At 37.9% G+C, this 288,358-nt stretch overlaps 2 protein-coding genes, 1 non-coding gene and 2 pseudogenes across 3 annotated transcripts; 3 read left to right on the top strand and 2 right to left on the bottom strand.

Annotated features, from left to right (window-relative positions):
- The first annotated feature begins 14,783 nt into the window (after positions 1–14,783).
- LOC124516709 (U6 spliceosomal RNA) lies at positions 14,784–14,890 on the top strand. The gene has a single exon (XR_006963118.1). It is a non-coding gene; the product is annotated as a U6 spliceosomal RNA (small nuclear RNA).
- An 18,919-nt stretch (positions 14,891–33,809) lies between these two features.
- GORASP2 (golgi reassembly stacking protein 2) lies at positions 33,810–68,105 on the top strand. The gene is made up of 10 exons (XM_047084658.1): positions 33,810–33,987; positions 50,937–51,017; positions 52,794–52,997; positions 53,912–53,998; positions 54,715–54,845; positions 57,949–58,081; positions 60,120–60,243; positions 63,882–63,968; positions 65,035–65,145; positions 66,750–68,105. The coding sequence occupies exons 1-10, from the start codon at positions 33,925–33,927 to the stop codon at positions 67,088–67,090; spliced, it is 1,362 nt and encodes a 453-aa protein (XP_046940614.1). The 5' UTR covers positions 33,810–33,924; the 3' UTR covers positions 67,091–68,105.
- Positions 68,106–85,021: 16,916 nt separating this feature from the next.
- On the bottom strand, positions 85,022–85,388 carry LOC124516507 (60S ribosomal protein L31-like; annotated as a pseudogene).
- Positions 85,389–114,704: 29,316 nt separating this feature from the next.
- TLK1 (tousled like kinase 1) lies at positions 114,705–261,243 on the bottom strand. The gene is made up of 21 exons (XM_047082586.1): positions 261,103–261,243; positions 219,372–219,490; positions 197,849–197,920; positions 180,081–180,156; positions 175,470–175,516; positions 173,693–173,788; positions 172,292–172,381; positions 170,805–170,897; positions 166,894–167,004; positions 166,656–166,792; positions 162,485–162,673; positions 147,536–147,602; positions 135,661–135,758; positions 133,012–133,093; positions 127,684–127,775; positions 127,510–127,599; positions 127,196–127,365; positions 126,808–126,943; positions 123,870–123,981; positions 122,981–123,088; positions 114,705–116,463 (listed from the first exon to the last, which is right to left on the bottom strand). The coding sequence occupies exons 1-21, from the start codon at positions 261,239–261,241 to the stop codon at positions 116,287–116,289; spliced, it is 2,301 nt and encodes a 766-aa protein (XP_046938542.1). The 5' UTR covers positions 261,242–261,243; the 3' UTR covers positions 114,705–116,286.
- A 24,887-nt stretch (positions 261,244–286,130) lies between these two features.
- LOC124516671 (uncharacterized) lies at positions 286,131–286,336 on the top strand (annotated as a pseudogene).
- The last annotated feature ends 2,022 nt before the right edge of the window (positions 286,337–288,358 follow it).

The following is a 288,358-nucleotide window of genomic DNA, read 5'->3' as shown; positions in this document are numbered from 1 at the left end:
CCCACAGCTTTAGAGGCTAGAAGTCCAAGATCAAGGTGTTGGTAGGGTTGTTTCCTCTCAAGGGCTCTGAGGGAAGGAACTGTTCCAGGCCCTCTCTGGCTTGCAGATAGCTGTCTTCTGCCTCTGTCTCTTCTTATCATCTTCCCTCCACACATGTCTGTCTCTGTGTCCAAATGCCCCCTTTCTTACAAGGATCCTGTCGCATTAGATTAGGGCCCATCCTAGTGACCTCGTTTTAACTTGTTTTCTTCTGTATAGACATTATGTTCTGAGGTACTGAGATTAGGATTCCAACATATCTTTTTTGGGGAGACACAATTCAACCCATAACAAATAGTGGAGGATGGGATGGCAAGAACCTTTATGAATAGCAATGTTTAATATTCAGTTTAAATGTTCCATTCATGTATTTTCAAAATTATTTAAATTAAAGTTAGTTAACATACAGTGTAGAATTGGTTTCCAGAGTAGAACCCAGTGATTCATCACTTACATATAACACCCAGTGTTCATCCCAACAAGTGTCCTCCCTAATGCCTATTACCCGCTTAGCCCATCCCCCTACCCACCTCCCTTCCAACAAACCTCAGTTTGTTCTCTGTATTTAAGAGTCTTTTATGGTTTGCCTCCCTCTCTGTTTTTATCTTATTTTTCCTTCCCTTCCCCTATGTTCATCTGTTTTGTTTCTTAAATTCCACATATGAGTGAAATCATATATTTGTCTTTCTCTGACTTATTTCACTTAGCATAATACATTCTAGTTCAATCCACGTTGTTGCAAATGGCAAGATTTCATTCTTTTTGATTGCCAAGTAATATTCTGTTATGTGTGTATATATACGCATACACGTCATCTTCTTTATCCATCAGTCAATGGACATTTGGGCTCTTTCCACACTTTGGCTATTGTTGATAGGGCTGCTATAAACATTGGGGTGCATGTGCCCCCTCAAATCAGCATTTTTGTATCTTTTGGATAAATACCTAGTAGTGCAGTTGCTGGGTCATAGACTAGTTCTATTTTTAATTTTTCAAAGAAACGCCATACTGTTTTCTAGAGTGGCTGTACCAGTTTGCATTCCCACCAATAGTGCAAAAGGGTTCCCCTTTCTCTGCGTCCTTGCCAACATCTGTTGTTTCCTGAGTTGTTCATTTTAGCCATTTTGACAGGTGTGAGGTGGTATCTCAGTGTGGTTTTGATTTGTATTTCCCTGATGATGAGTGATGTTGAGCATCTTTTCATGCGTTTGTTAGCCATCTAGATGTCTTCTTTGGAAAGAAGACATGTCTTCGTGCATTTCTTCACTGGATTATTGTTCTGCGCATTTAGATATAAAACCCCTCTATTACCCCAAATCTTCAGTAAAAAGTCTGCCATGTATGTTAGAGGCACTTTGGAGAATGTGAGTGAGGAAGTACTCTTGGTGTGCTGATCCCACTCTGTCTACTCTCAGAGTAAGCCTGGAGAGTGCATGCCCCTAAAGCATCAGTCAGCCACTCCCAGATGAGGACGTGTTGGTGGGTAAATACAACTTCCTCACTCCCTGGTTGGGACAACTCTGAGGTTTATCCCTCGCGTCATCTCCAGATTCCCCAGTGGCATGCACCACCAGTTGCCCACAGTGGTAATGTATGCTTTACTGACTGACTTTCCCTCCTGACCTCACATCTCCACTCCCTCGCTGGTGTTTCCCTGGGTTACCTCGCAAGTAAACTACTTGTGATCAAAACCTAGCCCAAGGGCTTGTTACTAAATGATCCTACACTTAGGCAGTGCCCAAAAGTTTGAAAACTTAAACTGAAATCCAAGAGCTTTATAAGTATGCTGAGGAAAAATATCTCCATATTTTTAATGTCTGTTAATGTCTTTAATAACCCCCTGTGGTGGAGAACCAATACTGTGTCAGAGTCTCTTGTTTCATTCATGGGCTTTCAGCATAAAGTTTGAAAAGGTGGAAACAACAAATAATTGTATTTTCAAAGTTCATTTTTAGTTTGCTCCCTGCTAGCACCTTAAAACAGATGGTATCCATTCAAATGAAAATGAGGTACAAAAGTGATTTTTATTAAAATTAACATTCAATGTAAGTTTTGCTTTATTATGCATACCACAAATAACTGTGTGAGTTCCCTGTAAATAGGGTGTATATTCGACATAATTCATAGTTATTCATGCTCTACCAATTACATTGAAATTATGACTGGAGTTACCACAGAACCTCAATAATAATTACTATATAATTTGCAGTTTTCCGGATTGGGGAGCTCTTTGGAAGCTGCAAGTAACTAGCCAATTGTTTTTAGAGAGTACAGTAATGACTGTTATTACAGAGGAGTTGAATGAAGCTCCTTTTTATGCCCTGAAGATTACTTGATAATTACATTTGATGCTATCATTAAAAAAAGAGTCAGCAACAGATAAACAGAGAGCAAACTAACTATAATAACAGTCCAATAATGTGGGCCAATATCGTTGGCTGTGAAAATTAACACAATCTGCCATCGATTTTTAGTTCTCTAATGGGAACACCTGCATATACAAGTACACTTAATTAGATGGATTGCCTTGCCTCCTGAATGGCGTTAGAAGAACAATAAGTGAAATTGAAGGGAAGATTTCTGAGATTTTGTTTGTGATGTGAAAGTACAGTAAGGCCACAGAGATGACTCAAAGGAAGTCAGCCCCCCTCACCGCACCCAAAACGAACACAGCTCCATCCTCCCTTCAAAGGCCTCCGTATGGTGCTCTGATCATCCCGGTATCTCTTTTCAGTAACCTGACCCTGGACTAGAATGTATTACTGTGGCCCACTTCTCAGAAAATCTCTATTTTCTATAGATGAAGCCCATTAAAAGATTTCTTACTTGTAAGTACTTGAAAATAGTATTTCTCCTCTACTGTTTTCCCTTTTAATGTTTGTTTATTTTAGAGAGGGTGCACGCACACGCACACGTGCGCACATGTGCCCGTGAATGGGGGAGGGGCAGAGAGATGGGGGGGGGTGCAGAGGATCCCCAAGAGGGCTCTGTGCTGACAGCAGAGAGCCCCATGCAGGGCTTGAACTCACACAAACCATGAGGTCATGACCTGAGCCAAAGTCAGACGCTCGACCGACTGAGCCATCCAGGTGCCCCAACTTTTTTCCCCTTCTAAACTAGGCCTTCCTAGACTTTTCCCAGACATTTTTTATGCAGGGCGATGCTTCTCATAGGCACTGACCCCAGGCTAGTGTCAGGGATTCCAAGTTTGCTTTCAGTCCTGTGAATCTCCTTTCCCCTTTCTCCTCCTCTCACCTTTAGCGCATGTCTGAGCAAAGCTTATTTTTATGATGTGATCTTGTGCCATCCCTGTGCTACCTTTCCCAGTGCCAACTGCTCTGTAAAATTACCTCCAGGGGGTGAATGAAAGATTCTCTCCCCATCTTAAATACCTGAGCCAAGGCCAGGGCCGACACTGAAATCCAGAGCCAAGGCCAGGGCTTCTGAAATCCAGTGTCCTAGGCTGCACCTCGTCAAGTTACCTTCCTGCAACTCTTGGGTATAGCTACAATAAGTGCCCACCGTCCTGACCTCCCCTGCTGGAAGAAGAGAAGTCCCTGCCTGAGAACAGCCACAGTGACAGCATCAAGACAGTCTCTGCCACGTTCATTTTCTGCGGCAGCTAACTCGAAGTAAAAGCTCCTGCCTTTCACTGGTAGGTTGCCCTGGGAACCGCCTTTTTCAGTCTATTAAGATCTTTGTTCATATTTTGTCTCGCTGCTAGTATTGGCTCCTGTTTCTAATGTTAATAAGACTTCCACCAGCCGGCTCGCTGAAATGGCCCTCTTATACTTTTATTCAACTGATAAACTCCAACTACTTTATGACAAAACCATTTTATTTAACGGTCTCCAAAAGCACTCCATAAAATGCTTCACGAGTCCTTTCTTGAGGCCTTTGTAGCAAGACCTACTGGACTTTCAGAATTCCTGTGACCAAAGTCTCATCTACTTCTAGAAGACTCTAGGTGGTGGAAGGACCGCCTATAGAAAATCTACTGGCGGTATGGACGACATGACAGACTGATAAGATGGCTAGAAAGGCTGAAGTAGACACAGTTGGAGGTGCTGCCCAGCTGTCCCTCTGTCAGGAAACTTCCTTCCTCACCTTCTTCCATAGAATTGGGCCACCAGCAACTGAATCAATTCTAGTACACCATCCGTCTGGCCTCAGTGATTGGTGCAGAAGTGGGTATGTGACCCACAGAGGACTCTTCTGTGTCTTTTCTATGATAGCTAGATCTTGTTAAAGAGAGTAAATCTCTTCCCTTGGCATGACAAAGACTGCAAGTAGCCAAAAACATGGAGAGAGAGAAAGAGAGAGTGAGAGAGTATCTTGATAATATAATTTGACCTATTGGGCTTAACTGTGCTGGAAGAAGCCAATACATGTGTTTTTTTTTTTTCCTTAAACTAATTTGAGTGAGTTTCCTGCCACATGCAGCTAACAGAATTCCAGCTAATAATCCCATTTATTTTACAGATGAGGAGCCTAGGAGTTCAAGAGGTTAACTGATTTACCTAAGTCCACTCATCTAGTTAGTAATATGGCCAATTGGAAAGCACGTTGTAAAAGAATGTGACATGAACCATCTATTCGTGCTGGGTCAGAGAAAAAGGACCCTGTTGAAAGCTATTTGGATGCTGATTCTGTCATTAGCTCTTCCAGCTCCATGCCAACCAGCTCTCCTACGTCATCTGAAAATGCGATAAGCAGCCAAAAAATGTCTAAGCCACTATTAGTATTCTTAAACAAAAGTGTATCCCAAGTGCAGAAACCTTCCTCCAGAATGACATTGACCCACTGACCAATCTTCTTTTGATATAGCTGTTCAGTTGCTTGCTAACCCACCTAACTACTGTCACGCAGGCTACACCCTTGCTACTCAAAGTGTGGCCCGTGGACTTGTGCAACACCATGAAGCTGGTTAAAATGCAGATTCTCGGGCCCCACTGCAGACCTCCAGAATCAGAATCTGCATTTTAACAAGAGGCTCAGGGGATTCACTGCACAATCAAGTTTGAGAAGCATGGATATTGGTTCTTCACCTTAACACACACAGATACACACACACACACACACACACACAATTTTGCCACATATAGTAGTCCCCATTTATCTGAGGATTTGCTTTTTGCAGTTTCAGTTACTGGCAGTCAACCACAGTCCAGAAGCAGATGATCCTTCTCCTGACGTATTGTCATGTCAATAGCAACCTAACGCTATGTCACAATGCCTACATCATTCACTTCACTCCATCTCATCAAATAGGCATCTTATCAACTCACATCATCACAAGGGTGAGTACCGTATAATAAGATATTTTGAGAGAGAGAGAGAGAGATCACATTCATGTAACCTTTATGACACTATATTGTTATAATTATCCTAGTTTATTATTAGATATGTTAATCTTTTACTGTATCTAATTTATAAATTATTATTTTTTTTATCACAGGCATGTATATATAGGAAGAAACATAGCTTATATGGGTCTGGTACTATCCACAGTTTCAGGCATCCACTGGGGGCCTTTGAACATAAAGGGGGACCTTTATCCTTTGTACCTTTAATGAGTTTATACATACATGCCCCTATCTAAAAGTCAGGCACTTTTGTGGAAATAAGAAATACAGTAGTTTGATGTGTCTCTTTCTTGCTGAATCTGTGCAAGCTCGTATTGATCGCTATTGATAAACTATTTTAATGAAAAGAAATATTGCCTGGGCTTAACACCAAATTGCCAGAACTACAGATTAGAGTACCTTTTTTTTTTTTTTTTGACTTTTGGAAAATTGGGATCACATTTGCCCTTCTTGAGTCTTTCAAAAACCACCCCAAATATTCTTCCAACACATTCTTCACAGTTCCTTAAAGATGGCAAAGGGGTTCAGCGATTTCATTTGCAAGTGTTTTCGGTATTCTGGAACTCATCCAGGTTAGGTCATTCAAGCTAATTTAGAGCATCTAGGTCACTGGATTTCAACCCTGGCTGCACATTAGAATCACCTGAATCATTAGAATCACAGCTTTAAAACTACCTGTGCTTGGGCCCCTTCACAGGCCAATTGAATCCACATCTTGGGGGGCGGGGGGAGAGAGTATCAGCAGGGTATTGCTTTTTTAAGCACCCCCAGGTGATTCTAGTGTGCCAGCAGAGGTAAAAGCCATTGAAAAGAGGACCGAGGTTTTTAAAAATCTAATTCCCAGGGTGCAGAGAATCAGAATCTCTGGTCGAGGCTCAAGCATCAATAGTTGTAAGCCCCCCAGATGATCCTTGGGTGCAGCGGGACAGAGAACCACTGAGCTGGGTGAGCCCAATAAGCTCTTCTCCCCTAATTGAGCTCCTTTCCTGATGTCAGAATTTGTCCCATCCTTCTTTCCCGTCTGAAGGGAATTCCCCTTGATGAAGGAATTCAAAACGAAACAGAAGTTCCTGATGCCTTTCACAGAGTTTGTTTTCCAGTTTTATCTTGGCTTTTCTTTATTTCCTCCTCAGTAGTGTGAAATGTTCTTAAAAATATTTTTTTAATGTTTTTTAATGTTTATTTATTTTTGAGACAGAGAGAGACAGAGCATGAACGGGGGAGGGTCAGAGAGAGGGAGACACAGAATCTGAAACAGGCTCCAGGCTCTGAGCTGTCAGCACAGAGCCCAACGCGGGGCTCGAACTCACGGACCATGAGATCATGACCTGAGCCGAAGTCGGCCGCTTAACCAACTGAGCCACCCAGGCACCCCTTAAAAATATTTTTTAATGTTTGTTTATTTTTGAGAGAGAGAGGAAGACAGAGTGTGAACAGGGGAGGGGCAGAGAGAGGGAGACACAGAATCCAAAGCAGGCTCTAGGCTCCGAGCTGTCAGCACAGAGCCCAACGCGGGGCTCGAACTCATAGACTGCAAGATCATGACCTGAGCCGAAGTCGGATGCTTAACCGAATGAACCACCAAGGCACCCCTGAAATATTCTTGATTTGACCAGCTTGTCCCTAAGAAAACACTGCCCAGTCCTCGTGAAGCCTATCATGTCCCTAGTTTAAGAATCTAGAAACATTTATGGAGTAAGCCATTTGCATTCCGTCACCTTAGTGCAATATCCTTCCCAGACTTTTCCCCACACCTGCAGGACAGTTATGATTGACACCATTAGGCAGATGAAGAAACTGAGGCTCAGAAAAACTAAGTGACTTGCTCAGAACTATACAGCCATTAGGTGGCCGAACTAGGATTTGAATCCATGGCTCTTTGGCTCTAAAAATCATACTCTTTTTCATTATGGCACAGTTCCTCCCACATTTTTTGTTTTTTTTTTTGTTTTGTTTTTTTGCTCCTCACAATTCTATTTTTAATTAAAATCTTAGGTGCATAAATTTTCCAGTATGCTAAATTCTTATCACAGATAAACCAGACCAGGCATGGAATATCTATCACTGATTCCTAGAGAAGTTGTATTAGCATGACCTGGAAGCAGGCAATCTATTCCTTTCTATAAGTCATAACTACAAGAGTGGACCATGATATCTTCAAATGTTTGCACGAGTTTTTAAGCCATGGGAGTACAGTGCTTATAGATCTGTTTTCATTATAGATCTATTTCCAACGTGTTTTCTAGCTTGTTAAATAGTATTTTTAAAATACCATAATTCTTTGCAATCCTCTCCCCAAAAAGCAGAAATCTAAATCCACATATCTCACCTATTAACTAAAATCTTATCTTATTTCTAAGATTTAGGTATAAGGTGGCTAAGTGGTCTCCATTTTCAAGGAAGAGAAAACATAAAATTGGTTTGACTTGTATTTGAGGGATTTAGATTAAATATGAGGAAGTTCTTTATTATGTTAAGTATGGGGAAAAGTAAGTTTACCTGTCCACCTCTAATGGGCTTTTTCAGTGAAATCAGGACTTCATGAAAAGTGGAGAGAGGAGGAATAACATTCTACTTCTTTAGGGATGGTTTATTTTGCACTGACAGTTCTGGGCCGTTTGAGATGCATTAGGACAAGTTGGAGGAATCCTGGCCTGCAACCTAGAGAGAGGCAAAAGGTGATCATTTCTTCTAAGATAATTCTCATTGTAGTATTTCAGGACTATAGTAAGGTGTCAGAAATTGGAAGTGAGGGACATGTTTGCCTTTTAAAAGTTAAAATGCCAGAGAAATACATTCTGGATTGGAGAACGTAGGGTCAAAGTCACCTCAAGAAGACAAGGCTAGCAAGGTTCCACTAGAACTTATTTTCATGTAATTTCTGTTCTTCATCCTTTCTGCTGCCTGGAATGGGTTGAAATGGATGGAGCTCTCTCAGTTATATTGGATCATGAGATGGCATTGAGAATAGAAGCCACTTTGATGAATATAGCAAATAAAAAATAGAGGGTCGGGCGCCTGGGTGGCGCAGTCGGTTAAGCGTCCGACTTCAGCCAGGTCACGATCTCGCGGTCCGTGAGTTCGAGCCCCGCGTCGGGCTCTGGGCTGATGGCTCAGAGCCTGGAGCCTGTTTCCGATTCTGTGTCTCCCTCTCTCTCTGCCCCTCCCCCGTTCATGCTCTGTCTTTCTCTGTCCCAAAAATAAATAAACGTTGAAAAAAAAATTAAAAAAAAAATAGAGGGTCTATTCCAGACCAGAAACTGTTCTCCATCTTAGGCAGATACTATGCATTCTTCTGTTGTATGCAGCCCAATCTAGTCCACTAATAGATTCACATTTTGGTAAAGCTCTTGAGCCTTCTTAGCCCACGGCCCCATGGAAAGCAAGGAGTAGAGATCCATTCAACAAAAAAGTACATAAAACCAGTTCAGGAAAAATATATAGTAGCCAGATCAGCTCAGTAACTGCGGGTGTTACTGAACTGAAAATATTCTGCTAACCAGCTCAAAGATGGTAGTATCGCCCTTTCCTGACCAGAAGAAAATGATTTTAAATCTTACTGGATTTTGGTTCACGTTCCTGGAGGAAGCCTAAGGGAGGCTGAGTGAAGGCACCAGGGGAGCAACTGCTGTCTAAAAGCTCCACTGCAAGCGGGCTAATTGTCCCCTATATAGATGTAAAGATGCAGGACTCAATTCAGAGTGTTACTCAGATCCTAGTACTGACTGAAGTAGTGAGGTCTCTTGGCGTCACCTTAAGAGCTAACCTTCTGGCAAGGGCAGCGTAAGAATCTTTAATTACTCTTTTCTTTTACTGATATCAGCTGATCTGTCCATTTGATACAACCTGCACTGAATGGAGACTCGTGCTTTAGTCTTCTCCTGGCTGTGGGGCTTGCTTAATTATTCTTGGCATCCAGTTTATCATCTTAGAGCCTTCCTCATGAAAGACATCATTCACACCTCAGAGAAAGGAGCTCTTTATAATATGGCATTTTCTGGAGAAGATTTCACCTAGCAAATGGGAAAATACAGCTTGTCAGCCAGACTGGTGGAACATTTTTCATGCTCTGAAAGTTTTCTTCCAGCTATTCAGCAGGCTGTGTTCTGGGCCATTTTCAAGATCTACTGAGAGCCAGTGACTGCTTGTGCCCACAGACTGGGCTGCCACTCAGCCCTCCTGGTAACACTTCTGTGCTTGAGTCCTCTTCAGAAATACCGTGTTGCTTTAGGAGGAGCAGTGAACTGCTCTGGGTTCAGATTCTGACTCTGTCCCTCACCTTGAAGCGGCCCGGGATGACACCTTTGGGCAAGTCAGTTAATTTCTCAGGGCCTCAGTCCACTTATTTGTAAAATAAGTGGTTAAAGTATTAATGCTTTCAGCTTCAAATACTGTAATTTTGTGGGTTTTCTTATTGGGAATAGAAACATGAAAACATTTTGCTCCGCATGAGCAATTATTTTTTATTGCTGAAATAAAACACATACTTTGCCAAAAGCACAAATGTATATTAGCAGAAAGGTTAAAATGTGAATTTCCATATTCTCACCACTGTTCGTATTTTATATTTTTTCCTACATACTTTAAAAAAATTTTTTTTAATGTTTTTAATTTATTTTTGAGAGAGAGAGAGAGAGAGAAAGAGACAGAGCATGAGCAGGGAAGGGGCAGAAAGAGAAGGAGACACAGAATCCGAAGCAGGCTCCAGGCTCTGAGCTGTCAGCACAGAGCCCGACGCAGGGCTTGAACTTGTGACCCACGAGACCATGACCTGAGCTGAAGTTGGATGCTTAACCAACTGAGCCACTTAGGTGCCCCTCCTACAGACTTTTAAATAAGCATAAACATGCTAGAAATCTTTTTGCAAAAATATCACATCCAATCACCTGTTCCGTGGTCTGCTTTTTCACTGAACACAATATTCAAAACATTTCTCTGTGTCAAATACGTATGGAGATATATATATATATATATATATATATATATACATACATACATAAACACACACATCATCATGTTGATCACACAGAATTCTCAGAATGTAGCACAATTTGTTTAACTAAACTTCTGTTTTTTGCTATTGTAAATATTGCTGTATTAAAATCCATGTATGTATAGTTGACCCTGAATAATGCAGGAGTTAGGGGCTTCAACTCCTTGCTCAAAATCCACATATTGTTTTTGGCCCCCTAAAACTTAATTACTAATAGCCTGCTGTTGACTGGAAGCCTACTGGTAATGTAGACTGTTGATTAACACATATTTGTATTATATGTACTAGATGTTGTATTCTTACAATAAAGTAAGCTAGAGGAAAAGTGTTATTAAGAAAATTGTAAGGGCTAGAAAGTACATTTATAGTATTGTATTTATTGAAAAAAAACCCACATGTAAGTGGATCCATGCAGTTTAAACCTGTATTGTTCAAGGGTCAACTGCACATCTCGTATAATGTCTTTTTCCTTCAGATAATTCCTAGAAATGAAGTTCCTGAGTTTGACACTACCCTTTTGAGGATTTTATACATGTTCCAAGTCGTCCTTGAGTAAGTTGTATGAATTTACTTTCCCCATCCTCTCTCTCTTTCCTTTTATTGCTTGTCTTTCTGATAGGTATATCCTATTCCTTTTAATTTTGCATTCTTTGGCAAAAAGTGGGATTTGTTCTTTCTGTGTATTTTTCTTGGAGATTTGTGTATTTTCCCTAGAAAACGGTCTATGTCCTATGTCCACTTTTTTTCTGTTGGGACTATGTCTGGGGTCTCTTGTATAGGCATAGCTGCTGCCACCTTACCATAGAAGATGGATGAGACATGACAGGTGAATGGGCGAAGAGGGAGGGAGTCCCCAAGGAAGGCAGGCAAACCCATGTGCTCCCACATGGCCCCCGGCACTCCCAGCCCCTAGGTAACATGCTGCAGACACACAGAGGAGGGAGATGTCAAATCGGTACCCCTGTGGATGTGAGGGAAAGGAAGGAGCCCTTAGGTGACTACCTAAACCTTAGTTGTCACAGTAGGGTCAGGACACAGGGCGATTCAGAGCAGTCCAGGAGCCATCACGTAGAAAAAGTGACTAGGACACAATGAGTGATAGATGGGGAGGAGGAGGTACACAAAATGGCCAGCTGCATTCAATATCCACCACATATTTATGCTTTAGTTATTTGATAAATATTTGAGTATTTACAATGAGCCAGGAACTGCACTTGCCAAAATAAATTAATATACTACAGGGGCGCCTGGGTGGCTCAGTCTGTTAAGCATCCAACTCTGAATTTTTATTCAGGTCATGATCTTATGGTTTGTGAGATCAGGCCCCACATCAGGCTCTGCACTGGCAGTACAGAGCCTGCTTGGGAGTCTCTCTCTCCCTCTCCCACTCCCGCTTGTGCATGCTCTCTCAAACAAACATTTAAAAATAAACAAACTACAATAATATTGTTACCTACATAACTACTTTTTGTTTCTTCAAAAGGATTCCATTTTTAGCATTCAGCAGCAGACTAGGGAGTATTTATTTCATTTGAAACAGAATGCGTAGTCAGAACACTAAATGGGATGGGATCTGAATGGATGAGTTGAATACTTCTCCAAGTGATATGTTGTTTTGATAGAACCTTGTGACTAGACAGGACCTGGAGATGACATGATGATTTGCAACGATGCCTTAAATGGTTTTCTTGGGGCTGGGAAAGTGCTAGAATGCTTGGTCAGCCAACTCACCATATGGGAATATGTTTTCACAAAAGGCAAACTATTAACAGACTGTTTTGAGTAGTAGTGGATGGGACTAGCAATGGTAGTGGAACGTCTATCAGTTTTTACAGTAAATGTACATTACAATATTTTGTGAAGATCTCCAGACTATTGACATGAGAGAAATGGAAACTTCTGAATATGACCCTGTGGTAGCTGGTCAGTAATTCACTACAGTTGACTCAGAGAAGATTTCAGACTCGGTAGAATTCAGCTGCTCTTCCTTGCCTGTCCCCAAAATATCACGCCCTGGTGCAATAAAAAATCAGGACTTCAGCCATGTGGATTCTCTCAAAGGTAAGAGGTAGCACAGTAAATAAGTCCCTCCTTCTTTACTACTTGCTCATTTTGGGTGTGTCTTCATAATTTTTCGAGGCAGTTTCCATTTTCACCCTGGGTGTATCACTTGCCCAGCCAGTTCTTCCTCTCTGTGAGTTTTGTTCCATTGGAGCAGAGGCTAAATACCACGACTTGCAGCTTCCAGGCAAGGGGGTGGGGGTCAGGAGTAGATTTTGCAGTATCTCTAGAAATCTTCCAAATAATAGCCATTCAGGAACATAGACCTTAGTTTCAGTGGCTCAGGAGAATTCATTTGGAGTAGAGAAAACTCATTGGCTGGTGGCAGTGATTCAAGCTGCTCGCTTCACAAAGAATATTGCCAGAGCCAAATTCTTTGCCAGTTATGGAGGTCAGAGGTGAGGCAACTGTGCTTACAGGGCAAAGCTCTTTTACGGATCCCCTTGGCTTTCTGCTTTCTTCTTTATAGCTGATTAACACCCAATGGCCATTTCTTTAAAAAAGAAAAATTCAATTTCTGGGTTTAATTAACTTCCCTAACACAGTATTCACCACAGTCTGCCGGGATTCAACCAATGACGAGACTTCGTCATATCTGATTTCAGTTCGAGGTAATTCATTGCTGTAGCTCACTAAATTCCAAATACTGTCTCAGGGCTTGTGTGGTCAAAAGGAGGCCTGAACTTTACCCTCGGCTGGCACATGTGAGGATTTTTACATGCTGAGTTAGTGTATCCACTATAGGTGCTTTTTGGAGAGCCCGAAACTTTTTGCCTTGGTTTGACATTTTGCCTTAACTTCATGGTCACAGTCTTAAGATCAGTCTTCCATCCTTTTTCAGTGCATGCGCTGATGGCATGGGTTTTGTTATCGTTAATTTTAACATGGCATGAAGTACTTCTTACTGCCTCATTTTCTGAACGATCAATAAATAAGTGTTTATGGAGAATCCAGAGAGCATGGTTTACTTTATACATTTACTAAGTATCTTCAGGTTTAGAGAATTCTATTTGCTTTTATTCTTTTATTACAGCTGTAAAGCATTATATGGCAGAGGCAATAAAGTATAATGGTTAAGTGCATGAATGCTAAGCCAAATTGCCTGAGTTCAAATCTAGCTCTGAAATGCCACAACTGGGCAAGTTAACTGATGACTCTGTGCCTCAGCTTCCTCATATGTAAAATCAAGATAATAATAGTATCTAATTTGGGGATTGTTAGGTAGTACGTTAATTAAGAAATGTGAGGCAGTTAGGGGTGCCTGGGTGGCTCAGTCGGTGAAGCATCCGACTTCAGCTCAGATCATGATCTCACGGCTCGTGAGTTCGAGCCCAGCGTCGGGCTCTGTGCTGACCGCTCAGGACCTGGAGCCTGCTTTGGATTCTGTCTCCCTCTCTCTCGGCCCCACCCCCACTCACACTCTGTCTCTGTCTCTTTCAAAAAAAAAATTACAAAACATTTTAAAAATAAATAAAAACAAAAAAATTGAAGAAAAAGCAAAAGAATTGAAGAAATGTAAAGCAATTAGAACAATGCTTCGGCTCATTATAAGTTCTCACAATTCCACTCATAGTGAACAGTTATTAGAGGATATCACTACTGAAAGATCATTATTATTTCACTGAGGAATTATAAATTGTCTACAACTAGCAGTCTTGTCAACCGTCTTTCATCTATTACCTATATTGTGCAATGCATGGTGGGTGATGAAGCCACAGAGGTGAATCCTACATAAGCTCTACCCTTGAATTAATTGGGAATTTGACACATTCATCACAATTGAGTGATGATTTGTTGCATGAAGTCGCCTAGTTGCGCCAGCCTGGCTATTGACTGAGTTAGGACCCCATGCAGCACAAGACAGTAGGAAGTATCACAGCGTTCTGACATCCAACTCATTATTTCCTCTAAGGCTTTCTGAATTACCTCACCTCTGTTGGTGATCTCTGCTCCTGGAAAAAGCCCGGACCCAAGAAAGGAAACAATCCCCAGGGACCTTTAAGGAGCACCTTGAAGAAGGTGTTAGTGCATGTTACCTATTCTAAGACGCACATTTTTTCGCGCCTTTTTATTCCTCTGAAATCAGGTGCAGCAAAGACGCATTGCCAGCGCCATTGCCTCTGTGTGCAAAAATGTGGTCATAGGTGCTTGCCTGTCACTTCCCTTGAGTTATGTGCATTGTCAGTACCACAGGACTTGAGGTTTATTGTTAAAACATCTTCAAAATGATCATAATGTGACATGGACTAAATGAAAACTTACTACACATACAGGAAGGCACAGAAACACCACTGTAATATGTGACTAAAAAAGAAATGATGGCTGCGCTCGCTTCGGCAGCACATACACTAAAATTGAAACGATACAGAGAAGATGAGCACGGCCCCTGCGCAAGGACGACACGCAAATTCGTGAGGCGTTCCAGCTGTAAAAAAAAAATGACAAGTAAGTCTAAAAGTGAGCTTTCGTTACACATAAAATAAAATTCTAAGTGCTCAGAGCACATGGGCCGTAAGTTAGTTGGCAGCATTTTCTTGTTTCTTCATAACAGTTCATTTTATACTTGAGATATCCTTAGATTTGATGACATGTACATCTTAAAGCTCAAGAAAGAAGATTATAAAGTAGCTACCTTGAAATTTCCCACAGCATTCCAGACTTTCAAATTTTGGCAGAACCAAATTCTACCTGCATTCATATTTAGTTTTTAAACTCATCTCATTTTTTTCAACTGAGATACATTTTTTTAATGATTTTATTTTTCTAAGCTTATCAATTTTGAGAGAGCACAAGTGGGGGGAGGGGCAGAGAGGAAGAATTTCAAGCAGGCTCTGTCAGCACAGAGCCTGATGCAAGGCTTGCACTCATGAAACTGTGAGATCATGACCTGAGCCAAAAGCAAGAGCCGGCTGCTTAACCAACTGAGCCACCCAGGGGCCCCTAAATGTGTTCATTTTGAAAGAAAAAGTTCACTTGTGAAATGAAGGTTTTGCCGTGCTAGTTGAATGGTTTAAATATGAATTACAATTAATCTGTAACTATTAAGCTGAAAAAACATGTTTGACCATTTACCATGTAAAGTCATCTTACTGGGGAGCCTGGCTGGCTCAGTTGGTGGAGCACGCAACTCTTGCTCTTGCGGTTGTGAGTTCAAGCCCCACGCTGGGTGTAGAGATCACTTAACAGTAAAATCTTTAAAAATAAACAAATAAAATCGCCTTACAGTAGAATGCAGGCATGTGTATAATCCCTTGGGAAACCCCACATCTAGGTGAGGTTCCACCTGCTCAGATGTGTCACTTCCTTCCAGCCACGGAGCTATTCCCACCATTTCCAGCCTCTTTATTTGCATTTGCTTTCAAGAAATTCACACCGAAAAATCCTTCCCAAACTGAATTCAGAGAGCTACCATCAATTTAGTGTTTGACTTCTCAGCACTCATTAATTTTCCTGTTTGTTTTTGGTTACTAAAGGATGGAAAGTTCAATGCCCTACTTTGGCTGGGATGACTGACCCTCTAAGGTTGCTGGACACTTTATCATGAATTCTTACTGACATTTGGATACAATAATTGTGGAATGTTGGGAGAGGGGTCTGATTTTAGCCTAGGGAGATCATTTTCAAGATCAGTACTTGTCCTTCATTTACTTTCAATTTGTAAACCCAGTCATACATCTCCTTTGACTCAATAGAGCATCACTTTCACATATGGCCAGGACTCTTGTATCAACAAGATGAGGAAATTCTGTTTATCAGCAAGTGACACTTTCCCCACTTTGCACTTCCTACTAATTATGGCTGTTAAGTTTTCAGGGTCCTATCACAAAGAGCAGTTCATTAACTTTAATTATTTTTGAAATTCATTGGCTGCAATACAGAGTGAAGCTGGCAGATGCCAGAGGGTTAGAGATGCAGAAATTAACTAACAAAGAGTGGAAGCTCTTATTAGCTGATGCTTTCTGCTATCTTCCTTTTTTTCTGATTTAACCACTTCAGAGTGGGTCTCAGGCCCTTCAAACTGGAGGCAGGGGAAAGGTTAGAGGTGAACGTTCAAGACACAGGAAATCGAAGTCGCAGGCCTTGGCCAGGAGCAGAGTGCTTGTCTTGTTCTGCATTATTTCCCAACTGTATCACTAGCAGGTCTGGATTTAGAAAATCCACAGATTAGCTGGTTCCCAAATTACATCCAACTGGTGTCCATGTTTATAGTTGATTCCAGATAGCAATTGACACTTAAAACTTCAACTGGAATCCCTCTGCGTGGCAACCTGTTAAAATTAGATTTCAGTGGCCCGTGGAAGTCCTTTCCTCTGTATAGTTATGGCACTTTGCTGGTATTCTCTAAACATTAAGCCAGTTGGAATTATTGCTGTAGATTCCACTGGTAAGTCCATGTCTGTTCCAACATCTCTTTTTAAAAGTATCTTCCTGATGTGGAAAAGTAGTGCTCTCCAGCATTGCTAGAGGCAGTATACATTGGTACAATCTTTCTTACTTTCTTTACAGTCTTTCTGGAAAACAAGATAGCCATAGCCATAAGATGTCATCAAGTGCACATACAATTTGACCAGGATTTCCACAAGTGTTTTGTCCAAGGAAATAGTGAGAAATGTGGGAAAGGTTTATCAACAAGGAAGTTCATTGCACAATTAATTATATTAGTGAAATATTAGAAAAATCTAAACATCCTGACCCCTTGAATATTACACAGCCAGCACAAGTGACATCATAAAATATTTGATACAGGAAAATGTTTACCTTGTGAAGTTAAAGAACCATGTCACATGGGAATGCAGGCTGGTGCAGCCACTCTGGAAAATGGTATGGAGGTTCCTCAAAAAACTAAACATAGAACTACCCTACGACCCAGCAATTGCACTACTAGGCATTTGTCCACAGGATACAGGTGTGCTGTTTCGAAGGGACACATGCACCCCCCTGTTTATAGCAGCACTATGTTTCGAAGGGACACATGCACCCCCCTGTTTATAGCAGCACTATCAACAATAGCCAAAGTATGGAAAGAGCCCAAATGTCCACTGATGGATGAATAGATAAAGAAGATGTGGTCTATGTATACAATGGAGTATTACTTGGCAATCAAAAAGAATGAAATCTTGCCATTTGCAACTACATGGATGGAACTGGAGGGTATTATGCTAAGTGAAATTAGAGAAAGACAAAAATCATATGACTTCACTCATATGAGGACTTTAAGAGACAAAACAGATGAACATAAGGGAAGGGAAACAAAAATAATACAAAAACAGGGAGGGGGACAAAACAGAAGAGACTCATAAATATGGAGAACAAACCGAGGGTTACAGGAGGGGTTGTGGGAGGGCGGATGGGCTAAATGGGTAAGGGGCACTAAGGAACCTACTCCTGAAATCATTGTTGCACTATATGCTAACTAATTGGAATGTAAATTTTAAAAAATAAAAAAGAAAATTAAAAAAAAAAAAGACAAAGATAGAGCTTGTGATGAAGGAAACCCAGCAAGCAATACATGCAAAAAATGAAAATTTCATCAGCCACTGTCAACAATACGTCAGTGAAGTAAATGGCAGAATGTTTAAAATTTCTTAAAAAGTAGCCATTAGAATATATACAGATAAAATATGTGTTTGTCCTGTGTGTACTTTCCAAAATAGTTCAATATATTATTTGTCTCTTTAAAGTCTCCATATTTAATGATACTGTTGTGTAAATTCATTTGTTTTCAAGCAATTTCTGTTCCAGCTAAAGAAAATAGATTGTATTTACCCTAAATTTTCATGATCTCCCAAATAATAAATGGTTAATGTTACTAGTAATGTTACTAGTTACTAGGAAAGAAAACCAAACCAAAGATTTTTTTTAAAGTGTTGGGATAACTCAAAGTTAAGATAACAGTTGATAATTTTCAGCTTTTGCATGGATTGTTCTTCAGTTCATACTACTGACTTTTTTCTCCTTGAATTTTTCTTCCGCCTTAAAAAAGAAATAAGCTATACTGATATATTCAAATTCTTTGTAAAAATGAAAGCTATAAAACAGGTAGACTAAGGCTTTAAGGCCTTAAATATCACATCTCATCTCTTCTTTTTGTAAAACTCCTCTGCCCTCACATAAAATCAGTGGGTGAGTTGCTAAAGGTCACCAGCCAACTGGTAACAACTGTCAAATTCTATACCCACCCCCCTTGTTCTGTCAACTAGATGACACTGCCTCCCCCAAAACAAGAAAGTTGTTAAAAGTTCTCAATAAAAATAGAAATATACAAGCTAAAAAAAAAAAGAACCATGTCACAGAACTATATAGTATTATTCTAATTTGAATACTTGTATACAGTTATAACAGTTTATGAGGGGCAGAACTACAGTGCATTTTTATTTTCATCCCTATATGTTTATGTATTTTTCAAATTTTCTACATTGGACAACCACCACTCTTATGATCAGAGAAGGAACATGAAAGGCTTTAAAAAAGAAAGAAAAGAAAGAAAACACCTCCTTGAGACATAGCACACTTGTTGAAATTAAAAGTTTATCAAAATCAAGGCCTTATTCTTCCTGAAAGTTCAGGAAGAAGGAAACTATGATCTGCTAAGGGCTTGTCCTGTATTAGGCACTGTGCTAGGGCCTGTTTACATATATTCTTCCACTTATCATCACAGTAGTCTCGTAAGGTATGTTCTTAGCCTTATGGATGAGCATGCAAAGAGACTCAAGAGACTTAAGTAGCTTAACTTACCTCAGTTCAAATAACTATTAAATGAAAGAGTCAGAATTCAGAGTTAGGTGTTTTCATTTGTTTATTTATCGGCTTATTCATATGTATACACACACATATGTAATCATTAGGATGGCTAAATAGTTCTGGCATATAAAAAATAGAGAATAATATAACAAACAGAATAACATTAAAAATATCCATAGTTTCCACTTCCAGCTTAAGAAATTAAATATTTCAGATATACAGGATGCTGCCTGTGTATTTGTCCCCAATTCCATTCTGTTTTCTTCCATTGAGAAGTAACTATTATCTTGAACATGGAGTTTATTATTCCTATGCAAGTTATTTTTCCTTTGCTGTATATGTTGGTATCCCTAAACTAGACTAAATCAGTTACTGTCCAGTCAGGAAAATAGAAACCACTCTATGTGTTACACACAAAGGGAGATTTAATAGTGAGAATCACAAAGGTATAAAAAGGGCTGGAGAAGCATATGGGATAACGTTTAGTTTCATCCACTTGCCCCCCACCCCCAGATCCGCTCTCCATGTTTCTTTGTGCTCCAAAAACTGAGCTGTACTGTCTCACTGTACTCTCTTGCTCTCTGACTTCCGGTTGGTTTTGGCCTGTGGGAAGTACTGGTGAGAGGTGGAGGGGAAGAGGAGAATGGGATCAGAGTAGCTATTCACTTGGTTTCCTTCTCGTTGGGTTGGTACAGGTTGGCACTGCTGCTGCTAAAATAGCCCCTGATACTACTGAAATGCCCGTTTTCAGTCACCTCCTCCTTTTGCTGGTGCTGCCTTTGCTGGAAACACACAACCTGCACAGACAGAAAAGTGACTTCTCCCTTTCTTCTGTTTTTTAGTCTCCTGTCAGTGCTTTGCCCTGGCAAAACCTAACCGGAGCCTGTGACATGCGGTTGACAGGTTGCCAACCCCTTGCAATCCAGAAGAGTTCCCAGAAAGGCTCGCAGTGGGGTTGAGAGCCAACAGTACACAACCAGCACAAGCGCATGGTATTGTTTGCATTTTTAAGCACTTTTTTTTTTTTAACGTTTATTTATTTTTGGGACAGAGAGAGACAGAGCATGAACGGGGGAGGGGCAGAGAGAGAGGGAGACACAGAATCGGAAACAGGCTCCAGGCTCTGAGCTATCAGCCCAGAGCCCGACGCGGGGCTCGAACTCACGGACCGCGAGATCGTGACCTGGCTGAAGTCGGACGCCTAACCGACTGCGCCACCCAGGCGCCCCTTGTTTGCATTTTTAAAACTCTAAACACTGTCATGCTATACATATCCTTGCTTTTTTTGTTTAGCCTTATACTTTTGAGATCTATCCATGCTGATACACGTGGCCCTAGTTTATTCCTTTTAAGTGCAGTGTTGTATTCGGTGATGGTATTTCTGCAAGGGAACTAGTGAGGATAGAAACGTGGACATTACTGGCATTGGAACAAAAGAAATCTAAAGATAGCATATGGCAAACTACAAACAGTATTAAAATTAAAGGAAAATATTTCTAAAAGCTTTTCATTCCTTCATTCAACACAGATGCCTCAAGCTTCTACCATGCCCTAGGCATTGTGCTTGGCACAAAGGACAGAAAGCTGAATATGACCTCCTCCCCGCTCTCTGGTTGTTGATGCATAGACAATTAGATACATAGTTTTCATCAAGGTAATAAGTACTATGATAGAGTTATGACTAGGATGCTAGAGAGGCACAGAGCTTGATAAATAGAAAAAACCTACAGAGCAATTTCAGTTATATAGATTTAAATTTTCTAAACAAGTAAAATAGTGTATTGCAAATGTAATTCAGTGGTAAAGTCACAAAATGATACCACGACCACAAAGGTTTATTCCAAGAATGCAAAATGCATAAAAATTTTAAAAAAATTGTTTTAATTAAAAAAAAACTTAAAAACATTAAAAAACTTTTTTTAAACTTAGAAACATAAGTTACATAGAAAAGTCATGGGTAAAATGGAAATATGTCAAAAAGTCACTTGAAAAAATTCTGCAGCTTCTCCTAATACAAATTTGAAGTGGGATGAGCAGGATTCCATCTCACCCATGATAAAGATTAGTTAGCAAAAACTAAAAACAAACATCATATTAAATAAATTGTTTACTACATTTCCATGTAAAGCAGAAGTAAGATACCACTGGCAATCATCTTGTTTCAGAAGTCTTAGACAGTACAGCAGGTTTTTTTTAAAAATTAAAATCAGGCATTGTAACAAGTATCAAATTGTGAACTGCGTGCGACATTGCTATTAAAATAGAAAGATGTTTGTGCGATATTATTAAAGAAAGGAAAAAGGAAAGCAAACTGCAGAGTCCTGGTATAATGCGACTTCGTGTGGGGGCGGCAAGTGGGGGGAGGAAAAGAACAAGCAAGTGTTTGTACATAGGTGTGTATCAGTTTGTATTTGGCGAGGAAAGAAGTGGAACTATACGTACCAAGCTCAACAGTGGTTATCTCAGAGGAGTAGAGTTCGAGAGTAAGAGTTAGTGGAGTTTTTATTACTTTAATTGTGTATCTTTGTATCATTTTAAAGTAAGCACGTGCCACTTTTATCATATAAAAATCTAGTAAACAGGATTTTTAGTCAGATGGTCAAGGAAGGCTTCCTGTAGTGATGCTTGAGCTCAGTTTGAAAGATGAGCAGTGTTCACTGAAGAAAGAATCAGTAAGAGGGGTCTTCTCAGCAGGAAACATCGAGATCAAAGGTGGTGCCTGTGAGTCATCTCCATCATCACCAGGTTCTGGCATTTATGGGTTTCCATGTGGGACAGCCAGTCCTAACAAAACAGTAGTGATCAAATTCAGCAAATTCTGTTCCCCTTTAGAAGGAAGGGACTAAAGTTACCCTCCCCAAGGAAGTTGATAGCCTGACAACATTCCTTTATGATCAAACATTCTCTTTATGATCGAAGAGAAACGCTAAGTACTTCCACTGAGATCTCAGTGTGCTGATCAGTCTCAAGGATCGAAAACCTGAGTTAAGTTGTGTGTATGTGTATGCAGGGGGTGTTCAGGGTTAGAGATGATGGGAGCATTTCTGTTCTTTCCCACCAACCAGATCATTCTTGCCTTTCATGCATTTATTATTTTTCTTCCTTTACCATTACCTCTATCCCCAGCTTTTCCCTCACTCTCCCCCAGATGCTGTGTGGCTGCACCATGAACATTTCCACCGGAGGTGGTCAAGCAATCCCTTTGCCCTGCAGTGATGTCATCAAGCCATGTACCAGGAAGAGCCTCCCTTGGGTGGGTCTTCCCCTCCTCAAGATACACACCTGGTGGGGAGAACTCGTTGTAGAATTCCAAGTTCAGTTCCCAGAGAGGTTAACAGCAAAGACACAATAGATCCTTAAGCAGCTCTTACCCTATTCTTGGCCCTGCCCTGGCTAACCCAGGGTCTACCACATCAGCACCTCCATAGATCTGTAACTGGGGTACAGGGGTGCAAGAGATCCTGGTTCCAGGGGTCCCAAACGGACCAGGTTTGGCCACTTGCTGCTGTCAAGATCCAAGATAAGTGGTGGTGAAACCAGACAGGCATTTGTTTCAGTGAGGCCAGCACCAGGAAGACTTCGCAAAGACGGTCTCCAAAGTGCTGAAAATATCTTCTAGGTTTATCTAAAGAAAATGTGGGACAAAGGTCAGTGGGTACATAACATAGATGTAGACAGTAAAAGTCGGGTTGATCATTGTCTTGGGGTCAGTCACGTCAGGTCAGGTCGGTTGTTATTGCTTAAGGGATAGTTTTGGTTCCCATATGGGATGCTTCGCTGTGGAGTCTTTTGCCTGAGTTAAGTGATAAGCTGGAAAGAATAACTTAATCACTTAGAAAGTACAGACTGAGGTCAGAATGGAGGTAGTTGAAGTCCTCTTTCAGGTACATCCTTCACCCAATATCTACCTGCTCTGACTCCACTGGACATTAGCAACTCTTTCCAAAAGACAAGTATCATTGATTTTAGGAAAATGTTCCCATTCATACCTATCAAAGAGCAAGTTGTTAGGGTGGACTCTTTATTGTTTGTTTGTTTGTTTGTTTGTTTGTTTGTTTTTCACTTTGACAAACCCTTGAATGCTTTTAGAGTAATTTTGTTTTGGTTTTGCTTTATTTTGGTATATTTTTGTAAGTGTATTATGAAAACACGAAGTGTTTTTTAAATAGGACAGCTGAGCTGGCACAAATGAAGACCTAAGGATGGGGACGGGTGTGCAATACCACTGTCAATCTCGCTCCATTCCCCTTGTCACCTTTTAGAAGGCAAAGCAGGCACTCACAGCTTAAGCTAACCCCTTCCTCTAAGCCCAAACTCCTAGGATATACTGATCCTATACCCCTAACATGGCACAGAGGGAAGACCGCACTCTTTCATTGGAAGAATCAGATATATTTAGAAAGAATACATGTCCTTGGTTATAATATATTCTCTTCAAAGAATATACTAGCATGAGAACTCATCTATTTTCTCTACCTGAACTGCACTGTCTCATTGAAAGAAATTTTCCTCCAAAATAGGGCTGAAGAAGCACTTCCTGGCTGACTGATAGAGACACATCCCCAGAAACAGAGTGTAGGGCAATGGTGGGGATGTCCTAAGGAACATGATATCCTTGGCTAATGCTGGAAGGTGCTGGCTGGGGACACAAACTCCCTGGGGGTGTGGACCCTCCTGTCCCTACTTGGACAACTCTGACCCTCAAAGCCTGCTTGATTGGTTAGACAATTAGTTGGTTGAATGCAGAGCACTCAGAGTCAGAGGGAGACCCTTTTAGGGTGCTCTGCCCTGAGGGCTCTCAGGTCTTCTTCCTCCACCCATTCACATGTCCCCCATGCCAATGTTAATCTCTTCTCTCCTCCTGCTCCCCACACTTCCCCAGTATTCTAATTCTTCACCTCATTACACAGAGGAATTCACCTCTCCCAAGTCCTTCCCCAACCCATACACCCAAACTCATCCTGATTTGGGAAGTCACAGAAGCATTACCCAACCTCTTATAGAGAGAGACCCATTATATATAGAAATACATTTGGCTTGTTTTGAATCACAACCATGGTTACGTCCTCTATAAACAATTTCTTGATTTTCTCCCATCTACTTTATTTTTTTTTAATTTTTTAATGGTTTGTTTTTTTGTTTTTTTTTTGTTTTTTTTTTTTTTTGAGAGACAGAGACAGAGCACAAGTGGGGGAGGAGCAGAGAGAGAGACACACACACAGAATCTGAAGCAGGCTCCAGGTTCTGAGCTATCAGCACAGAGCCCGACAGGAGGCTTGAACCCACAAACTGTGAGATCATGACCTGAGCTGAAGTCAGACACTTTAACCTGCTGAGCCACCCAGGCACCCCAAGAATTTAAATTTTCTAAGAAAACAATAAGTTTCAGTCAAAAAAGTCCAACTGTTATAAAAGATATTCCTGTGCAGTTAGATTCATATAAGATGGAAATACGTATGCTTGTGGCCAAGCTGACACTTTAATCAGGAATTATAATTAATTCCCTTCCCTCACTTCCATGTCCTGGCAAGGACTAATGTTTTCTGTCCCTATAATTTTGCTTTACCTAGAATGACCTATACATAGACCCTATATAGCATGTTGCTTTTATGTTTGGCTTCTTTCACTTAACATAATACTTTTGAGTATTATGTTTTAACAGTTTTAACAGTAGTTTGTTCCTTTTTATTTCTGAGTGATATTCCATTGTTTAGATGCACCACAATTTGTTTAGTGATTTATCAGTTGATGGACATTGTGTTGTTTTCCATCTTTTTTTTTTTTAAGAGAGAGCAAGTACACACAAGCAGGGGAGAGGGCAGAGGAAGAGAGAGAGAGAGAGAGAGAGAGAGAGAGAGAGAGACTCTTAAGCAGACTCCACACTAAATGCAGAGCCTGACATGAGGCTTCATCCCACAACCCTGGGATTATGACCTGAGCCAAAATCAAAAGTCAGGCATTCAACAGACTGAGCCACCCAGGAACCCCTGGGTTGTTTCCAGTCTTGATGATTATAAATAAAGCTTTTGTAAACATTTGTGTTTAGGTTTTGTATGAACATTTTGTCTAGGCATTCATCTTCTGTAAATATCTAGGAGTGAGATCACTGGATGTATGGTGTTTAACTTCTCTCTACTCTATAAATTTAACAAGATCCCAATAAAAACTGAGACTTTTTTTTTAACTAGGCAAATTGATTTGTCTAGTTCAGGGGTCAGCAAACTATCGACTGTGGGCCAAGTCCAGTGCATGCTGCTTTTGTGAACAAAGTTTCATTGGAACACAGCCACACCCACTCATTTACTTATTGTTAATTGCTGTCTTCACGGTATACAACGGCAGAGTTAAGTAATTGCTATAGAGATGCAGGGGCTGCAAAGCCTAAAATATTTGCTATCTGCTCTTTTACAGAAAAAGTTTGCCAATCCTTGATTAATTTTGAAAGCACATGACAGGTTTGATTTCACAGCTCCACAGCTGGAAAGCAATTTGACTAAGGATGACTATCTCACCCATGTGTGATTTAAGTATCATGAGGGAAAAAGAATTTGTCTTCACATGAAACAGCTATCTCCTTAGGTTATTTCCAGGGGGAACTGAGGGATAATATGTTATCAACCCCTTGTAAGTCCTTGAAAGCCCCTTGACACACTGTGATCTTTACACAGAGACTGTCAACAGTCACCCCGACACCACTGTCCACATTGTGCTTTAACGACATGATTTACATTGTCCCATGATCAAGAGCAGGGGCATGGAGAAATAAATTTGCCTGGGAAGGCAAGATTGATTCCTCTCTATCACCCAGGGCCATGCAGAAGTCCACCAACCTCTTCTGCGTCCTGAGGGAGTAATTCGGTACAACTCCTACATTTCCATCTCTCTACAATATCAAGGAAAAAAACCCCATCAGGGAAGTAAAGCAGGTATCAGAAAGTCAATATTGTTCTAACTGCACTACTCACTGGCACTACTTACCAGCACCTTTTATCTTCAAAGGATCCACAGGTAATAATTAACCTGAGCACTCGTTCCTTAAAATTAGAGACCCACAAAGTTGCAGGAAAGACTCACTGCTAGGAGGCAGATGAAAGAAATGGACCTGGGAATTCTTTTACCTACAAAAGCAAAACAAAACAAACAAACAACAACAAAACAGGCTACCTTGAGAAATAGAGGTTTTAGTTAAAAACTACATGTGGTAATAAAGGTGATGGAAACCTCAAAGAAATGCCAGGGCATTACTACATTTAGGGCCTTAGCACTGAGTTTGTTTGCTGGAAAGATCATACCCAGCTCTAGAGATTCTCTTTGACAAAAGTGCCAAGACAATTCAGTGGAGAAAGGACAGTCATTTCACCATACCGTGCTGGGACATTTGGATGTCCAGACACACACAAAAAGTGGGCCTCAAAATTACACCTCATGTAACTCAAAATGGATCATAGACCTAAATGTAAAATGTAAAACTATAAAACTTTTAGAAAACATAGCAGAAAATTTGTGTGACCTCGGGTTTGGTGATAAGTTTTTAGATATAATGCCAAAAGTGCGATACATAAAAAAAGTGCTAGATTGGACTTTATAAAAATGAAAAATGTCTGTGGTTGACAAGAGAATGAAAAGACAAGCCAAAACCTGAGTGTAAGTCACATTTTTGGTAGGGATTCACATCCAGATCTTTATTCTTATAAAGAACCCTTAAAACTCAACAATATGAAAAGAAATAATTTTAAAATGGACAAAATATATGAACAGACACTTTGCCAAGGAAGATATATGGATGGTATATAAGTATATGAAAAGATATTCAAGGGGCGCCTGGGTGGCGCAGTCGGTTAAGCGTCCGACTTCAGCCAGGTCACGATCTCGCGGTCCGTGAGTTCGAGCCCCGCGTCAGGCTCTGGGCTGATGGCTTGGAGCCTGGAGCCTGTTTCCGATTCTGTGTCTCCCTCTCTCTCTGCCCCTCCCCCGTTCATGCTCTGTCTCTCTCTGTCCCAAAAATAAATAAACGTTGAAAAAAAATTAAAAAAAAAAAAGAAAAGATATTCAATAGCATTTGTCATTAGGGAAATGCAAATTTAAACCGTAACGAGATGCTACTACATAACTAATAGAATGTTTAAAATCCCCAAACTGACAATACCAGATGCTGGTGAGAATGCAGAACAATAGGAATGCATGTTCATAGCTAGTGGGAATGCAAAGTAGTGGGAATGCATAGCTAGTGGGAATGCAAAGCAGACCCTTTGGAAGACAGTATCAGATTCTTATCAAGTTCAACATAAATCTACCATACAATCCAGCAAACCCACGCCTAGGTATTTACCCATGAAAATTCATGTTCACACAAAATCTGTATGTGAAAGCTTATAGCACTTTTACTGATACTTGTCAAAAACTGGAAGCAATCAAGATGCCCTTTAAGTAAATGGAAAACAAATTAGGGTACATCCGTAGAATGGGATACTATTCAGTAATAAAAAGGAATGACCTACAGACACACACAGCATGCATGAATCTTAAATGGATTTTGCTAAGTGAACGAAGCCAGACCAAAGGTCTACGCAATGTATAATTCCATTCATATGATATTCTGGGAAAGGCAAAACTATAACATTGGAAAACCGATTAGTGGTTGCCAGAGGTTAAAAGAAGGGGAAGTGGTTTATCACCCAAGGAAATTTTTAGGGAGATGGAAATGTTCTGTATGGTAATAGGATGGTAGGTGCATGCATTTGTAAAAACCTATAGAACTGTACATCATAAAGAGTGAACTATAATGTGTGCAAATCAAAAGAAAATCACACCATAATGTCAGGGAATCCTAGGATGGAAGGTAGACTGGAGCTAATGAATCTAACTTATTGTACAGGTGAAGATTGTATATATCTGACATACATATCATTTATCTTCATAGATCACACTGAAGAGGGTCGGGGGGTAAAATGGAGCTGACCTAAATGACTTTGGAAAATGGTGTTTTGACTGGAAATCATAAAGCTAAAGAGAGAAAACTATATAAATATGGTACCCTAGTTGATAAATTTGCTTCTTATAGGAGTAAATATTAACAATTCTGAAACTATTTCATATGTATAGTGAAGTTGAAAAAATAAGTACATAAATGGTAGATAATGAGAGCTAGGTCTCTCACTGTCAGACAAAGAAGTTACAAATAAGCAAAGGGAAAGTGCTAAAATGAATGCTGTGGGGCTCAATTAGAGTCAGAGACGGTATGGCCTCATATTCAGTTTAATATAGACACAGGCAGACATAGAAATAATTATAGATATTTAATTATCTTGATATTAAATACTTATAGATCAATATATTTTCATGTTCCCTAGCTCTGTCTGATGAGAACGTCTAGAAGCAGTGACACTTCAATAGCAAGGAACACACCCAGAGCCCGGATCTTGGTTTTTATTTATTTATTTATTTATTTATTTATTTTTAATTTTTTTTTTCAGCGTTTATTTTTATTTTTGGGACAGAGAGAGACAGAGCATGAACGGGGGAGGGGCAGAGAGAGAGGGAGACACAGAATCGGAAACAGGCTCCAGGCTCCAAGCCATCAGCCCAGAGCCTGACGCGGGGCTCGAACTCACGGACCGCGAGATCGTGACCTGGCTGAAGTCGGACGCTTAACCGACTGCGCCACCCAGGCGCCCCCGGATCTTGGTTTTTAAATATCATTCTCCAATTAAGGGAAGCTGGACTTGGAGGAATGGGCTGATTCTAGGGCTAAAACAGAAAAAATACAAGATAAGACTGGAGCATTTTGCCATACCAGAAAGTACAGAAATACTCAATTTGTTGTGTGTTTGCACAACAATATGAATGTACTTAATATCACTGAGCAGTACACTTAGAAATGGTTAAGACGGTAGACTTTATGTTATGTGTATTTCATCACATACAAAAAACAGGCGAGCCTGCCAAAGGGACACTGAGGCTGAACTGAAAGTGGTCTCGGGGGGGCAAATCTGCAACCATTTGAACAATAAAATACATCATTCTGCATTCCTATCAGTATTGAATAATGAAGTACTAGATGATAAAGTACAAAATAAGTATATGTGAGTCCATACTGATATAAATATAATGATTAAATAAATAGGAGAGAAGAGGCAAAATTTCTTACAGAAGAATTCCAACGTGTATCTTTGGATACTCTCCTCCAGGAGGTGGAACCTGAGGATGAGCTAGATTTAGTGACTTGTTTCCAGGGGAAAGGGAAAAATAGTAATTTTACTATTAAGTCGGACAGCACCTTAACAAAGTGATCAAGGGTAACATCAACAGTAATGAGTCTTGTTACTGGCATGAACTGCTGGTATAATGAAAAGGGCACCTCGCCTCTATGGGATTCCTCCCCCAAACCTACAAGCCCAGTCTAATCATGAGAAAAACATTAGACACACCTAAACACAGGTATATTCTGCAAAATACCTGACCAGTGCTCTTTGAAAGTATCTAGGTCCTGAAAATCAGGAGAGTCTGAGACACTGCACAAACCAAAGAAGACTAAGGAGATAGGGCAACTAACTGTGATATAGGATCCTGAATTGCATCCTGGAACAGAAAAACATTAGTGGAAAAACTTAAGAAATTTAAACAAAGTTTAGAACTTAGTTAACAGTAAGGTTCAGATGTTGGTTTCTTGATTTTGACAAATGTACCATGGTTATGTGAGATGCTAACAATAGGAGAAACTGAGTAAAAGGCATATGGGAACTCTCTATACTATCTGCAACTTTTCTGTAAGTCCAAAAAAATTTTTTTGTTAAAAAAAAACTAGGGGCGCCTGGGTGGCTCAGTCAGTTAAGCGTCCGACTTCAGCTCAGGTCATGATCTCGCGGTCCGTGAGTACGAGCCCCGCGTCGGGCTCTGTGCTGACAGCTCAGAGCCTGGAGGCTGTTTCAGATTCTGTGTCTCCCTCTCTATCTCTGCCCCTCCCCCGTTCAGGCTCTGTCTCTCTCTGTCTCAAAAATAAATAAACATTAAAAAAAGAAAACTAAATAAAAGGTTTGGCAATAAAGGTGATGGGAATATCAAAGAATCACAAGAACATCAGTATAAATTGGGCCTCATGGCTGTGGTTGTCGGGAGCTGTAGAGATTCTCATTGGCTCTCTGCTCACAAAACAGCATTTATTGAGCATTATTCCAGTGTGGTGGTTCTCAGAGTTTGTGCGTACCAGAATCAGCTGGAAAGTAATAAAGACCACAGGGACCCAGGTTCATTGAAGTAAACTAGCACTGGACTTCTGTATTTTCAGAGTTCCCTAGTGATCCTGATACATATCCAAGCCTGAGAACCACTGCTGTAGCACTTCTCTATTAATGTGACCCTTTAGTCATTCATTCGTTCATCCATCCATTCATTCAGTAACCATTTATTGAGCAACTGTTCTGTGCCAGCCCGTTCTTAGTATTAAGTATACAGTAGTAGACACACAGGCAAAGACCTCATGGAGTTTACATCCTAATACACAGATAAAACTACTCTGACTGAGTCTCTTGTATTTCCCAGTTCCAAGTCCCCAAAGAGAAAATATGATTGGCCTAGCCAATCACCACCAGCTAATCTGCTGTTTGTTTGCGGAATGGGGGAACAGAGCTTTTATCAACAGGCCACTTCATAAGTTATTAGCATTGGCGTTGGCTTCTGGTACGTCGGGGGTTCCCCTCTACTCCAATCAGCTGTGGCTGGGGTTCCACGGCCCGAAACATGACCCCTCCTGAGGTTTGCTCCCTCAGCAAAACTAGGTCAGGAAGGGGCCACAGGTAAGGAAGGCTCTGTTGTCTGACTATAGAGACTGGTGGTTATCCAAATGCAGCAAGAAGCAAACTTTCCCGGAGTAGTCTAAAGGCAAAAATATGAGGCTGCACTAGTCAGCATGAAACCAACATCCTTCCATCATGAACTATTTATTTATGGGCTTTTGCTTTGCTGCTGCCTGTGATGTTTCAAAATAGCAGCTTGCCTGCAGCAGATTCCTATTTCAATTGAGATTATCTCAGACAATAATCTCCCATGCATTCCCCTCCATCATTTTATATTCATTTTGTTAGCTTTGGCAACATACTTAGGATTTTATCCTTTGCCTTCTGAGCATATTCACTAACTGAAAGAGGAAAAAAACTAGCACCAGGAAAATGGGAGCAATGGTTATCACATATTTTTAGTCCCAAATCAGGTGAGCCTTGTATCTCACCCTCTACCAATTGTTACTAAAAAATAACACAGATTTTTGATGAGGCACAAATACTAGGGATCTGAAAATGAAAAAACCCAACACTTACCCTGAATGAATGGACCATAAATGGTGGAAGACAGGCCTATGACTATAATGATGTTGCCAGAAATTATTCTAGGAACTAAGACTGAGATGCATTTTTCTAAATTTAGGGATATATAAGTAACATTTGAGAGGGACCTAACAGGATAGTTAGAATTTTCCTTTCCTTTTTAAGTTTATTTATTTATTTTGAGGAAGAGAGAGAGTACGTGTGCAAGCAAGGGAGGGGCAGAGAGAGAGAGAGAGTGAGAGAGAGAGAATCCCAGGCAGGCTTCATGCTGTCAGCACAGAACCCGACATGGGACTCGAACTCGTGAGAACTCATGAACCATGAGATCATGACCTGAGACGAAATCAAGAGTTGATCGTTTAACCAACTGAGCCACCCAGGTGCCCCGGAATTTTTCTAAATATAAACTTAAGAAGGAGTACCCCAGTTGTGTGGATCAGTGTGAATAAATAAGGTAGGAAAATAAATGGTCTATATGGGGAATAGCTATTCCTTATATGACTGAAATAAAATATAGCTCTAAGGAAGGGCCAGAGTTGCTCATGGACTACCATAGGTCCACATCCTGGGTTTTGCAAACCATAGCTAGTGTCAAACGTCTGGGAAACAAAAATTTGACCACTGAACATAGCAATAGCTTATGACACCACCATGAAGAGGATTATAATTGTCAAGCAGAATGAGAACATCAGCAAATCTAGTTCTTATATGCAGTCACTTACATTAAATTTATTAATGAATTCGCTGCCAGACACTCTGCTAAGTGTTAGGAACATAGAGCTGATTACACTGAAGTCCATGCTCTTGAGGAACCTAATAACGTTTCATTTGTGTATTTAAGTGTTTACTAGGGTTCCTAAAAACCTGGTGTTGGTTTATTGACAGCAAAGAAAGATAAATGATGTTTTATTTCAAAATTTTAAATACTATTTTATTATTACAGAAGCAGTCTGTGAGAATTAGAAAATACAGAACCAGCAAAAACAAAAAATAATCTCTGTTACACCCAGAAATCATCACTGTAACCCTTGGTCCATATCCTCCCACACCTTCATATACGTACATACGTATTAATATGTATTTTGCTTACAAAAATGTTTTCATATTGTTTACAGACATACTGTGGCTTGTAACCTGGTTTTTTTTTCAGTCAATAATTTCCACTTTTCCATGTTAGTAAATGCTTTGAATATTCGTATTCAAATTTGACCATTTGAGCCAAAAATGCCCTTTACAGCTAATTTCTCCAAATCAGTCTTCAACTCAAGACCTTACATTGCATCTCCTGATTATGTCCTTCCTATCTGTTTTAATCCAGTATAGTCCCTTTCCTATAATTGTGACTTGAAAAAACTGGTGAGCTGTGCTGAAGAATAGTTCACCTCCTTTATTTGCCTGGTTATTTCCTTGTGATGTCATTTTACATACACTTCCCTCTATCCTCTACCCTGGGAGATCTAACTAAAGATGTGATAGAAGCCCCAAATATTTTGGGCTAGAATATTTCATGGGTGGTAATGTGTACTTTACATTGCTTCACACCAGAATACACGTTTTCTGACATCTGGTTGACCCACCATTAGTGATCAAATTGACCACTGGGGAATGGCCATAATTGGAGATTTTATAGGGAAGGGGCAAAAGGAGCAACGGAGTAGGAAAAGTGTGAATACAACTTGGCTACTTAAAGTAACCAAGGGTTTCCTAGGAAGTGGGAAACCCAGCAGCAGGAGGTGGAACACCAAGGGCATCCAATTGCGCTTTCCACTCCGACATCGCTCAGATTGTGACCGATCCTCTGATCTTGTTCTCATAATTAGGAAGGCAAAAACAGAATCAGAACGTTTTCCTTTATAAAACTGAGTTTAGCTGAGCGGATGCAGTATCCAGCCCACGGAGAGGCACTATCGCCCTCTGTATAAATTGGGACAAGACCCCCCCCCCCCCCCCCCCCCCCCCAGAATAGCTCTCTTGTGTTTGGACCCGCCCTATTCTTTTTGGTGGCAGCCTTTCCCTGCTTCTGGCCACCAGGGGGAGCTACGACAATGCAATCGTTCATTCAGGCGAGCGGGAACGCGTCTGTTTAAGCTTGTCTAACCTAGGGATCCGTAGCAAGATGCTAAGGCCGGAGGAACTGTTCTTCTATTCTCTCGCGAGCCTGAATAAGCCCCTCCCCGCCTGCGTGTGCTCAGCCCTCTTCCGGTGATTTGCGGCAGGTGGCGCTGTCTGCGGCGTCGCAGCGGCAGTGGGTGCCGCGGCGACGCTCTCCCGGCGGGCAGTGCGGCCCGGCTCTCCGGCGGCAGCTAGTGCCACGTCCCAAGTGCTACGCGGAGGAGCGGAGCGGGCGGTGCGCAGGGGGCGGGGAGCAGCGCGGATCCCGGCCCGCTCACATTGATCGCCCGCCGCCATGGGGTCCTCGCAGAGCGTCGAGATCCCTGGCGGGGGCACGGAAGGCTACCACGTCCTGCGGGTAAGAGCTCCGACGGCGGCTCGGGAGCGGCTGGCTGCAGGCGGGGCCCAGCCGCGGGGAGGCAGAGGCCCCGACGGGCCCCTTCCCGGGACAGCCAGGCCTGGTCCCGCAAAGGAGCGGCGACCGCGGGCGCTGCCTTAGCCGAGGCCGGTTCGGAAGGCTGCGCGCAACTTGCTTACCGGGAGCGCTCCGGGCCAGGGGTCCGCCGCTCTGGGAGGACCGAGTGGAGCCTGAGGCGGCAGCCGGCAACTTGGTCAGGGGGCGGCCCAGACACGGAGGGGGTGGGGGTACAACCTTGACTCCTTTTTCTCCTCACAGCCTTCTCCGTTCTCTTCCTCTTAATTCTTACCTTACAAAGTTAGGAAAGGCTTGGGGGCAAAGTCTGCAAAAGAGGTGATGGTCAAGGTAGCATTGGAGTTTTCTGAGAAATTGAAGCCTGGAACTCGGCAGGCTAGAGGCAGGGGATGCGACGGCAGGTGATAATTCACCTCGGCGCTATCTGGGTGTCCGGAAAGGTCAATTAGGCAAACAGAAAACGAAATGGCCTAATAGTAGGTTTGACGGACTTAAATTCACTTGCTTTTGCAGGACTCTTTTCCTGTGTCGCTCCTGACCTTTCCAACCCTCCTTTTCCACATTTCCTGGCGGGGGGAACTTCCGTTCTGTTCTAAGACTGCTCAGGGTGGTAAAAGAGGTAATGGAGAGGAACGTTTGAAAAAACAAACAAACGTAGGTAAATACAGGAAAGCAGCGTCAGTCTCTGGGATGGAGAAACATAGTATCTCAAAAAGCATTAGGTAAGCCCCTGCTTATGAGCAGCCTAAGTTGTTGCAAAGCATGTGGTTCTTAGGGAACTGGAAGTCTTTAAAAGTAGCATTGATGGTTATGTGCTGTGACACCTGCGTGAGTGGCAACATGATGGATTGTCAACTAAGTGGCCCTAATCCGTAGTACCATTTCAGGACATAATAGAGTGTCACTAGATATTAGCTGCTCTCAGGCAACAGCATTTTCACTGAAAGTGAGAAAGTACTTCCTGGTGCTTACGGTCATTCTGTCCTAGATCCCATGTTTTAGATAAGACAGCATTCTTAAACTGAATTACCCAGTTAAGTGTGTGATAGTACTGTGATCGATCCCCTTTCTGATCTTCAGGATTATCATGTCTTGTTGCCTCTCCACTGTACTGAAAATCTCTCTTGAAGCCACACTTTTGGTAGGAAAGGATGATTTTCCCGGAAAATAAAGGGAATCTTTAAACAAACCATATTACCTTCGTATTCCCTTCAGCTGAGCCAGCCCCATGTGCCACACTGATGGGAGAAATTGAAGGAGAATTGTTGGATCTAAATGTAAAGTGAAAATTAGCAACAGTACTTTTCTGTTATCTGGTTTGATTTTGGTTTTCTACCCTGGAGGCCGATATCCAGTATTACCAGCTGATTCTCACAGTGGCTGATGGTAGCCGTGAATCCTTGGAGACTCATGATATTTTAATAATACGTGCACTCAGTAAAACAGCATTATTGAGTTTTAAAAGTCTGTTAGAAAGCTGTATACATCAACAGGATTGCAGTTGAACGACTTCTGTTCATGACTGTGTTCCACGTAAAGTAAGTTGAAGTATATATTCTTTACATAAGTGCACCTCAGTAAATCAGCACTCATACATATTCAGTAGTGCAGATGTGTTATTAATCTATAAATCTGATTTTCCGAATCACTAGAGACAACCTTAGTTTTCCTGCATCTGGAGCATAAATGTTGCAAAAAATGAAATCTTATTCAAGCTTTGCTAGAGAGAGCTTTAAAATAGTAATGACCATTTAGTTTAGGAGCATTTTTAAAATGTGTTTGAGTCCTAACCTACTCTGTCCCTAATTCTGTCATTGATTTCCAGTTATCTTTGTTTTTAGAGGGGAAAGTACTATGTTAAATCCGAACATATTAAAAAAATATATTCCTTTCACTTATTATTGCCTAATATACAGTAATATATTGCAGTGCTGGATTACTGAGCTTGTAAACTAGAATAGATACAGTAAGATAACCTTGGAGTAAAATCACTCCTATTAACAAGTTCTAGAATGATTTCTGAGAAGTTTGTTTCCTGGGGCTCCTGGGTGGCTCAGTCAGTTAAGCGTCTGACTCTTGGTTTCACCCCAAGTTATGATCTCACCGTTTGTGAGTTCGAGCCCTGCATCAGGTTCTGTACTGACAGTGCAGAGCCTGCTTGGGATTCTCTCTCTGTCTCTCTCTCTCTGTCTCTGTCTCTGTCTCTCTCTCTCTCAAAATAAATAAACTTTAAAAATTAAAAAAAAAAAGTTTGTTTCCTTTAGTAATCGATTCCCTGGCCATTTCCTTGTTAGTAATAAAAACTTGTTTGACTGGGTTTTAAAATAACAATTATAGGGGTGCCTGGGTGGCTTAGTCGGTTGAGCGTCCAACTTCAGCTCAGGTCATGATCTCACAGCTTGTGAGTTCGAGCCCCATGTCTGGCTCTGTGCTGACAGCTCAGAGCCTGGAACTAGCTTCAGATTCTGTGTCTCCCGCTGTCTCTGCCCCTCCCCCTCTTGTGCTCTCTCCCTCTCTCTTTCTCTCTCTCTCTCAAAATAAATAAACTTTAAATTTTAAAAAATTAAAATAACAATTATACTGACAACCATTTCCACTGCTTTCTTATTGTTATTTCAGCATTCCTACAGTTCTTTACTTTTTTTTCTATATTCCATATCCATTGGTAGATTCTGCTTTTAAAAATTTTTAGGGGGCAACATTGAAATAGTTTTAGGTTTTCTGCTGTGAGCAGTGTACTTTCCTTTTTATGAATTATGCATTTTGTATTAATGTACATTTTCGCATTGTGATCATATTGTATAGCCAACTCCCCATTCTTACCCTAGAAGTAACCACAGTAGTTTCTTACGTATCTTTTCAAAAATGTTTTATGCAGGTAAAAGAATTCTGCTCTCCTTCACTCTTTGTTTCTTTCTGTAACTGTTGGAATCACATGATACCTACTATTACTCCCCTTGGTCTTTTATTTGCTAATCCATCTTGGCAGTCTTCATAGGAGCACATAGAGATCTGCCTCTTGGTTTCACTTAGCTCCACAGCAGTTTGTTGTGTCAGAGTTTAGCTAAGCAGCACCTGGTGGTGGTGGACATTTACTTTTTCTAAAAAGTCTTTGCTGTTGTAAGTACATGTTCACAACCTCAAATCCTGTCTTGTTTTCACTTAAAATGTACATTTCCCAAATTCTTGAATCTTAATATTGATTTATACAAATGATCTTCATTTTAGTAGATTACTACATTGTTTTCTGATTATCAACATCTGTTCATTACAGACTTTTTAGATAAGTTAAAAAAGTATTAACAAGAATCTAAACTACCTGTAATTCTGTCATCTAAAGGTAAATAATGCCGAAGTATTTTTTCTGGTCTCTTTTTTTCTGTGCCTAACCTTGCCCCTTAGCCATGGTTCACAAAGATTTTGAATGATACGACATATTCAAGTACGGTATAGTCTGAAGTTATGGTAAGATATTGGCTTACAATCAAAAACACAGTGCTAAATAAATCAGGGCCTAACCACAGATTGGAATGCTATACATTCATGAAAATTGTGTTTCAAAACACTGTGTGGCCATAGGCATGTCTCTTCTGTGTAGGTGCATGTACAGTCAAGTGTCAAGGAAAATAAAACAGAAAGGTAATAAGCCAGGCTATTAAAAGGATTATTGGCGAGTGGTGACATTTTTACATTCCTTTAAACCTCAGTATATTCTTATTATTATTTTAAGTTTATTTTGAGAGAGCATAAGTGGGAGAGGGACAGAGAGAAAAGGAGAGAGTGAGAATCCCAAGCATACTCCACACTGAGAGCACAGAGCCCAACGTGGGGCTTAAACCCATGAAACTGTGAGATCCTGACCTAAGCCAGAACTAAGAGTCAGACTCTAACCAATTCAGCTACCCAGATGCCCCCTTCAGTATATTTTCTAAAATTTCCAGAGTGGTCATGAAATACTTGCATATTCAAAAAAAATTATTAAAAGATATTTTTATTTATTTTAATTTTTTAAAGTTTATTTTGAGAGAGAACATGCGCACAAGTGGGGGAGGGGGGGGAGAGAGAGAGAGAGAGAGAATGAATCCCAAGCAGGCTCCACACTGTAAACATGGGGCTCGAACCCACAAACTGTGAGATCATGACCTGAGCCGAAATCATGAGTTAGCAGCTTAACCAAATGAGCCACTGAGGCGCCCCAAAAGATATTTTTAAAAAGTGGACTCCTAGTGGAAATTTAATTTGTTCAGAAGCTCTCTTTTAAAAATAGCATTATATTTGGAGCACCTGGGTGGCTCAGTCGGTTGAGCATCCGACTTCGGCTCAGGTCATGATCTTGCAGTTCGTGAGTTCGAGCCCCGCGTCGGGCTCTGTGCTGACAGCTCAGAGCCTGGAGCCTACTTTGGATTCTGTGTCTCCCTTTCTCTCTGCCCCTTCCCCACTCATGCTCTGTCTCTTTCTGTCTCTCCAAAATGAATAAACGTTTAAATAAATAAATAAATAAATAAAAATAGCATTATATTTCAGATTCTCTTATGCAGTAAGTCCAATTTCATGTTCATGAGTACCACTTATATTCGCACTCTCTAATCTTAACATTAGGCAGGAAAAATGTTAGCCAGGGCTTCTTAGTTTTGTTAGAAGTTACTATAAGTTACTACAGTTGAAGTATGTTGAATTCAAAATTCTTGCCTAGATTCTCCCTTAATTACCAAGTGAACTACACAAGGCTATTTTCAAAATTAGATTTTTGGAATTGCCTTATTGATGCCCATTATAAGATCTGTTTCTAAATTTAAATATTCAAATGAATTCATTCTACCTTTAATATTCTTTGAGATGGAAGTTCTCTGAGGACATTCTGCAACCAGTGTTCACACCACTATGGGAACATGGAAAATGTCATGTTCACTATTCTTTGTCATTTCCTTCAAGAGAGATTTTGGAAGTGATGGATATTTTGAAGGAAAGGCCATTGAGATGAAGTATGTCTCCAGTGTAATAACAGACCTTTATCTCTAGAGCCATTGGCTGCAGACTCGGCAGCATTTCTTAGAGGAGAAAGTGACAGTGAAATTATTTCCATGGAAAATGGAATACCGGGGCACCTGGGTGGCTCAGTTGGTTGAACTTCCAACTCTTAGTTTTGGCTCAGGTCATAATCTCATGGTTCATGGATTCATGCCCCATGTCAGGCTCTGTGCTTGACAGCTGACACTGCAGGGCCTTCTTGGGATTCTCTCCCTCTCTCTCTCTACCCTTCCCCCACGTGTGCTCTCTATCTCTCTCAAAATAAATAAACTTTAAAAAAGAAAAAAATGGAATGCCTAGACATACCTACTGTTACATGGATCTGTTCTTTTTTTGATGGTGCCTCACTAATCTGCATGAAATCCTGCACGATTTCAACTTGGCACTTAATTTTGAGAAAGATAATTCCCGATATTTGATAGTCATAATTTTTCTTTCTTTTTTTCTTTTTAACTAACACAGTGTATCTCAAACTTAAAAAAAATTTTTTTTAACGTTTATTTATTATTGAGAAACAGACACAGAGCGTGAGCAGGGGAGGGGTAGAGAGAAGGGGAGGCACAGAATCCGAAGCAGGCTCTAAGCTGTCAGCACAGAGCCTGAGGTGGGGCTCGAACCCACAAACTGTGAGATCATGACCTGAGCCGAAGTCAGTCGCCCAACCAACTGAGCCACCCAGGCACACACACCCCCCCAATTTTTTTTAATGTTTATTTACTTTTGAGAGAGAGAGACAGAGACAGAGCACACGTGGGAAGAGGCAGAGGGAGAGGGAGACAGAATCCAAACTCAGGCGAGATCATGACCTGAGCCAAAGTCAGACACTCAACCAATTGAGCCACGCAGGTGCCCCTCAAACATTTTAAACTCATGTCCCCACTTGAAAAACATAAAAATCTCACTACTATCCTCTTTCCTCACTCACTCTGAAAACAATGTTATAAAAAGAAAACAGTTGGGCTATTTGATGTTTTTCAAATACAAAGTTATGACTGAAAAAGCTCTATAAACACCACCTGAAGATAGTGATCTCCCGAAGTTGATCTCTTGTACTAAAAAAACCACGAATAAGGGCACCTGCCTGCCCCAGTCAGTAGAGCATGCAATGCTTGATGCCAGGAGTTGGGATGTCGATCCCAACATTGGGTGTAGAGATTACTTAAAAATATAATCTTAAAAGATTTAATAGTCATTGAAATTCCTTTCAAATGTAGGAGTCAGATTTTTAGTTCATAAATGCCGTCGAATACAATGTGTGTGAACCTTAGGACATGCTTAGAAATTGTATCATTGGACATAAACTTTTTCTGAAAAGACCTTGAACAAATTAGTGTTACTCTGTTTATCTACACTTTCATATTTTATGATGAAGTGTGTTTTAATGTGTTTTTAAGGATCCTTAGGATCCTTATTTGGGGAGGTCTACTGTTGACGGGTAACTGCGGTTTCTGTTCTGGTCAGTTAAGTAGTAGAATGCACAGCACTGAGTGTAGTGTTTTCTGGGTCAGACACTGACAGCTTCTTTTTAAATAATTCCACTGAAATTGTCATAAGAATTGAACTTGGAATACCATTAATATCAGTACATTCATTTTGCTGGCTTTAATACTGTGCTGAGAGGATTACATTATTTCAATTGATTCACTAATACTAGTTAATCTAAAGTAGAAAATATTTTATATGTAAAGGTTTGGTACATGCTTTAGAATATAACTGTAGATTGCCTTCAGAGGTGTGATTAACTAAATAAGAGGACTTTTTTTTTTTTTTTCTCCAAACAACATGCAGAACCAAAGTAGTTAACCTGAGAGACTGTCCATGTCCCTCTTGGCACTGCAAATGAATTTACTGCAGCATGAAGGGAGTGATGCTGAGGATTGTTTTTTGTTGTAAGCACCAGTGAGAGACCATTCCAGCACATTGTCAGCAGTGAGGAACATTGTCATCTTGTAGACGTGAATGCATTGAGAGACTTGATAGTAGAGCACCAGAGACCCCTCTTGGGAATCACTGAACCGTCCTGTCCCCTCCATCACTTCATTGTGTTTCCTTGGGCAAACCTTTGAACTTCTTTGAGCCCCATTCTTTGTATCTGAAAAGTGAGGATAATACTAGTGCCTCCTCCGCCTGTTTTTGACTAAAAACCATAGTAGATACTGTATATGAAAGTATTTTGAAAAAAATTGAGCACATTAATTTTTTTTCCTGGTCCACTGCCACCTTGCAGATGGCCTTGCTCTTAAATTTCTTCATTAAAGACTCTTAAAAACTGAGAACAAACTGAGGGTTGATGGGGGGTGGGTGGGTGATGGGCATTGAGGAGGGCACCTGTTGGGATGAGCACTGGGTGTTTGTTGTATGGAAACCAATTTGACAATAAATTTCATATTAAAAAAATTTCTTCATTAAAACAGTGCTGTCTACCTCATTGGTTATCCCAAGGATTAAATGAGATATTCCATGTAAAGCATTTAGCATAGGGTCTGGAGAATGGTAAAGACTCAGTAAACGTTAGCTGGTGTCTTTATTGTTAGCATCTGCACTATTGTATCACCCATTGGGAACCACTATTGTAGTGGCAATACTAGTTAAAATAGACCTCTAAGCATTTTAAGTAGCATTTCCATTTACATGCTCATTCAGCAGCTACTTTTGCCCTTGTAACTAACCCTATACATTACTACTGTTTAAAACATAAATTTGGGATCAGATGTGACCCATGAATTTTATTAATGTGCCTGTGAATTTTTAAGGAATCCTCAGTTTTAAGGAAATTTTGTCTTTTTTAAAAGGAAGGTACCAGTATCCTTTTCATTGCTTTATCACAGTGATACTAAACACATTAATTAAAATGACTAAAAAAGTCTATGCAATTAAAATAATGTTGTTGGGTTGGATCTACACTGTAGAATCTATAGATAGTGGCAGTTAGACTTACTTCATGGTGAGTTGTCGTTCAGTCTTAGAAACTATCTCATCAGCCTCCTCGCTTTACAACTAAAGAAAAGGAGCACAGAAAGATTATTGCCTAAGGTCACACAGCAAGTTTTCTTTCCCTAAGAAAGAAACGCCTAAATTGGTATTTGAAGATTATAAAATTAAGTGACAAGTTGTCAGACTTTTTGCTTCTTTTGGTGCAGGCTTCAGTTTCTTTCAACATCATTTTTCTGATATACAGACTTTCTCTAAGAAAGTACAGTGTATTGGTGGGTTTTAATTTCCTTGGTTATCATTAGAATTTTTAAATTGCTTCATATGTTATAAATTACATCATAGGGTCAGAAAAACATGCTCTTTGAGTTATTTTGGTAGAACATATAAGAATGTTTTAGCAAACTGGGGCGCCTTGGTGACTCGGTTGAGCGTCTGACTTTGGCTCAGGTCGTGATCTCCCTGTTCGAACCCCACGTCAGGCTCTGTGCTGACAGCTCAGACCCTGGAGCCTGCTTCAGATTCTGTGTCTCTCTCTCTCCTTACCCCTCTCCTGCTCGCGCTCTCTCTTTATCTCAAAAATAAACATTAAAAAAAAAAATGTTTCAGCAAGTAAAGCTTGAACTCTTCCAGTCTACTGCAAAATAATTTCCACATATTTGTATCAAGTCCCAAACAGGAACACTGGCCCTTTTCAGACATGGAAGAGCCCCCCCCCCAAGTGTCTTTCTATTTTTATTTATTTATTTTTATAACTGAAGGATTTCGGGTGTATTTTTATTATATCACACCCCCCAAGTCTTCTCACATCATTTTGATCACGCAAGCGTGTAAATATGTAACATGAGGCCTTATGTGTATAGTTGAAATGAATCATTATTAATACTTGGATTACTTGGAATGGACTTAATTTTTACTTTTATTTAATATCCCTGGTGGTTTTTTAAATAGTACAAAACATTAAATTGAGAGAGGAGATGATGGTATAGACAGAACTACCTTTTATGTGTGAAGGAATTGGTGGTGCAGTAATAAAAAGACACATATCACTGAGCCCATTTTATGGAAACATCTCCTTGGTTAGAAAATGAGAAATAATTCACAAACTAGCCAGACATGTGATAGGTATGTCTTTGTGTATCACCTTATGAAATGCTTGGTTTGATGATCTCCTGTATTCTGAAAGTAGCCTTACAGTTTCCTTTCTTTGTTACATTAAGATGGCAGTTCTCCACTCCTCAGCTGGGAGTAGTATATAAATGATGGAGTTAAGAGAATGCCTACCCCCAACTCCACCCAACCTCTTCTCCCTTTCTATTCTGCTGCCCCTCTCTCCTCAAGCCAAGATTTAAGAGAGAGTGGTTCATGCGAAATGATCCAAACCTAGTATAAAGTACCATGACACTTTTAACCCCCGGAGAAGAGATGGATGCTTCACTGGAAAGCAACCGGCTTAGAACAATTAGGTCTGTACACAAGGGAGAATCCATGTTAAATCTGGTAAAACTGCCTCCTGGTCCAGGATCAGAAGGTGAGAGAAAAGCCAAAAGTTTAATTGCATTTATTATCTGGAGGTTGATTGGACAAAAAGAGTTAATGACATCTTGTAGGACTCTTTCCAATTTTATTTTTATTACAGATCAAAGTAAGAAATTTATTTTCCACTGCAACTCATGTGTACTACTACATTTCATGAAAAATAATGGCCCTTATGAAGTCATGAATTTTTTGTATTTTATCTATTCTGATTCTTTCTTATTTTGACATTTCCCTCTTCTGTAATGGTCCAGTAAATTGATTTCAGAACAAACTCCCTGTAGTAATTGGATGACACCACTTTAAGAAGAATTTATATATAGTTGGTGATTCCAAATCCAGCTTCTAATCACTGGTGCTAATTTCTTTTTATGTACTGGGGATGGATACCCCTTCACTGTGCAGTTTCTCTTATAAGCTCATTTTTTGTTTCTTGAGTAAAAATCTCTAGCAGATTTTATCTTGCATATTGTAGCTCTTTTTTCTAGAGTGCTTATGAAAGAAGTATTTCTTTCATGTTGTGGAATTTATTTTGGTAAGATAACCTCCAGATGTAAAGTTGAACTCTTATAAGTGCCAGTAAGTGTGTTCATAATTTATTCTACATGTGGGTGTTTGGCTCACATTTATTTTTGTCATTCCCTTGTAAGCATAATTACTCTTCAGTATTTTCAGCTGCTATGTTGTATTCCTTAGTTGTTCAAAGTAAACCATGAGGCCTGAGAAGACTTCAGCATGCTTGTTAGAACTCCCAGGGAATGGATTTGTATAAAGTCAATTTTTTCCTTAAAATGGAGTATTTACTGCTTTCAGTATCAAGAATATATTATAAACAAATCTATGTTTTAAATGCATTGCATGCTTCCACCATCACTGATAGGTGCTACATATATTAAAATTTTTTTATCTTAATTGTTGTGATGATGTCCATGTGCTGTATTGGAATACACGTACTTATCACCTAGACTTGGGCTGTGCAGTACAGTAGTCTCTAGCCACATATGGCTGTTTAAACTTGGATGTAAATTATTTAAATGAAGTTTAAAATCCACTTCCAGAGTCACACAAGCCACATTTCACATGTGGGTAGTGGCTACTGTATTGGACAGCACACAATACAGAAGATTTTTATAATTGTGAAAAGTTCTAAAAGCAGCTTAATAGTGGAGACCTTTTTAAATTTTTGTATTCCCTACCACAAGACACAATCACAACTACACCTTTTTTGTTAGTGCACAGTTTATACTCACTTGGTAGAATTTGGTAAGTGGCTTAACACTCAACTTTTTTTTTTCTTTTGGTTTTTGATTTTTTAAATTTTTATTCTCATTTTCTGCCAGCTATCATTTTTTGCTGTAAGCAAGTGGCAGTGGCATCTCTTTCAGTTCTTTTGTTTGGTTAGTACTCTGTTCGTGGCTTGGAATCAGGTAGCCAAACCATGTAAATATAAATAGAATCTAAGAGTGGTCCTGAAATGTTCTGAAAGGGGAGCATTAGAGTAAGTTATTTTGTGGCCTTTGTACTGACTGCTTTGTACTCAACTGACCGTTGAGATTTAATTGCTGGCTTTCAAAGTATGTTCTTTGTAGGTGAAATATTTGGTATGTTCTTAGGTTGTAATAATTGTATTTCTGCTTTTTGGATAGAGGGGAGTAGATGTTAAAGCTTTTTAAAGTGCACATAAGTGTAAAGCTTGATGAATTTTCACAGACAACATACTCGTGTAACCAGCATCCCATCCCTCTCCAGGCACACTCTGACTTACCCACCAACCCCCTCAGAGTGAATGCTGTCCTGATTTCTAACAGCATAGATTAATTTGACCTGTTCTTAGCTTTATGTAAATGGAATCATATGTACTCATTTGTGTCTGGCCTCTTTTGCTCACATACCACTTGTAAAACATATCCATCTTGTGTATTGTTGTAGGTTTTTGTTTTATTTACCTTATACCATCGAGAGATTATATCAAGATTGATTTATCTGTTCTGCTGTTCATGGGAATTAATGTAGTTTTTAGTCTGGGGCTAGTACAAATAGTGCTGCTGTGAACATTCAACTGTGTGTGTCTTTTGAAGAACACCTGTATACCCATTTCTATTGGGTATGCTTAAACAGCGCAATATTTGGTCAAATATTTCAATATTAACAGGTATTGCCAAATAGTTTGCTCATTTACATTCCCACCAGCAGTAATTGAAGTTTCCAGCTGTTTTGTATCCTCACAAACATTTAGTATTTTCCATCTTTTTCATTTTCGCCAGTCTGGCAGGTGGTATCACATTGTGGTTTCAATTTGCAGCTATTGAAGTTGAGCATATTTTCATATTTATTGGCCACATCAGTACCCTTTTTTGTTTAGTGTCTGCTAAAATCTTTTCCCCATTTCTCCATTAAGTTATTATTTTTTTTAGCAGCTTCATTGAAATATAATTTACCTGCCATTAAATTCGGCCTTTTAAAGTATACAGTTCACAGGTTTTTTAGTATATTCAGAGTTGTGCAACCGTCACTAGTATCTAATTCCGGAACCTTTTTATTACCCCCGGAAAGAAACTCCATACCCAATTGCAGCTACTTCCCATTCCTCCTACCCCCAGCCCCTGGCAACCACTAATCTCCTTTCTGTTTCTGTGGATTTGCCTATTTTGGACATTTCATATAAATGGAATCATGCAATATGTGGTCTTTGTGTTTTAGCATAGTGTTTTCAAGGGTCATTCATGTTGTAGCATGAATACTTCCTTTTTATTGCCAGATAATACTTCATTCTATGGGTGTAACACATTTGTTTATTCATTCATCAGTTATGGGACATTGGGTTGTTTCCACTTTCTGGCTGCTATGAATAATGCAGCTATGAATTTTGTGTACAAGTTTTTATGTGGACATGCTTTCATTTCTCTTTTTTATATATCTAGGAGTGGAATTGCTGGGTCACATGGTAACTCTTTGTTTAACATTTGAGGATCTGCCAAACTGTTCCCACAGCAACTGCACCATTTTATATTCCCACCACTAATATATGAGGGTTTGTTTCAAACCTTTGTTAGTATCTTTTTTATTTTAGCCAGTCTTATGGATGTGAAGTTGTATCTCATTGTGGTTTTACTGTCTCTTTCTTAATGATTTGCAGTAATTCTAAATTTGTTCTGAATATAGCTCCTTTGTTGGATGTATAATAAATCTTTCCATTGTCTTAAGTGTGTCTTTTGATGAGCAGAAGTTTGTAGTTTTAGTATAATTCATTAATTTTTTTAGTTTATGATTAGTGTTTTTTTGTATCCAGTTTAAGAAGTCTTTCATATTTGAAAATCTCAAAGATATTCTCCTTTGTATTCCTATAAAGGCTCTATCATTTTACCTTTGACTCTACCTCTGTGGTTTTATTTTTTTATTCTACTTTTTTGTTTTATTACAAATTTATTGCAAATTCTTTCCCTTTCCTTTTTTAAAGAGGAGAAAGACGATTAATGCATAATTAGAAAAATCATGTAGTGTCCAGGAATTCATTAGTTGTAAAGATTTGCCCTCAGGTGGTGATTGCAGAGTTAGGAAGGTGACTTTAAGATTTGTAGAAACCCCCCCTCTCTCCCCGGGGGTGCCTGGCTGGCTCAGTTGGAAGAGCATGTGACTCTTGATCTTGGGGTTGAGTTAAGGCTCCAGGTTGGGTGTAGAGATTACATAATACATACATACATGCATATATACGTATAAGCTAATTTTAAATTAATTAACTAACTTAAAAAGAAAGATTTGTTTAGGCATCAGACATGCCAGGCACATCATTAAAAAAAGATTTGTAGGACTCCTATCATGTATCAGAGTCTTAGCTAGGCATTTCATAAACTCATTCAATCTCTACAGTATTCATGTACAGTAGATGATGTTATCCTTTACTTGTTGATGGAAAGACTGAGGCCCAGAAAGATAAATAATCTTTCCCAAGTTCACACAGCTAATAAGGTAAAAGCATGCCTCAAAATCAAGTCAGTCTGATTCTAGAACTCCATTATCTTTACATTGTGCATTTTTTCAAAATCTTGCAAAATCTTAACTATAAACTTTCCAATTTAACCTATTCATCTTAAATTGCTGTAATATTTGGCCCAATAATAAATACTAATGATCTATGGAACCAGATAGATAGATGGATAGATGGATCCAGGGTTTTATATATTCATTTTTTTAATTAAGGTGGTTTGAAGGAAGCAGGTGAATCAATAATTGAGAGATCTTATAGGGGACAGGAAGTATTGAAGTGGTAATCTGATGCCTGACAGATTGGGTGCCTAAGAGATTCTTGTCAGTGGATAGTATTGCCAGAGAAACTTCACCTGTGTGGATGTTTAATTTGCTGTGTTGTAGATCTTGTTTTGCATGCTATGAAATGTAGGAAATTGTCTTTAAGTATATTAGGGTCAAAGAGAGCATTTTCTAGGGCTCCCTCTGTTGGCTTCCTGTTAGATACCTAGTTGCCAGAATTGTACTGGTACTAATGATGTAAATAAATTTAGGAAAGAAGTTAATTTCAAGGTACATTAGAAACAGAGGAGATTGATGTTTGTAGCAAATGCAAATAGAAAAATAGAGAAAGGGTTATTTAAGTGTACTTATTTTAGAATTCAAATTTGGCTATTGAATTTCTTTTGAGTAATGGGAAAGAATAGTTCTAATGTTATTAGAAACTCCATTTCAAATAGTGGTAAAACTTTATACTTGGAGGGTGGCATGATAAGCATCAGTGTGTGGGATCAACTTTCTAAGTTGGTGATGACATTACAAAAGTACTATCTTTGTCCCTTTTTAACTGAAAGATAAACTTTTGGCAGCCTCAGTGGAGAAGTCTGAAATTGATCAATGGACTGGTTGGTTTCTAGAAAAAAAAGTCATTTGGAAACATTCAGATTCAGAGAATCAGATTAGATGAGGACCTTATTAAGTGAGAAACGCCACAGCGAAGGGTCTCCAGGGGTCTGTGCTAATTATCCTCTTTTCACACTTGAGGCATTTCACACCTAATTGCTAGGCACCTAATAGGCATTTCACACCTAGTAGATCATGACTCTTTCCCAGCTAGCTGTGACTTGACCTCCCTTTTCTTCTCATAATAACTCCAGACTGCCACTGTTTTCCTTACAGAGTTGCCTTTTGAAGAGAAATCTGTCTGCCACTTCGAGTTCTAGACATTTTGCTTGGTAACATGTAGAATATAAAATATCCTTCATTTAAGAAAACTGAGTATAAAGAAGCTAAACGAGTTTGTGCTGCTTATTTTCATTAGAGCTAACACTTGTAAATAATAAAACCCTTTGATATTTAATCAACTTGTTTAATTTACAAAAATGATGTAGTCCCAAATTTGCAAGAGAATTTACAGAAAGCAAGATTAAACAGTTTTAGTAAATTAAAACATGGAGCCATCTTTATAATGGACAACTTTTGTACTGTGACAAATGAAGAAGACCTAGTTTTACTTCTTCGGAAGCAGTGATAGTATAATTTGATTTTACCTAAAAGGTAACATTAGTCCAAAAAGGAATGAATGTATCATTAATCGAATATTAAATTTCCTTAATCCAAGAAGTCTGGTATTAGAGGAACATATTCTGGGTTCCTTCCTGGGTTCCATTTTGAAAGCAGTAAAATTTGTTACTGTATAGATAACTGCAGATTTGTGTGTGGATGAATGAGTGCATCTATTATTTGCATAACTTCAGAATTGACTATTGACTGTTAGAACTGTTGGGAGTGTTACAGATAATCGGCCTGCAAATATCCATGCAAACCTCGTTTTCAAAGGATAGTTTTGACAGTATAAAATAATATCACTCTGAATAAAAAGTCCTTAAAACATTATGAAAATATTTTAGAGGAAATACAAAGTGGATTGTATTAACTTTTTGTTGTTTTGTCATACTATATTACTATTGCCAGCTACTAATATTTTTATTACTGTAAATTTAGAAAATTTAATAATTTTAGTCCAAGTTTGGTATGCTAACTAACCATTTGAATTGTTGAGAATCTAAGTAACCTTAATCTTCCATTTAAAGTCCTGTATAAGTCTGGCTCCACTCTTTTTTTCCAGTCTCCTTACTGGACTAATGTTATAAGATATACTTTTGAGTTTAACCTCTGCCACGAGCCAACTATAGGACCATAGGCAAGTCACAGGATGGTTTCTTCACCTGCAAATAAAAGAATTGCACAAAATCTGTGGGTTTAGCATTTTATTTGGAGAAACCCATTGAGAATCTAATGAAAGCCGTGGATCTTTATACCCGGAAAACTGCTGATTACTACAAAATGTTGCATATAATTTCAGGAGCTGCAGTGCTCCCTGAAGCTATCCACACAGACCTCAGTTTAAGATCCCCTGGATTAGAAGTTTTATGATTTTCAAAATCTATAATTCTATATTTCCCACACCATTCTGTTGTCTAGCTATACTGTATTATGATCCCCATTTTTTCAGACTCCTGGATATTTACTCATTTCAACTTTCAGATGTCCTTTTTATCCCCTTACCTACCTCAACTTTAAAACCCTCTATTTTTTTTTATAAGTGGTATATTCTTAAAAAAGTTTTTTAATGTTTTTTTTTATTTTTGAGAGAGCACAAGCAGGGGAGGGTCAGAGAGAGAAGGAGAAACAGAACCCGAAGCAGCCTGACTCGGGACTTGAACCCATGAGCTGTGAGATCATGACCTGAGCGTCGGTCACTTAACCAACTGAGCCACCCAGGCTCCCCCAAAACCCTTTATTTTAAAGCACAATTCGGATGTCTTTTTTTTTTTTCCTGTGAAGCTTCTTCAGTCAGAATTAATCTTCTCCTTAGAACCCTGTACCTCCATTATAGCCCTTAACCTCTGTAGTTATTAGAGGACTGTGTGTCCTCTGTCTCTCCTTCCTCTTGTCTGTTCCTTAATAGATTATAAATATCTTGACATAGTAGCTATGTTCCTATATTAGTTTTGTTAATTGAGTGGTGCCTTACTAGTAGTAGTCGTGGAATAAATGCTTGCTAAATTAATTTGAATTTGTCACTCAGTTGTAATGAGTAACTGTCTGCTATGTCCTGTGCTACAACCTGAGAAGGTTGCCCCCAACCTCCAAAAGTAGAAGGTAGAGTGAAATAGGACCATCGAGAAAGAACCTCATATGTGGGATGAACTTAAAGAATAGGTAGAATTTAGGGAACTACAAGGGCATTAGTTGGGAGAGAGGAAGAGAAATGAGAGAACTAGTGTGTTTTACCTCTCTCCTTATTAGTGAAATTATCTTAATTTTACTGAAAAGAGATAGGTATTAAAATTTAGCTCATAATTTTTAATTAAGCTTTGCATTTTTCTTTTTTGGCACTTTTGTTTTTACAGGTACAAGAAAATTCCCCAGGACATAGAGCTGGACTGGAGCCATTCTTTGATTTTATTGTTTCCATTAATGGTTCGAGATTAGTAAGTTCAGCTTTTTGTAGTTTTGACTATAGTATTTTGTAACCTTTTGAAATTGGAATTTTTCAGATTATCTGGGGTGGATGTTTATTCGTTAGTTACAAACATTAAATGGAGTTATGATACCAGTTTGTAAAAATTATGTTAGTAAACATGAAAATGTCAAATACAAAATACTATATATACCTCACCCTTCAGTGACTATCTTAGGAGAATAAAATTACTGGAGACTTTTATATGTTAAATATTTAATTTTTTTAAGCAGAAAGAATTAGGATTAAAAAGTTTGCTTTTTCAGTAATGTCAGACTTTTGTATGTTACTGACAAGTGGATTAGTAAAGACCCATTCTCAAATAACTTAGTTTTCTTGGAGCTGAAGTCCTTGATATATAAATAATATTATTGGAACCAGATAATTATGTTCCAAAAGTACAGAATTAAAACCACCTTTTATAAGTTGCTTTCAGTTTCCCCGTAGTAAAGTCTTAAGGAAAAAAAAATTAGATAATTTCAGCAACAGAAATTCTTATGACTGTGGCTACTTGGTTGGTTTATTTTTTCATAGCAGTTTCAACTTTTTGTTCATTATCAGCATCTCCTACATAATGGCCTTTTTTCATTTATATAATGAAATATTTAACATACTGCTTCCATTTTTCTCTCCTGCCAGTTCCTAATAAATAAATAAAGCATATGTTTAGGAGTGCTGTCCAAAATTAAACTACAACCTCAGCAAATGTTCTAGATTTTAAAATCAAAGTCATACCAATTTTGTTAGTAATGTGACTTCTTTTTTTTTTTTTTTTTTAACGTTTATTTGTTTTTGAGACAGAGAGAGACAGAGCATGAACGGGGGAGGGTCAGAGAGAGGGAGACACAGAATCTGAAACAGGCTCCAGGCTCTGAGAGCCCGACGCGGGGCTCGAACTCACAGACCACGAGATCATGTCCTGAGCCGAAGTCGGCCGCTCAACCGACTGAGCCACCTAGGCGCCCCAGTAATATGACTTCTTAAGGAGTATTTTGTTTTTTGGGTTTTCTTTTATTTTTCTTACTAAAAACAATTTTTTTTATTTTTTTTTTAAATTTTTTTTTTTTTTCAACGTTTATTTATTTTTGGGACAGAGAGAGACAGAGCATGAACGGGGGAGGGGCAGAGAGAGAGGGAGACACAGAATCGGAAACAGGCTCCAGGCTCTGAGCCATCAGCCCAGAGCCTGACGCGGGGCTCGAACTCACAGACCGCAAGATCGTGACCTGGCTGAAGTCGGACGCTTAACCGACTGCGCCACCCAGGCGCCCCTAAAAACAATTTTTTTTAATGTTTATTATTTATTTTTGAGAGAGAGAACCCACAGAATCTAAAGCAGGCTCCAGGCTCTGAACTGTCAGCACAGAGCTGTATGTGGGGCTCGAACTCACAAACTGCGAGATCACGATCTGTGCCGAAGTTGGACGGTTAACCAACTGAGCCACCCAGGCACCCCGGAGTATTTTGGTTTTTTATCACTAAAGCTCTAGATCACCTCAAATAATGTTGGGTTTCAAAATCCATAATCCGTAGTCAACTATTAGAAAAAAGTCAGAAGTTGTTGATAACATAGGAGTTGTTCTTAATTTTTGACATTCTTTCACTTCAAGGAGCATTTGAATGTTAATGAAAGCTTTACCTGTTGGATGTTGATTATTAATACTACTCCAGTAGGGCCATAGGATGCTTAAGCTAAAATAGTTAACATTTTTTATTTATTAAGAATAATATTTCTATGTGTTCACAGAATAAAGACAATGACACTCTTAAGGATCTACTGAAAGCAAATGTTGAAAAACCTGTAAAAATGCTTATCTACAGTAGTAAAACACTGGAGCTTCGAGAGACCTCTGTCACACCAAGTAACATGTGGGGTGGCCAGGGCTTGTTGGGAGTGAGCATTCGTTTCTGCAGCTTTGATGGGGCAAATGAAAACGTTTGGCATGTATTGGTAGGTATCAAGTGTGAGCTGTTACTTGCAATTTAAGAAATGTTGTAGAAAGGTGCTGTCTTCAACTTGGTTGGATTGTAGAGGTATTATTACTATTATTATTAGGCTATTTTTAGTTTCTGAAAAATGGAATTCATTGCTTTAAAAATATGGGTTAATAATTTTTTTAAACTTAGGAGTAATTTGTAAAACTTAGGGTGCCTGGGTGGCTCAGTCTGTTGAGCATCCGACTCTTGATTTTGGCTCAGGTCATGATCTCACAGTTTGTGAGATTGAGCCCCATGTTGGGCTTTACGCTGACAGTGCAGAGCCCGCTTGGGATTCTCTCTCTGCCCCTCCCCTGCTCACACACATGAACTCTCTCAAAATAAATTAAAAAAAAAAAAAGGAAGAGCAGCAAATGTAGGTGCCTAAGAACTATTTTTCTATTGATTTATCCATTAGAAGAATTGTTAAAGCAGATAGCTACAAACAGCTAAAATAATAAATATTTTAAATGTTTATTAAATATTATGTGATTTTATGTTTGAGAGATTTAAATGTGTATATTCTATAGTTTCTGACATGTCTAACAAGATAGAAGTACAGAGGTTTTTAAAAATTTTTTTTTTAACGTTTATTTTTAAGAGAGAAAGACAGTGCTAGAGGGGGAGGGACAGAGAGAGAGAGGGAGACACAGAACCCAAAGCAGGCTCCAGGCTCTGAGCTGTCAGCACAGAGCCTGACATGGGACTCAAACCCATGGACCATGAGATCGTGACCTGACCCAAAGTCAGACACTTAACCGACTGAGCTGCCCAGGTGCCCCAGAAGTACAGGGGTTTTTAAATCATTATAATTAAGGACTAAACTGTAAAATTTGAAAGATTATTTTATGTACATTAATTTGGGGGTGTGTTTTTGTGTTATTCCAGGAAGTAGAATCAAATTCTCCTGCAGCACTGGCAGGTCTTAGACCTCACAGTGATTATATCATTGGAGCAGATACAGTCATGAATGAGGTAATTCGTGTGTTTGTTAATAATGAAAGTTGTATATTCTCATTAATGTTAAGTTCAGAAGTATATTTGCATACTTCTCATTTAGAGTTGAAATTTAGTTCTTGGCTGATCAAGATAACTTTCACAACAGGGTGTTAAACAGAATATCTGGGAGGTATCTTACTGGGTATAGCTGTGAGGAAAAATACATATGTGTGGCAGTTGCACAGATTTTGTATGAGATATACAGGAATCTCTTACATACTTCAAGACTAAATCAAATGTTCATTTTAGTTACTGATTTCATTTTCTCTTCCCCTTTTTAAGGGATCAAAGTTGGCTCAGCTGCATTAGATCCTTTTCCTTGTCTGTTAGCTAGTGGAAGTATATATTGCTAAAAAAAAGTGAGAGGAAAAATATGCTGCCCCGGTAACCAGGTCTTACTAATGAAGAGTAAAAGCAGAATATGTAGAATTTGGGTGTAGAAGAGTTTTGCTAAACTTGCTGACTAGGTCTTAGAGAACTGGACATAAGACCTTGCACATAGGAGCTAGGTAAAATATCTGAAACCTTGTGTGGAATGTTGGTTTTAAGGAATGAATTTTATGTCTAGCGGCAGGGCCCAGTCTGTACTTTTTAAAAAGGTTTTCCAGGTGATTCCGGTATTAACCAGGTTTGACCCACTGTTCTAAAGTTCAGTAATGTAAAAATGTTTCTTTCCTGTGATGCTTTTGCAGTCTGAAGATCTGTTCAGCCTTATTGAAACACATGAAGCAAAACCATTGAAACTCTATGTGTATAATACAGACACTGATAACTGTCGAGAAGTGATTATTACACCAAATTCCGCATGGGGTGGAGAAGGCAGGTAAGATCACCTTTTAGACTAAGTAATGATTGCATAAACTTACAGTAAACATGTAAGTTACTGGTTTATTATAAGGCTTTTTTTTTTTTAACAAGTTACTGGTTTATTATAAGACTTTTCTTGAGAAAAGGAAAGAGCTGACCTGGAATATCGAATTCAGTAATCCATTTTTTTTTTTAATGTTTTATTTATTTTTGAGACAGAGAGAGACAGAGCATGAGCAGGGGAGGGGCAAAGAGAGAGGGAGACACACAATCAGAAGCAAGCTCCAGGCTCTGAGCTGTCGGCACAGAGCCCGACGCGGGGCTTGAACTCACAAACCGCGAGATCATGACCTGAGCCGAAGTCAGATGCTTAACGGATTGAGCCACCCAGGCGCCCCTCAGTAATCCATTTTTTTAAAGAACATATTTAGGTAGTGTCCTTTTCCTTACTGATCTAAGAGTGAACAGCTTTGTTTTGTTTTGTATTTTAATAAAACAGTTTTCAGTTTTATTTTCCCAGTTCCTTCCCCAGCAATGGGACAATACAATTGTAACTTTGTCTAGCTGCTGGGGAAATTCCTTAGCATTTTGTGGAAAACTGTTGGCTTTCAGAAGTGGACAAACTAGCCAAAAGTTAGACAGAATTGCAGCAACTATAAAAAGCAATTTAGAAAGAGGATCAAGCCACGCAGAGAAGCAAACTAGAAAATCAGTTTCTCGGGACTGTTCATCAAGTCAGCTTCCTAATTTCAAAAAGCCAAAGCAAAACATGTGGACTTAACTTTGCCTCTGTAGGTCTTTCAGCTGTTGTTTAAATTGTACAAGTTTTTCATTATCTTGAAAGCCTTGTTTAATTGAGGAATTTTTGAGCATAAGCCATAATTATAGGAAAGCCTAGGGTTTGGAAACTTTCACACATGTTTTATAAAAGTTCCAGTAATTGCTGGTAAGGGGATGACCTAGTTGACACAGGCAGAGAAAGCCCGTATTTGTTCATAATCATTCCCCACACTACCTGAGATTCTGTAGCTGACTAGATATTGCAACCAGGATGCTAGCTTTTTGCAATTTGAGAAAATAGATAGAGGTATCACCTTAAGAATCTGGCCTTTCTGGGACAATTCTTGATCAAGTTATTATCTGTTGTCCAGGTTTGTAAACACACAGAAATGTGATCTTCTCAAGGCATTCAAAACTGACTCATTTCAGAGGGACTGCCTCATATAAACTAAATTTGTAGAGAAGCTGATGTATTTATTAGAATGGCTTTTAGTTTATAATAGAAAAGCGTCTCTTCTCCAGTTAGAATACTCAGGTCGGATTAGCATCACAAGAGTACTCGGTAAGCATGGAATCATGGTGGAGTCCAGTAGCAAAGAACATCACTAATTCTTTAATGTTTAATTCTGCAGACTAAATACTGCTACATTCTCATTCTTGGAGCTGCCTTTTCTAGACTCTGGCAACTACTCCTTTTCTGTGGAAGACATTTTTCTTTGGGACATGGTTTAGTATCATTGATCAGCCATTGCTTTAGACAGATGCATATAGACCATTTTTAGTCTGCCCTCATCTGGCAGATGTGTACCTGTGGGTTTCATTCCTTCCTCAGAGACTGACCAAATTTCATTTGTTCCAGCATATTTCTCTTAGTTTCAGTCTTGGGCTATCTGTAAGTTTGCAGAGGGGCTCACTGTGGCCTCAGTGCTTTCTCTGCAACCACTTATTTTGATTAATCACCTTGTTTTAAAATGCACCTATGTCTGATAGGCTATGATCAATCAGTCTAAATTATTTAATCTTACTTTCTTCCTCTAAATCTGAGATCTAGTTTAGTGATAATTACAGATTTGATGGTAGAAGGGACGAAAAGTAAGCAAAGGAAGAGGTAATTTTGTAATACGAAGCATCATTGCAAAGTCAGATTTGGCTTAGGAAGAGCCGAAGTTGGCCACTGCTTGCTCTCCCGGCTTTTGTTGGGGGCTCAAATCCACAGAAACAAAAGATGCATTGGCGGGGGGGAGGCAGAGATATCTGTTCATGGGCTTTTCAGAAAGTATCGAGTAGTTTAGGAAATAAAAGTAATAATGATGGAAACCTAAGTTGGAATCTGATCGTGAAGGGCCTTAAATCCCACAGTCAGGAATTTGGATATACCTTGGGTAGTGGGACTGTGAAATACTGTACCAGTGAGGGTTTGTTGGTTCCAAACAGTAGAAACTAACTGTCGTTGTCCTAAGTAGACATGGATTTATTGCTGTGGAGTTGCTCAGATCATCAAAGAAACAGCTTAAAGAATCAGATGTGGGAAGGACAGAATTCAGCACTGCTAGGGATTTAGAGAGGAAGGACTAATTGGCAGTTTTCATTAGTGTTCTACTGAAGAGATGAAGTTGTTTTTGTTTTCTGTCACTCCCAAGATTTGCAGCCATGGGCAAAGAAAGGTGGATTGGCCTGGCTTTGGTTATGAGCCACTCCTTGGGTTGGACTAGGCTCCCTGATTGACAGTCCCACCAGCACTGCCAACAATGCGGAGAAGAAATTCTGCAAAGGGAAGAAGAGAAAAGGAATATTGGGAGGCCAGCAGACTGAAAAGCAGTGTGATCATGTCTTACTAGAAAGATGCCTCTGGTGGCAATGAGAGGATAAATTAGGATTCTGGATTAACTTGGATTGATTTGTGTCAGGCTCTGAAATAGAACTAGGGACTGTGTAAATGACATCATCGGACAGAAGTACTTGGAGCTCTTTGGTGGAAAGGGCCGTATGTCATTCATTCAGGAAATAATTATTGAGTGTCTGCCATGTGTCAGGAACTGTTATGGCAGTAAACAAAACGAGTTCTCTGCTCTTAAGGACCTTAACATTTTATTGGGGGAGACAGCAGATAAATAAATGTGCAGTGTGTCAGATGAGGATAAATGCTTGAAGAAAAATAAAGGAGCTGTAAGGGTAGTGTCTGGTGAAGGGGGGTGCTGTTTTTTAAAGGGTGGTCAGAAGAGGCCTCTGATAGGATGACACTTAAAAGAATGGGAATTTGGTTTTGTATTTCCAAACCTCAGTGAAATGCAAGCTGTGATTGATAACAATAACTTTAAGAAATAAAAATATTTTCACAGCCTAGGATGTGGCATTGGATATGGTTATTTGCATCGAATACCAACACGCCCATTTGAAGAAGGGAAGAAAATTTCTCTTCCTGGACAGATGACTGGTACACCTATTACTCCTCTTAAAGATGGATTTACAGAGGTGAGATAATTTTACTACCTGATGATGTATAAAGTTTTCGCTAAAACGAGTCAAGTGTCAGTGTGTGTGGTAGTAGCAGTAATGGAGATAGGGTAAGAGAGGAGTTAAGTGTTGACCATGTTGAATTTGAAACCTGTGGATCTGGATTTCAGGAACGAGGACAAGACTAGACATACAGATTTGGGAATCATCAGCAAAGAGAGGGTAATTTAACCTAATGAGCAGCGATAAAAATTATTGAGGGATTGGGCCTGGTGGATCAGAGGACTGAGGTTAGAATCTTGAACATTCCTAATATTTAAATGGATGGGCAGAAAGGGGATCCAGGAAAGAACAGGGATCCGACAGAGGAAGTCCAAAGGGAAGACAGAAATCCAAAGGGAGGACAAAGCATCAAGAAAAATTAAGAGAAGTCAGGTTAGAGAAGGAGTGACAAACACATGTCCTGGGCTAGGACACTTTCAGAGACTGGCAGCGGGCAGAGATCAAGTCACAGGATGGAGGGCAAATGGTGGTAAGGTGGTAATGATAGCTGGTGCTTAATCTTTCAAGAAACTGAACTAGAAACAAAGCAAGATGCTGTGTGGGGATGCTTACAAGATCAAAGTAAGACTTTTTAAGGATAAGGTATTTGTACAGGCTTAACAGGCTTTTATTTTTTATTTATTTTTTTAATGTTTATCTATTTTGAGAGTGTGAGTGCGAGAGTGGGGAAGGGGCAGAGAGAGAGGGAGAGAGAATCCCATGCAGTCTCCACACTGTCAGTACAGACCCCAGTCATGACCGCAACCACAAGACTTGGACTCTTAACCAGCTGAGTCACCTAGGCGCCTCAGGCTTTTAGCATGCTTTCTATGAAAGCCTCAAAGGACAGTTAACTCTTGTCTGCATGACTAAATAAAAACCAAACATCCAGAAGGAAAATGCTACAGCTATAAAGAAAGAAAGGGCTGCCACCACTAGCCTCAGTTCTAAAGAAAGTAGAAAAAATGCTACAGGGAAGTGTAACCTTTCCTCACTCCCCTCCCCTGCCATTGACTGACAGCCAGAGCCCATGTAGTTACATGTTAATCTGCTGCTCCTCATCTGTGGTTTCTGCCCCAGATAAGCCTCTGTGGGCAGTCTGGAAGACCAGAGGCTGAAATGGCAGCTAGGGAAAAGGGCTAGAGGGCACTGGAGCTGGCGGAAGTTGGAGTATCCAGAGATGAAACCACCCATCCACCCATCCATAGACTCCATATAGACTTATCCCTCCCCCACCCCAGAAGGTGGGGGTCTGGCTGCCACATTCATTCATTGATGAGAAAAGATAAGGTGGACTGAAGGGTTAGACATCTTGAGAAACTTTTAAGGACTCCATTCCACATTAAGACTTTGAGCTGACTTCTTCCGGGAACGATGAAAGTTACAACTGGCTGAGAACTCAGAGAAGAGAAAAACAGTGTTTTCAAGGTGGAGTAAAATGAGTTTTGGGCATCTGTGAAGGAGGAAAACGTAGAATCTCCTCCTAGGGTGGGAGTAGCTAGAACAGTGTGTGTAATGGGGGAGATGCCACGTGTCCAGAGACTGGAAGTGACCGGATGGGAAGGTGTTTATAGCACGTGGTCCTTGACATGTAACAAAAATAGGAAGGAGTGTCTGAAGGCAGAAGTGCCAGGCGAAAACGTTGACAGCTAGTATGATCAAAAAAGGTACCTGTTAGAAACAAAACAAATGAGCAAAGGGAAAAAGAGGCAAACCAAGAAACAGACTCTTAACTACAGAGAACTGACAGTAACCAGAGGGGAGAAGGGTGGGAGGATGGGTTAAATAGGTGATGGGGTTTAAGGCGTGCACTTGTGATGAGCACCAGATGTTGTGTGGAAGTGTTAAATGACTATATTGTACACCTGAAATTTAATATTACACTGTATATTAACTGGAATTTAAATAAAAACTAAAACAAAGCGGTATCTGTCGGACCAGTGAGAGACAGTGTATATATTTTCTTTGAAATAAACCTGAGTGGTTTTTCTTTCTTTTTTTTTTTTTTTGGCAGGTCCAGCTGTCCTCAGTTAATCCTCCATCTTTGTCACCACCAGGAACTACAGAAATTGAACAGGGACTGTCTGGACTTTCTATTAGCTCAACTCCACCAGCTGTCAGTAATGTTCTCAGTACAGGTGAGCAGAAAAATCTATTCTCTTTTCAACTTACTTTGTTTTACATGATCTTCTTTTCTGCCTCAAGCCATAGAGTTTAAAAATTAATGCCAGTGTACTTTGAAAACTGTAGATATGTCCGGCATTTAAACCACTTCTCAGTGTATTTTAGACAAGTTGTAGAGTCAGGACTGTACCTTTAAATTCTGTTTGCTCTATCTATTTCCTCAACAAATGTTTGCAGTATCCCCTGGATAGTAAACGCTGGAGATAAAAGAAGTGAGCAGGATAACGTTCTCTTCCTAGAGGGTTCAGTCTTGCTCAGGGGACACATACATGTCTTCCTCCTTTTCTGTATTTCTCGTTCTACCTAATACAGTCATTTTTTGTTTCAGTTTTTATTCCAGCAGCTTTATTGAGATATAATTTACATGCCATACAATTCACCCTTTGAAAGTATACAATTCAGTGGGATTTTTTTCAGTGTATTTGTGCAAAGTTGTGCAACCATCATGTCAGTCAATTTTAGAACATTTCATTACTCCAGAAGAAACCCTATACCCTGTATCTTCATTTACTGTTTTTCCCCAGCCCCCTCAGGCCTAGACAATTCCTAATCTTTCTTTCTGTGGATTTTCCTAATATAGACATTTCATGCAGTATGCATGGTTTCTGTGACTGGCTTCTTTCACATAGAATAATGCTCTCAAGGTTCCTCCGTGTTGTATCATATATTAATACTTCCTTTTTAACGGCTAGATAATGTTCTTTTGTATGGACATGCCACATTTTGTTTATCCATTAATCAGTTGAGGGACATTGAGGTGGTTTCTACTTTTTTGGCTGTTATGAATAATACTGCCAAGAACATTTGTGTACAGGTTTTTACATGGACCTATGTCTTCGTTTTTCTTGGTTATATTCCTAGACGTGAGATTGCTTCATCACATGACATAGATCTTAGCTTGGTAGGTTGGTAGAGTTTACTTTTCTCTTGCCTTTTTAAAAATCTCCTGTTTTCTGGTTTTGTTTCTTGATAATACCAAGAGTATATTATTTAATTAAATACTGAGGAAGCAAAAGAAATACTGACATAGTTTAGTTGTATTTCATTAATACCTTTTATTCTTGAGCTCCTTTTAATATTTGTGTTCAAAATTTGTTCATACTTGGCTTTGTTCTGGAATGGACTTAGAATGTATTCACCAAGATGCAGTTAAGTTCAACAGTTTATTTCTGCAATTGGTCCCTTTGGTTCAAATCCCAGCCCTTTTCAGAGTCTTCATTTTATTTCCCAAAGATGTGTTTTTCTAGATAATATTTAAAATTTCAATTTTTGGGGGCACCTGGGTGGCACAGTTGATTGGGCAGCCAACTCTTGATTTTGGCTCAGGCCATGATCTCATGGTTCATGGGGTCAAGCCCTGCATCAGGCTCCGTGCTAATGGCACAGAAACTGCTTGGGATTCTCTCTCTCTCTCTCTCTCTCTCTCTCTCTCTCTCTCTCTCCCTCCCTCCCTCCCTCCCTCCCTCCCTCCCTCCCTCCCTCCCTCTCCCCCCCCTTTCAAAAATAAACATTAAAATTTCAACTTTTTATAATTAAAAATTTCAAACAGTCTAAAATAGGTGGTATGGTACTGTGAACCCCCAACACCCAGCTTCACCAGTTTTCAATATGGTGATATACCTCTCTACCCCCTACCATTTGCTTGTTTTTTTCCCCAGCTTTTTTACAATATAATTTGCATACCATAAGATTAACTCACTGTATGCATACATCTCAATGATTTTTAGTAAATTTATGAAGTTGTGCAGTCATCATCACAATCCAGTTTTAGAACATTGCCTAGATGAAATTAAATATTAATGTCATCAATATCAAGTCATAGATCCAGTTGGGATCCAGTTTAAAGTTTATTTCACTTGAGCATTGTTGGCATCTTGTTTTTATATTGTGGGGTTTTTCCTTACATTCCATCAGATGGTCCTCTAGTTTATTCCTGAATAGACTTAGTAAAGGTGGGTTGGTGTAACTGCCACGGGAGCAGACCATATCTTCCCTCACTACATTATGGTTACACTTGTGTTATCTTAAAAGCATGTGCTGGGATCCCTGGCCTTATTACGCTGTGGAGAATGGCTTCTTGAATATTAAAAGATAGAAATGTAAATAAAGCAATACTCAGAAAAGACTGAAATCAACATTTTCACTCTGAATAAATCAATTAAAAAATTGAGTATTCTTGCAGTGTGACATGTGAGAACCCACTTTTTGTTAGGCATTTACTTACCCATCTTTGCTTTTAAGTAATTTGCCGCAAAGTAGCCCAAGCAGTAACTGTAGAAACATTAAAAGTATCTTTAAAAAAGAAAACTCCTGTATAGATTTGAAAATTTTTGGATTATGAAATTTTAGAAAATGAATATATCGTTTTGAAATAGCATTAATCAGGTGACCTTTTTGCTACCCACCCTCATGCCTCACATTTCTTGTCCCCTCCCCTGCTTGAGTTTTCTGCAGAGAACTCCCACCATTTTGCATGTTGGTTATTTTACTTGTTCAATCTCTGTGTCCCTTTTCCTGTCCATTATTAGAATATATCCTGAAGGTAGTGATTTCTAATTTCTTTATGTTGTAGAGTGCCTCAGTGCCTAGAACAATGTCTAACGTATATATAGATATCATAGGTGCCCCCAAAAAGCTGGAATTAACAAACATAGTAGTCAACCAACTTTCATGAGAATCTGATGAAAGCAAAGAACCCTCTTCTTCTTTTACATGCCTCCAATTTCTGCAGAAAAGTAAATACATGAAAAAGTAATTATATGAAAAGGGTTGCTTCATGCTTTTAGGCACAGTTCATTCCTGCTACCATATTTAAGCACATTTCTGTAAGAAAATCTGGACTCCGTGTGCACTATTGTTTGGATAACAGCAAAGCCTCTAGCATGAGTAGGTGGTAGACATTAATAGATAACCTTTATTATGTAGAATCCTAAGAGTTACTTGCATTTGAAGAACATAACCTTCTCAAGCTAATAACATCAGTAAAAAGACTTCAGAGGAGTGTCACAGAGCCTGTAGATCAAAAGGAAATGGAAATTCAGGAAGCCAGGTCGTTCTCTCCATCTCTGGAGGCCCACATGCTCTCTTGTCTCTTCCAGGCCATCTGCATCTTCTCCCCTTTCACAGACCAGCATTCATGGTTTCAAAGGGCACATGGTCCCCGCCCCCCCCCCCCCCCCCCCCCAGCCAGCAGCCCTAGGTTTATGGGGCATTCTAGTTCAGGAGCCCCATAGAGATTGACTAGAATCCTCGAGTCTCATTTCTGAATTTGTAAAACAGTTTTCTAATCTAGCCTTATGTCAGGTATAAAATTCTTGTCCAATGAGCTTAGCTGGGGTGGGTTTGCAGAGCCTCCCGCCCTCTTAGCCGAGACTCTGCTAACAGTCTTTGTTAAAGGCCGCAGGCAGAGTATGTAGATCAGCTAAGACAGTCGGTGAAGCAGCCAGAAGCCGGGCCTGAATGAGTCCCACGGAATGAAGACCCTACCGTGGTGGTGAGGGAAGGGGTCTGAAGACTGTCCTAATAAAGTGTCTTTGTTCTTTGTCAGCTGAATTTGTTAGAAATTTTGTTTAAGATCATGTTTTTGTTTTAGGTGTACCAACAGTACCATTATTGCCACCACAAGTAAGCCAGTCCCTCACTTCTGTGCCACCAATGAATCCAGCTACTACATTACCAGGTAAGCAGCAGGAGACTGGAGATGTATGTAGTGATAATAGCATTAGTAATATTGTGCACCTTAAAAAACAGTGGGAAAAACCATATACCTCTGTGGTGACTTTTTATGTCTTTTCATCTCATTTTATCTTTGCTATAACTTTGTGATAAATGAGAGTAAGTAGCAGTGAGCTGTCAGTCACCAGCTGTTAACTTCTGAGCCCCAGGCTCCTGTCCTCAGCCAGCTATGCCTCCAGTGCAGCGTGAGGCAGGAAGAAGGAATATGCAAAAGTTCTGTGCTGAAAGAGAGCATTCCATATTAGCTTCTTTAGAAGCTTTAACATGAAGTTAGACTTGTGTTTATTTCTTAACTGTTCCCAGTGAAGACCAAGTTTCTTCACCCATCAGATAACAATCTTATTTCAGGGATAACGGTGTTATTAGCAATAACACTATTATTTCAGGGATCAAATATACTTGCATCATGAGAGCCTTTAATTGTATGACTGAAGATGTCATTGCACACACATATTTAGTGATTAACCAAGTGTGTACACGGACACACACAGAGAGAGTGGTAAAGCAATGTGGTAAAATGTTGACATGTGGGGAATTTGAGTGAAAGGTATATATAATATATAAAAGGTATATATATATATTATAGTTATATAAACTACTTTCGCAACTGTAAGTCTGAAATTATTTCAGAAAAAAATTAAAAAGCCAGAAGGATTGTGAACCTCAGCCATTCAAAGAGAAATTTAATTCCGTTTACTACCGTACTTGCTGACATAAATCAGCTCTTCCCCGCGACACTCAGGCCATCGTCGTTCTTGCTCTTGGGTTTGGAGGTACTCGAGTGTCTTTTAAGCCTTACCTACTTAGCCATCTAATCACTTAGGTACAGAAAGACATTTCACATAGTGAGCTTTGTTGTTTTGTGAATGTTATGATACAGAACTGCCCCACAGTAAGTGGACTTCTGGTGTTCTCAGTTTGAAGTGGGTAGTATTTTTTTCAAAACATGAGGATTGAATGTTTTCCCCGGAGGAAGTGGTTTTATGATTTGTTCTCTGCCTTCTCTTTAGGTCTGATGCCTTTACCAGCAGGACTACCTAACCTGCCCGCCCTCCCCAACCTCAACCTCCCTACACCGCACGTCATGCCAGGCGTCAGCTTACCAGAACTGGTGAACGCGGGTATGTGGCCCATCTTGCCTTCCTAGGACTCTGTCTAAATAAAAAGCTTTTACCCAGGAAAGCAGATCCTCTATTGCAGTTTTTTCTGGAAAGGGCAGATCAGTTGAACAAATTTCAGCTGCTTCAAATAAATATTATTTTTTTTATTTAAAAAGCTTAAAAAAGAGGAAGAATATTTTTGTGATTCTCCTCTACTTGGCCGCCTCTCTTCCATTTTCCTCTCCTTGCACCCTGACAGCCCAGATACCAGAAAGGCCAGTTGTAGAAATAAAGCACAGCAGTGTGGTGCTGCTTTGACTGAACTGTACGGAAGGTGTGCATTCACCCAGTGCAAGTGAATGGACTACTCGTGTTTGGGTAGCTGCCACCAGCGGTGTTTGTTTTGAGTAGCCAAGACCAGAAACGTGGGCTGTGAAACTGTCACCCTTGCTCAGCTGGCTGGGTTTGTTGTTATTTGATACGTATTCTCTGTTACTAATAGATGTTTTTATGATAAAAACTGAGAGAGACTTTCGCTACACATAGTTAAGCTGGCAGATGCTCCAAGTATTTACGCTCAGATTTTATGCCCTGATGAAAATGAAGCAGCAGAGTGGCCCACAAGTCTGTTCTTTCAGTTAACGATTACTCACCTTCAACTTTGAGAGGACCGCATGTCAAGGCGACTGCTAATTGCTCATTTCAGTAGCTAGGCCCCTTGGTGATGTCAGGGAGTGTGCACGGTCGTGTTTCTGTCTCGGTTGTAGCTGTCCCCATTGTGCCGTCCCCATCTGTATGTATTCATCACCTGTCCTCATGGACGCATTTACTTTCTGCCCAGTAGTTTAAAAAAAAAAAAAGGAAGACTAGTAAACCCTCATGTTTACCCTGTCTTACCACTCCTTTTGTTTTTTCTATTGTGCCCTGTATTCTTGGCTTCATCCGCCCTTTCCTCGACTTAACAGATAGACCCTAAGAGCATTGAGGTTTTCACCAGCCCGCTAGTTGCTCTGAATATATCGTACCTTCTGCCGTTCCTTTGTTTCTTAAAAAAGCAATGCTCTTTTCCTTCATTCTCCATTTTGAAATCCTCACGTTGAGCCCACCAAGCGTAATGGTTACCAGTCAATCAGAGGGCTTGAACAGAGGCTGAGTGCTTACGGTGAGGTGAGGCTACGGGAGGAGGCTACAGGACAAGTGCCTCCCTCCCCAGGCCGGCCCGTCTCCTCTTCCTGTTTCTGTCCAGAGGGCCCCTCTGACTCAGCTGGGGGCTTGCCTGACTGAAGGGGAGTTACGTCCAACACTAGTGTGGCCATATTGCTTGCCGGGTGGGCTTCTGCCTGTCCTAACGGGGAGAATCATTTCTTCTTTGAACTGGCTGAGTCACATGGAGGTTGTGGAGTCTGGAAGGCGGGAACCTTTCCTTCTGGCCAGCTGGTCTTGGATTGGATATCTAACCCTAACTGTCCTGGCCTCCACCTGAGGATAAGCAGAAGTTGAGATTTGTGGTATCTCTCCTTGGCTTCAGTTTCCTTAATGAAATGCAAATAAAAACAGTCACGTGATGATGACAGCTGCTCTTTCAGTGCTGGGAGGATGTATGATCTGTGCCGTTTTTGTCCTAGGTTTGCCACCTCTTCCTTCCTTGCCTCCCCGAAACTTACCTGGCATTGCACCTCTCCCCATGCCATCCGAGTTCCTCCCGTCATTCCCTTTGGTTCCAGAGGTGTCTTCTGCAACGAGCTCAGGGGAGCTGTTACCCTCCCTCGCACCCACCGGGAGCCCACCCTCTGACCCTGTCACGACCACTGCAAAGGCAGACGCTGCCTCCGCACCCACCGCGGATGTGACGCCCCCCACTCCCAAGGCCCCCACCACTGTTGAGGACAGAGTCTGCGAATCCAGCCCAGCCGGCGAGAAGCCTGCTTCTGCAGTTACGGATGCAAGTGCCTCCGAGTCACCTTAACTTTGAACCGGTCTTCAGAATTGGTGTGGTGGGCTTTGTCTAACCACAGGAGCGTGTCTGGAAATGCAAACTCTCATTAATTTCATACTAGTTTGTACCGTATCTGTAGGCATCCTGTAAATAATTCTAAGGGGAAGACTAAGAAAGAGGACGTGGGCTTGTATCCTGCCAAGTCGGGGTGGGGCTCATAGGCTGGGAGGGAAATGTCAGAAAGTGCTTGTATTTTAAAAACAACCAAAAAGAATTTAAGAGTGGCTTGCTGCCAGGTTTCCACTGCCATTCGTGGGGGTACACATCTTTGGGAAAGGTGACAGGGCATCCACGAGGCTCCCTGTCCCCCTGCTGCTCCTCCTGTAAGAAAATGAAATATTTTATGCCTAGTACTCACATGCAACATTTCTTGTATTTTGTAAGTCGTTTTTGAGAATGCCGACCACCTCACTTAAATCGTGAAAGGAACAGATATTTTACTTTTGGTTTCTGTGAGTCAATCTCTAAAGGTTTACACGAAAATTCCAACTAAAGATGTTTGTTAAAGTTACACAGTGTGCACTATGAATTGGACATCTTTTTATTCAGCCTATTCACAGATCTTTGTTTAGAGCTCTCAGAATTACTCAGACAACATTTTGTAACTGCTGCTGTTGCTTTATACGTCCACCATCAAATGGCATTTAAAAAGAAATAAAGGAAATGCTGCACAGTTTTAAACCAGAAGGTGGCACTTTGTGGCTACTTCTAATATTATAGCTATACTGGACAAGCATAGATTCAGCAATAAATTACAGTAATTTTATTTTTCTTCTTGTGGTGCATTTAAATGACAACTCCTAATTGCCATGTATGCACTGGTTACTCTCAAGTATGTCACACATCTTTAATGTAATTTTTCATGTCTTTTGTTGGCTCTCTCCGAAGTTTTCTAAGAGATGGTAAGTTAAGTGGAATTGATTTATTGAATGAAATTAAATGCATATTATATCTGTTTTTTAAATAAGACAAAAGAGGTTCATCAGTTATTGACCTGGTAGTAGCATGAATGTTGCTAAGGGCCCAGCACATGTAATTGAGCTGCGACCGCTCAGCCGGAAGCTAGACTTGCCAGCGCCAACCTAGTGCCTCTGACGGGGGGGCCCAGCACCAGCCAATTTTTAGGATATATCCACTACTGAACCAGGTTTGTACTTCACGCTGAATGATAAAAGAAGGCTCCAGCTCTGAGCACTAGCTTCTTCTGTTTGCGTTGTAAATATAATTCTAGAATATTTCAGTTAGCAGTCCTATTTTTTTTAACAAGAGCTTGTAACTGGTAGGAAAAATATTCACAAGCATACTTAAATGTTATATGATTTTTTACTTTCCAGTATAGGAAGAGGTGAGCAAGTTGTTATTACTTTCTAAAAGATGCTCATATTTTTTAAAATGTCAAGGAGGTACCTTAGTGGAAAGCAAGTTTTACGCTTTAAAAGTGATTAAAAAACAAAAAACAAAAACAGCAGCTCTTCCAATGCAGTGATTCTTAACTCTTGTGAGGTCACAGTTCTCATTTGAGAATGATGACAGCCCTGGACCGTCTTCCCAGAAAAAGGAACGCAAGCATATATAAAACACTAAGCTCTGGAGAGAGAGGGATTCTTAGCACTCGCTTGGAAGCTAGGCACAGAGTTGGTCTATGTTGGCTCATTGGATCTTCCTGAGGTGCGAAACACGTATTTTAGATACTCCCTGCTTCCTTCTGGAAAACCAGATTCAGTGTTTATGGAAGTAGGGATCCTGTACTGGGCCCAGAGACACAGATATAAAAGATACGTGTCCCTGCCAGGAAGCCACTTACTGTGGCTGCGTAGCGAATAGAGCTTGGGGTGTGGGGTGTGGGGTGTGTCGGGCCTCAGGGCAGTCCTGAGGTGTTCTAACCATGGAGATGAGCTCTCTGGCCAGCCCTTGGTGGAAGGATCACATGCACTCAGAATTACCTTTGAACTCCCTATATCACTCAGTGTTCCCAAGTTCACACAAGAGAGACACGATTGAGGCAGTGATGGTGGAGGATGTTTGGAATAAACTCAGTTATCACAAATATTCTGAAAATAATGGAGGCTTAAAAAAGTTTTTCTCCCGAATTCAATAGAGATAGTCTGGTAGAGGCAGGATTGGTCCGTTAAGAACGTCAGAGACCTCAGCCCCTATCTGTAGTTCTGGAGAGTGTTCTTTCTCCATTTGCATGGTCATCCCGTGGACCCGGATGGCAGGTGGAGCCCCAGCCAGAAGAAGAGAAAGGTACATCCCCCTTTGCGTTGGGGATAATTCAGAGAAGTGTCACACAGCCCTGTGGTTTGCATCCTCCTGGCCAGTGTGGAGTTACATGGCCACTTCTCCCTGAAGGGGAAGCAAAGAAGTGAAGTCTTTATCCTGCCCTGTGCCCAGCTATTACTGAGGAGGAAGAAGAGGAACTAGTGAGGCCGGATGAGCAGCCCTGCTGCCCCCCTGTGGGACTGGACTGAGCCCTTGGCGTGGCCCGTGTGGAGCCAGAAGAGGCAGTCCGGTGAGGGTGCTGGGGAGATGGGCGGGAAGGTTCCTGAGATGACATTTGACGTGAAGAGTTACTCAGGCAAAGGAGGAGGCAGAAAGCTAGGTTAGGGAGAGTCTGAAGTCTTTGAGGAATGGCCAGGAGCAGAGTGCACAGGGGGCCCCGAGTGCCAGGCCGGGGAGTTAGGGCTTTATCTTAAAAATAGGGGTCCCTGAAGGGGTACAAGCTCAGATCTGCATTTGAGAAAGCTTGTCTAGCGGCCGGGAGGCTGGAGCGTCTGCAGCAGCCCCTTCAGGGTGGATGGAAGAAATTGACTTGCTGCTGTCACCCAGAGGCATCTTTGGTAGCTAAGACCGTGAGGAGGATTTCCCCTTTGGGCTTTGTTCCTGTTTTATCCTTAGTTCATTATTAAGCACACTTACCAAGAACAGCCACGTTTAGCTCATTTGCCTGACCATTGAAAAAGGAAATGCAATGAAAAACACCTTTATTTGTGAGACACCAGTTAAGGTTCAGGGATGGCTGTGCCTTGGCCTGAAGGTGAAAGCCTTCCCTTTATCAGACCACCTGGTAAGCATAGCATTTCAACCTCTGCTGCAATTAGAATCATCTCAATTAGAGTATGGATTCCTGGGCCCTCGGAGTTTTGAAAAGCTTCCCAGAGGATAAGAGTCGATAAACACATTTCTCTTCCACGCGGAACCTGTTCTCACTCTGGCAGTCCAGAGCTTGGGGAGGTAATAAGACAACACAAAGATCATTGTTTACTAAGATATTTTAGCACTTAGCAAAATGCACATGTTAAGGGACTCGCTTGCTGCTGGTATTTTTTGCATTAGACCTAGGAAGAAGAGCCTCCTGTATTGCTAACCAACATATTCCTGTATAGGCTTCTTGCATATGAGCGAATTTGACTAAATAGAAGAGTGGGAGATTAACAGCCAAAGCCAATTTTTCCAACACCAGAACCACAGGCCAGTGGAAGAGTGCGTGGGACCACCCTCAGGCTGGTAGCATCCTGGGCTCTGGTTTGGGGGGCAGTGGAAGGAATGCACCATTCACGGAGACAGAGCTGCTATCTGTTACAGAGCAGCTGAGGGTTGGATGCAGAAAAAGCTGCCTCTCCAGGGAGTTCCGTGAATATGGGTGCCCTCTGCCCACTTCACCAGTTCAAACGTAACATGAGAAAGCCATCCACCAGTGGGGTTGGGCCCTCAGACTTTCAGTGTTAGCAGAGCTGAGGTTGCACAGTATTTCCTGACAACAGAAACAGGACCCTGGTCCGCGAAGGCCACTGGGACTCAGGTACCTGCTCACTGCTGTTGGGTGAATAGGGGTGCTTGGCTGACTCGATCAGTAGAGCGTGCGACTCTTAATCTTGTAGTGAGATCAAGCCCCACGTTGGGTGCAGAGATTACTTAAAAAAATAAATGAACTCAGTTTTCTTTAAAAAAAAAAAAAAAAAAAGTTACTGAGCCAGCCCTTTGCAGGACAATCTGCCAGGTGAACAAGAGGTAGCAAACTGGCTCCCCCCCGATCCCCACAGACATGGTTCCTTTGAACTGCCCTGTATATATTAAAATGTGAATTAATTGCCAACTTTAAAAATCAGAAAGTTTCACATAAATCCAGATTTCTGGTTTCTCAAAAAGTCCCAAGATCTGGGATTTTTCAGTCCCGCAAGGAAACAATCCCCCTCCACGCCACCCCACCATGAGCCTAAATCTTTGAGTTTGCCAGGGTCCTCACCTGGCCCGCAGGCATCTGAATTTGCAGTGTCTCTCAAGTATTCTCTTGGAAGGGAGCTTCAAAAAGGTAGATGGCCCAGAACCCCGGGGGATCCAGGATCAGAAAACAAGATTGTTCACGGGCTTAATTATTTTGAACCCATGAACCATGGTAGAATGGACACTAAGGTTTACAAAATGTTAAGCAGTCCCTTAAACTATAATAAACTTGGGGGAGAAATAGGTCTGGACGATGATTGGGACAGTGACAGGGATTCGGGTTTCACCAGCCTCTTCCTGAAGCCAATTCTGGGACCCCAAAGCTGTTAGTTATTTACCTTAACAACCAACTCTTGGAATTTATCACCAGTTCTCTTTTTTGGGTATCAAGGAGTGGGTTATAAGAGGTCCTGAATTCCTGAATGGCCGCCTTGCCCTCCACTCTAAATGGCCTCGAGTCCTGGTTCAAGGAAAGTGGCTGACATTTGCCCAGCTCTGACCAAGCTGGTCTGGCTTAAGACTGGAGCCAATAAGTCTGCCTGAGGTTATGGGGGAAGCATGTTTGAGGAGCCCTTGAACTTAGGGTGGCTGGTGGTAGAGTGATGGGAACTTCTTTCTTCTCTTACACACTTGAGTATTGCCACAATCTTTTAAAAACACATTTGAATGCCCTTTTAATTAACAAAAACAACAGGATCATTTCCATGTAGGGGAGAAATGGGACTTATGGGGCCAGGGCTGCCTAGCCTGGAGGGTGGGGACTGGTGATCTCCGGCAGCATTTAAAAGGACTATATGGCTGGTCATATATACGGGGAGCTCTCTACGAAGAAATCTTTAACACTGGCCCCTAGGTTAGAATTATCAGCCACATTAGCCTTAATAGACTTGCACTGTGACTGCCCTACAATGTTGTGTTCGTAAATCAGTTTCGTCAGCAATGTTCCTAAGTCTTCAGACAGCTGTGCTGAGCAGAGAGGCCCATAGACATGGCAAGAGTCCGCCTTGCTTTGGCATTTAGATCTCTGGAAATGATGTGAGCTGTCAGATACAAGAAGCACACACCCTTCTAACATTGTTTCATTTGAAACCAGCAGCTGAACCCCTGTGTGCTTTGGGGCATAAATAATGAGAGGATGCTCTTGTTAGCTGAAACAGGGGCTCAGGGTGCATTTAATAAACGAGGCATTTACCCACCTTGGTCTCTGCCAAGTTTTTGGTTTTGTTTTCCTGGAATGGCAAGGGCATGACAGCTCATTTTTCCAAATTCAAATCTCTTCTAGGCACATAGTATAACCTGAGGGGAAAAAATCCACAGGGATCTCTGACACCCTGGTGTTGCTGTGTTCCAGGAGGGGGTGAGTGAGGGTTGACTGTGCTTGGAACGTGGAAAGAGGCAGAAGAGAGAAACGAGGGGGCCTTGGGCAAGCACAGATTCTGGACTTGCTCCCATGGACTGGTGTTGCTAAGTGTGATACGTGGAGGAAAGTTTTATTTTCTAATGTTAATACCTATATATTTAGCATGTTTTGAAAACCTGAGTTGCTTTGGATGAGGTTAAAGCAGTTTCCTTTACAAATAAACTTTAGTAAGAAAAAGGAATGCATTTAAAGGGAAGTACTGAGTTGACAGCAGGTGCCAGGCGCCATATTGAGCGAGTGTTCTTATTCTCCTGGGCATCCAGCAAGTAGTACCGATATCTCCACTTAACCGTTGAGAAACCTCCTCAACGTACAGTACAGCCGGAAAGCTCTGGGATAGGAACTGACTCCGGGTAGGTCCATCCTGTCCCAGGCCTGTTGTGTCCCCAGAAGCCGGGAGGCCGCGGCGCCTAACGTTGACTCTAGCCCAGAGATTCCTGGTTTCTCCACCGCCCACGTGCAGAGGGAGCCCGGCCCGCAGTGCGCGCCGCGGCCACCAGGTGGCGCCACGAGCCTGGGAAAGCCGCTCCGCGTCGGAGGCCGCGGGGTCTCCGGGCCGGTCTCGCAGGGCCCCTGGGCGGGGCTGGGGCATTGCGGGAGCGGCCCCAAGGGTGGGGGCGCTTTTTGCTCGTTGGAAAGGGACTCTGGGACTTAGTCCCCTGCTTCCCTTCCACCGCAGACGCTTAGCTGGGTGGGGATACAGAAAAGCCTGGGTGCATTCTCCAAAAGGAGTCTTCAACACAATTTTCAAGTAAATATGTCAACCTGAGGGTTGTTAAGATAAAAAGGAAAAGCCCTTCACAAGCCTGTGAACCCCTCCAACACTTCAAGAAACCTCCGGAGTCTGAGCACCTAGTGCGGGAGGAGGGTGAGGAGGAGTCTTGCTTTCCACCATTCCACCGTCCCCTTGGCTCCGCAACCCCAGGTTGACCTTAGGCCCTGGCTGTGGCCGTCACAGCTGAGCCTCCGTGGGCAGACCGGCCTGGGGGCCTCAACCCGGGCTGCGTGCTCCCACCCCAGTGTAATCCTCCCCACGGCTCCGCAGAGGCGAATATTCCCGCTTCGCAGGCAGGCCCCAGTGCAGCTAAGTGGTGGGTTTGGACCCAGGTGTCTCAGCAGCCAAAGGCATTCCACCACACCAATTGTGAGTTAGCGATTTAGTGTCCGGTGTGATGAGTTAGGAGGGTTGGGAGAGCACGGCAGCAGGAAACTTCCATCTGGGGAGATCCAGGAAGGCTTTGACGGCCGGTTGGGGCTCCCGGAGCGGCACTGCAGGCGGAGGGACCCGCAGCCGCGCTGGCGTGAGGTATGTAGCACGCGGCGCGTTCTGGAACCCCGGGTTGCTCTGGGCAGCCGGATCATGAAGGGTGCCGTGAAGGGTGCCGTATGCAGGGGCAGCATCTGCCGCCGGAGGGGTTCAGGGCCAGATCTTGAAAGGCCTTGGATGCCGTGCCAAGGAACTGAGACTGCACCGAAGTGGAGAGTTGAGAGAGGGTTTTTTGTTTTATTTTGGTTTGGGCAGGAGAGTAAAAAGCTTGCCCTTTATAAAGATCGGCGGTTTGGAAAATCTTCTTTTTAGCAAGCAGACAGCCTTTTGAAACTGATATCATATGGAGCACAGCCTTCAAAACCAGATCAAGGTGTAGCTGCTGACAGCCTCTGAGCAGGAGCGAGAGGCGTGGCACCGCTGGGGAAGGCGGCCAGTCACCCCAGCACGGGATACGCCAGGGAAACTTTAAGATCTCATCTTCCTTCCAAAGAAACTGAAGTCCAGAGAGGTGCTGTGATGCCCCAGGTCTCCTGCCTTCCAGTCCACCCCATTTCGTGCCCCCAGGACCCTACTCTAGGTGTGGCTGGCGAGCACCTTCAACTTCTGGTGTCGTAGAGGTCTGGGAAGAGCCAGAAGCCCGCAGGGTGAGCCCCCTTCCTCTTCTCCAGCCAAGGCAATCCTTTCTGCCTGGGTCGCTTTAAAAAAATGCATACCAATGCCTGTGGATCGGGCAAAGCAGCTTCGCAGACTTTGGAGTTCTTTGCCCTCAATTCCTCATTTTGTAGATGAAGATGGTGAATCCAGAGAGGTTGAGGGACTCTCCCTCGGGCTCCCAGCTAGGGGTGGCAGAGCTGGGCCTGGTGTCCAGGTGGAAATAGGAACCGTTCACTTGTTCTTTGAGCGAGGCCACAACCTGGGCCACTGGAGGGTGGGGGACAGCTCACAGCCTGGTGGACATGCATAGATGACACAGGCAGCTGGAGGGCTGGGGGAGGTAAGTGTGGGGTCCTGTGAGCGCTCATATGGCATTTTCTGTTTTAAGTTTACTTATTTTTGAGAGAGAGAGAGAGAGAGAGATTGAGAAAATCCCAAGCAGGCTCCGCACCATCAGCACAGAGCCAGATGTGGGGCTGGAATTCACAAGCTGAGATCATGACCTGATTCCAAGTCGGACACTTAACCAGCTGAGCCTCCCAGGTGCCCCTCGTATGGGATGTTCTTAATGCAAACCGAGCTAACAGTACCTTCATTTTTTTAAATCAGAATTTAACATGCCAGTTATTTTCCCTTTTTTTTTCAACAATAAGACAGTGTAGCCGTCAAGACTCTTAGTTGTGATAAGAACCCAACTTAAATCAGCCTAGTCAAACAGGGGCTGTTTAAAGGCAGGCTCCTGGGGGAATTTCTGTGTCCAGGCTGCAGCTCTCTTCGGCCCCTGGGGTCTTTCTGTCCCCACAGACTGGCAGAGAAGTGAAGGAAGAGAGGACTCAGGTGAGAAGGTGCTACAATGGGACACTTAAGGGGAGGCTGACACGCATCTGCCTCCCTGCCTTGGTGGCAGGGACTGGGTCTGGTTTAACTGGCTCTGCAGCATCTAAAACACCCCTGACTCAGCAGGCACTTAATGTCCGCTGAATGAGTGACCACCAGGATCTGTCCTCATCTAACCCGGAGTCTAGCAGCGGGGCCCTGGCGAGGATGAGTCCGTCTGGTACACGCACGGCTCCCTGCCTGTACACCACCATGTCCATCTCTGGGCCAGGGACTCAACAGAGATCTAGGGATCAGAGGAGCTGGAGGGGCATATGCCTTCCTAGAGGAAGTACGCAGAACCAGGCAGGGGAGGAGCTCTCCCGCAGTGGGGCGGGGGCTGTATCCGTGGGCTGACCGCGGTGCCTAGCAGAAGTGTGCGGGGCATGCGACCCGGGGTGACGAAAGGCAAGGACTGTTCACACCTGCTGCTGTCTCTAGCAGAAGCTCGAGGCTCGTTAGGTCCTGTCAAAGGTAGGGGAGGGGGGAAACTAAAAATGTTTTTTTGTTTGTTTGTTTTAGGATTAGGGGTTTAGTTGTCTTGCTCAAGAGGAAACAGTAAGGTATGGGCAGGAATTGAATCCTTTTCTTTCCCCAAGGCCAAGATTTTATTTGGAAATAGATAATTTTATCAAGAGATTTTTATAGCATGTTCATGCAAAGGCAGAGGCCTTATGTTTTTTATTCTTTATTTGTTGTTGTTGTTTTTTTTTAATCCAAGTTAGTTAACATACTGTGTAATCATGATTTCAGGAATGGAATTTAGTGATTCATCACTTACGTAAAACACCCAGTGCTCATCCCAACAAGTGCCCTCCTTAATGCCCCTCGTCCCTTTAGGCCATCCCCCCACCCACCTCCCCTCCAGCAAACTTCAGTTTGTTCTCTGTATTTAACAGTCTCTTATGGTTTTCCTCCCTCTCTGTTTTTTTTCTTATTTTTCCTTCCCTTTCCCTATGTTCATCTGTTTTGTTTCTTAAATTCCACATATGGGTGAAATCATATATTTGTCTTTCTCTGACTTACTTATTTTAGTTAGCATAATACCCTCCAGTTCCATCCACATAGTTGCAAATGGCAAGGTTTCATTCTTTTTGATTGCCGAGTAATACTCCATTGTATATATAGACCACATCTTCTTTATCCATTCATCCATCGATGGGCATTTGGGCTCTTTCCATACTTTGGCTATTGTTGAGAGTGCTGCTATAAACATGGGGGTGCCCCTTCAAATCAGCATTTATCTTTTTGGATAAATACCTAGTAGTGCAATTGCTGGGTCATAGGGTAGTTCTATTTTTTTTTTTTTAATTTTTTTTTCAACGTTTTTATTTTATTTTTGGGACAGAGAGAGACAGAGCATGAACGGGCGAGGGGCAGAGAGAGAGGGAGACACAGAATCGGAAACAGGCTCCAGGCTCCGAGCCATCAGCCCAGAGCCCGACGCAGGGCTCGAACTCCCGGACCGCGAGATCGTGACCTGGCTGAAGTCAGACGCTTAACCGACTGCGCCACCCAGGTGCCCCGGGTAGTTCTATTTTTAACTTACGAGGAACCTCCATACTGTTTATCAGAGTGGCTGCACCAGTTTGCATTCCCACCAGCAAAGGGTTTGCAAAGGGTTCCCCCTTCTCCAGATCCTCACCAACATCTGTTGTTGCCTGAGTTGTTAATTTTAGCCATTCTGACATGTGTGAAGTGGTATCTCAGGGTGGTTTTGGTTTGTATTTCCCTAATGATGAGTGATGTTGAGCATCTTTTCATGTGTCTATTAGCCATCTGGATGTCTTCTTTGGAGAAGTGTCTATTCATGTCTTTTGCCCATTTCTTCACTGGATTATTTGTTTTGTGAGCATTGAATTTGCTCAGTTCCTTGTAGATTTTGGATACTAACCCTTTATCTGATACATCATTTGCAAATATCTTCTCCCATTCCATGAGTTGCCTTTCAGTTTTGCTGATTGTTTCCTTCGCTGTGCAGAAGCTTTCTATCTTGATGAGGTTCCAGTAGTTCATTTTTGCTTTTGTTTCGCTTGCCTCCTGAGACATGTCAAGTAAGGAGTTGCTGCGACCAAGATCAAAGAGGTTGTTGCCTGTTTTCTCCTCTAGGACTTTGATGACTTGGCAGAAATTGAATCTAAAGAGAGTCTTTACTTGACAGGATTTTCACTTGCAAAAGATGCTATTCAGAGCTTTATTCTTTTTTGTTTTAATGTTTACTTAGTTATTTTGAGATAGAGGATACACATGCGTGCGGGAGAGGGAGAGAGAGGGAGAGAGAATCCCAAGCAGTCTCAGCACTGCCAGAGCAGAGCCTGGCACAGGGCTCGATCCCACAAACCTGAGATCATGATCGGACACTTAACCAACTGAACCGCCCAGGTGCCCCAGATCTTTGTTCTTTTACTTAAAACAAGTTGTGGGAATTAATAAAAGTTCTCAATAATGAGGAAAAAATAAAATACTTGTAACATCTCAGCATGTCAGAGATTAGCAGCTCTTTGCTTTATCTTAGGAGAACAGAATGTAGCTGGAGGGAACTGCATTTGATAAAATATTGGCAAAAGTATTAAAAGAATACAATTGTAGTATCAACAATAATATAACCTATTAGCTTCTTCAGATTAGAATGCCCTAAATACCTGGAGTATTGCCATCTTTTATTGCAGATGATCTCAGTCTGCAGCCTAAGGTATACTTTTCTGCTTCTGAAATTTTTGGGGGGTATGACTGTGTCCTATTATTTCTTCTCCAAAATGCAGAGTTTTTAGAGTGAAATTATTACGCTAGAGTAGCATACATCTTTGATTTTTTCTATGGACCTCTTTCTATTTTTTGATTTTTTAGTAGCATTCATCAGGCTATTGTCTTACCACAATGTAACTTCACATTTATTTGTGTTATTCTCTTAACTGACACCTGTCTCTACTATTAGACTTTTTATGTTCCACAAGGATACTTTTCTGCTGCTTTCTGTATCCTCAGAGCCTCAAAGAGTGTCTTGCATAGGATATATGCTCTATAAATTCTTATTGGATGAGTGAAAGGGCCTATGAGGGATTTTTAGACTAGGCTAGATCAGTACCCATTTCACAGCATCCCTGACTGCATTATTTTCTAAATGTTCAGAAAGCATTGTAGAAAGGAAGGATGGAAGGAAGGAAGGAGAGAGAAAGAGAGGAAGGAGAGAGAGAGAGAAGAGGAAGGAAGGAAGGAAGGAAGGAAGGAAGGAAGGAAGGAAGGAAGGAAGGAAAAAGAAAGCATTGTAAAGAGAGAGAGAAAAAAGAGAAGAGAAAGGAAGGAAGGAAGGAAGGAAGGAAGGAAGGAAGGGAGGAAGGAAGGGGGAAAAAAGCACTGTAATGGCTGGAATTGTCATCTAGCAATCTATAGCTTTTAAATGATACTATTTCCCATTTTGAAAATCTTTCTTTGATTTACTTAAATGTATTCCTAGTTAAACCACTAGATATGTTGACTTCTTGTCTAATTTTCTCAACTTTTTTCCTTGAAGAAAACAACATATATTAGACACTTTTGCCTTTATTTGCAGATGAAGAGATTGGGTGACGTAATTTTTTATTGAGATAAAATTGATAACATTAGTTTCAGGTGTACTTAATAATGCTTTCATATTTGTATGTGTTACACAATGATCACCAAGATGTCTGTCTGTTTAAAATCTGTCACCATAGGTAGTTACAGATTTTTCCCTTGTGATGAGAACTTTTAAGATCTACTGTTAGCAACTTTCAATATTTTAACTTTGTATACAATACAGGATGAACTATAGTCGCCATCCTGCACATACATCCTCATGAATGGTTTATTTTACAACCGTACCTTTGGTCCCATTTCACCTACTCTCTGCCTCTGGCAGTCACCACTCTCTTCTCAGTATCCACAAGCCTGAGGTTTCTTTGTTTCTTTTCGTTTTTGAGGTTTTGGCTTGTTTAAATAAAAAATTTTTAATGTTTATTTATTTTGAGAGAGAGAGGGAAAGCAGAGCAGGGGAGGGGCAGAGAGAGAGAGGACCCCAAGCAGGCTCCACCCTGTCAGAGTGGAGCCCGACTCAGGGCTCGATCCCATGAACTGTGAGATCATGACCTGGGCCAAAATCAAGAGTTGGACACTTAACGGACTGAGCCACCCAGGCGCCCCATGATTTTGTTTTTTTACATTCCACCTATAAGTGAGATCTTACGGGTCTTTCTTTGTGTGACTTACTCACTTAGCATAATGTCTTCAAGGTCTATCCATGTGGCTGCAACTGGCAAGATTTCCTTCTTTTTTAATGGTTGAGTACCATTCCCTTGTGTACGTACATTTTCTTTATCCTCTCATTTATTGATGGACAGTCTGGTTGCTTCCATGCCTTGGCTGTTGTAAATAATGCTGTAGCGCACATGGAGGTGCAGGTATCTTGTCAAGTTAATGTTTTCATTTTCTTTGGATAAGTACCCAGAACTGGAATTCTTGGATCATATAGTTGCATTTAAAAAATTTTTTTGATTATTTATTTAGAGAGAGAGAGAGAGAGAGAGACAGAGTGTGAGCAGAGGAGGGGTTGAGAAAGAGGGAGACACAGAATCCGAAGCCTCCAGGCTCTGAGCTGTCTGCACAGAGCCGATGTGAGGCTCACACTCATGAATGGTGAGATCATGACCTGAGCCTAAGTCAGATGCTTAACTGACTGAGCCACCCAGGTACCCCTCGTAGTTGTATTTTTAATTTTTTGAGAAACCTCCATACTGTTTTCCATAGTGACTCTCCCAGTTTACATTCCCACCAGCAATGCAGGAGAGTTCCCTTTGTTCCATATCATCACCAACACTTACTGTTCTTGTCTTTTTTTTTTTTTGAGAGAGAGAGCAAATGTGTGCATGAACAGGGGAGGGGCAGAGAAACAGAGGGACAGAGAGAGAATCTTAAGCAGGCTCTGTGTTCAGCGTGGATCCTGACGTGGGGCTTGATCCCATGATCAAGGTCAGGATCGTGACCTGAGCTGAAATCAAGAGTCAGACACTTAACCAAATGAGTCACCCAGGTGCCCCCTTTTTTGTTAGTAGCCATTCTAACAGGTAGGAGGTGATAGTTCATTGTAGTTTTGATTTGCATTTCCCTGATGGTTAGTGATGTTGAGTACCTCTTTGTGGATCTGTTCACCATCTGAATGTCTTCCTTGGAAAGATATCTATTCGGATCGTCTTCCCACTTTAAAGTTAGATCGTTTGTTTTCTTGCTACTGAGTTGAATGAGTTCTTTTTTTTTTTTTTTAATATATGAAATTTATTGTCAAATTGGTTTCCATACCGAATGAGTTCTTGATATACTTTGGATGTTAACTTCTCATCAGATATATGATTTGCAAACATTTTCTCCCAGTTGGTAGGATGCCTTTTAATTTTGCTGATTGTTTCCTTTGCTGTGCAGAAACTTTTTCATTTGATGTACTCCCACTTTTATTTGCTTTTATTGCCTTTGCTTTTGGGTGTCAGATCCACAAAGTCCTCTTCTAGACCTCTATCAAGGAGATGATTACCTTTGTTTTTTGCTTAGGAGTTTTCTGGTGTTAGGTCTTATGTTCAAGACTTTATCCATTTTGAGTTTATTTTTGTGTATGCTGTAATATAGTGGTCCAGTTTCGCTCTTTTGCATGTTGCTGTCCAGTTTCCCCAGCACCATTTCTTGAAGAGACTATCCTTCCCCCATTGTATGTTCTTGGCTCTTTGTCATAAATGAATTGGCAGTCTCTACATGAATCTATCTCTGGGCTCTCTATTCTGTTCTATTGACCTATGTGTCTGTTTTTTTTTTTTTTTCAACGTTTTTTTATTTATTTTTGGGGCAGAGAGAGACAGAGCATGAACGGGGGAGGGGCAGAGAGAGAGGGAGACACAGAATCGGAAACAGGCTCCAGGCTCTGAGCCATCAGCCCAGAGCCTGACGCGGGGCTCGAACTCACGGACCGCGAGATCGTGACCTGGCTGAAGTCGGACGCTTAACCGACTGCGCCACCCAGGCGCCCCGACCTATGTGTCTGTTTTTATGCCAATACCATAGTGTTTTGATTTCTATAGTTGGTAATGCAGTTTGAAATCAGAAAGTGTAATGCCACCAGCTTTACTTTTTTTCTCAAGATTGCTTTGGCAATTCAGGGTCTTCTGCAGTTCCATACAAATTTTAGGATTGTGTGGTCTATTTTTGTGAAAAATGCTGTTCGAAACTTGATGGGGATTGCATTGAATCTGTACATTGCTTTGGGTAGAAGGGACATTCCAACGATATTTGTTCTTCCAGTCTGTAACCACAGAATATGTTTCAGTTATTTGTGTCTTTCACTTTTGTGATTAAATTTATTTCTAGGTATTTTATTCTTTTGATGTAATTATAAATGAGATTTTTTTCTGAATTTCTCTTCCTGATATTTCATTATCACTGAATAGAAATGCAACAGTTTTTTTTTTTTTTTGTATATTGATTTCGAATCCTGCAACTTTTACTGAATTGTTGATTCTGACAATTTTTCGGTGAAATCTTTGGAGTTCTTACATATAATATCATGTCATCTGCGAATAGTGACAGTTTTACTTCTTCAATTTCTGCTATAGATGCCTTTTATTTTTCTTCCCTAATTGCTTTAGATAAAACTTCTGTTTGGTACCTTCTGTTTTCTCCCTCTTTATTGAAGTTCTTGCTGTGCTCCTCTATTCTCCCAGGTTCAGTGAGCTTCTTTATTATTTTGAACTCTTCATCAAGTGTATCACTTCTCTCCATTTAATTAAGAATTTTTTTTCTGAGGATTTATCTTGTTCTGTCATTTGGAATGTAGTCCTCGTTTTCTTCATTTTCCTTGACATGCTATGTTGGTTTCTGTGCATTGGATAAGATAGCCACCTCTCCAGTTTTGGAGGCGTGGTCTCGAGTAGGAGATGAGCCTCATTCAACTCTGCCCGAGCTCTTCACTGTCTCTCAAACCTTTGTAATTTTCCAAATAATCTATTTCATTTTTCATGGCTCCTAGTAGGTAATGGTGTGCCAGGACATCCGTGCACACAGAGGGGAGGATCTCATTTAGCACTTAGATTCAGGCTGATCGGAAGCCAGGCCCTGAAGCAGCTGCCATTAAAATATACAAATATTTATAGTCCTGTAGGACTACAGGCATGAGTCCCTCTGGCCACCAGTACCAGATGATCCAGAGGCATCAGGCACTGAAATCAGGGCACCAGACAAGCGTGTACTTCTTTTCTGGGACGTCCGTGAAGAGGATTACAGTCAGCCCTTCAATGTGTGTTTAATTAGAAGCCTGCCCCTCAGACTGCCACTCTGGTCATAGACCAATCAGCCTCTTTAACAGAAAGATTGGGTTCCTGGGTCTGTTGCCTCTTGTTGTGCCCTGGTGGTGGCAGCCACTTAAGAGCCCTTTCCCTGCTGGTTATCACCCTGTAGGACCCACGAGTACAAGCCCCACTGGCCCCCAGGGCCTGGTGATTTACAGATATCCCCTAGAAGCAACTGCAACAATTGAGGTGCCAGAGAAGGGTATAAGCTCCTTTTTGGGAGCTACCCATAAGCTGGAGTAAGGCGGAGGGCGAGCACAGGATTCCACCCACCGGCCCCCATTCCCTGAGAGCCCTTCCGAAGGCTTCTCCACATATGGCAGACCTGAAGCCTGTGCTCAGATGGAAGCTCCTGGAAAAGCAAACAGGCCTCTTTCACAGAAGGACTTGGAGCGTGTTTCAGTTCGCTGTCTGTGCAGTGCCCTGAGGGTGGTAGCCTGCCAAGAATCTTCTCTCCAAATATAGTCCTGTGGGGCCCAGGAGCACAGACCTGCTGGCCACCAAAGCCAGGTGATCAAGTGTTCTCCCCTGGGCAGCAGCCACAAAAACCAGGTCACCAGATGAGTGTGAACTCCCCTCCAGGAGACAGAGGCACTTGGGAGTATGACAGAGGGAGAGCGCCCTGACACTCACCCTCCCACCCTTCCATATACATCAGTCCTTAGATGTATACTAAGTGGAAGCCTATCCCACAGCCTGTAGCCCTGATGATGAACTAAAGGCCTATTTCACAGAAAGACTGTGGCGGGGGGGGGGACTAGGGTGGCTCACTCAGTTGAGCATCTGACTTCAGCTCAGGTCATAATCTTGCAGCCCGTGAGTTCAAGCCCCACGTCAGGGTCTGTGCTGACAGCTCAGAGCCTGGAGCCTGCTTCGGATTCTATGTCTCCCTCTCTCTCTGCTCCTTCCTCACTTGCACTCTGTCTCTGCCTCTCAAAAATAAAGAAATGCAATAAAAAAAAAAAAAAGACTGGGATCCTGGGACTGTTGCCTCTTGCTGTGTGTCCTCAGGGTGACAGCCATTGAAGAGCTCTTTCTCCATTGGTTACAGTCCCGTGGGACCCTTGAACATAAGTCCTGCTGGCCACCAGAGTCAGGTGGTCCAGAGGTATCCCCTGGGGAGCAACTGCAAAAATCAGGGCTCGGGGAGGGTACAAGCTCGTTTACATGGGATAGTGGTGAGCTGGAATGAGTGGGAGAGAGCGTGAAAATGGTGCCTACTGGCTGGAACAAGGAAAGAGAGTGCAGTGGTGGTGCCCCCCAGCCTCCATCCTGGAGAGTTCCCCAGAGACCCCTAGATCAAGGATTAAATTACTTGCCTGCACCTCAGGCAGATACTTGAAGATAAACAAATAAACCTCTTTCACATAAAGTCAGGGCCCCTCTCCCTCAGCTGCTTCTGCCCTGGGCCCCGGGGCGAGTGAGTCTGAGGAGGCAAACCCTTTAAGAGCTGTCTCTCAGATCACCATAGGTCCCATGGGCGGGTCTCATGTGGGTCTCAAGGATGCAAGCCCCATTGGCGTTCCAAAGCCAGATGCTTTGGGGGCTCGTCTTTCAGGTGCAGGTTTGAAAAACTGGGATCTCCATTGTCAGGTGAAAAACGCTTCGCTCCTCAGGGAGAAGCCCTGGGGTTTGAATCCCTTCCTGATCGCATGCCGTCGTGCCAGGGATGGGGTTTATGGTGAGACTGTGTCTCAGCCTCTCCTACCAGCTTTGAGGTGAGGAGTGTTTCTGTTTGCCTGACAGTTGCCCAGCCAGTTTTGAGTATTCTTCAGAGGCGGTTGTTCCATATGTAGCTGTAGGTTTGGTGTGTCTGTGGGAGGAGGTGAGTTCAGGATGCTCCTGTGTCACCATCTGGAACAGGAACCTTCGTGATGGTTTTACTGGATGTCACTGGATGGCTTTTCTTTCTTTCGCTTGCCAGGTGGCTCTAGCTAGGTCTTCCAGTGCTGTGTTGAATAAAAGCGGTGAGAGTGAGTAGCCTCGTCTTGATCCCGAGCGATATTAGAGAAAAACACGTTCAGCTTTTCATAAACATTATATTTTTGGGTTGAGGGCTTGGTGTTTTTGGTTTTTTTTTTTTTTGAAGTTTTATACCTTTATTTGACAATCAGCGATTAGTTCTCATCCACATGAACTGTCTGTAGATTTGTGAAAGTGGTGACAGGTGCATCAGTAACCAGTGCTTAGCGCTTGTTTGGTGAATCTTCATCCTCATTACATTTTCCGGACAACCACACACGGAAACGGTACGGAACATTCCTTATTCCTTTGGCCCAGGCAGTTCTGTTGAGCCTGGAGTCAATGTCCACATCTGGAGTCCCTCTGTCCTTCATGGTAAATTTCCGGATCTCTTTGAGTGCCCGAGGGGCATGCTTCTTGAAACCCACTCCATGCATGTGATTGTCAGTGTTCTCTGGTCACTGCCTCAGTGATGGCAGAACAGCTGTTCTTCTTCTCCCCACCCTTCCTTGAGGGAGCCATCCTACCAGGCCCTGGCCCGAAAGGAAAAACAATGTTTGTTTTGTTTTCAACATGTGTATATGTATGTAGGTAGGTAGGTAGGTAGGTAGGTAAGTAATCTCTACACCCAACGTGGGACTTGAACTCACAACCCCAAGATCAAGAGTCCCATGCTCTAGGGCACCTGGGTGGCTCAGTTGGTTGAGTGTCCAACTCTTGGTTTTGGCTCAGGCCATGATCTTACTATTCATGAGACCGAGCCCCGCCTCAGGCTCCATGCAGACTTTGCAGAGCCTGCTTGGGATTCTCTGTCTCCCTCTCTCTCTGCCCCTTTCCCAGGCTCATGCGCTTGTGCACGTGCACTCTCTCTCTCAAAAAAAAAAAAAAAAAAAAAAGAGTCCCGTGCTCTAATGACTGAGCCAGGCACCCCAGAAGAATGTTGTTTTAAACTGGAATTTGATATTCACAGGATAAAGAAATAGGGCTTTCCCTCCGCATTTTACAGATTCCATTCAGAACTAGAGCGCACTGCCTGTATTTTTACTCAAGTGGGTCTTGGATCCACAGTGGTAGAGCAAAACCTTTCAAATACCCCAGTATAATACAACTGCTTTTCTGGTAAGATCATTAAGTATGTAAGGGCACCTGGGTGGCTCAGTTGGTTAAGCGTCTGACTCTTGGTTTCGGCTCAGGTCATGATCTCATGGTTCATGAGTTCGAGCCCCTCATCAGGCTCTGTGCTGACACTGTGGAACCTGCTTGGGATTTTTCTCTTCCTCTCTCTCTGTCCCTCCCTGGCTTGCCTGCCTCTCTCTCTCTCTCACTGTCTCTCAAAAAATAAACATTAAAAAAAAACTTTTTTAAAGATAATTAAGTATCTCACCAAATAACTTTATAAATCTGAAAAAGGTTATGTCAAACTCTGTGGAAGTCCAATGTAATTTTTCTTAGATATTCCACTGTAAATTAATTGAAGACTTTGCCCTGCTATTATTTTTGTCACTTGAAAGGTTGGTGAATAGTGTGTTGGGGATTTTAAAGTCTCTTGAGTACAAAACTATAAGAAAATGGTAAATTTTTTTCTCTGGCTTTATGAAAGTATTTCTGACAAATAAAATTGTACATATTTCAAGTGTACCTCTGGCGATTGGATATACGTATACTTTGTGATGTGATTACCACTGTCATGTTACTTAACGTTCATTTCCTCATAGGGTTAATTTTATTTTTTGTAGTAAGAGCGCTTAAGATCTGTTCTCTTAGCAGGGGCGCCTGGGTGACTCTTGGTTTCAGCTCAGGTCATGATCTCACAGTCGTGAGATGGAGTCCTGTGGAAGATTCTCTCTCTCTCCCTCTGCCTCTCACCTCCCTGTCAAATAATAGTAATAATAATAATAATAACAATAATAATAAAAGATCTATTAGCACATTTCAAGTTTACAATACAGTTATTAACTGTAGTTACTATACTGTACGTTAGATCCTCAGTACTTATGCATCTTATAGCTGAAGCCTTGCGCCCTTTGACAAACATCTCCCCATCTCCCCCCCACCCCCACCCCAGTCCCTGGTAACTATGCTACGCTCTCTGTTTACATGAGATCAACTTTTTTGTTTTTAGACTCTACATATAAGTAAGATCATACAGTATTTGCTTTTCGACCATATCGTCTGCAAATAAAAATTTATTTTACTTCTTCCTTTTTACTTTGCACTCCTCTTATTTATTGTTCTTGCTAATTGTTCTGGCTAGGACTTCCAGTACCATATGGAATAAAAGTGGCAAGAGGGGCCATCCGAGTCTTGTTCCTAGAGGAAAAGCTTTCACCTTGAATATGATGTTGGTTGTGGACTTGTCACTTATGACCTTTATTATGCTGAGGTACATTCCTTCTATACCTAGTTTGTTGGGAACTTTTATCATAAAAGAATGTTGGATTTTGTCAAATGCTTTTTCTGCATCTATTGAGATGATCCCGATTTTTATCTTCTATTAATGTGGTGCACCAGTTTAAAGACAAAAACCAACTTTCTTCAGTCTTCCATTTCCTTCCATTTTAATTATTCTTCATTTTAGCTTTCAAATATACACAAATATATACAAATAAATACTGGCCTGTGCTCCACTTCCCGACTCTCTTCTCCACTTATCTTTGCCACCCTGTATAAAATTATTATCACCAAGGTTGCCAGTGGGTTTGCTACTAAATCCTACCTTGTGATGCTTGTCTCACTGAGTATTGGAAAATATTATACATATCAACTCTTTTATTTTTTTTCAACTTATTTTTTTGTAGCCAGGAGTTTGTACTTTTGAAGCCCCTTCACACCCATTTTGTCCACCCTCCAACTCCTTGTCTCTGGCAGCCACCAATCTCTTCTCTGGGTCTATAACCGTGGGGTTTTGTTTGTTTCTTTGTTTCTGTTTTTGTTTTGTTTCAGATTTCACATATAAGTGAGATTTCATAGTATTTGTCTTTATCTTACTTATTTTAGCATTTAGGTCTATCCATCCATGTTGTTGCAAATGGCAACATTTTCTCTTTTTTATGGCTGAATAACATACCACTGTGTGTTGTGTACATGTCTGTGTTTGGGTGTGTATGGGTGTGTGTGTGTGTGTGTGTGTGTGTGTGTGTATACTTTCTTTATCCATTCATCCAATGATGCACACTTACGTTGCATCCATGTCTTGGATATTGTAAATAATGTTGCAGTGAATATGGAGGTACATACATCTTTTTAGAGTTGCTGTTTTTCTTTTGTTTAGAAAAATACCCAGAAGTGAAATTTCTGGATCATATGGTAGTTGAATTTTTAATTTTTTGAGGAATCCCCATACTATTTTCCATAATGGCCCCTCCAATTTACATTCTTTTTTTTTAATTTTTTAATGTTTATTTTTTTTTTAATATTTTTTTTTCAACGTTTATTTATTTTTGGGACAGAGAGAGACAGAGCATGAACGGGGGAGGGGCAGAGAGAGAGGGAGACACAGAATCGGAAACAGGCTCCAGGCTCTGAGCCATCAGCCCAGAGCCTGACGCGGGGCTCAAACCCACGGACCGCGAGATCGTGACCTGGCTGAAGTCGGACGCTTAACCGACTGCGCCACCCAGGTGCCCCTAATGTTTATTTTTGAGACAGAGAGAGACAGAGTATGAGCAGGGGAGGGGCAGGGAGAGAGGAAGACACAGAATCCAAAGCAGGCTCCAGGTTCTGAGCTGTCAGCACAGAGCCCGACGTGGGGCCCAACGTGGGGCTCAAACCCATGAGCTGTGAGATCGTGACCCGAGCTGAAGTTGGATGCTCGACCAACTGAGCCACCCAGGTGCCCCTCCAATTTACATTTGTTTTAAAAGTTTATTTACTTATTTTTGAGAGAGAAGGAGAGAGAGAGTGGGGAAGGGGCAGAGAGAGAGGGAGAGAGATCCCAAGCAGGCTCCACACTGTCTGTGCAGAGCCCAATGCAGGGCTCAAACTCACAAACTGAGATCATGACCTGAGCTGAAATCAGAGTCAGACACTTAACTGACTGAACTACCCAGATGCCCCCCAATACACATTCTCATCAAAAGTGTACAAGCGTTCCTTTTTCTCCACATCCACACCAGTACTTGTCATTTCTTGTCTCTTTGATAATAGCTGTTCTAACAGGTGTGAGGTGATATCTTACTGTGGTTTTGATTTGCATTTCCCTGATGATGAGTGATGTTGAGTATCATTTCATGTATCATGTATCTGTATGTCTTCTTTGGAGAAATGTCTGTTCATGTCTTCTGTCCATTTTTAATTGGATTATTTGCATTTTTGGTGTTGAGTTCTGTAAATTCTTAATTTTTTTTAGTTAGTTTGTTTATTTGGTGAGAGAGAGAGCAAGAGAGCAGGAGAGGGGCAGTGAGAGGGGGAGAGAGAGAGAATCCCAAGCAGGATCTGCAGAGCCCTATGCAGGGCTCAGACTCATGAACCAGGAGATCGTGAATTGAGCCATTGTGTATTTGGAAAGAGAGAGAGACAGGGAGGAAGGGAGGGACGGAAGGAGAGAGAGAGAGAGAGAGAGAATCCCAAGCACGATCCGAGAGCCCAATGCAGGGTGCGAACTCACGAAGCGGGAGATCATGAACTGAGCCAAAATCAAGAGTCAGATGCTTAACCAACCTAGCTACCCAGCTGTGTAGATTCTTTATATTTTTTGGATACTAACCCCTTATTGGATATATCATTTACAAATATCTTCTCCCATTCAGTAGGTTATCTTTTTGTTTTGTTGATTGTTTCCTTCACTGTACAGAAGCTTTCTGTTTTGATGTAGTCCCAGTAGTTTATTTTTCATTTTATTTCCCTTGCCTTAGGAGACCTATCTAGAAAAGTGTTGCTGTGAAATGCCTTTTAATTTTGTTGATGATTTCCTTTGCTGTCCAGAACTTCTTCATTTGATTTAGTCCCACTTGTCTATGTTTGCTTTTCCTTCTTTTGCTTTTGGTATCAGATACATGAATGCCCACCAAGACCAATGTCAAAGAGCATATGCCTATGCTTTTTTCTAAGATTTTTATGGTCTTACATCTAAGACTTTCGTCCATTTTGAGTTAATTTTTGTACACGCTGTAACACAGTGGTCCAGGTTCATTCTTTTGTATGTGTCTGTCCATTTTTCGTAGCAACACTTATAGAAGAGGGGCGCCTGGGTGGCTCAGTCAGTTGAGCATCTTCAGCTCATGTCGTGATCTCACGGTCCATGGGTTCGAGCCCCACATCAGGTTCTGTGCTGACAGCTCAGAAACTGGAGCCTGCTTCGGATTCTGTGTCTCCCTCTCTCTCTGCCCCTCCCCTGTTCATGCTCTGTCTCTGTCTCAAAAATAAATAAACATTAAAAAATTAAAAAAAAACATTTATAGAAGAGACTGTCTTTTCCCCATTGTATATTCTTGGCTCTTTGTCATAAATGAATTGACCATCTGTGTGTGGGTTTATTTCTGGGCTCTCTATTGTGTTCCATCGATCTGTGTATCTGATTTTATACCAGTACCATACTGTTTTGATTACTATAGATTTGAAATGGAGTTTGAAATCAGGGAACTTGATGTCTCTAGCCTTTACTTTTTCTCAAGGTTACTTTAGCTATTCACAATATTTTATGGTTCCATACACATTTTAGGATTTTTTTTTCAGTGAAAAATGCTGTTGGTATTTTGATAGGGATTGCATTGAATCTATAGATTGCTTTGGGTTATATGGACATTTTAACAATATTCTTCCAATCCATGAGCATGGTATATCTTTCCATTTATTTGTGTCATCTTCAGTTTCATTCACAAATGAACATCATAGTTTTCTGAGTACAGGATTTTCACCTCCTTGGTTAAGTTTATTCTAAGGTATTCTTTTTGATGTTATTGTAAATGGAATTGTTTTCTTAATTTCTCTTTCTGGCAGTTCATTATTACTGAATAGAAATGCAACAGGTTTTTTTGTATATTAATTTTGAATCGTGCTACTTTGCTGGTTGACTAGTTCTGACAATTTATTGGTGAAGTCTTTAAGGTTTTTTTTTTTTTAATGTTTATTTATTTTTGACAGAGAGACAGAGCATGAGTGGGGGAGGGGCAGAGAGAGAGGGAGACACAGAATCGGAAACAGGCTCCAGGCTCTGAGCCATCAGCCCAGAGCCTGACGCGGGGCTCGAACTCACGGACCGCGAGATCGTGACCTGGCTGAAGTCGGACGCTTAACTGACTGAGCCACCCAGGCGTCCCTGGTTTTTAAATATAATATGTCATCTGCAAATAGTGACAGTTTTACTTCCTTACTGATATATATGTCTTTTATTTTTCTTGCCTAATTGCTCTAATACTATCTTGGATAAAGTGGTGAGGAAAAGCTTTCAGGTTTTCACTGTTGATTGTTCACTGTAGGCTTTTCATATATGGCCTTTATTATGTTGAGGTACATTCTCTCTATGCCCACTTTGTTGAATTTTTTTTTTAATCATACATGGATGTTGAATTTTGTCAAATATTTTTTCTATAAATTATTTTATGATTTTTATCCTAAATTTTTTTAATGTGGTGTATCACATTGATTTTTAGATGTTGAACCATCCTTACATCTTACATCCCTGGAATAAATCCCACTTGATCATGGTGTATGATCCTTTAATGACTGAATTAGGTTTGCTAATATTTTGTTGAGAATTTCTGCATCTATCTTTATCAGGGATACTGGTCTGTACTTTTCTTGTGTTGTCCTTCTTTGGTTTTAGTATTAGGGTATTGTTAGCCTTGTAAAATGAGTTCAGAATTGTTGCTTAATGTCAGGTAGAATTTACCAGTGAAGCCATCCATTCCTGGAATTTTGTTTGTTGGGAGACTTTGATTACCCCTTACTAGTAATTGGTCTGTTCAGATATTCTATTTCTTCATGATTCAGTAGTTTTGATAGGTTGTAAGTTTCTAGGATTTATCCATTTCTTCTGGTTGTCAAATTTGTTGGCATGTAATTGTTTCTGGTAGGTTCTTATTATTCTTAGTATATCTGTTACCAGTGGTTTTGTCTCATATCTCATTTTATTTGAATCTTCTTTTTTTTTTCTAAATGATTTCAGTTAAAGGTTTTTCAGTTTTGTCTTTTCAAAGGGGTACCTGGGTGGCTCAGTTGTTAAGCAACTGACTCTTGATTTTGGCTCAGGTCATTAACTCATGGTTTGTGAATTTGAGCCCTGCGTTGGGTTCTGCGCTGACAGTGCAGAGACTGCTTGGGATTCTATCTCTCCCTCTTTCTCTGCCCTTCCCCAGCTTATGCTTGCGCTCGCTCTCTCTCTCTCTCTCAAAATAAATAAATAAACATTAAAAATTTAAAAATAACCAGCTCTTAGTTTCATTATTTTCTTTTTAAATTTTTTTTTTCAACGTTTATTTATTTTTGGGACAGAGAGAGACAGAGCATGAACGGGGGGGGGGGCAGAGAGAGAGGGAGACACAGAATGGGAAACAGGCTCCAGGCTCTGAGCCATCAGCCCAGAGCCTGACGCGGGGCTCAAACTCACGGACCGCGAGATCGTGACCTGGCTGAAGTCAGACACTTAACCGACTGCGCCACCCAGGCGCCCCAGTTTCATTATTTTCTATTGTCCTTTTAGTCTCTATTTCTTTTATTCCCACTCTGATTTTTGTTATTTCCTTCCTTCTACTAACTTTTTTTTTTTCTTGTTCCTGTGGTGTAAAGTTAGGTTGTTTACTTCATTTTATTACTATGAACTTTCCTCTTGGAACTGCTTTTGCTGCATCCCATAAGTCTTGGTATGCTGTATGTACATTTTCATTAGTCTTGAGGTATTTTTTATTTCTCTTTGACCCATAGGTTGTTCAGTAACATGGTGTTTAATTTTCACATAGTTATGAATTTTCCAGTTTTTTTCTTGTAATTCTAGTTTTGTGCTATTTTAGTTGGTAAAGATGCTTATGACTTCAGTCTTCTTAAATATATTAATGCTTGTCATGTGGCCTAATAAATGATCTATTCTGGAGAATGTTGCATGTGCACTTGAGAAGAATGTATATTCTGTTCCTTTTGGATGGAATGTTTTGTATATATCAGTTCATTTCTTCTGGCCTAATGTGTCATTTAAGGCTGATGTTTCCTTATTGATTTTTGCCTGGATGATCTATCCATTGATGAAAGTATGGCATTAAAGTCTCCTATGATTATTGTATTCCTGTTTTTCCCTTTAGATTTGTTAATATTTGCTTTATATGTTTAGTTGCTTTTATGTTGGGTGCATAGGTATTTAAAATGTTCTGTCCTCTTGTTGGAGTGATCTCTTATTACAGTCTTTGTTTTATTTTTTTTTTTTTTAATTTTTTTTTTTTTTTTCAACGTTTATTTATTTTTGGGACAGAGAGAGACAGAGCATGAACGGGGGAGGGGCAGAGAGAGAGGGAGACACAGAATCGGAAACAGGCTCCAGGCTCCGAGCCATCAGCCCAGAGCCCGACGCGGGGCTCGAACTCCCAGACCGCGAGATCGTGACCTGGCTGAAGTCGGACGCCTAACCGACTGCGCCACCCAGGCGCCCCTACAGTCTTTGTTTTAACTTCTATTTTTGTCTAAGTAGAGCTACCCATTTTGGGGTGCCTGTGTGGCTCATTTGATTAAGTGACTCTTAATTTCAGCTCAGGTCATGATCTGACAGTTTGTGAGTTCAAGCCCTGCAGCAGGCTTTGCTCTGACAGAGAATCCCTGCTTGAGATTCTCTCTCCCCCCTCTCCTCTCTCTCGACCTCCCTCCTCTCCCCCCGCCACCCCCCCCCCACTGGTGCACTCACTCTCACATGCGTGTGCTCTCTCTCTCAAAATAAATAAGTAGAGCTACGCATTTTATTTCTGGTTTCCACTTGCATGGAATATCTTTTTCATTTTCACTTTTAGGCTGTGTGTGTCATAAATGACATGAGTCTCTTGTAGGTAGCATTTAGGTAAGTCTTGTTATTTATCCATTCAGGTACTCTTTGTCTTTTGATTGGATAATTTAGTCCATTTCCATTTAAAGTAATTATTTAAATGTATGTACTTATTGCCATTTTGTTCATTGTTTTCGGGCTGTTTTGTTCAGTTTCTTTCTTCTTGCTCTTTTCCTTTGTGATTTGATTTTCTGTAGTGTTATGATTCCTTTATATTTTGTGTATCTGCTATACATTTTTGCTTTGTGGTTACCATTAGGCAAGCTCAATTTCTTATAAAGCTTTTTACTAATAACTTTGTATGTGTGTGTATATATACATATATAGAGAATACATATTCTATATTTCTGGGAAGGAAGCTCACAGGCATAAAATTTTAAAACATTCTTAGTGATGAAGTTAAAATTGTCAAACACAAACATTAATAAATTTTGTTACATTAATTCAGCAACCACCATGGTGTTAATATTCACAGTGGCTTGAACATAAAAAATCTTGGGATCCAAACAGCATCTTTAAAGTGAAGGAAAAAAGACAGCACTCTGGAAACAGACACCAGTAAATTTGCAACCCACAGTAGTCATGTGCCTTAGATGTACAAGTCACTGGATATGCAAACTTCCAAAATAGCTGCAGGTATTAGAACAGAGAAGAAGTCATTTATGGAAACTGCTGTATGTCATTGGTGAGAGACAGGGTTCATGCTAGGTAGTTATGCACAGGTGTGAATTAAAATATAGAAATATGTCCATGTTGGTTGATAAATGGCTGCTTCCTGGAATCTCCTGAGCTCCTCATCCCAACTGTTCTCATCCCTTCTTCAGGGTTTACCACAGTCACTCTGAGATAGGGGCCTCTTGACCCTCTCCTGTACTGTGGCCAGTATTTGTTCTGACTTGGCAGAACCCATGCCATATCTTCTGGAGAAACTTGTGAACCCACTTCTGGTGCCAGGTGCCTACACAGCAGGTGCTTTTAGTATAAACAGTTTAGAGATAAAGAAGGTAAGCCTAGAGAGGTTATTGGCTTATCTAAAGTCACACAATTATTAAGAAAGGTGGGATGCAGGGACCCGTGGGTGTCTCAGTTGGTTAAGCATCTGACATCAGCGTGGGTCATGATCTCGCAGTTCATGGGTTTGAGCCCTGCGTCGGGCTCTATGCGGACAGCTTAGAGCCTGGAGCCTGCTTCAGATTCTGTGTCTCCCTCACTCTCTGCCCCTCCCCCATTCGTGCTCTGTCTCTTTCAAAAATAAACATTAAAAATTTTTTTAATTAAAAAAAGAAAAAGAAAGGTGGGATGCAGAGTCAAGTCTGACCTCAAAACCAATACTTTTCACATTTTAAAATTATCTTCTGAATACTTTCTTAAAAGGAAGGTATTTGGTCATTAGCAGACAAAAAAAAAGATGTACCAGGATCCAATATGAATGACATAATTTAGAACACCAAAAATGACTAATATTCAGAACACTCTGGCCATACTCGTTTTTTGGATCAGGTCATTTTAGTACATAAATTTTAGTATCTAATTTTAGTATATTGTCTGTCATATTCTAGAAATAAAGCCTCAATATCTCTTTTATCATGTGAATGGTATTTACTCCAACACACCACATGCTCCATTAAGAAAAATGGAACGTTGATCATGTTGATCTACTCTTTAGCTCAGTTAGGTGTATGGTTATGGGAATAGCCTAATGTCTAAATCCTTCAGATGAAAATGGATCATATATTCAAAGAAAAATTTAAATTCAATTACATACAGACTTTTTAAACCAAAGGAAGAGTCACTTGATGAAGTCAGGATTACTCATTTGTGATCTTGGTGATGGAGCAGCATCACACATGAGTAGTGTCATCAGACTTAAAGACTTTTAGACACAAAGTTTAGGGGTCATGTATAGGCAACTAGTGAAGTTTCCCTAAAGTTTCATGGCCTACTTTTGAGAAAGTTATTGTCCTAATATAGTCAATTTTATAAATTTTTAAAATTAGAGACCACCTGGTACCACTGCAGGGAGAAAAGACAGGATATATCTTTTGTGTTCATAAAAGTGGGCCAAGGATGAGGAAGGTGAACCGATGTCTACAAGTTAGGCGAACCAGATATGATCTTTGACTTAAATAAAAATGTGACAAAGAATAAATGTGAGGACAAGAAAAGGTTTGCGACTCTTTCTCCACTTTACCTAGAATGAGCCTGGAACAGAAGCCCTTCTCAAATGGCAGCCATCAAGGTACAGCTCAGATGTCATTCTGATCTAACAGGTGAAGAATTGTTTAGATTTGCTCTTTTATGATAACAATGATCTGTTCTGTTTGGTGTCACCTTTGAAGAGTCACAAAGATTTAACACACTAAACAAGTTTTATAATAAGTAGGCAAGATATTCACATGGTAAAGCTGTGCTGTAGTTCTGACGTTACTATGTATGTGGCCTTACCTAGTAATTTCTTTCCTACAAATTTGTTTCTTCCTCTGTAAAACTGGGATAATACTGCCTGTTCTACTTCAGTTGGTTGCTCCTAGCAAGGAAAACTGGAAAGTATGGTAGAATGGCCTCTGATGAAATAGCATAAGTGGTTAGGGTGTGCTCCTTTTGGAGATTGCAGTTTCCAGAGTTACTTTTTTTTTTTTTTTTTCAAATTCCTATACTTGCTTACCTTCCATTTTCAGGTAATCTAATCATTATTTGAAACCTGAGTGGAGCATTGTAAACTATTTCTTAAAAGAATTTAAATTATCACAGGAAGCAAAGCAGGCTGCATTTTATGTATAGGATAAAAGCAATAGAATAATCTGTGAGTTTTAAAAAAAGAATCATAATAGCTTATTCTACGTGGTATTACAATGTTCTGGGCATGGGTCTAAGTACTTTTTCTATATGAACTCATTTATACCTTACAACCACAATATGGTGGGTACTATTCTCATTTCCAGATGAGGAATCTGAAACACAGGTAGTAAATGACAGTTGACAATTGAACCAAAAAAATCTGGTTCCAAAATCTGAGTTCTTAACCAGTATATTGTATTGCCTTTCTCAAAACAGTCATGGGTATGTAGATAATCCATGTTGCCAGTATTTTAAATGAGGATTTCCAGGTGAAAACCATGCATTTCATCCTAAATAAAAACAACTCCTCTAAGTTCTTCTCTGGCTCTGTGCAAATTTTTGAAGTTGGTTTATACACATTTACTCAAGTCTTTCCTATTCAAAACTTAAAGAATTCTCAGGTGGAAAAATCCTCAGAAAAAGGGGCAGGGGAGATAAGTGAAAGCAGGGTAGGGTAAATGAAGATGTGTACATTCCAGAAAATCTAATTCAAGTAGACCAATTATTTAAATTCTAAAGCTATTGTAGAGTTCCTGAAATATAGGAACTAGAATTCCACTAATTTGATTTAAAAACTAGCCTCTAAAGCCCTTTTTTACTTTTCTAAACAGTATTTTTATTCAATCCATCTTAACCATTTTTAAGTGTACAGTTTCATGGCATTAAATATATTCACATTGTTATGTATCCATCACTATAATCTATCTCTGGAACTTGTCATCTTACAAAACTGAAACTATCCATTAAACAAAAACTACCCATTTCCCCTGCCCCAGTACCTGGCAACCACCATCCTACTTTCTACGAATTTGATTCGTCTATGTACCTCATATAAGTGAAATCATACATTATTTGCATTTTTGTGACTGGCTTATTTCACTGAACATAATGTCCTCAAGGATCATCCACGTTGTAGCATACTGGAATCAGACACACTACCATTGCACCCCCAGGTCACTGTGTTGTAGCACATTGCAGAATTTACTACTTTTAAGACTGAATAATATTCTATTGTGCACACATCGCATTTCATATATCCATTCATCTATGGGCAATGGGTTGCTTCCACTCTTTGCCTATTGTGAATAATGCTCCTATGAACATCAGTGTAGAAATGTCTTGATAAGTCACTGTTATCAGTTCTATTGTATAGATACCCAGAAGTGGAATTCCTGGATAATATGGTAATTCTATTTTTTTTTTTAAATCACTCTATTTTTTTTAATAGTGAAGACACCATTTTACATGCCCATTAAGAGTGTACAAGTGTATCAATTTGTCTACAACCTTGCCAACACTTCTTATTTTCTGGATTATTTTTTTTAAACTGAGGTATAATAGACATATACTATTATATGAGTTTCAGGTGTACCACATATCGATTTGACATTTACATGAAATGTTCACCATTATATATGTAGTTATCATCTGTCACCATAGAAAGTCATTGCAATATTACTGTTTTTTCTATGGTATTCATTACATCACAATGACTTATTCATTTTTTTTTAAGTTTACTTTTATTTCTTTTGAAAGAGAGATGGAGAGCAAGTGGGGAAGGGGCAAAGAGAGAGGGAGACAGTAATCCCAAGCAGGCTCTGTCTTGTCAGCAAAGAGCCTGCTGTGGGACTTGAACCCATGAACCATGAGATCATGACCTGAACCAAAGTCAAGAGTTGGATGCTTAACTGACTGAGACACCCAGGTGCCCCGACTCACTCATTCTATAACTGGAAGTTTGTATCTCTTAAGCCACTTTACCTATTTTGTCCATCCCCCAACTCTTTGTCTCTTGCAACCACCAGTTTGTTGTCTGTATTTATGGTTCTGTTCCTGCTTTTTTTGTTCATTTGTTTTTTAGATTTCACATGTAAGTGAAACCGTATGGTATTTGTCTTAGTCTGATTTATTTTGTTCAGCATAATACCCTCTGGGTATTGTCATAAATGGCAAGATATCATTCCTTTTATGGGTAATCTTCCAGTGTGTGTGTGTGTGTGTGTGTGTGTGTGTGTGTGTGTAAAATACATACACACACACACACACACACATGAATGGATAAAGATGTATATGTATATATATACACACATACCACATCTTTATCCATTCATGTATCAATGGACACTTAGGTTGCTTCCGTAACTTGGCTATTGTAAACAATGCTGAAGTGAATAGGGGTGCACTGTTTGTTGTTGTTGTTGTTGTTGTTTTAGAGACAGCATGAGCAGGGTAGAGTGGTGGTGGGGGGGGGGGCAGAGAGAGAGAGAGAGAAACAATCTTAAGTAGGCTCCTTGCTTAGTGTGGAGCCTGACATGGGGCTCAATCCCATGACCCTGGGATCATGACCTGAGCCAAAATCAAGAGCTGGACACTCAGCCAACAGAGCCATCCAGGTGCCCCGAAGGTACGTGCATCTTTTTGAATTAGTGTTTTAATTTTCTTTGGGTAAATATCCCATAGTGAAATTACTGGATCATAAGGTCTTTGTATTCTTCATTTTTTAAGGAATTTCCATACTGTTTTCCACAGTGGTTGCACCGGTTTGTATTCCCACCAAGGGTGCACCAGTGTTCCTTTTTCCCCCCACATTGTCACCAATGTGTTTGTTATTTCTTGTCTTGGATTTTAGCCATCCTGACAGATGTAAGGTGATATCTCATTGTGGTTTTGAAGATTAGTGATGTTGAACACCTTTTCATGTATCTGTTGACCCTCTGTATGTCATTTTCAGGAAAATGTCTCTTCAGGTCCTCTGCCTGTTTTTCAGTTGGGTTGTCTTTTTGGGGTAGAGTTGTATAAGTTCTTTATATATCTTGGATTTGGATATTATCAGACATATCATTTACAAATATCTTCTCCCATTCAGTAGATTGACTTTTGATTTTTTTTTTTCTGTGCATAAGTTTTTATTTTGCTGTAGTCCTGGTAGTTTATTATTGCATTTATTTTCCTTGGTTTTGGAGACCTATCTAGAAAAGTGTTGCTATGAGAATGCCTTTTAATTTTGTTGATGGTTTCCTTTGCTGTCCAGAATTTCTTAATTTGATATACTCTCATTTATCTATATTTGCTTTTGTTTCTTTTGCTTTTGGTATCAGATCCATAAATGCTCACTAAGACCAATGTCAAGGAACATACTGCCTATGTTTTTTTCCCAAGATTTTTATGGTATCAGGTCTTACATTTAAGAGTTTCATCTATTTGTAGTTTATTTTTGTGCATGGTATAACATAGTGGTTTAGTTTTAATTCTTTTGTATGTGGCTGTCCATTTTTCCCAGCAACACTTACAGAAGAGATTGTCCTTTCCCCATTGTATATTCTTGGCTCTTTATCATAAATGAATTGACCATCTGTGTGTGGGTTTATTTCTGGGCTCTCTATTCTACTTTGATCTATGTGTCTGTTTTTGGGCCAGTACCATACATTTTGATTACTACAGCTTTGTATTATATCTTGAAATCTGGAATTTTGATATATCCAGCTTTGCTATTTTTTCTCCAGATTGCTTTGGCAATTCAAGGTCTTTTGTGATTCCATATAAATTTTAGTATTAATTGTTTGAATAATATGAAAAATGCTGTTGTGGGGGTGCCTGGGTAGCTCAGGCAGTTAAGTGTCCAACTCTTGGTTTCGGCTCAGGTCATGATCTCACAGTTCATGCATTTGAGCCCCACATTGGGCTCTGCACTGACAGTCTGGAGCCTTCTTGGCATTCTCTCTCCCCTCTCTCTGCCTCTCCCTTGCTCACATTCTCTCTCTCTCTCTCAAAATAAATAGACTTAAAAAAAAAAAGAAAAATGCTGTTAGTATTTTGATAGGAATTCCATTGAATAGATTGCTTTGTGTAGTATGGACATGTTAACAATACTAATTCTTCCCTGAGCATGAAATATTTTTCTATTTGTGTCATCTTCAATTTCTTTCATTAGTGTTTTATAGTTTTCAGAGTAAAAGTTTTTCACCTACTTGGTTAATTCTTATATATTTTATTCTTTTTGGTGCAATTATAAATAGAATTGTTTTCTTAATTTCTCTTTCTGCTAGTTTGTTATTAATGTATAGGAAAATAACCAAAATGAATAAAGAAGCAATTTCTGCATGTTAACCTTCGTACCAAAAACTATTAGATGTAATTTACATAAAGCCTTTAGGGTTTTCTAGATACATTTATCATGTCTTCTGCAAACAGTGGAAGTTTTCCTTCTTTACCAATTTGGATGCCTTTTATTTCTTTTTTCTTGTCTGATTGCTGTGGCTAGGACTTCCAGTACTATGTTGAATGACAGTGGCAAGAGTAAACATCCTTGTTCTTGATCTTAGAGGAAAAACTTAGTTTTTCACCACCGAGTATGACGTTAGTTTATTTATTTATTTAGAGAGCAAGTGGGGGAGGGGCAGAGAAAGAGATGGAGAGAGAGAGAGAATCCCTTAGCAGGCTCCACACTGCCAGCACAGATCCCAACGTGGGGCTTGAACTATGAACCATGAAATATGACATGAGCTGAAACGAAGAGTCAGATGCTTAACCAATTGAGCCATCAAGGTGCCCAGTAGCTGTAGGGTTTCCATATATGGCCTTTATTATGTTGAGGTATGTTTCCTCTAAATCCACTTTGTTGAAAGTTTTGTATCATAAATGGATGTTGAATTTTGTCAAATGCTTTTCCTGCATCTATTGAAATAATATGATTTTAATGTTGATTTATTTATTTTGAGAGAGAGAGCATGCATGAAAGTGGGGTAGGGGCAGAGAAAGAGGGAGAGAGAGAATCTCAAGCAGGCTCCATGCTGTCAGTGCAGAGCCTGACACAGGACAGGGCTCAATCCCACAAACTGTGAGATCATGACCTGGGCCGAAACCAAGAGCCTGATGCTGAATTGACTGAGCCACCTAGGCACGCCCAAGATGATATGATTTTTATTTTTCATTTTGTTGATGTGGTGTATCACATTGATTTGTGAATATTAAGCCATCCTTGCATCCCCAGAATAAATCCCACTCTATTTTGATGAATGATCCTATTAATGTATTGCTGTTGTTTAAGATTTTATTTTTATGTAATCTCTGCATCCAACATAGGGCTCAAACTCACAATCCCAAGCTCAAGAGTCATATGCTCTTCCAACTGAGCCAGCCAGGAGTCTCCTATTAATGTACTGTTGAATGCAGTTTGCTAATATTTTTTAAAAGGATTTTTACATTTACATTCATTAGGGATATTGGCCTGTAGTTTTCTCTTTTTTTTAGTGTCTTTGTCTGGATTTGGTATCAGGGTAATAAGGCTGGCCTTATAGAATGTATTTGGAAGCTTTCCTTCCTCTTCTAGTTTTTGGAATCATTTGAGAAGAGTTTAGTATTAACTCTTTTTAAATGGTTGGTAGAATTCACCTGTAAATCCATTTGGTCCTGGACTTTTGCTGGGAGTTTTTTGATTACTGATTCAATTTCATTACTAGTAATTGGCCTATTCAGACTTTCATTTCTTTCTGATTCAGTTTTGGAAGTTTGTATGTTTCTAGAAGTTTATCCATTTTTTTGAGGTTGTCCGATTTGTTGGCCTATAATTTTTGGTAGTGTTCTCTTATAATCCGTTCTATTTCTTGTTACTTCTCTTTCATTTCTGATTTTATTTATTTGTGTCCTTTTATTTTTTCTTGAGGAGCCTGGCTAAAGATCTATCAGTTTTGTTGTTTTTTTTCCCAAAGAATCAATGCTTAGTTTTAATGACCTCTTCTATTGTTTTGTTTTAGTCTATCATTTACTTTTGCTTTTACCTTTTTTATTCGTTTCTTTTTTTTAATTTTTAATTTTTTTCGTTTCTTTTTTTTTTTTTTTGTTTGTTTCTTCTTTTTTAATTTCGTTTTTAATTTCGTTTCTTCTACTGACCTTGGGCTTTGTTCTTCCTTTTCTATTCCTTTAGGTGTAAGTTAGATTGTTTGAGATTTTCTTGTTTCTTGAAGTAGACATGTATTGCTGTAAGTTTCCCACTTAGAAGTGCCTTCTCTGTGTCCTAAAGATTTTGGACCGTTGTGTTTTCATTTTAATTTGTCTCCATGTATTTTTTAAAATTTCGTCTTTGATTTCTTCATTGTCCATTGGTTGTTTAGTAGCACATTATTTAGCCTTCACACATTTGTTCTTTTACCATTTTTTTTCTAGTGATTGATTTCTAATTTCATAATGCTGTGGTCAGAAAAGATGCATATGATTTCTCTTTTGACATTTATTGAGACTCGTTTTGCAATTTATTGAGCCTAACACGTGATCTATCCTGGAGAATGTTCCCCATGTGCCTTTGAAAAGAATGCATATTCTGTTGTTTTTTGTTGGAATATTGTTTGATTCTGTGATGTCCAAACAGTCTAATGTATCATTCAAAGACACTTTCCATGTTGGTTTTCTGCCTGGACAATCTAGCCATTGATGTAACTGGGGTGTTAAAGTCCCCTACTGTTATTATATTGCTGTTAAGTGTTCCCTTTATGTCTCTTAATATTTGCTTTATGTATTTAGATGCTCCAATGTTCAGGGTGTTTAGATACATACAATTGTTACATCATCTTGTTGGATTGACCCCTTTATCATTATGTAATGCCCTTCTGTGTCTCTTATTATAGTCTTTGTTTGTCTGATAGAAGTACCCTATCCTGGCTTTTTTTCTGCTTTCATTTGCTGGGAATATGTTTTTTCATCTTTTCACTTTCATTCTGTACCCAGTATCCCCAAATTAATAGAATATTTTTCTCTCTCTTTTTTTTAAGTTTATTTATTTTGAGAGAGAGAGAGAGAGAGAGCGAGAGCGAGAGCAAGCAGGGGAGGAACAGAGAGAGAAGGAGACACAGAATTCGAAGCAGGCTCCAGGCTCTCAGCTATTAGAACAGAGCCTAACGTGCGGCTTGAACTCACAAACCATGAGATCATGACCTGACCTGAAGTCAGACGTTAACTGACTGAGCCACCCAGGCTCCCCGGGTCCTCTCTTTAATCCATTCTGCCACGCTGTGTCTTTTGATTGGAGTATTTAGATCATGTACATTTCAATTAATTATTGATATGAACTTAATTCCTTTTTGTTAATTGTCTTCTAGTTGTTTTTATAGTTCTATTCTGTCCCTTTCTTCTCTTGATCTTTCCTTAAGAAAGATCTTTCTGTAGTGGTTGGCTTGGCTTTCTCTTCACTTTTTTGTGTATCTATTATAGGTTTTTGGTTTGTGATTACCATGAGGTTCATCTATAACATCCTAAGTATATAGCAGTCTATTTTAAGTTGATGGTCAATTAAGTTCTAACACATTCCGAAAGAACCTCTTTTTTGCTCTCTACTCCACATTTTATATATATGTTGTCATATTTTATATCTTTTAATTCATAATTTTCTTTTAATTATAGCTTTTTTCTTTTCCACTTAAAGAAGTCCCTTTAGCATTTCTTGTAAGGCTGGCTTTAGTGTTGATGAGCTCTAACTTTTGTTTGTCTGGTAAGCTCTATCTCTCCATCAATTCTGAATGATAACCTTCCCCGATATGGTAGTGTGTTCATTGTGGATTTTTTTCATTTCAGCTCTTTGAATATATCATGCTACTTCCTTCTGGCCTGCACCTTCTGCTGAAAAATCAACTGATAGCATTATGGAGTTACCCTTGTACATGATGTTTTGTGCTTCTCTTATTACTTTTGAATTTTTCTCATTATCTTTAACCTTCAAATTTTAATATGTGTTGTAGTGTGGACCTCCTTAAATTCTTATTTGGAACTCTCTGTGATTCCTAGATCTGGATGTCTATTTCCTTCCCCAGCTTAGGGAACTTTTTAGTTATTATTTCTTCAAGTAACTTTTCTGTCTCTTTTTCTCTTCTTCTTCTTCTTTGAGGACCCGTATAATGCGAATATTTGTTCTTTTGATATTGTCCAAGAGATCCCTTAACATATTCTCATTAAAAAAAAACCCAAAACATTCTTTTATTGTTTATTTATTTTTGAGAGAAAGCGAGAGAGAGAGAGAGAGAGAGAGAGAGAGAGAGAGAGAAAGAGAGAAAGAGAGAACGAGAACGAGGAGGGGAGGGGCAGAGAGAGAGGGAGACACAGAATGAGAACCAGGCTCCAGGCTCCGAGCTGTGACCACAGAGCCTGATGCAGGGCTCATACTCACAAATTGCTAGATCATGACCTAAGCCAAAGCTGGATGCTTAACTGACTGAGCCACCCAGGTGCCTTTCTATGGCTGGATTTTTTATATACTAGTTGCTCTTTTAAACCATTGCTTGGTTTTTGTTTTTGTTTTTTTTTTTTTTTTGGCGTCGTAAGGTGAATCTACCTAGTCCCTCGGTACTATCCTGCCTCACTGCATTTTGCAGCATTGGGGGTGGGGGTTTCCTTTGTTACTGAGTCTCCATCTTTCTTGCCATTCTCTATGATGTCTCTCTATCTGCTGTTCATTCAGCTCTCAGTTTTTATTCAGGAGAAACTACTTATAAATACATATAGATTTGGTGTATCCATGGAGGAGATGAGTTCAGGGTCTTCCTACATTGCCATTTTATACTGTAAACCCAGGTCTTTAATCCATTTGGAGATTCTTTTTGTTTATGGTATGAAAAAGTGGTAGTCTCTCATTCTTTTCCATGTAGCCATCGAGTTTTCCTGATACCATTTGTTGAAAATAATGCATTTTCTGCATTGTATATTCTTGCCTTTTTTGTTGCAGATTAATTAACATAGAAGTGTGGGTTTGTTTCTGGGGTCTCTACTCTGGGCCATTTATCTATGTGCTGTTTGGAGGCCAGTTCCACTCTGTTTTGATTAGTATTGCTTTGTAGTATAGTTTGAAATCTGGGGATGTAACATCTTTAGCTTTTTTCTTTTTTTTCTTGGTTGTTTGGGATCTTTTGTGGTTCTGTACAAATTTTAGGATTATTTGTTTTAGTCCTGTGAAAAATGCTATTGGTAATTTGATAGGGATTGCATTGAATCTGTAGGTTAATATTAACAATATTAATTCCTCTAATCCATGAGTATAGGCTGTTTTTCCATTTGGGTCATCTTCTATTTCTTTCATCAGTGTCTATTAGATCTCAGGGTACATGTCTTTCCCCTCCTTGGTTAAATTTATTCCTATGTATTTTATTATTTTTGATGCAATTGTAAATGAGATTGTTTTCATAATTTCTCTTTTTGCTAGTTATTAGTATACAGAAACACAATTTCTCTGTGTTAATTTTGTATCCTGCAACTTTACTGAATTCATTTATTAGTTCTAGTAGTTTTTGGTGGAGTGTTTAGAGTTATATATATATATATATATATATATATATATATATATATAATCATGTTATCTGAAAATAGTGATAGTTTAACTTCTTCTTACCAATTTGGAGGCCTTTTATTTTTCTTGTCTGTTGTGACTAGGACTTCCAATACTATGTTGAATGAACATGGTGAGATTGGGCATCCTTATATTCTTCCTGATCTTTCAACTTTTCACTATTGTGTATGATGTTAGCTGTGGGTTTTTATATATGGCCTCTATTATATTAAGTATGTCCCATCTATACCCACCTTGCTGAGATGTTTTATCATGAATGGATGCTGAATTTCGTCAAATGCTTTTTCTGCATCTATTGAGATAATTGTATGATTTTTAGCCTTAATTTTGTTAATGTGGTGTGTCATACTGACTGATTGCCATATGTCAAACCATCCTTGCATCCCTGGAAGAAATCCCACTTGATCATGGTGAATGATCCTTTTAATTTATTGTTGAGTCCAAGTTGTTAATACTTTGAGAATGTTGCAGTTATGTTTATCAAGAATATTGGTCTATAATTTTCTTTTTTGTCCTTTCATTGCTTTTGGTATCATGGTAATGCTGGGCTCGTAGAATCTATATGGAAGCTTTCTTCCTCTTATAATTTTTGGAATAGTTTGAGAAGTATAGGTATTAATCCTTTTTCAAATATTTGGTAGAATTCATCTCTGAAGCTGTATGGTCCTGGACTTCTGCTTATTGGGAGATTTTTGATTACTCATTCAATATCCTAGTAATTGGCCTGTTCTCATTTTCTTTTTTTTCCTGATTCAGCCTTGGAAGATTATATGTTTCTAGGAATTGATCCATTTCTTCTAGGTTGTTCAATTTGTTGGCATATAATTGTTTGTAGTAGTCTCTTATAACCCTTTCTATTTCTGTGGAGTTGGTTATAACTTTCATTTCAGATTTAGTCCTTTTTCTTGATAAATCTAAATGTTTATTAAGTCTTATTTCTCTTTTCAGGAACCAGCTCTTAGTTTCATCTTTTTTATTGACCTTTTCATCTCCATTTCATTTATTTCCACATTGATCTTTATTATTTCCTCCCTTCCACTAACTTTGGGCTTGTTTTATTTTCTGTTCTTTTGGGGGTAAGGTTAGATAGAGAATTTTCTTGTTTCTTGAGGTAGGTCTCTATCACTATAAACTTCCCTCTTAGAACTGCATTTATTGTGTCCCAAATATTTTGGAATACTTATTTTGTCTCCACAATTTTTAATTTTTTTTTTTTACATTTATTTGAGAGACAGAGACAGAGCATGAGTCGGGGAGGGGCAGAGAGAGAATGAGACACAGAATTGCAAGCAGGCTCCAGGCTCTGAGCCATCAGCACAGAGCCTGATGCAGGCTTGAACTCACCAACTGTGATCATGACCTGAGCTGAAGTCGGACACTTAACTGACTGAGCCACCCAGGCACCCCTGTCTCCACTTTTTTAAAATTTAATCTTTGATATCTTCATTGACCCATTAGTTGTTTAGTAGCATTTTTAGCCTCCAAAGGACTTTTTTCCAATTTTCTTTTATTTTTAGAGAGTGCATGCTCTTGAGTAGAGGAGGGGTAGAGAGAGAAAGAATCCCAAACAGGCTCCGTCTGTCAGCAGAAAAACCAAGAGTCAGACAAGACACTCAACCAAGTCACCCAAGTGCCCCTTTCCAGTTTTTCCTTTAATTGACTTCTATTTTCATAATATTGTGGTTGGAAAAGATGCTTGACATGATTTCAGTCTTCTTACATTTACTGAGTCTTATTTTGTGGCCTAACATGATCTCTCCTGGAGAATGTTTCATATGCACTTGAAAAGAATGTATTCTGCTATTTTGAATTCAATGTTCTGTATATATCTGCAAAGTCCATCTGGTCTAATCTGTCATTCAAAGCTACTCTTATTGATTTTTCTGTCTGGATGATCTATCCATTCATGTGAGGGGGCTGTTCAAGTCCCCTACTATTATTGTGTTACTGTCAATTTCTCCCTTTATGTCTCTTAATATTTGTCTTACAGATTTAGGTGCTTCAATGTTGAGTGCATAGATACATATAGTTGTTTATGTCATCTTGTTGAAGTGACCCCTTTATCATTATGTAATATCCTTCCTTGTCGTCTTACAGGCTTTATTTTAAAGTCTACTTCATGTGATGTAAGTATTGCTCTCCTGGCTTTTGTTTGTTTGTTTATTTTCATTTGCATGGAATGTCTTTCTCCATCCCTTTACTTTTGGTTTCCGTCATTAGGTCTGAAGCCATATAGATGGCTCTTGTTTTCTTTTTGTGTTTAGTTTATTTAAAAAAAATTTTTTTTAACATTTATTTTTGAGAGACACAGAGCACGAGTGGGGGGAGGGGAAGAGGGAGAGAGGGAGACACAGAATCCGAAGAGGCTCCAGGCTCTGAGCTGTCAGCACAGAGCCCAACGTGGGGCTGGAACCCATGAACTGCAAGACCATGACTTGAGCCAACTTAGACACTTAACCAGCTGGGCCACCCAGGTGCCCCTAGTGTATATATATTTTTACAGAGAGCAGGGGAGGGAAGACAGGGTGAGAGAGAATCCCAAGCACACCCCACACTGTCAGCACAGAGCCCAATGCAGGGCTTGAACTCACAAGCCTGTGAGATCATGACCTGAGCTGAACTCTGACTGATTCACCCAGGCATTCTGATGGGTCTTGTTGTTTTATCCATGCAGTCTCCTAATGTCTTTTGATTGGGGCATTTGGTCCATTTACATTTAAAGTAATTATTGACACATCACAATCCCAGACTTCAAGCTATACTACAAAGCTGTAATGATAAGACAGTATGGTTACTGGCACAAGAACAGACACTCAGATCAACGGAACAGAATAGAGAACCCAGAAATGGACGCACAAACATATGGCCAACTAATCTTTGACAAAGCAGGAAAGAATATCCAATGGAATAAAGACAGTCTCTTCAGCAAGTGGTGCTGGGAAAACTGGACAGTGACTTGCAGAAGAATGAACCTGGACCACCTTCTTACACCATACACAAAAATAAACTCAAAATGGATGAAAGACCTAAATGTAAGACAGGAAGCCATCAAAATCCTTGAGGAGAAAGCAGGCAAAAACCTCTTTGATCTTGGCTGCAGCAACTTCTTACTCAAAATGTCTCCAGAGGCAAGGGAAACAAAAGCAAAAATGAACTACTGGGACCTCATCAAAATAAAAAAGCTTCTGCACAGTGAAGGAAAAAATCAGCAAAATTAAAAGGCAACTGACAGAATGGGAGAAGATATTTGCAAATGACATGTAAGATAAAGGGTTAGTATCCAAAACCTATAAAGAACTTATCAAACTCAACACCCAAAAAACAAATAATCCAGTGAAGAAATGGGCAAAAGACATGAATAGACACGTCTCCAAAGAAGACATCCAGATGGCCAACTGACACATGAAAAATGCTCAACATCAGTCTTCATCAGGGAAATACAAATCAAAACCAAATGACTAACATTAACAACTCAGGCAACAACTGATGTTGGCGAGGATGAAGAGAAAGAGGATCTCTTTTGCATTGCTGGTGGGAATGCAAGCTGGTGCAGCCACTGTGGAAAACAGTATGGAGATTCCTCAAAAAGTTAAAAATAGAACTACTCTGTGACCCAGCAATTGAACTACTGGGTATTTATCCACAGGATATAGGTGTGCTGTTTCAAAGGGACACGTGCACCCCTATGTTTACAGCAGCACTATCAACAATAGCCAAAGTATGGAAAGAGCCCAAATGTCCATTGATGGATGAATGGATAAAGATGTGGTGTGTGTGTGTGTGTGTGTGTATACACACACACACACACACACACACACACACAATGGAGTATTACTTGGCAATCAAAAAGAATGAAATCTTGCCATTTGCAACTATGTCGGTGAGGACTTTAAGACACAGAACAGATGAACATAAGGGAAGGGAAGCAAAAGTAATATAAAAACAGGGAGGGGGACAAAACTAAGAGACTCTTAAATATGGAGAACAGAGGGTTACTGGAGGGGTTCTGGGAGGGGGGATGGACTAAATGGATAAGGGGCATTAAGGAATCTACTCCTGAAATCAGTGTTGCACTATATGCTAATTTGGATGTAAATTAATAAAATTAAAATTTAAAAAAGTCATTATTGATAAGTACTTATTTCCATTTTTGCTAATTGTTTTCTGGTTGTTTTTGTAGTTTTGTTTTTTCTCCTCCTTTCCCAGTCTTGTTATTTGATGACTTTCTTATGCTTGGATTCCCTTTTATTTACTTATTTATAATATAAGGTTTTTAGCTTGTGGTACCATGACGTTTATATATAGCACTTTATCTATATAGCAGTCTATTTAAAATTGATGGATGTTTAAGATTGGACAAATTTTAAAAGTGCATTTTTTTTTTTGTTTTCACTCCTCGTCCCCCCCCCATGATTTATGTATTTGACACATTTTACATCCTTTGTCTTTTAACTGTTTTAGATAGAGTGGATTTTACTACTTTTGTCTTTTAAGCTTTATCCTAGGTTTATAAGTGATCTACCTTTACTATAGGTTTGCTTTTACTAGGGAAATTTTTTCTTACGTAATTTTCATCTTATACTATTTTCTCTCCGTTTAAAGACCCTTTGATATTTCTTTGAAGGCCATTTTGGTGGTGTTAAGCTCTTTTGACTCTTTATATTGCCTCAATTCTGAATAACTTTGCCTGGTAGAATATTTTTGGTTGTAGACTTTCTCTTTCAGCACTTTAAGCTCTATGTCCAATGTGGGGCTTCAACTCACATCCCCAAATTGAGTTACATGCTTTACCACCTGAACAAGCCAGGCGCCCTTCCCTTTCAGTACTTTGAATATATCATGCTACTCTTCTGGCTTGTAATGTTTCTGCTGAAAACTCCACTGATAGACTTATGGATATTTCCTTGTACATAATTAATTTTCTCTTGTTGCTTTTCGGATAGTCTTTAACCTTTAACATTTTTATTATTATGTCTTGGTGTGAACCTCTTTGGGTTCATATTGTTTGAGGTTCTCTGTGATTCCTGGACCTGGATGTGTTTCTTTCTCGATTACTATTAATAAATTAAGTTTTCTGTCCTCCCTTTTCCCTTCTGGGGCTCCTATAATGTGAATGTTGGTATGTTTGTTGTTGTCACAGAGGTCCCTTAACGTAGCATCATAAAGATTTTTTTTTACTGTTCAGTTTAGATGATTTTTTCTGTATCCTCTATTCTGCTGTTGATTGCTTCTAGTGTTTTTCATGTTACTGTACTCTTCAGCTCTGGTATGTTTGCATGTATATGCATGTGTCTGTGTGTGTGTGCACGTATTATTTATTTTCTACCCCTTTGTTGAAGATGAGTTTATCTTCTCCCAAGTTCTGTGAACATCTTTATGACCATTACTTTTATCAGGTAGATTGCTTACCTGTTTTATTTAGCTCTTTGCAGTTTTGTTCTTTCATTTGGACCATATCCGTGTGTTTCGTTTTGTCTGGCTGTTTCTATGTAATATGTAGGCCTGCTACATCTCCTGGTTTTAGAGGTATCAGTATGTAGGTGTCCTGTGGGGTCCAGAAGCACAATCCCCCATGGTCACCAGAACAAGGCGCTCTACAGGTGTCTCCTGTGGGCTGCATGTACTCTCCAGTTGTGACTGAACTGTCTTGACTTTTGTGGGTGTGCTGATGGGTGGGCAGACTCCCAGTGTGGGTGGCTGTAAGGCCCTGCAGTGATTTTGGGATGTGTTGCTAGGCAGGGCTGCCCCCATCCACAGGGCCAGAGGTGCTTTAAAGGGGAGCCAGTCTTGGGACGCTTGGGTGGCTCATTTGGTTAAGCGTCTGATTCTTGGCTCCAGCTCAGGTCGTGATCACTATTCCTGAGTTCTCTCTCCACCTGTTGTTCACATACACTGTCAATAAATAAAACAAATAAATGGAGAGCCAGTCCTGACCAAGACTTCCCACCAGACTGTGGTAGGGCAGGCGGCAGCTACCTTGGAGGTATGCTTACTGAGAGATGGGTTAGGTGGGTCAGATATGCAGGGAAATGCCAGGATTGGGTAAGTGGTGCTAGCAATGTAGATGAAGAGTCCTGAACTTGCACCTGCCAGGATTGGGCCAGCCAGGCTGAACGAAGGCAGGAACAATTGTGCCCATCAGCACTGCCCTTCCCAGAGAAAATTTCTACAGATCTGTGTTCCTTGTGTTCCTCTGGCACCGGCTTTAAAATGTGTCAATATTCATCTCACTTACATAGAACCTAGGTGCTTTTCAATCTGCTGCTTCTGTGCTGGGTCTTAGACTTTGAGTGCATTGGCCTTTAAGAGCAGAGACTCCATTTCCTACAGCTCTCCCGGAGTTAAACCTGGCTGATTTTCAAAACCAGACATTATGGGGGAATACCTTCCTGGTGTAGATTCCCAGGACAGGGAGGGGGACCCAATGGGCTTGAACCCCTCATTCCTCAGGCAAGACCTCTGCACCTGTGATACTCTTTTCTACTTGCAGGTTGCTAAGTGCTTTTCAAACTGCTGTTATTCTACCGGGTCCCAGGGTGAGTCAGCTTGCATGCAGGCCCTCCAAGCAGTGATTCTGTTTTCCTATAGCACTTTGGGACCTCCTACAGGTCTACCCCGTTCCAAGCCAAATGTTCTGGTGGCTTGTCTGATGCAGACCTTGGGGTCTAGAGTGCCCAGTGTGGGGCACCAACCTCTTGTTCTTCCTAGAGAAGCATCTCTCTAGTGTGAGATCTCTCCCTATTGTGTTGCCACACTGGAGTTTTTTTGTTTTGTTTTGAGACCATGTCTCTGCCTCTCCCTTCGCAATGTGATCATTTATATCCTTTGCTGTGGAGGGGAAAGCACAACCCCCATGGTCACCAGAACAAGGCGCTCTACAGGTGTCTCCTGTGGGGTTGCATGTACCCTCCAGTTGTGACTGAACTGTCTTGACTTTTAATTCATTTAGTTTTCAGATCTTTTTCAGAGGGAGATGATCCATATGTAGCTGTAGACATGGTATGCCTGTGGGAGGGGGGTGAGTACAGCGTCTTCATATACCACCATTTTCCCAGTTGTATCTTTTATTTATTTTTGAGAGAGCGAGAACAAACCCCAAGCAGCACGGAGCCTGATGCGAGGCTCGATCTCACAAACTGCAAGATCATGACCTGGGCCGAAATCAAGAGCCAGATGCTCAACCAACAGAGCCACCCAGGCGCCCCTTCTCAGCTGAGTCTTGAAAATTAGCTGCTAAAGCAATTTTTGGGTTAGATTAAGCCTTCAGAACACTTAGATTCGGTTGTATTAGGGAAGAAAATGTTCAGATAACATATTAAAATTTAAAGTGAGACTGCAGAAAGACCTGCCAATATCAAAGTATGAGGTTTTTTTCACATTTCAAACAGCAATGTAGTAACTAAATTCTTAAAAGAACTGCTGTCTACATTTGCACTAAAACATAGCTAATAACATCTGATGTTAACATTGTATTTAATAAGTAATGAACAGCAAAACAAACAATATACTCTTTAAATGTTTCGCTGAAACTCTCCACCATTTTGGCTTCATGTAATGAGGTATTTGTAGAATATACAGTCACATTTGATGTACATTTAAACTGAGTTTTTTTTTTGGTTTTTGTTTTTAGAAGGGGATGGTGGTCAGTAAGGAAACAAACCTGACTTTATTTTTGAAAGACAAAAACCAAAAATCTACGCAACTCCCAATTTAGATTAGGGTGGTTTCTACACTTCCTCTCCACATGCATATACTAAATAAAGCTAATTCACATCAAAGAAAGGTTTTTAAATTATATGCAGAAACTATACATTTTACCTTGTATCATTGCTGACTCCTGATGGGAGACCTTGGGTTTGTCTTAGGGGAAAAAAGACATGCTTTAATTCTAAGGACAGAATTCTGTAGATCAGGCAACAACGTATGCTTCAAAAGATATTAGAGCCATAGACTGAAATTATTTAGTGATAGTTACCAATATCCCATATGAAGGTAACAGTAAATGATTCAGTTTGGCTCCGTTAGCCATCCTATACCTGCTGGGTTACTGGCATATGACCCAAAAGCTGTAGCATTTGTTGGGAAATACTTTAGGAAGAGATGGCATATAAGTTGATTCATCTTTGACTCCAAATGACTACCTAAACTCAGGTTAGGGAAGCAGTGTCATTTCATGGCTTGTTTTCCTGCATTTCCACACTACGAGGCATTTTCACTCACTTGAAAATAGTATGATAACGCAGTGATCTAGTCCATACCACTTATTCAACCTAGTGTTAGCATCTCACTAAAACTTAGAAAACCAGGCATTTTCTTTTAATTCAGGACTTTAAGTGACAATTACTATGTGAAGACAATACTTTATGATTTGGAAAGATGAAAACTGAACAAAACTGAAAAATTTGCAGGCAGCATCTAAAGCACTCAATGAATGCTAACATTTCGTTACCATATCAGTATTTTTTAAAAATAAGATTTCTGTCTTAATCTATGGAAGAACAGGTATAGTAGCCCTTAGGCCACTCCTCATGGTGCTAAATGTTACTTACCCAGGACTAGCCTTGATAATGATTATTAGATTTGCTTAAACAGCTTGAAGCACTTGATACTTGAAGTATACTTAAAGAATTTACTGAGCTGATTCTTAAGGAGCCAAGTCAGTTAATATCCTAAGTCTTGAAAGCTCCCTTCAAATGTAATTTTCATAGTCCTTAAATTTTAATTGTCACTGTTTATTACTGTTTTGGCTACATTCTCTACAATTTCAGCAGCATCTTAAAGAGACAATGTGTCTATATGTACAATGAAAAAACAAAATGGCTTGCAACATGAGAAATAAGAGCCACAGTTTAACTGTACAATATTAAGGAGAATCTGTGGTATCACCTCCTTTTTCCGCAACATGGACAACTTACATGTAAGTATCAGCATTATGAATGTGACAAATAATTCTTACAGGAGTAAAATACAACATCCTGAAAAATAATGGTTTCTACCATACAAGGCAGTTAGAAAATGTTCACATTTTAACAAATCTGTACAAACCACAAGAAACTTGTTTATGGGACCATCATCCCACCTTGCTGATAAGAACCTTCTAGAAATGTAGGATAAACATGAACAATTTATAAATCTAGTATCTATGTGCTCCACAGCCCTAGAACCCAAGAAACTGATTTAGTGAACCCTAATATGTCCAAGAAGGATCATTTTTACATGCCTTGATTGTTAATGAATGCCAACCTTTAATATCTCTCTATGATGTACAGTCAACTTGCACCTTTAAAGAGGTCATTAAATTTTTTAGCAAAGAAGCAACGTCATTTAGCAGCAATTAAAGCGCCTTCAAGAAGACTTAAAAAAAATACAATATCCAATTAGAAAAGCCGTATTTTTAAACATTTGTACAAGAATAAGCTGCTGAAACTTGGTAATTGAAATACAACATCTGTACAACAATTTACAATAGAGCTAGAAGGGAACTTTATCATTATCCTGCATAGAACTGGTCTGGTCCACATTTGGTCACATACTATCACTTGTTTATGAACAAGGCCTGGTAATAAAGGGAAAATAATCTTAATTTTAACATGTTGAAAACACCAGAGATAATGCAATTTAGCGAATTCAACTGATTTCAAAACAAGCAGCTCATTTTGTCAAAGGTGTAAAGTATCTAGAAATAACAGCTCTCCCGTTAACATGACTAGTGTGTGTGGGGTGGGGAACGGACATGTGACTCCGAGGTACAACTTGGTAAAAGCCAGAACAGGCAAGTGACAAAGTCTAACTCTGTCCAAAGATGCTAACTCTCACATTCTACTACTACAAAACACAACTGTCACTGCCATTCAGTTCTTACTTTGGTTTCAGCAGGTTAACTGCTGAATGCTGAAGAATGTATCCAGGCACTATAGTTCTTGTGTTAGAAATATTTTTTCCGTGTGTTTTTAAATAATGAAAAACTACCCTTCATATTAGAACTCTCTAGTAACAACCAAATGTATTTAAGTATTATAAACGTTATTTACAGTGTTCCCCCAAACAACGATTTTTCTCCTTAGTATGGTATTCCTGTTTCTGTGCAACAGGCAGTCATCTTTCACTGCTTAAGGTTACAAAGTGTACACTTTATTCATTGTCCATGATCCACTCTCATACAAATGACGCTATGAAGAACTTCAGTTCACAAACAACCATGTCTGTGTGAAAAAGGAAACAAAAACAATCAAATGCTCTCAAACTCAAGTGTGTATCTGGAAGCAATTCAAAGATACCATGCCAATTTTGGAGGAAAATCAGTAAGTAATTATGCTTGTAGAAGGGGGTGTGGGGGATGCTGTGAGGCCAGCCATGTGTAAGTTTCCTGAAGAATTTGATCTTCTCATGTGCGGGAGAAGGTATGGGTCATTTGCCAGTTGGTGCACATCAAACCGATCTTCTTTTCGGTAGGCCAAACAGCGTCTTATAAAGGCCTTAAAAAAAAAAATTCAGAAGTTAAAATTTTTGTTTTTAAAAATATGTATTTTGGGGGGAGGGGCAGAGAGAGGGGGACAGAGGATCTAAAATGGGCTCCGTGCTGACAGTAGTAAGCCTGATGTGGGGCTCGAGCTAAAGAATTGTGAGATCATGGACACTCAACTGACTGAGCCACCCAGGTGCCCCAATTTTTGCCCCTTCTAATCATCCTACAGAAGGATGAACACATTTAATAAATATATTTCATTTCATTAGTATTCAAATCTTTAAAATTCTGTAGCAATAAAATTCTTCAAATTCAACTCAATTCATCCTTAGTGGTTCACTTTAGTCTAAATGATAATTGCTACCGTTTAAACTTCCTGTTGGAAAGATGCATCTCATTTTTAAAAAAATTTACAGCTAGAACAAAAATTAGCATTTTAATCCCTTTTGGATATGCAGTTAATTCAGTGGCATTTTAAGTACATTCATGTTGTGAAACATCAAGATTGACCATGTCCAGAACATTTTCATCATCCAAAACTTATCCAACATCCAAAGCAGAAGTCAAAATTCTGTATCCATTAAACAAGAACTCCCCACTCCTCCTTCCCCCAGCACTTGGTAACCACTATTCTACAAGTAGAGTAAGATTTGTCCTTTTGTGTAAGGCTTATTTCCCTTACCATAACGCTTAAGAGTTCTCCATGTTGTAACATGCATCAGAATTTCATTTCTTTTTAAGGCTGAATACTCCATTCCATGCAATTACCACATTGTATTTATCCATTTATCTGTTGACTGACATTTGCATTGTTTCTTCCTTTTGACTACTGTGAATAATGCTGCTGTGAGCAATGGTATATAAATATCTATTTGATCCTTGCCTTTGGGGGAGGGGGGGCATATACCTAAAAGTGGAATTGCTGGATGACAATTATTTTTAAAAACTGAAGTATAACTGACTGATCTATAACATATTAGTTTTAAGTGTGCAACCTAATAATTTGATATTTGTATATTGCAAAATGACCAGCACAATGTAACTAGTTAACATCCATCACCAAAGTTACAACTGTTCTTTAAGTTTATTTACTTTCAGAGAGTGAGAGTGAGCAAGCCAGCATGAGTTGGGGGTGGGGTGGCAGAGAGAAAGGGAGAGAGAGAATACCAAGCAGGCTCCACATTGTCAGCACGGAGCCTATGCAGAGCTTCACTTCATAAACGCTGAGATCATGACCTGAGCTGAAATCAAGAGATGGATGCTTAACTGACTGGGCCGCCCAGGAGCCCATTTTTATTTCATTTGATAAATTTAAAATCTATTCTCATAGCAACTTTCAAATATATAGTGTTATTAATTATAGTCACTATACTGTACATTACATCCCCATGACTTAATTTTTTAATTTACATCCAAATGAGTTAACATATAGTGCAACAATGATTTCAGAAGTAGATTCCTTAATGCCCCTTACCCATTTAGCCCATCCACCCTCCACAACCAACCCTTTGTTCTCTATATTTAAGAGTCTCTTATGCTGTCCCCTCTCCCTTATTTTTGCTTCCCTTCCCTTATGTTCATCTGTTTTGTATCTTTAAAAAAATTTTTAACATTTTATTTTTGAGACAGCATGAATGGGGAGGGGAAGAGAGAGAGGGAGACACAGACTCTAAAGGGGGCTCCAGGCTCTGAGCTGTCAGCACAGAGCCCGAATCGGGGCTCAAACTCATGAACCGTGAGATCATGACCTGAGCAGAAGTCAGTCACTTAACTGACTGAGCCACTCAGGTGCCTTGTATCTTCTGTTTTGTATCTTAAATTCCTCATATGAGTGAATCCCCATGACTTATTCTGTAATTGGAAGCTTTGACCCTACCCTCATCGCTTATTCTGCTCACCCCCTACTCCCTGCTTCCCACCAGTCTGTTCTTTGTATCCATGAGCTTGGATTTTTTTTTTTTTTTTTAGTAAGATTCCATATACAAGTGCGATTAGATGGTATTTGTCTTTCTCTGACTTATCTCACTTATTTAGCATAATGCATTTAAGGTCCATCCATGTTGTTGCAACTGGTGAGATCTTCCTTCCTTCTCATGGCTGAGTAATATCCTGTAAATGTGTGTGTGTGCATGTATATATACATATACACACATATATACATACACACACACACACACACACACACACACACACATGTTCAGCCACTATGTTGTTTTCATGTCTTGGCTACTGTAAATAATGCTGCAGTGAACACAGAGGTGCAGGTGTATTTTCCAATTTGTGTTTTCCTTTTCTGTGGATAAATACCCAGAAGTAGAATTACGGGATCACGTGGAAATTGTATTTTTAATTTTTTGATAAAACTCCATACTATTTTCCACAGTGGCCATACCAATTTACATTCCCACCAAACTGTGCACAAGGGTTCCCTGTTCTCCACATCCTTGCCAATACTTGTTTCTTGCCTTTCTAACAGCCATTATAACAGGTATGACGGGATATCTCACTGTGGTTTTGATCTGCACTTCCCTGATTAGTGATGATGAGCACCTTTCTGTGTATCTGTTAGCTATATGTCTTCTTTGGAAAAGTGTCTATTCAGATACTCTGCTCAGGGCAATCAGATTATTTTCTGCTATTGAGTTGTACAAGCTCTGTACATATTTTGGATATTCACCCCATATCAGCTATGATTTGCAAATATTTTCTCCCATTTGGTAGGCTGCCTTTTCATTTTGTCAAATCCTTTGCTATGTAGAAGGTTTTTCATTTGATGTACTCCCACTTGTCTATTTTTGCTTTTGCTGCCTTTGCTTTTGGTGTCAGATCCACAAATCCTCACCAAGGCTGATGTCAAGGAGCTTACTGGCTGTGTTTTCTTCCATTCGAGACTCTCATCCATTTTTAGTTTATTCTCATGTATGGTGTAAGACAGTGGTCCACTTCTCACAATATCATTTACTGAAGAAACTCCTTTCTCTACTGTATAGTCTTGGCTCTTTTGTCATAAATTAATCATCTATGCATGGGTTTACTTCTGGGCTCTCTATTCTGTTCCACTGATTTTTCCCTTTTTTATGCCAATATCATACTGTTTTGATTGCTACAGCTTTGAAATATAGTTCAAAATCAAGCAGTTTAATGCCTTCAGCTTTGTTCTTTGGCTATCCAGGGTTCTTCTGTGGTTCCGTACAAATTTTAGGATTGTGGAGTCTATTGTGTGGATTGTGTGAAAAATGCCATTGGAATTTTCATAGGGAGTACATTCAGTTTTCAGATTGCTTTGGGTAGTAAGGACTTTTTAATATTCTAATTCATGAGCACAGAGTATCTTTCCATTTATCTGTATTGTTTTCAATTCCTTTCATCAATGTTTTGTAAGTTTTCGGCATACACATCCTTCAATTCCTTGGCTAAATTTATTCCTAATTTTCTTTTTGATGCAACTGTAAATGGGACAGTTCTCTTAATTTCTGTTACTAGTGTACAGAAATCCAATAGATTTTTGCGTACTGATCTTTATATCCTGCAACTTTACTGAATTTTTTTATTAGTTTTGGGTGCAGTCTATTTAGGGTTTTCTATATATATATTGGCATCTGCAAATAGTGACCTTTTTACTTCTTCCTTTCCAAATTGGATGCCTTTTATTTCTGTTTCTTGCCTACTTGCTCTGGCAAGAACTTCCAAATACTATGTTGAATATGGAAAGCTGCTGCATTTTTCCTTATACAATTGTAAACTCCTAGAATTTTTCTTCTGCTGAAAGACTCCTCTCACCCTCCTTCCATTTTACTATCAGTTTATTCTGGCCACAGGTTATGATGCCACTTTTTGTCATATTTCTTTCCTTTTTAAACATCTTTCTTTAGATGAAGGGAATGCTGAAGTGATACTTCTATTGGGGTTTGTTTCTTAGGTTAATATCATGTATCAGTACACTTTTGAAAAAACTAATGGAATATAATCCGTATCTGTTTTTCCTTCTCAAACTGGTTTTATATATTGTCCTTCAAAATGGCCTTTTATTTTTTAAAGAAATCTAACATTTACAAGACAGTACACAAATCCTGAGTGTATAGCACAAAGCAAATCTACGTAACTGGCAACCAGAACAAGAAAAAGAACTTTACCAGAACCTCTAGTCTCTTCATGCCCCTTTCCAGGCACTGGCTGGCTCTGTCCACAATAATCTCTTTCCTGACTTCTAATACTGTAGTTGAGTTTTGGTTGTTCTGAACTTTATTTAAGTGGAATTATAGCTTATGTTCTCTTTTGCCTGGCTTCTTTCACTCAGTACTATATTTGAGAGATTCATCCAATTTTTGCAACAGATAAAACATTCTCAAGGGATAACTGATTGTTTCCTTTTAATCCTGACACTAGAAATAACTTTAGCAGCTTGTCTTGAAATTCCCAACTTCCAGATACATTCATGAATTAAAGCATTTGTAGGAAAACTACAAGTAAGAGACATAACTTTAAAATCAAAGCTTAATCACCTTAAAAAGTATTCTGCACCTTCTCAGTTTGAAATTCATTATAAGTAATTTTTTTTCTTTAAAAACAAAACCTAGCTTTTCTCATCATTATACCTTGGGTATTAGCTAATATTTACTAAAATTTTTTCCGAATCCTTAGGTCTTAATCATTTTCTGAGTGGTCACTGAAACCCAACATGGAGAAAAAAATATCAAGAGTGACTGATATGTTCAAGGCAGAGTTTTAGAAGATGAAAAGCTGCTGACAGCAAGGTTAGGAAGTCTACAAGGAGAAAATGTACTTCAGATGCCCACACCAGGTCAGTGGAGGTACTTGGTAAAGGTGTACTCTGTAAGGATGAGATCTGAAAAAGAACACATGCAAAACCCCACAAAAAACAGTGTGATCTTCCCCATCCCAGATCTGAGGTGGGGGAGCCTAGGAAGAGCCTAAGGCTAGACTCAGGGATCGTCAAATGGGACTTCTTTTTGGCACACTACATTCATGCCTGGTCATTTCTGCCGGTTGATTCATTTAGTTTCTGTTCTCATGAAGGCAGAATTTAGATGCCAACATTGTCAGGTTCCTTTTAAAGGAGACATATTTACCTTATGAAAAATACGTGATGTTCTTATTCTGAAGCATAATGAATTATCTTCTAAGAGTCATCCAAATAACTTGCTAAAGCACCAGTTAAGATGTAACAGACAAAATGAAATACAAGACGGTTCCAAAAAGCACAGAGTACAAAAAAAAACCCTAGTAAGTACATCTTCAGTTATGAAGGTCACTATGACCTCAATGAATGGTAACATCTAGCAGTATTTTATCTATATTCTAAGAAACTATATAATGCCTGTTTATGAATTATCCTTATGGCCTAGACTACTCACACCAGAAAAAATGGGAACTTCATGTGTTTTTTTTCTCAGCAATTTCATAGGTTTTAAAAAGGAAAAGATGCCAACAGGGCTCACAGAGAAATGAGCTTTGTGAGAAGGATAACAAAGCAGGAGTGAAAATACAAATGTGAAAGGCCAACAGGATGAAGGTGGGAAGATGTAAGTACCGTAAACATTCTATTAATTAGAAATGGCTATTCTGTGTTACCACACAGACATATGGATTAGAACTACAGGAAGCCACTATTACAGATTCACAGACCGCTACATGGAAGCACAGGTGATGAAGAGGTCAGGCTTTTTCCACAGCTACTGTTGGGTGGCATACGGTCAACAGTGAATTCTGGAGTCTAGCGTAAGTGAATACTTTGGTCCACAGCTCTCCTACTTACTAGCTAGTTTGCTTCTGGGCAAAGTACTTCTACGATGGCTTAGCTGGCCTCCTACTTTATACAATGGGAATAACAAGAAACTGATCTACACCTCATAAGGTTGTTAATAGATAAAGTATCAACACAATGCTTGGCACACAAGCACTAAATAAATGGTAGTTATTACTACTTTTATTACTTCTTATACACTTAAAATACTTCAGTATTAACATAAGTTTGTGATTTTCCCTTGCTCTCCACAAAGCAAGCTGGTGTGATCAAAGAATCAGGGACTGTATTTGGGTCTTGAAAACTATCAAAACCAAAGACCGAAGAAACAATTTTCCAGAGCAAATAACCAGTCCCAACGGGACAGATTTCACTGTGGTAGTGATCCCTTTTACTTTACTTGTAAGTACAGTTGACCCTTGAACAATGTGGGGGTTAGGGGCACAACTGAAAATCCAAATATAACTGAAATGCCCAAAAATGTAACTACAAATAGTCTAGTGTTGACTGGAAGCCTTACCAACAACAAACAGTTGAGTAATATATATGCTGTAGGTTATACATATTAAATGCTGTATTGTCAATAAAAAATTAGAGAAAAGAAAATGTTAAAATCATAAAATACATTTATAGTATTGTACTGTTTACTGAAGAAAATCCACATTAAGTAGACCTGTGTGGTTCAAAAGTCAATTGTACTTTGTTTTAAGCACAATTTATGAAAAGAATTACTTCACAAAACCTATTTACATAAATTTAATACCTTTGCTTCACTGCTTACAACTGGTTTTACAGGGAACTGGACTTCTGTGGCTTTTAATATTGTATTTTCTTGAAGAATGTCTTGTTGAGATTGATTGTGACCAAATGGCTTAAAAAAAAAAAAAGAATAAAATGTTTAAATATTTTGTGAGAAATTTCTAAGAGTAATTATCAGTGAATCCCCAAGATACAAATGATTTGTATTCTAAAAAATCCTGTCCTCAGTTATTTGGAACTTGGGATGCATTTTCTTAAAACAAGGTTCTGAGAGCAGACTGAGTAAACCCATCTAATCAATCCTCCACATAGCTGAAACGTTGTGAATAAGCACAGAAAATAATGCTGTTACAATATAATCAAGATAAAAATATAAAAAGAAATCAAAATTATGACTGGTCAAAAAATTGAAATACGATTAGAGGAGTAAGAAGCAGTGAAAACGTCTGTGAAAATTCCAAAGAATAAAATACCTGATCACAATACACTCCCTTCAATGACAACTCAGGGATGGGAAAGTGTCTGTGGCAGCTCACAGTTCTGACTTCAATATAAAGAGAGGTTTGGAAAGAATTAAGGCTAAGTTTGATGAAGTTTCCCCGAGAAAGCTAAACTGAGTAGGAGGAGGGGAGACAACGTGAGCAAATAGAATGAAAAGTGTTTTCCACTTTCCAATATCCCTAAAATAGCAGAAAATGTTAGCACTATTAACAGATAGCTTCTTTTACTTTAAAAAAAAAAGGGGCGGTGGGTAGGGATGCCCAAAGCAACTTAAGTAAGCTGCTGGCTTTCCTTAGAAGGGTCTACACTGACTTGAAGTTAGTTAAACTTTGCATTTAAAAAGGAAATTCAACTTATCTCCACACAGCAGAATCCTGCATACTTTAACTTACCTTTCTACCATAAAGACACTGAAAGAAGATGACTCCAACTGACCATACATCAACCTTGTTGGAAATCTTTGGTGGTTCTTTTCCAACCACAAAACACTCAGGAGGTAAATACCTATAGTTTTTTTGGGGGGTGGGGAGGGTAGAAAACAGGAAAGGATACTGTTAAGAATCTGTAACTTAAAGCCTTCTCAGTGTACATTTAGAATACCCAGAACACTCCTGTCATCTATACATAAAACCTTAGGACTTTTATCAATGAAAATGACCAAAACTTTTGAAGCATTTACATCCTTGTGTTATCTGACTCTAGAGTCAAAACCTACAACTTTGTGATGAAGTCTGCAATATACACATATTATGTATACATATTATATATACTAACAAATCTTTCATTTCTGTAGACAATATATATATAATCATTAGAAATTACAATGTTCTAATTTGAGCAAGCAATAATAAATGCTCTCCCATGCCCTTTCACCTGAGTTCAAACCGTAGACAATTCTCTTCCTAAAGCACCTATCTGACCACTTGGTTCTTCTGTTTAAAAAACTGCAACATCATGAACCACCAGATTAAGACCTCCTAGCTCTTGTTGGTACACACAGACCCATCCTAATCTAGAAGCAACTTAAATTTCCAAAATCTGCACTCCCTCTTCTCCTTCATTCCCACACCTCCTCAAACTGGCTAGGCAAAAACAATTCACTTGGTTCCCCAACAATGCCCTCTGCTGCATCCACCCCCACTACCCACCACCTTCCTATGCTTAATATGAATCTCTAATGCCTTCCCTGACCACTCCATTTGGTGAGTACCTTCTCTCTTTTAAGAGCCACTGGACCTTCATAAGCCTTCTCTGTTTCCTCCAGGCTGAGCTTTGCTCCCTCCCTACGTAACCAGCAGATGTTATGGTACCTCTATTATGGCATTAAACTAAAATCCCACTAAACTGTGAGCAGAGCTCAAGGAGCTCTTATTATTCAATGTGTAGTTTTTGAACACAGCAGCATCTGAAATATGTTAAGAATTCAAAAATACTATTTTCTATTTTTAAGTTCATAATTTTATATAAAGGAAAAGTAAAAATAAATTTGTCACACCTTAGATTGTAAGTAAAAAAATCCACCAGGGATGCAAGCATCTCCCACCTTAAAATTTAGATAAACTTAAAAAATCCTGGAAAGGAGTTTTTTTTTTTTTCCTTTAGTTTTATACTATGATAAAATCATTTACATCTCAGCAGAAATGGATAGATTTCTTAAAAAAAAAAAACTTTTTGAAAAAGAACCAACAGAAATGACCAATAATTTATTTGGAATGTAAATCCTTTTCTACCCCCCAAATCAAGTAAAAAGCCAGACTTGTTTTATGATAAAAATATATATTTTGCGTATATTTATGAAACAAGAATGGCTTGTAAACACTATGCTGCACTGTCTCTTGAGGCAAAAGGGTAGAACCAAAGAGAGAAATTGTAGGGAGAGAGACCCAAAGCTGGAGAGAAATGACCACCAGGACTTAGTGAAAAATTGCATTTGAGGCCTGAGAGGAAAGGGGGGACAAAACTGATTTTCTTCTAACTGGTAACTGACAAATAGTTTATACATTTCTGGGGATGAGATGTAATTTGTGAAAGTACTATACATATGTATTGTAAAAGACTGTAGAGAACATCCCAGTTTACCAAACACACAGCTAAGAAACTTAAAACCATTTTTAAAAACGTTTCTATGGGAAACACATTCCAGGTTACTACATGGAAATACTCCAGCCCTCCTGTCAGAGGTAAATCTCCTTGCCCAGACCTCCACTAGCAAAGCCAGAGTGCGAGGGAAACAACATAGCAGGAAACTCTGCAGAGGAAGGACGATGTATTATTTAGAACTGTCTAAATCTACTACGTCAAGCTGTCGTCCATAGAATCCAGGGTTCTATAAAGGAGACTGGATGCTGCAACTCTAAAGACTGCTGATTGAGGATACTAACTTTTAGGGGGTTACTAATTTGATAATTTTCTTTAAATATGGAAGAAAAATCCATGACCTACTATCTTACTCATATTCCTAGAAAATGGTACAAGCAGAATTTGAGAGTAAAATGGTTTTAGAAGAATATAGGGAAAGTCAAGTTCACACAGACCGGCGGCATCCTGTGGAACTGGTTATTATGTGCCCAGGCTGTGTGAAGACTGTTCTAGAAACTAGTCTCCATCCTGTTCAATGAAGTTGTGTACAGTTCTCTCTCCAATTAAAATTTTACTCCTTTTTCTAAACTAAGTTTGTTTTGAAATCTTATAGTCTTATGTTCTCCACTTTGGTGCATTTGACCAGAAGTTTGAAAATTCACTGAGAAGTGATTTTTGTCAACACCTTGGTACTCTGAAGGGAATGACACTCATTTAGACTTAGATCTATGAATCTATAGTTCTATCCAGAGTTTATACATATGAAGTTATTAAAAGGGATTTCTGAGAGTCAAGTCCAAAGACCAAGAATATGCTAAACTTCTTTCCCATTGTAAGATCAATGCAATCTTCATCTTCAACAAAAACCAAAAAACTTCTACAATGAGGGCTTCATGCTTATGACTATTGCTTGTAATAGTTATGTTGTTATATTCACGTAAGTATTTTTACTCATGATAAACATCACTTGAATATACAGAAAGAAAATCCGTAATTTTCTATGTGAGGCGTTTCTGGCTGGTAGATACTGAAGTCACTCACTGATGCCAAGTCATTCTCCCTTCACTTACCTCATATTTATAGTTAAGAGCAGATGAGAAAAGAAGGCTGATGACAGGAATCTCCCTCTTGACTCAAACTTCGTATTAGTAACCCCCACCACAGTAATCTCCAAAATACATGAACATAAAAACTAAACTCTCACAAAAAGTAGTCTACACAATTTCAATTCAAGATAAATTATACATTTACCAGTAAGTGCCTGCCCCTTGAGAAGTTAGATCCATTCCATCTACACCATAGCTATCATCATCCATAATCTTAGATAGACCAAAATCAGTGATTTTGATTTCTCCACATGCTGTGCCATCTACCAGAAGAATGTTTCCTAAGAACAAAATATAAGGTTTTTTTTTTTTTCAATGACACACAGATGCTGACTTGTGGGCAACAAACAGATATTTAAAAATACATAGTTAAAATGTAAACAAATTATAATTTTAAAGTGTGGTAACACAATAAACATTTTAAATTCTTCTAGTATCCCATGGAGTTTTTTGTAAAAAGCTAAACCACAAAGCATATTTGCATATTTAAAGTTTAAAAAAATAAAATTATTTTGACAAATTTTATTAATTACCTGGCTTAAGATCATAATGTATAATAGGGGGTTTGATTTCATTGAGATATCTTAGTGCATTTACAATTTGCATTACAATAGACCTAGCTTCCTTCTCTGACATTAATTTATGTTGCTTCAGATAGAAATCCAAGTCATTGCCTTCACAGTATTCTAACACTGTACAAAACCTACAATGAAGAGAAAAAAAATTAGACTTAAAATATCACCCAATAATTATCACAGTGGAGAAATGAAGTGTATATCATAACAGAATAGGGAAAGCAAAAAAGCAAACAGTTTCTCTTAAAAACTAAATCCTTATATTCACTTACGTATCTGTATCCAAGGAGAAATAATCATAGAGTTTAACTATCCTAGGGTGATCCAGTTCTTTATGTATTCTATATTCTCTGCAGGCATGTCTATGAGAAAAGAGAGTATATTCATTCTCCATGACTATTAAATGTACTTTCACTTGATACAAACCAGAAAATATTAATATTTACTTGTGGTAGTTTTCCTTCTTCTCATCCCTCCAGCTTTTATTAAGCTGATGGATCTTCACAGCAGCATATCTTTGTTCATAAAGGTCAAAAGCCTAGAATTCAAGGCATAGAAAAGTTAGGACCAAAGATCAACTGAATAGCTGAAGAGATTTTTACAAATTTTTTGGTGATGATTTTTGCAGTAATATGGAATTAGAACGTACACTACAGTTTTTGAACTATGATTATATATAGTTCTATCACACATTTATTACTGGAAACAAGATACAAATTCCATCATACTACATCAGAGAAAACTTTAATGTGAATTTTCATATTCAAGTTCATAAGTACCAATATATTGAATCAAGATAAAACAAAGTTATTGTTTTCTTTCTTTACACATGAATCTGGCTCCTCTCTACTGGCAGAAGCAGTAAGCAGCCAACAGAACAGATGGCTATAGTGTGTTTTTTATGGGCCGGACAAAGCAAACCTTTTTCCTCTACCTTTTTCTAGCAACTCCCCACTTCTTTAAAAATAAACAGGTTCCTAACAATTTCCAACTGTCTAAAAAATTATAAACTTTGATTATGAAACTGTTCAAACATAACCATAACCATACCACATATCATTTTATCACACCTAACTACATCAATAATTTCTTAAAATCTCTTCTAATACCCAACTTGTCTTCAATTTTCACTGGTTGTCTTAAAAAAAAGGTTCTTATACTGGTTTGTTCAAATCATCAGCCTAATTCTTACATAAAAAAATTAAGAATGATTAGTATTCTTTTAAGGTCTTGGGTAATTTATAAATTAAAAAAAAACACACTTGAATGTCATCAAAGAGAGATCTACTAATTTAGGTTCTGTTGTGATTTATACATAAAGGTGTGCCTTTATTAAAAACTTTTTAAAAAATATTCATTTTTGAGAGAGACAGACAGTGAGCGTGGGAGGTGCAGAGACAGAGGGAGTCACAGAATCAGAGGCAGGCTCCAGGCTCCGAGCTGTCAGCACAGAGCCTGATGTGGGGCTTGAACTCACAAACCACGAGATCATGACCTGAGCTGAAGTCAAGCACTTAACCGACTGAGCCACCTGGGTGCCCCTGAAGGTATCCCTTAAAAAAAAAAAAAAAAAAACACTTAAGGGCGCCTGGGTGGCTCAGTTGGTTGGGCACCCAACTTCGGCTCGGATCATGATCTCGCGGTTTGTGAATTTGAGCCCCACATCGGGCTCTGTGCTGACAGCTTGGAGCCTGCTTCGAATTCTGTGTCTCTTTCTCTCTCTGCCCCTCCCCCACTTGTGCTCTGTCTCTATCAAAAATAAATCAATGTAAAATACATAAATAAACACTTAAAAGGTACATATTTATAAGAATGAAGGTCCCCAGTCCCTACTCCCCACACCCCCATCAACTTAACCTAAAAATAAACAGGAAACACAAACTGCTTGTCACATAAGCCTGAGATCAGAAATAATATAGGATGCAGTAGTTAAGAATATTCACTTTGGAGGCAGAACTCATCAACTATACTGGGCACCTGGTGGCTCAGTGGGTTAAGTATCTGACTTTAGCTCAGGTCATGATCTCACAGTCCATGAGTTCGAGCCCCACATCGGGTTCTGTGCTGACAGCTCAGAGCCTGGAGCCTGTTTCGGATTCTGTCTCTCTCTTCTCTCTCTGCCCCTCTCCTGCCCACATTCTTTCTCTCAAAAATAAGCATTAAAAAAAAAGAACTCATCAACTATAGAACTTTGTGCTAATAGCTTCTTAGCCTTAGTCTCATTTGTAAAGTTTGGGTTGTTGAGAGGATTAAATAGGGTAGAACATATAAAATGTTAAACATGAACTAATTACAATATTAAAAGTTTAAAGAAATAGAAAAGGATAAAAGTAAAAGAAGCTCATGTGAAAGAATGCAAAAAAGCATAAAGGATAATAGAAGAGAATAAAATTTTAAGTACACTAATAAAAGTTATCAATATATATTTGACTTATATATGATACATCTTTCTCTCAAGATTAGGGGAGTATAGTATACCCTTCCCATAGGCTAATGTGGTAATTACTGAGCAACTGATTCAGTATTTTCCACCTTGGTATAGATAAAAAAGTCTGTATTTTTTGATTTACAGTCTGCTTCTTTCCCAGTGGACCTGGCCACATGAAAAGGCTTTTTGAATGGGTTGGAAAGAGTGGTGTTTAGTATTTAGATCAGTATTGAAGATTCAAGTTATTAGGCCCAATCTGCATTTTCTACTTGCTATATAAGTCTTTTCTTCAAAAAGAAAAACCCCTTTTAGCCCCCACCTGTGGCATTAAAAACAGTGCAAATAGTGTAGGGCAGTGGCAGAAGGTTGTCATGAAAGGTGTTAGCAGGCTCAAAAATTGGGCAACTCTAAGGCTGAGCTAGTACTAACTGTACTTTGGTGATTTTTAGATCCAGAGTGAGCTACTATGATCTTCTTTTCTACTTTGTGGCCTGGGTAAGCCTACTTGAACCATTAAGTGCTTGAGGATGAACTATTGTTAGAATCAGAGAACCAGGAATTGAGAGAGAGCTCACAGATCACTCCTGATGGGTGAGGAAAGTTGGGCCCACGAGTCTTAATGCTCATCCAACTTAGCAAAACAAAAACAAAATGACTCATAGTTGAACTAAGATCAGAACTGAAGTTTTTTGAATCCAAATCCCATATTATTTCCCAGAGTAAGAACTAGAATCTAGGTTTGTCCTCAGTAAACCAAGAAGGCACGGTCCTTGTCTCACTGAACAGAGAGGATTTCTAATAATAATCTGATGAGCTTACATTTGCTAAACACTAATATTCTATGTGATTTCCCTGTGATAGCTCATTTAATCATTACAACAATTCTATGATGTAGGTACTGTTATTATTCACAGATGAAGACTGAAGCAGAGTTGGTGTCATAAGGCCAAGTATATACAGTTAGTAAATAGGAGTCAGAACTAGTCAGGATTCAAATCCAGCCTGTCTGGCTTCAGAACCCAAGCTCTTAACCACTGACTATACCAATACATAACAAAGCACAAAGTGTCAACAAAGAACTATACAAGGCAGATCAACTGGGAAGCCTTCTGTAAGAATCGAAATTTAAGGTGAGTACAACCTTCAATATGACTTCATCCTAGCTATGAGCAGATGGGAAGCCCCTGGGGCTTATAAGCAGGAGAGTGAGATGATCAGATTGCGTTTTATAAAAAGGCCACTCTAGCTACAGTATATACATCAAAAACTGGAGAAACTCAGTGCCCCAAAGAAGGTGATTAAGTACGAGGCTCAGGCAGCAATGCAAGTAAGAGACAAGGAGACCTTGGGCTAAGAGAGGACAAGGGTCATTGCTGGATTTGAGAGCTTAATGACATTAGTAGCAGTAGGCAGCAGGGACTGGTTTTATGTGGAGGGAAGGGAGTTAAGGGAGAGGTGGAATGAAGAATGGCTCCTGTGTTTTTCATCTGGGCAGATGAATGGTAACGCTATGTACTGAAGTGGGGAGCAGTGTTAGAAGAAAAAGGTTTTGGAGAAGAGGAAGGTAACTTCTATTTCAGACCTAAGTTTTCAGTCCATATGAAGCATCCAAGTGAGGCAAACAGACTAAGTTATGTACACCAACAGGTATGGAGCTCAGAAGGAAGGTGTAGAATGGCTATATGTACACTGATACAGTAATGGCATTCATTCATTCATTCATTCATTTATTGAGAGAGAGAGAGAGAGAAAGCATAAGCAGAGGAGGGGGCAGAAAGAGAGGGAGACACAGAATCCAAAGCAGGCTCCACAGCTGGCAACACAGAGCTGGCAATCCAAAGCTGGCAACACAGAGCCCGACGTGGGGCTTGAACTTGTGAACCATGAGATCATGACCTGAGCCAAAGATGGACGCTCAACTGACTGAGCCATTCAAGTGCCCCCAGTAATGGCTTTTTTTGTAAGAGTGAAAAATCCTCTCTGGATTTCTTTCAGTTAGGGAGCACAGGCACTAATATAGGTCTTTTTTTTTTTTTTTTTTTTAATGTTTGTTTATTTTTGAGACAGACCGAGCACACAGAGAGCGAGAAAGACACAGACTCCGAAGCAGGCTCCAGGTTCTGAGCTGTCAGCACAGAGCCTGATGAGGGGATCAAACTGTGAGATCATGACCTGAGCCAAAGTTGGACTCTTAACCAACTGAGCCACCCAGGCACCCCCTCTAATATAGGTCTTTTGTAAAAAGTGAAGAAGCCTGACAAAACTTCAGAAAGCAGGAGATACGCTTCCCTTTACGCCACTTTTGGCTTATGAAAGGTTTCACAGTAATGCTCTATTTTAGATAGCTGGGGAAACCTGTATTTGAAAAGGAGTATACAGAATGATAAAAGACCTTAGGAACTACAGAATTTTAAAGGTTGGGCAGAAAGATACAATGTAAAGTGAAAAAAGGTTAAGATACAAAACACTAAACATGGTGACTAAACCTTTTTCTACATTTACAGAGATGCATTTAAGAAACACTGGCCTTAAAATAGGTAGAAATTTGGGTAAATTTAGGACATGTAATACTTGTGACACATGTTTAAAGGGTACAATCTTTCCATAAACGTACTATATTAGATGGCTACCTGCCACTCTTGATTCTAATGACTGTTATCAGATTGGCTACTGATAACTAGGTGTCAGATATTAGCATGACACAAGGATAGTGTCCAGATTCTTTTTTTTTTTTTTTTTTTTATTAAAATTTTTTTTTTTCAACGTTTATTTATTTTTGGGACAGAGAGAGACAGAGCATGAACGGGGGAGGGGCAGAGAGAGAGGGAGACACAGAATTGGAAACAGGCTCCAGGCTCTGAGCCATCAGCCCAGAGCCCGACGCGGGGCTCGAACTCACGGACCGCGAGATCGTGACCTGGCTGAAGTCGGACGCTCAACCGACTGCGCCACCCAGGCGCCCCGGATAGTGTCCAGATTCTTAAGACAACATAAGCCACCAGACTATTTTGTAATGAGAGCTGAAACATAAAAATCAATCAATAAAAGACAAGTACCTCTCTCTTTTTTTAAGTTTATTTATTTTGAGAGAGAGAGAGAGAACATGAGCAGGGGAGAGGCAGAGAGAGAGAGTGCAAGAGAATCCCACACATGCTCCATGCTACCAGCATGGAGCCTGACATGGGGCTTGAACTCACATATCATGAGATCATGACCTAGCCTAAATCAGGAGTTGGATGCTTAACCAACTGAGCCATGCAGGCACCCCAAGACAAATACCTCTTTAACCATGTACTCCTGTATCTTTGCTCTATTAGTGTGAAGAAAAGAAAAAAATTTACATTACCTTATACACTTCACTAAAGCCACCTCTACCAAGCAGATGAAGTAATAAATATCTTTCATTTAACGTTGGGTGATCTTTGAACCTTAAAGGTGGGAGAAAAAGACACTTAGGCATGCAAAAAACACACACAAAAAAGATTTCTTCCACAATAAAGTTCCACTCTCTCTTCTACTACTCTGAGTTATTGTTCTCAGTTACTCCACTACTAATTTCTAATTCCATTCTATACTGCTTTTCTTTCTCTACTTGCATGACTACTTTCCATCTTAACTCTTCGGTGTTCACTAAGCTGAACATTTACAGCTGAATATTCAACAACCAAAATTATAGCACTCTGATAAAGACTTCTCAACTATCTTATTTCCAAGATCTTTATGAAATCCTGTAACTACTCAGAAGAAATTATTTCCCTTGTAGAAATATACTTTTATATTGAGAGGATGGTTAATCCAGATTTTACAGTATTGACATATGATTAAAAATAATTGTATTTATAAGTTGACCTTCATACGTGATTAAATTTTACCCTTTGGACTTGTATAAATAAAATTTCAATTCCCAATTAAAAAAAGGAAGCTTTAAAACAAAACTTAAAAATCACTTACAGATAATACTACTCTTATTACTACTTAACACTTATTGCTTCTGCTATATATTAAGCATTCACATGTATTAACTCATTTATTTCTCAGCCAACCCTTCTAAAGCAGGACTTGCTACCATCTCTTATTTTACAGATGAGGACACCACCACACAGAAAGGTTAACTAACTTGCTCAGGTCAACCAACAGTTAATACGTGACTGCACTTAGCAGAAAAATGTGATTCCAAAATGTGTGCCCTTGACATCAAGAAAACAAAACAAAACAAAAACAAGAACAATGACAGCTCTATTTTTTTAATTTAAATTTTTTAATTTAATTTTTTATTTTTTTAAATTTACATCCAAATTAGTTAGCATATATAGTGCAACGATTTCAGGAGAAGATTCCTTAATGCCCCTTACCCAGTTAGTCCATCCCCCCTCCCACAATCCCTCCAGTAACCCTCAGTTTGTTCTCCATATTTATGAGTCTCTTCTGTTTTGTCCCTCTCCCTGTTTTTATATTATTTTTGTTTCCCTTCCCTTATGTTCATCTGTTTTGAACAATGATAGCTTTATTAACTCCAGGTGCAAATACATTATATTTTGTTCAAAATCAACTGAATATAACTTTGACAATTTTTTTTTTCTTGAAGAACTTGTTAATAAAAGAGATTTTGCTTGGTTTTTTTTTTTTTTTTTTCTGTTTAAGTAAACTCTACCCCCAGTGTGGGCTCAAACTCACGACCCGAGATTGAGAGTCACACACTCTACCCACCAAGCCAGCCAGGCACCCCTCTGCTTGGTAAAGCTGTAACAATTCACTTGATTTTCATCAAGTGGACTAAGTCATATCCATAGATAAGTTTGAACATAATTTTCAGAACAACCAACTGTAAATTAGTTTTGTCCTACCTGCTTTATTAGAATTTTCATCTGGTACATTTTAGGTTATTCCATAACTATATCATTTCGTTCACCTTATACAGAAGAATGATCTGTGTATTTATGAATTATACAAATACAATGATGATGGATAGGCCTTCTTTTAAGCAAGATTATTTATAGTTCACAAGAGAAATTGGCCATTTCCAATTCTGAGATTCAAATTAAGTCATGAAGCTTTAAATGACATGACAAATCTCACAGATAAAGGATAAAAAGACCACCCTTCCTTTCCTGTACATCAATTAAATCCAAGTAGTGCCTTGCTTAATTTCTATCTTCTTCATAAAGTTCCCACCAGTCATCTCCTCTTCTTTTGAATTTCTTCAGCATTTAGTATCTATGGCACTCATTCTGATAAGCAGGGATTAAGGACAGAGGCTATACCTTGAAACTTCTTTTCTGTTTCTTCTACAGTTTTTGCATAATGATGAAAACACGGCTTACTGAAGTCCCGTTGGTTGAAATAATTTCTCCTTCACTACTGTAATACTAACTTTGGTATTCAGTCAACAAACATTTATTTTGTGCCTATCATGTGCCAGGCACTGGTCTAGGCTCTGGGGATACAGCAAGAACAAAACTAAGCCTCGGCTCTCATGTAACTTATGTTCTAATTGGAGGAGATAGACAAGAACTGAAAAATAAATCTGTAATTCCAGGTAGTGATAGATGCTATGAAAAAATAAAGCAAGGTAATGATACTCAGAGAGGGAATGGAGTGAGTCAAAGACTGCTATTTTAGAGGGTGGCCCAGGGACAGCCTCTCTAATGGTCATTTGGAGTGCAATAAGGAGTAAGCCACTTAGATATTCAGAAGAACAACATTTCAGGCAGAGAAAATGGTAAGCATAAAAGCCTTGAGGTGGGAATGTGCTAGACATGTTTGAGGGGGCCAGCTTATCTACAACATATAAATAAGGGGAGGATGAGAGAGATGGGAGTGGTGAGGTGGCCAGAGAAAAGATCATACAAGGCCTTCTGAGCCATGGGAAGGACTCTGGATCGTTTTCTAAGTGTGATGAGAAGCTACCCAATAAGGAAATATTGTGTTTATGCTCTTCACAGGGAAGGAAAAAACTTTTATCATGTAAAACTGTAAAATATGAATAATGACTTACTGTGAATTATCTTCATTATTTATTCTTTTGAGCTCTCGAATGTGAAGATTTCTGACTCTTTCCAAACGTTCAAGTTCTGCCTGGATTTCTGCCTCTTCCTGAAAATGAAGAGAGGGGACTATAACAAGCTCAATTTATTTGCAATATAAAAAAGATATTTTTACCCATGCATCAATTTTTTACAATGACGGGAAGAATAGTATATTATAAAGTACCACTGAGTTAAAAGACCAAAGTGCACTTTCAATGCCTGAAAGATGGAAAGAGATAAGGCAAAAGCCTATTTCAAGAAACCATCCTCCACATAAAAATCTATACCTAATGAGATGCTGAGTTTTATTCTGTACTACAAGAAATCTATTTTTATAACATCTAAACTGAAAATGACTGCAAGGTAGTCTGAAACTGACTTATAACACAAAATGAGAGCTTTATTTCTGATACATCCTGATTTTAATTTAAGAGGGAATAATTTAGCAATACAAAACAAATGAAATGAAGGTATTTTACAATAGTTAAAAAAAGGAAGAAGACAGAACCACTGATTATTTCTAGGCCTTATAGTGTTTGATATACACAAACATGCACACACATACAATCTGACCACTCAAGTAAATCTCTCTGTAATCGTAAAGAGACTTTAAAATAAAAACTACACGGATAGCTGTGGCAGATCCTCAGTTATTAGAGCATATGGAGGCAAATCCTAATGAAATTTTCTTTCACATTTGATATAAAATTTTTGAAAATATTTTTCATGTCTCAAAATATACAATTTTGAGAACATTAAAAAAAAATAAGATCCCAAATAATCAATCACCCATCTTACATATCTCTTTGTCAATATAAATTTGAATACTACATAAGGGACAGATAAGAATATATCAAATTTCGGTGGAAAATTCTAGAAATGCCCAATTTTATAGTATTTTTGAATTAGTGTTTGTTGAGGAAATAAACAAATACAAATTGCTTTGGCCTAAATGTGTATCCGCTATCATTATAAATCTATACCACATGGAATAGAGGTTGTTTTTTAGTATTACACTTAAATATTTCTGTATTAGCTCATTTTCTTTTAATGATTTATCTTCTGATTTTAAAAATCCTTTATCTAAAAAGCAATTTTCAAGTTTACTATGAAAATATAAGTATCATTTCATTCCAAAGCAAATAATAGAGATATAAAGTCTATAACACCTTTATCTAAGGCTTAAACTGAAAAGAAGATTCTAATTAAGATAAAGAAAAACAAATGTTCACAGATTAAAAAAACTAAATCTAAGTATGTTGTTTGTATTCCACTTGACCCTTGAGGTTATTTTTTTATTGTTTTAAAATAAAACTCAACCACTACTTGTTACACAGATATTTAATATAAGGTAAAAATTAGATGACAAATAGAACATTTAAAAATAAATTCAAATGAAGATCAGCCTTCCTGGAATTTTGGAGATCTTTAGAAAATAGGACACACTAAACAGACTGTCTTAATTTAACTGAAACTAATGCACTTAATACAGCTTCAGTCACAAATATTCCTTATTTCAATGAAAAAAAGAAAGGTAATAGTCTAGGGAATTAAATAATTGAAGACTCATTATAAGGACATGAAATAGATGAAAAACTTCTGGAACGATACTCAAATCACAGTTGTCTTAATTTAGTCATATGAAGTACAGTAAGGAACTGGCTGTAGAAAATGTTTGGGAGTATGAAAAAATTCAAATTCATTTCTAGCACAGAACATAGAAAGTGGCAACCTTTTCCTTTCATATTACTAACATTTGCTGTCTTAAAACTTGCCATTAATTTGATTCTTACACATACAGGAAACTACTAAACACTTGGTAGGCTGGTGGATTTTTTAAATATCTGATAAAACCATGAAATGCCTATTAGGATACCAGCTGAAAAATTGTTTTAACTTTTATTTGAAATTGTGGTAAGGGGATACTATTTCAAAAGTGAATTTACAGAAACTAAATCCTACTGAATCAATAAATATACAATTATGAGATCCAACTAGATTGTTGACACATAGTTACATGTGCTTAATATTTTTTGTTAATCTTCAGAGGTTTATCCAATGGCAGTAACCAAGATCACAGAATACTTATTAAAGAAGGTAAAATGTCTATGCGTGTCAGTTAAGTAAACTTTTTTATCCTCTATAAAACAAGACAAATATGTCCCATAAAATCTTACAATACAAAAAGCACAGGCAAGCTGCATTTGGTTTGAATTATAAAGTTTACAGGAAAAAATAAAATGATGCCAGAAGCACTAAAAAATAAAAAAAAAAAAAAAAAAAAAAAAAGCTAGATCCTATGTATTTAAGAGGAAATGTCAAGGGAAGGAATTATAACCAAGTCTTACATACAGATAAATATAAATCCTCTATAGTCAGTGAAATATATTTACAGCTCCCATATTCTAATTTACTATTTATTCCACAGTATCTTGGACCTTAAGCCAAAGTGACATACTTCTGGGGGGGAAGATAATTCTGCAACTCTTATAAATAATTTCTCTTAAACCCCACTGAACAAAGGATATAAACTGTTATGGACTAAAGGTTTGTGTCCCCCCCCCCCAAAATTCCTATGTTTAAGCCCTAAACCCCAATGTGATGGTATCTGGAGATGGAGGCTTTGGGAAGTAATTAGAATTAGATTAGGTCATGAAGGTGGGTCCCACATGATGGGATTAGTGGCTTTATAAGGAGGAAGGGAGAGACATCTATCCTCCCCATCCTGTCCCCTCTTTGTGAGAGCAGAGAATAAGACAGGTGAGGACTTGAGGAGACAGCCATCTAAAACCAGGAAGAGATAGATCCTCACAAGAAACTGAACCTGCTGGACCCTAATCTTGGATTTCCAGCTTCTAGAACTGTGAGAAAAATTTTAAGACACCCAGTCTATGGTATTTCGTCATTACAGCCCAAGCAGATTAATACACATACTTTTGGGCAAATGTTAGGGCAATACTACCTAGTACCCTTTCCTTATATAAAGAGGCAAGACCCAATTTTGGTATGGCCCCAGGGTACAACAGTCTAGAATACAGTAGTCTCATCAACTAACTTCTATTTAATGCAGATCATTTCCAAATATAAATAATTTATATTTAGTGCAGATCTATCCTACAGACTACACTCTCCTTGCTTGAGATCAACATTAATCTCTGGGCCATCCTCAGAACTAATCATTTTCAGAGGGTTCAGGAGAAGCAAGTATGACCCAGGCTCACAACTAACCTGAGTTCATTACAGAACAGAATCCTCAAACCATGGCAAAACTAGGCAAGCTTACTAAAATATAAGAGAGATAATCCAACCAGATAGCTCATGCTTAATAAGAATACCAAGTAAAAATTCCGGAGTCATCTACTAGCTGAGCAGTTATCTAGAAGATACAAAGAAATAGCATCTCTGGAAAGGAACTGGTCTCTGTAGGCAATTATGGTATAGAAGGGACATGGGTAAGAAGAGACTGTTTTAGAGAGAGAGGTAGATTTGGTGATCACATACAGTTTTAAAAGGACATGGCTCTTTTCTGTTGAAACAGAAAGCTGTAGCAATGGACAATTTAACAGTATTTCTACAGCTATTTTAACAGTATCTTAAAATAAGCTCTTAATATTCTGAATTAAAAACCAAGTCACACAAGTATACAACAACAGATCTCAATATTGCCTTACTGTTTAAGTAACCTGTGAAACACACCTTCCAAAATTTATAGCTTTTAAATTTTTACGTGGAAGGTAAATTTCACAGCAACTCAACCAAAAACGTTTGTCTCTCAGCAGAAGTTTGACACAGAAATGCTTTCTATTTGTAATCAAAGTCTTTTCTTGCAACTTAATGTCCTCTTGGCTCAACACTCTAAGCCAAAAGTCAGTCACGGTACTAGACAATCTCTGCAAAATGCCAGGTGAAAACTGCTAGGTGAAATTCTGAGCATTTCCCATAATGGCAATTTTTAAAAGAGCAATTACTGAAAGGTGGGGTATGTAGGCATTAAAGCTATAAAGCTTTAAGAGTTATAAAATGCATTATCACAGGTAAAACTGATACATTTCCTGAAAAAATTAAACACCTGAGTTTATATTTCTTTAACAAATCTTGAACATGTTACATGTTATACACACAAAAAACCTCTTTTCGAAGTGCTGCTTTTCTATAAAGGAAGATAAGATAGAAAGGATTTTAATGTATCATTCTCAACTTGCCTATATTCCAAGAGGGTTGGTAAAAAAGAAATTCTGCATAGTGTATTATGAAGATTGTAGGAGAGAAAAAAGCATATCACTTCCAACAGTCTATTCAACAGCACTATAAACGTTGCTTGGTCTAGGAAAACAAGTTCAGAATGAGGTTTCAAAAAGTTTAACTCCAAATTCATTTCAGTAATATGAACAAATATTAATCCCTCAAAAGTTAGTATCTGCAGGTCCTCAAATTTTTAATGTCATAAACTATGTCATTCTAAAAGTTTATCACCAAGAAAGGGAAAGGAGAAATTAACAAAAGGCACTATTAAAAGCTAATGGAAAGAAAGGGCAGTGCAGAAAAAAGAATTAAGAAGAAAATCATTACCAGTTTACTTCAACTTTATCCCTATTGTGTGTTCCCAGATTACGTCTATTACATGCTTTCAAATATCCTACCTAAGGATGTGAGAGATAAGAACCATTGGAAATATGAACCAACCAACAAACCAAAAAACCATGCAGATAAAGCAAATCTGAATTTATAGAGATTGGTTTTGAAACTATTGCCCATAATCCTATTTTTGCTTGAGTATATTGTATAGATGGAGGACTGGGGTAGGAGGAGAAGGGACAAAAATTACGAAATTCCTTGGGGAGTGGAATGTTTCTTTCCTAACTACATAAATCCCTTCACTCCTATTCCCAATCACGGAGCTGGCTATTACTGATGGGAGAATACTCTATCTCCCTCAGGTGTATTTCACTGCCTTACATAATTATTTTAGAACCTTAATGTTTTCCTTTCTCTGCACTTCATTTCCTTCTTTTTTTAGGGGGACGGTGTGGGGTATGGCGATTGGGGTGGTTTTTTTATTCTCTCTTCAAATGCATAAATACATACATTAAAACCCCTGAGAATAACTGTTGAAACAGGCAGGGTTTGATTCCATTAGTTCCTCCATTCTATTTAAACAAAACAAAATAAAACCCTTCCCAGAAGCAAATAAATATAACAATTCAACTGATCGGCAAAATTTAAATATTTAGTACATTTCTTAAGAAAGCAATTACAGCTGCTGTATTAGGCTAGGAGTGAAATTCCTTGATGTTCAACACAAACCAAAGTGCTGACAGCATGCCACAGCATGTACAGGCACCATGCCCTACTACAACACATCGCAGCCCTTCTCCCCACTGCAGGCTTCCTTTTAACCTTTTTCAGGATATGGGTGGATTCATACCTCTAGCTCATTTTATTGTAAGAATACAGTATTATATATAACAGAAAATTTGTGTTAGTTGACTGCTTATGTTATTGGTAAAGCTTCTGGTTAACAGTAGGCTATTAGTATAGTAGGTTTTGGGGAAGCAAAAGTTATATGCAGATTTTTGTGCACATGGGGGTAAAGGGGGATCGGTGCCCATAACCCCTGCATTGTTCTAGGGTCTATTGTAAATGGCATGGAGCTATAGTTCTCATTGGGAAGGGCCAGTGGTCAAGCAATTGTTTTTCTTTTTTTGTGAAACAGTGATCTTTAGACTGAATTTACAAATCTGAATTAAACTCTGCTCTGACCAATTGCTAACATGACTTCTAAAATTCTTTCCAAAATTAAAAAGATTCCACTGCTTATAAAACAACTGGATTAATATTAAACATTACAGAAGCAAAACACATTTCACCTCTAAAGTTTCATTTTGGTAACTGAACATCTACTACCAAGTTAAGATAAATGACTGCAAATGTGGAAACACAGGGCAAGGAATGTTTATGGTTTCATAGTAAGCGCAAGAGATAAAATACGAACACTGGGAGTTCTCCTATTGACAGCCAGTTCCATGATCTCTCGGCACGGTCACAGTCATCTGTTATAGACTACCACTTGTTCTTAAAAGGGAAGCAGTAGTAAGGACAAAATGTCAAGTTTAGAAATCTAACACTCCTCTTGGCACTTTTCTTGCCCACACATGCCAAGAAGTCAAGAACCTCATGACATTCTTCATGGGCTTAATCATGACTTTTTCTACTATAGTGCATTTTCATCAGACTTCCACTTAAAACTACTGCCTGTATATACAAGTAGCCTCTTATGTTCTAGAGAAATATAATGTACAATGTGGTTGGCTTTAATTGAGAGAAGAATTCCCAAGAGATTTCTTCTAGTCATGGCCATGAATATAAAGGGGAACACACGGATTTAGAAATTAAGTCCTCTAGAATTATACAGTTTTTTTCATATTTTTATTCAAACCTAAAGTGACAAGAAATGTCACGTATGCAAATTTATTCTTTGTGGTTATACTAAGGATTTGATAAATCAGATGACAATGGTATTCTAGAAAGACCAAAGGAGATATCAAACTTCAAGAATATTTGGGGGTCAATTCACCTAAAACCAATGCCCTGTATTCTCCACTGTTCAAAAGGCTTGTAGACAATCCATTGTCTTCCATTTCAACTAGATGCATGGTCCACTGTGAAGGAGTGAGAAAAGAGCTGTGTGCTTGTTCTTGACCTGTAAAGATTTCATCATGGAAGATTAATACTGATGCTGCTGCTGCCTGTTACTGGTTGTTTCTCTTTGCAGGTGCCAATATCGGTCAGAGAACAGGATTTCAATGGCAGAGTTGTTGCTATACTGTTATCTCTTCAGAACGGAGGCACAAGGAGAGATGAATGCCACATCGCAAGGAGCAAAAGAGAGAGAGAGAAAGAAATGGTGTCAGGTGGCATGTTGGATGTGATTTTTGTTTTAGTAGAGATTGAGATGACTGCAAATTGTTTAGCTGATTCCTTCGGTCTGCAAAGATACATTTGTGTTGGTGCTGAGGATTCTTGACTAAGCCTGTTTCAAATTACAAATTGGTTATATTTTTCAAAATAAACTTCCAGCACTTATATTCAGGGCTTATAAATCTCTCTCTCTCTCTCTCTCTCTCTCTCTCTCTCTCACTCTCACTCTTACTCTCCCTCTCACACACACAACCCAAAACACATACATTAAGGCCAATCCCTACTAACATTATTTAATATTCCATACTGAGATGTCAAATTTCCTATATGTATTATTTTCTTTAGTTAATCAAGTATTTTAAATATAGAAGAGGACAAAACTTAAAGACTAAAAAATAAAGAGCAACATATGCATGCTGTTCACATCACAAACTTAAGTAACAGCAGGGGCAAGACATAGTTATTAGTTCTAATAACCTTCAAAATTCTTATTTCCTCATCATTTTGGGATGCCATGATGGGTAACTAGGATCATTTAAATAACAGTATGACTACAGAGAGAATCTATTACAAGGATGATGGTTTTTCAGGGATTTTTAAAAAATATATTTGTGTTAGGGGCACCTGGGTGGCTCAGTCGATTAAGCATCTGGTTCTTGATTTTCGCTCAGGTCATGATTTTACAGTTCGTGAGTTCGAGCCCTGCATTGGGCTCTGTGCTGACAGGGCAGAGCCTGCTTAGGGTTCTCTCTCCCTCCCTCTCCACCCTTCCCCTACTCACTTTCTCTCTAAAAAAATAAACTAAAAAAAATTAAAAAAATATATATATTTGTGTTAATTTAGTAACAATCCTAGAAAAGCATATCCATGTAGTTTTCTTCAATTCCAGAATTATCTGAATACAAACAACAATCTTGCAGAACTCCTCAAATCAAAAAGATAAACTGCTTTCCCATAACTAGGATTTATCAAAGACTGGTATCAAAACAGGATTAACCATAAAAGCTAACTGACATACAGTCTGTTTCCTTAAATCCATATTCCACATGTGGTACAGGTACATAAAATGGGATAGTTAGTAGTCTTGCTTCAAAGAACCAACTTCTTAAAGATAGTAAATTATTCCTATTGCAACTACTAGCTTTAGTAAGTGATAACTGGGTAAATTTGCACATAATTACTACCAGTGAAAGGTCATTTTTTAAAAACTGTTTTGGGTATAATTTGCATAGTCTCCATGTATTTTATTATATAGTTCTTTTCTGTTAAATCCTTAAGCTACATAAAAGGTAAGATTATGTTAGAGTATTTATACTTTTTATTAAAAATGTGCTTTTCAGTTGACCTTTAAAAATAAATTTAGAGTGAAAAGCAAATGTATCAGCTAATAAGAAATACTGTAGCTGATATAATCATCACTAACATTACCCAAGGAAAGTAATACGTGAGGGAAAGAGTATCTGTGGGTGAAAAACTATACTGCTCTCCTTTATCTGCAATGAAAATGAAGCATGTATCTGAAAAAACAAAAAGCCAACATCAGCACTATTCTAAGACAGATGCAAAGAGAGCTACAAGTGAATTAATTCTTCTGAATACAAAGAAACAACTTGCTATCCTAACTGCAACAAAAAAATTGTAGGAATAAGTGTATAGGTATTGCCATTGAAATGGGAGTGGAAAAAGGTTCATGTTTGGCTTTGCCAGTTACTAGCTTTTATTAATTTCTACAAAACATAGAAGATCCTGGCATTCAAAAAGTTAACATTAATATTCACTCTAGAATGGTTAAAACTTCAAAATCCATCAAGTGTAGTTATCATGTAGTTCTTCTGAAATGGGGATACGAATCATGCCTGTATCAGGCAGAGTGTGGAAATAAGTCAGTGAATGAGTGAGCAATGATTTCATAAAGTGAGAAAAACTGAAAATATTGAAGAATTCTTGATATATATTTAAAAAAGGGTGCTGCACAGCAATTTTCCTAATCTCAGAAGAAAAAACTAATAAGCCCCTAAGCCCCAGAAATATCTATTTGTTAGCCATGGACTTACTTTTGGAGACTTCTGCTTACCTTTCATTCCTTACTCTATCACTTTCACAGCTTTGGATTTATTATATTTCTAACCCCGCAGAACAGCACAGAATGTGAACTGAACTTTATGATTTATTCAATGGTAAATATACTTTTTCATATTTCAGTTTACCTATTCAATTATTATGATGATCTTTACAAAATACAATGCACATCATAAATTATTCATTTCAAAAAAAAGTAAGTAGGTCTTCTAGTCCCGTATGTCCAAATAACATGGGCCTCCTCAATAAAATAAGTTTCTCTTTTGGTGCCCACAAATTTAATCTAGTAATTTAACTGAACTTTAAGAGCCTGCTTCGGCTTAAAGACAGAATGAAAGCAAGAGTATGTTGGGCTCTAAATCTAAACCGTAAGCTGGCATACTACAGGTTAATTCCTGTGCAGGTTACAAGGATCTCAAATATACACAGATCAGATCCAGCCTATGGTAGAAACCATATGGTAGTTACAACTTGGGTACAGTTCATGTCAGCTTAATAAACCCAGGAGCGAAGGGAACTGCTAAAACAGAGGTCATAACATCTTTTCTCTTAACTGAAGCTTGTTCTCTGTGTATTAAAAGTGTCCAATCTACTTTTTCAGAAAACAGAATGACCCGTTTTAATGGCCTATTTTCCAGTTGTGCTTTGGAATGCCAAATAACTTATTTTTAAAACATGTGACTTAATGCTTATTATTTAATTGTGCAACTCAAAATTTATATCCAAGTGGTAAGCAGGCAACTCTTGTTGACTTGTGCTCTAAGATGATACTTACTCAATTCTGTTCTCTGTATGTACTACCAACAACTTTCTTTATAAATGCATTCATACATTCTTCTCACCCAAAATAGCCTCTTAGAAGAAAATGCGAGAATTCAAGACATGAAAGCATATATCCACTCTCCCAAAATATTCCATGATGTTGGTCAAAGAAAAGTACTGTTGTAAAATGGCTAAGAAGATAAAGTTAGAAATCTAGAGCTGCTCAGTAAATATGATAAAAGCTGAAAAAATAAAGCAGGAAAATGATTACGGAGGGGACAGTTATTAGAAAGAATGAGTAATACAAAACATGGAGAAGTCAAACACAGGGAAAGAGGCTAATATGGAGGTTAGAAGAGAAAGGGTAGTATTTTACAACAGTTTGCAACTATTTAGATAGTGTCTAGATGTGTAAGTATACCTCCCTTAAGAATACTTACAGAAGTGTTTCAGAGAAACCAAATATTTTCAAAGTACCAGGAAAGCTTTAAAGTCAACCAAACACAACCAACCAAGACCAAAACCAACCCTTCTCTGAAGCTTTTCAAAAAGCAAAGTATTTTTTGTAATACAAATAGCCGATTCCTAATATAACTGCTTTGTAATTTCAGATTTTATGTAACAGGTTTTCATAAAATAAGATACACATGTACAATCTCATTATTAGAAAGAGTAATTTAAAATGAACTATTTTACTATATGTAAAAATAATAACCCTCCAGTTAAAGTGTTCCATTATCATGAAAGGCTGGTTTGAAAATAATTGATAAATCTTTATAGGGGACATCAAGCATAGGTCTCTATGAATTCATTATGACAACTGCTTAGGTGGGCACACAATACTTATACTAATTCTGTATTACAAAATCCCCCAACAGTCTCATTACAACTCCATCTGTTACAGAGAATAGACTGAAGTTGTCTACTGTAACCCAAAGAGCAGGAAAAATAGTCAATAATTACAACAGAAGAAAATACACTTTAAGAAGGAAAAAAAAAAAGACCAGAATAAATCATTTCACAATTTACTGTTAAAGTATTTGGGGTTGAAACTTTTCTGAGTAGGGGCATAGACAGATACAGCATAGTTAAAAATGCTAATGCAAATTACACATATATGTGGACACATTTATGTATCTTTTTCTATTCTCTGTAATTAAATGGCAGGGGTCTGAAAGCAGGTTGATGGCATTCCAAAAACAAAACAGTACATAGTATGATGGCAGCTGCTACCAGAACGGGTTTCTCTGTCCTACCTCACAGGAAGACAACTTCACAGAAGCTATCTTCGATTAGTTCACTAACTCACTTTTAGCAATTATTCAGCCTATTAAAAAAAATATGTAAATGATGTGACAAGCAAAAAGCAGAATTAAAAAATTTGGTCAAAGAAAAAGAATTTTACATCTGTCATTAAGTTCATTTTGAGTGGGAAAATCTATTATTTATTTGAAATAGTTTGAACTAAAAAACTGTAAAAACAATGAACTGATTACAATTTCGTAGTTTACAAATCAGTACAAAGCTATACATTTAAAAAATTTTACTATAATAACACGTAGCAACATTTTAATAAATTATATCACTTTATACTATTATTAATGATTAAGGCTCTTCTAAATTTGCCAATGTACATATTTTAGTTGAAACATTTACTCAAGCATTTGATAGCTTAAAAGTTAAGCCAAAGAACCAAGTTTGTTATTAATTTATAATTATTTCAGTTTATTATAAATGGACACAAACAATATGGAAATTTACATTTCATCTTAAAAATGAAGCATTTTTACAAAAATAGTACTTAAACACAGTAATCTTAAGACCCTGAAAGTCTGGCCAGGAGTCACTTCTCCACTACAGGGACATGGTATTATCAGCATCTCAATGTTTGTAAGCTGCCACAAGGTAAAAGGCATGTTATTTTTAACATATTCAACTTAAAAGGACAACTTTAATGCCCCTCTTTTTTTTGTCTGAGCTTTGGGTATTTTCTCTCTAAGCTGACTTCTCCAACGAGAGACTTACAGTAACAACTCTCCATGACCTCTGGTAACAAACTAAAATTCCAGCATATGCTTCACATACCTTTTTGAGATGTCCTAGTCTAAGTTTGAAAATTTCTTCCTGTTCATGATATTCTGCCAAAGTCAACCTGTCAAAAATGAAATTGTAATTCTAGATATTAAGATGAATACTTATTACTTCTTATTAATAACCAGCAAAAGAAGATTAATGTTTCTCAAAATGCTAAAATGTTGACAACTTTCAGTCCAGAATATAAGCCAGAAGTCCTTTAAAATATTCTTCAGAATATTTCTAACACTTATAGATGGAACACCTAATTGATAAATTCTGCAACTATTTAATGAGTGCTATGTATCAGGTGATGTTCTAGAATTTCAATCCTAAGGATACAATGGAAAAGACATTTTCTCCTTTCATTTTAGTTTGAACTTACACTCTATAGTGGGGATAAGGAGGCAGAAAACAACTTAAAAAAGAAATAAAATAATCCCAAATAGCAGTAAATACTATGAAGAAAACAAAAAGGGTGGTTGATAATGACTGACTATATTACACTATTTGCAGTTGAGTATTAGGGAGGCGGTCTTGACCTAAAAGTCAAAAAGAAAACTACAAGAGAACCTGGGGGAATATGTCCTAGATATAGGACAAGTGCAAGTGCAAGGATGCTAACATGGACACAGGGTGGCATACTGTAAGAAGAGAAAAAAAAAAAAAAAGTAAGCATCAAAACAGTCAAAGAGGCTGTGAGAAGTAGGAGAGGTAAGCAGGGGCCAGCTTACAATGGACTTCCAGACCAAGGAATGAATTTCATTTTATTCTAAGAGCATTAGAAAATTACTGCACAGTCCATCCAGTTGAGTACTGGTTTAAAAAAAAAAAAAGAAAAAACTAAGACATTTTTCTACTTTCTGCTTCCATGTGTTAGTGAGAAAAAAGAATGCTAAAACTATAGCCAAAGCATCAAATTCTTAATAAAATATAAAGAGACATAAGAATTTAAATCCTGAAAAGTACTTTATGGTTATTTTATTGTTAATTTCAAACATTCCTATAGAACACTGAAAAATAACTAGCTTATTATGTAGGTCTATAGTAAGACATACATATTATAACATTTCCTAAGGAAAAATGATTGTTTTCTGATAAAGTAAAAGAAGAAAAACCACTCTACAATAAAACAACTTCCATTTCATACCCCAAAACTGAAAGAATTGCTTTTATCCATCATACTCAGGGCCCGTTCGTTTACTTATGTGTTCTGGGGGTACTTGGTGAAGCTCCTAACCTAGGTATGATTTATTTATGTTTTTCATTCAGGCCCCTCAGCAACATTTAATATAAATGCTACTCTCCTTTAGCTAGATGTTAGTTAAATTTACTAATTCTAAAGAAAGGGCATTCAAAGGAAACAAACAAAACCCTCCAAGAAATTCAGTTAGTATTCCACTAGAAATATCTTAAGAGTGAAAAAATAAACATTTAAAATTAAATCAGTCCTAGGTTAACACAACTGCTGGATTTTGTTATACCAAATATAACAACAGTGGATAGTTGCAGCAGATGCTTAAAGCAGATTTAGAGAAATAAGTGTTGCAGTGTGAATACAGATGGATTGAAAGAGGGAGAAGAGGGAAAGGTGATGTTAAAGGAAAAGGATTTGGAAACATTGATAAAAATCTCTACTAATCCAATAAAGAAAAGCTGTAAGAATTTTTGGTGAATGGTTTTTGGATAGGCATATATACCACCAGTGAAAATTTGGTACAATTTGAATTTCCCATAATTTTTGAAACTGTTTTCTACTAAGAAGTTTGGCTCTTATGCAAACTTGCAAAGCCTTTACATGTACAAATGGCTGAGAATTTCTGTAATTTGGAGGTAAGGATATTTTGTTGTCTTTAGTTGGTGTAGTTTTCAATAGCTACTATTCTTGTGAGTCAATAATGAATATCAATTAGCTCCACGATGATTTAGTTTGTTGAATACTGTCTGGTTAATCTTATAGCATAATGTAATGCATACTTGCTTTTAAAAGCACTCAGTTCCAGTTGTTAGTATGTTTTGTGTTGTGGTTCAAATCATCCACATCCCCATAGCTAAAGCAAATGCATACAAATACTCCCTCCCCACATTTACTTAGTAATAATTCTTCACTGATTTAAAAACTTGGACCTTAGAGCATTATTTCATAGGTCTCACATTTCATAGGTCTTTATTGTATGTGTTAAACACATACAATTCTCACTAAAGCTTAATGGTAACTTTCATCAGCAGGAGAATTTAGCTATTTACTTCCTGCATTTTAATGACTACTACTATAACTACTAACTAAGCTTCAAATAAACAGCAAAATACATAAATTTACCAATTTTTCTCTGCTTGGTTTTGATACATTAATAAGCAAATTCTATAGAAAGCACTAAATACTAGGCTACTGACTTTCTAGACAGTGATTCTTACCACTTTATGATCGTGGATATCTAAAAATAATCTAAGGAAGTTCATAAACACTCTCTCCAGAAAATATCACATATACATAAATCGGGGGGTTCACAGATCTCCATTTGATAATTCCTATTCCAGGGTCTTGTCTCACTAAATAAAATGCAAAAGAGACATTTCTTACATTTCTCTGCATTTCTCTATCAGGAGGTACTTGACGTATTAGAACTTTTTAGAGATCTCTGTTGTCTACTTCCAGTAAGGAAAAATGTTTTTAGATAAAATGTGATTTTAATACATAGAATGAGAAGAGGTAAGCTAGGATAATGTTAATTTTAATGGCTACATAATTATTTTTATGATGTGTTTTTAAAGATCCTAAAAAAATTCACACTCTTAAGCAAGTCTGTTGGTTAGGTTATTTAGCAAATCTTTTATTCACAGATAATGAGAAGATAAAGTCCAACTCCTCCCTGTATGAGTCATACCTCATATTATTGCCTGAATGATTAATATTTTATTATGTTCAAATATACGTATATGTGTTTATTTAGGGGCATGCTAAAAGCTCCTAGAGTAGGTTTATATAAAACTTTATTTTAAAAGCCAAGAAATTTAAAATAAGACTTAACTCTTGATAATCTTTCATAATGAGTCTAAATGGATGAGCATTTTCTTAATGTTTTTTTAATTTTTATTTTTGTGACAGCATGAGTGGGGGAGGGGCAGAGAGGCAGGGGACAGAGGATCCGAAGTGGGCTCTGTGACGAAAGCAGCAAGCTCGACACAGGGCTTGAACTCATGAACCAGGAGACCATGACCTGAGCGGAAGTCGGATGCTCAACTGACTGAGCCACCCAGGTGCCCCTAAATTGATGAGAATTTTATTTCTAATTCAAAGAGCTGTTTTACAATAGTTTGATAGAAATGCGAGATGACTATAATAGAACTAGAACAAATAACAGGAAAAAAGGGAATACTTGATAATCAATTCTTCAAAGACATCCTGTTTAAGAAGGAAATTAACCTTAAGTCTCAAAGTTAAAGAATGCAAGCTATGGTAAAGAAGACTGTTACAGGCATTGAAAAAAAAAAAAGGCAAGCCCATTTATTTGCATAATTTAGTAACAGGCTATGAGCCCTGCATTGAGGATTAGATTTTTTTAATTTTTTTTTAACGTTTATTTATTTTTGAGACAGAGAGAGACAGAGCATGAATGGGGGAGGGTCAGAGAGAGAGGGAGACACAGAATCTGAAACAGGCGCCAGGCTCTGAGCCATCAGCACAGAGCCCGACGTGGGGCTGGAACTCATGGACCATGAGATCATGACCTGAGCCGAAGTCGGACTGAGCCACCCAGGCGCCCCGAGGATTAGATTTTTTAAATGGAGGAAGGTGAGACATGAGACTAGTTTGTCTTTTTTTTTTTTTTAAGTTTATTTATGAGAGGGAGACAGAGAGAACGTGTGCACACATGTGAGCACGGAGGAAGAGCAGAGAGAGAGGGAGACACAGAATCCCAAGCAGGATCAGTGCCCATGCGAGGCTCGATCCCATGAACCATGAGATCATGACCTGAACCAAATCAAGAGTTGGACACTTAACCAACTGAGCCACCCAGGAACCCCAAGACTAGTGTGCCTTTGAAAAGCCCCCCAAAAAACTAGGAACAGAAGTTCCTCAACATGATACAGGGAATTTATTAAAAACCCACAACTAACATCATACTCAGTGGTGAAAGACTGAAAGCTTCCCCCTTAAGGTGAGGAAGAAGACAATGATGCTTTCACCATTGCTATTCAATATTGTACTAGAAAGTTCTACCAGAGGAGTTAAGGAAAAAAAACAAAAATGTAACATAATGCATGAGAATTAGAAAAGAAGTAAAACTATCTTTATTTGCAGATGACATAACTCTAGATGTAGAAAATCTTGAAGAACGAACAAGAAAAAACCACGAGAGCTAATAAATTCAGCAAAGTTGCACGATACAAGATCAACCCACAAAAATAAGTTGTGTTTCTACACATCAGCAACAAACAATCTAAAAAGGATATTAAGAATACATTTCCATTTATAACAGAATCCAAAATAATAAAATACCTAAAAACAAATTTAACCCAGGAAGTGACTTGTACACTAAAAACTAGTAAACAGTGCTAAGGAAATTAATGAAAACGAATTAAATGAAATGACTTCTATGTTCATGGATTAGCAGACTTAACATTGTTAAGAGACAATCCTCTCCAAAGTGATCCATATATTCAGTATAATCCTGATCAAAATACAAATGGCTCATTTTGCTGAAATAGAAAAGCTAATTCTGAAATTCATACAAAATTGCAAAGGAGGCTCAAATAGAAAAAACAATATTGAAAAAGAACCAAGTTATAGGACTCCCACTACCTATTTCAAAACTTTCTACTACTAAGTTATGGTCATTAAAATAGTGTGGTGCTACCATAAAGACAGACATTGACCAAAGGAATAGAACGGAGTGCAGAAATAAACCCAAATATCCATCGCCAGTTGATTTCTGACAAGGGTACCGAGACCTTTCAATGGGGGAAAGAATGGTGTCTTCAACAAATGGTGCTGGGACAACTAGATAACCACATGCAAAAGAATGAAGTTGGACTCCTGCCTCACTCTATATAAAAAATTAACCAAAAAGGAATCCATAATTTACATATAAGGACTATTAGAAAACTATCAGAAGACAGCACAGGGGTAAATCTTTATGACCATGGATTTGATACCAAAAGCATGAGCAAAAAACAAAACAATAAACTTAAGCCATAAAAATTAAAATAAAATAAAAGGACATTATCAAGAAAGCAACACAACTTACAGAATGGGAGAAGATATCTACATGTCATATATCTGATAAGAGTGTTGTATTCAGAATATATAAAGAACTCTTATAACTCAACAACAAGAAGACAAACAGCTTGATTAAAAACTGAGCAAAAGACCTAGATATCTATATAAAGACCAGCAAGCCCATTAAAAGACATTGAACATAATTAGCCACTCAGGAATATAAATCGAAACCACAATAAGATGACCTTTTATGGACACTAGGATGACTGTAATTTAAAAATGGAAAATAGGGGCACCTGGGTGACTCAGTTGGATAAGCCTCTGATTCTTGATTTAGGCTCAGGTCATGATCTTGGTTTGTGGGCTCGAGCCCTGCATCAGTCTCCTCAATGACAGCATGGAGCCTGTTTGGGATTTTCTCTCTCCCTCTCTCTCTGCTCCTCCCTTGCTCTCTCTCTCCAAAAGAGGGGGAAAAAAAAAAAAGGAAAATAAAAAGTGTTGCCAAAGACGCAAAGAAATAGGAACTCTTGTTTATTGCTGGTGGCAATGTAAAATATTGCAGATGTGAAAAAGTTTAGCAATTCTTCAAGAATTTAAACATAGAATTACCATATAATGCTGCAATTCCACTCCTAGGTATATACTCAAAAGAAATGAAAACATATGTCTACACAGACACTTGTACATAAATGTTTATGTCAACATTACTCATAAATAGCCAAAAGGCGGAAACAATCTAAATGTTCATAATAGATGAATGGATAAACAAAGTGCACATGTACATGCATATACATACAATGGGATACAGTCAGACATAAAAAAGAATGAAGTACTGATACATGCTACAACATGGACACACCCTGAATATATTATGCTAAGTGAAAGCCAGTGAACTCTCCAGAAAAGGCAAACACATAGAGAAAACTGTTACCAGAAAATGAGGGGAGGAACAAAGAGGAATTAATGGGAATTAATGATTATTTAATGGGTATGAGGTGTTCCAAGTTAATAAAGTTTTGAAACTAAAAGGGTTGCATACACTGTAAACGCACTTAATGCCACTGAACTGTACACTAAATGGTTAACTGTTATGTGAATTTCACCACAATATTTTTAAAAAAGCATCATTTTGAAAAAGAATGGAGGTGTGTGGGAAGGATGAAACTAGTCTGCCTCTGAAGAGCCCAAATGTTCTCAATGCAATTAACAGTTGAATTGAGAATAACTTATACCAAGTGCTAATGTGTTATGCAGAATAATGGCCCTCCAACGATGTCTATGTTCTAATCCCTGGGACATGTGAATATGTTAAATTATACAGCAAAGGAGAATTAAGATAGTGAATGAGTTGACCTTAAAATAGGGAGTTGAGAAGCGATGACCGCTTCTTGAGGTTCACAGATTAAGAGGAATTGTGTTTTGGAGTGGATTATACAGATTCTCACCCATACCTGATTTCGATAATGAGATTCAGAACATTTGAGATGATGAAATTTAGATGAGATTTTTGAATGCTGAGTTGATGCTGTAGTGGGGTTGATTCTTTTGGGGATGTTGGAATAGGATGAATATATTTTACATGTAAGATACGAATCTTGGGTCAGAGTAAAGACTGATAGGCAGAATAACTGCTTCCAAAGTTAATACATCCTAATCTTTGGAAGTTGTGGACATGTTACCTAACAGGGCAAAAGATTAAATGGGATAAGGTTGCTAATTAGCTGACCTTAACATAAAGTGATTATCCTGGATAATACAGCTATGAGTACACAGAACAAAGACAAAAATTTTTTATCTAAAGGAAACTAGGAAAAGACACAGAAGAGGTAACATCTGGGCTTGATTAAAGAGGAGGAGCAGAAGGAAGCCAGGAAAAAGAAACGGTATATAAAGCCATTGTAGCTCAAGAGCACAGCATGTAGATATGCATGCCAAAAAAAAAAAAAAAAAAATGAATGTATAGTGTATGTAGATTAAGGAAGTTTTTCTACTGATTCCTAAGAGTTTTAATCAAAGATTAATGCTGAATTCTGTCTGATGTTTTTTGTTTTGGCATCTGTTAAGACTATCATATGATCTTTCCCCTTATATGGAAAATTACACTGATTTTTTTTTTTTTAATGTTAAACCAACCTTACATACCTAAAATAAATCCAACTTGGTCTTGAATTAATACATGGAAAAATCACACTGATTCTTTTTTTAATGTTAAACCAACCTTGTATACCTAAAATAAACCAACCTTGGTGAAGATAAATTATCATTTTTACATTATTATATGTTGGGTTGCTAATATTTTATTTAAGATTTTTACATTTGGCTTTATAAATGAGATTAGGCTATAACTTTCCTTGTTTGTGTCATCCTTATTAAATTTTGACATCTAGATTATGCTGGTCTCATAAAATAATCTGGAAGTATTTCTGACTTAACTATTCTTTAAAAAAAGTTTTAAAAAGAGTGGCACTATTTCTTCCTTAAATGGATGTTACAATTCATAAATGAAGTCATCTGTACCTGGAGTTTACAATTCATAAATGAAGTCATCTGTACCTTTTAAATTACAGATTCAATTTCTTTAATAGTTATAGAACTATTTAGACTTTTGTTTCTTCCAATGTCAACTTTGTTAAGTTAGATTTTTCTAGAAATTAACCCATTTCACAAAAAATTTCAAATTTAAGCCATTTATTTATTTTTTTAATGTTTATTTATTTACTTTGAGAGAGAGCAAGCATGACTGAGGAAGGAGCAGAGAAAGAGGGAGAGAGAGAATCCCAAGCAGGCTCTGCACTGTCAGGGCAGAGCCAGAGTCTCCATCTCAGGAACCATGAGATCATGACCTGAGCTGAAATCAAGGGTCAGATGTTTAACCAACTGAGCCATGCAGGGACCCCTTAAGCCATTTATAATATGTATTTTGTTTTCCTTTAAATATCTGTAGACTCCGTAGTAATATTCCTTTTTTCATTCCTGATAATTGTTGTCTTCTCTCTTTCTCAATTTTATTAGTTTAGCTTTTAGGGGGAAAAAACACATTTTTTTTGGATTGGTTGATTCTCTGTATTGTATATATTTTCTGTATTGTTAATTTCTGCTCTTATCTTTTCCCCTTTTCTTTGGTTAAGTCTATTGCTCATCTTCTAACTTACTGAAATGGATGCTTAATTTATAAAGTTTGAGTTTTTCTGCTTTTCATATATATGTACATGAAGCTATTAATGTCCCCCAGATACGGTGTCAGATTTATCTCACAAATTTGGCCACACAGCACTTTCACTATCACTCATCCAAAAATATTTTTCTCATTTCCATTGAAAATTTTTTCAATACCTTTTTTGTTACTGATTTCTAGTTTCATTCCACTGTGATCAGAGGTCATATTCTATGATTCTAATCCTTTAAGTTTCACCCAGGAGTTCTACCAAACATTTAAGGAAGAAACAATGCCCAGTCTTATACAAACTTTTTCAATCTTTTGAAGTTTGTTGAAACTTAACTTTATGACCTAACATGGTAAATTCCTATAAAAGTCCGTGCTTAAAAAAGAAGACGACATATTCTGCAGATGTTAGGAGATATTCTGCAAGTGTCAAATTTGTCAATCTCACTGAAAATTTCTATACCTACACTGTTTTTTGTTTTTTTAATTTTATCTATATGTTCGGGGCACCTGGGTGGCTTAGTCGGTTAAGCATCCAACTTCAGCTCAGGTCATGATCTCACGGTTTGGGAGTTCGAGCCCTACGTAGGGCTCTGTGCTGACAGCTCAGAGCTTGCAGCCTGCTTCAGATTTTGTGTCCCCTTCTCTCTCTGCCCCTCCCCAACTTGCATTCTGTCTCTCTCTCAAAAATAAATAAACATTAAAATTTTATCTGTATGTTCAATTACTATGAAATGTTGTATGCTGAAATCTATTATGATTTGTGGATCTGTTTATATCTCCTGAAAGTACAATTTTTTATTTATCTTGAGGTCATATTATTACATGCATGCAAATTTAGAATTACTGTATGTTCCTGGTGATTTGAACTTTATTTATAGTTCTGAAATAACCACTATTTCTTCGTACTTTTTTTGCCTTAAAATTTTACTGAGTCTCATACAGCATTTACCTGGAATATTTTTGTCTTAACTTATAGTCCCAATATCTTTTTTTCATCCTTTGGCTACTTTTAAGAATTTTTCCTCTTTGCCTTGCTTTTTCTGAAATTTCATTATGATGTTCCTAGGTGAGTATTTCTTTTTATTCATCCTACTTGGAATTCTTTGGCCTCTATAAATCTATAGATTGATTTTGTTAATCTGTTTTAAAATATTCTCAGTTATCTAATCTTCAAATATAGCTTCTGCTCCATTCAAGATGGTTTTTCTATGGTCAGGTGACTTGTCTAGTAAACAAAAACTGAGCAATCCAATAAAAAGAAAAAAAAAATGGGTCAGGGATGAGGCAGGATAAATCAACAGTACAAATAAAGACCAGATTTAAGCCCTAATAAATAACAGATGAAATGAAAATAGATTAAAATGCTCCAATGAAAGATTTTTCAGGCATGATTTAAAAAAAAAAAATCAATTAAATATTTATCAAAGCCAATAAAATGTAAACTACCAAAGGTGAACTTTAATGTACACTGTAAACTCTGGGTGACAATGATGTGTCAATGCAGGTTCATCAACTGTAACAAATGTCCCACTCTAGTGGAGGGTACTGATAGTGGGGAAGGTTATATGTGGGGACAAGGAATAGATGAGAACTCTTCTACTGTCTGCTCAATTTTGCTGTACACTAAAACTGTTCTAAAAATAAATCTTATTAAGAAAAGTCTATTATGTTATTTATAGAAGACAAGTAATCCATTAAATAACTTTATGCTACATAAAATATAATCGAGCTAAAATTAAAGCTTTCATGAGAAAACACAGTAACCTCTAAAACTTCATTAATATAAAATATAAGGTAAAATATTACTGTTTACTTTGCAATCATCCTCTGTGAAACATGAAATGCATAAATAAAATCAGGATATTGAAAATATATTTAACATGAGGCCAAATCTTAATTAAAATTAATTACAAAGGTCATTAATTAACCCAAGGGTCATTTACACATCCATAGATAATACTATCTTATGCAAACTACTCTGAATAATAGAAGTCTTTGTGACTAAAATTAGAAACTACTACCTAAAACACCTGACTGAATCTTGCTGGTAGATAAAAATCCATAAAGAGCCAGGAACCATGCAAGTACTTTACATTTACATGTATTACCTCATATCATCTTCTCAACACTATGATGTAGGTACTTTTAAAGGTGAAGAAATGTAGGCTCAAAAAATGTAGCTTACAAAAAATAACCACATCTGACCATCTACAGAAGTTAAAGTCCTAACCACTACATAGTAGGTAACTTCTTTTTCTAGATTAACTTCTTGACAGAAAAATAATTAGGGGCACCTGGGTGGTTCAGTCAATTGAGCATCTGACTTCAGCTCAGGTCATGATCTCATAGTTTGTGAGTTTGAGCCCCGTACTGTCAGCACAGAGCCTGGAGCCTACTTCAGGTTCTCTGTCTCTCTCTCTGGCCCTCCCCCGCTCACACTCAGTCTCTCTCCAAAATAAATAAACATTAAAAAAATTTAAAAAAGAAAAATAATTAAAGATTCAAAGTCTCTATGCTAATTATACCAGATGTTTTACAAACACACTAGATGTTCTAGTTACCACTAAACAGTGATTTAAAAGGAATTTTTAGAAGACAGTTGCAAAGACTTGGGCACCTGGGTGACTGAGTCGGTTGAGCGTCTGACTCTTGATTTTGGCTCAGGTCATTATCTCACGATTGTCAGACTGAGTCACAAGTCAGGCTCCACACTGACAGTGCAGAGCCTGCTTGGGATTCTCTCTCTCTCTCCCTCTCTCTACCTCTCTCTCTCTCAAAAAAAAAAAAAACAAAAACAAAAAACAAACAAAAAAAGGCAGTTGCAGAGTATAGCCACTAAAATCAAAGTATAATAATATATGAATCAACGTCCTTCTACGGCTTCTTTTCCCCATTTAAAGCTGCATTTGTATAAACATGCAATAAAACTACTATGTAGTATCACTTCATTTGCCATTCCAAGAACACAGAGCAGTATAACTTCAGGGTTAGTTCTCAGTCAACATATACAATAAAGTGTGGTGGAAATGAGATAAGTCTATGATTATTAAACTATAGTTAGGGCTATCAGCACCTTGGAAGACAAGTAGTAAGCAAAACACCTGTAACAAACCAGAAAAATGGTCTATTGAGGAGAAAATGAAATTCAACCCAATGCTTATGTACTGGAATTTAGCATTTACTGACCACTTTCCATATGCCAGGAAACTGTGCTACATATTGGGAATATAGAGCTAAAAACGTGAGATAAATGCTACAGTATATACACAGGCACATATAAAAGGCTATGGGCACCTAATCTGAGGGGAGAGACAATGGGAAGAAAAAACATCAGAGGTGGCTTCCTATTGAAAGTGGTATGTGAGCCAAGCCTTAAAGGATGGATAGGAAATGAGACAGGTGAAGAAAAGGAAAGAACAAGATGTATGAAGGCACAGAAACAAGAAAGCTCAACCCATTTAGAGAACTAAGAGAGTTTAACGTAAGATGCAGAAGGCAGATATTGGGAGTGAAGTGAAAGAGAAAAATGAGAAAAATAAGAAGGCCTACAAAGAGTCCTTCATGAGGGTGAATTTTATCTTAAAGGCCAGTGAAGGAGGTTAAAGGTGAAACTGACATGAAGAGAATCAATTTTAACAGTAATCTAGGTTAAAAAAAAAAAAAAAGATGAGGTTCAATACTAAGATAGTGGCAATGATGGACAAATACAAGACGCTATAGAAACAGACACAGAGAATGAGGCAAAGGGAAACATCTACAATATTTCTAGTGTCATTAACTGAGTGAATGGTGATGCTGTGACTGAAGAGACAGAGGGCACTATCACTTTACCTTACAGTGATCATTAACTCCTATTCTTCAGGGATCAAGGAAAAGCTTTTAGGAGGAAATACCTAGCATGGGATTTAAACGATGAACAAAAATTAAAAGAATGGTTTGGAGTTTCAAAGTCGGCAGTGAAGGGTAGGCAACAGTTAACGACAAAAGATGAGGCTAGAGTGGTCAGAAGATGCCAGATCAAGGTGCTCTGTGGCACAAAAACAGACATTCAGATCAATGAAACAGAATAGAGAACCCAGAAATGGACCCACAAAATTATGGCCAACTAATCTTCAACAAAGCAGGAGAGAATATCCAATGGAAAAGTGCTCTGAAGAAGTCCTCTTAGGGCGGTGATGCATCCATCTTAGCCCGGTGGCTCGGGTGGTTAAGCATCCAACTCTCGATTTTGGCTCAGGTCATGATCTCACAGTTTGTGGGATGGAGCCCCACATCAGGCTCCGTGCTGACAGTGTGGGGCCTGCCTGGGATTCTCTCTGTCTGCCCCTTCCCTGTTTATGCTCTCTCTTTCTCAAAATAAATAAATAAACTTTAAAAATTTTTTAAAATAGTCATCTTGGGACTTTTGGATTTTATCATTCAAGTAACAGAAAGCTATGTTAGGGTGATAAGGAAGAGAACGAAAGGATCGTATTTTGCAAAAATGATTCTGATTGCAAAATGAAAATGAATTGGATTGCTGGACCAATGTTGAAAGGAGAGGTAGGGGTAAAAAATAACCCAAGTAAGAGATGACTAACCTGAGTTAGAATGGTGTCAGTGGGGACTTGCATAGGTGGATATAATTGAGATCTGGAAGGACTAGTGTCTTACAGGAGTGGGGTTAAAGCTAACACATACTGTATTCTATATAACCACTTTTCTACCCACTACCTTTTATCAAGCAACAAATTTACTGATTTACAAAAAGTTAACCGTTTGCTAAATTAAAAAAAATATCAATAGCTGAACGTTTCAATTCCAATTTACAAAAGCCCTCTGCTGCCCCCCAATCAGGAAAGGCTTGAAGATGGAGGTAGATTTTGAGATGGAATTTGAAAAATTATCACCTATTTTTGATGAAAAATAATAAAGAAAAATAAATGGAATCTTGATCTATAATATTAAGGATGATAATCAAAATTTGGCATATGAAACTTAGAGAATGGTAATACAATTTACTAACAGAACACAGGAAAAGGCAAGGGGTGTGTATGTGGATGTGTGTGTGTAGACAGAAAGAGACAGACTAGAATGGGAATAACAATAAATGTTTTGTGTTTTTAGTAAATATGGTTTTGAAAAGGCTGCATTAGAGGTTCCTGTGAAGCACTGAAGTACCAGTATCAACTATGCAAGGATATGACATTCAAAACTGAGATACAAATATTTAATACTCAAGAGAAAAGTGTGCTGGAGATCAAATCTTGGATGTCAGTAGCATGTATGTGGTAACTGAAATTCTAAGAGTAGCTAGTTTTCAAGAATATGTAGGGGAGGAAGTAAGATGGCCAAGACAGATCCTTAAAACACCTACATTTTACAAACTGGTAGAGTAAATAATGTCCACAGAAGAGACTGAGAAGATGAGCCAGAAGAGTTAAAATGAAAATTAGGATAACAAGGTATTTCAAAAGAAATAGGCAAGAAAGAGAACTGGGAAAAAATAAGAAGTCAACAATATTCAACATTGCCAAGTTAAAGACTCAAATGTCTAGGACACTGAGCATCAAAAAGATAATGTTTAAAAGGCAATTTCACTTAAGAAAGGACAAAAGAGAAGTTGAGGCAGAAGAGACTGGCCCAAGTAAGTCTTTTGGGAAACCTGGTTAATAAAGATGACAGAATATGGAGACTAGGGTAGAGATATATAATGGCAGCAGAGTTTTTTGTTTCATTTTGTTTTCTAAAAGGAAGCAATCAGTAAAGAACAAAGTCAACGATGTAAGATAAAGGAGTATCAGATAGAAGAGGTCCCTCATGTAGCCAGGGATGGGAATCAAAGCATAAGTGAAACACGACCTTCCAACAAAGGAGAGAAAGAATACATCCACATAAAAATATCAAATGGGGATGGGTGGGTGTGTATTTTCTACTCATAAACTTAAGTTCCTGCAGAACAGAAAAATTATAGAAATTTGGATGTATCTTTAAGTCAACATTTTAAAAATGGTCTTCTCTGTGGGATGGGATCATAGTCTATATTGTTTTATTATGTTCTTTCATATTTTCCCAATTTTCTATCATAAGCATTTAATGATTTAAAAATGTCTTTGTCCCTTGAACTATAAATTCATCATTAATGCAGAAAATTCAGAAAATAAGTAAAAGCAGGAAGGGAATAAACAATACCTACAACTTACCAACGTACTGCTTTCACAGGTTAAAAAAATGTCAGTTATATTACTTAACATTTTCTCAGAAAAAGGAACATTAATGGAAACTCTGAATTGAAATAATCAAAACTGATAACTGACTCTATCATTCAGACATGAAGAAAGAGTGGATTCCAGTTTCCTCTTAGCTACCTAAATCTCTACTTTAAAAGAGGATTAATAAATCTCCACTTACAAAGGCAGAATTCAGATATCTGGAGATTATTAATTTAGTCATAAATTTCAATACTGCCTTCATTCCTGGCCATAACTACTTTTAGTATTTAAGTATTAGTTTAACTACAAATAACATCTATCACAAACATTCATGCTCATTGGCAACAATTAAAAAAAAAAGAAAAGTTAAAATGGAGGCTTACAGTTGTGGTAAATTTGGTCTAACAAAGGGATCATTCTCTGCTCCATTGACTGCTTTGTTTTTCCTTTGTTTTGGTTCAGAATTGGTAGAGGGTGCCTGAGAATTATTAGCTGTGGGAGGTTTGCGCTTGGCTAGAAGTTTCCTTTGCCTTTCAATATCTTCCCTTTGCTGATTCACCCATTCTTGTTGCCTGTATAAAAATAAATGTAAAAAACCGTATTTACTTTTTGTTTACTCTTCACAGTTAAAAGATGAAAATGCATTAATAAACATGAAAAAATCATTTAACAAATCATATAACATAAACATAAATTATGGTTCCACCTTTCTGAACTAACTTGTACTCACTTTCTAGGTCTAATTTGAAGCATTCATTTCTAAATTCCCTAAATCCCTTGAACTAGGGAAAGCTGTGTTGCCATATATAATCTCATGGTAGCTTGTAGATCTCCGCTTCCTTCTTTCTAATAAGCATCAATCCTACAGACATTTGATTAGAATGTCTCTAGTTAGACTACATTACTCCATGAGAACAGAGACTGCATCTATTTTCTACCCTATTGTATCTCTGGTGCGACCACAATAATCAGCACATACTAGGTATTCAGTAAATATTTGCTGAATGACATAAATGGGCTATTAAAAAAAGAACAGAGGTAAGCACGGAGTATATTTTAAACATGCATCTGATCACTTACTGTTTGTAGAAAAACTTACAAAAGAAAAATATGAATTTTTTAAATGTGTTAATATTATTTATTTTCTATAATTTATTTTTTTATAATTTACATCTAAGTTAGTTAGCACACGGTGCAACAATGATATCAGGAGTAGATTCCTTAATGCCCCTTATCCATTTAGCCCATACCCCCCCAACCCCTCCAGCAACCCTGTTTGTTCTCTGTATTTAAGAGTCTCTTATGTTTTGTCCCCCTCCCTGTTTTTATATTATTTTTGCTTCCCTTCCCTTATATTCATCTGTTTTGTATCTTAAAGTCCTCATATGAATGAAGCCATATACTTGTCTTTTCTGACTAATGTCGCACAATACCCTCTAGTTCCATCCACCTAGTTGCAAATGGCAAGATTTCATTCTTTTTGATTGCCATCATCTGATGATGGACATTTGGGCTCTTTCCATACTTTGGCTATTGTCAATAGCACTGCTATAAACACTGGGGTGCACGTGTCCCTTCGAAACAGCACACCTGCATCCCCTGGATAAACACCTAGTTGTGCAATTGCTGGGTCGTAGGGTGGTTCTATTTTTAATTTCTTGAGGAACCTCCATACTGTTTTCCAGAGTGGCTGCACCAGTTTGCATTCCCACAAATATTAATTCAATAAAGTGTTATTTTCTAAATTTATCTCTGTTAAGAAGATTTGGGGAATGTGCAAGTGCTATCTTGAAACAAAAATTGATCTGAACATGAGAAATTTAAGAAGAGGAGAGCCTGGGTGGCTCAGTCAATTAAGCATCTGACTATCTGACGCTTGATTTCTGCTCAGGTCACGATCCCAGGGTTGTGGGATGAAGCCCTGCGTCGGGCTCTGCGCTGAGCATGGCGCCTGCTTGAGAGTCTCTCTCTCCCTCTCCCCACATGCACACCCACGACTGCTCTTTCTCTCTGCGACACCCCCCCCGCCCCGACACACACAGTTTAAGACATTTATGAAGAAAGAGGAAATTTTCACTACCTGAAGGAAACAAAAATTAGCATGGCTTTAAAGAATGAGCAATTAATAAAAGTAAATAAATATTACTGTTTCCCATTCAAGAATCTAAAGCTTACTAATTGTAAAAAACTACTAAATATCATGTCTACTATAAAAACACATGTTAGAGATTTCAGCAATCTGACCAGAGCAAGAGTAGGTTAACAGTGAAGCTTTTTTTTTTTTAACGTTTATTTTTGAGACGGGGGAGGGGCAGAGAAAGAGGGAAACACAGAAACCGAAGCAGGCTCCAGGCTCTGAGCTGTCAGCACAGAGCCCAAAACGCAGGGCTTGAACCCATGAACCGTGAGATCAAGAGCTGAGCCAAAGTTGGATGCTTAACTGACAGAGCCGCCCAGGCAAACTTGTTCTCAAAGTAACCGGTTCCCTTTTAGGTCACCTCAACACACTAAGAAAAAGTTTTAAAAACTCTACATGGTTATAAGACTAAGATTTAAAACAAGACAAATGTTTCAATTCCTTGGCTCCCCACCCCCACTCAAACCAGAACTACAGAACTTCTACTCTGCTGATGCAAAACTGACTTCATGCACACTGCCTTTTCCTATGGTTCTAGCCAGATGGTAGTAGAATATGACCAGAATGAAAGAATCACTAACCACCCACAGAGAAGAGTAAAAGGGTGGAGAAAATTCAAGAATAGCAAAGCTAGAACAGGACTTTAATCCAGTTTCCATTTGGAAGTAGGAATAACTTTATTTAAAAAGTTAACTTTTAAAGCTACTTTAGAACACAATCAAGATGTTATAAATGAAAATAAACAGCAATAACCCTACTGATCAAAATCCTAACGGAAAGTAAAGAATTACTGGCATGAATATATAGCAAATATCTGATTATTCAGGAATGACTACACATTTTAGAGATTAATTTAACATTACTAATATTTATTTCTCTTATCTGTCAACTACTTTGGGTTCTATCACTGATAAACTACTTGATACACACTGATAAGTAACTTGATATAAGATATGTATAACAATACACAGTAGGCCCTCAATTCAAGAAATGCAAGTAATTTTTTAAAAACTAGATTACTTACTTATCATAAAAAGGCACAAAGCAAGAACAGCCAGACTGAAGAGGTGCATAGGGCAAGGCACAAGGGAAGGGCACAGAGCTTCCAACGCCCTCTCCATTTGCACCACTCTCCCCAGACTTCCACGTGTTCACCAACCCGGAAGCCCCAATTTTGCTCTTTTTTGATAGCTCAGTGAAGATATTTTAACTACTAACAGAGCTTGCGTTTTAGATTTATATTTAAGGTTATACACTGTAACTTATTTTATTCATTACCAGGACAACTGTAGGTCTGGGTTTAGCAGCTGAGGTTCTTGCTTTTAAAATACTCAAAAATCATGGTTTCTACCTCAAACGTATCTCTAGTTTCACTGTCAATATTTTAGCTCAAACCTAATCATCTTTCATTTGGAGACCTCTCCCCATCTCAGCTGTCAACAATTTATCTTCTTTCCAACATTCCCATATTATCATGAGTTATCTAAAACTCAATTCTGACCACACACACTGCAGACAAACCTTTAATAGCTCTGTATTATCCACAGAATTAAAAGCCAAAATCTCTAGCATCACAAGAACAACATCCTTCATTATGGTACACCTTTCACCCAGCACAGCTGTGCTGAACAAAAGCTGAAGAAATCAACTGAGATAGAGAAGGCCATTCTGTGCTAAGTCCTAGGAACCAGTGTTTAAAACAGCGATGTTTATATAATACGGGAGATACAGCTTTGCCTCCATTTTGCACATAACTGAACGAGTTCTAGGAAATCTGATGTAGATGCTGCCACTACTCCTGCTTTTCAGGTTTTAAAATTTTTCCTGCAAAAAAAAAGGGGGGGGGCAGCATAGGTCTTGGCTTCTTAACAGAGTCAATCATCTAAACTGAGTAACTTCTCTGTTTTAAAGTTTACCTCAGAAACACTAAAGCCACATGTTCAGTTCAACTGATTTAGAATTATTGTATCTAAAACAGAACAGAAAAAGTTCTTGTCTTTTCCACAGGAACAGAGAGCAGACAAGGGCTGAATACTAAGACTAAAGTAAGGATTGGAGAATGGGGGGAAAAAACTAAGTAGGCAAATCCCAAGATATATATACATATAGATGTAAATCTTCCAAAGACAATTACAGTTCCCTCCCAAATCATCTATAAAGCTGGAAGGTCAGTTTATATTTTGAAAAGTCATGTTTAGAATAATACATCATGCTGTATGGATGAATGCTAACTAATCAAGAAATTTGCTAAAGCTGAAATTGTAATACTTGTGTTTTACGTTCCTTTCAAATGTACTAAATTCTGTGATTTCAAATAGTAAGGAGTAGATGTAGAACACAATTCCAAATGTACAATCTTTGCAAGTAATAAAAACTCAAAGGAACACTACATTATTTAAAATGTAAGAATGACTAACTTCACGAGATTCTGAAACGCAAAACCATCTGTCCATTGTTCAGTAAATGAAGCACCATGTCTAACTGTTGTGAAGTGCCCAAGGCGTAATCTGTCTTGCATACTCTTCTCTCGGCTTGACAGTTTTTCTTGCGTACTCTGGAAGGAGAAGGAAAATATCAATTTTATTTATTTAAAATTTAAAACTGTACAAGGCAAAAAAGGGGTCAAGCGGAATGAAAAGGAAACAAATCACCTACCTTTTCAATAAGCAGTTTTTTGCTCATTGATATGCACTTATTTAATCGTTCTTTATATTTTTCAAGTAATTTTTGTTGTTCATCTATTTGCCGTCTGAGATCACAATTAGCCTACAAAATAAGGAGAAAATGGAAAAGGTCTAGAATTTGTGTATATGAGACACTGATGAATATTTTTAACATTCTGAATAAAGTATATAAAAAGAATGGGTTAATTAAGGATTTGAGTATGATACTAAAAATTTTTTTTTCAACATCTACTTATTGTGGCATAATACTGTTAAATGTTGCTTAACTGTGCAGTGGAAAGTACATGGAATTTGTATCCATATTCCATGGTTCAAATCCACATCCTAAGGTATATAACCTTGGCTAAGTTCAGTCAGTTACCTGAACCTTAGTTTATTTCTTTTGTATTTCTAAAATAGGGGCAATACTATCTATCTCACTTAGTTAAAAATAACTAAAATATATGTATATAAAATGACTAACACTTAAAAATGAATATAAGTTCTCTTCCATCTTTTGTAACTGATAAAACTGTTTTCTCCATTATACTTGGGGCTGACACTACCGATGCCTACCCAAGAGCTAACTATTTCCACCATCTTTCTTGGCAATAAGATACCCATTTTGCTGACTTTCTAGGCAGCCATATGCTCATGCAAAGGCCCTTATATAAACTCAGGAGATGAGTCAGATTTGTCTAGGACAATGACAGAATAACCTGGAGGGCTTGTTATAATACAGACTGCTGGGTGGGACACACTCCCCAAGTTTCTATATAAGTCAGTCTGGAGTAGGGTCTGAAAATTATTTTTCTTTCTTTAAAAATTTTTTTTTAATGTTTATTTATTTTTGAGAGAGACAGAGACAGAATGCGAGTGGCTTGGGGCAGAGAGAAAGGGAGGCACAGAATTTGAAGCAGGCTCCAGGCTCCGAGCTGTCAGCACAGAGCCCGACGCGGGGCTCGAACTCACGAGCTGTGAGATCATGACCTGAGCCGAAGCCAGACACTCAACCGACTGAGCCACCCAGGCACCCCTGAAAATTATTTCTAATAAATTCCACAGGATGCTGATGCTTCTGGTCTGGGAATCATACTTTGAGAACCACAGTTCTAGGCTAATCATGGTAGAAGCCAAAAGACATAATATATCGAAGATGCTAGGAGAAAAGAGCTACCAATCTGAAATTATATACCTAATAAAATTATTTTTCAAGGAAAAGGGTAAAATAAAGAGATTCTCAGAGGAACACAAATGAAGTCAGTACCAAGAAACCCTCTTCATTAGGCACAATTCAAACAAACTGTGGTGTGTGTGTGTGTGTGTGTGTGTTCAAAATTTGATTCTAACATTTCTCTAAAACTACAAAAGGCCAAAAATAGCAAAAAAGAAAGGATATTTCTTCAATCACAAATCAAGATTTAATATAAAGCTACAGCAATTATGATCACCCAAATCTATTTTCTCTTTCTTTATTAGCAATGAAAGCTTACGTTTTATTCTGGATTGATATGTACCTAGCTAACCTATCGTAACTATGAGACTCTAATAAATATTTTACACCTTGATATGACCTTCAAGATAAAAGCCATACACTAAGGATAAAGGAATAAAAAACTGAAGGAGTCAAGATCCCGTAAGACACTATGAAGACATCACCAGTTCTGTGATGACAGAACCAGTTCTGTTCTCCTCTCAAAAACTAATATTGTATCTCATTTAAACTATTGCTGTTTATGTTCTCTGGTACTAACAAAGACAATTGCTAAATGATAAAAGATGCTATACCAGTGTAGGAATACACAAATAGAACATGGAACACAGCAGAGAATACAGAAATAGACCCACTTGTATATGGAACATAGATTACAAGATGAAACTGGCAGGAAAGAGTGGAGTTTCAATTAAATGAGCTGGGCAACTGATTATCTACATAGAAAGAAAATAAAATGAAACCTTATTTACACCATACCGAAAAACAAATTCCAGTGAGATTAACAACTTGTCTTGAAAACCCAGACTACAAAGGTTTTAAAAGAAAATATAGAGGGAGATCTTTATGATATTAGAAATTAAAAAAAAAAATTAGTTCTTTTGGTATACCTTTGATAATAACTTGGTACAAACATAACATAAACTACAAACAAAAAGATGTATTTCATCATATAAAATTTTTAAATGCATCTAATCATCAAAAGACAGCATGAAGAAATAAAGAGGCAATTTGCACACTGGGAGAAAATCAATATATATGAACAACAAGAAACTGACATCAATAAAAAAAAGATAGCAACCCACTAAGAAAAAATGAGCAAAAAACATCAGTTATTTCACAGAGAAACACAGTTAATAAATATTTTAAAAGATGATAAAAGAGAATGCACAATAAAAGACACCTTGTTTCCCTCTATCAAATTGGCCAAAAAAATTTCTTATTATCTGATTATAATAAGCCTTGACAAAGATAATAAGCACCAAGATTATTTCTTGCCCACTGCTGGTAGGAGTGTAAACTAATCCAACCACTTTGGGAAAAATTTGGCATCATTATAAAGCAAAATTGAAGATGTGCATGCCATGTACTCTGGCCACATCTCTCTTAAGCATATAACGTAAGACAAATTTTTCCACATTTGCGCTAGAAGACATGTATTAGAATGTTGTTAGCAGGACCATTCGTATTAGCAAAAAAGTAGAAACAAAATGTCTACCAACAGCAAAAAGATGTATTACGGTATATTCATATAAAACCTTACTATATAACATGAAACAAAGTACATGACAATTCCACATTTAATGTTTAGTGAAAACAAGCAGGGCAAAAGGGTACATACAGCGTAATTTTTTTAAAATGTTTTTATTTATATTTGTGAGAGAGACGGAGCAAATGGGAGAATGGCAGAGAGAGGGAGGGAGACACAGAATCTGAAGCAGGCTCCAGACTCTGAGCTGTCAGCACACAGCCCAACGCGGGACTCGAACCCATGAGCCATGAGACAATGACCTGAGCTGAAGTCGGACGCTCAACCAACTGAGCCACCCAGGTGTCCTCAGCGTAATTTTATGCAAAGTTCAAAAAAACCCTGAAATATGTTGTTAAGAATGTATAGATACATGTGATAAAACCATAAAGAAACACAGGCATAATAAATACAAAACTTAGAACAGTAGGTAATGGTAAAGGGATGTGAGAAGTGACTGGGATAGGATCAGGAAAAGGCAAGCTGGGAGTTTCAAACGTATAGATCATTATGGTAAGACCACAGGTGTTGATTTCACTGAGTTTCTATACCACCAGTTCTTAATGCTGGCTTAAATTATAATTATCTGGAGGAGTTTTTAAAACTACCAATGCCGAACCCCTGACCTCACATCAACTTAATCAGAACCCCTCATGTTGGAGTTTAGGCATGGCCACCTTTATAAAGTGCCTCCCACCTTTCCCATTTGGTAATTCTAATGAGCATCATGGAGTGAGAACCACTGCTTCATACCTTACTCACATTATAATACTTTCTGATGTGTCTTTTTGCAAGGTTTCCATTAAAAATTTTACAGGATTGCAGCAGTTACTTCATCTTATATAATACCAAATATCAGAGGGTTTAAGACAAAATCAATTACACCCTTAAAACTAACACAAAATGGCTATCTGTCTTATGATAGTTGATCAAATAAAAATAAATTTTATAAACTTCCCTCTATTTCTCCAACTGTTTCTCAATTCACATTTAAAGAACTAATAATCTGCACTTTAAAATAGTTATTTTCATGTACTTAAAACTACCAGAAAAAGCTTATTCTTCTCAGCTATAGAATTTTTTTTACGTTGCTAAGTATTTCCTCAACTTTTACTATTGCCAAATAATTCACTCAATTTTCCCTCTATGACTTATTACTTACCCTGAGCAAGTCATCTATACGACCCTCCTTCTTTTCCAGGTCCTGGTTTTTATTACTTTCTAATGCTGCTAATTTCAGCATTGTGAGATCAGTCTAAATGAAAGAAAACTATTTGATTATCTTCATTATATATATCACTGCATGCAAATATAAACTAGATTTTACTCTGATTCTAAAAAGCAAAGAAAATATTTGAGTTTGTGTTCATAAAAGTTATCCCAAAAGTCTTAGTACAGTTTTAAGTTTTAATATCTTCAGAAGTATAACTTCTACAAGGTTACAAATATTTAAAAGACTGATTACTAAAAGTTTCAGAATATTGTTATGTTCTTCATTAAAATTCAATATAACCACTGCTTTGGGCTATCAACTCTAGCTGACTTTTGAACATGGCAAAAACTTTCATGAACTATTCATTGACTGAAAGCAATGAATAGCCTGAAGTTTTGATGCATGTACAACAATTTGCACATGACCTAACAGAAAAGTCTAATGGCAATAAATTGGGTAATAAAGATGGCTAAGCAAAAACATCTACTCTTCAAATCCCCGTGGTTTGAGACAGTATTATCCCCAAACTGTCATACGTAAAAAGTTAAAATGAAAAACTTAGTAATCAAAATTCATAAAACCAAATAAGCATAAAAGATATCTAATATTCAATTTTCAAATATTTTAAGTATATAGCACATATATAAATTTATGTATAAATTTATTATATATTTATTAATTATATATTTATTTATTAATTTATCATATATGTATAATTTTTATAAATTTATATATAAATTATATAAATTTATACACATATATAAATTTATATACACACATATATATGTATGTATATAAATACATACACCCAAAATGAACACCTTTTATGTCCACGTATGACAAATGTAATAGCTTCAGGAAGACGATGATTATATTTATTTGGATGGTATGTTCAAAAAAAAAAAATCAGTAAACAAAATTGACATGTTATGGTTGTTCTATTTAATATGCTTAAACATCTAGCTATTTTTAAAAAGTTTTTAATGTTTATTTATTTATCTTGAGAGAGAGAAAGAGAGAGAGAGAGAGAGAGCGAGAGAGAGAGAAAGCGCGCATGCAGGGGAGAGGCAGAGAGAGAGGGGGAGAGAGAGAGAAAGAATCCCAAGCAGGCTCCGCACGGCCAGCACCGCGAACTCACAAACCATGAGATCATGTACCTGAACTAAAATCAAGAGTCAGACACTTAACCGACTGAGCCACCCAGGTGCTCCAAAATATCTACATATTTAACCAGCATGTAACAAAGGACAAGCTGAAAGTAAACTGGGTGTTTCAATTTCTCACCCCCTACAAACTACTTTTTTGTCTAGTAATTAGCTTTCTTGATGTATAATTTTACTTTATGACTATGTCCACTAGTTTCTACATTATACTAAGTTTCTTATAAGTCACTAGTTTCTTACAAATCACACAAAGAAATTTCAATTACTATTTACCTGAGTAATTTTAAAGGATAACTGCTTTGGTTGTAAAATAGGGTGGTCCCCAAAAGCTAATGCAGTAGGAGAAGGGCTATTCGGTCGAACCTTAAAAAAAAATATATTAAAATTTTTACATTAGCAAGAAGAAAATAGGCTTCTCCTCAGCAACAACTACTTAACACCTCCTATGTTTTTATCAGGATAATAACTGAATTAAAACATAATTGACTTTTTAAAACTTTTTATCACTGTTTATTCAGTTAGCATTCATTTTTAGAGTACCCTCCCTTACATAAAGGTGCAATGAAAAAGACAACCATATATTCCCTGCCCTCAAGAAGCTTATATCCTAGAACCATCAAAAACATTTTAATGCTTTCAATCTGTTAAACAAGGCCAAATACATTATTTCAAAACAAAAATATTAAAAACAGATGACGATGGCTCAAAAAGTAAAACTGAGAAGATCTTAATATAGAATTCTTATTAATAGGGACAATAATGCATGCCCATATATAGTATAATATCAATTTACTGTTGAGTTTCATGGTTTATCTAGTGCCTAGTTTTAAAACACATCATTGAAAACAGATTATATCATTGTATCACTGCTATCACTATGACTCAAAATTATTGAGTCTTATAGTTTATTTTGCATATTACAATATAATGTGTCCAAGGTACAAAATAAGTAAGATACAACTAATTATATGTCTACCAGCAAGGACCAGAAGGGAACACTGGAAATAAAAACAAGGTATTTGAATAAATAAGAGATACTTTGATTTTAAAAAACCTTCAATTCATTTTTAAATTACTGAGAGCCAACACTGCTTTTCTGGTTAGACATTAAACTTTCATATAATGAAAGATAAGGAAAAATGAAATCCAATATGCAAAACAATGCATATAAAAAGGACTAGGACTTAAATACACTAGAAACAAACCAAGAAGTTGTAAGATAATTTTTAGATCCAAGATTCTTCTCCTATGCTGAAATAAAATGGTCCAAGGCTAAAGGCTGCCTACCTTTGTCTACAAAGGAATCATGCTATCACTTTAGTGGTTAAGAAATTTAATTTCTAAGAGAATTAAAAATTAGAAATCAGTAACTGAATATGGACCGATACAAGAGTATTCATTGTAGTCCCCTAAGTTTGACAGCATTCTTTTATAGAAACATTACTTCTTGGATATAATCAATTCAGGAAATCTTTAACTTAAGGATCTCACTTTGAGAAATAACATTCTAACAGCATCAAATCATTAAAAAGAATTTAACCTACCTCACAAAATAATTTTCTTAGAAGATAAATACAAATAAATATATATAGAAGTTCTCAATGAAAAGATATTCAGTATACATACATACATATGTTAGTAGATTTAAGACTCCCTACACATGTCAAAACTTACAGATGAGGAAGGAGTGGAATGTGAATGCGAATTTTGAGGAGAACGGATCGCAGGAGGTATGCCTCTTACTGGACTTGAGCCATTCCCACCTTGGTACTAAGAAAAAAAAGAAAACACTTTATGAAAATAGGTTTAGACAGATGTTATTTTAGACATGATATTAATAATTAATTTAAATATATTGTCTTTTAAATTAAATTCAGTAATGATTTAAATGGGTCAAGAAAAAGCAAAACTAAGGTTAGTTACAGCCAAGTCCTAAAAGACTAAAGAGAGAATACTGATCACAAGAATATGAAAAGACTATGTTTAGCAAAGACCCTTATTTTTTTTTTTAAATTCTGGTTTTAATTTGTTACTGCAGCAGACTCAAAAATTCCCCCCCTCCCCAACAATGAACATATATTATTTTTCCTTCAAATTTTAATAGTTCCTTATAAATGTTTGTTGAATGGGTATAATCCCTAACACCCCCAAATTAACATATTTACAAGTAGAAGTTAGTGAATGTAATAAGCCATCTTAAAACAGAATCAACATTCTCTAGATCTGTTAAAAATCCAAATGTTTGTAGCACTTAATATAAAAAGTTACACAGACAAAGTCTCTTCTGTTTAACAGCACAAAATCTAATAAAAATCAATCCTTTCTTTCATGCATGAGATGAATTACAGTGCACGACTTAGGTGCCTATGAAGAGAAGCCTCCAAATCTATTCCACAGCTACCTTTCTCACTTCTCTACCAAGAATGGGAAGAGAAAACTGCTACTGGATTCCTCTCGGGGTATTAGGAGAAGAGCAGAGATGGGGACCTCCTAGTATGTCTTCCTGCAACCTAGGGACTTGGTCTGATTTATTTTTTACTCTACAGTGACTAGCAGAACTAGTGGCACATGAGGAATATTCAACAGACTCGAAATTTCTTTATTTGAATTGCTCCAACCTTTGGCAAAGATTCTTATTAACACTGAGGGACTGACCTTAACTAAAGAGCACTAGGTTAGCAATACAAGACCGTGGTCAGCAATAGTTTTACCTTAGATTCTGTAAATCCAATTAAGAAACACAATGGATGGTTTAAAAAAAAAAAAAAAAAAAAAAAAGCTTTTAATGCAGCCCTTCCCCTAACTGGCAAATTCTGCTCTCACACTCAAGTAAATATAAGTATTTTTCAGCTGAGTAGATCATGTTTGTTGTTTTAACAATCATATCAATGTACTGTAATGTAAAACTGGTAGCCAAAAGTATTTCTGTGTAGAAGAATAAGGTAATATTCTAAATTGGGTAAGAATCTAAATTTATCACATTTATTATTTTCAGGGGCTCTTATATTCACATTTCTATTATTTAACTTCCATCTACAGGGCTCAAATGTTGCTATGGTGCCATAAAGGCTGCAATGACAGCAGAAACAATTCTAAACTAGAGGTTATTCAAGTTCTCTCTTTGCACTTCCATTTAGAATTTGACTTTAAATAGGCTACTTTACATGTCTGGTCCTCAGTTTCCTCATCTGTAATATAGAAACCCTAATATCTCCTGTGCCTATCTCCTGGGCTGTTATAAGCAAGTATGTGAGGAAGTACTTTGAAAATTACAACAATAATATACGAATATAAAAGTAAATTTTAATGTTCCTAGGAAGACAGGACATTACATAGTATTGACACTCTGCTCTAATCACGTAATCAAAAGTTGACCTTGTACTTCAAAGAAATTATTTCAGCCCATACCAAAATAATATTAAGAACTGGAGGTATTTATCAATAAACTTACTTCAAAATAGTCGCTAATTTTGTGGCCACGCCCCCCAATACTTTTTCCTAGAATATAAAAGTAAAAAACTGTTACAGATCTGGTCATGACTACCTATCATACTATATCAGAAAAAGAATGTGTCAAACTTGATTTTGCTAATACACATAAAAATCATCTGCTTAATAAAAAGAACATGATATTTTAGTTGGGTAGTGATAGACATTGAAAGAATTATATTAAGAATCCTCAGAGGGTAAGATGCCAACTTCAGAAATCCAAAAGTCAAATGACATTTCAAGAGAAACATGTCAATTTTTAAAGTCCCAATTACTGGAGAACCACATATATAAATGACATTAAAGGATTTTGTTTTTAAAACTACATTATTCATATTGCTTAATGACTGCTAATTTCATAAAAGCAAATCAATGAATTAAAAAAAAAAAGTCGCAACTGTATAACTAACCAACCAATTCATACCTGTAAATAATATAAAAGCTTTGGTTAACACAAAACCATAACAAACTGACAATAACAAGCTTTAATATGAACGTTATTTTGTAAAAGTTTGGGTTTTCTAAAAAAAGTATTCCCGGGGTGGGTGGGTGGCTCAGTCGGTTAAACATCCAGCTCTTGATTTCGGCTACGGTCACGATCTCACAGTTCACTGGTTCAAGCCCGCATCAGACTTCCCACTGGCAGTGTGGAGCCTGCTTGAGATTCTCTCTCTGCCTGCTCACACACCCTCTGTCTCTCTCAATAAACAAAATAAACTTGGAAAAAAAAAAAAAGTATCCCCAAATCAAATCAACAGGATGTTCTTCTTCCTTTTTTTTTTTTTTTTAAGTTTATTTATTTTCAGAGAGAGAGAGAGAGAGAAAGAGTGTGTTTGCACACAAGCAGGGAAGGGGCAGAAAGACAGGGAGAGAGAAAATCTCAAGCAGGCTCTGCATTGTCAGCGCAATGCCAGATGCGGAGCTCAATCTCACAACACATGAGATCATGACTAAGCCAAAACCAAGAGTCAGATGCTTAAATAACTGAGCCACCCCAGGCACTCCTGTGTGTTTTTCTTTAAGTTTATTTTGAGAGAGAGAGAAAGAGCGTGCACACATGCAGGGGCGTGGCGGAGAGAAAGAGAGGGGGGCTGAAACTCCAAAGCTGGTTCCATGCTGTCAGTGCAGAGCCTGATGTGGGGCTTGATCTCACCAACCATGAGATCAAGAACTGAAATCAAGAGTTGGACCCTTAATCAACTGAGCCAGCCAGGTGCCCCCAGAGGATGTTTTTTAATAAACTAGATTTTAAATATTGCTCTTATGACCATATTGATAAAGTGGTCCAAATCATTACATATCACAGTTCTTTGATTAAAAGTTTTGCTCTAAAAAGAATCAATTTTATAAATCCTGAATTAAGGGCAGGGGATAGGCTAAATGGGTGATGGGGATTAAGGAGGGCACTTGTGAAGAGTACTGGGCTGTTATATGTAAGTGACGAATCACTAAATTCGACACCTGAAATCAATTTTAATATATATGTTAACTAATTAGAATTTAAATAAAAACTTGAAATAAAAAAAATATTGAATTAAGAAGGTGCTAAGAAATACTGTGTTTAAAGATACTTTTTTGGATAAGAGGCACCCACCCTTCATTGGAACTATACAGAATACAGGATTTCTTCAATACAAATAAAACCTGATGACACCATGAAGTCAAAAGCTTAGGATAATATAAACACACACATTTATCAATTTAACACTGACTTATATTAATTTATTCATTTATTTTATTTATATAACAAATATTTGAAGTGGTTACTATGTGCCAGGCACTACTGAGATGAACAAAGGTTACATTTTAAGGGGTGCCTGGGTGGCTCAGTCAGTTGAGCATTCAACTCATGATTTTGGCTCAGGTCATGATCCCAGGGTCGTGAGATCAAGCCCCGCATCAGGCTCCACACTAAGCACAGAATCTACTTAAGATTCTCTCTTTCCTTCTTCCCTCTCCCTGCTTGATATCTCTCTCTCTCTCTCTCTCACTCTCTTTTTCCCTCTCTCCCTCTCTTTTTTCCCTCTCTCTCTCTCTTTTTTCCCTCTCTCCCTCATAAATCAATCAATCAATCAATCAATCAACAAGATTTTAAAGTTCAGCAACCTTAAATTCTTTTTTATTTTTTAATGTGTATTTATTTTTGAGAGAGAGAGAGCGAGCATTGGAGAGGAGCAGAGAGAGAAGGGGACAAAGGATCCAAAGCGGGCTCTAAGCTGACAGCAGAGAGTCCATTGTGGGGCTCAAACTCAACAAACCGTGAGATCATGACCTGAGCTGAAGTCAAATGCTCAACTGACTGAGCCACCCACGTGACCTAACAACCTTAAATTCTTTTGTTTAACAAGAAAAACTAAGTACTCACAACTATAAACGCTACCTAGAAAGTTTGAACAATAGTTTTATACAGATTTATTTAGAGGTCGGAAAGGAATGTAAAAGGTTTTACAGGCATACCTTGTTTCATTGCACTTCACTGATACTGTGCTTGTGTGTGTGTGTGTGTGTGTGTGTGTGTGTGTGTGTGTGTGTTTAAACACAAATTGAAGGGTCTATGGCAACCTTGCACTGAGCAAGTCTATAGGCACTGTTGTTCCAATAGATAGCATTTGTTCACTTTATGTCTCTGTGTCACACTTTGGTAATTCTTGCAATATTTCAAGCTTTTTCATTATTATTATATTTGTTATGGTAAATAATCACTGTTATCAGTGATTACAACTCACTGAAAGCTCAGATGACAGCATTTTTTAGCAATGTTTTTAAATTAAGAAATGCATGATGCTTTTTAGACATAATGCTATTGCATGCTTAATAGACTATGGTATAGTATAACTATACTTTTATATACCCTGAGAATGCAAAAAATTCATTTAACTTGTTTACTGTGATATTTGCTTTATTGTGATGGTCTAGAACCAAACCTGAAGTATCTCTAAGGTATGCCTGTATAACCCAAGGAATTTTCCTTCTGCCTATAACAACTTTCCTGCAGATTCTGAAGGTGCTATCCTTTGATGAAGACAGAGACATTTTTGGTTATCTATCCAGAAGCTATTTCCCTAATCCTTTTTCCCTAACTGAACACAAATTTTGCTCTGTTAACATTCCCTCCCCTACATAGCACATGTAATTTCAGAAGAAGCTGACTCCTGTCTGGCCTCCAACCTAATTTCCCCCCCCCTACTGATCAGAAATCTAATTTTGTTCAGGTATCGTCCCCTCTCCACAAAGCCTTCATTTCTAAAAGGAATTTTACCCACTTTCAATTTCAGAGATGGACCTGATTTTTGTAAGGGCAATAGTATGTCTATGGACATAACTGGGTTTGGAATGGACTCATGATCCAATTCTGGCTGACCAGATTATAAGAGAAGTTTGCTCTGGACTTGAAGAAGCTAACGTTCAAAGAAAGGGGAAAAACATAGAAAGCCAACTCTCTCTAAAGCAAATACAAGTGTGAAAGCTGAAGCAAGTAAATCCAATCAAAATTGGCAACCATTCTAAAACCGTAAGGAAACCAGACAATTCTGTGGATAGCAGACCACAAAGAAATAAACATGGATTCTTAAAAACATAGGATCTGGGTTGGATCAACCACCCCAGAAGTCCCACCCTAATTTGGGACCTGCTTTTAAGTGAGTTTTTAAAACTAGAGTTGAAACTATCATAACTAATGTATCTTTACACTAAATCAAACTCCCAAGTCCACTAATCACAAGCTGGTGGAACTAGATACAAAGTACCACACGTCTACAGAAAGATGCTAGAGTGGTTTAACTCCTTCCTTCCACACAGACAGTTGCTTCAAGTACATTTCTTGATGCCAGTGCCACATGTAAATACTAGCATACCACATGTTCGTGGCCTTAAGTCTTTACAGCTAAAGTAAGTGGCTCTAAAACATGTAATATATGTATAAAGTCATTACATGTGATTGAAGAACCAATTTATTGTATTTAATTTTGAGTAGCCAAATTAAAGGACAATACTATTTTGTTGTCCATTACAAGAGTTGTGTAGTCTAATGAAAACCATCTTCTTAGCCTATATCACAAAGGGTAGGTATGCAACAAAGAATGAAGAACAAACAAGTTTGGAAAGAAAAAGTTGATGCTTTAATAAAAGTCTTTATATAAAGTCTTTAATAACCAAAGCAAGCTTTGGGTACTTGCACTTTAAAGTGACATCTAATGTTCTTATTCGAAGACAAGAAGCCACTTCAATACCATAATTCAGATAAAGAAAGAAAAATGAAAGGGATAAGATAAGGTTTGGACATGATACTTGCCTTTTTAATTCTCAAATAAAAAAAATAAGGGAAATGTAAAAAAGCCTAAAAATAGTAATAACCATACACTAACTATCTGTGCTACAAAAAAGATTCCAATTTCATATTATTATTTCTTATAGAAGTACATTTCTAAACTATTAGTAATGCGTAAGTTACATAATAGCTATAGAAATTACAAAAACACAGTATTACTTGTACAGTTAAACTACTGATTAAAAAATCAGAATAATTAATTGTAAATGATCATTTGGCTCTGAAAGGAGATTTTGTTTCACTTACCCTGACTACTTTCATTCTGGTTTTCTGATTTTCTCTTTCTTCCTCTAGATGATTCCGATTGTTTCTTCTCTGGTGTCTACAGAAAGCAAGTTAACGGAATTTAAAAATATACTTTTTACATACAAAATTATTAGTCACTATACAAATTATTTTCATTTTCAAAATAAAAACGGTTTTGTTCAATAGTGTTCATGTGATATAAATGAATAGTTACTTTTACACAATTTATTAAAAGATAAAATTTTCTACTGTGTAAGCTTTTAAAATTCAAAGTACAGAAGACTTACACACATTACATGAAATTCACATTTACAGAATCTGATTTGAGGTGGGTGAAAATCTGAGAGTAATTAGCCTTTTTAAAGGCTGTTCTTTAACATCTTTAAAGAAAAATGAAAGTTCTTCACATTCTTAACTGGATTGGGTAAAAAACAACAAAAATAAAGAATAAAAACTTATGTTTTTCCTATTAGCTTTCTATTATTCACACATATTTAGTCTATAAAAGTAAACTCGGATGAAAAAGAAAAGAGCAAACTTAAACTCTGATATATATACAATCCCTACTAAAAAGGACGATTCACCTAAATGTTTAACAATTATTATGTAACAACAATTAGAGCAAATCTGTAGATTGTGCCCTAAATTAGGGGACAGCAAACTACAACCCACTGGCCAAATCTGGCCAGCCACCTGTTTTTGTAAGGCCCAACCTAAGCCTAACTTTTACTTTTTTAAATAACCAAAAATTTAATAATTAAAATACTATGATATGAAAATTTTAAGAAATTCAAATTTGAGTGTCCATAAATAAAGTTTTATTGGAACACAGCCACACTCATTCATTTATGTACTATCTATGGTTGCTTTCAGACTACAACAGCAGAGTTAGTTCCTACAGAGACGCTATGGTCTACAGAGCCTAAAATATCTGGCCCTTTACAGAAAAAGTCTGCAGACACCCCACCCTGGATGATGGCTTATTCCCAAATTAGTATTTTCATCAGGCTAAAATGACAAGTAATTTTCATGGAGTGTTGACAGACTGTTGTTGTGCTTAAAGATTAAAACTAAGAGCAAAAGCACAAGTCAATGGCACAAGGCCCTCAAATTCTAGAAGCTTGGCAAGTACGTCTGGTGCCAGAACAAAGAATGTTTGAATGAATGAAACATCGAGGCAACTTAAAATAAATCTCTAAAGGCAATGTAGTCCCCAAACAAGGAAGGAACATATTCCATATTTTGTTGTATGAATAGTCTATGATTAAACAGTATGAATGACAACACATAACCTAACTCGTGTTGAGCATCTATGATTCCTCTTCAGTATTATCATGGAGATTTTAAGTTTTCTTACCCTCATTTTTATCAACAAGAAAACAGATTCTGAGAGGATGAAGTGAATGTTTAGAATCTGAATTCTTTAAAACAGGAGTGACACCATCTTCCCACCTCACCTTCCCATTCTCCCATTCCTGCATACAGTTATCACTTGATAAATACATGAATATTAAATAACTTATTCAAGGTAACCAGGATGGAAATCAAATTCAACTCTGTACTTTCAAGGCCGGAATGGTCTTTTTTTCTCTATGTGACATGTTACCTGCCCTATATCCAGAACTGAATGAATCAACTATACAAAAAAACTTCAAAATTTTATCAAGTTTGTAAATAAAATTCATTATGTCTATCAATAAACTGCCTATATGTTTTCACAACACAAACCAGATATCTTAAAGAAATCCACTCTAACTTGCAATCTATTCAGAAGGCAGACTGATGTACCAACAATTTAGGGTAAGTAGTTCAGAGTTTAGTTATCAAACTCAGACAAACAATAACCAATCTTCTATTTTCTTCAAAATAACACTAAATTAAAAATTCTAGGTTAACATTTTTATAAACAACCCTAAAATCTATCTTAAACAAAAAAAGAACTGATTCGCAAATATTTATTCATATCCTTCCCAACTTAATCTATGTAAAAAATATAATTTAAAATCAAGAATATACGGTTTTTCACAAGTTTAACGTTACACTAATTTTTTTTAATGTTTATTAATTTTTGAGACACACACACACACACACACACACACACACACACACACACACACACGGCATGAGTGGGGGGAAACACAGAATCCAAAGCAGGCTCCAGGCTCTGAGTTGTCAACACAGAGCCCAATGTGGGGCTCAAACTCATGAACTGTGAGATCATGACCCAACGCGAAGTCGGATGCTCAACCAACTGAGCCACCCAGGCACCCCAATGTTATACTAATTTTTAAGCATGACAGTATCCCATCTGAATTCCATTTTAAGTCTTGACTAGCTAACTTTTGATAAACAACAAAGAATCCACACAGAATAATACAATTCTAAAAGTTATACTGGAAACACCGTCTATCTAAATGGTTCCACATTATTTTCTAAAATACATTGCAGGTAACACTGGACCAGTTAGATGAGAGGCTACATTTTAAAAGCAGAAGACCGTGGGGTGGTTCAACTGGGGTAAACAAAGTTAGATTTATTTACCACAAAGCTTCTAGGAACCATTAAAATGCTAACATTCACTAGTTATCTCCAAAAAGGGACTGGGATGGAAAGTTACAGTGTATATAGAAATTCTCAAACTTATTTGGAATATCATTTATTAAACACTTCACTGGATATATACTTGAAGATATTGAAGGTTTTTTTTTTTTTTTTTTTTAAAGACCTACAGATTACTTAGTAAAAACTTCTTTTCTCTGAGGTAACATTTCCCTACCTAAATTTTAAGTTTGATGGAATGGAAAAGTGGGACAGTCCTTTGAGGGAAATGTCATTTTGTTAAAAACTGTTAACAATGAATTATGGGACACCTGGGTGGCTCAGTCCATGGAATATCTGAGTCTTGATCCCATGGTTTGTGAGATGGAGCCCTGATTTGAATTCGGCCCTATGCTGACAGCTCAGAGCCTGGAGCCTGCTTCTGATTCTGTGTCTCCCTCTCTCTCTGCCCTCTCCCATTGATGGTCTGTCTCTCTCTCAAAAATAAAAAATAAACATAAAAATTTACATACATAAACTTAAAAAAAAAACCCAAATGAGTAATTATTACAGTTAAAACACACACACACAAAAGGAACGGGTTTACCTTGTTTACACCAGAAAAGAATTTGAGGAAGAAGGGGGGAAAAAGGATGACTAAAGAACTAAGGAAGTAAAATTAATTTTAAGACTAACATGACTAATGTGGGGTAAGAAGTTGGAAATAGGTAATAAAAAATTGAAAAGTTAAGCAAAATAAAAAATGAGAAAGGAAAACCTAGATATAACTAAATTTGCCTATAAAGTAAATGTTTCCATTACAAACACACCATTTTGTCCCTTCCTATGAACCTTTATCTTTTTTCACCGATGCTGTAGTATGACCACCTCATTCCTCACTCTCACCCCAGATTATTTTAGGTTTGTTCTGTCAGCCCAAATGAACTGTAATTTTCTAAAGAGCAAGTACCATGGCTCTCTGAAGAAAAAGACTGGGACTAAGAATCAAACTCTGGATCCATTATTTACCATAACTCTTAGCATGTTACTTATTAACCTGACTCAGATTTTCTCATCAAATTTTTTTTACATAATCTCTATGCCCAATGTGAGGCTTAAACTCAGGATGCTGGGATCAAGAGTCACATGCTCTACTGACTGAGGCAGCCAGGCACCCTATTCCCATCAATTTTAAATGTGATAATACAGGTATAGGATTGTGGGGATTAAATGAGAAACATACCAGAAACACACTTGATACAGCATCTGGAACAGATACATACTCTATAAATGTAAGTACCCAATAAATTTTCTTATCTGAGTAGCTATCCTATTATTACAAATATCCGTGTACTTTCATATTTCTAAAGTTCAATCATGTGCCACCTGTTAAATGATTAGCAGATTCTGCCCTTATAGCTTACAAGTAACTTGTAGGGCTTGCTTGCAACATAAGTGGTTTCCTCTCTAAGGTCCCATTCAACTCTGTTCTCAATTACAAGCCACAGAGCTGGCAGTTAGGCCCTAAGTGTTGTATCACTAACCTTCAGGACAATGTGCATTAGTTATGTGGTTTTAAATTTAAATAATCTCAGTAACACTTAAACAAAACAAAAATTCTCAGTGAAGGCTACTGCTGCCAATTCTCCTGAGTCACTCATTTCTATATGGATTTATCTGGGAATTTAGAAACGTGGGAATTTAGGATATGTGGAAACTTGGCAAATATTTAATGGGTCTAAAATGGCTCATCAGTGAAGAAAAATTCAGAATGCTATCTGCAATTTTTCAGACAGTACTCCAGAGATACCTTAAGAGAAAGGAGGTTGTGCCTCAAAAGTTTAGTTAAAGAGGAGAGAGAAGGGAAGAAAGAAGCAGGTGGCTGAGCTAAGGCTCTAGCTTATCAGAGACACATCCTACCCCACCTCCACTTCTGTGCTTGCAAACACTGCATTTCTTATTTTAACACTCGAAATTCTATATTTGACTTACTTTGAAGAAAGAGTTCTATGGCTTAAAAAAGATTTGAAAAACCATCAATCTTGACCAGTGATTTCCAAGAAAATCCAAGGGACATCAACCACGCCAGCTTTGTATTTGCACGAGGCATAAAATTTGCTCATATCAAGCATTTTATATAAAATAATTCCAAGCTTGCTATTGCTCTCGTGGATGCTGTTATTTCATTCTTTTCTTCTGTTTTTTTCTCAACTGTTGCATTACACTTGACCACAATAACAAAGGCAAAATAAATATAGAAGGCAAAATAATGTCATTTTGCTTTAAAGCAAAGATGGAAAGATTACAGCAATTATAAAAAGTCAAAGAATTATCACATACAACAGAATAGTGGTTAGGAGAAAATGATGAAAGGAGAGACTGGTACTATTTAAAAAATCAGTTTAGCTTCATAAGTGCTAATTTGTAATCATACCAAAACCTGAATGATTACTCTGGCATTTAAATGTTCTAAGATATTAGTGAGAATTTAACACAGTACTTCCTAGCAGTTGAAAGTATGTTCAAAAAACAAAGACAAATCTAAAGGATTTAAGAGGTGACATAATTGAACTAATGCTTCCATTTTACTTGGAATTTAAGCCAGTGATTATTAAAAAAAGGTTTTCATATCTACTACGGGATCTTGTTTTATCTGGCTCCTTGACGTATTTTTAAGATAAAAATACATGTGTGTTTCTTCAATGCAATTAAGACAAAATATAAGAAAACTAGAATCTTAACACTGTCACAGAAGGAGGCAGATAAATCAGTATGGATTGTGTCATGAAAACAGATAACCACCTCTATCAGCCTCCAACTAGAGATATTTAAAATTATTGGCACAAATGCATTACAGGAAATTTTAACATTATGTGAAAAGATACCATTCTAACATCAACAAAAGAAGAGTGGATATTAAAATTTATTCTTCGCCTCCACCTTAAGCAGAACTCATCAGCCCTGACTAGACAACAACAAAAAATCAGGTATCATCATCTCTAATAAAATTACTACAGTTAACCGACACAGATATATTTAATATTTTCCTGTTAAATGAGAAAATACTTTAAATCAGAAAGAAAAGTTACTCTATTATTAAATAATATCTATAACAGAATATTCAATCCTTAGACTTGTCAGAATGAATGTTTTCCAATCAATTCATTTAGCTTAAGATAGGTTTCAAAAATACAACTCACTGGCTATTCAAATGATTCACAGAGTTACTTAGGTATCAAATTTAAGGTCACTGTACTTTGAGCAAATGGCATGACAAATCTTTTTGCCTGAAGCTGGTAATACCAATGTTCAATTTTATTCCACATTTCTAGGCAAAATTTGTTAAACTAGATGTAAGACAGAAAAATGCTGGAGAAGTCTGTTACTTTAATGGCATATATCAAAACAGCACTGAACTAGAAAGGAAAATCTGGAGCTTTATAAAAATAGTCAATGTAAAATAGATGTTCTATTCAGGAATATCAAATGTACAAGATACTGTTCCTTCCAACTTTTTGCTATAAAGATTTGGTTAGAATAATGCACTATAAGAAAACTAAAATTCTATTGTAAAAATTTCCTTGCTGCTTTGCATCAAATTTACATTTAGATAAAACTACCATGAAATATGTACATCCTAACACAAGGATGATTTTGAGCTGGCAGGACCTGAAATTCACAGTCTGACTCTGCCCAAGAGTCAAAACTTTAATATTATTATCTGGAAATATTTGCTTGAATCTTTGACACCTAAAAGAAGATCGACGTTATACTACTGATTTCAATATTTAGTATAAAAAGTTTATATATACATCATTTTGGGGATCCTATCATGAAATAAAAGCACTTCCTTGCTGTCTGAAGTTATTCCAAACAACATGTCAGCAATTTTGAGTGTAGCCTATTTTCTGCTGTACTGCCTTTATTATTTAATAATATGTACTATCAAAGATGGTAGAGAGCCAAGAAGATAAACTTGGGTAACTGCCCAACTAAAATGTGTGCTTTTTTTTTTTTTTTAATGTTTACTTATTTTTGAGAGAGAGAGAGAGAAAAAGACAGTGAGACAGAGACAGAGTGCAAGCGGGGGAGGGGCAGAGACAGAGGGAGACACTGAATCTGAAGTAGCCTCCAGGCTCTGAGCTGTCAGCACAGAGCACGATGTGAGGCTTAACTCAGAAACCATGACATCATGATCTGAGCTGAAGTCAGGCGTTTAATCGATTGAGTCACCCAGGCGCCCCAAAATGTGTGCTCTCTATAGGTAACTTAATCTGTGCCAGCTCATAACATTTTTAAAAGCCTGAAGATTTTTACTCTGCTCACAAATATACAGTACCTACAACCGCATTAGCACCTAAAAGAACTATAATACTAAAGCAATATTACTGTCAATTTTTTAAAAACTACCTTAGCTCGCCATTATCACAGTCTGACTTTTTAAGCTCCTATCATCTGGACCCATTTTAATTTGCATTCACATATGTTTAAAGGAGCATACCAAGTCTTCAATATTGATGAAATGCAATTTTATCTCCCATTTTCTTACAATTTACATAGCATAACTATTTCTTGGCATTTTCCCTTCTCTGGCTTTCCTTTTAAAGGCTTTATTTGTTGAATAATATAGACTAAAAATTAAAATAAAGTTGGACTTTCTCCCCTATTCATATGATCTTGTAAGTTTTCAAATCATAAAATCAGAATAAAACAGCCATATAGAGCAAACGCCGTGGGAGGAAAAAGCAAATTTTCAAGATAAGTTATTCTGGAAATGTTGGCATTTTGAGAGTGCTTACAATAGTAAAATTTAGAGCAGTGATTTCACAACTTTTCTCCCGGTGTGACACTCATGATGGAGTAACATACTCCTGTATAAGAGCCCTACAGACATTTCCTTGAACGTGAATCCCCAGATCCTTAAACAATTTCTTTGGGATAGACACTTTTACATGTAAGTTTTGTGACACAGAATATGCACACTAATAATTTTAAACATATTGCCAAAGTGCATTTTCAGAGGCAATGCCAATCTACACTTTCAATAACACTGTGAGAATGCCCACCAATCGTTAAATATCTGTCTACCTGATATGTTAAAAAAAAAAAAAAAAAAGGTGGTATTCCATTGTTGTTCTCTATAGCAATACTACATTTATAACCCAAAAAAGTGAGTTTGTTGTAGAAAGAAATCATTCTATCATTCAACCATTAGCCCTGATTTTCAATGTTACTATATATCATAACCACTTAATGCTTTTATGTAAGCTCATGCTCAAGTCCCCATTCCAAATTTAACCATCTCTGGAGAGAGACCAAAGGAATCCTCACTTTTAAAGAGCTCCGAAAGTGATGCTGATGTATCCAGGATTAGCAGTAATCTATGTATATAATAATAAGACCTGCATATTCCATACTGGAAATTGTCTAAAATTAAGAAATTATTCTTAATATATTCTTCTATTAAAAATTAAAGACCAAAATTGTGACATATAGCTATAGCAGAAAACTCATTAGGATATAAGTCCAATGGGTTGTCATGGTTACTCACTTATTTTAGAAAATGAGAATTAATCATAATACTGTGTGCTGCTGACATAAAAATACATCTAATATTTTTAAAACTCTACTATAGTATAACACACTGAAACCGAATTTCTCAGTAATGTCAGCTTGTGCTGACTACCCTTAAAATCCAGACTAAAAGCAGTATTTATCAGATAAAAACATTTGTGAAATGCTTTTAGTCCAGGCATACCTTGGACTGGCAAATCTGATGTTATTATAAATCATTTTAAATCTAAATATTGCCAAAAAAGAATACCTTTTTTTTTCTTCAAAAGACTAGCTAGGATCATTTATCTAACTAATGAGTTATACATTATCTTAGTTATACAGAGAGAGGGTACACACAGTAGTTGAGAGTATCACTTTGAAATAAAACAGATACTTAGGTACTAGAATTTTGACCGTTAACTTACTATCTGTGGGCAAATTAATTAACCTCTCTGGACTTCTGTTTTCTTACTTAGGAGATGCGAAACTTACAGAGTTGTAATCTAGCTCCACAGGTAACATGCTAAAACTATTCTCTCTCCTTCATTAATAGGGTGGTACTCAACGAGAGGATTTCTGGCAATACCTGGAGATATTTTTGGTTGCCACAAGGGAGGGCAGTTGTGGAGGAGGAGAGAGGGGCTACGGAGATCTAGTATGTTAGGCAGAGATGCTGATGAACAACCTGCATTGCACAAGACAACCCTACCCCTATCCCAGGAATTCTCCACCCCCAAATGTCAATAAAGTTAAGAGATGAATATGTAAGAACCACCTGTAGTTGTTGACGCAAAAGCTACCTGTATAGTACGGTACAACTAGAGTGGTGTTAAATTTATTCATTCAAAAAATATTCACTGAGCATATGCTATGGTCAAGCACTAAGCCAGGTTCCACTTTAAAGTATGTCTTCAGTCTTAGAATGACTTGGCATTTTTCTCTTCCAATCTTATTTGCATCAATCAGCTTAGAACTTTCTTGTCCAAAGAACAACCAATCACTGATGCTAAATGCACTTGTACAAAGGGAAACATTTAACAGCTAGCTGTTTATTTGCTTCCAAAATAAAAGGGTTACAGAATCATTATTTTGAGATTTCATGATTTATAAGAAACTGAAAGATTATCTAGACAGAGTATATAAGAATTTCCAAGCAGGGAGCCTGAATACTTTTCCTCTGAAAAAGCTTCTCAGATGATTTCGACACATACAGTCCTCTAACTTTATGGAAAAAGAGGCACAGTGACAGTATCAAACCCACATTTGATTTCAACTTTTCCTTCCAGGAGACTAAGGACATATATATTCAACTGGATAGATCCACTTCCTTTGCTGTGAACCCTGTCATATAACATATTTTAGGGCCAAACACTAACTTTTAGCTGAATATAGCTCCTATAAAAGCATGTCCTTTAATGGGTAGTAGTATAATTAAATATAGTTTTCTTTTTAAATAAAAGGAAATTTTACAAAGAAATTCCAGGAATTTCACAGGAACTTTAAATCTTGTAATTTAGAAGTATGATTATTAGTCTTATAAGGGAAAGAAAAAAAACAAACTTACTCTTCTACTGAGAAAATGTCTTTATTAGTGTTATAAAATACACCAGTTTGCATGCACACAGAGTACTCTCCCCTTCAAGATGACATTGTTATTATACATATTACATACTGTATATAGCAACACTGTTATATACAGTGGTTTTGGTTTGGCCCTCCTAACATAGTAAGAAGTAATGACAAAATATTACTAGCACAAAGACAAGAAAAGACAGAGGAACCCAATCAAGTAGAACACCACAAAAATTATTTATCAGACTAAAACATTTTAGAAAATAATGTAGGCAGCAGGATACAAAGAATATTTCTTAAATTTGATGAAGGTACTAAACTAGGTGTCTAACAATCTTGAGGAGCTAACAGATTTAAACAGAATAAAGTGAAAAACAAGGTAATTCACCAAAGGGAGGAATAGGCATGAAAATATAACTTTCAGTGATACTTAACTACACACAACTAAATTCATTTTTCAAGTTTTCTTCTTTCTTACTAGGTGTTCAGACTAAGACATTAAAAAATTCTCTGGGTTATAAAAAATATATATAGACAAGTAAAACTTTAATGATTTTTTTTTTAACTCAACCTAAAACCCAAAATTTAAGGCCAGTATTTGCAGCAACATGGATGGAAATGGAAGGTATTATGCTAAGTGAAATAAGTCAGAGAAAGACAGATACCATATGTTTTCACTCATAGGTGGATTTTGAGAAACTTAACAGAAGACCATGGGGGAGGGAAAGGGGAAAAAAAAGTTACAGAGAGGGAGGGAGGCAAACCATAAGAGACTCTTGGATACTGAGAACAAACTGAGGGTTGATGGGGGGTAGGGGAGAGGGGAAAGTGGGTGATGGGCACTGAGGAGGGCACTTGTTGGGATGAGCAGTGGGTGTTGTATGGACACTAATTTGTCAGTAAATTATATTAAAATAATAAAATAAAATTTAAGGCCAGTCTTATCTATATTTTCAAAGAGAATCATAATTTCCAATCAACCTAGGATACCTAAGCATTCACTGCAGAAACATTTAAGCCAAACACTATTAAGAGGGCAAAAAAGAAATATGAAAAGTAGAGATGGGTATGAATAAAAAAAAGTAAAAACAGGAAATACTCTTACCACTCTCCTAATCTAGCCAGTTAACTAATATAAGAAGATAACCCATTTAAATAATTCATACATATGTATAAGTTACACATGGAATTTTTAAATACCGTCTTCAACAAAGGAGATTTTACATTAAAAATAACCTATTAAAGAACTCAATACACAATATCCCTAGCTCTAGAAATGGAAATAATACCCTGCTAAAGCCAGGTTCAAGTTAGCTTTAGGTCTAATTCCCTAGTGTCAACTTCTATTTCCTCCAAAATATGAAAATAAGAAACCATGCATAATGTGGTCCTTTGAAAATTCTTTTTAAAAAAGAACAAAACAAGCCATTAATGTTTTAAAGTATCTTTAATGCTATCACTTCAACTCGAATGAGAAAAAAAAATCTCATGTAAGTTTCAAGACTTCTACAAACTTAATTCAAATGACAAAGCTAATCAGAACTTTCATAAAATGACCTTCATTAATCAACATTAGAGGTAAATTAAGACAATCAAGGCACCATATCATATTTATCTTTCATTACAATCATTACAATTCTAAAAACGCATGTAAGTTTAAATGTCTAGATGCAACAGCTGTCCTGGCTTCCGTATATCTATAACTTAAAATCCTTAATACTAAATAACTCAGAAATCAAATTCAGTTGGATCAAAAATAAACAGTAATTCAATGCCAGCGGACAGAGGGTTATAGGATTAACCTTCCTCAAGAGGAGGGGGGGGGAAAGAAACATTCGGTTCTAGAAAAGACAAATAATTTATTTTAAAATGATTAACTTTGATTCAGGTTATACAGAAGTACTATAAAAGATGAATATTAGAGATTAAATTGAGGCAAAAATAAAGCAATTTGACATGTGTGTTTGCTTTACCAACACTATTATGTAACATGTTGAATGTAAGCACACAGGTATAAACAGACTTACAGCGTGCTTCTCCAATATTATTAAAGACGACATAATTCAATTATATTTATATTCAGTCACAAATATTTCAACCTTAGTAAGAAATAAAGTAAGACAGAGAAATATAAAATATATTCTAGGACATCCAAGAGGAGAGGGAGGGAGAAGAATTATGTTATTAGTATTCATTATAAATTCCAAATGAACTATACAATACATAATTTATCTTAGGATCTGGGGTAAGGCTGGGTGGGGACAGCAACTGCAAAGAATTTATAGAAAGTAGCAAAGGTCTTTGTGCTTAGTTAGAGAAGGGTCCTTCAAGAAGAACTGCAAACAGGTGAATAAAGGCAGATTTTAAAACTTAGAAAACACTGATAACCAAAGAATATGGGCTCCATTCTCTTATCTCATAAAATAATCTGGACTCTCATCCAGGAGACAACGCACGTATATACTGTTTCTAACTCCTTGAGGCATTCTAAAACATTTAAAATAAGATGAACGGCCATCTCCCTCCATTCCCTACAAACTCCTTTTCTGGTCCGTCCCATAAAATTTTTATCATTCTCACACCCACAACCCATTCATGATTCTCTCCTTCAGCTGATAACCTCTATTTCACTGTGAAGTATGAGAAAGGTCTTTTAGTTGGAAGTTTGCCCATCAGGGGAAAGGATGTACCCAGTCAATTCTATCTACAATGAACCCAATCAACCCAGGGTCTGGATCTTGGCATTTCATACCACCTCAAAAAAAAAGTTTAAGTTTGATTCTATTTTCTCTCTTTATAGCACTTTTCTTGTCCCACTGTCACAGCTCTGCTATGAGCCCTTCCCTAGCACATAATATGTCAAGCCTGTTAAGACTCTAAATACCGTCTCCCTTCCTTTATCATCAAGATTCTGCCAAGAGTAGTCAATATTTGCTGTCACTATTTCCTCACTATCCAATGTCTCCTTAACAGACTATAATCTGGCATCTTGTTACCATTAGTCTACTAAAACTAAGCCTAAGTGACAATTCTTAGTCACTTTTTACAGTCATTATCCTAACTGACTTCTGTGACATTTAATTCTCCTTATTATTCTTCTCCACTTTCTCCTCTTTTTCTTCCCACTGTCTGTCTACTTCCTTACCAGACTACTATTCTTTCTCTAGCATACCTATCTCACCTGCTAACATTTCCTAGCATTACAAACACTATCAAGATGAGTTCAGCTACAGAAGCAGTTTTTAAACTTTTGGGTCTCAGGACTCCTCCACAAACTATTAAAAGTGTTGAGGACCCCAAGAGCTTTTATTTATGTGGGCTATAATTATCAATATTTACTATTCTAGAAGTTAAAACTAAAAAAGTTTTGAGACACCAGAATATACAAGTCATCAGAGTGATGATGTCATCATGTGTCATTACACACTAGAAATTTTCACACTGTAAATTCATGAGAAAATGAAAGTTAAAAAGCCAAACATGTCTGGGGCGCCTGGGTGGCACAGTCGGTTAAGCGTCCGACTTCAGCCAGGTCACGATCTCGCGGTCCGTGAGTTTGAGCCCCGCGTCAGGCTCTGGGCTGATGGCTCGGAGCCTGGAGCCTGTTTCCGATTCTGTGTCTCCCTCTCTCTCTGCCCCTCCCCCGTTCATGCTCTGTCTCTCTCTGTCCCAAAAATAAATAAAAACGTTGAAAAAAAAAAAAAAAGCCAAACATGTCTTAGCATTATTGTAAAAAAGGCAAATAATGTCTTAGCATTACTATACAAATTGTTCTGACCTTCAGAACCCTCTGAAAGAGTCTCAGAGACACCCCCTTCCCCATCCCCCACCCAGGAATCCTTTAACACTCAAGGATTTAACACCCACACCAAAAATTCCTCTAAGTCTTCATCTCTAACCTGACCTCTTTTCCTGAGCTCCAGATAGCTCCTACCACCTAACTGAAGTACCATCTTCATTTGGTCAGTTCACAGATATTCAAACTCACTGTTGTCCAGAATTTAATTCATTACCTTCTAGGCCAAATCTATGTATCTTCCTTCTGTGTTATCTATCTTCATCAAAGGCACTAACATTCACCTAGAGCCAGATAACTTTAAACAACCCTAGGTTCTTCCCTTTCCTTCTTTACCCTCATTCAGTCATCAAACCCTACTGATTCTACTTTTATAATCTAGTAGAATGTGAGAGCTTGTTAGAAATACAAACCCCCACTCCAGACCTAAAGGCATAAGGAACCGTTGGTAATTCACGTGCACACTAAAATTTGAGAAGCATAAGCCCGGATGGTGATAATATCAATAACCAAAGTTAGAAAATCTGAAGAAGAAGGCAGAACCCAAAAGGTAAACTTGAGAACACTTTAATTAGCACGCTGCCCACTTTTTTCCCTCCTACTATTAAACTGTGGAGGTGAGCAGTTTTGTAAAGGTGGCAGTATTCCTTAACTAAATGATCTTCCCAACTTAGGTTTCTCCTCTCTCCCAACTCTATTCTCTGTACTGCCACCTGGGGGAGCCTTCCTCATCTCTACTTTGCGTTTTGTTTCTCCTGCTTAAATGGCTTGCCATTATCTAGACCAAAGTCCAAATTCCTTAGTACAAAGAACAAGGGCTTTCAAACCCTGATTCCTACCAATCTTTCACCATCGTTGCATATCCTACCTACACCAGAAGTCTGCAAACCAGGTGAATCACACAGGCAGATTATGTTTTTTAAGCTTCTTGGGTGATCTAAAGTGCAGTTGGGGTTGAGAACCACTACACCACGTCTTGAACAAAACTATTTGCCATGCTTCCAGGCAAAAGCAAAAAGCGTATCATAGTCTCTCTGCCTGCCTTCTCATACTTTGCCCTTGTGTTCTGGGATGAATTCATAGCCTTTCTAACAACTCAATCACCATCTCTTCTTTAAAGGAAAACTTCTCTTTTTTCCCCTCTTCTCCCCTGCAGGCAGATGGAATTGGAGGGTTCTTGCTCTTTGCTCCCATACCACCTTGTACTTCTATCATAGCATAATCTAACACTGTTTATGAAGTAGTCTGTTCTACTAGACAATGATCTCATGTGAACACAGGGATTGTATTGTATCCATCTTTTATATTCTCTGTGCTTGGACACAGAGGCTAGAAGATAACAGATATGTAATAAATGCTTACTGAAAACACAGCAGGGGCGCCTGGGTGGCGCAGTCGGTTAAGCGTCCGACTTCAGCCAGGTCACGATCTCGCGGTCCGTGAGTTCGAGCCCCGCGTCAGGCTCTGGGCTGATGGCTCAGAGCCTGGAGCCTGTTTCCGATTCTGTGTCTCCCTCTCTCTCTGCCCCTCCCCCGTTCATGCTCTGTCTCTCTCTGTCCCAAAAATAAATAAACGTTGAAAAAAAAAAAAAAAAAAAAAAAAAAATTTAAAAAAAAAAAAGAAAACACAGCAAATTTTTGGAGCCTATCAAACAGACCTAGAATGATGTAAAAAAAAAAAAATGAAGCAAAAACAAGACCAATCTACTTCCTATCTACTAGGCAATTTCATTAACAAAGGGAAAAATCTCTGTTCTAAATTCTACATTTAGTAACAAAAAGCAAATCTATGTATGAAGTAATTCACATCTGAGCTGAAATGAAAAATTTCAGTTGAAGTAGATTCAAATCAGCCTAACAGTGAATATCAGATGCTTTCAGTTTTAACAGTACAAGGATGGAAAACAGAAGGGTTCTGGGTGTCTGAAAAGAGTACTGGGTAGGAGGAAAGAGCCCAATTGAAGAAACAAAAGCTCAGGATATATATTAATATGCATAAATAAAATGTGGAAATAAGTAACAGGAAGAAGGGCTAAAAGAATTGAGGATGCGGTAGGGTAGAGGTGGGTGGCAGAGAACTGCTATTTTTTTTTTTTCAAATAAACTTCTAGTACTGATTGTTCATAAAAACAAAAACTATTATTTAAGAAAACGTAACGGATCAAGGGATGGATTACCAAAAAAATAAAATGACACCAGAAGACAATGAAATACTACATAAACTTTACTACGAGGTGTATCAGGAAAAAAAAAGCAGTACTCCACCCTACAATTGTTTACTCCCAACAACTTCATTTAAAGACCTACAAATACCTGTATTTTGAAGCGTGTAAAATTTCATCCCAAGGAAATGCATTAATTAAAGTATCTTAATATAGAAATAAAACCTGGAAACCATTTTCCAGATAAGTGGCTTCCTAAATGATAAGACAAAAAAAATTCCTTCTTCAAATCTTAAGGAAAAAGTGTAAGCTGCAGACCTGTCCAATACTGTGCCACTTGACTTAATGATTAATTTTTAAAAATTCCAGATACAGAACACAGAACAGCAAAAGCTCCAAAATTTTAAGACTTTCTATTCCTTCCTGAAATGTCAAATTTCTATACAAATTAAGCTAAGTATATGCAATGGTTAGCCAAATTGTACTTCACTGTAAATTACACTATGGTCTTAAAAGAAAAAATTTTAACTACAAATACAGCCAAAAGCGACTCTTAGAATTCTTTAAAGGGAAGTGGTACTTTCTTATAGACTCATTCTTTTAAAGAATTGAAATACTCTATCTATGGCTTATATTGGGAGCATGGGTACCTATAAAGGACATGGAAACATATAACTACTTTAGGTGATCTAATTACTAAGTTTTGCCATTAAAAAAATCTCTCAAAAATATCAGATTTGGTGAAGAGAAAAGGGAAATATCTAAAACTATTTTATTACCCTTCATAACGTAACAGCCTATGAAAGAAAAGACATGTGAAATTACTAAATAGACCAAAATCTGGAAATATCAAGAAATGTTCCAAAGTCCAGGAGATATAAAGTGAAAACATTCTTGATGTAGCTTCTGAAAAGCTGCTCTCTGACTAAATCTAAACCTACACTTTGTAAGGACTTAATGTAAATGTGCTAATTTGAGAACAAACTAAACTGCGATAATCTGGTGCTACAGGGGCTACTAACGCTTACCTCAAGGGAACCTACTGCAGATAAAGTCCCGTCACTTGCACAGTCCTTTCAGCTGCCTGCCAGTTGTCTCTGTGGAAGGGAAAGCCTGATGAGTGAAAACCCTATGCCACACTCCTCTGGAGTGTCAGGGTGCCTGCATAGAACTGCACAAAACTGTCTACCTAGAGAGTCCTAGATGTTTTCAATAACACAGGACTTTAAAAGATGCCACCTTTGACATTCTCTTTCCATGAACACCAAAACCAAATGGCTAAGAGTTACTAAATGCTAATGACCTACTGATATTATCAAAGAGATATATCTACACTAGCCCAAGTAGGAAAAAGACTAAAATGGATCAAAGAGAAATAAGTTAACATTGAAAGGAAAACACAAACACACATACACACATACACACACGCATGCGTTGAAAAGTAACACAATGCTATAATCTGAGCAGAGGTTGTATCCACAAAAAGTGATGTTGTTGCATCAGCAAGTGAATGCTAAAACCCAAAGAACTTCCTATCTACATATGTCAAAAAAGATGCTATTAAGTACATCATGCCCATTGTTAACTATACCATGGATCCAAATGCCTACTTATAAAATCCCACGTATTTTCTTAGTGGGGTCAGTAAGTGGATGGGAGGGGAGAGGATTTTCCAGGTAGTTTTAAATATGAAAAGTGAAAAACAACAGCATGAAATTCCGCAAGAAATTTCCAAAAGAGAAAAAATATGTGTATCTACATCTCAGTACACAAACCCTTACTCAGAACCAAACTAAGAGGGGAGTATAACAAAAAACTACAGTGGAAAACTGTAGTACATAGTTCAAAAACCACTTTCATCTACTAGAATTATAAATGGCCAGTAACTGTCTTCCATTAAGAACACTTATAACACTAATGTATAAGTTCAGCTACATAACCAAAGAAACTATATTTTCTTACTAATGCCAAATAGTCTTCAGTCTGAATACTGTGCTTCATAAGGCAGAACAAAAATGCTCCCATCAGAAACTTTAGCATTAATGCTTATTAGCACAAAGATGGGGGGGTGGGGAACTATTAAAAGAAAAAAGGTGATTCCAGCTTTTACTTTAACAGCACCATATTTAAAATGAAGTTACTTACCTCAGATTCTTTGTCACTTAAAGATCCCAAGCTTCCAAAACTGTGATTAGAACTTTCATTATTTGTTGAGGCCTGTTAAAGATTTTTAAAAAGGTAAAAATTAGGAATAATTTTAAATGAAACATACTACAAAAGGTAAACTATCTTCATAAGTGAAAATAAAGTAGGATTCCTTTAAGCAAGGAAGTTAAATGAAGTAAAAATGAGAAATATCAACTTCTTAACACTATAAATATCTTGGAAAGTTTTATCAAGTCAATAAAGATCTGTATTTCAGGAACTGACTTGTTTTAGCTGACTTTTTAGAATACCAAATTCAAAAACAAAGGAACTGGGCTATTACTAGGATAACAAGATCCCTAAAATTAGTACCCAACATATAAAAAATGATGCTTCCTTAAAAAAACAAAAGTATTATTTGTGCTCCTTAATTCCCTTCACAGTCTCATCAAATTCCATTATATACCATCCACACCCCTTTGCCTTTTTTTATATAAAACAAACCAGGCAATCCCTGGGGTTTTGTTTGTTTCGGTTTAGTCTTTTAAGAAAACCTCTTCCCATCTTTACCATTTTAATTGCTTCAACCAAGAGTTTCTACATTTCCTTTAGTAATACTTTTTTAAGTTTATTTATTTTGAGAGAGTAGGGGAGGGGCAGGGAGAGAGGGAAAGAGAATCCCAAGCAGACTCCATGCTGTTAGCACATAGACCAATGCAAGCCTTGATCCCACAAACCATGACCTGATCGTGACCTGAGCCAAAGCTGGACATTTAACCAACTGAGCCACGCAGGCACCCCTCCTTTATAATGTATTTTTAAAATTTTTTAAATGTTTATTTTTGAGAGAGACAGAGAGAGCGAGCGAGCAGGGAAGGGGCACAGAGGGAGACACAGAATCCAAAACAGGCTCCAGGCTTTGAGTTGTCAGCACAGAGCCCAACTCAGGGCTCGAATTCACAAACTGCAAGATCATGACCTGAGCTGAAGTCAGATGCTCAACTGACTGAGCCACACTGGCGCCCCTCCATTATAGTATTTTTAAATAGTGACAGGATGACATTTGCTATGTTTCCAATATGTTTCTATGATGCTCATTATTTTGTAGACTTTTTTGGACCATCAGCTTTAGATCAGTGTCTTCCAGGAGTGTTCAGATCAGAGGATGACAGACTATGGCATATTTATCAAAGATGATGCATGAATAACCTATGTGTACAGGCAGGCCAGTTGATATCCCTGTTTTTCTCCAATTTGTTAAGAGTAGGAGCTAATCCTACTGTTAAAAGGTTGGAAGTTGGCCTACAATTACTCTTAGGCTAACTTCTAAACTGATGACTCTTGAGTCCTTGCATACATGTCTAGTACTATGCTGGACAATGTAAAGGCTGTTTTCAACACAAACCAGCAGTGAAAGTGATTAAGATTCAAGCACTATTTGGAAGAAGGTATAATTAGAGCAAGATTATTAAACACCATAAACAGCCATTAAGAAGTGATAAATTAGATTCAGAAACAATGGAGGCTGTACCAAGTTTTTGAATATCCCCAAATCCTCAGATAAAAATATAAACCCAAAACCCACAGACAACATTTACAACAAAACTGGCTGACAAGGAATCTCCATGAATTCCCCCAAAAGAGAAGGCAGGGACAAATCACCAATAACCATAGGAAATGCATCATAGGAGAGGAAGCAAAAGGAAACAATGACAGATCTGAGAAAAGAGACTCTGAAAACAGCAATTTAAGTACAATGGCTGTCATTGGAAGGGTTTCTGTCCTTTCCAACAGAGATTAAGTATGGGAGGACCATGGTGAAGTGTGAAGAAGTTGGAGCAATCTAGCCTCTAGCTACGAACTCTTAACACATCCCTCATAAGGGTATCACAATGAGGATAAACTACTGGGTGCAGAATCAAAATTGAGCACAAGAGGTACAATGAAGATAAAGGAAAGAGAATATTCAGATAAAAGTGAGGAAGGGAGCAAAGTCTAGAAATTTCAGAAAGCAGATGCCACACTTTTGAAGAGTGCCCAAAAACAATAGCAGAGAGAGCTCTGTAAGAAAAGCCATTCTAAACCACAAAAATGTAAACAACCGAAAATGATGTAGGTCAATCCCATGAAGTTATCATAAGAAAAAGAATAAAAAGAAAAAGGAAACATGGGATAACATCCTGATAATAAAACCATACCAGGAATACATATCCACAAAAGAGTATGAAAACTATACCTACTATTTCAAAATGAGCTAAAAAACATTACAAAAATGACTCAAGACATGAAAGAACATAAAGCTGGTTTCAAAAATCTGAGATTTAAGATTAACAGAACTCAGGAAAATATCAGAAATAAGAAAAAAAGTTTCAGAAATGAAGATTAAGCCTGAATGAACGTAAAAGAAAATACATACATGTAATGCTTCAAGAGAACTAGAAGGTAAAAAGGAGAAACATTTCTGAAATTCAAATGAAGGGATAAAAAGGACTGAGAAGGCAACAACTAATGAAGCAATAAAAATTCAACATTCAGGTAAAATAAGTCTTTAAAGAATAATACCAGAAGAAAACAAATAGTAAAAAGTATAATTCAAGAAAATCTCCTTGAAAATTAAAAAAAAAAAAAGGAAACTACCAACAGAAAAGCACACTGTACACCTAAGAATACCAACCCAGAAAGCCAATAACAAATTTTTCTAAGGAAACACTATATGCTAAAAGAAAATGGAGTAACATACTTAAGATATTCAAGAAAATATAAATGAAGAGTTTTATATTCAGTAAAATGGATTTTGGGGACACGTGGGTGGCTCAGTGAATTAAACATCTGATTCCTGATTTTGGCTCAGGTCATGATCTCACAGTTCATGAGTTTGAGCCCGTCATTGGGCTCTGTGCTGGCAGGGTGGAGCCTGCTTGGGATTTTCTCTCTCTCTCTGCCCCTCCCCTGCTCATGCTCTTTCTCTCTCTCTCAAAATAAATAAACTTAAATTTTTAAATTGATTTTTAACACATAGAAGGCACTGATAAACTGTTATCAAAATGTCGGGAATCAATACTGCTCCCATGAGCCTTCCAAAAGAATCTAGAGAACAAGTATTAGATAACCAAATTAACAGAATTTCAACCTAAAAACTAATGGCAAGCAACATTATTTACTTGTTGATAAAGATTAAATGAGAAGTACAAGGAAGAGAGCATAAAATATAATGGCTAAAGCATGTCAAGTTGTTAATAATAAAATACTGTTTTAAAATAGGAGATGGAAGAGTATGGAAAGCACAAGCAAAAATGGTAACGGTTTTTGGTAATCTCTTTGGTCACGATGATAATACAACTATTATTTTAAGACTGCTATGTGTAATATATGGAAAGGAGTGAATAACTATGTGACCTTCTAATTTTATCATCTGCTTTATGTCCTTGAGAACCACAACTTTTAGTACAGAAGAAAGAAAATAGAGATGTTAAGTAAAAACCTTGTAAGTTCCGATTTGAATTGGAAGTATAAATATAAATTCATAAGGTGTTTTTAACTTTTACAACAAACAACAAAAAAATATAATGGAGATTCTGTAACAAGTAATAGAGTATCTCATCATACCAACATTCCTGCAGATAACTATATATTCTGGAAAAAAAATAAAAAACAACTACCTGAAGGTATCTGAGGAACCAAAAGTAGGCAGACTCTGGATAGGATATAATATCTGGAAGAAAGGAATAGAACTGGGTGGGTTTCCTATTTCTACAGCTTTCACCTGAAGAAAGGTCCTAGTCTGAACAGCACAGAACAGCTGGAATGTGGATCAAAATATGCAGTCTTACTGGCCTGAAAAACCAGAGGTTGGAGCTACTGCAACAGCTGGAAAGTGAGAGGGCATACGCTGGAGGAGAAATAACCACAAAACAGAATCCCATATTCTACATATTAACTTCTACCCATGTCTATGGCTGGTCACTAATATATACATGGGTGAAACAGACTCTATGCAGTCCAAATAAGGCTACAACTAAACAGAATAGTCAGCCACTGTCTCCTGTGGGGAGAGACAGCCTGGAGTTTAGTCCAGCCAAAGTAATTGCTTGTTAACACAAATAATGACCAAAAAATCAACTTTCTCCAGAAGAAGACACCAAACCCCACAGTCACTATAATGTATCATTTATACTGTGAAGGATGTAATACAAAATTCTTAAACATATAAAGAAACAAGAAAATGTGGTACATACTCAAGAGAAAAGACAATCAATAGAGACCAACCACAAGTAACCCAGATACTAAAATTAGCAACAATCTCAAAGCAGCTACTGTAAGTATGCTCAAGATGACAAAGGAAAATATGCTTGTAACAAATGAACAAATTAGAACTTTAAGCAGAGAAATATAAAAAAGAACCAAATGGAAATTCCATAACTGAAAAATTCACTCTCTAAAATAAAAAATTCCATGAATGGGCTTAATAGCAAAATGGAGAAAGTACTGAAAAGATAAAAAAATTACTCAAACTATAGAGAGAGAAAAATATAAAGAGTTGGCTCTTGGACACTGAAGCAGTCTAACAAAAATTTACTTGGAGTCATAGGAGAAGAAAAGGGGCAGAAAAAATATGTGAAGAACAGCCAGAAAATTCCAAAATTTGGTTAAAGACATAAATGTACAGATTGAAGCAGCTCACTGATTTCTCCAAACAGAAATACAAAGAAAACCATAACTATGTACATTATAGTCAAACTACTGAAAACCAAAACTAAAGAAAAAAATCTTACCACAGTAAGATATCACCTCACACCTATTAGGATGGCTATTACCAAAAAGACAAGAAATAACATGTTGGCAAAGATGTGGAGAAAAGGGAACCCTTGGCCACTGTTGGTAGGAACATAAACTAGTACAATTCAGAACATTTCATCCTAAAGCAGCAGAATATACATTCTTCTCCAGTGCACATGGAATGTTCTCCACAACAGACCACATACTGGGACACAAATCATCTCTCAACAAGTACAGAAAGATCGAGATCATACTGTGCATATTTTCAGACCACAACACTATGAAATTCAAAATCAACCACAAGAAAAAATTTGGAAAGGTAACAAATACTTGGAGACTAAAGAACATCCTACTAAAGAATGAATGGGCGGGGCGCCTGGGTGGCTCAGTCATTGAGCGTCCGACTTCGGCTCAGGTCATGATCTCACACTCCGTGAGTTCGAGCCCCACGTCGGGCTCTGTGCTGACAGCTCGGAGCCTGGAGCCTGCTTCAGATTCTGTGTCTCCCCCTCTCTCTGCCCCTCCCCTGCTCATGCTCTGTCTCTGTCTCAAAAATAAATTTAAAAAAACATTAAAAAAAAAAAAAAGAATGAATGGGCTAATCAAGAAGTTAAAGAGGAAATTAAAAAGTTCATGGATGCCAATGAAAATGATAACACCACAACCCAAAACCTCTGGGACGCAGCCAAGGCAGTCATAAGAGGGAAATATATAGCAATCCAGGCCTTCCTAAAGAAGGAAGAAAGATCTCAGGTACACAACCTAACCTTATGCCTTAAAGAGCTGTAAAAAGAACAGCAAATAAAACTCAAAACCAGCAGAAGACAGGAAATAATAAAGATCAGAGTAGAAATTAATGCTATCGAAACCAAAAAAACCCAGTAGAACAGATCAATGAAACCAGAAGCTGGTTCTTTGAAAGAATTAACAAAATTGATAAACCACTGGCCAGTGTGATCAAAAAGAAAAAGGAAAGGACCCAAATAAATAAAATCAAGAATGAAAGAGGAGAGGAACATAAACTAGTACAGCCACTATGGAAAATAGTATGGAGTAAGGTAACTGGATGACTCAGTCAGTGGAGCATGCAGCTCAAGATCTCAGGGTTAAGAGTTCGAACGCTACACTGGGTACAGAGATTACTTAAATAAACTTAAGGAAAAAAAAGAGACAGGTATGGAGGTTTCTCAAAAATATTAAAAAATACAATTACCAGGGGCACCTGGGTGGCTCAGTCAGTTAAGCTCCCAGCTCTTGATTTTGGCTCAGATCATGATCTTACAGTTCATGGGATTGAGCCCTATGTTGGGCTCTACACTGACAACACAGGGCATGCTTGGGATTCTCTCTCTCCTCTTCTCTCTCTGCCCCTCCCCTGTTCTCGCATCTGCCCACTCACTCTCTCTCTCTCAAAATAAATAAATAAACTTAAATATATATATATAATTACCATACGATCCAGCAATTCCACTTCTGGGTATTCATCCAATGAAAATCAAACACTAATGCAAAAAGTTATCTGATCAGCAAAACTGAAAAGCAACCAACAGACTGAGAGAAGGTATTTGTAAATGACATGTAAGATAAAGGGTTAGTATCCAAATCTATAAAGAACTTATCAAATTCAACACCCAAAGAAAACAAATAATCCAGTGAAGAAATGGGCAAAAGACATGAATAGACACTTTTCCAAAGAAGACATCCAGATGGCTAACAGACACATGAAAAGATGCTCAACATCACTTATCATCAGGGAAACACCAAACAAAACTACAATGAGATACCACCTCACACCTGTCAGGATGGCTAACATTAACAACTCTGGCAACAACAGATGTTGGCAAGGATGCAGAGAAAGAGGAACCCTTTTGCACTGCTGGTGGGACTGCAAACCGATGCAGCCACTCTGGAAAAACAGTATGGAGGTTCCTCAAAAAATTAAAAATAGAGTTATTTTACAACCCAGCAATTGCACTACTAGGTATTTACCAAAGGATACAGGTGTGCTGTTTTGAAGGGGCACATGCACCCCAACGTTTATAGCAGTAATTCTGACAACAGCCAAAGTATGGAAAGAGCCCAAATGTCCATCGAATGATGAATGGATAAAGAAAATGTGACATATATACAATGGAATATTACTCAGTGACCAATTCTTGCATTTGCAAGAATGGAATTAAAGTGTATTATGCTAATGTGTTATTTGTCAAAGAAAGACAAATATATGACTTCACTCATATATGGAATTTAAGATACAAAACAGATGAACATAAGGGAAGGGAAGCAAAAAATGTAAAATAGGGAGATAAACCATAAGAGACTCTTAAATTACACAGAATAAACTGAGGGTTGCTGGAGGGGTGTTGGGTGGAGGAATGGGCAAGGGGCATTAAGGAGGACACTTGTTGGGATTAGCACTGGATGTGACACATAGTGATCAATCACTAAATTCTATTCCTGAAGTCATTATTATTGAAACCATATTAACTAACTTGGATTTAAATTAAAAAAAAAAAAGTGTGCTTGTGATGAGCACTTGGTGTTGTATGGAAGTGTTAAATCACCAAATTGTACACCTAAAACTAATATTAGACTGTATGCTAACTGGAATTTGAATAAAAACTTTAGTTAAAAAAAAAAAAAAAGAATTATCTGCACCCCATGCTCAGTACAGCATTATTTACAATAGCCAAGACATGGAAGCAACCAAAGTGTCCATCAATGGAAGACTGGATAAAGAAAATGTGGTGTATATATACACAAGGGAATATACTCAGCCATTAAAAAAAAGGAAAGAAATCTTGCCATTCACAACAACATGGATGGACCCTTCAGGGCATATGCTAAGTGAAATAAGTCAAAGGCAGACCAAAGTTTATGATCTCACTTATATGTGGAATTTTAAAAAATAAACAAAACCCCCTAAAACCCAAGCACACAGACACAGAGAATAGATTAGTGGTTCCCAGAGGCAGGGGATGGGGGTGGGTGAAATGGATAAACAAGTCAAAAGATACAAATTTCCAGTTATAAAACAAATAAGTGCTGGGATGAGCAGTATGGGGACTATAGTTAATAATACTGTATTCCATATTTGAAAAATGCTAAGAGATTAATTCTAAAAAGTTCTCATCACCAAAAAAGAATTGTAACTGTGTGGTGATATTTTCACTAGATTTACCGTGATGATCATTTTGTGATACATACAAATATGATATATGTATTATATATATATATATAATATATATACAAGTATGTTGTATGCATGAAACTAACATAATGTGATATGTCAATTACACCTCAATAAAAAATTAATCCACTAAAAATTTTTAAAAAGAAAAAAATCTTGGGGCACTGGCTGGCTCAGCTGGTGCAGTGTGCCACTCTTGATTTCAGGGTTGTGAGTTTGAGCCCCATATTAAGATGCAGAGATTACTTAAAAATAAAATCCTAAAATATATATATAAAGAGAAAGAAAAAAATGTTGAAAGCAGCCAGAGAAAGCTAACATATTGTATACATAAGGACAAAAAAAGGGTATGACTGACTACTATCTCGTCATCATAAATACTGCAAGCCAGATTTAATCTCTGGAAATGATGAGCCAGAACTATGGATTTAGGCACATCCGGCACACCTGAGGAACTAGAAGGTATTAAAAGCAAGTCTACACACTAACTGAAGAGACCCTTAGCCCTCTTTCCATGCTCAATTCTATAAAGTTAGCAACCAAACTTATACTCCACAGATAGAAGACTATAGACTTTCTCTCTAAAAAAACAGCATCTCAAGATATAAGACCTATAGATATGAAGAATTAAAAATCTCTCAGAAAAATGACCCAATCATGTCATCCTGCTACAAAACCTATCGGTCAATAAACCCTCCCTACTCATACAAAGCCCGTAAGTGTTTCACTGCCCGGGCGCCTGGGTGGCTTAGTCAGTTAAGCATCCAACTTTGACTCAGGTCATGATCTTGCAGTTCATGAGTTCCAGCCGCATGTGGGGCTCTGTGCTGACAGTTCAGAGCCTGGAGCCTGCTTCTGATTCTATGTCTCCTGCCTCTCTCTGCCCCTCCCCTATTCATGCTCTCTCTCTCTCTCAAAAATAAACAAACATTAAAAAATAAAATGTGCTTCAGTGTCTAAAGCATGTACATGAACAAAGCCCAGTATCACCAGATATGTGAAGAGATACAAACAAAAAATATAAAGAAACTGGTAAGAAATAAAGAAATAAACTTCACACAAAAATAATACCACTATTAAATATCCTAGGATAGCAAACTAAAAATGAAAAAAAAAAAAAACAAAACCCTCCTGGCAAAAGAAAATACTATAGCTAAAAATGAAAGAAAAAAATGGATGGATTCAAAGACAAAGCTGAAGCAATCCTCCCAGAAAAAGACCAAAAAAATTCAAAGAAAAAAGAAAACTAGAGAATCTATCCAAAAGGTCCCGGTTCAAATGATGTGAGTTCCAGAAAAAAGGACAAGAAAATCAAGGAGCTGAAATTATCAAAGAAATAATTCAAGAAATTTTTCTAGAACTGGAAAACATGAATTTCTGCATTGAAGGACATACTTTTGACCAAGCACCTGGCTCAAGGAAGAGCCACACCAAAACATATTGTAATAAAATATGTTAAATGCCAGGGATTAAAGACAAGATCCTAAAAGCGTTTAGGGGGAAATAAACAGGTTACTTACAAAGGATCAGGAATCAGAATGGCATTGGAATGCTCAGCAGTAACACTGGAAGCTAGAAGGCAATGGAACAATACCTTCAAAATTCTAATAAAATGATTTCCAACCTAGAATTCTATGTGCAAACAACCAAAGGGAAGAAGAGAATATGCAAGGTTTCAAAAATCTGCCTACTCATTTACCTTTCCTCAGGAAATAACTAGAGAATCTGTTCCACCAAAGCAAAGGAGTAAACCAAGAAAGATGAAGAGATGGCATACAGAAAGCAGAGCTCACAGGACAGACACAAATGGAATTCCCACGATGGTCAAGAAGGTAGATTCCAGGATGACAGGCATCCAGCAGGAAGAGAGAGCAACTATCTCAACAAAAGAGCTACAAAATTTCAGGGAGGATGTCTAAATAAAAAAATAATAACAAAAACTTGTATGTGAAAATAATGAGAGATCTGCACACCTCTGCTGGAGAGTATTTGGATGCTTCCACTAAATACTAAAAAACTAAAGATATAAATCAACTATTAACTCCGGTGAAAACAGAAAATTGTATAAAAGAAGAAATGTAATCATGGAGCCTTCACAGCTGTGAATAAAATTTACACAGTCATACTGTAAATAATGAAATAACAATCAATCCCAAAATTGCAGTACTGTCTATCTAAGTTAGGATGGAGTCAGGGAAACGTGAATATTTTTATAGAGGTAGAGGGTTGGGTCATTTAAAAGAGTTAATGCCTCATCTTCTATGATACGAAGTCAATAGGCATGCCTGGGTGGTTCAGTCTGTTAAAGCGTCCAACTCTTGATTTCCACTCAGGTCATGATCTCACCGTTTGTGAGATGGGGCTCCGCACTGGGTTCTGTGCTGTCAGGCCTGCGTGGGATTCTCTCTGCCCCTCCCCCGACTCATGCCTGCTCTCCCTCCCTCAAAACAGGTGAACACACACACACACACACACACACACACACACACACACACAAAAGGAAAGTATTAAATACCTAAAACTGAAAAAGACAAAGAACCAAGAACAAAGAACCTATATTTATTATATAACCTTACTTAGAAATACAAATAAAACAAAACCTGCGATAAAAAGCTGTAAGATAAGGATCACTTCTGTGAAGAATGAATATAGGGTTGGAAGAACAGTACATAGTTCTACTACTTTTCGTTACAGGTCGGGTAGAACAATTTGGCTTTGGCAACTCTGACCATGGATTACATGTCTTTCTCTTCTTGGTTTGTAGGAATTCTTCACATAATTCTCAGTATGAATCTTCTATGACTTGCCTCTTCACTCATCTTACTGGTGTCATTTGAACATAGTTACATTTATTAAATCTTTTCACTTTATGGTTAGTGCCTTTTGTGGTACACTTATGAAATCTGTCATTCTTATTAAATATTTATTGTTTTACCTTTCATATTTAGATCTTCAAGTCACCTATTACTGATTTTTGTATGATGGTAAGAGTTGAGGGTCAAGAATCATTTTTCCCCATATGTATATTCAACTGATCCATCATCTATTATAAAAGACTATCCCTTTCCCCACTGCACTGTGGAACTACCTTTATCATATATCTAGTTACTATATATAAATGGATCTGTTGCTGGACTCCATTCTGTTCCATTAGTCTATTTTTCTTTTCCCATGCTACTATCACAGTGACTTAATTCCACTCCTTGATATACACCTAAGAAAACTGAAGAAAACCTGTACCAGAGTTTTCAAAGCAGTTGTACCAGTGTTAATTCAGACTATTCACATCAAAAAATAGAAACAAGTCAAATATCCAACAACTGATGAACGGATAAACAAAACTTAATACATCAATGCAATGGAATATTTAGTCATAAAAAGGAATTAAGTACTAATATATGCTATAATATGCATGAACTGTGAAAACATTATGCTAGGTGAAAAAAAACCACACACAAAATGGTACATATTGTATATTTCCCTTTATAGAAATATTCAGAATAGGCAAGTCCATAGAGACAGAAAGTAGACACAAAATGCTGTATTTGTATGAATCCATTTGTATGAAATGTTCAGAAGAGGCAAACCCATAGAGACCAGTAAGACTAATGGTTGCCAGGGGCTAAAGTGTAGGGTAGGAGAGCAGAATGGGGAACTGCCGCTAACGTGTAGGGGGTTTCTTTTTTGGGTGATAAAAATATTCTCGAATTAGAGAGTGGTGATAGCCACATAACTGTGATATACTGAAATCCCCTGAAATGTACACTTTAAAATGGGCCAATATTATGGTATGTGAATTATATCTCAATACAAAAAGATTTTATAAAAGTTTCAAATTATTGAGGAGAAAGGAACACAGAAGGAGGAAGAAAGCTTGGTAAAACCTAGTATATAATCACTTATATACTCAGATACATAGTTATACACACATGGCAAGCACACACTCAGACTTTCAAAGCCTTCAAAGCAGATTTAGTGGGGCAAACACTCCATGAGGTATTTTTTAAAATATAAAAACAACACAGGCACATGGAAAAAAATTTCATTACTGAAACATAAATTTCTCCCTCCCATGCTAGTCCCAATATTGAGGCAACCATTTTTTTAAAAACTATTTTTAATGCAATTTTTGAATAAGCAACACAAACAGGCTACTTTACTTTCTTATTATCTTTCTAGAGGTTATCTGTCTACACTAACAAATCAAACATACAAACTTGGTTCCTTCTTTCTCATACAAAAAATAACATTATGCAGACTATCCTGCACTTCTTTCTTTTCTCTTAATAGAGACTGGGAAATTCCTAATCAACATATAATAAATTCTTCATTCCTTTTTTCTTTTGCTAATTTCTTTCTTTCAAACAGGGGCAGAGTATTCTACTGTATGTACCTCTATTTCAATAAGTCCTTTATTGACTCTGCCATGAATGATGAAGAATTTAGTTCACTGGCACCACAGCTTCCCCTTCTTCCTGATATATTCGCATTTTTTATTTTACATTTTTCAAATGGTTACCTTACCCTTAAATATACACAATTTTTAAGTTCTTTAAACCATGTGTGACTCCTCACTATATAAGAAAATAAATCTTTATATTTAGCTCCTTTTCCTGACATGACAGCCACACAATAACTTTTACATCAGTCCATAACGTTTACCTTTACCTTCTATTTGTAACCCTACAACAGAGTCACAAACTCATGCCATAAGGATCTGGGACAAGTAAAATAAGCAGGTGAAGCAGGCTTGGGCTAAGATAAAAGAAGTAGAACATGATGGAATAAAAGTTCTCTCTCTCTACAGTCAATTTTTGTATTAGCTGTGAACACTGAATTAAGTGAATGCTGAATCATCGCCACTTGGGGAAATACACAGTTAGGGTCCTGCAAGCTTCTCATCACATTTTTTATTAATTAATACATAATCTTGTTTTGTATAAAAGTGTGTTTCTGTTTTAAGATGCCTTATTTAATATATATTGTTGATTCATTCACACTGAATTCACAGCTAACAGTACTATAACTCATGCTTGAACAAAGCTTACATAATAACACATGTATTTTGTCCCTAGGGCATATCACAGCCTTCTTGTGCTTAGAACACTAGATAGCAACTCAGCAATACTACCCCTGGGGGCCATTTTAAACAGCAAAATTACCAATAAAAAACACAAAAAAGTGAAAACATGGCACTGAGTAAACTGTGAAAAGAACACTTGTTTAAAGTATGAGAGCTGAAACACGGAGTGTTGTTTTGTTCAGCCTCAGGCAGCTCAAATTTTCCAACACTGCACATGCACAGGTCCTTGAATGATTGGCAAAAGCAATCTGAGTTTTGATTTTGAGGTTACAAATAAATTTTAGCAAGTAGGTGAATTTGCAATTACAAAATCCTCAAATAAAGAGGACTATTGTATGTGTGTTCATTATCTATCAAATCAAGCATATAGATTATATTGTGCAAACTGCAAATCCTGTATAGCCTACTGTTATATATATATGTGTATATACACACACACACGCACGTATATATATATATATATATACACATATACACATCTATACATATATATGTACATATATATAACTGAACAGTCAAAATTTCAAAGAATTTAAAATTTAAAAGAATTAAAATCCTTCACTACAATTACACTTTAATAGATTCACCATGTATTTTTAGAACTGTATGACATGCGAAAGTTTATAATTGTCATATCTTCCTTATGGATTATTAGTCCTTTTAGAGTATCTATCTTTGTACCATTCAGGTTTTTGTTCCTGAAGAATAGGCTTAGTACTATTGCTGATGCTAGAAATATAGCAATGAAAAAAAAAAAAAGACTTAACTCCAAGGCTTATGGAGTTTAACACTGTACAAGAAAGGAAACAAATAAACAAATATCTAGTAGTATGTAAGGAAATAGAAAATTAGAAATTAGGTGGAGAAAGGGGGAGAGTGATATAGCTATCTTCTTACATAGAGCAGACAGAGAAAGCCTCTTTGAAGAGGTGACACCTGAGCAAACATCTGAACGATGGATGGGAGAAGTATGTTTGAGACAAGTGGCAAATATAACAATGTGGGCATAGTGGAATGGCTGTTAGTTGAATAAGGTATTTAGTCTAAAGTTAGATCAGAAGGTCTTATTACAGTGTGATGAAGACAGTTAATTTTATTTTAAATGTGATGGGAAGTCTCTGGAAGGCTCCGAGTTGGGGAGAAACTGATCTCAAATTTATATTTAATTGTTCTCCACGATTATCTGAAATATCTTCTTTTCAGTTATTTCCAATCTTTGTCATTTTTGGGAAATGCTTCTTGTCAACAGTCTATAGATGGAGTCTCATTTGTTGTGATAATATATACTTGGCTTTATGCTTTCCACATTATGTAATAGCTTAAAATAGAATTTGTTGTTTCTTTTTTCTCTCTCCCTCACTTTTATTGGATTATTTCTTTTTATTCCACCTTCTACACCCTGTCACAGTAATTTAAAAGTTCTATTTACAGTATCTCTGTTGCCTATACTTATTACTTTCCTACTTTTAAGCAAACATACCTCAATATAGACAAATTTATGATTACTCCATACTCTTAAACAACTTTCTTACCTTTCTCCCATTCCTCCTCTCCCAGAGCACCATCACTATCAGAATTGTGATCCTTGTGCTTTTACTTCCACATTATCAACTCCTGGTTTACCATTATTAAAATTGCCTACCCAACAATACTGCATTTCACAGGCACATTATCACCAGCAATTTGCATAAAATCATTGTTAACAGTCATTGATCAACAGTATTTTACATTCTGTAGCTTCATCTATATTTGTTTTTAAATTTAAATGGGTATTTTAAAAATGGAAGGCTACCCACAAAGAACAGTAAGCCAACATTAATTCATCATCCAACACAGAACCCATACTCAAATTTCCTGAGCTGTCTCAAAAAACATTCTTTATAACTATTTTTCTCCCAATTCAGGAGCCAATTGGGATTCACAGATTCACAGACTGCATCTGGCTATGTCTCTTTCACTTCAATCAATCTAGACAGAACAGTTCCTCCACATCTCTTCATTCTTCACGGAACTGAATACTTTGAAGAGTCCAGGCCAGTTGTCCAGCAGGATGTTGCAGGAGTATTTTATCATGACTAAATTCAAATAAAATTTTTCCACTATGGAGAAAGAAAATTCCACTATGAAAACTATAGGGCTTCCTCTTGTTGCATCTCCTCAGAGTGCACCTAGTTAACGTCAGACTGTCTGTGTCACTACCAATAAAAAATTTGACCTTGATTATGGTGGTGACTAACAAATCTCTCCATTTTAAATACCCATTTTCTCTTCTGTAATAAATAACTCATCTATAGGGTGAAATTTGAGACCCTGAAAATACACTAGTCTCTGAAACATTTCACTAAATGATTTTAACATCCACTGATAATCCTTGCCTTAAATAATAATTACGCTAGGGAATACTGAATGTTGACTTCCTGATTCCACATTCCTTCTACATTAGCTGACATTCTTCCAAAAGACTACCACATAACAACAAGCATACCTAGCTTGGTTCCTAAGTACCATTCCCCACCGAAATGAAGCACAGCTCCCTCAGAGAAAAGTCCGTTCACATTCACTGAAGAGACCACAGTGATATTAGAGAAAGATGGTAGGGGCTTGTGTACACACGAGCAAAATTTCACAAAAATGATTACATCTCTTAAATCTGGATAAAGAATATGCAAGTATTCTTTGTACGGTATTTTCAATTTTCTATAGGCATAATATTTTTTCAAAGTGAAAAGTTATTTAAAAAATAGGGGCTGGGTGGGAAATCCTGCAGGAATACACAAATATCAGTTTGAGTATAAATATAATTAATATAAACAATATAATTAGTATAAATATACACATGAGTATACAGTATCATCATAATACTAAAAATAGAACATGTAATCTCGAAACATCAGGAAAAACTCCATCTGTCCAGTGGAAAGCAAGGGATAGAAGGAAATAAAAGTAAAGTATAATTAGAAGACACTGGACAATAGACAGCAGAGCCAAGTCAGAAAATAACAATAGTTACAATAAATATAATGGACTAAACCCACCATTTAACAGGTAAAAACACTAATATTCTATCAAAAAAGACATGCAGTTGGGGTGCCTGGATGGTTAAGTGTCTGACTTCAGCTCAAGTCATGATCTCACGGATCATAGGTTCAAGCCCCGCATTGGACTGTGTGCTGACAGCTCAGAGCCTGGAGCCTGTTTCAGATTCTGTGTCTCCCTCTCTCTCTTCCCCTCCCCTGCTATCAAAACTAAACAAACATTAAAAAAAAAAAAAAAAAAAAAAAAAAGACATGTGGTCTAAAAGAAATACAATTAAAATGAGTAAAAATAAAATAGAAAAACATATACCCATATATCTAAGACAAAAATGAACCAAAAGAAGGCCGAAAATAGTAAGATTTGAAAAAAACAAATAATTAAGGAAAAAATAATTAGTTATAAAAAGAACAGAATAAGATGTATGCATGTAAAAGTATAGCCTCAAAATATTAAGCAAATGTTGATAAACTGCAAGCTGAAATACATAAATCAATAATCACAGCTAATGATCTTTTTTTTTTATTGAAGTGCAGTTGACACACAATGTTACATCAGTTTCAGGTGTACAACATAGGACTGGACAAGTCTATATGTTATGCTATGGTCACCACAAGTGTAGCTGCCATCTGTCACCATACAATGCTATTACAATACCACTGACTATATTCCTTATACAGCTAATGATTTTAATACACCACTCGGAAAAGGTCAAGCTGACAATACAAGGAAATATCTAAGATCTGAACAAATAAAATTAAGAGTTATTAGATATGAAGTGTTTATAAAATAGGGTGCACTTCAAGAATTAATGTCATACAAACTGTATTTTCAAAATGTAATGCAATAAATTAGAAATCCACAACAAAAGAATAGCTTAAAACATCCCACATTAATAATCCTTGTGTTAAAAAGGAAATAAAGGTGGGGCACCTGGCTAGCTCAGTAGTTGGAGCATGTGACTCTTCATCTTGGGATTGTGAGTGTGAGCCCCACATTGGGGATAGAGCTTACTTAAAAAAAAAAAAAAAAAAAAAAAAAAAAAAAAAGAAAGTAGAATAAGCATTATAATATGTAGCCTTTTGAATCTGGCTTCTTTTAAAAGTCAGCATAATGCATCCATTTGAGATTCATCCATGTTGCTGCAGGTCGTCATCAACTGCTAAATAGTATTCCATTGTACAAATATATATATCACACTTTTTAATCCATTTCTTAGATGAGGAACATTTGGGTTGCTTACAATATTTTGAAAATTACAAATAAAGCTTTTCCTTCCTTTCAGATTTGACAGCTGCTTATGTGGTATAAATACCACTCAAAACAATATAGAGGATTTCCATTTCTGAAGGCCCTGACCAATAAAAAGAAAAAATACATATATGAGGTGTAAGAAATAAAATGATTTTTGAAAGAATATTATTTGTTAGAGAATCAACAAACTGTTACAACCAAAAAACAACAACAACAACAACAACAACAACAAGACTGCTACGTACAAGACCAAACTATAAAACTCAAAAACCTCCAAGGTCACCTGGGTGGCTCAGTTGGTTAATCAATCCAACTTCAGCTCAGGTCATGATCTCACAATTCCTAAGTTTGAGGCCCCCAATGGGCTCCACGCTGACAGTGCAGAGCCCTCTTAGGATTCTCTCTCTCCCTCTTTCTCTTTACTCTTTCTCTTTCCTCCCTCAATTAATCTATAAATTCAATGTATTCAAAATAAGAATTCTACTTGAATCTTTTAAGGATAAAAATACAAATAAACCATTATATAAAAATTCCCAAATGTCAACAAGCAAGTGAAGAGATACTCAAATTTTTTATGAGGGAATAAAGATCCATAAATAACTAACTCAACCTTCAAAAAGAAGATTAAAGAAGAGACTTGCTTTACCATATAAAAAAAAACATACAAAAATACAACAGTATTTTTTTTTTAATGTGATACTGGGACAGGAACACAGACCACTAGAATGTAAGAGAAACCTCAGACAGATCCACCTAAAGACATGGCAACTTAACATACACGATAATGGTGGCATCACCAATCAATGGAAAAATACGGATGATTTAAGAAGTCTTGTGGAGAAAACTGGTTCACTAGATGGTGAAAAATAAAACTGGGTCCCTATCAATACTATATAAAAGATAGGGTCTAAAGTGCAAATATGACAGTAAAACTATAAAATTAACAGAAGAATCTGTAGAATTACCTTTGTAGCCCAGGGGTGGGGAAGATGTATTTAACTCTTAAAATACCTCATGGTCCACTGGACCCAATTTCAGTGTTTGAGCTTTTTTTGAGTAGTTCTAGCTATTTGTAAAAATTGGTACTTTGGGACTTTTATTCTTTCTTAGAGCTCATCCAAAGCATAAAAATAAAATTTATTTTTAATAGAATAAAATGCATTCTATCTGGTCATTAATCACCAAACATCCAATGGACCTTTTCACAAATTTAAAATACATTATGTGATCTTATGGATCTAATTTTTCCTATATTTTGTTATTACATCATCCTCGAATTACTTCATCATTACTCATCATTGTTCATCAATTATTCCCAACTATGCTGAAACAACCAAAAATCATTAAAAAAATAGAATGATGATACGATAGGCAGAATAATGAACCTCCAATGATGCTCACACCCTAATCCCTACAACCTGTGAATGTTGCCTTATATGGCAAAAAGGACTTTGTACATGTAAGGGTAAGAATTTTGAATTGGGGAAATTACGCCAGACTATCCAGATGGGCATGAGCCCAATTCTAATCACATGAATACTTAAGTGAAGAACCTTTCAAGACTGATCAGAGGGAGATGTGACTTCCAAAGAACAGTGAGAGATGTATGACTGCTGGCTTTGAAGATGGAGGAAGGAGACCACCAGCCAAGAAATTTAGGCAGGCTCTAGAAGCTAGAAAAGGCAGGGAAAATTATCCCCACCTAGAGCCTCCACAGAAGGAATCCAGTCCTCCACACACCTTGATTCTAACCCTATGAGACCAGTCAGACTTCTGACCTTCACAACTTTTAAGAAAATAAATGTCTGTTGTTTTAAGCAACTCTGGTAATTTTTTACGGTAGAAATAGAAAAACAATACAGAGTTAATGACCTAAAAGAGTGACGCAATAGTGAAATAAATTATCATCTTTCAGTTATCTTCTTGTCTTGCCCAAAGTACTGCACCATCTTCCAAGAACGGATGAAAGACTGGAGACATCACTGCAGACTGATTTTAGATTGCACTGACTCCAGTGGAGAATCAAGAAATTTTCATCTTCCACCCAAGATGGTCAAGAGAAGAAAATGACAGAAGACATTTTATAATTAATTATAAGACAAATCAGAAAACAAAGAGATAACACCTCTAGATTCTAAAACTGATGGCAATGACCATATAAAATCTCAGTCATTGAATGTTATTACCCAAGATGAATTTTCCCAAATTCAAGAATCAATGAATCAGATAACACATTTCTAAGGAAAAAAAGGAAACAGAATTTTCATCAGTCATTTAACTGAAGAATTTCATCATATAATATTCTTCTACAGGAACGTGGACCACTTCATGCTCAAAGGATGCATGACAATATCCTTCATCCTTTATGATGCCTGTGCTGCTTGTGCACCAAGATTTACTTGACACAAAGAGCTTTTTAGTATGTTTAAATTCTTATTGAAATTTCTAATAAAGTTGTTTTTCATTATACTTTTATTCCTGCTATAAATTAATACCAAAATAACTTAAAATGTAAAAATAGCAAAAGGACCTATTTGACCAGATGGTTCATGATGAGGACTATTTTTCGTAGTATACCAACAGCTATTTAAAACTTTACAGTTATAGGCTCTAAGGCAAAAAAAAAATTGGTAAGTTTGATTATAACAAAATTAAAGAATCCTCTACAATGATCCTGTACAATGCTGGATACCATGAACAAAGTTGATAGACATGACAAAATGGGAAATGTTATCTGCACTGTATACAACTAACGTGGAATTGCTATGTAGAATATACAAAGAACATGGGAAAATCAGTTCAGTTTGAAAAAGTAATCACTAATCCTTATTGGAACAATTTATAAGAGACTCCCAAAAAGCCAACAAGCATATAAAAGAAATGTTCAAAATAACTGGTGGTATTAGTGAAAAAATGAGATACTATTGAGATACCTGTTCAACACTATCAAAAATGAAGAATCCAGATAATGCCAAATGTTTCTGAGATGTAGGGTTATATAAATGCTCATGCATTCTGTTGAAAGTGCAGATTAGTTGTATACAACTGCTCTGAATAGCAATCTTATACTTACTATTTATTCAACTTAACTCTATACATACCCTATGACAGAGCAGTTCTGCTCCTGGGAACATAACCTCAATAAATGATCAGAAAGGTCCATAAGAGAACAAGTACATTAAAGTTACTACCGTGTGAGGTAATGGGGAGCTGAAGACAACCTGATGTCTATCACTGGAAGGCCGAACAGATACACTTAATTTTTTTTTAATGTTTGTTTATTTATTTATTTTTTTTTTTTTTAATTTTTTTTTTCAACGTTTATTTATTTTTTTTTTGGGACAGAGAGAGACAGAGCATGAACGGGGGAGGGGCAGAGAGAGAGAGAGAGACACAGAATCGGAAACAGGCTCCAGGCTCTGAGCCATCAGCCCAGAGCCCGACGCGGGGCTCGAACTCACGGACCGGGAGATCGTGACCTGGCTGAAGTCGGACGCTTAACCGACTGCGCCACCCAGGCGCCCCAATGTTTGTTTATTTTTGAGAGAGAGAGAGAGAGAGAAAGAACACACAAGTGGGGAAGGGACAGAGAGAGAGAGGGAGACACAGAATTTGAAGCAGGCTCCAGGCTCTGAGCTGTCAGCACAGAGCCTGACGCAGGGCTCAAACTCACAGACTGCAAGTCGTGACCTGAGCCGAAGTTGGATGCTTAACTGACTAAGCCACCCAGGCGTCCCCAGATACACTTATTTGTATTATCTGCTGTACAAATAAGAACATATACAGATAGGAACAAGGGTGACAGGGGCAAGGAAGAGATAAAGGACAGGAAAAATAAAAATTATATAATGGGAGAAAAGAACTACAATCTACTAAACTCATTTTTACTCCTGAAACCTATTAAGCTATAACAACATATATTAATGTATATATATTAACACATATATATTATATACACATACATATTATGTATACACATATATATTATATATATATATAACATAATGCCCCCAAAGCATGTTATGCTGTATTAAAAATCAGATTTATACTTTTTCCGTATACATTATAAAAATTACAGTAAGTAATAATTTGCTTTTAAGCACATATGTAGGGATCCTTTACAAAATATATTTTAGATCATTTAATACAAGGAAAGAATGTCCAATGAAGATTACAATCTTACTCACTTTTGCTCCAACACTGCAACTGCCAGTGCTTCCAGTGCTCCCACTTGCAACTCCTGTAAATCTAGCTTCCAATAATTCTTGCCTTCTTGGATCCAGACTATGAAGCTCATCCATTGCAACTATTAGGAAAAACAAAAAACAAAAAAAAAAAACATACACATATATATCTTCGTATACACACAAACACAAATACATAGACATGGTTAGTTGAGATGTCAATACAAACTTAATGAATCAATTCTACAAACAGATGAGAGAAACTTAAAAATTTTTGTCCTGTCCCACACTCATTTAACAAAACAATCTACAGTGGATTTCCAACAATTTTGACTGCAATCCACAGTTAGAAATATATTTTCCACACATCAGTACACAGACACATACATACATATATTGAAAAATTCCGGGGGTGCCTACATGGCTCAGTTGGTTAAGTGTCTGACTCAATCTCAGCTCAGGTCATGCTCTCACAGTTCGTGAGGTCGAGCCCCACGTCAGGCTCTGCACTGACAGCGTGGCACATGCTTGGGATTCATTCATATTCTCTCTCTCTCTCTCAAAATAAATAAATAAATATACTTTTTAAAAAATTCTACAAATACTTCTTACCACATGCAGTGCACTCGATTACTATTTGTCTATTAGAAAAGAGAAAACACTGGTTGTGAGCTATTAAATTGATTTCATGAGCCATTAATGGACCATGGGTCCACAGTCTGAAAACACCACCCTCCTAGTAAAATCTCCCTATTCTTAGCTTATACAGAATTTTGACACTAAGTAACATTAGTAATTATTTTGTTTATATATACCTTATATCTGACTATATTTTCAACTGGGAAGAATTCTTTTGACTGTCACATCGCAAAGATTTTTTGGACATTGGATAGTTTTCAGTTTCTATCAAGTACATGAAAAACATACATATATTAAAAAGATCATTGAAGTAACATCTATTACTAAACAATCACTGGAGAATTAAGGGGGAAAAATTAACATCCTCATGCAATTGTTAGTATGTAGACTAAAGCACCACAAACTCTAACTAAAGTGCAATTAAACTTGTAAAATTCTTTTATTTATGTCTGTCAATTCTCTACTGATAAAACCTTAGAACTAATATTAAATGAGTGGTTCTCAACAGGAACAAGGAAAATACTATCAGAATCCCAAATCACATGTGGACATTTTCAAACTACTCTAGACCCCTTCCACATACTCTGGCATTCCTCTATCTTAAAGGCTAACAATTATTCCTATAGATCTTATCTTTTAAAATTCCTTTCCTTACCTTTCATCTTTATCTGGACATAAGACTAGATGGATAAGGACTATCCTACCATGTTTACTTGCATCTCTGTAACTAAATATATCTTTCCTGCCCACTCTTCTTTCTTTCAACTCAAAAAGTTAACTATGTTTAAAAAGCTAAAGCCTTCAATTTTTGCTTTTCATCCTATTCCTTCTTGATATCCAAGGGATCTCACATTTGCATATACAGACCTAAAACTATAGATTCTTAGAAGAAAACAGGGGAAAGCACCATGATCTTGGATTTGTCAGTGATTTCTCAGATACGAAACCAAAAGCACAGGCAACAAAAGAAAAAATAGGTAAGTTGTAATTCATCAAAATTAAAAACTTTTGTGTATCAAAGGACACTATCAAAAAAGCCAAAAAAACAACCAACAGAATGGGAGAAAATTATCTGCAAATCATATACCTCATAAAGGACTAATATCCAGAAATAAATCCTACAACTCAACAAAAAACAAACAGCCCAACAACAAAAAACAAAGAACCCAATTTTAAAAATGGGCAAAGGATATGAATAAACATTTCTTCAAAGAAATACAACTGGCCAGTAAGTACATGAAAAGAGGTTCAATATCAACCATTAGGGAAAGGCAAATCAAAACCACAATGAAGTATCACTTCACATGCATTAGGATGCTTACTACGATAAAACAGAAAATAGCAAGCATTACAAAGGATATGGAGAAATTTGAACCCTTGTGCATGGCTAGTGGGAATATAAACTGGTGCGGCCACTATGGAAAACCATATAGCAGTTCCTTAAAAAATTAAACATAGAATTACCATATGATCCAGAAAATCCACTTCTGAGTATATATACACCCAACAAAAGTGAAAGCAAGAACTGGAACAGATCTTTGTACATCAATGTTCATAGCAGCATTATTCACAACAGCCAAAAAGTAGATGCAACCTTCATGTCCACTGATGAATGAATGGATAAACAAAATGTAGTATATGCAAAGAATGGATTATTCAGCATTAAAAATGAAGAAAATTTTGACAGAGGTCACAACACAGATAAACTTTGAAGACATTATGCTAAGTGAAATAAGCCAAACACAAAAGGACAAATACTATGTAATTCCATTTATATGAGGTTCCTAAATAGTAAAATTCACAGACACAGAAAGTAGATGGTGGTTGCCAGAGGGAGAGGGCCATGGTGGAAGGAGGAGTTAAGTGATCAATGGATACAGAGTTTCAACTAGGGAAGACAGAAAAGTTCTGGAGATGGATGTTGGTGATGATGGTACAACAATGTGAATGTACTTAATGGCACTGAGCTGTACACCTAAAAAATGGTTAAGATGGTAAATATTATATTATGTACACCTTATCACAATTCTTACAAATAATTTTTTAAAAATAAAAAGGACTTCAAATTTTAACATAAAAATTAAAAGGCAAGCAAGAGACAGGAAGAAAATATTTGCAAAACATTTATGTGCTATACTATTTCTACTCTTTGGCTTAGTTATGGGTTGATGGCCCACTGAAATTTAGCAAGGAAGATGAGAACCTAAGTCCCTGCTTTGACCCTGACCAACTAATAATGTATTTTGTTTCCGATTGTTTTTGTTTCTTAGATATATAGCTTCCTCTAGACCTCAACACTTCCCCATGAGGCCTACAGGAAGCTATACACTCAAGGAAAAGCAAACAAACAAACAACTAGTTTCTAACCAAAACTCCTTACTAGGGGTCCCAACCTCATTATAGTCCTTAACACCTTCTAACAAGTTTTTATGACATTTTAATAGCAATATATCCAAGAACCCCTGGTATAATTCATAACAAATAATAGATGCATAACAAATATTAGTGCACTTATCTAAATAAAAATGTAACCTTGAATACTAAAGCCTTGTTTCCCAAAATGCAGTCAATGACCAGTAGCATCTATTCTCACCTCAGATGCTTATAAGAAATGCAATATCTTAGGTCCCATACCAAACCTACCAAATCAGAATCTGCATTTTAACAAGACCCTGAGGTAATTATTATGTGCACTCATGTTTGAGAAGCACTACTTTAGAATCTGGGTTCTCAAACTTTTCTGAAAAGGGCCCAATCATAAGTATTTCAGTCTTTGCAGGCCAATAGGCAAAATCATGTAGATACTTACATGAGAGAGAAAAACTTACTACAAACTTTTTACTGATAAATTCAGGATATAATAATAACAGTGTAATACTTTTTAATGTTATAAAATAGAAGTCAGTTAATGAAAAATAATGGAATTGGGGAGTGGTAACATTTTACTTAATTTGAGTTTCCAATCATCAAAATTTATTGCAAATACTCAACTGATAATGTTGATCAGGTTTTGTGTTTATCTTTGAACTGTTTTATTGTTGTTGTTGTTGTTGTTTTGACGCATAGGTACTGCTAAATACTGAAATCAACCCACAAGCATATGATTTTAATTGAGTATATTCATTACTTTGAAGGCAGCTACAGAAGTCTCTTGGATTCTTCCTTTGATATTTACCTTTCAATGTGTTATTACACTACAGATTAATCATTTCCAATTGAAGGTTAGGTAGAAGTTCCTCAAATGCACAATTAAGTGGATTTTGAGATAGGGAAACTTTCTTTGCACTTGCATCAATGTCTGAAAAATGCTGCTGGAGCTGTATTTTATGATGAAAAATATATTCATGCAAATTCATATGGGAATGAAGATCTCACTTTGACAGTATAAGAAATGTATAAAGCAGCTTGATGTTACTTGTGATTTCAAACATCAGTTCCCACTGAAATGACTTTACTGCAGCTAAATTTCACATGAAAGCACTATTTTGCCTCATAATTTTAGGTCTGATTTATTTAAAAATATTTCCAAATCTCCAGAAAAAGCTAATTTCAAAGCCAATCAGTACTTGACTAGTGGTTAAAGGCCATCTGCTTCATTCAGAAAAATTTCAATCTCAGTCCTAAACTCAAAAAATTGCAAAAAAATTTACCACTGCTAATAAGCCAGTCAAGATATTCAGCTTCTCTATGTCTAACAAAAATTCAGGCAGCTGATGCTAGTTAAATCCATGAGAGCAAATGAAGTTCACCACTGACAAACTGATTCAAGAACACAGAATGAATTCAAATTATTTTCTGCAAAGTACCTACTGATAAATAACACAACAAATAACCATAGCTTTGAACCTCTCACATTTGTACAAGCCTTGTAAAGTTGTCCAACTAAGCCTTTTTCTGTTCCACACATATTTTTACCACGTTGTAGCACATCTTAGCAGATTCCACTTCAGATTGTACTTAAGTGTTTTCTCAACTTCAAAATATTCTCGTCTGTAGTTGCTCTCCACAGACTATTCACAGAGGTTAACTGTTCTGCCACTTCAAATCTGGCATTGACACCTTGAATAAACAACAACTGAATAGTCTCAATAACATCTGTTCACTCATTAAGAACCAAGGAAAACCATTATAAATTACTTGCCTTGTTGTTGTTGTCTTTTTTTAATGTTTATTTTTGAGAGAGAGAGAGAGAGAGAGAGAGAGACAGAGCATGAGCGGGAAAAAGACACAGAATCTGAAGCAGGCTCCAGGTTCTGAGCTGTCAGCACAGAGCCCGATGCGGGGCTTGGACCCACAAACCATGAGTTCATGACCTGAGCTGAAGTTGGACACTTAACCAAATGAGCCACCCAGGCGCCCCACTTGCCTTGTTTTTTTAATACACTATTAATGTTACTTCAAATGTCGTCAATTCTTAAATCAAGTGTTCTTGCCCAAAAAAATCTATGGTCTAAAACAAGTTTTTGTCCGCCCCCTCCCCCCCCCCCCCCCCGGACACATTTCTTTGCTACAATCAAACACAATTTAATTAACTCACCATCAGTAAATGGCTTTCCTTGCTTGGCTAACAAATGAACCACTTGGAAACTTATTTTGGTGGCAGTCTCATTTTCAATTTTTATTTTTATGAAGAAATTATGCTGTGATAAGATATTCCATTTTAAAATTGACTGTTACTTTAAGAAAACTGAGGGTTGAAAAAAAAGAAATATAGAAATAAAGAGAGAAAATGGAGAGTTGAGAAGTGTGGTGTATGCTTAGTCTAATAATGTCAACATATATTCTTCTCTAACAGCTACAGTGTCACTGCATAATAAAAAAAAATGTTTTGCTCTCTGATTCAACAAAATAATACACACTCCACTGTGCCTTAAAAGTATGCCACTCATAGTCCATTTTTCTTTCTTTTCTTGTTTTGACATGATAGATATGCACTGGTATAAAAAAAATAAAAGAAATATCGCAGGCTGGCAATACACATGGCACTCAAAACACCATCAAGTTATAACTGCATCACTGAAATTTGTAGTGCACCAAGAGCTGTATGAAGCGCTGAGAATGCCATACAGGGTCTCTGTCACAACTACTCAGCTCTGCCATTAAAATGCAAAAACAGCTGTGTTCCAATAAAACTTTATTTATGGACACTAAAATTTGAATTTCACATGTCACAAAGTATTATTCTTTCAATTTTTTTAACCATGCAAAAATAGGCAGTTTGCAGACTTGTTATAGCAAGTACATTTCAAAGATTTTAATCTTTTATGGACTCAAACTATCATTTCTGACACTTATCCAAAAATTTGGTCCTAATTACAAGAGGTGCGATTTTCTGAAGAATATGTAATTTCACTATAATCCATTAAACTCTTTATTATATGATAAATGTTTATACTTTTGAAAAAGAAACAAAAGCCACTATAAAGACCATACCATCCTTAAAGAATACCTGTCTCTAAATAGAACCACATGACTCATAATTATGCTACCATTCTTACTACTCAATAAAATTTATTATAAACCCAAAATTTCACATAAAAAACATAACAAGATATCACTACCTGAATTAGAAATCACATCCCATTCTATAAAGAAAAATTTTAGGGAAACATAAATGAAAGCCACAATTTTACAGTTTGTCATGGCCCCTTCTAATAAACATTTCTCTCTCCCTCTCTCTCTCTCACACACACACACACACATGCACACACACACACACACACACACACACACACACACTCACTCACTCAATTTTACTTTTTATAAAACTATAGTCTCCCAAGGTGACCAGTCTAAAAAAAAGGATGTATTTGGACACAGTATTAGTTCTGGTTAGTCAGCATTACTTTATAATTCTATCACCTTTTTTATAACAAGGAATCTACCTTTCATTGTATCATTTTTAATTACCTTAAGACTTCATCTTCCTTGGCAGATAGTCAAAACAAAATCACGGTATCTAGAAAGCATGTTTTCAAAAGGTTAATACTAGTTACTAAAAAGTAAAGGAAATGAGTTTGTTCACTTAGACCTTCCTAATAGATTCAGCTGCTACTGAGCCATTGCCTCACATTTTTAAATTTAAAACTTCCTGAAGTCTGAAAATATTTTAATTCATTCCAGATTTTAATTGTTACTTTTTATATTTCATCTGATAAGCTGATTTATACAGAACAGTTAAGGTCTTTGTTCTATTAATACTTTTCACATTATGCCTGATAAGGCAAAGAACTCTGATTAAAAACAGAAACACTATGATAAAGTTAGAAATTATTTTCACAAGATAAAATATTCCATTTAAATCATTCCTTTTCATTAGTTTTTTAATGCATTTGAAAATTTAGGACACAAAAAGAATTTAAGAAATCTACACTGTTCAACACTCCAGAATTACCTCCAACTCTTGTCTTTAAACATCCGTTTTATTTTTTTTTAATGTTTATTTCTTTCTTTCTGAGAGAGTGCAAGCGTGCGTACATGTATGTGCAGGGGAGGAATAAAGAAGGGGAGACAGCATCCCAAGCAGGCTCCACACTGTCAACGCAGAGCCCGATGCAAGGCTTTAACTCAGGAACACTGAGATCGTGACTGAGCCCAAATCAAAAGTCAGACTCTTACCAACCACCCAGGTGCCCCTAAATACCATTTTAACATGGTTGATAGAATATATCTATTTTCATATACAGTATTTTCTATCACATATTTAGTGAACATAGCTATAATTTTTGTTGAGTATATCGCATTTCAACATTTATTCCATGGCTTGATTTCCAATTTAAAACCAAATATCCTGGGGCACCTGCATGGTTCCACTGGTTAAGCGACTGACTTTGGCTCAGGTCATGATCTCGTGGTTTGTGAGTTTGAGCCCCATGTCGGGCTCTGTGCTGACAGCTCAGAGCCTAGAGACTGCTTCAGATTCCATGTCCCCCTCTCTCTCTGCTCCCTCCTGTCCCCCACACTCAGGCTCTGTCTCTCTCTCCCTCTCAAGCTCTGTCTCTCTCTCCCTCTCAAAAACAAATAAACATTTAAAAAAATCAAATAAACAAATAAATAAAACTAAATATCCTAATTTTTTGGTAGTTAAATCAACATGTTAAATAGCTATCATAAAAGTAGCCCAATTTCATTCATAACCTTTTCCCCCCATGAATCTAATAAAAAACATCTCCCACATTTTTTCTAATGATTTTAAATATTAGCATTTGAAATTTTAATCCATTTAGAGTTTAATTGTCTATCACTAGAATTTTTTCCAAAAGAAAATGTTACACAACTTCTCAGAAATGCAACCTCTCCCAGTGATTTGAAATATTTTTCTGGTCATCTATCATATTCTCACATAACCATGGGTCTGTTTTTGTATTTTATTCTGTTTCATGAAACTATTTCTGAGCCATATACATTTATCCATCTACCTACACAAATACATACGTACTGTACACATATACATAAATATACTCACACCAAATATTTCATGTAGAATGACTTAAAGAGTAAGCATAGAAAGTCCAGTTCCTCAATCTAGAGCACACATTTAATTATACAAGCCTGTGGTTAAAGAGAAGACAAGTCTGATCTAGAATCACACTCCAAGTCAGATTAATACCTCAGCTTATCTTTAAGATACTTAGTCATTTTAAACAGTTTTGTTGTAACCCTTACAGCAAAGAATTCAGACATACTGAGACCAAATTATTCAGAAAAGGAAATATAGATTACATCAGGGGTAAAGCAGAGAGTTCTAGTTTTTGCTTCTCTATCCTATCACGACCTTAGAAAACGAGTAATAATTTAATTTCAATTTTACTCTTACAAATTAAAAAAACAGGGAGGCTGGGTAGCTCAGTCGGTTAAGCATCTGACTCTCGATTTCGGCTCAGGTCATGATCTCATGTTTTGTGACTTCAAGCCTCTCTACTCTGATAGCGCAGAGGCTGCTTTGGATTCTCTCTCTCCTTCTCTCTCTGCTCCTCCCCCACTTGCATGTGCACGCACGCGCACTCTCTCAAAATAAATCAATAAAGATTTTTAAAAAATAATGTCTGACAGCTTTTTTTTCCCCAACAAAAATGAACACACAGACAGGTTGTATAAATATGGCCAAGTTCTTTAACCATGTTTTAACTTTTTTTATATGTAAAATGGATAATAAATGTAACTGTTAGTTGTTAGAGTAAAACAAGTGTATATGCAGAGTTTTAAACTAAATCTGTCACTTAGTAAGTATTCAATAAAGTGTGAGCATATATGTATGCTACAATACAACTGCTTACTGAAGATTGACCTATTTTACACACACACACACACACACACACACACACACACACGCTCCCTTCTAGCTTTCTCCCTGAGGTTAGAATTTCTGGTATGTAAAACGACATGTACTTCAGTGCCTAAATTTCTTCTGTTAATGTCAAAGTAATATAACTCCTATTCTTCTACCTTCATGTTTATAATTACTTGCTGTTTTTAAAACCAATCTCTCTCATGTACACACATGCATATACATATAAATGTGTGTGTATATATACACAGACACATAAATGTATTTTTATATTAGGCTATTTCTCTATTTTAACATATAGTTCTCATTTTAAAGATAACATTGAGACGCTGACAGGTAAGTCATATTACCTTTTGTTAGAACTTAAACCTACTCAGCTAAGCACCCCTATCCCAAAAGAGCAGTAAGAGTATGGTATGTGTGGTGTGTGGTGTGTGTGTGTGTGTGAGAGAGATAGAAAGGGAAAGGAAGAGGGGGGAGAGAAAGAGACAGAACGCATGTGCTTGCTCATGTAAAAAGGAATGTTTTCTGAGAAATCTCCAAAATAGGCATTTGGCTGAGACTTGACCTAGTTCACTTTCTTCTTACTACCACAAAGTAAACTGGTATCCTATCCCCAACCTAAGTACTAATTACTTAAGAATCTTTTTTAGTTTCATGCCTTTTCCCAGTATTAATGTAATACATGCTGGATGAAATGATACAGAAAACTAAAACTGAAAGGCCCAATACTCCCCGTCTCCCAAAATCCCACTCCTCAGCGGTAACCATTTTGATATACCTTCAAAAGGACAGTGATGATTTACTGCCCCACACTACTCCTTTTTGGTCTGTTCTATCCCAACAAGGCAGAGTGAAAGAAGGGCTACTGAAAGTTACTTCATATGGTCCATGTGCATCAGGGAAATAAATCTCTGACAAGGAAGGAAGTTGCATTCACTCTACATAAGAAGTCCAAGTTGAGCACTACCTACCCATTAAAAAAAACTTCTTAAAACAATGTATTATAATAAATAAGGATAAAATATCTTAATGTTTACACAGTGATTTCAACATAAGTATTATTTTACCAACATCATCTCTATCATATCCTCAACAAGACTCCTAAAATGGATTTCTGTGGAAATTTATTGTAGCAATACAGCTTTAGGGTTAAGAACATGGGTTTAATCAGACTGAGTTCAAATCCCAGCTCTGTCCTAAAATCCTGGTAATAACACAGCCTACTTCATAGAATTCTTATGCAAATTAAATGAGATGATACTTGTAAGCCTTGTAGCAGGTTCCTGGAATATATAGCCTCCACAATTTTTACTTAACTATAACTGAGTCCTAGAAAAGTAAGCAACTTGCCCAAAACCACACACCAAGTTAAGTCATGTGAGAAGAGAAAGCAACAGAAGAATATTAACAAACAGTGGAGTATTCTAATTTACTCACTTTCAATTTCTCTAGCCTAAGTTTTCAAATAAAGAAAAAAAAATACTAAAGTCTTTAATAATAATAATAATAATAATAAACCCAAAAGATTCCCAACAAAACAAACCACTCTGCCTAGGAACCCTACCTGCTCTCAATGCCCACACAGACATGTTTAACATAAATTATCCTGCTCAATGAAAATAAAAACACACTTAGCCATCATTCCCAACTCTAAATGGCTATACAACTCCAGAGTATGCCAACAGTTTAGGTGCCAGATACATAAATGTGTGTATAAACCCATTAAGATCATAACGTGTCTCTAGAAAGACACATTTCCAAAGACCAAACCACCCAACAAACAAAATTTTTACATTTTAGTAATATTTCCTATTACCTGCAACCTTAATAGAAACACCAACCTGCAATTCCAGATAAATATGTAAACTAAGAAAATCAGTTTTAACGAAGGATGAGAAATTATAATTTTTGACAGACTGAACCATATGCAGCAGTATCGAAACATTTTTAATCTACAAAATGGGTTCATACGGTTCAACCTATGTACTCGATGACCTGAATGGCCTAAAGTATAATCAATCCCCTCGTATCTTTACAAATGATTATGACTGCCATTTTTCAGTTTTCAGTGATTCAAAGAAACTATGGGTCACATCATTCTCATACATCTTTTACTTGTGTATTATCTCAAAGCTGCCAAAACAGAGTGATACATGCAAAGCCTTATTAAGTATAAGGCTTACAAGGTAGCATTAATATGCAATGAAATTAAATAAATATATAAGTTTATAATTTATCTGAAGCTTTGGCCCTCAAATTTTACACCATAATGTTCCAGCAAATCTATACATTTAAAACCTCTGACTTATACCAAGTTTTCTTTCTATTATACCAATTTTCTGACTTAACATTTCCCAATATCAAGCTATCTGCCTTATGAAAAAAAGGACATTATCTTTATAAAATAAGGACAAGAAGCAATTTCACTCCTTTCCTTTTTTACCACTGGTCACGAACCCCAAATTACCAACAATAAAGAAAAACACAAAAATGTAAATAAATTGGAGCCTAAAATTCCCACCCATAATCCTACTACCCAAAGATAACCAAAGTCAACACCATTCATGTTTATCTTCTCCCAGTCTTTTTTCTATATACTTTTTCTCCAACAACTAACATTATACTTCATAGTAGCCCCTGGCATTCAAAAATGTTTCCACGTTCATAATATCAACCATTTGCAAAAGACCCTAAAAGTAATGATATAATAAAATTATCATTTTTGAAGTGCTGCTAAATGAGACACTTCTATAGCCTCCACCCATTCAATTCTCAGTTTGGGTTTGATTTTCCTTATCTATAGTCATATATCTAGAAAATCACAGAGTTATCCCAACCCCCACCCCCGACCACCAAAAAACTATTTTGTTTTTGAAAAATCTTTCCCCCAAATAAACCCAATTAATAACATTAATAATGAAAATGGCAGTGGCAGTTCTTTGCCATAAAAAAGCTTCAGATAAATTATAAATTTACGTATTTAATTTTACTGCATATTAATGTTACTACCCTATGCAGTATACATGTTTTAATGAAATTTATTTAAATTTCCTACAAGCAACTTAAACTTTTGTATTAAAACTGATGATTGTCAAACTGTGTGATGGGTATGTTAAGGTTCATTGCAATATTCATCCTACTTCGATAAATTAAAAGATGTTTCCATAACAAAAAATTAACAATTTTTTATATTTTCCTGCATTCCTATGAAGGAATTTATCTTCTCTTCACAAATTTCAGAACTAAAAGCAGAATCTGGTAGCCATCACTGTCAAGATTCTACACTAATTACTATTTTGTATCTGCTGTTCTTACAAAAGCAATTTTCCACATTATGACATGTTTTCATGAACATTATTTCATGACTACCTAACATTCCATTAAATGGATGTACAGTAATACATTTACTTATTTCTCTACCACTGGTGATTCAAGCGTTTTCTAATTTCTTGCTATTGAAAACAGTGCTGCAACAAACATCCTTCTACCTAAAATGCTTTGTTTGGATTAGAATTATTTCCTTAAAACAATGACTCCCAAGGCGTAGTAGGAAAACTACTATGTAAGTATTCATTTATCTCTCCCAGATCCACCTCAGCAATCTCCATCCAGAGTCAAAAGGTAACTGTAGAAATGAGTTAACCAAGCATAAGGATGCGATCTTTAGAAAGGCCTGCTGCAAAGAAATTCCCACCTTTCCATAATTGATAGGAATTATGTGCCTGACCAGTGCCTGAACTGGTCATGGAAACAATGTGGTTGGTATATGGTAGGAAGAAGGTATCCCCAATAAAAACCTTGAAAGTGGAGTCTCTAGTGAACTTCCCCAGATAGGCACACTGCACACTTGTTGCTGCACTCTCATGGGGGAAGAGTGTGTACTCTGCGTGCCCCCTCTAGTGAGGGAGAGAACTTAAGGAAGCCTCCATATGGATTCCTCTACTCCTGCCTATGTATTTTCCCTTAAGATCCAGCTATGTATCTTCACTATGTTATTATAATGCACATCAAAGATGAGTACAACTATATGCTGAGCCCACTAGCCTTTCTAACTAATCTCTGAAATAGAAGTGGCCTTGGGGACACCTGACATAGTATGTGAAGCCCCTTCAGCCTACTTGACTACTCTAAAACAGGCTGACACCATGTTCATAGCCCTAAGTAAAAACTAGAGACTACCCCGCCATTTGAAGTTATGGAGAACCCCAAGTAAAGTTAAATTTCACAAATCTCCCTTCCCCTGCCAAGACAGGGAAACACCGTAGTTCTGAAACTCCCTGGCAAACAGTCATTCTGAGTCTGCAGCTTTATCAACGAGCTGGCATATCTCCTCTTACTAGAAGATAAGTTCCAAAAAAATAGGAACTTGGGGGAGTTTGTTTACTAAAATATCAAGGTGCCTAAAAGAATGCCCTACCACATAGAGACTCTCAATAAATATTTCTTGAATGAATAAATGGATATTCTCAGGCATCCCCAAAATTTCAAACTTAAGAAACCTGGTCTAAAAGACAACCAAATCAGTATTTCAGCTCTACTGCTTTAGTAATTCTCAGCCTCAGTTTCCTCATTCATAAAATGAAAACAACCATGTAACCTACTGGCATGAAGACAAATGCAATACTCCTCCTGGCATATAACAGACAGTCAGTAACATGAAGACACCTTATTTAGAAAGCCAAAGAACTACAGTTTCACATAACTCAATAAGAAAATCAACATAATAAAAAAATTACTTTAGTCAGGTAGAATATTAAATACTGTCACTTGGAAAGTATTACAGTTTCTATGTTTCTTCCTAATTAGAGATTCCAGGGTGGATTCACGGACACCAGTTAGGAGTCCACTATAGTGATCCAGGTAAGAGGCACTAGACTGAACTAGTGTCACAGATCAGAAAGGTACCCAGGAGATGAAAAAAAAAACAGGACTTGGTAGTAGACTGAATGTGAAAAGTAAGGGAAAGGGGAATGTTTCTGGTTTACACATGGATAATTGGCAGTAACAGTAAGTAACTATAAACGGAACTGGTTTGGGGAAACAGATCACGAGTTCCTTTTTGAAGACACTGAATTTGGCGTGTTTTAGCGACAACAGTGAGTTTCTTCCTGCAGGTCTCACTTATCTAGTCACCTGACAATAAACACTAAGGCCCAGTTACCTATTTTATGGGCAATGGTTCCATTATCATTAGCAAACAGTATGGGGTAGCAGGAAGGAAGAATAGGTACAAAATAAAGCCCAGTTCAATACACAAACAAGTACAAAGGATGAGGAAAAACTGGTTTCACTGACCTTTTAGACATTTAAAAATTCATCCATACTATGGATCACTTATACAATCAGCAGTATTGTAAGTCACTGGGCCTAAAAGAAGACTGTGCTCACACGAATAATTCTAGAAGATGCATAAAATCAATCCTGTATCTTTTTTAGTCATATTATATGTACTTCATCTTCCCAAACTGCTGTTCATGTACTTTAAAAACAATGATGCGGGGGGGGGGGGGGGGGCGCACCTGGATGGCTCATCAGTTAAGTGCCCAACTTCAGCTTAGGTCATAATCTTAGGGTTCATGGGCTCGAGCCCTGAGTCTGGCTGTGTGCTGGCAGCTCAGAGCCTGGAGCATGCTTCAGATTCTGTGTGTGTCTCTTTCTCTCTAACCTCCCCCACTCACACTGTCTCTCCCTCAAAAATAAATAAACATTAAAAAGAGAGAGAGGCAGAGGGAGACAGAGAGAGAGAGAGAAAGCTGCATTGGAGGGGTAGGATTTGTTCATCAGTAGATTGTCCTGTCATAGTAAAAGGAAAAAGTAGTCGCAGATATCATTTACTTAACTATACATTCATTATTACTACTGAGAGGATGAAAAATATTTCAGATTCACCCAAAATTTTCAAGCCAATTGAAATATTAAAAATAAAAGCAGGGGCACCTGGGTAGCTCAGTCAATTGAGCTTCCAACTTTATCACTCAGGTCATGCATGAACTCACAGTCTGTGAGTTTCAGCCCCAGGTTGAGCCCCGCATTGGGCTCTGCAAGGAGTGTGGAGCCTGCTTGGGATTCTCTTCTCTCCTTCTCTCTGCCCCTCACCCACTCACATGGCAAACACTCTCTCTTAAAATAAATACACTTAAAAAAAATAAATAAGAGCAAACAAGAAGTTTCTACTTCTAGTAATGGTGATTAGGTAAATCAGACCAATCTTCTGGCTCAGGAAACTTGAAAAGTTGGACTAATTCTTTTTTTTTTTTTTTTTTAAGTCCACTAAGAGATATCAGGTAATGAAAAATCATGGAGCCAAAGTTCAAGAAAAGAAACTCCAGAGAGTGGAGTCTGATATACCAAGCTTCCCCTACCTGTAGAAGCATCTGCTGATTCTAGAATTAGTGACTTAGAAGCTGAGATGCTAAGCAAAACTTTGGCAATATCACTGGGCCAGCCAGGCAAAAAAAAAAAAAAAAAGATGAAATCCAGAGCCTCCCCCAAACACTGCACTGGGATCCCAATCTTGGAGCAAGAGTGAATAGGATTAAAGCCGAGCTTCTAATCTCAATCCTTAAAAGTAGATCAAGAGAATCTGAGATTTTACAGTGCCCCTGTATTTCTGCCAAAATTAATGTAAATCCTCTGTCACAGAAGACTGCCATTATTCTAGGCCCCAAATTATCTCTATGGTTTTTCATTAAAAATGTCCCGAATGCAATTAAAAAATAAAACAACAAAAAAGAAACCCAAGAAAATAACACATGACTGAAAAGCAAATAAAACATGGAACAAGACTCAAAGGGATCTAGATAATAAAGTTACCAGACACAGACTTCCAAATAATTACACTGAAAAGTAAGACTGAGAACTTTGACAGAGAACCTGAAACTAAAAAGAGAACCAAACTGATTTCTAGAACAGTAAAAGGACCTAAGTTAAGAACTCAGCAGATGAGTTTGACACATATTAAACATAGCTTAGAGAATTAATGAGATAGAAGGTATCTCAGAAAAATATACCTTTTATTTATTTTTTTTAATGCTTATTTATTCTTGAGAGAGAGAGACACAGAGTGAAAGTGGGGGAGGAGCAGAGAGAGAGGGAAACACAGAATCTGAAACAGGCTTCAGGCTCCAAGCTGTCAGCACACAGCCCGACGCAGGGCTCGAACCCACAAACCGTGAGATCATGACCTGAGCCGAAGTCGGACGCTCAACTAAGCCACTCAGGCAGCCCAGAAAAATATACCTTTTAAAATGTACATTAGGAATAAAAAGATGAAATACAGAAAAAGGCATAAGAAATATAAGGCACACAGTAAGAAAATCTAATACATGTATAACTACAGTTCCAGAAGGAAAGAAGATGACAGGGCAGAAGAACTATTTGAAATGGTATGGGCTAAAAATTTCCCAAAACTTATAAAAGCCCTCAACCATGCTGTCCAACAAAATATTCTGCAGTGATGTGATGAGGGAGCATAAGGCAAGCTGACACCCCACAAACCACTCCCCTCCCCCACTAAAAATGGGATATGTGTGATATTCCTCGGGTACTCCTGGCTGCCCAAAAACAAGGGAAAGGACAGAAAACAATTGGTTAAACTGATAGAAGTTCCATCAGTTTACACATATCTATCAATGGCCTCATCTCCAAGAACTCTCTACTATCTTAATTATAATGCTTTGCTAGAGGGAAAAACAACCTTATTAGCTAGGCCTCCAGTAATCTGTTAAATCCTCTTTAGCATATGGAAATCCTTTCAAGAAATTTCCTCTTGGGGGGTGGGAGGGAGGGGAGGGTGGGTGATGGGTATTGAGGAGGGCACCTTTTGGGATGAGCACTGGGTGTTGTATAGAAACCAATTTGACAATAAATTTCATATATTGAAAAAAAAAAAAAAAAAAAGAAATTTCCTCTTGACTTTATCTCCCCCAAATCCACAGTATATAAGCAGTCACTCTTCACAAACCCAGTGCAGCTCTTTCTGCCCAGGCTCCTGTCCCCGTGCTTTAGTAAATTACCTTTTTGCACCAAAGACAGGTCATCTCTACACTCCCACCCCACCAACACCCCCAAACCTCATCAGAAAAGGTTTTCCATCTGCCAGTAAGGCAGCCAATAACTACATATAGCTACTGAGTACTTGAAAAGAGAGGAACTTAATTTCTAACTTCTTAAATGATCATTTATCATTTAATAGCCACATATAGGGGCGCCTGGGTGGCTCAGTCGGTTAAGCAGCCAACTTCGGCTCAGGTCATGATCTCACAGTCCGTGAGTTCCAGCCCCGTGTCGGGCTCTGTGCTGACAGCTCAGAGCCTGGAGCCTGTTTCAGATTCTGTGTCTCCCTCTCTCTGACCCTCCCCTGTTCATGGTTTCTCTCTCTCTGTCTCAAAAATAAATAAACGTTAAAAAAAAAAAAAAGTTAAAAAAAATAAATAACCACATACAGGTAGTGGCGCACTGTATAGTACAGCCACAAGTCACAGATCTAAGAAGTCCTACACACACCAAGTAGATGAAAAGAAAAGCATACCTAGACACATCATGGTAAAACTGCCTAAAGCCAAAAATACCGCCCGGTCCCCCCAAAACCTGGAAAGCAACCAGAAGCTGCAAACTAGATTACCATCAAAGGAGCAACAATAAGACTGATAGCTGACTTTAGAACAAAACAATGGAAATCAGGTCTCGACTGGATAACACACAATGAGCTGAATGAATGAAAAGAACTACCTAACTAGATTTGATGTCCTGTCAAAACAAAAACTTTTCAAGAATAAAGATGGGGAAAAGACTTATGGGATAAGCAGTAACAGAGAATTCCACACCAGATAGGCCCAAATAGAGTAAACACTAAAGAGCATTCTTCAGGCAAACAGAAAATCAACTCAGCCTAAAAAAAAAAAAAGTAAATGCAACATCACTATATAAAACACTAATATCTTATGGATGGCTAAAATACATGTAGAACCAAACTATGCAGTAATAATAGTATATAATTCAGAAGAGGGAAATGTACAATTCATTTTTCCAAAGTTGTTGCATTGACCAGGAAAAGGAAAAAATACTTACACTGCACTTCACTAACTCAAGGAGGTATGTATATATGTTAAGTTTATTTTAATTTTTGAGAGAGTACAAGCCAAGGGGCGGGGGGGGGGGGGGAGCAGAGAGAGAGGGAGAGAGAATCCCAAGCAGGCTCCATACTGCCAGTACAGAGCCCCAATGAGGGGGGCTTGAACCCACAAACCGTGAGTTCACGACCTGAACCAAAGTTGGACACTTAACTGACTGAGCCACCCAGGTGCCCCAAGGAGGTATATTTTAATTTCTGGGATAGCCACTAAAAAAAAAAATTAGGATGGGGCGCCTGGGTGGCTCAGTCAGTTGAGCATCTGACTTTGGCTCAGGTCATGATCTCACAGTCTGTGGGTTCAAGCCCCACGTCGGGCTCTGTGCTGACAGCTCAGATCCTGGAGCCTGTTTCGGATTCTGTGTCTCCCTCTCTCTCTGCCCCTCCCCCACTCTCACTTTGTCTCACTCTGTCTCTCAAAAATAAATAAATGTAAAAAAAATTTTTTTAAGAAAAAAATAAATAAAAAAAATTAGGATATAACCATTAAGCCACCTGTGGGGAACTGTCTGAAATTAAAAATAATAATCAAAAAAAAAGTTCAAACAAACAAGGAATAAACAGAATTAAATATATCAATTTAAACCCAAATATATCAGTAAGTATATTAAATGTAAATTTACCCATTACAATTAAAACAAACACGGTCAAATCAAACTAGTTATTTTTTAAAGAATGTATGCTACTTACAAGAGACAGCTAAAATATAAATAAGTTGAAAGTAAAAGCATGGAAAAAGATTTACCATTCAAACATTCAGTAACTGAAAGCTAGTGTTATCTGTCTTAACACTGGATAAAATACACTACATAAAATACACTAGGCAAAACACATTACAAGAGATAAAGAGAGGGGCGCCTGGGTGGCTCAGTCAGTTAAGCGTCCGACTTCGGCTCAGGTCATGATCTCACAGTCCGTGAGTTCGAGCCCCGCGTCAGGCTTTGCGCTGACAGCTCAGAGCCTGGAGTCTGCTTCGGATTCTGTGTCTCCCTCTCTCTCTGACCATCCCCCGTGCATGCTCTGTCTCTTTCTGTCTCAAAAATAAATAAACATTAAAAAAAAAAAAAACGAGATAAAGAGAAATATTTCATGATGATAAAAGATATGATTCACCAGGGACATAAAAAAAAATCCTTAATTTGTAAACATCTGTAACAAAAAAATATATAAATACATAATACAAAAAATGACAAACTATACAGAGAGACAAATCTACAATCATTTTGGGACATTTTAAACCTTTACACTCACTTTAAACCTGTTCTGGGGGTGCCTGGGTGGCTCAGTTGGTTAAGAATCTGACTCTTCATTTCAGCTCAGGTCATGATCAAGCCCAGAGTCAGGCTGGGCACAAGCACAGAGCCTCTCTCTCAAAATAAATAAATGCTCACTCTCTCTCAAAGTAAATAAAGCTTTAAAAAAATGTTTTTAAAAATAAAATAAACCTGTCCTTAATAAGAGCAAGCAATCAAAACAAGTAATGATAATTTTAAAAAGAAACAAATTTGACTTAACTGATACACATATTTTACCGCATCTAACAACTATAGCCTCCAAAATTTTGGGAGCTCCTATACAAGAAATATTTACCAAGACCATAGGTCATAAAGCAAGTCTCAAATTTTAAAGAACTGAAATCTTACAAATTTAGTTCTGACTACAGTAGAGCTAGGTCAGAAACCAGAAAAAGCCACTTAAAGTATATAATACTTCTACAAAATATGTGCTAATCAACGATTTATGTTATTGGTAAGGCTTCCAGCCAACAGTAAGCTATCAGTAATTAAGTTTCTGGGGAGTCAAAAGTTATAGGCAGATTTTCAACTGTATCAGGGGTTGGTTCCCCAAACCCCTACATAGTTCAAGGATCAACTGTATTTCTGAATAATCCAAGGATCAAGAGAAATGATGGAAACTGTAGAATGTTTTCAGCTGAATGAAATACATACACATACATACATAACATATATCAAAACCTGGGGGAGTAAATTAAAATGGTTAATTTTGAGGGCAGCCGGCTGGCTCTGTGGTTAAGCATCTGATTTCGGCTCAGGTCATGATCTCAATGCTCATGAGTTCCAGCCCAGCATCAGGCTCTGTGCTGACAGCTCAGAGCCTAGAGACTGCATCAGATTCTGTGTCTCCCTCTCTCTCTGACCCTCCCCTGCTTGCGATCTGTCTCTCTCTCTCAAAAATAAACTTTTTTAAAAACTTAAAAATAAAAAATAAATAAAATGGTTAATTGTACGTTATGTGAATTTCATCTCAATTTTGGAGAGAAGGCAAAAAAAAAAAAAAAAATCAGAGAACAAAAGCCAAACCCATGCTTAGGTAACTTGATAACCTCAAACACCTGGGAGGTGGGGAGGAGGGGCAAAAATCCAAGAACTAAGCATTTGTCACAGAAATCTAGAAAAAGAACAGCAAATTAAGCCCAAAGAAAGTCAAAAAAAGAAACAAAAATCAGAATAGAAATCAATCAAACAGAAAACAAACATTAAAGAGAAAGGATGAATGCTACAAGTTGGCTCCACGAGAAGATGAATAACCTAGTAAGAGGGATCAAGAAAAAAAGAGACAGGACACAGTAACTATCTGGAATGAAAAGAAGACATCATTATAGATATTAAACACAGAAAGATCACAAGGGAATACTATTTACAATTTTATGCATACACATTTGAAATTTTAAATAAAATGTAGGCAATACTAGAAAATACAATTTACCAAAACTGATATGAAAACTGAAACTCTAAAGAGTACTATGACATTATAGAAACTGAAGTCATTATTTACAACTTCTCCAGAGAAAACTCCAGGCCTAGAAAGCTTCCTCAGTGACTTTCTACCAAATATTTAAAGAAGCTTTAATACCCTTCTTACAAAATTCTTAAAATAGTGGTAAAAGAAAAAGCACTTCCCAATTAATTTTTATGAAGATGGGTGTTACCTTGGTACAAAATCCAACAAGAAAATTATAAGAAAGGAAAGTTTCAGACCTATCTCATTCGTGTACATAGGTGCAAAAATACTAAACGAAAAATTGGTTTAAATGATTCACATAAAAAATAATAACAACTCACAGTTAAATTGGATTTAGTCCAGGAATACAAGGTTGGTTTAATAATTAAGGGAATTAAAATAACTCCCCACTTGAAAAGTTAAAATGATTACCTTTTTTTTTAGAGAGAGAGAGAGAGAGCACGAGCGAGGAGCATGCAAGAGCAGGGATGGGGCAGGAGGCGGGGAGAGAGAGGGAGAGAGGGGGGAGAGAGGGGGAGAGAGAGGGAGAGAGGGGGAGAGAGGGGGAGAGAGGGAGAGAGAGGGAGAGAGGGAGAGAGGGAGAGAGGGGAGAGAGGAGAGGAGGGAGAGAGGGAGAGAGGGAGGAGAGAGGGAGGGAGGAGAGAGGAGAGAGAGGGAGGAGGAGGGGGAGAGAGGGAGGAGAGAGGGAGAGAGGGGAGAGGGAGAGGGAGAGGAGTGAGAGGGAGAGAGAGGGAGGAGAGAGGGAGAGGGAGAGGAGTGAGAGGGAGAGAGAGGGAGAGAGAGAGGGAGAGGAGGGAGAGGGAGGGAGAGGGAGGGAGAGGGAGGGAGGGGAGGGAGAGGGAGGGAGGGAGAGGGGAGAGAGAGGGAGGGAGAGGGAGGGAGAGGGAGAGGGAGGGAGGGGGAGAGGGAGGGGAGAGGGAGGGAGGGGAGGGAGGGAGAGAGAGAGAGAGAGAGAGAGAGAGAGAGAGAGAGAGAGAATAGCAAGCAGGCTCCATGCCCAGCGCAGAGCACAACACTGAGCTCTCACAACCATGAGATCATGACCTGAGCTGAAATCAAGAGTCTGATGCTTAACCCACTAAGCCACCCAGGTGCCCCAAACGTCCAACTCTTGATCTCAGCTCAGGTCTTGATCTAAAGCCCTGCACTGGGCTCCACACTGGGCATGGAGCCTAATATAAAAAATTAAAAAAAAGATACTATTTACAATATCAGAAGATAAAAATAAAACACCCAGAAGTGTAATAAAATTATGCAAGATCATTACACAGAAAAGTATAAAAATACTGAAATGATGAATTTATACTATCTACATGGACTGGAACATTATTGTAAAGATAAAATCAACAGATCCAGCGCAATCTCAAACCCTCATAGATTGGTTTTGGTTTGGTTTGTAGAATGTATCCAGAAACAGCCAAGGCAATCTTGAAGAAGATCAACAGAAAATCAATAGAATGTGTATTAATTTTCTATTACTGTTCTAACAAGTTACCATAAACTTAGCAGCTTGAAAAAACACATGTATTATCTCCAGTTTCTGTTGGTCAAGACTCTCAGCACAGCATGGCTCAGGGGGTTCTCTGCTTAGACTCTCACAAGGATGAAATCAAGGTATCAGATAAGCTATGTCTCTGTCTAGACACTCTAGGAGAGAGAATCTATTTCCAGGTTCATTTAAGATGCTGGCAAAATTCAGTTCCAAGCAATTATAGGACAAAGGTCTCCATTTCCTTCCTGTCGGTCAAGCGAGAGCTTCTAGAATACAAGCTATTCTATATACAAGAATATTCTGTGCCTCATGGCCCTCTTTTCAAGGCAGCAACAGCAGGCCAAGTCCTTTTCATGTTTCTGAGCCAAATTCCTCTGATCTCTCTTGATGCCCCATCTCTCTTCTGCCTTCTTCCCTTCAGCCTCTTTTGTATTTAAGGGGCCTGAGTGGTTAAACTGGTCCCACCAAAATAATCCAAGGTAATCTCACTATTTTAAGGTTTGTTGCCAATAACGTTAATTACACCTGCAAAACCCTTCAGAGCACTACTGTAGATTAGTATTGAATTGAATAACTGGAGAAAAGAAATCTTGGGAGAACATCTTTAGAATTCCACTTATCAAAAGGCGGGATAGTTTGTTTTAATGGATATCAAGGTAATTATATTTACTGGATATCAAGCTGGTAATTAAAACGGTATTGATGAGGGAGCATAAGGCAGGCTGAGGGCAAAATACGAACTAGCGCACACACACACACCCCAGGTGGGATATGTGTGATATTCTTTGGACACTCCAGGCTACCCAAAAACAAGAAAGGACAAAAAACAAATGGTTAAACTGGTAAAGAGTCTCCACCCGTTTACCAGAAAAAGGTAACCTCATCAACAGCTGAGAAAGTCCAGGACTCCCTATGGTCTTCATGTTAATGCTTTGCCAGAGGGAAAAACAATCTTAGCTTGACAGCAGCTAGGCCTCCAATACTTCGTGACTCTTCAGCATATGATAATCCCTTCAGGAACTCTCTCTCCTCCAACTCCATAAAATGGTCACCCCCACACTTAAAGTGCAGCTCTTTCTGCCCACAGGTCTTGTCCCCATGCTTTAGTAAAATCACCTTTTTGCACCAAAGACGTCTTCAAGAATTCTTTCTTGGCCGTCAGCTACAAACCCCACCATCACCCCTAAACTTCATTGGCACAAGAATAGACAAATGATACAGAATGCACAGCTGAGAAACAGACATGTTCCTGGGTACAAACACTTGATTCATAAAAAAAAGGGGGCACTGCAAAACAGTGGGAAAGAAGAGTCCATTTCAGTAAACGGATATCAGGACAGCCATATGGAAATGACACTTACTACTACATCACACCACACAGAAAAAACCAACTTCAGAAAGAAAAGCATATGAAAAGCATAACAGGGGTGCCAGGGTGGTTCAGTCAGTTAAGCATTCGACTTCGGCTCAGGTCAGGACCTCACAGCTCATCTTGAGTTCAAGCCTGCATCGCGTTCTGTGCTGACAGCTCAGAGCCCAGAGCCTGCTTCAGGTTGTGTCTCCCTCTCTCTCTGCCCACCCCTCCCCAGCTCCCACCCCTCCCCAGCTCCCGCTCTGTTTCTCCCTCTCTCTCCTTCAAAAATAAACAAACATTAACAAAATAACAATAAAAAAGAAACAGAAAGAAAAGCATAACAACGAAGTTTCTGAAAGACAATATTGCAGAGTGGGACAACTTTAGGAATAGTGGCATAAGAAGCTCAGTAGACTATCCCTCCCATCCCTCCAGTGAAACAACCATTTAACTGGTGAAACTTTTTTTTTAACCTGTTTTGTTTCTTTGTTTTTACACCAACCAACCAACCATTTAATGTTTCTGGAGATTGTCCTAAGGGCATACAGCAAATGGAGAAACACAAATTCAAGAAAATATACCAAACTAAGATGAGAACAGCACCTCATCTGAGCCACAAGTCACTCCCATTCACACGTCACAACTATACCAGATGGGTTCTGCATGAGCTCCGCTACCCCAGTCCAGGAGTATAATTTCACCCTGGAGGAGAAGGATGCTGGCATCTCCCACCACCCACCCCACCCCCACCCCCAGCTCCATGTTGCAGAAACTATGTCAGGCAGGCATGGATGAGAAAATTAATGGGTCCCTCTTCCCAACCAAGTCCCACTAATACAGCAGAAGCTCTACTCCAAAAATACTGTCACAATTGCTCACTCATAAGCAAAACTTCTTTGCCAGGAGGAGCAAGCTGAGAATACTGATTACCATCCTCATCCAGGGCCCTACTCCTACAGCTGGGTGTCAGTTTAAGAGAAGTTATCTCTTTTCTCTATCCCTAACTCCACTGAAGCAAGGCAGAGATTCTTCCCAGGAGGAAAAAACAGGCTGTAAGAACTGAGAGCTCTGTTCTCCACCTAAGGAAACAGACTTTATTTGGCAGATCATAGGGAAGTTCATTCCTAAGGGAATTTTCCAAAACTATGAAGATTTTGGAGGTAAACAACTAAAAAGAGGACTGTAGTTCCATGACAGAAGTAGCAACAAGCAAAGCTACTAGACCATCTAGAAGTTTAACCGTGAGAATGATGCAAACTGTGAGAAATGCAGTTACCTCCCAAAGCAAGCACAAGTCTCAAAGACTGGCAACCCTTAAACTTCTGTAGAAACCTGACTTAATGCAATCAGACTGTGGAGCAATTTATGCTCCGGGAAGTTGATGAAAGCAACAGAGCAATCAGCTAGCAATTAATGGAGGCTGACAGCTGAGTGTGATGGCAGTAGAAGCAGACCAGCCAAATGCTTAATGGAAAATCAGGGAAAGACAAAAAGAACAGGGTCAAAACCACAGTCATCTCTGGTGGTCAAGAAGACTATGCACATGCCTTTGAGAGGGCCCAGATGTTGGATTCAGCAGAGTTCAAAGCAGCTATTATAAATATGTTCAAAGAACTAAAAGAAACCATGAAAACCGTGTTTAAAGAATTAAAGAAAGGTTATTATGACAGTATCTCTTCAAATAGAAGAGAATGCCAATGAATACAAAATAATTAAATTAAAACTCTAGAGTTGAAATGTACAGTAACTAAAATGAAAAATCCACTAGAGGGGCTGAAGAGCTGATTGGAGCTGGCAAAAGAATCAGTTCTTCTGGCTACACCATAACATAATCTGAGTCTACATGAGAGAACCTGAGTGTCAGCAAAGGCAGCATAATTGCATATTTCCCCTTAATTCTCTTAACCAACTTAAAAAAGTAACCACATACAACATGCATATAATTCTGTCATTAGGCCTAAAACATTTAGAAATGGGACATCTGCTAATAATAGCATAAAGGAGGCAGGTGGAGACAAACTTTATTGGAGTAAGGAAATGACATTAGATAGTAAACCAAATCTACAGAAAGAAATGAAGAGAACTGAAATGATAAATAAGAAAGTTAGTAAAAAACTATTATATGTACATGTTTTCCTTTCTTATCAGTTTCTTTAAAAGACAGAAGTTATATGAAATAATTATAATAAGGCATTTTTTAGTTTGTAACATAGCAATGTGATTTAAAGAAAAGGATGGAGTAGAACTAAATAGAAATAAAGCTCCTATATATCACCAGAATTATAAATCTGAAGTAGATTTTGACAAGTTGTGTAATGTATACCCTCAAGCAATCACTAAGAAAATAACTCAAAAAAATTTAAAAATCATTAAAGGAATTAAAATGTTACACTAGAAAATAATGCAAAAGAATGCAGTAAAGAAGGCACAGAAAGACAAAAAGAGACCTACAGAAAACAAAAAGCAAAATGGCAGATGTAAATCCAATCGTACCAATATCATTATCAAGAGGCAAAGACTGGGGGCGCCTGGGTGGCTCAGTCAGTTGAGCATCCGACTTTGGCTCAGGTCATGATCTCGCGGTTTGTGGGTATGAGCCCTGCATCGGGCTGTGTGCTGACAGCTCAGAGCATGGAGCCTGCTTCGGATTCTGTGTCTCCTTCTCTCTCTGCCCCTCTCCCACTTGTGCTCTGTCTCCCTCTGTCTCTCAAAAATAAATAAATAAATGTAAAAAAAAAAAAAAAGAGGCAAAGACTCTAAGACTGGATTAAAAAAGGACAAGATCCGACTAAATGCTGTCACACTTTAGATTCACAGACACAAATAGGCTGAAAGTAAGTGGATGGAAAGACACGATGCAAATAGCAACGATTAAAAAACTGGAGTAGTTATATTACTATCAGACAGCGTTTAAAACATTTCTAGAGGTGAAGAGGAACATTTTATAACAATTAAAGGGTCAAACCATCAGGAGATAAAAATTATAAATATGTCTGTACCATATAGCAGAGCTTCAAAATACATGAAGCAAAACTGGCAGAATCAAAGGAAGAAACAGACAATCCTACAATAGTTAGAAGACTTTAATACTCCATTTTCAATAGTAGAACTAGACAGAAATCAAGAAGGAAAGAGAAAGCTTAAATACTATAAACCAACAAGACCTAACAGGCATGTAGAGGATGCTCCAACAACAGAACACATATTCTCCTAATGCACACATCAACATTCTCCAGGACAGACCACATGCAAGGCCATAAAACAAGTATCAACAAACTGAACAGGGCTAAAATCAAAGTATATTCTCCAATCACAAATAAATTAATTACAGAAAGAAATTTGGGAAATCCACAAATACGTGAAAATTAACATACTCCTAAATCAGCAACAGGTCAAAATAAGAAATCAAAAGGAAAATTAGACAACACTTGAGATGAGTAAAAGCAAAAACATAACAAGGGTGCCTGGATGGCTCACTCGGTTAAGCTTCTGACTTCAGCTCAGGTCATGGTCTCTTGATTCATGAGTTCAAGCCCCGTGTCGGGCTGTGTGCTGACAGCTTGGAGCCTGGAGCCTGCTTCAGATTCTGTGTCTCCCTGTCTCTCTGCCCCTCCCCTGCTCTCACTCTCTCTCTCTCTCTCTCTCAAAAAAAAAAAAAAAAAAAAAAAATTAAAAAAAATAACAAAACTTAATGATGAACTGATAGCTAACTGAGTGCTTAAAGGGAAACTTACAGCTGTAAATGCTATATTAAAAGCAAGAAAATACAGGAAAACATTTTTATGAACTTGAGATACTTCTTAAATACCATAAAGGGAGGGAAAGAGCAGGCCACAGAAAAGGGGAAGTAATAATAAAAGAAAAGAATACTTATCCAAAATATAAAAAGAATTCCTTTAAATACATTACTGTTTTTTGTAAGACAAACACCACAAAGGAAAACTGACCAAAAGATTTGAACACTTAACATATGTTAGACACCCAAAAGCCAATAAACTTATGCAAAAATGGTTAGCTCATCAAGGAAATGAAAATTAGAACCATAAAACTACCTCACACCCATCAGATTAGCAAAAATAAATAATACTAATAAGACGTGGAACAATAGGAATTCTCATAAATTGCTCATGGGAGTATAAATTGTTACAGCCACTTTGGGAAACCAGTAGGATCTACTAAAGGCAAATAAATATCCTATAAGCCAGTAATTTACTGTTAGGTATATACTCAATAGATATTAATAGTACACACAGAGACAGGTATAAACATGTTCATACAGCATTATTAGTAATAGTCAAGAAGTGGAAACAATCTAAACATCCATCAACAGATTATATAAACTGTGATACAGGCACACAAAGTAACATTACAGAGCAATGAAAATGAACTACAGTTACAGGAATTAACATGGATATCAAAAAACAACGTATATACTGTGTGAATCTATCTATATAAAGCTCAAAACAGGCATAACCAAGTCAGAATAGTGATTTCTGTGGGAAGAAGAGAGAAGGTAGCGACTGATGGGAGAAGGAAGAGGGCTTCTGAATGTTCTGTTTCTTTTTTTTTTTTTTAATGTTTTTATTTATTTTTGACAGAGAGAGAGAGACAGAACACTAGTGGGGGAGGGGCAGAGGGAGAGGAAGAAACACAAAATCCGAAGCAGTCTCCAGGCTCTGAGCTGTCAGCACAGAGCCCGATGCAGGGCTAGAACTCATGAACGACGAGATCATGACCTGAGCTAAAGTCTGATGTCTGAGCCACCCAGGCGCCCCTGAATGTTCTGTTGACTGAGTAGTAGTAGTTACACAGATCATGGTTTATAATAATTCACTAAGCTAAAATATATTTGTGGGCATTTTCTATATGTCTTATGCTTCAATAAGATAAAGCAATATACAAAATTTAAAAAATCAGCTGCATCACAGCAAAATTAGAGTACTTGAACTTTAAAGGGCAATATCACAAGAAAATACTTGTGTTGAATTTAATAAAAGTATACAACTTTATATAATGGAAAATTTACAAATATATAGAAAGAAAAACATGGGGAAAATGGTCCCATCAAATATAACAAGGACTGACATCACTACCATATATTCTAATGCCTAAGGTAAAAGATATCAAGAAAGATCAGCAATGGGCTCTTGATACAAATACTAAGTTCAAGGGGCGCCTGGGTGGCTCAGTCGGTTAAGCGTCTGACTTCAGCTCAGGTCATGATCTTGAAGTTCATGAGTTGGAGCCCCACAATGGGCTCTGTGCTGACAGCTCAGAGCCTGGAACCTGCTTCAGATTCTATGTCTCCCTTGCCTCCTCTCTCTCTGCCCCTCTCCCACTCATGCTGTCTCTGTCTCTCTCTCTCTCTCTCTCAAAAATAAATAAAGATTAAGAAAATTTTGAAAAATATTAAGTTCACTCTCACTAGCAATCAAGACATAACTGTAATTCCCTTCTCTAGGGAGCACTTTGTTCATACCTCTATGATAGAAATACAATTCCCTCACTTGCTACTTTTCTTTCTTAGAGAACTTTCCTTCACAGCTGCAAAGGGTTGCTCTATGATCCACAGGAGAATAGTGCTGCCTTGATTCCTGAATGTCCAGTTTCTATTTCAGTCCCCCTGAGGTCTGCGTTCTAAGATATACCCAGCTGTATATCCTTCTAATAGGAAATCTTATTTGCTTAAGTTTTTTTTCTAGCAACCAAATGACAAATACCTTGATATAGTATATGCTGCAACTACATCACAGTTCTTCTTTTTATATCGTAAGTTGAAACCTAGTAACACAGAGACTGTTTTACTTGATCCACAGCGTGTTTTTTTAAAAGTATATTTTGTAAAAGCACGAATTACATGTTATGAATTATAGTCTTCCCCATCAGATTGTGACCAAGCTCCTAAGAGGCAGGGACTCTATATGTATCTTTGTTTTCCCAGTACTAGGCTCTAGGTCCAAAAATACTTGCTGAGTAAATAAACAAACTACACCAATAAGGTTTCTATAAAACTCTAAAGCTATGACAATTGATTCATAGCTGAGAAGCAATAACAGACTTTAAAATCCTAGTTATCCCACTGGGAAGAAATAATAATACACAATAAAATATATGACGCTTAATATTTGTCTCCTTCTACCCAATAAACCAAATCCTTCAAATATACACTAAAGAAGCAATTCAAAGGAAGAAATATTATTGTATGCATAATAAATGTCAAATATTATACAGTGAAATAACAATTATGATTAAGTTTTGGTGTATGTATCAACTAAGTTATGTTAGTATACATTAAATATATTTATTTAATTATATTATACATTTAATATAATTAAAGTATAATTATGAAACCTACAATACAAGAACACGTAGAGATGAGGGAATGTAACCTAAACATTAGTTTTCAATGACTCTCTAATATGAGCTGGTTTTTTTATCCTTGCCTTTCACCTCAAAAGAAAAAATTGACCATTGCATGAACATACATACACAAACACTAACAGCAGCAGCAGCAAGTAACTTAACCAAGGTCACACAGCTCAGAAGTGACAGAGAATGGATATAAATCCAGGTCTATCTATAGTATCCCACAATCCTAACCCCTGGACTACACTGCCTACACACCCACCAATAAACACACATTGTTAAGCACCTACTGCACATAAAGCAATCTCCTTGGTATACACATAAGAACACATGAAAAAACACAATACAAGGCACTTTTACAATTTTCAATGCAGTGCTTTCAAGTATATTTCTGCATATCGAAAGCAATATGAAAAACAAGATGAATCATAAACACTGCTAATCCAAATATATACTGCTTGATGCTTGCTTAAATGTTATAAACATGTCTCATAAATTTGATCAATTCTCAAGCCACAGAAAATTACAAGAACTAAAATAATCAAAGTAGCAATTTTGAACAACGTTCGAAATCTGCCTCTGTCAGACACAACTTTACTAGAATTCTTCAACAGCCCAGGGAGACAATCCATGTGAATTAAATGTGCTCCAGCAACAAGGGACCTCTATCCAGTTAGTACTTGTTTCTTATTCTTGCCATTTATATATATTTTTAAGTTTACTTATTTATCTTGAGGGAGAGGGAGAGAGAGCACAAGCAGGGAAGGGGCAGAGAGAGAGAGGGAGAGAGAGAATCCCAAGAAGGCTCCGTGCTGTCAGAGCAGAGCTGGATGTGGGGCTTGAGCCAACAACTGTGCGATCATGACCTGAGTCAAAAGCAAGAGTTGGACGCTAAACCAACTGAGCCACTCAGACACCCCATTCTTGCCATTTGAATAAAGAAAAAAATTAAATTCTAAAGCATCATTATATCTATATATAATAGTAATATTTAACATATGACTGCTTAATGTGCCACGAATTTCTCATTTAATTCTCACAACCTTGTGAAGTAGTTACCACTAGTATCCCAACCTACAATCAAGAAAATCTATAGGTGAGGCACTGAGAGGTTAAGTAACCACAGTTTAAGTGACAAAATTCAAATGGGAACGCAGGTCTGACAATTGCATGCTTATAACTATTACTTATGTTACACTAACTTACTACATCATAATGCTTTTTACATATGGTATCAATATCCAAAAACTAAGGACAATGCTGTCAACGAGGTCAAAGAAATAGGAGACGCTAGACAGAAAGAGGAGTAGGAGCCAAGAGCTTGCAGGATACTGCCACTTACTAGCCTTAGGTTTTTTACTGTATAATAGCATAAAAGTTTATTAAAATGTTTAAAAGTATAAAACAAAAAGTTTTTAAATAGAGTAAGAGATGCCCAGAAAAAATATAATAAAGCATTTGACAAACTCGATTAGATACATGTTCCTTGTCAGGTTTGCAACCTTTCAATTAAGTGCAAAGCACTGTGTTAATAATATTTAAGCCCAGTACTTCATAGGATGAGTTGAACCTCATCTGCTTCAAAAATACATGCCCATCTCATGCACTGCAGATACATGAACTCAGTACAATCCTTCATACAATATTTGACAACACTCATCAAAAGTCCTAAAATTGTCATATTTTTTTGCCCTGACAATTCCACTGAAAACTGTCTTTAAGAAAAAAAAAAAAAAAGCTTTTATTCATTATACCACTACATAATAGCCAAAACAATAAAATTTAAATTAAAAATAAATAAAAAGAAAAAAATAACCTAAATAACTACCGTAGTTGTTTTTGTTCACCATAATCCCTTTCTCAGGAAAACTACCACTCAACTAATCTGTGTGATCTTAAGGGGATTATCAATCATGATTTTCTGTGGGTTCCCCAACTCACCCTACCCACAGCAGCTAGTTACCTTGCAGAACTTCATCTCCCAGGTCCCAGTGACTGGTTAAGAAACTGACAATTAGAAACATCAGCATCACGGGTGTAGGGATGGCTCCGTTGGTTGAGCATTCAACTCTTGATTTCAGCTCAGGTCATGATCCCAGGGTCATGGGATCAAGCCCCATGTCAGGCTCTGCACTGAGCATGGAGCCTGCTTAAGATTCTCTCCCTCTCTCCTTCTGCCCCTCACCCCCACTCTCGCAATCTCCCTCTCTAAAATTAAAAAAAAAAAAAAAAAAAAAAAGCAGCAACCCAAAACTGACTGACATGTGGACATCAGGAAAGGGAAGCTATCTTTCAATTGTGGTTGCTACTCTAAAAGGTATGTGTCTCGAAGTTCCAAAAAGAGGCTACAAGAATCCAGAAATGGAAACAGAGACTCAATGCCATTATGTGAAATCTTGAATCTAAGCTATTTCCAAAGCCATTCCAACCTCTTCCACACACACAATTCCCAGTTACATAAACCAATACATTTCTTTTGTTTAATTTACCAAGGCATATGTTAAGTTTTTATCACAGGTAAGCAACAGAACCATGACTAAAACACTACCTAAAGAAGAATGCTTAAGTTAGTAAATTATAGTACATTCATCCAATGGAATACTGTTGACAAAATAGGGTAACTGTAAGAGCATGCACTCAGGAGCCTAGTCTGAGTCCTGGCTCTGCTACATGTTCTCTATGCGTTCTTCAGTAAGTTACTTAACCTCTCTGGGCCTCAATTTTCTCATCTGTAAAACAGGGATATAACAGAACTTACTTCGTATGATTGTTACAAGTAAATGAGTTACTATTTACAAAGTACCTAGAATAGGGTCTACCATTATAAGTATATGAATATTTTAAATAAATGAGGGGCGTCTGGGTGGCTCAGTCGGTTAAGCATCTGACTTCCGTGCAGGTCATGATCTCATGGTTAGTGCATTCAAGCCCTGCATGGGGCTCTGTGCTGAGAGCTCAGAGCCTGGAGCCTGCTTCAGATTCTGTGTCTCCCTCTCTCTCTGCCTCTCCTCTGCTCGAACTCTGTGTGTCTCTCTCAAAAAATAAACATTAAAAAATAAGTAAGTAAGATACATAAGTAAAACAAGTAACATACTAAGTTGACTAAATCATATAATTACCATATTTTTAAAAACGTGTGCACAGAAAAAAGGAAAAACTGTATTTTTAAAGAGGCAAACACACTATTTATCCAAAGAGAAAAAAAAGTGGAACATGCCTCAGATCTTATGAGAGACAGGAGGAATCTGACTGGCCTCATACAAATCCCTATGACCTTCACAAATGTCACAATATTTTATCATCAGATGGGAAGCACATACACAGTGTCAAGTGTCAATCATAAAATCACACAATGTATCACATTTAACAAAACTAGCGATACTATTAACAATAAAGCTCAAGAATTTAAATCTAGAAAAAGTTTGTCATTACCTCCAGCTGAATCAGTTTCCAAGGAAGGCACAAAGTTAGGAGTGTGACCAGTGAAGAAGAACAAATGTTATCCCAGAAGTCACTCATATTTGGCTTTGTAATGCATCTTTGTAGAATATACACATTTTTGCTTAAATATGGGTATAACTTGTCTTCTTGGCAGTCCCAACATTTCAGAACTAATAATGAAGCCACAGGAGAAGATTTAAGTTTCAGGGCACCTGGGCAGCTCAGTGGTTAAGCATCCAACTCGATTTCGGCTCATGTCATGATCACCCAGTTTGTGAGCTCAAGCCCTGTATCAGGCTCTACGCTGAGGGCATGGAGCCTGTATGGGATACTCTTTCTCCCTCTTTCTCTGTCCCTCCCCTCTCCCCCCAAAAAAGAAACTTTAAAAGTTAAAAAAAAAAAAAAAAGATTTAAGCTTCATAACCTACCCACTGGATCAGCTCTGTCTTTCCTCATCATGCTTTGAATTCCTATTAACCTAGTCAAATTCTCTGTCTCTCGTTAGATTTACTAAATAATACATATTATCAAGAGATTTTTTTTTGTAAGCAATAAAGTAATTAAAACTAAACACTTTAAAAAATGCTTCTTATAGACAAGCCATAGCTTCAAGCCTCTTGCTTCAAGCCTCAAAGCACCTCAACTTTGTTCAGAACCTTATGTACCAGGTTATAAAGCCTCCTGTACTCAGTAGGAAATTCTTTGTTCCAACCCTAATGTTTATTTGTTACGGCTGTGGTGGGCTTATGAGGCCAAATGGGAAGATAAATGGCATTCCAATTTAGATTATTAAACATAAAAATAAGGTTTTCCACTAGTGTACCTCTAACATTTCCCATGAAAGAACTAAACATATCTGAAAAAACAAAATGTAAGATTTGCACAGCTGGCATAACTTTCTAAATTGGGTTGTTTGGTTTGGGATTTATTATATGTGTCATTTTTTAATCTTATCTTCATACGTGTATAAAAACTCATGCAAAGGGGCACTGGGTGGCTCAGTTGGTTGAGCGTCCAACTTCGGCTCAGGTCATGATCTCGCGGTTTGTGAGTCTGAGCCCCGCTTCGGGCTCTGTGCTGACAGCTCAGAGCCTGGAGCCTGCTTCAGATTCCCTCTCTCTCTCTCTCTCTCTCTCTCTCTCTCTCTCTGCCCCTCCCCCACTCACACTCTATCTTTTTTTTTCAAAAATAAATAAAACATTAAAAAAAACTCATGCAAAAAAAAAAAAAAAACTAACACAAGTTTATAGGTAAACTGAATGGGCCTAAAAGATTAGTAAATTAAAATCTGTGAAGGAAAAATAACTAAGAAAGTAACCAAAACCAAATTTCTGTATCTTAGGTAACATATCCTCGTGATATGTTACCTAAAATGTAGACACTACATTAAAATGCAGACTTTGCTCAAATTTCAGCCCTAGCATTCACTGCTGCATCACACAAGTTTCTTCACTTCTCTTGTGCTTCAGTTTCCTCATCTGTAAAATGAGAATGAAAGTTGCGTACACCTCACAAAGTTACGAGAATTAAATGAATATATGCAAACAATAAATTGTGGCTATTATTGTTGGTGTTATCCATAATATCACTCTCTAAAATATAACCTAAGAATTACTAACATAAGCATCTTCCTGGGTCTGAAAATATGTGCACCTTAAGATACATAATCACTCAATTTTTAAGAAGACTTAACAGTCTTTCAACAAAACTTTGTGTTGGGTGCCAATACAGAGGACATCCTGGTATGCACTAAGAATACAGAAATGAACAAAACACAATCTCTGAATTCAAGACCTCTCCATCTAGCAGGCAACACAAATAAAACTGTGATAAAAGGCAGCACAACGGACGTGCTATTAAATAATGACAATCCTAACTCAGGGGGGAAACACTCCAGAACCTAGCTACTTCACTTCAGAGTACCACACTGTTATTTATGTAACTAACATTGCTTTTAATATATTCATAACAGTGTTTTAGAAAGGAGATCATTAAAAACAAGATCACTCAGCACACTACTTACCAAGCTCATAAACTTGAAAATTTTTTCCATAATAATGAAGGTGATATCTTCCCTTAACAAACCCAAACATAACCTTGAAAAAGTCACACTGCTTCTTCAAGAAACATCTCTTTCACCAATAAATAAAGGCTACCAAACTTTCCTCCAATAAGTTATATTAGGACAAATGTCAAAACAGTAATATTTTTGAGCTGGTCAAGACCTCTGAGAGCCTCGAATCCAAACCCCCTCATTTTACAGATGAAAAGAAGCCACAAAGTATAATGGAAAAAGCACTAAGTTGAAAGTCAGAAGAGTGAATTTTGGTCCCAGGTCTCTCACAATAAAAGCCTGGGTAAATTATCTAAGTTTCCTCATCTGTAAAATGAGAGGTTTGGACTCAATTGCTTCCAAGGTCCCTTTCAGCTCTACAATTCTCATTTTATGAAACTGAAGCAGAGAGATAAGCAACTTGCCCAAGGTTACACAGCTAGTTAACGGCAAAGCAGGGACTACACTTGGATTTCAATTACGGTCAATGTACTTTCTCATCTGTACCATACTGCTTCTCTTACTTCGTAACACTATTCTTCTAAATTTTTCTTAGATTTTTGGAAATGATTAACAAGCATGAAGCATTTTATGAAACTAAACGATTTATTCCTATGGCTCTTCTATAAAAACAGCTCTAAATCCAACTGCAGCAAGTTCATGAAGTCTCGAGCTGTGTGTCACTTACTACACTTCAGTTGAACTTCAACGAAGTTATGGGAATTTATGCTTAAGTTCCCTAAAATCTAACTTTTCAATCCAACTCATAAAAGAGATTATGTTCCTTATAAAATTAAAATATGAATTGTTACAGGTAATGGTAAGTATTACATGCATAATTCTCTGAATACGAGGAGAATTAAAATTCTTCATTTTACTTTATGTCCTGGTTATATTTAATACGCATTTTTAAATTCAAGAGTAATCAATTTCAACACTTTTCTTTCATCTATCTTCTTTTCAGACTCTCTAGCTTTAAAACCATTAGAACAGATTAAGCATATTCCTTCTGAAATCACATAAACAATTACAAATAAGACTATAAAGACCGGTGAGAGTTTCTCTTTCAAAATTGAAAATCAGCCCCCACAGTATTCTAAAATTCTGTGCCTGAATATATTACAAACTCTACTAAACTGTATCATAAGCAGCATCTGATTCCCTAAAATGCCCTCAAAGCTTATTATATTTCACAGGGAATTTAGCAAGATTTCAGGAAGACTAATAGCGTTGATTCCAGAAAATACAAGAAAATACTCAGAGGAAAAGCACAATAAAAACACAAAATAAAGTCAACAAGAGTTTCATACCAGTGACTGAAGAGAATATTCAAATCATTCACACACATATAAGTACAGTGTAACTATAGAATTAAGTGATTTTCAAAGAATCACAGAATGTTTATATTTTTAAATTGGATGGGACCTGAAGTCACTTAATCCAATAGCACTCAAAATAAGAATCAACAGAATTTATCTCTGCCTCGCCCAAAAATGTCCCTGTAGACTGCTTTAAATTCTTATTGCTAAATACTTCCAAGAGCAGTTTTTTCCACTGTTGGACAAGTCTAGCTGCTATACAGTTCTTACTAACATCCTTGCCAAAAAATTATACTGAATTCAATCTATGCCTAACTTTCACCTGCTGGTCTACATTCTAGAATAGCAGAATGAATCTACTCTGCTATTTACATTTTTGAAATACAAGACAGCTATCATGCTTCCCACCATTTCAGTGGTCTCTTCTTTGGGCTATAAATGTATAGTCCACAGATTTCTTGTGGGTTCTGGAGACATTTCGGAAATACGGTGTACTTCCATACTGAAGTAACATTTTAAAAAAACCTGCCACTTGTCAAATTTTGGTGTAATATCAAAGAAGAATAAACACAATTTCTTTAAAAAGACTATTAAAATACATCATCTTTTCTAATTACCTATCTATACGAAGCTGGATTTTCTTCACAATACCTCAATCAAAATAAATCATAACAGACTGAAAGCAGAACCAAAATGCAGCTGTCTCCTAATAAGCCAGAAATTAAAGTGATGTAAAACTATGAAACAATGCCACCACTCTCACTCAAGTTTTTGTTTTACAATACTTTTTCTTCATTTAAAAACGTTACCAAGTAATCAGTTTACTATTTTTAGATAAGTTAGTACTTTTGAAATTGTTTCTAAAACAGTAAATATTGATAGGCATATCCCACATAAAATCTCCTTAGAGTTCTCAGTAATTTTTAAGACAGCAAAGGGTTCCTGAAACCAAAGAAAGTATTTCCCAAGGGCAGATTCCCAGACCGCTAACTAACCTGGGATGCTCTCTTTTCTCTCTCCTCTAATTCATAAATGTGCCTCTGTAAAGAAGGCACCAACTACATATCTATTCCTAAGCTAAAACCCTTAAACATACAACCCTGTCCTCCAGCTAGTGACTATAAGCAATTAAATGGCCATCTGGTACACCTTTATTTTTAACATCTCCCTACAGGTATTAATCATCCAGAGTCAAATACTTTAATTCTTCTTTCTAAGGGATGCAGTCTGTAAATATGAAAATAAAATGAGCAACAGTTTAATTACACTGTGGTATTATCTTTTTAACCAAACTACTTTCACTGTTTACAGAAAAATAAAGCAAATTATTCATATCTAGTAAGATGGAACAGAAAGAAAATCCAAGTCTTCTGTATAATCATTTGATTCTTAGCAATAACTTATTCAAAAGTACCCATGTACTGATAGGCAAGAAAAACTCCATCTGTTCTTCTAGCCAATATGACACTAGGTTCCTAGGCCTCAGTAAAGCAAAACTAACCTTTATTTGAAAATGCACTTAATTTCTTCTCATTTCCTTAACCACAGGATTATTAGAAGATAAAATGGGATAAAGATTGGGGCACCTGGGTGGCTCAGTCAATTAAGCCTCTGACTTTGGCTCAGGTCATGATCTCACGGTTCATGAGTTCGAGCCCCGCACTGGACTCTTTGCTGTCAGCACAGAGCCTGCTTCGGATTCCCTGTCCTCCTACCCCCACCCCTCCCCAGCTCATTCTCTCTCTCTCTCAAAATACATCAATAAACTTTTAAAAAATGGAACAGAGACCACAGGTTTATAAGATCCAACATGAAATCCAGAGTGAAAACTGCTGACACCTCTCAGGGAACTTCAAGACTGATAAAGGAAAAGCCTTGGGACTCTTAGGAATAGAAGTGGTCTATCCTCTATCACACAAATTACTAAATTCCAACAAACCCCTAATTCTTATAATATTTAAAGGTGTATTTTATTTGTAATCAAGTAAAACTATATTAATATGAGAATAGAGTGAAAAAGGAAAGAAGAAAGCCAAAATATAGAGCATTGAAAATAATCACAGTATAATATTAAATTTTTGGTTTCAAATATATCAAAACTTCAAAATAATCAATTTTTTACAGTTCTGACCCATCTTCAAAAACAGCCCATGTTTTTGAACTCCATGAAGGAGTTCCTCACGTAACTTTGTACACATACATCCATGTATCTTTTGAGTTTAAATTTTTCTATTATGTTGCATGAAATTGCTTCAATTCTTCAGAAACAAAGTTTGTTTTCACCTTGATCCATACATCCTTTTCTTTTTTAAATGTTTACTTTTTAGAGACAGAGAAAGAGAGAGAGCAAGAACAGGGGAGGGGCAGAGAGGGAGGGAGACAGAGGATCCCAAGCAGGCTCTGTGCTGACAGCAAGAGCCTTACGTGGGGCTCGAACCCACAAACCGTGAGGTCATGATGTGAACCGAAGTCAGCCACTTAACCGACTGAGCCACCCAGGTGCCCCAGATGCATATATTTAAGTTCTACTAATATTAACGGTTCTTACTAACAGTCACCCTAAGTCCAAAACTCCCTCAACTTACATCAACTTATACAATATACTAACGTGTATATCCACAAAAGATGTTAAACACTTGTTAAAATGAACACTGGAATCTCACACAAAAGTAAATATCTCCATCATTATGTCTAAGGTTTCATATATGCAATTCCTATTAGCATTAATGATATCCGAAAGACAATAGCTTCAGAATAAATACATAGAACCCTAGAGAAAACTAACACAGTTTTAACTTACATGCTGGTTGGTCAAAAAGAAATATACCACTGTGGCCACAGAAGTACTTGATGAAATATAAATGTTCACAAAAGCATGTCTTGTTATTTTATTAATAAACAAAAGATTCACTAATTTAGTTTACATAAAAGCCTACTGTAATCCAAACTGCTACAAAGAATTCTAGTTATTTGGAAGCTCAAGCTAAATTATTCTAACCCCTCAGGATTTTCAAACATCAGGAAAATTGCAGAATGACATAGAAGTTTTTTAACTAGAGTTAAAGTAACCTCAGAAACTCACAATCTAGACTTTGTAGCCCCTAAATTACTAATACTGATAATTGATGTTACAGATGAACAATTCAACACTACGTCTTGGCTCAGTGAAATGGCTCAATACATACTTGAGAAATGAATGATGAAAAGGTATAGCCTTTTAAAAAGACGGTCTTTCCCAAGACCATCATTTACTATCACTCATTACACTATTACTGATAACACTATCATTAAGTATCTTAATGAAACTACAGATAAAAATAAAAGCATACTAAAAGCACCAACTGCTCTATTTACAAAATAGAATTTGGAACATTCATTTACAAATTTTCAAGTGCAAAAAGAAAAATCGCCAGATGCACTAAATTTGAATTAGTCAATAAATAAACTTTTATCTTCTAATAATCAGAACTCAGTGTTGGGGGTAAGATGGAAAAGGGGAAAATGTCTCTCAATGTACTCAGCATGCTTAATGGATGCCATAAATCAAACCTTTCCATGAATTTTCTGGAGCAAATTCATGCCAATCTTTGAGCCTATTGTCACTTTCACACATGCTCACAGGAACAAGATGACAAAGAATGCTATGCCTGAACCAGTAGATTCAGGGCACAAAACACTTGATTAACAATTGTCAAGGCTGGGTAGTAAATATTGACAGATATTTTCAAAATAAATTAACCCCACCAATACCTACATAAACCAAAGCTCCTGGTTTCCTTTAAGGATTCACAAGACTATTGGACTTCCAGACATTTATTGAAAATGTGGTTACAGTCTCCTTGTGTGACACAACTGGGAGTGAACAACCCATTTACCAACTGCTGATGAATACCGCTAAACGTTTTCCCAGACAAAAGAGCGTTAAACGTGATTCCATGCGCATTTCTTCCTCCCCCATAAATGCCTCTTCTTCCAAATTTCATTTTATGTCGTATACTTAAAGTTAAATACAGCAAGTTGAAATCTTGGTCAAAAGCACTCCTGTGTCTTTACTAGCTGTGTAACTGCTACATCTGGTGGCAGCACACTTGCATGCAAGAAACCAGAAAACTTAGAAAACAATTGTAACCGATTTGGTGCGTGTTTGCAGTAACCTTTACGCCGATATTTCCCACAAAACCCACGACCCTGTCAGGGAACAGTAGCCTACTTGCACAAGAGAGATAACGCACCAACACGCAGTGGGTGATGGCGAAGGAGAGAAAGTTGCAACCATCTGGAGAGGGTGGTTTCAAAAGCCTGCCCACGAGTCAGTCTGCCGTTTAAATTGCTCTAAGGGGCCAGGCAGGGGATCAAAGTCGGCTCTGATAATTTAAGCGACTCTCCCCCAAAGGGCAGGGACCCTGCTAGCGAGGGGCATCCTCCAGGTCCCGGGCTGCAAAGCTCGCAGAGCGGGGACCGCCTCTATGGGAGGAGTGCGCGAGGGAAGGGGAGGGGGCTCGAGGATGAATGCTTCAACGGGAGGGAAAACCCACCAGAGACCGGAGGCCAGGAGGTTAAGAGTACTGAGTGTACTAGCAAATGGAGCAGAAAGGGGCTGGCGTCCGGGGGGAGGCTTCCCACCCTAGCAGCACGGGCTCTTAGGAACCCCATGCGAGTCTGCGCGCCTCGCCCCGTCCCCTCCAGCGCGCACCCCCTCGTCCGTCTCCGCCGCCACCCGCGAACCACCACCCACAGCCAACGCACTACCTCCCCGGAGCCGGGCGGCCTCGCGTCCACCTCGTCACCATCCCCCACCCCGGGGTCGGCGGAGGAGACCCGGGGGGCGCGGGGGCCGCGGCGCGAGAGACGAGGCCCGCAAGCGGGCGCGGGCGCGACGGCGCTTACCTTCCCTGGGCCTCCCGGATGGCGGCGTGTGATTCAGCAGGGACCTGGCCGCCGCCGACGAGCCCGGGGTTGGAGACGTGGAGAGCTGGGACCAAGATGGCGGCCCCTCCAAACTTCCACTGCTACTTTGGACACTCATCAAGCTACTTTCTGGGAACCCGACTCCCCCCCTGCGACGGCAGCGGCGGCAACGGCACCGGCACCCGCCTCCGTCATGGCGGGGGCCGCGCTGAGGGCGAGCGAGGGAGCGAGGGCAGGGAGGGGAGAGTCAAGGGGATGGGGGAGGAAACCGAGAAGGGGGGAGGTAGGAAGGGAAGAGGTGAGGGGAGGAGAGGGGACGGGGAGGAGGAAAAGGGGGAGAAGCGAGGGAGCAGGCGGGCGCGCCGGGGAAGAGGCGGAGGGAAGGAGCGCGGCAGCGGAGGCGTCGAGGGGGCGCCCGGCGGAGTGCAGGCGGAGCGCGGGCTGCGCCGGCCGAGGAGACTTCCGCGAGCGGAACCTGCCGGCACCTCTGCAGTGCGTCGGCCCCCGGCGTCGCCTGGGTGGCGGCGGCGGCGGCGGCGGGCGGTGGGTGGCGGCTGAGGCGGCGGGGTAACCTCTGCATCAGTTACAGGCGGCGGCGGCGTCACGCGCCGCCTGTGCAAACACTATCGCGAGGCTCCTGTGCCTCCGGTAGCGGCGGCGGCGGCGGCGGCCGCGGGAGCAGGCATGGGGGAGGGACCTGCCAGGGGTTGGGGGCGGGGGGGGGGGTGGAGAGGGAGCGAGCGCGTGAGGGAGGAGACGCGGGTGCCGGGCGCCCCTGGCGCACCCGCGGATCTCAGCGCGGCGCGGGAGCCCCGGGCCGGCTGACTCGAGAGCGCGGGGGCGGCCTCCCCGCGCCGGCCGGAGGGAGGCGCACCCCGCACGCTCCCCCGCCGGCATTGGCTCCCGCTCCGTTGCCACCTGACTCCCCCTCCCTCCCGCGGAAGCGCGCCTGGCTCCCGACCCACACCCAGCCTGGGGAGAAATGCTTCTGCTCTCGCTGGGCTGTCCTTCTCAGGAGTTCGATGTGATCATTTCTCAAAATGGAACTGAAAAGTTAAGAGTTGCTTCTTTCTTTCCCCTTTGTAGTGTGCGAAAAAACCTGCGTGCGTCTCCCCGTCTGCAGAATTGTAGTGATTACCGAATAGAAGAGCTACGAAAATAAGTTGGGGGCGGGGGAGGGCGAAAATAAAACTTTATGAATGTTTTCTAAAAAGAATCTTTACCGGTGTTGTGCACTCTATGTGTGGTGTACAGTTCTTTGTTTTAAGACAGTAAGTGGATAATCTGGATAGAAAAAACTTGATTAATGAATTCACATATTTAGGGAAACTATCCAGTGTTCATCTTGTAGGAGAGAATGGTTTCTAGAAAGTTCCAACTTGTTTTCATGCCGCCGCTGAGTTACGGCTAGAAAATCACAAAGCAAGTTACAGCATTTGCCAAAACGTATAGATACAGTGTAGCCTTCTCCATACCTTCACACCCACACACACAGAAGACACACCACGGATTGGGCATCTTGTACATAAAGTAGCTGTGTAATAGCTCAGGAAAAACAACAAGGTTATTGCTCCCTTTAAGAAACCAAATTGACTAGAACACTAAAAAGATTATGATATAGAGCAACTGTACAGGCATGAGGAAATGGTATGATTACCAGGGGGACAAAAATGTCATTTCTATTTTTTATTTTTATGACTTTGCATTTCTCATAGTAATGTTATGTTCAGATAAACTATCATACTAGAATAGAGCCTTGGTTGTCAGTTATCACCAGAAGTAATTTTAGTTTTCTTATATTTCAGATTCTTCAGTGAGTTCTTAGTCATGTTCTGCATTTCAGACTTAAGAGGTGGATCTCACAAATTAAACAACTTTTTGAAGTATAGCTGATGTACAATAAACTGCACATATTTAAAGTATACAGTATAGGTTTTGATGTGTATACAACCGTGAAACCATTTCTATAATCAAGATAATGAATATATCCATCAGTCTCCAAAGTTTCCTCTACCTTTGATACTCCTTTTGTACTCCCAACTGCATCCCCAAGTCACCACAGATCTGCTGTCACTTAGTTTGCATTTTCCACAATTTTGGATAAATGGAATCATATAGTTTGTACTCATCCAGCTTCTTTTTCTCAACATAATTGAGTTTGCTCTACATTGTTGCACTTAATAATTAATGGGCCAGAGTAGCCCATTGTATGAATAGAACCCTGTTTATCCATTAACCTGTTAATGAACATTGGGATTGTTTCCACATTGAGACCATTACAAATAATGCTACTATGATCATTGGTTTGTGTAGAAGTCTGTGTGTGGACATATGTTTTCCTTTTTCTTGGATATGTATCTAGGACCTTACCATTATTAGACTTTTATACCAAAGTACATGCACTCTAAGGGGGAAACAGAGTTCCTGTAAGGACATGTAGGTAAATATATGCTCTTTCTGTATTTTAAGAGTAAGCTTGGGGCACTAGGGTGACTCAGTCGGGTAAGTGCCTGACTCTTGATTTTGGCTTAAGTCATGATGACAGGATCATGAGATTGAGCCCCACATGGGGCTCTGCACTAGGTGTGGAGGCTGCTTAAGATTCTCTCTCTTCCTCTTCCCCTCCCTCTCCCCCCCCAGCTCATGCTTGCTCGCTCTCTCTCTCTCTCTCTCTCTCAAAAAAAAAAAAAAAAGTAAGCTTAGCTGAGTATGATGAAAAGAGAATAGGACAGAGGAAGTCAAGATACTTGGGTATTAGTCTCAGCAGATAACAATCCCTCTTGATTTAATTTCCTCACCTGTGAAAAAGGTTAGCACCACTAGGTGGTCTCTAAATCTCCTACCAATGCCAAGACTTCTTACAGAGCTTAGCTCCTCTCCTGTAGTAAACACAACCCAACCAAAGAGATTTGATGGTGGGTTACCTTCCAACCTTCTCCACAGCTTCCAGTTATCTTTATACCAACCTAGGTTACATTTTATGCTGACCTGCTCCTTTTATTTTAAATGGTAAATAGAGGATCACAGCATATACATAATTCAATGTAGATATATTGTTACAAGTGCTGCCTAGGAAGGACAATAAAATGATTGATTCCTGCATTCCTGTAGTTTACATTAAAGATCATCAACGCTAACTTACTTGTAAAGAGGCTGCTGCCAGCAGTAGAGTTAACTAAATAAACCGTGGCATAGCCTGAAAATGGAATATCATGTCATCATTTAAAATCAGATTTTGAAAGAATACTGAAAAAGATAACATTTTCACACTGTACTAAGTGAAAAGGTGGGTATGATTCCAGTTTGTAAGTATGCATAACAAATGACTGCAAGGGTGCACTCCAAATAGTTCCTAATTGCTAGCCTCGGATTGTGACATTAGATAATTATTCTTTCTCCTTTATGATTTCCAAATTTGGTACAATAAATCATTTTATTTTTTTAAGTAAAGCATAAAAATTATACAAATAGATGGTTTTATAAAATGATTATGATAATGAAAACGTAGAGGGTGAGTAGAGGCTCCCCTGCATCTTGCACATCAGCTAGTACAGAGGCATTCAAAAATTATTTGATAGGGGCGCCTGGGTGGCGCAGTCGGTTAAGCGTCCGACTTCAGCCAGGTCACGATCTCGCGGTCCGGGAGTTCGAGCCCCGCATCAGGCTCTGGGCTGATGGCTCAGAGCCTGGAGCCTGTTTCTGGTTCTGTGTCTCCCTCTCTCTCTGCCCCTCCCCCGTTCATGCTCTGTCTCTCTCTGTCCCAAAAATAAATAAACGTTGAAAAAAAAAATTAAAAAAAAATTATTTGATAGAGATAGATAGGATGGCTAGAGTGACAATTTACACAATAGGAAAAGGTACAGAAAAGTCAGGAGAGTCCAGATTTGGACAGAAAGGAACACCTGCCACTCTGGGGATGGAGAAATCTCTGGAAAAGCAAGAAAGGATCATTGAAAGGGGAGTTTTGGCAAGCTTCCTTGGGAAAATATGCCCAGAGGGAAAGCCAGCATGAGAACACAGGAGTGAACTGAATAAGTGAGAAGGCAGTAAACCTGCCTAGAAAGAATCAGGATGAGCTGGGGAAAGTGTTCTTTCTGTGAATTGAGTGCTCCATGAAGCCAGACTCAAAGCTTTAGTACAGTGCCTGGCACAGACACTCTGTCAACATTTATGGGATAAATGAATGATGAGGATTAGCCGGGATACAAGTGAGGGAGCAATGCAGGAGGGTCTCCTGATAGGTCATATACCAAAGGGGATATCTTAGCTCCCATCTATATACTAATCATAATTTAGAACTACATTTATTAGACTCTGTATATGCCATAGTAAAAATAGTTACAAAGCAGACAAGACTATAGATATAATAAATGCATTTTATATTTATTATTTGATTCCTTCCAAAGTTGAGGAAATACTTAATGCCCAAGTTCCTTTTCCCCAAACCAACCAGAAAAGAGCCTACAGAATGGAAAAAGTGCCCTGAGTATTCCCCATACAGTGTGGTGTCGGAGCCCGTTCATATTGCCCAGAGAACAGATTGGGTACATCTCTCCCCAACTCAGAGTTCAGTGATGTCACACTGGTAGCTTGAAGTCAGCCATGGTAAGAGTATTTACAACCCCAAAGGCATCAAAGGCTACAAATCAGGGCTTCCTCACCAGCATACCGCTGCTCCCATAGTGCATACATCATTTCTTTACTGTTCTCTGTTTCCCCACCTTGGCTAAAAGCCTAGAGAGGACAAGGACCTTGTCTTTCATGTTTACAGTTATAGTCCCAGCATCTAGCACCTGCCTGGCATTGAGTTGATGCCGTATGCACATTGATTGAGCCAATTAGTTACCCATATAGTTGGTTAGCAAGCATTTGAGCCCCCTGAGCTAACAACTGGGTTGGCTGCTCTGGCAGAGGGAAAAAGGACCAAATATTCCACCATGTTATATTGGCCAATGTTTGTGATTCGGTAAAGTTTACTGACCTTGTTAGGGTTGCCAGATGAAATATAATTTTTTCATGGATCATACTAACATTAAAAAAGTATTGGTTGTTCATGTGAAATTCAAATCAAACTGAGCATGCTGTATTTTTATTTATTAAATCTGGCCCTTTTGAACTAAGCAGAGAGTAATGAGTACTTCCTAGTAAAGTTGAATTCCATGACCTGAAAATTCCATTCCAAAGAATATATCCTAGAGGAATTCTTGCTTGTGTGCAATAGGACATAAGAACAAGAATGTCCATAGCAGCCCAAAACTGGAAACCACCCAGATGTCCATCAACAGAATGGATAAATAAATAGAAATATGTATCTTCACACAATAGGAGATTATTCAACAATTAAAATGCTCACAAGCAAGGCGCCTGGGTGGCTCAGTCGGTTAAGGCATCCGACTTTGGCTCAGGTCATGATCGCACAGTTTGTGGGTTCAAGCCCCACATTGGGCTCTGTGCTAACAGCTCAGAGCCTGCAGACTGTTTTGGATTCTGTGTCTCCCTCTCTCTCTGCCCCTCCCATGCTTGTGCTCTGTCTGTCTCTCTCTCTCAAAAACAAATAAACATTAAAAAAAAATAAAAAAATAAAATGCTCACAAGTATAATGCTGATTTAAAAGAACAAATTAAAGAATGATGAAGTCAGTTTGACTCCATGTATAAACATTCCAACTAAATGATATATTGTTTAGGAATGTATATATGGCAAAACTAGGAAGAGAAAAGAAAAGGGAATGAAAAGCCAAAATCAGAGTGGTTACTTCTGCCAAGGAAAAGGGGTGATGTACTCATGGAGAACAGACAGGGGCTTGATAGATAAGCATCAATAAATGTGCTACGTGTTAAGTTGGGTGGAGGTACAGAGGTATGTTTGTCTTATTCTTTTTATTTAAGCTACACATTGATCTACTCTTATATGTACGAAATATTATCTTACAAATGTTTAAGAAATGAAGAAAGCTTTGCCTTCTCATCAGACTGAACTTAGATGCCCACCCTGTCTCCTCTGCTTGGACTCATCCCCAGATTTGATTTCCTTCTTTGTCCAAACGTAGGCACACAGACGGGAGCTCTAAAGATGCCTGTCCTACCATTGCAATATGCCACCTCCATAGTCTTTTTGGTAGATGCTTAGACAGATGACTCCATCACATTGGATTATGAAGAATTCTCATTTTGCTGTGTCCTAACTGCCCTGCACAATTCACAAAGCCTGCTTGAATATTTTGGTTTCCACATCCCTGTAGAGATTGTTCCAGGGTTTTGTGCATTATATGCTAGGTCACACTTCCTCTGCTCTCTCCAGCATTGGAAATGGCTTCCTTCAGGTTTATCAACTTATGGGGGAGAGGGATTGATCTATATGTAACAAAACTGGAATTACTGGATTTTCAAAACTGATTCATGTTGCCTGAGGTTAAAAAACCATAATCAACTTCAGAACAATATTACCTCCCCAGAGTGCGCTAGAGGCTGTCACCAAGGACATGAGTATTACAACATGTTTACAAAAACAAAGTACAACAAGCAAACAGTACTCAAACAGCAGATTTAAAATCAACAGTGTATCTCTTAACTAAGTCTACTTAGAAAAGTGATTAAGAAAACATATAAAACCAAGTAATCTAGTGTTCTACTTCACTCATTCTGTTTTACTGATTAAATTGAAATACAAATTTATCACATAAGATTTTCACCACCTTACACTGAACTTTGTTTCTGCAATATGAAATTTTTTGTAGGCACAGAAAGTGACGGTGGTTTTTATAAAAATTAACATCAAACACTCTTGACTTTTTGACAGCATCTTTCCAAATACACAGGTTTAAGATTTACAAAATCAGGTGCCTGGGTGGCTCAGTCGGTTAATCATCTGACTTTTGATTTTGGCTCAGGTCATGATCTCACTGTTCGTGAGTTTGAGCCCCACATCGGGCTTCTGCCCTGACAGTGTGGAGCCTGCTTGGGATTCTCTCTCTCCCCCTTTCTCTGCCTCTCCCCTGCTCTCTCTCTCTCTCAAAAAATATACTAATGAAGATTTTTTAAAAACCAGATTTACAAAATCACTTAATGCTTTTCCAAGGAATATAAAGTGCTAAGTCTTACTTAATTAGATACATGACAAAAATAAGTAGAGATGTCTATAACCTCATACATATTTAGAAACTTTGAAACACTTATAGAAATGTCAAGGTTTTTTTTTTTTAATTTTAATTTATTTAAGTAATCTCTACCCCTAACGTGGGGCTCAAACTCACCACTCCAAGATCAAGAGTCACATGCTCTTCTGAGTAAGCCAGTCAAGTACCCCTATAGAAATGTCAAATATTGATGAGAATTTCTTTCCCCTCCAAAAAGAAGTAAAAAATGCCACCATAAAGCAAATAGAGGCTTTCTGAGATGCAAGTAATATTCTGTTCCTTAAGCCAGGTGCTGTTTAGAAGCATGTGTTAAACAGTTTGTGAAAAGTCATCAAACAGTACACTTATAATAAAAAGTTAGAGGGACACCTAGGTGGCTCAGTCGATTAAGCATCTGACTCTTTTTTTTTTTTTTACATTTTTTAAAATGTATATTTATTTTTGAGAGAGAGAGAGAGAGTGCAAGCTGGGGAGGGGTTGAGAGAGGGAGACACAGAATCCGAAGCAGAATCCTGGCTCTGAGCTGTCAGCACGGAGCCCAACGTGGAGCTGGAACATAAAAACCATGAGATCACAACCTGAGCCAAAGTCAGACACCTAACTGACAGAGCTACCCAGGCGCCCCATTAAGTGTCTGACTAGATTTCAGCTCAGGTCATGATCTCACAGTTCATGAGTTCAAACCCCACATCAGGCTCTATGCTGACAGCATGAAGCCTGCTCGGGGTTCTCTGTCTCACTCTCTCTGCCCCTCCCCTGCTCACAAACACACAAAAATAAATAATGAAAAATAAAAAATAAATAACAAATAATCAAAAATAAATAAACATTAAAAATAAATAAACAATAAAAAATTAGGAAAAAATGAAAAAAACCCCAAAACCCTGGCAGTTGTAATTGTAAGTGAATATACACAACGCATATAAACACACATTTAAGGGCAAATAAATTGTTGTTTAATGAGAAAATGAAAAGGAGGGTTTTTTTGTTTTGTTTTTCAAGTTTATTTATCTTGAGAGAGACAGAGTGTGTGAGTGGGAGAGGGGGAGAAGGAGAGAGAGAGAATCCCAAGCAGGCTCCAAGTTCAGCACAGAAACTGATATAGGGCTCCATCCCACGACCCTGGGATGGTGACCTGAGCAAAATCAAGAGTCAGGTACTCAATGGGCCACCTGGGTGGCTCAGTTGGTTAAGCGTCTGACTTCGGCTCGGGTCATGATCTCACGGCTCGTGAGTTCAAGCCCCATGTTGGGCTCTGTGCTGACAGTTCAGAGCCTGCAGTCTGCTTTGGATTCTGTGTCTCCCTCTCTCGCTGTGCCCCTCCCTCATTCATGCTCTGTCTCTCTTTCTCTCAAGAATAAATAAAACATTAAAAAAAAATTTTTTTTAAAGAAGAGTCAGGTGCTCAACTGACTGAGCCACCCAGGTAGCTATCTGGGTTTTTATTTTTTTATTTATAATTTTTATTTATAATTTTATTTATAATTTATAATTATTTTATTTATAATTTTTTATAAATAAGGTTTTTTATTTATTTATTTATTTATTTTTTAAGGAAAACTTTAATATAAAGGAAAATGAATGGTGGTTTCTCATGAGAAGAAGATAAGAAAACAATATGTTAAAATCAACAAACATACAATGAAATTTCTAAAAGAGCCACTATGAGAAAATCCTCAAGGAAATATCTGCTACTTCACTGTTGTTCATCTTGGGCACTTTGTAAAGAAAGTTGTTTGGGAACACTTGATGACCTGTATATTCACTGGTAAAAATAGTTATGGACTGATAAACATTTGTTTCAGGAAATACTTATCGAGCACCTACCCTGGGTAAAGCAATTTGTCAGGTGCTGTGGGAGTATAGAGGTGAATCAGACATGGAGCTTGGTGGCGACAGCAAAGAATAGTCAGGCAAATGACTACCATCCCAAGTAAAAATGATTCATACCAAGGGTAAAGTATAGGTAAGTGGGAGAATTTAGAGGCAGGAGAGATCACATTTGAGGCTCCCTAAAAAAGGAGCAATTCTAGCTGGGCCTTGAAGTGTATCAAAAAGTGATCTAATTATTCTTTCCTTTTCAAGATTCAAAATTTAACCATCAGAACCCAGATCTATTCCATAAACAAACTGAAGATATTTTCAGTTTCATACAGTCTTAAACTTTTAGTCCAATCTTTGCTTTTATCCCCCTCCCCCCCCCTTTTTTTTTTTTTTTGCTTTATTTAGAGGCCACAACACACTTTCCAATCCCTCCTAGAACTGCATCTTTAATTTAGCATTCTCTTTGCTCTATGGGTTGAGATGGGTTGGGAGAGAAAAGGGACACTGGTAACAAAAGTAATTTTCTCCACTGAAACTAAGTCATCTATTACTCAACATGCAGAAGAGAAACCTTCTAATTAAGTCAAAGCATTATTTTTATTGGTAATCAACAAAAAAGCATACAGGAACATTCTCCCATAAATTGACACAATTTGATGAATCATAAAATCATGAATCACTGCATCATAAAAAGAACTCATGATTTGGAAGATAAGGGTTGGAAATAATTGGCAGAGATATCTAAAACAGACTTTAGCTGCAGACATAGTTAATATAAACACTAATAATGAGAGAAGAATTGGTGGTGCTAAGCCTAATTGAACTATGTAAAATGTAATTACATTGAGATTTTCTTTATAATGAAGGGATTTCTTCTGGGAAGCAATTTAGCTATATGCATCAAGATTCTTTTTGGGGTTCCTGGATGGCTCAGTTGGTTAAGCGTCCGACTTCAGCTCAGGTCATGATCTCAGTTTGTGGGTTCTAGCCCTGCGTCAGGGTCTCCCTCTCTCTCTGCCACCCCACTTGCGCTGTCTCTCTCTCTCAAAAATAAATAAACATTAAAAAAAATCTTTTTAAAAAAATTATTCCTTTGACCCACTGATTTCATCTTGGGAATGTATTCTAAGAAAATAATCCTAAATTAGAAAAACAATGTGATTTTTTTCTCTTTCTCACAAAGATAATCTTTCAACATTATTTATAACAATAAAAAATCGAAAATATCCTAAATGGACAATAATAAGGGTAGGGTAATAACTTATGGCTCATCTACTTTATAGAATATAGTAAGGTCATTAAAACGATTGTGAAGATTTTACAATAACCAAAAACAACTGATTTACTTATAAGAGCATTACAGTGACTAGCACAGAATATAAAAATTATACATACAATATAGTCTCAATCATATAAAATGTATATGGTAAAAAAAATTGAAAGGAAATATACTAAAATATTAACAGGGGTTTTCTCAATGTGTAAAATGATGGCAGATCTTGTTGCTGGCCTTTGTACTATTGGATATTATCCAAATGTTTTGTAGGAATAACAATTACTTTATGGGAAAAAAAACCTGTATATTTTCAAATGATTGGATTTACTAACCCAGATTAGATTAATAAAGAGCAACGAAAGGAAGTATTACCAGGAGATGGGGGAAAAAATGTTTGGTACCTCCTTCTCCATAGAGCTTCCAAGGACTATTGTTTGACTTTTCGTGGGTACAATTAAACAAATGTAGATTTTAAAAGAATTTGTGTAAACCTCTAAGGAACCCACCAGCAGAACCAGAGGAATGCCGACCTTCTATAATCACAGTAGAAAATAAAAGCAAACAAAACCAGGTCCACAGAGCAAATGACAAAACGGAAAAGAAATAGCATGCATACATGAAAACAGAGGCACAGAAACATGGCAATAGTGAGACTAAGCCCTGTAAGTTTAGTTATTAAATTTAGTTTCTCTGTTAATAGAAAAAGATTCTCAGATTGTGTTAAAAATTAAAATCCAATACTTTGCTGCTTATAAAAAATACATCTAAATGAAATAACACAAAAAGACTAGAAAAGACAGGATGGGTACAAATGTAGTAAGCAAGCTTGCACTGTATTAGAGATAGCATTAGTAAGTTAAAATAGAATTCAAGGCAAGAAATTTTAAAGGTTATTTTGATTTAATACAAACATTAGATACCCCTTGTGCTTGCAATAGACACAAGCAATTCACAAAGTGGAAAATAGGATTAGTTAATTATGGGAATGTAGTCGAAACACCACCTCTCTGGTATCTGGTTTTCCTCTACACCCTGAGCACAAGGGAAAACCATTCCCAGGTTACTTGCAGTGAGAGGCGGCCATGTTACCAGGTATAGACAATAGAACTGGAGCAAAAATCAGGCGTGTCCCATCCAGGCCAGGGATCTGAGAGTCTGTGTGCCACCGGCACACTCCCCTCCTTTAACAGGGATTACAAATGCCACACAATAATGTGAAGCCACAAGATGCGAGTAACCTGGGTCTCCCAGTCGCTACAAGGAGCCCAGCTGCCTTATAAGGTGGTAGGTACACTGGCACTGGACTTTGCATGCAGAAAAAAAAATCCGATTTTTTTTAACCCTCTGAAATTGGGTGCTTTATTTGTTATTTATAGCCTGTCCTGTCTTAATTAATACAATAGAGAAATGGCAAATGGCCCAAATAATCAAGAAATTGCAATTATGGGGTGCTTGGGTGGCTCGTTCGGTTAAGCCTCCGACTTCAGCTCAGGTCACGATCTCACAGTTTGTGAGTTCAAGCCCTGCGTCCGGCTCTGTGCTGATAGCTCAGAGCCTGGAGCCTGCTTTGGATTCTGTGTCTCCCTCTCTCTCTGCCCCTCCCCTGCTTATGTTTTGTCTCTCTCTGTCTCAAAAATAAATAAAACATTAAAAAAATTTTTTTAAATAAATAAAAAATTTAAAAAAAAAGAAATTCAAATTAAACGATGAGGTACCACTTTCCATATGTTAAACTGGAAACAACAACAACAACAACAAACAACTTTAAGTACTAATACCCAGTGCATTGGGGGAAAAGACAATCTTTTCAATAAATTAGGCTGTCAAATAGATACCCACATGAGAAATATATTCCAGATGGATTGTAGATCTAAATATGAGAATAAAAAATAAATCTTTAAAAAAAGAACATAGGGAAATCTCTTTATGACCTACAGGTAGGCAAAGGTTTCTTAAATAGGACATAACATGTGCTGACCATAATGAACAAATTTGACAGATTAAACTATATTAATATAATCACCCAAAGACTCTTGATCACCAAAAGACTCAATTTAAGATAATGAAAGCAAACATAGAGTAGGAAAATATACTCACAATACATATATCTATAAAGGACTTAGATTCAGAATATGTAAAACAACAACAACAAAAGTGTCCTACAAATCAATAAGGAAAAGACAAATAATATAGTAGAAAAGTGGACCAAAAAACTTGAACAATTACTTCACAAAAGAGAACATCGAAACGGCCAAAAAACATATGAAAAGATGCTAAACATGTTTAGTTAATGAAGAAATGCAAATTAAAGCCAAATGAAATACCACTCACCAGAAAGGCTAGAGTGAAAAAGACAAAATGTCAGCTAGTACGTGGAGCATTGGGAACTCCCATACGCTGGTGGGAGTGAAAAGTGATACCCTTAGAAAACTGAGGGCAGTATAACTACCAAAGCTAAACATTATCCATCAGTTCTATTCCTAGGTATACTCCCAACAGAAATGCATACATAGATGCATCAAAAGACATCTACAAGAATTTCATAAAGCAGCACTGCTGATAGTAGCCCCAGACCAGAAACTACCCAAATGTCCACCAGAGTAAATATATTATAGAACACTCACACAATGGAATGCTCTACCACAGAAATGAGAATTAACGAACAACTACCGACAGGGACATGGATGAACTGTATAAACATAATGCTGAACAAAAGAAGATAGACAAGAAAAATTACATACTACATGATTCCATTCATGTAAAGTTCAAAAACTGGTAAACCCTTCTATGGTGTTAAAATTCAAGACAGTGGTTTACCTTGGGGGTGTGTGAGGGAGATTTCTGAGATACTGGTAATGTTCTGTTTCTTGATTTAGGGTCAGGTTACATAGTGTGTTCACTTTGAAAACTCATCAAACTGTGCACTTGGATTTGTATATTTTGGTGCACATATATTTTACTTCAATAAAATGTAAAACCTATATAATAACAATATATGCATGCCACAAATGTATAATACCAAATTATGGCAAGTACCTAGTTAAACTTGCATTATTTGGGGGGAGGGGAGATTTTATTTTTAAGTGATCTCTACACCCAACGTGGGTCTTGAACCTACAACTCCGAGATCACATGCTCCACTGACTGAGCCATCCAGGCTTCCCTAAACTTTTATTTTTATACATTGTTGGAATCAAGGATAAACTGGTACGACCATTTTGGAAAGTAATTTGGATATACATATACAACACACATTAACTATATAACACACAAATATATTCTCATTTCTGAGAATCTTTCCTAAGAAAAAAAATCCAAAATGTGGGGGGGGGGGGGGACGGGAGGGGAAACTGAATAAAAATGTCTATCACAGAGCTAAAATCAACTATATAGCATACCCTCTTGCTATATTTTTATTCAGCCACAGTTATGACTGCTTTGAAAACTCTCGTGAAACATGACAAAAGCTTTTGGTATAATGTCAGGTGAAAAAAGGAAAGTGAAAATTGTATATACCCAATTATTATAACTGAAGATATGTTAGAAGAAAATAACTAGAAAGGAAAGCACACAAATGATACATGTACAACTTCCCTGCCTAGTGTCATCCACTCGTGTAACTCCAAGAATCACATATGTAATGATAACTCTTCAGTCTGTATCTCCAGCTCACACATCTCTCTTAAGCTCTAGGATTGGAGTTCCATGAGTCCCTCAATTTCTTTGTCCTATGTTTGTTATCTTGGGAAGAAAGGCAGCCAGGAGTAAGAACAGGGACAGGGATTCACTTATCCAAACGAAAGATCTGAGAGTCAACCTTGTTTGCCCTACTCCTCCCGCCCCATATCCCCATCCTTTTACCATTCCCTAAGTCCACACTGTCTCCTCAATAGCCCTTTGAATTCATCCCATCCATCCATCTATCCATCCATCCAACCTTCTGCCATTGCCTTTATCATTTCCCACCTAAATGATTGCAAAAGCTTTCAAACTAGTCTTCCCATCATGAGTTTCAGCCCTTTTCAGTCCAGCTGCTGTGGTTCTATTTGTAATACCAACTCTGAGTCTGCTTTTCCACTTTAAAATTCTTCTGTGGCTACTCCTAAGTGATTGGATAAAGCTCAAACTCGCTAATATAGTCAATGTGATTCTTTTTATCTTTTTTATCTTGTCATCATCTGCCTGTCTTTCCAGTTTTATTCCTGGTTACTCCCTCATGAGAAGCCCACACTCCAGCCACACCAAAGTTATTACAGTGGCCAAACAAGTTATACTGTGTTTCCCTTCTCTTGCCTTTTCCCAGCTCAGAACTGTCTTCCCGCCACCCTCCCCCCCAACTTTTCCTGACCTCATTTGCCTGGCCCACCATCTAAGACTCAATTCAAAACTCACCTTGACTGGGAAACCTTTAGGAATCACATTTTTACATGGTTGGAATCATGGGCTATGCCCAATTTTCCATCTTGTTTTTCTCACTAAAATTAAAACGTGAGCAATTTTCCAGTTTGCCATGGTACTCTTCATAATTATCATTTAATACCCAGTGTTAAGTTCTCTAGCTTCTCTGCTCCCTCAGTATACCGAATATAACCCTTATCATAACACTTATTGCTTTTTTAAATTCTTTTTTTAAATGTTTGTTTAGTTTTGAGAGAGAGAGAGAGAGACAGCGAGAGCAGGGGAGGGGCAGAGAGAGAGGGAGACACAGAATCTGAAACAGGCTCCAGACTCTGAGCTGTCAGCACAGAGCCCGATGTGGGGCTCAAACTCATGAACCTCAATATCATGACCTGAGCCAAAGTCGAATGCTCAACCGAGTGAGCCATCCAGCCTCCCCTAGTTTTGTAATGTTTTTGTAAAGTATTCACCTCTTCTACTAGCCCCTGAATTACTTGAGGGCAAAGATTTTTGTTGTGTTTATTTCTATGTCCCCAGCAGAGTCTGCTGCCGAGTAGGAATTCACTGAATGAAAGTGAACGACCAATTAATGGTGGCTGTGTTAGTCCAATAGAATGTGAGTAATAGTTTTTTGCTTTTTCTCAAATACTCATACTTTTTGTGGCTATTTATTTATTTAGATTCGCCATCTTAAAGAAAAAAGGAGTATATTTAGAATATAATTTTCAGTAATGTGATCTTTACCGTCTTCAATTGTTTTTGATTTATCAAACATCTCATGATTCCCAATTCTGTCTAATATGTACATATACAATGAAGAAAGACTGGAAGAGCATTCGTTATCTCCTTTCTGTTTGTAATACAATCATCATGACTAATTAACAGTTAACTCTCAGTCCTTATCTTACTAGTACTTCTAGCAGTATTTGACTCAGCTGATTACTCCCTCCTCCTTGAACCTCTGTCTTTATTTGACCTCTAGGACACCATCCTAGTTTCCTTCCTGCCTCAAGGGCTTCTTTTGATCTGTCAATCCTGTTGCTGAACTCTCTGCCTCCTCTTCTGATCCACTAAATGTTGGAGCCCACCAACGCTTAGTTCCTTGATTCCCTTCTCTTCTTGTCTCATCCCTTCTCTTCCTACTGTCAGCTACCTCCTTTCCTTTGGTCTTGGTTCTTGAGCCTGGCTATACATTTGAGTCACCAGAGAACCATTTTGTTTGTTTGTTTTTTTGTTTTTGAGAGAGAGAGAGAGAGAGAGTGTGTGAAAGTGAGAGGGGGGCAGAACGAGAAAATCTTAAACAAGATCCACACCCAGGGCAGAGCCCATGGCCGGGCTGGATCTCACAACTGTGAGATCTTGACCTGAGCCGAAATCAAGAGTCAGGCACTTAACCAACTGAGCCACCAAGCACCCCAAGAGAAACTTTTTAAAGCATATCAAATCCAGTGTTGAGGATCATATTGGGTGTGTTTAAATACCATCTTCATGCAGATTAGTTGAAAATGTATGTCCCCAGCCATGACCTTTCTTTGAACTTCAACCTCAAATATCCAACTAACTCTCATCAACTTCTTTTGGCCTAATAATTAGCATATCCAAAACTAAACTCTTGATTTTTGCCCCCCAAATCTTCACATTCTATAAATGTTCCCACAACTTAGTAGTGGCTCACACCAAAACTCTGGGAATAATTTTTAATTCCACACTCTCTTCACTTTCCATATAATTCAGTCCTGATCTGCTGCACATGGAAAGTATCTTCTAAATTTTACCATTCCTCCTCTCCTCCAAAGCTACTGCCCTAGCCTAGGCTATCATCATCTCTCACAGGTAATCATCCTTCCTTCCACTCCTGGATTCCTACCTTTCATTTCCCACACAGCAGCCAGAGAGATCTCAACAATTATAAAGTTGATCATATCATTCTATTTAAAAATTTTTAATGTTTATTTACTTTTGAGAGAGAGAGAGACAGAGACACAACAGGAGTTGGGGAGGGGCAGAGACAGAGAAAGACACAGAATCCGAAGCAGGCTCCAGGCTCCGAGCTGTCAGCACAGAGCCCAATGTGGGGCTTGAACTCATGAGCGGTGAGATCATGACCTGAGCTAAAGTCGGATGCTCAACCGACTGAGCCACCTAGGTGCCCCAATCATGCTTAAACCCTTGCTTAAAACCCTTCAGTAGCTATCTTCATGCTTCCAAATTTAGTCTACAAATGACCTGGCCCTGTCTAGATCTCCAGCCCTCCTCTTGCCCCCCTGTGACTTGCTTACTCTGCTGCACATGACATTGGCCTTCTCAAAGTTCTTCCTTAAACAGAGCAAGCACACTCCCAACTCAGGAGTTTTTTTTTGTTTTTGTTTTTGTTTTGTTTAAATAAATTCTACCCTTCAGTGTGGGGTCTGATCAAGAGTGCATGCTTTGCCAACCGCGACAGCCAGGCGTCCCTCACTTCAGGACTTTGCCCTTTGTTTCCTCTGCCCGGAAAGCTCCTCCACCAAAACTTAACATGGCCTATTTCCTCACTTCATTCAGGTCTATGCACAAATGCTCCCTCCTCAGTAAAGCCTCCCTCAACCACTCTATCTATAGTACAGTTCTCCCTCTGACCAGCTGTATTTTTCTTCAGAGTTCTTCTTCACCACCTGAAATTATATTACATATAGATATTCTTTCTTTGTGAATATTCTGTATTTTTCACTCTAGAATGCAAGGTCCCAGAGGGCTGACTTTTATTTGTTTACATCTGGTTTCCCAGCATCTAAATGAATATCTGTTGTTACATTTAACATATCTGAAACTGGGATGCCTCTTACAATTAATGGCACGATATAGCGAAATTAGCTGTGTTTCTTTTTCTTTGTTTGTATAATAGAAAATAAAAGTGTATGTTATAGTCAACATATTTTACTTTTTTCCCTTTTAATTTTATTGTGATATAATTGACATGTAGCACTGTATAAGTTTAAGGTGTACTGCACAGTGAATTACATATATTGTGAAAGGATTACCACAGTAAGTTTAGTTAACTTACATCACTCCATATACCTACAAAGAAAAAGAAAGAAATAAAGAAGGAAAGGAAAGAGAGGAAAGGAAAGGAAAGGAAAAAAAAAGTTTTTCCGTGTGATGAGAACTTTAGGATCTGCCCTGTTAGCAACTCTCATACATACGATACAGCAGTGTTACTAGGTCACCATGCTCTTAGTACATCTTCAGTACTTATTTATGTTATAACTCAAAGTTTGCACTTGTGCCCCCCTTCATCCAACTCCCCCATGTCCACCAAGAGTCAATGCATTTTAGGCTCAATGAAATATGGTGGTAGGCACTCAATAAATAACATAATGGGTTGGGAACACTGAATAAACATATAAACAATTAGAATAAATATGGGGTGCCTGGGTGTCTCAGTAGGGTAAGTGTCTGACTCTTGATTTCAGCTCAGGTCATGATCTCACAGTTTGTGGGTTCGAGCCTTAATATGCCTGGGCCCCAAAAATTATACCCGGGTTCCCATATACATAGAAGAAATGTACCATAGAAAAAGGAGATTTTTGTTGGTGTGAAGGGGACAAAAAGCCCTGGGTTTACCTCAAACACTATTGTGGGATCCCTTGGCAGGCAGACCCTAGGTGGTCTTGAGGGTAGAGGGAGAGTCACTAGAGAGAGACCTCAAATTTGAAACAGAACCGGTCATCAAAGAAAAAGAAGTATCAAAGATACTGGAGAAAGTTGTGTCCAAAACCTGTCTCTTCTCAACTAATAAAGTGATGTAAGTACAGCACTTTTTGGGCTCCACGTCATTTCTGAATAAAGATATCCCCAAAAGGATATGGGAGCATCTCCTCCCAAGGGTATAGGGCATTTTTAAACCAAAAATATTTTTATATTAATAGCACCAATGTTTTATTAGCTAGCATGTTTTAATGCTTACCATATGCCAGGCACCATGTAGTGTTTACATGCATTATCTAATTGGATCCTATCAATAAACTCTACGTGATAGGTACTATTGTAATCCTTATTTTACAAATGAGAAAACAGAGGCTTGGAGGGATTGCAAAACTTGTCAAAAGTCATGCAGGGATAAGGGAAGAAACCAGAGGGGCAGCTCTGTCAGGTAAGTGTCCCCGACTGACTCTTGATTTGGCTGGGGTCATGATCTCAAGGTCGTAAGATCGAGTACTGCATCGGACTCTATGCTCGGCGTGGAGCCTGCTTGGGATTCTCTCTTGCTCCCTCTGTCTCTGCCCCTCCCCTGCTAGCACTTTCTCTCTCTCTCTGTCTCTCAAAATAAATAAATAAACATTTTTTAAAATGTGTTTAAAAAAGAAAAAGAAAAAGAAAAGAAACCAGAATAGGGACCCAGGTCTTCCTTGAGGCCAAGGTCCTTGCTCTCAACTGTTCTGCACACTGACTTTTATTTATTTCCATTTCCAAAGACTATGCTTCTTAATTTCTGGATGAAATGGGATGGAGCTTTCGATTACAGACAGGAGCTGAAGGGGCGTGTGCTCTTTAGCTTTTCACCCTTTTTTACTTCGTGACCATCTTTCTTCTTCTTTAAAGAAGAAACATAAGAGAAGGCTTGGGTACAGGCAAACTTTGTGACAACAGCGGTAACAGAAGCTCTAGACAAAAAACAGTGAACTCCAAGGCTGACAATCATAGTAACCAGGACATATTTAAGTAAACCATTAGCTGAAATGGATTGAGAATCAGTCAGCTTTATAAGGAAAACTACCAAGAAACCAAAGATCTTACTTGTCCAAATGGAGTCAAACAAAGCTGTTGTAATGCATATTGCTTTTATTCTTTTTGTTAAACATTTATAGACTTATTAAGCTGAAGAAATATCAAGTGGGTTTCAGCTTTGTATCACTTGCCTGGTTTGGGGTATGGGTTTAACTAAACATTATCAAAACAGTCTTAATTTTCAAGTATTAGGGACTTTTTACACTGATGATTATCAAATTTTATATATACTTTTTATTACATTGGATAATTCCGTGGATTTTCAGTGCTGTAATACTGAATGACTCCTTCCAAGGTTCTGAGGTAGTTTGCACCTGCTCTAGTTACAGCTTTTTATAGCTTCGTCTAAAGATGGATTTGAGACTATTCTAATATTTATCGTTACACCAGAATGGGTCTTATATTCCATGTAAGAAGATATGGAATAGCAATTACCAACTGTATAGGGAAATTGGCAATGCTGCTGTGATGACAAGCAGAGTTGTAGTGGTGTGACCGATTTATTCATTTCCTTAATAACCTTCAGAGTTGTAATGAGTCATCCCTGTCTCTTATTCTAAATTATAGGGCACCCTTTTATTCCCAAACCAAATGAATATACATGATGGCATTTTTTTTCTTCCTCGCTCTCATTTCAAATACCTAATTTTTCATAATCTAGCAGTTAAGAGAATCAGACAGACATGAGTTGGAATCCTAGCTAAGAGGGAGAAAAGGTTAGAAGGTGTGGTTTCCTCCACTGCCCCCAACTCGTCCTCTAGACGTCTTTCAGAGGCTTTGAAACATGGCCAGGCTCTGTGGCCGTGAGTCTGACATTTAAGCAGCTAGCCCCTTCTATTCCTTTTACAAGAAAAAAAAGGAGGAGAAGGAGACGATGAAGTAGTTTTTGGTTTGACAATCAAGCACACAGTGTTTGCTTTATACATCAACTTCATTATTCACAAACGAGGAATTTTTTAAGGAGCCATTAAAGAACAGTCATCTGAGAAGGCAGGAAAACGCATCCACCTTCCAGGTCCCAGTGTGTTAGTAAGTGGTGTTTGTCGTAGAAATTAAAATGCTGAGCTGATGAGAAAGAAAGCCCCAGCGCATTATTAGCCGTTGTATCCATATTAATACCTTTCGTCTTGAGCATGGATAATTGAAATCACAGATTAGCAACATAGTAGTGCTGCAAACTAAGGAGACCAATTGTTTTCTCTTATGATTCCTGGAAACAGAGGAGGAACTGTGTGGGCTGAGAAGATTGCAACATGTTTTAACTTGTTGCTTCAGTAGTACACAAGGCTGTTCTACACTGGCTTGAAGATGAGTGACTGCTTTTTAGACAAAGACTTGAAACCCAGTTTTCCGTCATGTAAATTTTGCAAATGAGTCACTTGACATATTAGAAAGACTATGTGGGCATAAAAACAATGGTAAGAAGAAGTATTTTTGACTTTAACCCAAAGTCCAAAGCTAGAGAAGATGCCTCTCATGACATATATAAAACTATAGGCCTAATGAAAACGTTGAAAAGTTCAGGGATGATTAACTCTGATAATGATGACTGAGAAATTATATTTAGATCAAGGAATAGATTCATTCTGTAAGAAACCTGGAGCACAAGAGAGTTTTTGTTTGGATTGTGAACAAAAACAGTAAAGGTCTGCCATTTGTTCTGATCTTTCAACAGAAGCCAGAAAAATTACTGTCTCATTAAGGAAAATAGTAGCTGAAACAAAATATGGTGTTTCTTTTATGAACTGGAAATAAAACATCAAAGTTGGTGGTGTAAAACTGTAACGTCACCAAGACCCCTAAATTGTCAGACTCACAAGTGAAGGCAATGTTGATTTGTTTCTTGACTTCAACTAGTATGAATCATTCTGTGTTCTTAAGCAATGAGGTGTAAATATAAAGGCTCTGAAAAATTAATGAGCAGCTGAGAAATCCAAAGTCAAAAGCTGAGCCAACGCTTGAACCCAAGTGCTCTAAAGTCTTCATATGTCTCCAGAGCTGATCCTCCACCATGTTAGCAACATGGTTAACTTCAAGGTTCTAGGTCCTCACCTCTTTCCATTTCTTCCTGATCAGTCAGCTGCCTCTGGCTTCACTTCCTACGTTGTCCAGCCAGATCCCACAATCCATCCCTTCAACTCCACTCTTGCCAAGACAAGCAACTTCATAATTTTTTTGAAAGATTATTCACAGAACCCATTCTGGATCAATCCAACCATTGTCTTCTCCCTCATACACCTAAAATCTAGAGAAAAAAATCCTCAGATTATCAAAGATTAATGTTACTAATGGATATATCTGGGGATAGGGCTATGGGGAAATTTCACTCTTTTTTTTTTTAAGTTTATTTTTATTTATTTTGAGAGAAATAGAGAGAAAGAAATAGGGAGGGACAGAGAAAGAGGGAGAGAGACAATCCCAAGAAGGCTCTGCACTGTCAGCACAGAGCCCAACATGGGGCTGGAATTCATGAACCGTGAGATCATGACCTGAGCTGAAATCAAGAGTCAGACACTTAACCGACTGAGCCACCCAGGCACCCCATCCATCTCGTCTACCCAATTCAAATGCCAATCACAAGTCGGGGTTGCTACCTGTACTTCTGACCAACTGGCTATAAATCAGAGGTTCCGATAACCCCCCCTAGGAACAATTACTTTCCTAGAGCAGTTCACAGAACTCATAGGAACATTTACTTGTGTTTACTAGTTTATTATAAAAGGATAACAGCTGCATGGAAGAGATGCATATGCAAGGTATGTGGTAAGAGGTGAGAAGCTTCCATGCTCTCTAGGTGTACTACTATCCCCTCAACTCCATGCATTCACCAACTGAACTCCATCCTTGAGGTTTTTATGGAGGTTTCATTATCTGGGCATGATTAATGAAATCATTGGCCATTGGCAATTGATTCAACCTCCCGCCCCTCTCCCAGCAAGAGGTCAGAAGGGTGGGACTGAAATTTCCAACCTCCTAATTGCCTGGTTGGTTCCCCTTGGCAACCAGCCCCCATCCTTAGGGGCTTTCCAAGTCACCTGCGGTTGAAAGCGGTTTGTAATGAATACCAATACACCTTTGTCACTCTTATGACTTAGGAAATTCCAAGGGTTTTAGGATCTCTGGACCAAAAAAAAAAAAAAAAAAATGGGGTGAAGACTAGATATACATTTTTTATTATAAATCCTAATATCACAAACACATAAACCTGGAGTCGATCCTTTTGCTATAAAGAATATCATTGAGACATTGCCAAACTTGAATAGATTCTCTGAGCAAAAGATATATGGGAATTCTTTGCACAATTCTTACAACTTTTCTGTAAGTTTGAGATTGTTTCAAAATAAAAGTAAACAAAACAAACAACCTGATTTTCCATTTTTAAAATCACGAACCATTGGATACATATACATAAAAAATGAGTTTAAAGCATATATAAGTTATGACATTAAAAATAAAAATGAGTGTCTATGAATTTACCACTCAATTTGCGAAATAGAACATCAATAATATTAAAGTTCCCAGCATGTTCCTCTCTACCTCACCCCTCTGTCCAGGAAGCACTATCCTGAATGTATTTTATTATTTCTTGCTTTCTTTAAAGATTTAGTACATATATAGAAATTCCTAAATAATATTTTCTAATAACTACAGGAGTTTTGCTTTCCCTTCCTTCTTTGTTTATTGATTATTTTTATTTCTTCTTTAAATCATCTGTTTTATCCTTTGCTCATTTTTCTGTAAGGTTGGGCTTTATCCTTATTGGTTTGGAAGTAATCTTTACATACTATATGAATATTATCTTTGTCTGTTATATATGTTGCAAGTATTTTTTCCAGTCTGATGCTTGTCTCTTAACTTTGTAGGTTTTGTGATTTTTATCATACAAATGTTTTTGAATATTTATTGGATCAAGTCTGTTTCATAAATTTATTTATGACCACTGGGTTTCTTATCCTATCCAGGAAGGTCTTCTGCTTAAAGATATCCTCCTATATAGTCTTCTATATAGTTTTGGTAGTTTTGTTTGTTTTTATGTTTAGATCTTTAATCCATAAATAATTTATTCTTTGTTTATGGCGTAAGGTAGGGATCTAAATTGGCATCTTCTTCACCTGTGATAGGCAGAATAATGGTCCATAAAAGAGGGTGACACCCTAAACCCCAGCACCTTTAAATGTTACCTTACATGGCAAAAGAGATTTTACAGATGTGATTAAGGTTATGGAATTTGGAATGAGGAGATTACCCTGAATTATCTGGATGGGCCCAATCTAATAACAGGAATACTTAAAAGCAGAATTTTTCGGGGCGCCTGGGTGGCGCAGTCGGTTAAGCGTCCGACTTCAGCCAGGTCACGATCTCGCGGTCCGTGAGTTCGAGCCCCGCGTCAGGCTCTGGGCTGATGGCTCAGAGCCTGGAGCCTGTTTCCGATTCTGTGTCTCCCTCTCTCTGCCCCTCCCCCGTTCATGCTCTGTCTCTCTCTGTCCCAAAAAAAAAATAAATAAACGTTGAAAAAAAAAAAAAAAGCAGAATTTTTCATGGCTATGGTCAGAGGGAAACATGACTATAGAAGAATGCTTACAGAAGTACAATGCTGCTGGCTTTAGAGATGGAAGAGGAGGCCAAGAATCAAGGAATAAGGGTGGCACTTAGGACTGGAAAAGGCAAGGAAATAAATTCTTATCTATAGCCTTCCAGAAAGGAAAGCAGTCCTGCTGACACCGATTTTAGCTCACTGACACCTATGTCGGACTTCTGACCTATAGAACTGTAAGATAATGAATTCTTATTGTTTGAGGGACCAGGTTTTTGGTAACTTATTAATTAGAAACTTAATATACCCCTCTCACCAACACCTTTTATGAAATATTCCATCCTGTTCTTACTAAATTAAAATGACAGATTTACTGCATAAATAATTCCCATGCACTTGTTGGTTTCTGAACTCTCTATTCTGATCAACTGGTCAGAATGAATCTTTTTTCCTGATCCAGAACCATATTGTTTTAGTTACTGTTACTTTATAATTTTTTTAATGTCTTGAATCCTTCCTCTCCTTTTAATCCCCACTCCTATCTCTTTATTTAAGACCTCATCATTCCTCTTTCCTCAAATCTTAATAACACTCTATCTCCAGTTTCACCCTCCTCCAGTTCATTTTCCATTATATTACTAGCATGATTTAAAACGCAAGTATTAGGGCACCTGGGTGGCTCAGTTGATTAAGTGGCCAACTTCAGCTCAGGTCATGACCTCATGGTTTGTGAGTTCGAGCCCCTCACTGGGCTCCATGCTGATAGCTCGGAGCCTGGAGCCTGCTTCAGATTCTGTGTCTCCCTCTCTCTCTGCCACTCCCCTGCTCATGCTGTCTCTTTCTCAACAGTAAATATTTAAAAAAAATTTTTTTTAATGCAAATATCATCAGATTTCTACCCTTCAGGTCCTTCATGGCCATCCCTCATCTTCAACCGAAGTCCAAATTCTTTGATAAGGTACATAAAAATGGTATGATGAAGGATGTTGCCCATCTCACAGGGTCATCCCAACCCCTCTGCTCCAGACATCAAAGAACGTGAAGCTCACAGAGTGCACCACACTTTGCGTCTTTGGAGCTTTGCACAGTGGCAGTATCGTAGCCAATGAGGTTTATCTGAGGCACGATTATTGCTAATTGAAAACTTTGTATCTTTGGATATGTTGCTGCTTCTTCATAGAATACCTTCCATTCCTCCTCCAAGCTAATTAGCACTGTACATTCAAAACTCAGCTAGAGCATCAAATTCCCTCGGCAAACTTTCTGCGTTCTTCACTGGTAGACTGAGCTAGTGCCCTTCCTTTACCCTCCCAGAGCAGCACAAATATATCTCTTCTAGCCTGCACTTACACATTTTGCAATTGCACTTGTTGGTTTGCTTGTCTACCTCCTTCACTAGATAGTGAACTCCTTAAAGGCAGGAATTGTCTTTCATTTATGTATCCCCAATGCTTAACAGAGTGCTAAAATCTTGTAATAATAAGAATATGAAAAATAGTGAAGTCAGGGGTACCTCTTATTAAAACCTGGGCTAAGTGCTCTTCATTATTCAATAACCACTAAGTGTCAGCTCATAATTTTGTGTTCCGTGAAACTGTTTTTAACTAAAAATAATATTGTCCAGCTTGTTCGCTTGTCTTATTCACAAGACTTGGCTACAAGCAACTTTGGGATGTTTCCAAAGGAAGAAAGTTTCCTATGTTGAACAAATTCAAAAGAACATGACTCAGGCTCTAAAAGTAATCCAGAAAAGAATTTCTAAAATATTTTGAATAGGAATGGTATTACTGGATTATTTTGATAGGAAGAACCCTGATTTAAATGCCTGTGAGAACCACCAGACTTGGTTAGGTGCCCCCACTCTGTGCTCCCATAGCAATGAACACAAACATTTAGCCAAGCACGTATCGTGTCATGTGGAAGTGATGTGTTTACTTATTTTTTTCCCCATTACCAGTGGTTTTCAATCAGGAGGACAATGCAGCCCCCTTCCCTGGCAGGGGTGTTTGGGAAAATTTTTGATTGTCATAATGACGGGAGAGAGATGCCCCTGTCATTTAGTGTCTACAAGCCAGAGATGCTGACTATCCTACATTGTGCAGGACGGTCTTGTACCACAAAGAATTATCCTGACCCCATTAAGAAACTGACTTTATTTATCTCTGATTTATCATTGGCTAGGAGAAACCCAGCACTAAAAGTCATTCTGAACGGAAACTACAAAGTAATGGGCACAGAACACCTTGTCATAATGTGTAGGTTATATGGGTTTAAATAATCAGATTACTTTGTAATCACCACTCATAGTTACTTCTATATTTCTGTATTATATAATTGTTGAAAGACAAATGATAAGAGAGTAAGGTCATTAAATCCAGATATTTCTTTTTCTCGTTTTGGTCCAAGTAAACTTTTCTAATAGAAATAGCAAAATAGCAAAATAAATAAATAAATAAATAAATAAATGAAATAATAAAATAACAATAATAAATGAAAGTTCATCTTTAGTATTTTGTTCCATCAACCCACCCATGTCAAGGCGTCTCCTTCATATTTTGGCATCCATCTGTAGAAACCTTCTCAATTTGGCACCACCAAAGAAAGACATCCTGGCCTGGCTATGTACACCTGATATTCCATTCCATCAGGGTCCAAGGGCGAATTGTTTAAACTGATAATCCAGGTGGATCCCAGATAATATGGCTTCCATATTACCTCTAAATTCCCTTCCAGCTTTGGGGCGCCTAGGTGGCTCAGTCGGTTAAGCATCTGACTTTGGCTCAGGTCATATCTCATGGTTCGTGGGTTGGAGCCCCATGTCAGGCTCTATGCTGATAGCTCAGAGCCTGGAGCCTGCTTCAGATTCTGTTGTCTCCCTCTCTCTCTGCCCCTCCCCCACTCATGCTCTGTCTCAGAAATAAACATTAAAAAAAATTTTTTTAAATCTACAGTGTTTCACAAGTCCTTCCTAAACTTATTCATGACTCTAAGCCATTAGTGAGCACTTATGGTTTGTGCCAGTGCCATAAGTTGAAGGGCAAGAGAGAGTTTTAAGGAGAAGGGGGCACAAGACCATTTCAGTCAAGGGAGATATTTTCCGGGCTGCTGGATTCTGGGTTTTTCTGATTATGATTTTTAGGAAACCTGTTTCCACCATTCCCTAGGTCCATTCCTTGCCGTAAAACAGCATGGTTTATTGTCTGCTTTTGCTAGAATGTCAACTTCATAAGAGCAATATCCTTGTCAGCTTTATTTGAACTGTATTCCCGACACCTAGAACTATATCTGTTATATCATGGCACTC

The sequence above is a fragment of the Lynx rufus genome, unplaced genomic scaffold (genome assembly GCF_022079265.1).
Source record: "Lynx rufus isolate CCGP_SWC_20201006 ecotype Redwood Valley unplaced genomic scaffold, mLynRuf1.p SCAF_2, whole genome shotgun sequence".
In the NCBI taxonomy this organism is placed as follows: domain Eukaryota; kingdom Metazoa; phylum Chordata; class Mammalia; order Carnivora; family Felidae; genus Lynx; species Lynx rufus.
The sequence above is the reverse complement of the archived record's forward strand: the minus strand, read 5'-3'. Positions and strand labels throughout refer to the sequence as shown.

Coding starts and splice junctions, on each gene's coding strand:
- GORASP2 (XM_047084658.1), top strand. CDS start 33,925: ATGGGGTCCTCGCAGAGCGTCGAGATCCCTGGCGGGGGCACGGAAGGC. Junction 33,988..50,936: donor AAGGCTACCACGTCCTGCGG/GTAAGAGCTCCG, acceptor TTGTTTTTACAG/GTACAAGAAAATTCCCCAGG. Junction 63,969..65,034: donor TCCAGCTACTACATTACCAG/GTAAGCAGCAGG, acceptor CCTTCTCTTTAG/GTCTGATGCCTTTACCAGCA.
- TLK1 (XM_047082586.1), bottom strand. CDS start 261,241: ATGAGTGTCCAAAGTAGCAGTGGAAGTTTGGAGGGGCCGCCATCTTGG. Junction 180,157..197,848: donor TAAGTGACAAAGAATCTGAG/GTAAGTAACTTC, acceptor TGCTTTCTGTAG/ACACCAGAGAAGAAACAATC. Junction 162,674..166,655: donor GCGTTTCAGAATCTCGTGAA/GTTAGTCATTCT, acceptor ATTTTTATACAG/GCAACAAGAATGGGTGAATC.